At 36.5% G+C, this 288,358-nt stretch overlaps 2 protein-coding genes across 2 annotated transcripts; both read left to right on the forward strand.

Moving 5' to 3' along the window:
* Positions 1-33,260: 33,260 nt before the first annotated feature.
* Positions 33,261-236,783, forward strand: side-II (sidestep II). Its single transcript, XM_068765377.1, has 16 exons — positions 33,261-33,339; positions 79,099-79,234; positions 145,687-145,895; positions 149,601-149,714; positions 152,123-152,326; positions 152,899-153,059; positions 184,361-184,505; positions 186,608-186,738; positions 196,725-196,884; positions 201,694-201,883; positions 207,752-207,855; positions 208,860-209,001; positions 210,368-210,522; positions 214,330-214,545; positions 234,583-234,707; positions 236,670-236,783. Exons 1-16 carry the CDS (start codon positions 33,261-33,263, stop codon positions 236,781-236,783), a joined length of 2,385 nt encoding a protein of 794 aa, XP_068621478.1.
* A 15,295-nt stretch (positions 236,784-252,078) lies between these two features.
* Positions 252,079-252,750, forward strand: LOC137922187 (uncharacterized). The gene has a single exon (XM_068765103.1). It carries the CDS (start codon positions 252,079-252,081, stop codon positions 252,748-252,750), a length of 672 nt encoding a protein of 223 aa, XP_068621204.1.
* Positions 252,751-288,358: the final 35,608 nt, after the last annotated feature.

The raw sequence follows: 288,358 nt of genomic DNA on the forward strand, positions 1-288,358 counted from the left end.
AACAGAGCAATGAATGATAGATCTTGAGAAGGACAAAAGAAAAACGAGAATAAAACAAACAAAATTGAGAAATAGTTATTGCAAATTATATCCCAGCTCACGCATGGCAGGGGAGCATGAGATGTCTCTAAAAACAGGCTATCAAAGAAAAAATCTCAAAAAAATAAACCTCTAATTCATGTTAATTTACTGTAAAAGCTACTCAGTTTACTCGAGAAACCACGTAAAATAAGTTTGATTATAGTAATAATAAAAACAACTTTTTACAATTTTTTTACCCACCAATTCAGTTTATATTAAAATGTGTTTATATATTTCTGTGTGCCTTAGGACAGAGGTCTCCTCCGATGTCCTCCATTGCTTCCGCTCAGCTGCTGCCCACATGGGGCTTTATGTCATTCTTTGTCCCCTTATCTTCTAGCTATTCGATCCTGACTACTATGACCATCCTTGGGGTACCAGTCGGTCATTCTTTTACTTCATTTTCAGTCTTAGCTTTAACCATGCGACCATTCCACCTTCACCCTTGTTTATCAATTCCTGTCAGGATGTTGGTTACCTTTATTCTTCCTCGTATATTTATATTTCTAAATTTCACTTTTAGTTTTATTCGCAGGACACTTATTTCAATGGCTTATTGAAGTCAGGTTGTTTATAATAAAGAAAAAAAAATAGTAAGAGATGTCGCTGGGTGCGGGCAGTGTAAGGCCGGTCTTCGTGGCGATCTTTTAAAAAAGCCATTACCTTGCAGTGGGCGTCTGTAGGCTGATATATAATAATGTTGGACTCAAAGACTTGAAATTTTTGAAATAATATTCCCTTCGTTAGATAGAAATCAATCAAGAATTGATTTTATGAAATTACCCTTATATAAGGCAGTGCAGACCACACGTAGCGGACGGGGCTAAACACATAATATTAGCTAACCCTGTTTCAGGCTTGATAATCGATTTCTGCCTATAGGCGAATTGTCAAATGCTAATAATTTAACGGCCATTATGTTTTTTTTTCTATTGTTTCATACTTTCGCAAATTTTCATATGAACCTTCTGAATAATCTTAAGAAAAACAAATAAAAAACAAATGAATGACATCAATAAAGTCCTTTCTAAACTATGGCATGACAAAAGGAAAAAGGTATTATTTTTTTAATATATATATAATATGAAGTAAAGAACCATTTAAATAAAATAAAAACTTTTCTCCGGAAAAACATAAAAATATTTATGGAAGTATGCAATGTCATTATAATTTTATATAGAATTTTCCGTTCGGAAGGAACTTGTGTACGATCACCAAACAAATTGTCCGAAACGAAATGAAACGTAGACTCGAGTTGCCTTTTCAATTTATTTGTGGAATAGGTTCCAAGGAGCTTCTATCAATGGGTATAGCTTGAGCTACTTTTTATTTTTAATGTTGTGAATATTTTAGTGTTTCCAAAATTTAGATAAAAGAATACTACACGAAGAGATTTTCGTAATGCGTTGAACTAAGGAAATTTGGACTTCACATGTCCATGTGAATATTGAATAAATAAACAGAAAATTACATAAGAGACTCTACTCTTACCTTAATATGTAAATAAAAGATATGTTTTCATAGTATAATGGCCCGTCGCATTTCAATAGAAAAATAGATCAACGGAAAATATTTTGAAATTAACGTTTTGTTGATTTATTGAATAAGAAGTAATTAAATAATGCGTTATTGTCAAACGCAAAGTTCAAGTGGAACGCGCAAAGTTTATCGCAAACAGACAAATGTGCAATTGGAGTTCCTAATGCGGTGAAATTTAAATATGTAGAGGCCCGAGCCGAGGCTTCCTACGGAGCCTTCAAGCTCTGGTACCTTCAAAGAGGCACCCTCGCGCTCGCGAAATCTGCAAATGCCATATGGGGCCGCAGACAATGTCAGATAAAAAATTAAGGAAAGCGGTAAAAGTGGAAAAGAAGTAAGAAAACCGATCCCGCTTATCCAATGCTTAGAAAGAACGTAATACGTAAAAAATTGTAAGTAAAACTAACTTTTCCAAAAGTAAAAATTACTTTACTCAAAAGGTACGATGATTTTCGCTTCACGAATATTTTAAAACAGAAAAAAAAACTTTTACGTCTCACCGCTGACGCGGTCAAACGAATTGGCGGCGTGTACATTACGAAGTTGCAACTCGCCTGGCTAATAGGGTCTTGCCTCCATCAAAAGCAACTTCAGAAACTTGGACAAAATTTAACTTTCCAATCAGACGGATTGGAATTGGGGAAAGGAAATTGAAATTTGCATATTAGGTTACTTACTGATTCATGTTATATTTACAGACGGCAGCTTGATTATTTTGATACGGAATATTCGTAAGGTCAGAATGTATAAAATGTCTCATCTGATCCAAGTTCATGAATATTCGATCATACTCTATAGGAATTTCTTTTCAAAATTATATTTATTCTTTAACTTATAAATGTACAGGGAAAGTTTAGAATGTATACCTTATATATTGTCAATTAATTCGTTAAGAATCAAATCTAATGAAATACGATTAATGGATCCGAAACATGGTCACATTCAGGGCCTCATAAGAAGACTCTAGGTCACCCGGAGAGCAGTGGTGAAGGCTATCTATGGTCAGAGTTTCGCTGCGAGATTGAATCAGGAATGAAGTCACCGACGTATCTTGAAGAATTGTTCGTATAAAGTGGCAGTAGGCGGGGTTCATCGTTTGTGCATCGCCGTTGGGGCCGAAAGGTTATCGAACGGCAACACACGATCGGTAGACATGTTATGAGTGGACGCCCCGATAGGAGGATCGAAGACATAATTAAGTAAGAAAAGGACCAATATTTAGCCACTTTCGCACATGCAGTGGTAGTCGTGCAACAAAGTGCACCACCCGCCAGCCCGCTGATAAATGCGTATGCGGCAAGCAATGCGAATTACACTGGGGGCACTAACCGGTGTAACATCCTAAAGATGCCCCGATGGTGAAACACGTGTTGAGTGATTTAACGGTAGTAGTTCTTGTTCTTACTTAAAATGGACTTCCGCAAAATAACGCTTGATTCCATTAAAGAAATAATTAAGATCGCGAGCAGTCGCTAGATGCAGGAAGCGCAAGTTCGGACATCGTGACCATCTTTAGGAGATAGGACTCCACTAAAGATCTAGATCGCTTTGCAGTGTGCGTCCATAGGCTGAAATGAAAATACATCTGTATCCTAAAACCACAGACCTCGTTACTACCTCATTTACAGTATTTTTTAGTTTTTTTTTAATTTCCTACATACTATATTCAATATTACAATTACTTAACTTTAGCTCTTATTAGATATATAATTAAAAGGAATATAAAATAAACATTATTTGTGTCAAACAATCTCACTAACAATTGTATCTCATGTTGTACTATTTAATCTTCGGCATAAGTCGGCAGTGGAGAACTTTGAGAGTTGTTTTTACTTCCATCTCTCGCACACGCTTTCTTGATGGCGTGTAGTTTTTGCTTCTTTGTTCTAATGTTAAGTGAAATTATATGTTTCCTTTCTTAAAGTAATATTTAAACCTTTGGAACGAGACCGCTACATATAGTTTCAGTCCATAAACAGCTACTGCAAGGCAAAAAAGAAATTTCCATAGGACGATATACCATAATTGTCACAGGGTTATGAGATCGCAATATGGTATAATGGTATGGTAAAGAATGCTGTTAGCTATTTCCTGAATAATTGTTTGTGAGTGTATAAAAATATAATTATTTTATTATAAAATAATAATTATCAATCCCATATGATTAAAATGTCAAATATATTGATATTATAAACAAAGTACAAAACGCATAATAAAAGTAAATTGACGCAGAAAGAAAATTATTCAATAAGCAAATATTTTAGCTATATATGATAAAGTATATACGTAGAAACTTTATTGAAACATGTGTTGTTGTGGAGTTTCTTCCTGATTCTTCTCCACAACTATAACACCTTGCAAAACAGAGTAGAGTCAGAAATAAAATAGATAAAAAATATTAAGTTGCCGATCAATAAGAGTTCTGTTAAAAGTTCTTATGTAATAAATTAATTTTATTTTTATCTTTAATGACACAAATTTCCTCATTCACCTCTCTTAAAATAGCCGTTACAATTAACCTAATTGGTTTATTTAATTTATTGCCTAGTGAACTGTGAGAAATACTGCTCACTTGTACTTTGTACTTTGGCAAGTGCGAACGATTCTTGGCCAGGAGCGAGTATTTTAGCTACTAAATTACTGGCTACTCGACCAAAATCAAAATCAAACTAGGCTTTAATGTGGTAAGTAATCTTAAGTTGTGGACCCTGTTTTCGTAGTCTTCGCCTTTCTTCTTCCTCTATTATCTGTACTTGCCTCAGGTCACCTTGTTTAATGATACAAGTTCTTAATTATTATGCACACTGTGTTGCAAAGAAATTTTATTTTAGTATCATTATCGAAATCTACTGGATATAGGCCTCTCTCAAATATTTCTAAAGCCTCTTTCAGTGACCTTAACAAGGTCGTCTTTCCACCTGTCCTCGTTGACCTTCTATGTCTGCTTGCCACTCAGTAGTCTTCCAGCTGCCATCTGATCTTCCCACTATGTGGCTGCCCACTACCAATTCAATTTGACAATCCGGTGAGATATGTTGTCTTTTTTTCGTTATTTATGATTTAACCTCGCAGAAATTTCGAGAACGGCTCCGACGAGCGACTTTGAGTTAAGAATGAGACTCAAAGTGAGCGATCACGTTTGCTGTCCCCTAATAACGGTATAAACGTATGTAAACGTCGAGGTTCAATGTATATTTTTTGTATTCCGTATCGCTTCACATCTCACGTATATATTTAAACGATAACCGATCAGCAGCTCATTGGAGAAGCGCGTATCCTATCGGCTTCCTTCTCACGTACCACTTGAAGATTTGCTGCGTAATGGAGACACATCTAGAGATATATGCGCGGCCCGCGGCGCCTTTATGTTCTGTTTATTGCCGACCCGGACCCCTGTGAGCTGTCTGATCGTATCGCGCGAGAGCTCATGATGCAGTGGAGCTGGTCACATCAAACACTCATAGGGTTATATAAAAAAAATGAAACAGCTTCTGGAATGTTCCTCTAGAAATATATATTTTATCTCTAGTGGTCTTGTTCGTTCGTGACCTAAAGTTTGCAAGCGTTGCTATAAGCATCGACATGTATTTGGATTGGTTATAATTGTATAAGCTTTAGAGTGGTGAATTTATATGAGAAATAGTAAATGATATTATGAAAAAGCGTTTTAAAAATTCAGATAATTACGTTTTAAAATTATATATTGTTTGCTATATATACGTAGACATTGTACTGCCAAAGATTATTGGTTTGTCGAATTCCAGTGGAAAAAATAAATTAATGTTACATATTTTAAGTGACCAATTTTTATAGGGTGATTGAAAATAGTTGTAAAATTTTCATTAGCTTTTAGTTGAAAGTGGGCAATACCTTTAAAAATTTTATAGCTGTAATCAAACAAACTGTATGTATCTATAAACCTGTAAAGATGATCAGGTTTTTAGTTAAACTTTGATGATACACTCTTCACCAAAATAAATGGCATTCATTCTGCAGGCAATTACTCATTAGAAGTTTTTTATTCTATATATTTTTAAAGTACGAGCACGTCATCGACACATATTTACTTCATTCAAGTTTAAACCTTAATGCAAGAAAGTCCAGATTTGGTAGTCCAGCGGTGGAGGACGAAGACTAACGTTACGCAAACGTTGGTCGCGAGTTCAATTCCCGAGAAATAATGTTTTTTTTTTTTTAATGACCCTCGCTATTGGGGGCCTCTCGTACCCCTATTTATGGTGGGACAGGGACTTTATTCGCAATTTAATTTTTCACATGATTTTTTTTTCTCTTCCTTCATATTTTACTTTCTCTTTCGGTCTATTATCTATCTTTCATGCTACATTTCTACTTTCTTACCCTTTTGCTCTGTTCATCTATCATTCTTTCCTCTTTTCTTATTACATTTTTCATTTTTATTTTACATTTTTACTTATTTTCTATAATACATTATATTTCACATTTGAGTTTTATTTTATCACATTTCTTATTGTATATTTGGATTTTTATTTTTTTGTGTAACGTTTTTAACTATTTTCTTGCAACAAGCGAGGAATTCTTTCCTAGTTTCTTTTTCGCCTATCAGGGAGGCTATTGTCTCCTCCCTGATTTCAACGCCAGACCGGCACTCGAAGCCGTGCCGGAGGGAAATAATGTTATATAGTTCACAATTTATACATATTTTATATGTGATTGCCGCTATTCAGTGATTGACAGCAGCGACCTTTGCGTACCATAATATCATACTGCGATCGTCAACCCGCCTGCCAAGCGTCGGGATTATGTTATATCCCACCATAGATATCTTTGAAGGATATCTAAGTTATGCAATAGAAGTATATAGGCTGAAATTACCACGACACCAAGATCTATGTGCCTAAACCAAATTATAAGCAAAATAGCCAAACTGGTAGCACCATCATGAGGATTAGCTTCATATTCATATATACAGTATGTAATATTTAATTTCGCTGTTAAAATATTATATAATTGTTAACACGTGACACTGATGAGCGCGGTAGGACATGTACGTAATTAAAACAACATTATTTCAGAGCTATTACGGGCACTCTGTATTCATCCGGCGTTCGTCTGTGTGCGTGCTCTTGTGTCTCTATTCAATTACACACACAGCTGCAATTATAAATATGAATAAAAAATTCGCAAATCGTATCAGCGTTATGCTAGCTTAATTACGTTTTGTGGCAATTCAGAAACAGCTGGTGGGAGCTACAAGGTTTTTTTTTAGAGTTTCCTTGTCTTATAATTTTTTACAACTACGTAAATTTACATTGCAGCTTGTGTCTGCCCACTTTGGCATGTGTTCCAACGGGATCTAATCTGTGAAATGCCCACAATAAATTTAGACGGATTACTTTGTAACAACTATCACAAACTTTTGTAATAGATTAAATAAAACAATTCAATGTCAAATAGTAAAGTCACTTAATTTTTATATACATTGTAGAAGGATTTTGAAAATTCTTTGGTAGGTAAATGGTACTACTTCACGTACTATTTTCGTAAATAATTTTTAAAAGGAATGAAAAAAAAATCGCCGCCATACGTGAGTATATAACGCCGTGTATGATTTTTCACAATTTTTTCATCACTTAATGTTGCCTTAAGACATATTGTAAGTAAATAACTTGTTATTGGCTTTACAAATGTAATAAATAGAGCAATTCAATCCAGAAATTTATTTTCAGACACGAAATATTTGACAATGAAAAAGCTTTTCCGAGCCTAGAACTCATCCGTGTATAAAATTTCTCGCTTGTGGAAGAGATTTTTTTTTACTCTTGTTTATTTCGGTTTTCTGTAGAAAGCTTTGGAAGTGGAAATATAAAGAGTTTTCAGGGTTTTCCGTGCGATTGATTGCTTCACTCAATTCGCTGTGGTCGGAGACGGGAATAATGGATTCCTTTCATCAAGGCTCCACTTTTGCTCCGTGCTAGCGTTGGCGGTGGTAGCACCGGATTTATTAGCCTTAGTTTTGAAGTTGTTGAGCTTTGAACTTAGACGATTTAATCTCAAACAATGAATCTGTATTGAGACTTGTATATTTCAAACAGAAAGCTACCAAAGCTTTCTTTATTTAAATAATACAATTACATATTTCTTTAAATCACGTGCCTATGTTTGTAAATCGTCTAGATTTACTTAGAAAATATTTAATGGTCTTGTGTGTTAAATGTGTATTCTGAAATTCATTTGCCCTTTTCGAAAGCTGGCAAGTTACAACGAAGTACTATTTCTGTAATAAAAAAAGTTTAAATTCTATAAAAATATTCTGTTTAAGTAAATAGACAATTTTAGGTTAACAAAATCATAAAAAAATTGAGAGCACTCTAATAAACGAATGTAAAACATTTATTATAAAAAAGTAAATTTTGACTGCACCTTCTTTATAAACAAAACTACTTTAATAATGTTAAATTATTCAACATAATAATTTCACCTGATTTTATGTCATAATTTTTTAAATGTACAAACTAGAAATTACAAAATCTTTCACAGCAAACTGTTTTTTCTACCAAGGAGCAAATCATATTAGACGTAATAAACATAACAAGGGTTAAGTTTCAAAAACTGCTATAACTAGATCATACAAATATCTACACATAGAAATAGTTTATTAACCTAGATAGGTTTATCTACTGTTCGGAAAAAAACCTGACAAAAACAAGTAAAACTTGAAAAAGCTAGATGAAAACTCATCGGAGAGTACATCCAAAATAAACGCGGAATATTTTTACAAATGCCACAGAAATCGTTATGCTTTTTTGTACTTTTAAAACATATTGAGATTTTTCGAAAGGATTTTTAGTCGATTTTTTCGTTTTTCTACATTCATTTCATTGAGTTCGGTTTCATTTCATAATGGCCGGCTTGTTTTTGTTTCACAGCACGCCGTTCAATTCCGTTTGGCTGGATATCGTTCGTTCTGTTTCGTTCTTAACAAAGCTATTCATGTACAACTTGCGTGGATGCGGTTCTTGTTTGTTTTTTTTTCTTTTGTTTTACCCTAGAGGATTACTTTTGCGTCTCATCATAGAAATCTGTAATAGACCTAAATTCTCTTTTAAGGCCTAAGATGAGCCGACAAAATATTCAGTAAGATTTTTTTTTCAGTGATTCTAGACGCCTATTGCAAGGTATAGGCTTCCCCTAAAGAAATCTGTGGGAGACATTCCATATTCGCCTCGCTTTTCAGGCGGGTGATACGCAGAGGAACACTACTCTGCCCGTCCTCTGGAAACTTGTCTGTGAGCAATGGCGATCCTATATAATAAATGCATAAAGTGCGATATTATATAAGATTGTATCACCGGACTCGAACGCGCGACCTAAGTTCGCAAGACTCAGTCCTCTGCCGATAAGCTACCACTGCTTGACTTCATACACATTAAATTGTTGGCATTAAATGGAGGCAGTTGTGTAATACGCATTGTTTGCCGCATACGCATTTATCAGCGGGCTGGCGGGCGGTGCACTTTGTTGCACGACTACCACTGCATGTGCGGAAGTGGCTAAATATTGGTCCTTTTCTTACTTAGGAAGGACTTCCACAAGGTAATGCCCGATTCCATTAAATATTAAATTGTTTCTAAAAACTTGGTATTTTATTAAATTATTTATAAAAAAGATACATATAATTGATAAAGCAGCTTGCCTTTGTTGTTACTGCTTACTGAAATAGTAGGAGCATGTAACATTTAAAATTTTCATCTTTATTTAAGGTTTCTATAATTTATGTGACATCTTTTGAATTTCCCCGCACGTTTTTTATATCTTCACCATTCCATTACTTTATTTTTAGACATCAGACTTGTGATAGGTTACATACTTAAAGTTTTATTCAATGTGTTGTATAAGTTAGCAAATAAACAAAAGGTTGCACAATACAGTACATCGTATCTCGAAAATTACACATTTGTTTTGAATGGCACCCATTTTAAAGGGCCTCTCGATCCTTCTACCAGACACTCTACATTATCGGGTAAATGTTTTTTTTTTTTAAATATTAAATATCATTCATCATTCTTCTTTCATTCTTCTCAAACGCGATTACATTTACACATTGTCTATTAACGGTTAGGCGCCGTTTTTCGCGCACTTGTGTCTGTAACACGTCAATGTATCAGAGAACAACGTGATGTGTCGCCGTTCTAAAATTGAATGGTGGCGGACTAGTCGGAGTTCAACAACAATTCCCTCATTCGTTTTTGAACGAAGGCTCGCGCCCGCGGCCGCGGGGTGAAATTAAAAAAGTTTGGAAAGGTGAAGTTTGTGTATGAAGCGGCGCCTTAATTCCTGCCGCGACTTGTTTAACGAGCAAATTTGCAAATTAAAGAGTTATTTCAAAACAAAAGAACAGAATGGCTCGAACTTGTTATCCCGAGGGTTCACGGGACGTCCGGAAGCGAGAAAAAGGGAAAAATGTTTAAAATTCGTGATAGGATATGGAAATTAAATGTAAAGAGAATTTAAATAGCGATCCAGTTTTGTTATTTCGAACAAGCTCTATGAAAAAAAAATCCAAACTCTGTACAGTAGCTCTACTTAATCAGAAATGTCATCACAATCAATCACAATGACAGTAATGTCAAAGTTATTATTATATACCGGTGATCAATACAGAATGGATAACATCTCTAATTGGTGTTAAGATGTGTCTACACGTGTTCGAAAATAATAGCCTTGTAAAGAACAGGCGAAAGAAAAAACTCGGCGAGGCAACATATTTTTAATGTAAGAGGACATATTATTTTCTGAGATTTCGATAATAATGTAAATAAATGAATAAAAATAAACTTAAACCACTTAATGTTAATATTTTATTAATTGGTGAAATAAATCTATAATTTAATTATATGTTAGATATGGTATATTAGTATTAAGTTGTTATAAAATATATTTGAAATAACTGTTCATGTCCCACGTTCTTCAGTCTTTGACAGCTCCGCCCCAACTTTCCCGACCTGTGCCTGTCAGTCTACATATGTTATATACTTAACTACAAACAACCTTCTCAGTATATTACTTGTATAAAAGTTAATCCGGTGTTTAAACCATTTTATAATCTGTATAGTTTTTTTTTTTCTTCGATACTTCATTTGTTTATTTTTAATTACAATTAGATACTTGCTGAAAGAAAACGAAGGTCTGCCAATGTGTTTTGCCAGTGCCATTAGTCCGAGATACAGTCGGTCACGCAGAGAGTAATGAAGAGGGCTATGTTCACAGCACCTGAGAAAGGAGATCAGCAGAAGAACCAAGGTCATTGATATAGCTCGAAGAATTGCTCATCTGAAGTAGCAGGGCATATCGTTCGTGTAACTGGTAGCTGTTGGGACCGAAAAGTTCTCGGTTGGAGACCATGAGTCGGTAGACGTGACGTGGGTTGACCCCCTGCTAGTAGTATTTAATGGAATCAGGAGTTATTTTGCGGAAGTCCATCCTAAATAAGAAAATAACCAATATATAGCTACTTCCGAACATGAAGTCGTAGTCGTGCAATAAAGTGCACAGCTCGCCAGCCCGCTGATAAATGCGCGTGCGGCAAACAATGCGAATTACACAACTACCACCGCTAAATCACTCAACACGTGTTTCACCCCTCCACGGGTCATCTTCAGGAGTTATGTTACACCGATTAGTGCCAAGCACAGAGTCCTTGTGGCTATGGCTTTATTGCACGACTACGACTGCATGTGCGGAGGTAGCTATATTTTGGTCCTTGTTCTACTAGGAGGACAGACTGAATAACTAAGATCGTAAGAACTCACAGAATACAGTTATCGTGGCGACCTTTGGAGAGACATGCCATGCAGTGGGCGTCAAGCAGTTAATAATAATGAGGAGAGAAAATCTAGAAATTGTGCGATCGATGGCCGTCTGTGTGGAGTGGCGATCCTATATAATTAAAGTAAAAAATAATCCGCGACCCATGATCGCAAGTCTCAGTCCTTAAAAGTAACTTGTACACTTTTTGTCCCAACTTGTTGTTTAGCTTTATCAATACCATATATTAACATACCACCCTTATTAATTACAATTTAACTTATAATAACTGTTGCAAATGCTATACAAAAGTGTTTGATACTTTATCTCAAATGTTATCTACAGAAGGTTCTCCGAATGATGTCAGAATAGATATCCTCTGCTAGTCTAGATTACACTAAATACTTCATTATCGTCATCTTAATGAATTTCCAAGTGTTGTTATATGTTTCCCGAAGTACCTACAAACTTTATTAAGGCTTTTTGTGTCGTACAACGCGTGGTAATGTTGAGTTCAAACAAATCAATTGATTGTGTGAGTTTATGTACAAGATGTGTTTGTTCTAATTCAATTCTCTCCCGTGCCTCCATTGTGTGCAGTTGGAAGGGCGTCGTCGCAGTAATTACTGGTTACAACACAATCTGTCTCACGGGGCCTTGTGCGCGTTGCCAGAGGTCGATTCAGTCATCTAGAGGGTCACCGTACGCTTTGTAAGGCGGAATAATAAACTATATATCTTTACGTAAAATCGTAACAATATATAAAAAGTAAGAAGACCATTTTGATCATGCATTTTTGATAACTTAAATTTTACATTTTTTTTATCTGAAACACGTCACAGTTTTAATGTAAGAAACAAAATAAAATCTGGTTGATATTAAAAAAATTCTCTTATTGTTAAAAAGTTCAAAATTTCTTTATTTAACATACGATAGGTTACATCGTGTTGATGTCGTTGAGGGGTCGATGGTGACCACGTGGCTGAAGCCACATGCGCTGGTCCTGTCAAGTCCTTATCACACTCGACAGTAGTCGAAGCAATATACACCGATGGAAACCGGCGCAGACAGTATAATATCATTTCAACCGAGAGACGACCACTCACAAGCTTCTAGGACCAGTCTTGTATTATATATACATATATAATGTTAAGTTTTAGCAGTTATATTTTAAACAATGTAATGACGTCTAGTAAATTTTGACAAATAACTGTTGTTGTTGTAATTAGCAAAACGACAATAAAATTTATTTATTTAACATTGGAACTTTTTAAAGAACTCTTATTGATCGTCAACTTGCTATCAATTTTTTTTTAATTTAATTCATTTGAGACTACTCTGATTCTCAAGGTGTTACAGTTGTGGAAAAGAAACAGGTAGAAAAACTCAACAACAACACATTTAATTAAGTTTAACACAATTTTTTACGTATACACTTTATCAGATATAGTCTCCATGAAACTAGCCTCTATGAGACAATGAGGCGACATCACTGCCAATTACACAGGGTGACAGACTTCAGTAGTGATGTATACACCACAAGGAAGAGAATGGAAGAACATAAAATGATTTATAAATGAATAAAAGGTACTGATTTTGAAATTAAATTTGTTAGTTTCGAAACTCAAGAATGAAGTTCGCCACTTCGATACAGTCCAGCGGCTAGTAATTACTTTAGCGCTTTGAGTTCGAGCCGCGCGACAGAACGGGAAAAATAAACCTCGAACATGTTCCCCGGTTCCGGTAATGGTCGCGTTTGAAAGAAATACACACAAAGTTCTCGCTGGCGAAAGGAAAAGCGGTTAACACAGTTTAGAGGCTTTCAAATCCTGTAAAATGAAATGTTGAAGGCAAGTAATCGTCAATAGCCGTCTGAAAATTGACGACTCTTTCGATTTTTGAGATTGTACAAAACACGACTGCTACTGTATGACCTTATCGTGGATTTATTTGTGAGGAACTTACAATAGACAGAGTAAGTTGGGGTAAACCCGTCAAGAAGGACGTCCTTCCTGTTACTTTATCAATAGTCCTAAAAAATCTGAGTGCTTGTGGCCTCTCAAAATATAAAATACTTTTATTATATATGGAAACTTGTAATTAAGCTCTTATTGATCGTCAATTTTATTTAATCAATTTTATTTTTGACTCTGTTCCGCTTCGCAAGGTCTTATAGCTGTGGAGAAGAACCAGGATGTAATTCAACAACAACTCATGTTTTAATAAAGTCTATCACAGGTTTATACATATACAATTTTAAGTAAGAAAAGGACCAATATTTAGCCACTTCCACACATGTAGTAGTAGTCGTGCAACAAAGTGCATCGCCCGCCAGCCCGCCGATAAATGCGTATGCGGCCAAAAATGCGACTCAAACTACTGCCACCGCTAAATCACTTAACACGTGTTTCACCCCTCCACAGGGCATCTTCAGGAGTTATGTTACACCGATTAGTGCCAAACACAGAGTCTCACTCTCACGCATTTATTTATATTTACCTATATATATATATATATATATATATATATATATCCTTATATCTCTTCTATATCCTATTCTCTGCTAAAAATATATATACATATACGGTAATACATCAGGCGGTCATGCGAGGCAATTTCTTTCAGAAAATCTTGAAGATAGATAATAAAATATATATAAACATACGTCAACGGTTCTCCTAGAATTCTAAAATAATTAAGTCATGCGTACATATTGGTCCTTTAAACTGAATCTACACATCTCTCTCTCTCTCTCCGGGTCGGTTCATTTGCTTGAACGCTGACAAATTCCTTTCATCAGCTTCTATCGGTTGCAATTGTAGCCGCGGTGTAGAGCTTACCGCTTTTGAATCAATACACATGCCCGCACTAGAGGAGGACTAAAGTCACACGACCCTGCATTTAGCTGACCAGTTCAAAGGCTCGCCCTCAATCCGAGCTGCGAGCAATTTGCCGAGTGCGTTTATCGACCTGGCGTCGACCGATTAGCCAAACTTGTGTTAACATAGCAACCATGTATGTATGTTTTGTGTAAACTTATATGACCTCTGTGTATAAACTTATATGTAATATCAGACCTCTGACTTATGTCGATTTTCAATCTCACCTTACTTAAATGTCCATATCGTTAAATATTGACTTAGAAACAGACAAAACCATAAATATTCTCATTCTTGAGGTTAAATTGCGTTTAATACTATTATAGATTTAGTATTTTTGATCTATTTTATGTTTGCGTAATTTTAATATATGTTTGGTTATAAATTATTCTTTTTAACACTATTTTAGATTATGCTACAAAACTACAATCAGGTTTCACGGTGAAATAAACTAAATACTAAGTAGTGACTCCAAGTTGTTTCTCAGTTTTATACATAATAAAAATACAGATATGTTCTTCTATTTTTTTACTTCAGTTGATGTGAAAACGGTTTTGTAATCTAATTTAGATAATATATTTGTTATTAATTTAAATATTTGTTAATGTACATCGCGATTTGTTTTTCTCTTATGTTGTATATTAACATTGAGATTTGTACACACCAACCAGCGTTAAGCAGGTGAATAAGAGTTTTTAATGAATATGATACAAGTGCCTCTGTTGTGCTTTAGCTGGTTGAGGTTAAGACTTTTGAACGCTGGTCACCGGTTCGATTCCTAGGATCGAATTATGTTATTAACACTCTGCATTAATTATGTAGGATTGCCACTGCTCACAAACAAGTTTCCAGAGAACGAACAGTTGTGTCCTTTAATGGAATCAGGCGTTACCTCGCGGAAGTCCGTCTTAAGTAAGAAAAGGACCAACTTCCGCACATGCAGTGGTAGTAGTGCAATGAAATGCACCGCCACGGGGCATCTTCACGAGTTATGTTACACCGATTAGTGCCAAACACAGAGTCTCTGTGAGTGTGTGAGCGGAGGGGTGAAACACGTGTTGAGTAATTTGGTAGTGGCGGTTGTGTGATTCGCATTGTTTGCCGCATACGCATTTATCAGCGGGCTGGCGGGCGGTGCACTTTGTTGCATGACTACCACTGCATGTGCGGAAGTGGCTAAATATTGGTCCTTTTCTTAGTTGTGTCCTTTGCATATCAGAACATCTTAATTCATCATCAAAGATCGATAACCCGGCTGTGAAGCGTGGTGATTGTGGTATCTCCCATATATATATTTGGGAGAGACCGTGTGCGTATATGAAATGACGACAGTGTAATTTGACCTAATTGGTAATCTATCTTTATATTTATATCAAAATAAAAATTATCAATGATGATTGTATAAAAACTCTTGAACCGTAAAATAAAAGCTTACTCATTGGATGCTTCAATTTGACTTCTGTATTCCGCAAGAATAGAGCACATCATTTGAGTTATAAAATTTCGTTTTAACTCAAGGGCATGAAGGGTCATTGATGAAGCGAAAAATGAACGCTTACTATCAAAACAGGCGGCGGAGGGACGCGAGGTGTTGACTCCGTTGACCTGAATTAAGTCTCGACTAACTCGTACGCGTATGTACCAGCTGTTCCCCGCCCGCTCCGCCAAGCTCCTAGCTGCCTTTTGTCGGTGTAACTTTATAAAATCTTTGGTAATTTTGAACACGATTAAAAGTATTTTTACTAAGTTATATACTAGAATACAGTTATTATATATCTTAGCATAGTTATCTAATATATAAAATTCTCGCGTCACGGTGTTCGAACTTGAACTCCTCCGAAACGGCTTGACCGATTTTTACCAAATTTTACATGCGTATTCAGTATGTCTGAGAATCGGCTACTATCTATTTTCCATACCCCTAAGTGATAAGGGCGGTCCAACCCCAAAATTTTATTTTTTAGACAATTTTTTTGGTTTTTATTTTATTATGATACAGCATACAAAAATACATACAAACCTATTTTCACCCCTCTACGATCAACCCTTATCTTACATTTGTTAATTAAAAACTTTAATTTTTTTGCAAAACAACGTTTGCGGGATCAGCTAGTATATATATATATATATATATATATATATATATATATATATATATATATATATATATATATGAATTTTTAAAGAACGCCAAATTCTTTCTTAGCTGACTTATACTTTACAAAAGCAATATATGTACTAAGTTTCAGGTCTCTAAAGTTTATGGTACCAGAGATATCGTGATGATTTAGTACAAGGTGAAAATCTCTTTCATAGGTGCACATAATTGTTGGACAGCAAACTATTGATACTTTTTAGTTTCTCTCTTTATAAAAATTGACTACTTTATAGTACTATAGTGCTGCCGAAAGTACTGCGAGTTGAGTGTTGAGAGCTGATAGATTATACCGATATTTCCCCCGTCTCGTCTCGTGCAATAAGATAACATAATTTTTAAGTTAAAGGGAATCTGAATAGTTTAAAAAAAAACCAATTTTATTTTAATTTAAACTTAAAAAACATATTCTGCCACCGGACACACTTTAAACACATCTAGGTCTAAGCCTTAAACTGGGCGCCTATCGCCTGACGTGAATGAATAAAAAAAGAGTACAGTAAGTAGTAAAATAAATAAACAGGAAAAATATAATTTGAAAAAATTGAAAGTTTCTGATTTATATTAGGTTTGTTTTTTTGTTTGGTTTGTTTGAATTTATCATTGGTACAGATTTGTAATTCATTTCAAAATTAGACAGTCTAATAAAATTTTACTTCTGTTCGCAAAATCTTCACTTGCGACGTTAATAACGCCGAGTTTACAGGGTGTTCTGATTTTAACATCACGTTTGTTCATCGAACCAATGCTAGCTTTCGTATCGTACAATTTATCAGGGCAGACGATAAAATTTAATACACGGTCAAATTGAGTTTACGCCTCAAAAACCCAATTCGGATTATCAGATTTGAGAGTTACACATAAAAATCGAGGTGTTCGTGCATCAAATACACCGCCGAGTTTATTTAGAAATACAAAAATCTCGATTCGGTAACAGAAAATAAAAATTTAAGTTCAAAAAGCTGTGACGGTACGATTTTATTTAATTTTCACATATTTTACAAATAAAACACTGGAATTTAAATTTCAAATGTAATAAAATATGATACATAATATTTGGTTTTTGAATATTAAATCCATAATAATTCTTTTTATACCGCTAAAGTAATAACGTTAGTGTACAGTAATAAAATCATTGTTTATCAAAGTATATATAGTATTACCATAGTTATTAAAATATTGAACACATCATGGAATCTATTACTTTTTTGAATAAATATAAAATGTGCACCAAGAATTGATTTTACGATTTTACACCTACAAAAGGCAGTACTGAAAAAGTGGCAAAAGTTACTAAAATAATATCACTGTTATAAAGAATAAAAACAGTTTTCATTGTTTTGCGACCATTAATATTTTTTGTAAGACACCCGTCTGAAGGATCTCTCGTACTTTCCTGCCTTGGGTACACGAGGAATATTTTTACAAAGTCTACATTTTTTTCATCATTTATTCTTTATATTCAATTCTTCGCAAATAATTTCGTTCCTTTATTCGTTCCTTTGTTTGTAATTTTTTCCTAATCCATTCATCACCTCACTTTAATTTCCTTCTCCCTAAAATACCACACGTTTACATTTTGTTCTGTTTTGCTTTATTTTAATTTAGCTTTTTATTACATTAACATTCCTTTATAATTTAATTTTACTTTCCTATTTTAGCAGTATGCTTATCACAGAAATTTAGATAACAATAATTACGGGAACATTATTTATTCTATATCATCGATTATTTATCCTGTTTCCTTTGTAGAAAGTCGGAGAGCACCCACAGTGATTTCCCTTAGTTTAAACACCCTCCTATCATATGTAAATTTCCTTGCTGTCCATTAAAATCTACACAACTGTTGTATTAATAAATTAATATAAAAATCCCGACATCTCCGTGTAACGCGATAGCGTAAAGTGTGTCGACTCAATTTATAAGCTCATTATGCTTCACTAAGCTGGAAGCGCCTCGTTAAAATCACTGAACGGTTATTTCAAGCTACTGACAAAGTTTTCACACCGACATAATCTTTCATAACTTCATCGTATTAAATAAATTGATTAACTTAATTTTTAATTAATAAAAAAAAATCTGACTTTTAATAACCCTGATCTGAATGTAGTAATTTATTTTTTATAATTAATTATGAGAGGCTTGTTCGTGGTTCAGGAAACTGCCTGTTTTATTCAAACTTGCCTGTCTTATTCAAGGTGCTCAATTAAAAAGTGCAATTGATGTAACAAAATAAATAAAGCAAATGTCTTGCTGATACGTCGTAAAAATTTAATGCTTTAAATATATATTTTCTATCTTATTAAATAAATTTTACTGAAAGGAACTCGAATTGTAACCGCAAGCCGTTGAAGTTGGATGACTAGCGGAGCGGAGATGTGGTCGCTATAAGAGCACAACTGCTCTTTGGGCGACCTTGAAAGAGCTATGCTAGGAGTTACGCTGCAAGGTTGAATCCTAAATGAGGAGATCCGCAGAGTAACCAAAGTCACCGACGTAGTTCGAAGAATTAATGAAATAAAGAAAGAAGAAGAGATAAAGAATTAATGAGAATGCTAGTTTTAAGTGACAGTGGGCGATGCACATCACTCGTGCTGCTGATGGCAATAGGAGTCGAAAGATTTTCGCGGCTTGGGGAGATTTCCCACTAGGTGGGCCGAAAACTTACACAATGTCGCGCATCAGGATTAAAAAAAAGAAAATTAAAATAAAATACATTTTTTTCGTCGTCGTCGTCATTTCAACACCTAGTCATCCTTTAGAAGGTTTAGAAGGTTTTTTTTTTATCGCCCCCGCTATTGGGGGCCTCTCGTACCCCTAACTTTTTGGAATCAGGGACTTTATAATAATTTTTTTTTCAGTTATTTCTTTATTTATCACTCTCTTTCACGCGTCACAATATCTTTCATTCTTAACTTTCGTCCTTCACAATATCTTTCGTTTTGCTCTTTTATAACTTCTTTCTTTCCTCGCCTTTCTTCCATCATCTTCTTACTGTAAGGTGGCTAGATACATTTTATATATTTTTATATTACAATTTTTTATCTTTATTTACACATTTATTTTGCTTTCTTATTTCTTTATTACTCATTTGTTCTATTTCTTATTATTAGTTAACAATTTATTTTGTGTAGAGTTTATTAGGTTTAGAAGGTTTAGACCTCACTCAATCGCCACGATGACTGATCTCGTACTGTCCCTAACCAGCGACTTCCCGCACCATAAACTATGAAGTCAGTCCACCTAGTGGGCCAACTACCCACTCCGCTTCTACCCTCATCTATATGTTTACTACTGGTATAAGTCGTTTATCGGTGAAACCTTTACTGTATTTTGTGACGCGTGATTTTGTCCGTTTCCCAAATTCCAATATAAATAAGATATTAATTAAATTGACGATAGAATGTTCAAGTACTGCTTTCATAAATAAAAATTTTCAAATAGGCTGTATATAATAAAAAAAATGAGAATTAATTTCAAAAAGAATTAATAAATGAATTTGTTAAAATCTGACCCATTAGGCAATTAGATAGTCACTTAGATAACATCGCATTTATAAAACACTTTATTTTTTGTACATCAACAAAGAATCGAAAAAAAAACATGACAACTGGGTCACATTAAGGAAAGCTTTCACTTCGATGTATATCGCGTCGGAATTAGTTCCAATTTAACGGCGATGTGTAGATGGGAGCTTTGAAAGTTTGCTTAACAAAAACGGAAATTGATTCGATGTTAATTGATTCGGGAAACGAAGGCGGGCGGTTGTACTAACGTACCGTTCATTATTTATTTTATAATTGAAGGCCGTGAGCTTTCGTGGCGGACGAACTTACGTAGACAATTATAGATATACATTAATTTTTATTTAGGGAGAAAGCTCTTTGTGCCCCATGTACATGATGACTAATTTAAAACACTAATTTCATGAACCAAGACTATCCCTGACGAACTGAAAATCAAGACTGGGCAATATACCATTATAAGTAAGAAAAGGACCAATATTTAACCACTTCCGCACATGCAGTTGTAGTCGTGCAATAAAGTGCACCGCCCGCCAGCTCGCTGATAAATGCGTATGCGACAAACAAAGCGAATCACACAACCGCCACCGCCAAATTACTGAACACGTGTTTCACCCCTCCACGGGGCATCTTCAGGAGTTATATTACACCGATTAGTGCCAAACACAGAGTCAACGACTACCACTGCATGTGCGAAAGTGGTTAAATATTGGTCCTTTTCTTACTTAGGATGGACTTCCGCAAGGAAACGCCTGATTCCATTTAAAAAAAAAACCATTGTGTCTTAAAATATTTTAGCCACATCGCCCACAGACAATTAAATAACCTTATTTTATTTAGTAAAGTAAACAGAATAAAAAAGTAACTATTCAAGGATATTTTTAAAAGTGTGCACAATGCCATCTATTCGTAAATAGAACGCACGCACACATGTATACGAAGAAAAACATTAGTAAGTTTGACATTATAATGATATAAGTTATTATATAAAAGAAAAATGATCTGAAAATGTCACAACTTCAGTAGATTAACAAAGGGATAGAATAACAATGTAATATAAAAAGGTAAATAAGATAATAAAAACAGGTCGAAAATAAAAATTAAGAGTTATAAGATAAATTGTCATAAAAGTAATAAATCTGATAAAATACCCTTTCATAAAACGACTATGCTATTAGGCAGTAGAGTTTTTTCGATAGCGGCAACAAAAAAAACAAATAACCTAGATTAAGTATTGGATGCGTGGAAGATAGACTATATTAGCGGGACCATTATCTACTCAAGTTAAAAATTAGACTGCATTGCTATAGTTCTGAGGAAAGCAAAGGATATGACGGCATGAAAAAAGTTAGTCAAGTTATTCAAGACGGACAAGGTCAAGAAACAATTGAAAAGAAAATTAATGCATAATATTTCCACCTATGTATTATAATATATGTAGTCATTACTTGCATATGAAAAAGCAGGGTTCAATTTGGAAAAACAATGAAATTAAGCTTTCCTGTGACATATCCCTAATGTTGAAATAAATTACAGTACCAATTAAGGCCTGATCTGAAAAATGTTTACAACGTATTCGTACGAATAGTTTTTATGCTTATTATCATAAATTTTCTTAAAATATTGATTTATAAGAAGGACTACTATATTTACGAAACCATAACAAAGTCTGTAGTAAATTTTGAAACAGGATAGCAAAAAGAAACTGACATGTCTTGAGTCGAGATTTCTATCGCAGTATATATACATACATATATGGATACTTAGTTTTTCCAGAACGTTGTAACACTGTGCTTCGCAAGAATTTCTAAATTTTTAAAAACATAATATAATAACATAACAAAAGAATGTGTTACAAAAGATTGGTTACAACACAACATTTAAAATGCACTGTTTGAACGTGAGTTTACTTAGAACGCCTTTGCCTCTTCAATCGCGTAAGAAAACCGCTTAATAATACCAAATTTTATCATTTGTTAAGAAGGTTGTCATGAATTTAAAGTTTTCTTGCAATTTTCTATTCAGAATCTTACAACATAATTTCAATGCTTTAATATAGTGTCGCAGAACGTAGCAGTCAAATGTTTTGTAAGGTATTCAAAACTTTATAAACTTAACTATAAATAATCGGATGAAGCAATAGTGAAAAACTCCAACAATGCTATTAAAATTTGCAATTTCCGAACCTAGGAAGATCTTTTTTGCTTTTTAAATTTTTTAGGAAGTTTCCAGAAGTTCCGGATCCAAATAGAAGGGTAAAACTAGACGGGAAAATAGAAAAGAGTATCATAGATTGATAGGATTACTTACGAAATCAAAGACGAGGAAAAATTATCCAGCAGCTCTTCAGAAAGTATATTAACCGAACAGATAATCAGGTCGTATAGTTAGTTAAGTTTAAACAGAAAAGATAGAAGGAATAAATATTAAATATTTAAGAGATATAATAGAAGCAAACGCTAACTAGCGAGCGTTGACAGGTCAAGATTTAACCAGCGCAGCTCAACCACCCTATATTGTCCACAAATAAAGTCTAAATTCGTCTTAAATCAATGCTTTACATGAATCCAGAACCGCAAGCGCGTAACAATTATACGTACTAAGTATAGAGAATGTCCAAAAACTATTTGCTTTAACCAAAGTTTTCCCACTAAGAATTTCAAGCAAGCCTCGTCAACTTGATTACAAACGAGCTGTAAATAGGTTTATTAACCCAAGGACCGAAGCTAGAGGAGAATTTGAGATCCGGCGATACGATTTTAAAATTTCATTTCAATCCGACAAAGGAAAACAGGAGCAAAAAAAAATGTTCCAGCTACATCATTAGTATAACTAGCTTTGTTACCGGCAGCGGATAGAGTTTGAAATTCAAATTTAAATCTCGAATTTTTGTGCTTTATTTATGACATTAATGTTTCTTTTTTTTTCCTTCTGTTATAATGAGCATGTTGTGGTTCGTTACAGTAATGATACTTTTAATGATAACATGATTTCGCTTGGCAACCTTGGCAACGGAAACATTGCAATGGTTTGTTTATGTTGTGTGATTGTACAGATCATTTTTGACGGATCTAATCAAATTGTTTAACTACGAGTACTTATTTTAGATTTCCATCTAAAGATTTCTTACGACCTTTATAATGTCTTCTGTTCAAGCTACGCTTGTCGGTTTGTGATCTTCACTCCAGAACTTTGAGTCCCAAGCGGCCATCTTTTGTGTCCGTTACATCGCTTGCCTATTGCTACTTTGAGCCATGTCTGTCACTATCATTTATTTTCTAACATCTTAATTACTGATTCTTTATCGTAGAAAAATCTAGTAAAACAACGTAAATTTTTGCAAAATTGGTGTCAAATTTTAATAAACCAATTTATTAAAATCGATATAAATTTACATAGAAATATATAGTCACTCTTTGAACTAAATTTAACGCTCGTGAATTCCAAACAGGCACTAAAGGCGGAGACGTCGATAAAGTTAGAAAATAGGAGCTTCGGCCATAAAGCTAGATTCTGAGCCGGTAAGTGCCTCTATAACTAGAGAAGCGAAAGCTTAAGCGATGAGCTGCTTCCGGCTTCCGAGAGGTGTCGATGCGAAGCATTCGTCTTCACGGCCGCTGTGTAAACATTGGCTTTACGAGATAACGGATGGCTTTTGTGCCTGAGTAATAATACTCCCGCTTCTTATCCCAGTTTACACACCAAACTCCACTACGCTGGCTCCATAACTCTTGTCTTAATAACATATTTTTATTTTTCTTATCTTTTATATCCACATCTTACTTATCGTATTAACCAAGACAATGCTTTGGAAAACAATGATTTGAATCCAAAATCGTAGAATATAATTAGCGTAATTTATTTATAATTTCTCTTCCGCAAGGTAGGTGTACGTATAAAATTAAGTTCATATTAATATAAGTACATAAATTATTACTGTATTACCAGGGTGAATCAAAAAGTTCTTAGAAGTGCATATACATGAAATCTTTTTGGATCAAGTTCGATATTCAAAGTAAAGAGTGTCTATCACACTATATTTATGCAGACTGTCACTTGTTTTTGTCAGTTCGTTCGCATGTAATAAATTTTTTTGTGCAACGAGTTGCTAAAAAGTCAAAATTATGGATAAAAGTGAGTTACGTGCGGTGATAAAATATCTCAGTTTGAAAAAAATGTCTACGAAGGAAATTTTTTTGGACATTCAGCAGACATTAGGGGGTGATGCTGTACCCTATTCTACGGTTGCGTACTGGGTGGCTGAATTTAAAAGAGGTAGATCAAGCTTTAAAGATGACCCGCGTTCTGGGCGGCCTTCAACCTCCGTTACAGAAGAAAATGTCAAAAAGGTTGAGAATCTGGTTTTGGAAGACAGAAGAATGACTATAAAACATATAGCTAAGATCCTAAAGATATCTTTTGGTAGCGTTTAATCCATTTTAATTGATTCACTGGGGTTCAAAAAAGTGTCTGCAAGATGGGTGCCACGAATGTTAACCGACGAAAACAAAAAGCGACGTTTGGAAATTTCCAAGCGTAATCTCGAAATGTTCCAGCGTGATTCGGATAATTTTTGCCGTCGTCTTGTCACCATGGATGAAACGTGGGTCCACCATTTTGATCCTGAAACTAAAAGACAAAGCATGTCTTAGAAACGACCATCCTCTCCATCCATTAAGAAATTTCGAGTTGCTCCTACCGCTGGCAAAATTATGGCCTCTGTGTTCTGGGACAGTGAAGGAATCCTTTTTATTGATTTCATGCCAAAAGGCCAGACGATTACTGGACCCTATTATGCAAATTTAATCCCGAAAGTGCGTGAAGCGATTAAAGAAAAACATCGTGGAAAACTGTCGTTGGGCGTGTTGTTCCTTCAAGATAACGCTCCTGCTCATCGATCGGAAGTTGCGCTCAACGCAATCCGCTGTGCTGGCTTCAATCTCCTTGACCACCCACCATATTCTCCGGACTTAGCCCCAAGTGATTTTCACTTATTTCCAAAATTAAAAAAGGAAATTCGTGGAACAAAATTTCACGATAATGACGCGGTTATAGCTGCCGTAGAGGACTTTTTCGAGAGTCAAGAAAATAATTTTTTTTCACAAGGAATAAGGAAGTTAGAAACGCGTTATTCTAAATGCATTGCATTGGAGTGAGATTATGTAGAAAAATAAAATATTATTATTTAAATCTTTGCATTTTTTAATATTGATTCCAAGAATTTTTTGATTCACCCTCGTAAAAGAACATTTAAATGACAAGAACTTGCAGTGATGTCGCTTAATAATTTTGATTTCATGTAGGCTATGTCTGATAAAGTGTGTATATAAATCTGTATTGTTAAACTTTATTAAAAGTTGTGTTGTTGTGGAATTTGTTCTTGCTTTTTCTCCACAACTATAACACCTTGTGAAGTAGAGTAAAAAATAAAATAGACCAAAAAAAGATAAGTTGACTGTCAATAAGTTCTGTTAAAAGTGTAATTGTTCAATAGAACAATTTTATCTTTATCTTTAAGCGCTGTGGCTAATGGCTGTGCTATCTTTTAGCAGTTTCAAAGGATACCATAAACTTAAAGTACAAAATTAAAGACAGATTACGATTTTTTTATGAGATTGATGATAGACAAGTATATTTCTAACTTGCGCGTGAACTTTACAGTTTTAATGTTTCACAGTCGGGAGTCAAGACCCTAGTTAGAATGATTGGTGGACGTCACATGCCTTAAGAAATTTATCTTATAATATGCTGTAATTAAAAACTAGCGAAAATGAAAATGTAAATTCTTTGTTTATTCTTACAAATAAATTTCTTCGCCTTAATGTAATTCCCATCTGAATAAACTCACTTTTACCAACGCCTTTTCCAACCCTCGTAGCAGTCGTAGCAGTCTTTTTCCGGTAAAGCCTGTAGGATCTACTTTGATTCGGTATTGAAATGCGGTAGTTGCGGAACGACAGGAGTCGATTTTTTGGCAAAAAGTCGTTACGTACCAAAAAAAAAATTGAATGATTTTCACTCTAATCTAGACGACGCGTCTGAGACACATAACATCATTCAAAATCAAAATGAGCTGAGCTAAATTACATTCCAACATTTTTAGTGAAGTCTCTGATTGTCAATCGACGATTTCGAGCACCAAATTTTAATTGAAAATGTCACTTTACTTTTGGGCACAATATTAAAGTAGCTATGTTATATAGACGGATTATTTATTTATTTATAATATTATCAACTTGGATCATTTATTATCATCACTAGTGTATATGCCAGGATAATTTGATTTAATCGAAACTGTTATTAAATTATTTTTTCCCATAGTGTTCACCCTTTGATAAAGAAGTAGGTTCCAAGCGTGTTTTTTCTGTGATCACTTTCACAATTATCCTTAATCCAATAGATTGGACAATTTATTACAAAGCTTATTATCAACATTTTTAATAAAATTTAGTAAGTTTGCATAAGAACTTAATTAAATCTCATAAGAGAAACTGTTATTACAAATAACTACTTTAATAACAGATTGGTAAAGTTATTAAAATAACCATTAGTTCAAGAGCTTTCGAAGTTATGTTCGCTTATATTAAGACAATTAGATAAAACGAGGTCACGTCGAGGTAAAGCTAATAGACCATCGGAGTGACCTGCGCTTTGAAGGATCTGTGCGGACCAATAGTGGGTCGAGAGCCATTAAATGGGTTAAATAATAATCTTTAACTAGCTACAGTGACATCACTTTTTTCTACTGTGTTATAAAAACCTAATAATTGATTATTAACCTGTTTAATTTGAATTGCATGACTCATCTACTGGCATTCTATGTTTGTTTTTAAACAGAACATAAGTGGTGTTAATTTTATTTAACCTTATCTTGATCATATTGTCTTTCCAAAACACGCAGCACCTTTGTCTTCTTTATGTCTTACTTCTTAATCTCTTCTCGCAGTAAATGTCAACACCACTTTATCTTTTACATTATCCTTATCTTGCTGTCTGATTTGTCTGACTCTTAGATACATTTTCTTCACAACCTTGGGTACCTTCGTCTATCATAATGTACGTAGTCTCTTCTTTCTCTTAGACTATACCTCGATCATTTCTTATAAACGTGGTGCTTACTCTCTTTTACTTCATCTTCTGTGAAGTCTATCTCTCGCATGTTATTTTTGACCTTCGTCAGCTATTATACTCAGTTTACCTTTCCTTTTTCCCCCCGTAATAAATTCAACTAAATTCAATATTATTCTTCTTTGATCGAACCAAATTCTTCTTCTTTCTTCGAGTTTCTAACTTCTTAAACGCTATTACCTATTTTCGTTTTCCTCTAATTTTAGCAAAGATCATCTCTTTTATCTTTTGCAATCGTTCGTCAACTGTGTCATTTGTGGTACAAGTCTTTTTGTTATCAATACGAGAGTCAACATACTTTTTCTTTTATCTTATCTCTTTTGTGGTTAATATAAGTTTCCTTTGCATTCTGTGGTTATATCCTTCGTTTTCCACGAGATTCTCCACTTTTTTCATGTTCTGTAAGTTCACCAACCCTTATATTTATGGTGTACAACTCTTCTGTTTTTTTTTTGTACTATATAATAAATGTCATTACTCTTCTTTTGGATTAAATTTGTACAGTCGAGTTTTACTCTCCTGTCGCTTCCTCTTTGTAGTTCGCAAAACAAATTTTATGTCATTCATATTAATAATAATTTCACATTCAAACTTTATTTATAAATTAACTCTTTATTATTTAAACACTCGAGACCACTGAATGCGAGAATCGCTTTATGAAAAAACAAGTTCGATTTTGTTTAACAACTAGTACCTTTTAATCCTCGCCGATATGAAATGTGCTTAAACAAGGATTATGTTTTAATGAAAGCTTATTTATTTGCAAATGATTTATGCGTTGCATTAATTTTATTCGATTTCATGATCTGTTTATGTTTAATTAATGTCGCGTGTGTCGATTGTAATCGTGAAATATTTATGCAATCTTATATGCTATTCTTTCTTCCATGTTATTTCGGTTTTCGTCTTTGTTTGGATGAACCGGTAAGTCAGTCATACTATGTCGGACCACAAGTCGGAAAAATTATCTTATTAAAGTTATCGGAAGACGATTTATCGACAAGGAAATTGATTTTCAATTACCATTTTTTGATTATTTAAGAAGTGATGATATAGATTTGAAAGTATTGATTTACATTGCATAGATATAAATTTGAGCCGTAGGATGTACCTCGCAAATTAGACAGACATCCTTGTTGAGGACATCGAAAACGTTCTATATAAATATTTATAATTACTTAAAGATAAGGTCCTTTTATAAGTATTAACTATATTCCATAGTATTTAGGGCCCGTGTTATTGTATTAGTACAACATTTAACATTTCCGAAAAAAAATTATGCACACTTCTCAAGTTGCTTAAACTATTTGCTGCCTTAAATCGTAGGTTCTTAAATCATCGGTGTCTTGTATGTTTTTCACGACGCCATAACAATATCCTGTTTTTAAAATAAAAGTTCATGCGACTACTTTCTCATTCCTACTCCAAATTACCATCTTTAGGTTGTACTCCAGTATCTGTGCGATGGTTGCAATTTTCGCCACATCGATGAATCTTGCGATCGCGTCTTGAGTCTCGTCGAGTGATACAGTTACCAACGCATAATGGACACTGTTATACACCCTGAGGATGTCTGTTGTTCGACTAACAACGATGCCCGCCTAGCTCTTTAGTCCCCGAGCCTCGAGGATGATGAGCGCCACTGAACCAGAACACGCCACAATGTCGAGTTTTGTACTGCCCACATCCAGCGACTTCCAGCCACCCCCTTAACTGTGTCTATTATAACAATAATTGTTATGATGTTGTTTAATGAACTTTAATAACTTTAAAAATAATTGTTAAAGTTGTCACAAAACAAAACAAATATTTTTTTATGATGAGATTTGATCACATGAGAGTTCTTTCAACCTACGTATTTAATGTTGAAGTATATCATAATGGGCTATTTAAATATGATCCTAGTTTTTATTAAACTCAGCGCTCTTGGCTTTATTAATCTGACATATAAGTAAGTATGTTTAATATATAAACGTCACTTTTTTCTATTCACGAGGGAAAATAATATAAATAAATTGTTTTCCCTTGTAATGTCAAGGGTTACTTGTTTTGATAAAAATATTTTTTTCTGTGATCACTTTGACAATTACTCGTATCCACAATCCAATAGCTAGGACAATTCATTACAAAGGTTATTGGTCACTAAAATATTCTTAAATTGCATTATGATTTTCATTAAGATATTTTTGCAATTATTAATAAAATTTAGTAAGTTTGTATAAGAAATTAAACTTTACCTCGAAACTTGTTTGTTTTTGCAAAATACTCCCCCTATGGTAGGACTAGGGACATGCGACGTTACTCCACTCTCTTAGGTAAATTCTGTTATAGTGGGAAATGGATTCTGTAATACATCGACTAGTGGAGGATAATTTTGTTGAACATTGCCGCACTCCGCCAATACATTCGGGTCGGTCGAAACTGGCTTAATGGCTGGGCGGCCAGCGCGTGCGAAACTCTTTGATGTCAAATTGGCTATCGAATCTACGGGCCCTCGTTTCCCGACCGAGGTCAATATTTGAACAACCGGCTTGGTTTGCAGATTGTAAATGCCTCTTACCTTTGACTCTCATATTCGATCCTTTCTCTAATAATACCTTATAAACTATATTAGATTCTGGAAAATTAAATATTAGGAACATTGTCCGTTTTTTGACAAAATTTAATACTTTATCAAAATTGTATTCCTTTTTTAAAAATTCGAAAAGTTAAGTACAGAAAAAAAACTATATTTTGATATTAATTCGGTCCCTTGATTCATGTTGCAAAATTAAATTTAAAATAATTTAAGACAAAAAACCTACAATGATTTGGCCAACTAAACCCATGGTTGATATGATAAGTAACCAAGTAACTATTGACGTATAACCAGTTATCGGTATCGTTTAAGTATTTCTCGGAAAATTTGTCTAAGTTACTTCTTATTACATCAGCTTCCATCGGTTCGAACATTTCATATAATAGCCGGAACAATCGAACAAAAAAAGAATATGTATACACACGAGTAAATGAATAAATAAAAATGTATACAGCTTTACCTCAGATACACAATCATTAGTTTTTAATTCCTACGCTATCATACTCGTGTACTTTATTAATAACATTACTCCCAGTATTATTACAATGTTTGAATAAAAACGATAAAGTTTTACTGTAGTTTACCAGAAGCATTATTTACTGTAACACAATATCAGCGGAAAAATACAACATCGCCGACATTAAGGAAAAGGGGAGGAATTTAATAACTTGTTTGTTTACTTCTAAAGTTCCGGAAGCCGTAAACAAGTGGGCCGCGGGAACGGCATACAGAGAGATAAGGAACAAGTGACTGTCATAAAATATTACACAACGGAAAACACTGGCCCCGACCGTATCGTCGCCCTTGTGAATGGGCTAAAAGCACAGCTTTATAAGGTCTCTCGCATTTAGAGCTCTCCCTCGCAGGCTTCGCATGGTTTATGGGAAAGCTACGCCATGAAATTTTTAAAGAGGATAGCGTCAATATTTTCTTTCAAAATAAATTTTCATTTTTTTAAATTATCAAAAACCTTCATCATTATATATACAGTCAAACTAATGAAAGGTTTCCGTATATATCGAAATAAGTTCGTAGTAAATTGCTATGTCCTACATGAGTTAAACGTACAAGAATTAAATAAATATTGCAGTAGATAGTGTGGAAAATATTTAAGTGAAGAAGAGAAATAATTTACTGATAAAAATAAACGTAATGTCTTTATAAAACACGACTGAAGTTTATCATACTGACATATTGTGAGAACCACGTTGTCTTGTGAACTATGGTATAACTTTTAAAAATATCTTTATTGCATATAAACAACTTAAAATAACAAAGCCATATACAATATTACCACAGGCCAAATGAAATATAAGGAAATAATGATTTGACACAACTAAAACGCCTTTTCTAACAATTTTGTCTTATTTAATTTTGAGAAATATTTAGATTGTTTCAAAGAGTTCGCTACATTTTGTATTATTCAATTTCAATTTTAATCTTCCGTAACAAAAATATGCGTATAGTTGATTTTTATGCAGTGGAGAAAGATCTCGGTGTTTCGCTACAAGATCTAATCACAATTAAGGAGATCCGCACAAGATCCAGAGGTACGGACGTAGCTCGAAGAATTTCAGGTCTGAAGTAGCACTGCGCGGAGCCAGTAGTCGTGACGAGAGTAGACCTCCCTACTGAGTGGACGGAAGACATGGATAAAGTCACGGGAAGCTGCCGGGGGCGAGTAGCTAAAGACCTGTCAATGTGGCGATCTTTAGATGTAGCTTATATCTTACAGTAGGCTTCTAAAGGCTGAAAAAAAAGCATAATAAGATTTTAATGCTGTAAAGAAAAACATCGAAGCAGCAACCTCTCCGTTTTTACATCCGAAGCTAAATGAATTAAGCCGTAATCACAAACGCAATAGACGTATGTAAGATTTATTACCACCTATTTTATATCAAAATTCAAGATATTTTTATTCCCCGTATTTTGTTTAACTACCAACCCCGCTCCAATTTTTCAAAAGGGCAACAATTTTATCCATAACAGGTCAACCAGAGCGAACTTCACATTTAACATCGAAATTCCCGAACTGAAAACACTTGAACCAATTTTGTATCACACTTACTGATACTTCGTTACGTCCATAAATGTAGCAATTTTATTTGGAATTTATTTCGTTTTTCTTTTATGTGATGAAACATCAAAATGTTTCAAATGTTTTCGCTTATTTTTGTTTCAAAACAAACAAAACCATTATAACTTTGTGATTAACTGACAAATTAGTTGTTTTTTTATTTATTTAATACTCCGTTAATATATATTATTAAATATATTTTTTCTTTTTTGTACTCTTGACTTGATTAATAATATTGTTATAAAATTTTCAGAGTTATGTTTTATGTTTATATTTTTCGTTTGACTCTACCTTAACACGCCTTAATTGTTTTTGATTGATGTGGAATATTTGACAGTTATGTGATAGGAGAGGAAAAACTTCTTCATCATCTTGTAAATCAGAATAGAGTCGAAAATAAAATAGATTAAAAAGACGATCAATAAGAGTTCTGTTAAAGGTTTCAATGTTGAATAAATGAAAATTATCTTTAATATATATATATATATATTAAAATTTAATATATTTAGACAAAATGAAAGTTAAAACGAACGTTATAGAGAGAAGTTATGATATTTGAGACTGGCGACCCGCGTAACAACTTAATGGGGGACGCCTTCTAAACTCCCCCTAGCTTCAGCGGCTCTTGGGCGGACGATGGATCGATGTGGTCTCAAACTAATGGTTCACCGTGAGGATTTTGAAGGTAGCGGGGACTACGCATATCCCTGGACCGGCCTTTTAAAATAGTAAAGCGCGAGGTAAGAACACGTGGTGATGCCTGACCGGGCGATATAGAGGTCGCACACATCGCTATCACCGTGGGGGTTTGGGGGATTATATAGGACTCAGAGCCACTGCTCTGAGTCCTATATAATCCTGTCTTTCAGAGGCAGGGTATCTGGAACATTTGGAAAATTTCTACCACATAAACAATAAATAAATAAATAAATAAAAGATCTCTTTGTCATACATTAGCGTTCACCTTCATCGAAGTTCCCCTTCCGCACCTCGTGTCGCTACTTTTGTTTAGCATTTTATTTATTTTTTTATTCAATTTTTTTTTCTTATCATCTTTATCCCACTAAATTTACAACAGCTATTTTATTACCGTGTTTACATCCATTATTTTTGTTCTTTTTTTCTTTTTACCAGTGAGTATTCTCCTCCTATCTGGTATTCTGATTATCAATAAATCTAGTCTAGAAGACGTCAGTGCCAATTTCCTCATTATCATCATGACAGCGATAGACAAGTCAAGGTCTACCCCAAAGATCGTTACGTACCTAGCGACCTCCCGCGATCTTGACTACTTCAGTTCACCCATTGGTATCCTCACCTAGCCTACCCACACCTTGTTTACTGTCTTACCAAACGACTATATATATATATATATATATATATATACATACATTTAAATATATAGTTATGTAACAATTCGTAACGTTGATTTCAGTTATCAGTCAGCATGCATAGGTGGAGGCTCCGTCCCTCCGCGCGTCCCTCCCGGCACATGTGATCCCTCACAGCAGAGATGACGCCGCGCGTGGCGCTCTTTGTCGCCCTCTGCCTCGTCCACTGCGACACCAAGACTGTGCTCCAGGACAAGCTAGGTAAGTGATTTTGTAATTAACACAATTACTCTGAATTTGTAAACTGAAAATTACTAAAAATGCCACTTTTCTTTTTGTATCCATTATAAATTTATAAATATTCAAATGATGTACTGAAACTAACTCTAATTCATTGAAACTGAATAAAATTATATGATGAATGATTTCACTTTATAAATGCTTTATGCAAAATGTACGACTGCGGGAGTCAACTCTGTGCCTAGTACTCGCAATATTAATTATTATTTAATATTCAGAACTTCAAAGAGTATTTCATGAAACCGGACGCAATGAACATTTAAAACCGAACGACCGGCGAAGCGTGGAAAAAAAATGCGGCGTAATTAAAACAAATCAAGTGAACGAAAGGCGAAACGTAATTCCTTTTTGTACCAACAACGCAAAAGGTAGACCACTCCGGGGTAAACGCGTCGAGCTTCCTCTAAGAACTGAACAAAATAAACAGAGCACTTTTAGCAAGGCGCTTTTATCTATTCGTTAAAATTGTTTTACGCGGCGAGGCGGTCTAATTCGAAATTTACAAAGCGCTACCAAACTGAACGTTTCAGGCCGCGCCGATATTTTGTTCGTAGGAACACCTAACTAAAATTGCAATCGCATTTATTTATTCTTGTATTCATTCTCCTAAGAGTGCTTCTGGGGGATCGATTTGTAAACAATGATTTGTTTAAAAAATAACTAATAATTTTTTAATCAATGGTTATTTAAAATTAAATGAATATAAAAATTGTAATAGTAAGTTCATAAACAAAAAGTAGAATTGGTACAGTATTCAGCAGGGAAGGGCACAGAATAAAGGCGATGTATGATAGATTTTAAGGTATGAAATTAATGCAAGAGAATGAGAACGACAACAGAAGAATGAGTGAAAGAAAGAAGTAGAACAAAAGAAGATAGTGGAAATAACTAAAAAATTATAAAATAAAAGATTTTAAAATTGAAAAATATTTAAAAAGCTCGAGAGTTTCTTTAACAATGGGAAGTCGTTGACGAAAGGGTTCATTATGGAAATCTCCCTGCATGAGATACCGAAGTCAGGGTGAACCTGCTTGAGCATCTTCCATATGTAAATATCTTAGTCTTTCTTCTATTGCTTCTTATTTTTCTTATTAAACTGTAATATATTACTAGGCTTTGACAGATTTCTTTCCTTGTTCACTGTTCGTTTACAGAGGCATGTGTGCAAAACTAGTAGCGGGAGTCAGCAGGAGAAGTAAGAGATGTGAATTTATCGTAAGTTGAATAAAGAATTTTGAATGATCTTGCACTGGATAAATAAAAAATCTAAACTAAAGATATATTGACATAAGTACAATTCTTTATAAGAATATTATTCTGATGTTATTGCGTGGAATTAAATTCTGCTGATGCTCGCAGGAAGCTAATTATCTTGGACTCGTTAAACTATATTTGAAGAGAGAGCAACTTTCTTACAAGCTAAGGTATTTGTAAGACTAATACTGTCATTTTATCTTGATTGACGTTTCGAAAGTTCTTGTACCAGCCTGCTTGAATAAAGAATATTTTGATTTGATTTAAACTTTGGGTATAAAGTATTATAATGTATGTATATATAGAGTGTTAGTTTGTAGGTAATTGTTTCAAAGTGTCATTGACTACACAGTTCGCTGGAACAATGGCCGACTCGAACACCCGGCGGTCTGATGCGTCAAGTGTGACCCGGTTGCTTTGTGGGGCGGCCCATTGATTCAGATCAGCTTAAAATATCGGCGTCGACGTCCTTGTAGCCTTCTCTTGAAAACTTCAAAGTCCAATGCATGATAACTGGGGTATTTAAATTGTAATGTCTTAATCCTAAAACTATACGTTTTATTGGTTATTCAGATGTAAGTTTATTTTAAATGAAAAAATGCACTTTGGTTACGATATAGCATGAGAACAATCTGACTGATTTTATTATTCTTTTTTAAAATATTTTATTAAAAAAATTAGAAATTTTTCAAAAAAGTTATATTTTCGTGAAACTAAATAACTAATGTAACTTCGCGTTTGACAGTCCACGAGATATAAATGTTATTGGTCTAAAGTGGCAGTAGGCAGAGACATCGCTCGTGCAACAAAAGTGTGCGGAGAAAGAGAAAGAAAGAGAAACAAGAAATAATTTTATGTTGGTATTATACATGTCATTCGAATTTAAAAAACGCTTTTTCTTCCTCTATTACCATTACGTTATCAATTATTTCTGAAACTATTAATTGTTAGATAAGGTGCACTAAATATTAATTACCAGTAAATAAGGTGATGTAAATAAGGTAATGTGAGTGAATGTGTACTCACATTTTTTTTAACCTATTTCCAATAAATCTGCGTAATAAAATTATTAAATATATATCTATAGACTCACAGTTTCAAAGTTTGATAAGGTGAAGGCAAATATATTTGCAAGCATCGATCTTCACTTCCGTTTCAATGCTTTCCCGCTACAAAGGTGTATCGTAGCCATCGTAGCAGTCTACGTCGTAGCAGTCTACAATAGCAATACACACATTTGTATTCACGATCCGGAAACAGAGACGCGGAGAGATCCACCCTTTCATCCGAGCGGCTGCCAGTTCTAAGGTCCTGTCAGTCTATTGTCCTCCGCCGCTTTAAGCCCGATAATAATATTATGGTATCCGTTCATATTTTATTCATGGGTGCTATTCAATCCTTTGTTCACTATTCGGACATGATTTATTTACTTGCGCTTTTATCCGCCGCCCGACACGGGGAGCGAGTCGTGCGGTATTGTTTTATTATCGCATACATCGGACGCTATCGAGCGGCCGATACGAGCGTTTGTTAATGGCAATGCGCTAATGGGGGCTGCCCGACAATGTTATATTATATTGCTCACTACTAATTTGAAATGTTTGAAATGTTTCACGCGGTTTGCTTTTTATGCAACTCCTATTATATTTCTATATTATTCAGACAGACTCCTTTATGAATACGATGTTTTATTATTCAATATGAGTTCCTTATACTTTGAAGTTGTCTAAAAGTGTTTGAATGAATATTTAAAAACTATTATAAATCATTCGCTATAATTTCTTATAATTATTTTGTTTCTTTACATATTTTTATTTACGTCTATCACCAAATTAATATATGCTGTACGATTTATTTCAATGAAAGTGTAATTATTTAATCGAATCAGGTGTTACCTCGCGGAAGTCCATTCTAAGTAAGAAAAGGACCAATATTTAGCCACTTCCGCCAACTCTGTGTTTGGCACTAATCGGTGTAACATAACTCCTGAAGATGCCCCGTGGAGGGGTGAAACACGTGTTGAGTAATTTGGCGGTGGCGGTTGTGTGATTCGCATTGTTTGCCGCATACGCATTTATCAGCGGGCTGGCGGGCGGTGCACTTTATTGCACGACTACCACTGCATGTGCGGAAGTGGCTAAATATTGGTCCTTTTCTTACTTATAATTTTTATCATTTTATAATAAACTTTTAAGCGAAGTAATAATAAACAACATATTCCATTTTTAAATATATAACAAATTTTATTTACTACTGTGTTCAGTTTGCCTGTTAGTTCTGTTAGAATTTTAACTAGTGAACGGAGTTGTTTTAAAAATTTTAAAAATAAAACTAAAAATCGTTTAAATGAGTTATTGTTTTTTTATTTTTTTAATATTCTTTATTGTACACATTAAGATACATTTAATAAGTTTTACAATAATATACAAAAAAAAGTACAATGGGCGGTCTTATCACACAAGGCAATCTCTTACAGACAACAGCTTATTTCAAAATCATCCCCCTGGCAGTTTATACACCGATTCATTTAAAACACATGTGAGAAATAGAAAGTCGATCCTCTTTTTGCGGTCTTAGACGTCATGAAATCTTATCCCACGAAGTTTTTCATTTATTTTGAGAAAAAAATATCTCGTGGTACGATTCCGAGGCTGTAAGAAAGTTGGAGAAATGCATTGACGCGTTGCTCTGATTATAAAGTATCCTGCTGTGCGAAAGTAGTTTAAGAACTTTTTCCATAACACCACGTAAAAATAATGTTTGTGCCGTGTGCTATTTGAGACTTATGTTCCTGGAATGAAGACCAGACTGGTAAAAGAAGTAGGAAATAAGTCCACAAGGTAGACAGACGACCTTGTTAACGTCATTGGTGGGACGTCTATAGGGTATTTATTTATTTATTTACTTTATTGGAGATAAACAGTAACAAAAATTAGTAAGAAAGTACAAACTAGAAGCATAGACATATAAAATTAGTTACAATTACTACCTTATAACTATCTCACTGAAAACATTTAATGATTTATGGTCAAACAATGACAGAACAAGTAAAAACATTAATAAACAGGGGTCAAAGATTATAGTTTATAAACTTATATTATGTTTGTTTATATATCTATATCATATATTTATGTTATGGTTTAAATTGTATTGTGTTTGCTCAATAATTTCGAACGAAATTGTCCTTTAAAAGATACAAGAGAGCACGAGAATATATTTCAATATCGCTAATATATGAATTGTGTAGGTCACAAATTCTGTATAAGACCTATATCTAGCAGTGGATATCCAACTTCATAATAATTCTTTATCATTTACTTTTAATATTACATATCGTTATATTTATACGACTTAAATATTATTTTTTTGTAATTGCTCACTTCCACAGGCTAACGAGGCTTGATATAAATATATTTTTTTAAATTAATTAAATACTTTAATAAATCTCTTGTGCGGTTTTATCAGAGGCCTCTTCTCGTTTGCAGCGGCCAGTATCAATTTGTTAATAGATCCGATGAGCCCGCGCGCTGCCAATATTACTTTGTAATAAATTTAATAAAAACATGCTGAATTCGTAGCAACTTTTATTAAAGACGTTATTAGTCGAGCAGATTGTTTCTTGTTTCTTTTATTTTTGATCACACTATAATAAAGTTAATAAAAGATTTTTTTGGTTTTTATTAATGTTGTTCAAATAACTATATTTATGTGTTAATCTTATAACTTTACAATTTTTAAAAAATCATACTTATATCAAAGAGTTTGCAATTCTGATGAAAATGTGTTGCACGTTTAATTGAAATTAAATAAAAAAAAATGATTTTCAACATTGCGTCTTGTTTACAAATAATTGACGTAATTTATTTCTAAGTTTAAAAATAATTATATACACTTTTATTTTAGTAATGTTTAGTGTTTTCTTTAATGGTTGTTTATAGTATTGTTACTAATGTCTTTTTATTTAATTTGGACCCCTCTTTGAGTCTATGCCGTCTCAGTGTGTTCCATGCATCGTTGTCTGTTGCCTTGTTCACCACTTATTTATCCTTTGTGGGCGAAGTATTTCACCTCTGTATCATCTGATCTAAGCAAATTATCTGTTAAGCAATGACGAGGTCTGAGCCCAACGAAACGCATTTTTGGTACCGCTCTTTCCCGTCCTCAAAACAGATGAAAATCTCTTTCCAGTATAGCCTTAAGAACCTTCTATGATTTGGTTTTTGTCTCGTCAATCGTTTCAAAATAGCGTCATATATGAGCTAGTAAGGTGAATACGGTGATTGCGGAACGATACGATTCTAGTTTTTAATACTTTTTTGATACTAATAGAGAGATTAGATAGATTGATATTCCAAATTATGACAAACAGACGCCGGACAAATGTTAAAGACATTTCAACCAACCTAGAAATAAAATACCTGCATTCCTAGTGCCCGAGAGTTCTAAATGACAATTTCACCTTACTTATTGATATCAGTATTATACTTTTCGTAAGGCACCTTCGTATAATTTTAATACGTATAGGGAATCACGGTAGCGCGTCCATATTTTCGTTCATTAATATTCGTTAAAACTTAAAAGCACGCTAAAGAAACATCTCGTTATATACCGACACATAAAGCACGGTGTGATGTTGAGATGGAATACACTCTTTAATCACGCCGGTTAAATTAGAGAAGTTGCTCTAGAAACTATCAAAGTGCCGGCTTCCGGAGACGCCGTGTCTCTCGGTGTATAATCTGCGGGGTGAGCGCTGAGTTTCGGCTTTGTCGCTTGATTTCCGGGCGCGTCTTTAGTGATTTATTCAAAGTAACTTCGGCTTCTCTAACCGGTTCTAAGGACCCGTACCCCAAGCATTAATTTAATTAAAAAGGGACGCCATAAACAGGCGACGAATTGTTTATTATTTGTTCGGTAATGAATAAATTAAAAGCATTCAGATCGGGGAACGACTAACGTTCAACTCCATGCAAGTTAAATTACTTATTACAGATTAATAGATTGTAATGTCGCATTAGAATTTCAAAATAATGTTCGTATTATACTCGGTTTAATGGATGTTTTATTTCAAATAATCGTCTATCAACAGTCAAGTTTAAGTGACTGTGGATAGGCAACATAATGACAACGAACAGTGACCACAGAGACCAGCAGGATAGGAAGTCAGTCTACACGGTTGACGGACCTGGTAAAGGTCGTCTAAAAACTCAGGTTCCTGTAGTGGACGTCTTATGGCTGAAATACTGAAGATAATGTACCTTGTACTTTTCATATTCAAATGACAAATTAAAAATCTGCACAATCTGATTCCGGTTTTGCTTCTATATGGACTTACTTAAGGTAACGTAATTATCGATAACTTAATTAAGCTTTAATGTGGCAATGTTACCTTTGATAAGTTTCCTTTGTTGATCTCACCGACGTTCAACTTATATTAACTTGACTGGACTTAATAAATTAAAGATTAATATAAAAAAACGATAAAAGAAATCTGAGATTACAGGTAATTTAAAGTGATATGCAGTTTAGTTAGAAGTTGTAGCTGTTGTATTAATAATAATTGTTAAAGTGGTCACAGAGAAAGGCGACTAAGTTATACAACCACCTCTCTGCGTTCTAAAAGGTGTTCAACTAAAACCAGAGTTTGACTTTGAACAGACTAATACAGAGCACGGGAGCAGTGGTCGAGAACTGTGACACAGAGATCACAGGTTGGATTCTCGGGACATAATCATATATAATTAGCCCTTTGTGCATTGATTATACAGGATTACTACCGCTTACAAAAAGCTTCAAGAGAATGAGTAGCAGCTTCTTCTGCGTACCATACTATAGCACTACGATCTTCAACACGCCTGCCAAGTATGATGAGTATGATATGTCCGCCCACAGATATGTTTGGGGGAGGCCTATGGTATGCAATGGGCATCTATGGGTTGAGACTACGAATATAGATCAGGTCATAATAGGGAAAGAAAAAAAATCGTGTTTGGTAAATTATGTTGTCCTGGTCTTTGAAAATATTCTTCGAGACGACACTGTGGTTTTTGAAAAAACGCCATCAAGTTTCAACTATTGTAATTGCCGCCATATCTTCTAGAATATCTTATTCAATTCAGTTTGTATTAGGAGAATCACAGAAGATTCAGCTCTTGAAAAGGTTCTACAAAAAAAGAACATACTTTTTCGGTTTCTATGTTGGCATCAGATATAGGACACGTTGCATTGTGCTATTACAATCGATTTGATTATATGAAGTTATTCAAAGAAACGAAATTGAATTTTATTACAGCCCGACCTTTAACACACTATATAACAATGCACACGGTCCTCGAAATAGTAGGGCATCGATTTAACTGAGGCCTGTGAAAAGTGTGTTAAGTTGAATGATTTAGGTCGAAATCTCTGCGAGTCTATTATCTATATGAGTTCCATTAGCCTTTATACATGTGTGCATGTGTGGTCTCTCATTCGGTATTATTTTTTGTTGGTTAAAATATATTTATTGCGTGTTTTAATGTAAATAAAATAGACAAATTTTCTGCTAATCGATAACATATAATATAATAAAATTTAGAAGTAGAAAAAAATCTTATAAAATGTTTTTACATTTCATATGTTGTCCGTAGTGTTAGTATCTTTAACTTATTTATAGCATTAATATGGCTAGTCGAATTAGTAATGCGATATGATGTTATACTTTCATATTTCCCCATCTCTACCAATCAATTCAATTCTTCACTACAGTTTGAACAATATCATCAGTCCACAGTTTGTGACATTCCCACATTCCTGTTACCTGTTACTGTCTCTTGGTTTTGTTACTATCCTTGTTCATCTGTTGTCTCCATAGCGTAATATCATACACAAACGCAACACATATTTTAAGGAACAATTTCAGTTGAGGAAAATGTAACGCCACTCATTTTAAAAAGAAGGCGTGTTAGGATATTTTGAAACAAAAATACCATGTGTTTTAAAGCATTAAACAATAGGATAGAGAAGAAGGACTACTAGAGAAGCGTGGAGGTGAAAGCCGGTACAAGATTTTAGGCATCCCAAAACGAAAAAACCAGCAAAGTTAAAAAATACTTTAAGAGACAGTAAATACTGGCAAGCAGAAAGGCGATCAAAAAAAAAGTAAAATACGGAAATAAAAATATGTAATTGTAAATACAAGGGACAAAGGCTAATGTTTATGGAATATGAGAAAAAAGCATTAAACAAAAATAAGATCATATTTCTATTAATTTCTTGTAAGGCGCTGTGACCTTGGGGTACCGTAGTAGAGACCACGGACGTGCAAGTACAATGAAAAATGTCCTCCGACGAGGCGGTTAGGCGACCATGTTAAGAAAGTCAAAAATGTTGTATGCAGCTGGAAGGGGAGGTCTATGATTATATATACCAGTGCAGCTAGTGGTAAATATAATTATACATTTTTCTAGTGACTCTTTTTTTACGGAGTATCCATTATCGACGTCGTTTCAGTCTAAATCGCCCACTGCAATAAAGACCAATTAGGCTTTTGCCAAAAATATTTAGGGGATTTACCTTAATCACGACGCGTGGCAGGTGGCTTGTCGATCACAGTTTGATGTTATGGTAAGCAGAGGAAGTGCTGCGTACCTGAAACTTGTTTCTGAGCAGTGGGCATCCTATATAGATGCACAAAGTGTGAATTATATAACACTTTGCCCCAGAGAACCAACCCAGGGACCAATGACCTCTGCTCATAGTTCAAGAAAAAAATATTTTATAAATTACGTATCCAAGCGCAACAATTCTCCGAAAGCCGATCTAATGATAGTGTTAAGTGAAATAAATAAAATATCAAGAATACATGGAACATTTTCCGAGCACGGGCTTTTATTAAAGTATTCACGGCGCTCGAAAAAAAAAATCATTACCGAATGTTCGGTTACCTGCCTTTTGCTGTCAGGATTTGTGATAACCACGCGACCCTTTTCACCACCGTCCTAATTCTGACGTAAATTGTTTATTTCTTACAACTCCCACTGTATTATATAATCCAGTATGTACGTATTTGATTGTGTACGTAAAACCCATTTGTTATCAGATCAAAACACAAAGCTTTATATATCACTAACGAAGATATTATATATGGACATATTCGCAGCGGCGTTATCTCGTGGTACTCCTGATTATATTTTATTTTGTGTGAAAAGTTTGTCGAATTTATTCAGTTGTCCGGATGATGTTACTAAAATAACTTAGGAGAGAGAGTAGAGTATTGTAGAGAGCATTGACGTTTGTGAATTATATTCATAAATTCATTAACGTGGAACGGAAGCGGTACGTAGGTTAGCACACGTACGGCTGGCGTCGCGCTCCAATAAGCCGCGGCACAAAAGTGCGCCGCCGACCGACGCTCGCACACCGGAATTGCATTTCGAAATGCACTCGTAGTGGAAATATTTTTATACTTACGTGATAACTCTTTGAAGAAGTCGTCACTTTTTTAATTTTATTTATTCCATTTAAATGAAAATGACAAATATTCTTCTTTCCAATTTAACACTAATTATACCAACACTTATTGGGTCCTACTAGAACGTATGGAATATGATAGTTACGAAGGAAATACAAATATTTTTTTTACAAACGCAAAATTGATCATTTATTTTACAAACGCAAAATACAAAAATATTTGATCCATAGCTCATCATATTGTTTAAATTTGCAATGCAAAATATCAAAATGGGTCATTTGACCCGTAATGGTATATTTAGTGTTAAAATTTGTGTTTCCATTTAGAGATCATTTTTGGTAGTTAATAGCTGTGATCGATTTTACATCTCATTTATTTTAATTTAATATTCTTTACTATACACTTGATCTTATCACTTTTTATTTAAGTTGGAAAAGGACCAATATATAGCTACTTCTGCAAATTGGCGGAAGTAGCTATATATTGGTCCCTTTCTAACTTAGGATGGACTTCCGCAAAATAACGCATGAATCCATTAGACATCTTATTTAATTTATTATTTTTTTTCTGATATAAAACTTTAAATTAAAAAGTCTATAATTGTTTTGTGTCAGAAAAAATCTTTTTAATATTTTAAAAAAGAATAATGTCAGCAAATAGAACACAGTTTCGGACGATTTTCGCGTATTGGAATGACCCGATGCGATGTTTTGTGTATACTCTCCAACATGACTGTCAACTGTTCATCAATTCTAAATAATAATTGTACTTTGTTTATTAAATTTAAAAGACTTAGTTACACAATGTTTTCCCTGTCATTCCCAACGTAAATTTGGATACTTAAAAACACGTGTATATGGAATCCGGTGACAGAATTCCAAATTCAAATATTAAAAATATGATTATGCAGATTTCATATCATTAAAATAATATCACGTCGGGGACCCTCTTCAGTATTTCGTGGTTCGCACTTTAGAAGTACTCGTGAAATAGCACTATGCTCGCTAACTTTATATCTATATACACTTTTATATATACATACACCTTCAAGAATTAACACATGCGTTATTAAGTCGGTATTATTTATAAATATTGCAATTGCTCACAAATAAGTTTTCAGATGATGGGCAACATACAGAGGCATGTTTATGGCATGACATTAATCGTATAGCTTCGTGGATATAGAATTATCGTTTTACAGATTGTTTATAACCATCATTTCAACTGAGAGACGTCCATAGTTGGTCAAAAGTTTCTATACATTTATATTTATATACGATATTCCAGCGACCTAAACTAGGTCATCTGTCGACCTTATGGATGGATATCCTAAGCTGCGCTTGCCGGTCTGTGGTCTCACCGATCTTAAAGAGAAGCCATTTGTCCTGCGTGCCATGTGGTCTGTCTACTGTCACTTTCGCTCTCCTTTCCGCTTTGGTATTCACGTTTGTCTTCAGATCTCATCATTCTTAATTCGAAATATAATCCAAATTTATTTAAGAAAACTTGTTGACTTATCATTTTACTTTAAAAATAACATAAGAATGAGACATATGAAGGTTCAGCAATTGAAATGGATAGTGATAAGCTAAGGATCAGGATCCTCAGCAATGTGACGTAACAGAGAGGAGTAGAATTTATTTGTAAGTGTTTAGAGGAGCCAGAACTAGGTTGAAGCGTATTGTCTAAGGCTTAAAGTACAAATCATATTATATTGTAGAGCTAATGGAGTGCTATTCTGACGTCCTAAAAGACGAACGCTTGAACACCAAACCATTAACATATTCATTTTCGTCTCGAAGATAAATGTGCCCGCGGCTTCACAGCCGACTCGGGTAATTTACTAGAAAGCCCCTGTAAGTGAATCTTAGATATTTTCTTCGATTCAATCGCATTTATAGTGCCTTGTAAGTTTTTTATTTTATCTTCAATTGTTTTTAGAAAATCTATACCATTTTTATACATTTTAAGAATAATCCTGACATCAAAATCAAAATATTATTTGTTCAAATAAGCAGTTATAAGCACTTTCGAATCGTCAAGCTACCAACGTCTCGGAAGGCAGTTTGCTGAGTAGAACTTGAGAGAAACTCAACAGAAAACATTACCCACCTTTTTGTAAAATTTGTGACCAAGTGTTACTGTGGCATCGAGTGTGGTTCGGAATTTCTTAGACAGACACTGGGGCCTGCGGCCTTGTGGCAACCTTCCATCTATGCATCACACCATAAATTAAAATAAGTGTCAACTTATATGTGATTCATCATTTTTCATAACAGTATTTATCAATGCACCCTATTAAAGCATTGGGAGAACCAGCTGGTTCACTCTTCTTTGACGTACTTTTGCATTTCCCAACGCAGAATTAAAGAACCATGTATATGCAACAGAATTTTCTGTATAGTGGAAATACTCTTCCTAACGAACAAGAAAATTTTTGACTATGGCAGATGTGTAGTTTAGTTCCTGTCTATTATGCATCTCATTCATTTTTTTAACTTATTTATTGTAAAAATTTTGTATAAACTTCGTGGAATACTGTTTAAATTGTGTGTGTATATAATTTAAGTGTATGCATGTTTGGAAATGAACCAAAAAAAGTCCATGAAACCACTAAGCTTTTGGCGTCACTATTGCTGGTAATCTATTTGTGTCTGCAAATTAATATATAATTAATTTGTAAAAACCATGCGTCGTACATAACAATTACTCGGTTACGTGCTAGGAAATCAATTGTTACATCAAATGTTTTAAGTAAATTGTAAAATCACTCAAATATACTCACTAGTTCGTTGTGTATTTTGTTCAAAAGGGAATGCGTTTTGAACCCTCGCAACTTTGTTTTAAGTTGACGGTTGCTTTAAAAGGGAGTTTAGTTATTCGTGTATTATTTATTTGACACACCAGTTATCTTTATACATGATCTTAGGTGGAATATACTGTAGACGAATAATAATAAGTTCAGAAAATCAACTGTACAACGTCAAAATTTTTTAACAGAAAAATATTTGTTCTGGTGTCAGTCCACGTATGCAATAGGCTGTTTATATTGGCCACCAACTTGTAAATTTAAAACTTTTATATTTTTCTCGGACCAGGAGAGGCTTAGAATTCTGAATTTGTTTTACTATAGTTTGTATCTAATTATGCTTTTCTGGTAAGTTTTTCTTAGCTTACGACACTTTAAATAATCAATACGTATGAAGTTTAGTATTTATTTCTACTGCTGGAACTAAATATATCTCCGTTATTGAGAGTGGCGTTAATGAATTTACGAAATGGAATTGAAACCAAATAGAAGTTTGCAACGAAACGACCCCGGCGCCGGTGCCGTCACAAATCACTATCGGTTTAAAGAGAACTCTAAAAAGGGATCGAATAAATTTACAAGACAAACGCGTGTCGCGCTGCAGTATTTCATTTCCCCAAAGAAAAATATGACGACCCAACCTCGGGCCCGAGTATATTTCCATAAATAATAACGGAGAACATTGTCGGGAGATTTTTATTCGCTTCGCCAATTTGCATGTCCTTATCGGTACGAACAGGAGTGCGATCACAAAGCGTGTGCTTCATTCAAATAAATTTTATTTTCATATTTCCCCGATCGTTATCCCGCTCGGCGGGGGCGCGGCGTTTCATAAACTTTGTACAGTACAAATCTAATCCTAGTTACAGTCCAATAAACATAGCCTTTTTATTTTTATCTTAGACTTGCAGCAAATAAGTGACAATATTAAAAACTTGACATAAACAATGATTTTAAACAGTAACCATTAAAATGTTAATACATATTCGTAGTAGTTGATTCCATCCTTCTTCTTTTCAACTGATGACCGTCCATTACTCGTAATAAGCCTCCGTCAAGGATCACCGTGATGACTGTTCCTGCGTTGCCTGAATCCGATGACTTCCTACGACCTAAGCTATGGATAGTGCCAATCGGTGTAACATAACTCCTGAAGATACCCCGTGGAGGGGTGAAACACGTGTTGAGTGATTTGGCGGTGGCAGTTGTGTGATGTTGTTGTGTAACAAAATAATTTTTTCATATTTTCTGGTTCAATTGGTTCAGTTTCGTTAAATACTTGGCTTAAAATAGTCATTTTACTGGGTAATAGGGCCGGATTCATAACTTCATAATACTGCTCTCGTCACACTGAACACAAAGTATGGTCTTGGTAATTTTAATTACTTAAATTTCAAAATTGTTTTTGGTTCTAAATATGTTAACCTGATGTACGTCATGCATATTGTCTACATGAAAGTGGTTTATTTCTAAACAAAAATAAATGTTTCTTAGTGCTTTAAGAAGCGAATAGCTGCCGTTTAATTCTGGCTTTTTACCGCTGATAATGCAACAAAGAGCATCAAAGTGCACTTTGTTGCACGACTACCACTGCATATGCGGAAGTGGCTAAATATTGGTCATTTTCTTACTTAGGATGGACTTCCGCAAGGTTACGCCTGATTCCATTAAATATCTACGCTATGTAGTTGCTCCACCTATTGGAGTTGCACTCATGCCGTGTTTATCTGCTCGAAGTCACCATTCAAGAAGCTTCCGGCCCCAACGGTCATCGATTGCCAAAAGCAATTCTTCGAGCTACGTCGTTGGTCTTAGTTCTTTTGTTCTCCTCATTTCTGTTTGGATCTAGCAATGAATCTATGAGTTCATCATACTCATTAGAAATTAGAACAAATAATTTAACGTAACACTTTTCAGAGCGATCACTGTATCGTTCACGTTAGGTGGTATTGTCAAATAATGTATTTTATTAAGCGATATCAAAAGATCTCTATTTAACGGAGAACATGGTTGGTACATTTTTAAAGGGATCTTTGAAAAATCTATTTTTAATTGTCAATGTTTTGTAAAACGCGTTTCAAACGTCTATTCAGCTGAGCTAAATTTAGTAAGATCCTTAAAAGAATCGTTTAAGTAAATAAAATCTTTTAAGGCATCATTTTGTATTCTGATCGAAATCAAAAAGGTTGTATCATTCAATCAATTTATTTCAGTTTTTATGATCCTTTCAAAGTCGTTTTACTTGCACGAATTATAACAAAGTTTAATTTTACGACCGCATTGGATTCCTCGTGCTAAATTTTTATCACTGGTATATTAATAAGTTTATTTTCTCTATGCTTATCTGCGATCAGTCTGGTACTATGAGTTTTGTTCGGAGCATGTCAGGATTGGGGTGTCTTCGTTGGAAGTTACCCCCTATTTGCACAGAGCTATATACGTTCATGCAGCTTTGGAATGTCATGCTCCCTCAGACTTTAGGCATAATTTTCCGATGTAATAATTCGGACTGCTAACTATTTATGATGATTAGCAAGTCGATCTCTTCTTTGACCGCTGCCATCTTTTTTTGTTGGCTCCCGCTATTGAGGATGTTACATACTCGTACATCAATCATTTATTCACATTCGTTTTTTTATTTCTTCACTCTTATTACGTCCTTCTTAATATCTCTCACTCAATCTTCTTTTACCCATCATATTATCTTCCTTTTTTCTTGGATTGCTACTTTACAACTTTCAATTTACTTCTTCATATTTCGTTCCATTCATATTACTTATTTTTATTATTCAAACGTATTCTTGCTTATCAAAGTATTATTACTTAGTTTCTTTATAAACATTTTTTTTCGATTATTACTGTATTATTTTTCCTTTTATAGCTTTAGTTATTACCTTCTGGCAGTAATCCGATGTTGCCATCTTTAGGCGTTAGTGGATTTCAAAGTTAGATATGTATCACGCGACATTAGATATTCTTCTGTGTGTCATGTTCTCTATGTAACAATTTATATTTTTATAACTTATTGTCCATAGACGGCTTGCTATTTCTAATCATTAACCATAGGATACTTTTGTATTTCAGATAAAATTTTGATCTTTCTATGTTTTCTTTGTTTGTATATATATATACATGTTAGGCTATGGTCCAAAGTGGAGCTGAACCTAGTTTTGGGCCTACTCCTTCATTAATTATTTACATAATTAATGACATTTAATTCCTGTGAGTAAAATATGAGGATGTTAAATTAGTTCATGCATAGCCAACCTCCAGAATGTATATATATAATATATAACATGGAAAACAGAGGTGATCAGTAATCATAGCGATCTTTAGCCAATGTCTATGCCTTGCAATGAACATCTGTCGGTTTATATGATGATGATAAAATAACATGATGATAAAAACAATGAAACAAACCATCATACATATCTTAGAATATAATTTTGGTAAATTTAACTTTCAGGACGGAGAAGGTAGACAACAGCTATACAGTTTATTCTTAAATCACTCGTGTGCGTTTCGTTAATTGCAACTCGTGTTTGGTTTCGTTGTTCACGTGCTTTAGGCGTTTATTATAATGTACGTGCAAAAGGCAGCCAACTTCTGAGGTATTTGTTCGACAGGACGGAGGAGGTAGACAAACATCGTATGAGCATTTTGTCAATCTTACTTTCCCCGTATCTACTAGAAGACACACTATACACGTGTTTATCAATTTACGCCAGGCCACTCTATCCTGGGTTGTCTCTGCATCAAGTTGTAGGGTTTCCAGTTCCTTTCTGATATTAGACCACCACGTAGCTTTTGGACGCTCTCTCCCTCTTGGGAATTCTGGGCGGCTTAAGGCAGTTTTTACCACATGGTCATCTGGTTTTCGTTGAATGTGGCCAACAGAATGCCAACAATAACCAAAATGAAACCTCTCTGTATGAAACATTTATTTCTCCATTTACATTTCTTTCTAAGCTCCTGTTCGCCGGTGTACAATTTGTATTTGACATTGAAGTGATTTCACACTCCCTTGGGTTTGTTTGTCGCAGCCGCGTGTATTTGGGACACGGCGTTGATTAAATGCCCTTTGAGCTTGGCTCTTTTGACGGGACGCCATTAGAGGCGAACATTTTTACTTTCGCGTCTGGTATTCAAGTATTGAAGTATTGAAATAACGATATTATACTTTCATTTTCTTTATAAAGAAACATTTATGATTGCCGGCGTGATGAAAGCCTTTAAGGGAACTAATTTGGTAGAACCTTACTTTATTACTATTAGAATGAAAAGTTCAATCTGGAAATCGTCACAAAATAAGGAAAATTACTTCTTATTATATCAGCTATTTGGCAACATATGTCTCGTCAAAATCGGTTCAGCTATTTCAGAAATTAGCTCGCGAGCCTTGAATTCGACAAAGTTGTAACAGCCTTGCACAGCTAACAATAAGTTTCAACGATCGGAATAAATAGAGATTACCCGAGACGAAAACAGGGACAAAAAAAATTAAATTTGGTTCATGTACCGTATATATATTCATATATATGTAGTAAAAAGCGGTTATTTTAATCTTACTATCGGACACTTCAATTTTATTTATTTGTATAAATTTAAACACTTCTTATACACATTATAGTTAATTAGATCCAATAGTATTTTGTACCAGTTAACCATTGGAGCAATGCAAAGATAAATTAATAAAAGCAGATGAAATATATAAATTTCATTAAAGATAAAATAATGAAATCAAAAGTAAAATAAAAACCTGCTATAAATGTAGTAAAAATATTACCAACTATAATTGCGTATATTATATATATATATATATAAATATGCAATTATAGTTGAATTAAAAATTAAAAAACTTTTAATAACATTTATTGGCCTTTCATAGATGCATGTGTATACGATTATTTGGTTATGAGGTACAGTATGTCGGTCAGCATGGACCATATTAAACACTCTCAGTACACGAGGGAAGCCGGCGTCAAATTAATTTGTACCAATAATTGGAACCACATCGTCGATGCTTTGACGTTGGTGCTCTTGTCAACGGGGTAATGAACATGCCCCCCTTCAGCCTTGCTTTAATAATACCATACACTGGTATACCTGAAAATAGATTCGCATAGAACTACATACTGCTTAAAACTACTCAAATCATTACATTTATTAGTACTGCTTGGCATGGGTCCTCAAAATATTTGGTTACTTGGAAATTAATTTTATTTTTGTGATGAAAATGAAAGACGATCTTCGTATAATGAATAAATATTTAATTCAATTATACTGACCATTCTGATGCAATACCTTTTGCCATCTTTCTGGTAGTGGCAAGATTCCACGCTCATAAAATGTTTGATATTTACTGCCAAAAATAGATCCAGGTGATTGTTAACGTTTTCATTTGAAGGTTTCACTATCCAAGCTTCAACTGACCTTCTAGAACGTGGTGCATCTTCGACATCAAAATTGCCAGATTGTTTTTTTCAAACCAGTTTTGACACAAATCGGTTGATTTCTTTCTGGCCTGAATAACATTTTTACCTTTTCTATAATAAAAAAAGTAAAATATGACGAAAATGCTGCTTATTGCTCTCCATGTTTATAAGGGCACCGACCAAAAACTACTGCGTAACATTAATTGAACTTATTCACACACAAGCCTTGCTATATTAGCTATTAAAACGTATAATGGCAATGCGAGTTAATTGTGAAAAAACTAAATTACTTTCCGAACAACCCAATAGAATAACATTTATACTGCCTCTTATTGTACTAATCATAGACAACTGACGCCAATCTACAATATGTGCCTTTCATTTAATAACATTGAACACCAAATCGATATATTTCCCTAAGTAAAAATCTTGGGTTTTCTATAACCATTTCATTATTTTATTGCGATTGGTGTCAATTTCCCATTAACCAATCAAGCAGCGTTATTTTTCTCACTCAAATTGCGAAAATTATAGCCAATAGTTGAAGACCATTTTCGATATTTGTACGTTCGTCAAATCACGGATCGCCTAAATCTAAAAGATGGCGCCCCCCCAGTGATGCGAGAATGTGCAACTTGAAAATCGATTTATATCGTTTGAAAAATTCGGACTCTTCATTGAAAAACTCTGATATACATTAACTTACATATATCGCCTCGTGTATACCATGTGAACTTTCTGGACCGTATGCGAGCGATGTGGTCACTATTATCACGGACTTACCTCTTTCGGTGTTGGATCCGCGAGCTGTGCTGTGCAGTTGGCGTCTCATCACTGGCTTGTTCTCCTATTCGATTTACTTTGAACGAGCGTAATAGCTGGAGTTAAGATTTCTGTTGTTTTATTAGGTCTTATAGGTCTGCAACCCATTCTATATAATTTTGTTATTTGCTTTTGTTGTGTTAAGGTCTAACGCTCCGATAGTACACAGTTGTTTTATATTCTGTATGTTAAATTACGATATAATAAAATTTGTATGTCTCATTCGTCATTTCAGGCGCCCACTACAAGGCATAGGCCTAACTAAAAAATATCTATAGTATATAAACTATAATCGCCACACTTGGAAGGCAGGTCGGCGATCACAGTATGCTGCTGTTCATTCTCTGCTAAATGGTTTGTAAGCAGAGATAATCGTGTATGATTAATAAAAAAGTGTAAATTAAATAAGGTTGTATTCCATTCCGACAATCGAAACAGCGATCTACAATCGCAAGTCTCCGTTCTCTACGACTGGGCTACAACCGCTGGAAAATTTAAAATGTTTACAATATGCATCTTATAGAAAGGTGATTTTAACTGGAAAACTCTTCCTCTCGATATTAAATATGGATAAGAATCAAAGCGAATGTCGAAGGCTGTTGTTATTCCAGCTGATGGAATCATTCAGATCGTTGTTCAATTCATAGACATCCATTGTATGGCATAAGCTACCCCCAAAGGTGTTTATGAGGGGATATACCGTATTTAATGGAATTAGGCATTACCTTGCAGAAGTCCATCTTAAGTAATAAAAGGACCAAAATTTAGCCACTTCCGCACATGCAGTGGTAGTCGTGAAACAAAGTGCACCGCCCGCTGATAAATGCGTATGCGGCAAACAATGCGAATCACACAACTGCCACAGCCAAATCACTCAACACGTGTTTAACCCTTCCACTGGACATCTTTAGGAGTTAGGTTACATCGATTAGTGCTAAACACAGAGTGACCTCTGCACGTGCGGAAGTGGCTAAATATTGGTCCTTTTCTTACTTAGGATGTATCGTAATCGCCACTTTTGACAGGCGGGTTGGCGATATCGGTGTAGTATTATGGTACGCCGCGGACTCTGTTGCTCAACCTCTGCAAACTTGTTTATGAGTAATGGTAATTTTACATAATTCTTATTGCATCGAGGGTATCGAACCCGCGACCTACAATCGCAAGCCTCAGGTCCCTACCGCAGAGTTGTCGATGCTAAAACTTCCCATTATTTAGATTTAATTCTGTTTTACATACATTATATATTTCATTCACATATTTTTATATTACATTTAAACTAAGCTAGCACAATTCGTCTTTATGTTGTTTCATATTTTAACGTTACTTATTCTATTTGTATTATTTTTAATTTTTGTCTTTTATTATGTTTACATATTTGTCTATGTGCCGACTAAATGTTTATTTTGCCGTCGTATGTTATATGAGCGTTTATATAAAAATAATATAATATATTACTTATAATACAATTACGAATATTAAATTGAGCAACGCAATTCCGGAGGCTTTGACGCAAACGTCGATACGCATTAGGCGGGCGGATTTTTTTCCAATACTGCCCAAACATTCTGACAGATTCCCGTTTTTATAAACGAATTTCCATGAAGCGAACACAAAGGGAAAACGTTAACTAAGTAAGGCGTTGACATGATTCCGCTTTATATTTGCCTTCAATCTATTGCTGTTAACACTTAATTGCTTTGATCATTCTGTAGTTCAATAGCACGGGGATGATTTTAAAACAGCATTTTAGTCCCAAATTAATTAAATTTATATGAATACTTCATTCGCAAGACGTTCTTGCTTTTACCTTTTTTTTTTTCAAGGCAATTTCAATAGTAAAATAAAGATAAAATATCCTTACATAGGAAAAGGAAAGATTAATATTTTTTTTTTATTATTTCACTACCTTCTCAACTCTTTTACAACCTTCTCAACAAATTTCCATTAGCGCCGATAGAAAAAGGCTTTAAGCCTCTTCGCACAACTTTAACAAGATCGTGTGTCCACTTTGTGTCGATTTGTGCCTAATCCAAAACTTTAAGACACAACCTACTTTCTTTCATTATTAATTACCGACACACCATCCATACGTACTATCTTTCATTAAGAGTTTAAAGTGGCGGTGAGCAAGTTGGGGAAGGTTATAGACAGATTTCAAAAGCATCTATATGTCGTGTTTATAAACAAGCTTATTATCACCATACACCGCACATCTATTCGTAACTCATACGTTGATTTAAAACTTGCACGGACGACAGGCTGGTGAATCCGCTGAGCCGGTACTAAAGAGGCAACACTGAATGTTCAAGTTGCTCGTGTATTTTCCGTACAGATAATGGGCTCTTTGAAGCCATTATTTGGGCGAAAGTTATTTTGATTAAATTCTCGAGCCATGCCCTGCGAAGTTCAAGCGAAGGGACACAATTTCGGGACGGAATTGTGGAATTTCTTTGTTTTGTTACCATGAAACCGTTATGTTTGATGATATTGTTTAATATAGTACATAATGTATGGTCATAGAAATATGAGCTAATTTATTTAATGGAATCAGGCGTTACCTCGCGGAAGTCCATCCTAAGTAAGAAAAGGACCAATATATAGCCACTTCCGCACATGCAGTGGTAGTCGTGCAATAAAGTGCACCGCCCGCCAGCCCGCTGATAAATGCGATTAGTGACAAACACAGAGTCTCTGCGTTTGGCACTAATCGGTGTAATATAACTCCTGAAGATGCCCCGTGAAGGGGTGAAACACGTGTTGAGTAATTTGGCGGTGGCGGTTGTGTGCACTTTATTGCATGACTACCACTGCATGTGTGGAAGTGGCTAAATATTGGTCCTTTTCTTACTGAGCTAATTTAATTATCGTTACAGCCTCTTTATATAGATCGACAATGGTAGCCCCGTACTGACCGTACTGACACTTGCAATCGTATGTCGCGGGTTCGATGCACGCGGTACAATCTTATTTAGTTCACACTTTGTGTAACCATTAAAAAGAAATGTCACTGCTCACACATAAGATTTCAGAGGAGCAGTAGTGTCCTATGTGTACCATAATACCACACTTCGATCGACAACCGGCCTGCCAAGAGAGACCATTATGGTATATTCTTCAATAGATATCTTTAGGACTTATTCCTAGTTGACTTCTATGGGCTGAAACGAGAAGATATTACATTAAAATTTAAAACAAAAAAAATAAATTATTAAGCATTGGAACATTTAACAGAACTCACATTGATAGGCAACTGTTTTTTAATGTATTTTATTTTTGACTTTTCTTCGCAAGGTGTTATAGTTGTGAAGAAGAAACGGGAAGAATATTTAATTGACAGTTCAAAAGTACATATGGCGGTTTAAGAAAAATACTCTGACGCTACATTTTGTACTACAGTAAGTGATATAATAAGATAAATAGATTTACTATTCGATCTTTCAAATTTACAAATAGTTAGTTTGTTAGTTTTATATATTATGATCTGTTATATATTTGCGCATTATTTGCCAAATGCAAGGACAAGTAACGACAATGATTAGTAATAGAATTATAAATGACCATTATTTTTTAAAAATATATCTGATTCGTCAGATAACAATCTACACAATTATTGGTCTATCGTAATACAACGAAGCGTTTACAAATAAAATGTATTTTAGAGTAATATTTACTGTTACAAAAGAAGTTATTTTCAGCACATAGACGCCCACGACAAGGTAAAGACTGCCCGTATCGACTTTCCACAAACCTAACTATGTTTATTATTTAAATGCTTTAATATTTCAAACAGCAAAACTTTAATAATCACGTGAATATATTTTCATACCGAGGCTTAACGGTATACAATAAATTTTCAACGCCATAACAAATCTGTTTTGTTTTTATTTGACTTCAAACTTATAAATGACGTGTAGTATTTTTAAATTTAACAAATGAGCGACTAAGATGTCGCTAGGAGTGTTAAAAAGGCAATCCTAGAGCTGTCTGCAGTCGAATGCCAGCCCTACTTGGCTCCGTGTATTGCGTATTGTTATATACATTACCTTATTTTAATTATTAGGCATTATAGTTTAGTTTGTGACATTTGTTACATAGTTCTATCAATATATGTTTATTTACATTATCCTTTTAGTTATATTAAATTGGTTCAAAGTTAGAGCCTTATACAGTTACTTTAATTTGCTCCGTGGTTCGTGGAGAAAAATGCGTTGTTTTTAGTATTTGTTCATTTTTCAAACAGCCCTTCTCTGCTTTGTCGATCGTGTCCTAATTTCTCTTCTCTTTGTAAACCGTTTCACCGTTAAGCAATTCTAACAAGAACGCACGATAACTGCGGGACATATTTTGTCTTGATGTTGTCGAAAAACAGTCTCAATTATTTTCGTGTTATGAAGAATCAAGAAACAAATATTTATAAAAAGAGAACCAGTAAGAACACACTATATTCATTCTCAACAAACAACAGATACCGAAATACAGCGCAAAAGCGCTGCGTCGCGGTTTTAATGACACAAAAATACAGCGATTTTGCTCCGCGTAGCAGACAAACACCGGCTACCTTAACATGCCAGAATTTTTAGTGAATTAGAAAACATACAAAAGCTCTGTAAGCGAGTGTGAATATGTTAGTATGTGTGTGTTTGAGGTTGGCTTTCGGAATATAACTATGCCTACTACCTTTAGCCTATAAATTTTTACGTGGCACTGATGACAGGCCTCGGGAATTGGGCAGATGAGGGAGGCAGGAGCGGGGTCCCCTATAATTGAAGTAAATGCACCAATCGATCCTTTGATAGCAAATCACTTGTCGTCGTTATAATTAAACAGCGGACGGACATCGACTATTAATTAGTGCCGCCTCTGCGACGCGTTCTTGGCTCCCGATATAAATTGGAAACGCGGCACTTAATTTGGACACAGTGTTACACTGTGCCGTGTTGTGTCGCTACACGCGGCGTTAATGATCGAACAGTAATTATTGTGTTTGCGTGCCGGGCGAAGCGGACTCATACCGAGCCGTCGTTTCATTTGAACGACGTGGATTTAATTCAGTTTCTATAAATCAATAGCAACGTTCTATTATTGACAACGCCTGGCTGCAGTGTGCGTGGCTTGAGGTATGACTCTCGAGAGGTGAAATGATTTTTTAACAGGTGTTTATTACTCGTAAGGTGTCGTAATATTTAAAAATTTCATCAAATTCAAATTCAAAAAATGTTCAGTTAAGCAGGCATTTATGTTAGATAACTGAAAACGCACCCATATTTAAATATTATATGTATTGATAAAAATATATCAATAGCCACACTGTCACGTTGGCAACACTTTTCACTATTGTCATATTAGTTATCATATTTATATCTCTTACATTATTTTTATGTAGAAACTCAATATATAAACTTGCATTTTTCGGATTTGATTTAAATATTTCAACCATCAAAATATTAACAATTTATTACATTACATGCGCTTTAGAATCGTCGATTATTTTAACATTATAAGCAGCAAATTGCCACCGGCTCCCAACGCTGATCTGGTCAAAAAAAAAAACCGACCAGAAACTCAACCGTTGATCTTTTAAAAGAAATTTTACAATTTTTGATGTGCACATTATAATATCAACCATGTAAACGAGTCAACAAAACCAAGTTCGACACATTTCGATCAAATAAAAACTATTGAATGCTAAAATAAGATTTATCTAACAATATGCTTTTAGTTTTAGATTTAAAACTAAAACAGAAGGTCCAAGATACTTGTAAATACATCCAGACCGATGTAGGATGAAGAGTGATGAGAGACCGATGTGAGATGAAGGATTTGTTTACTTTTTTAAGACTGAAATTTAGACGTTACGAGTTTATTTTTTATTAAAATATTAATGAAGGTAAAAAAACATCAAATTACCAAATTTATGAGTCAATCCAACTGCGGTATAAAGGAATACTTTAAGTAATAAAACTTCTTAAAAATGAATGTGATTAGACCGCTGTATAGAGAAAATTTGTGAAAGTAATCATTTTCTGTAAATGATACTCGTCTGTAAAATGACTTAAGTTAAATTAGTTAAGTTAAATTAGAAAATATGAGTAAATGAATATTTAGACGATGAAAAAAGATCATTTAGAAATATAATAGCAATTCTAAATAAACCGAAATATATCAACTCGTACACGAACTCTTCCCAATATCTCTGTTGAGTCGCGAAGTTTCGACGATCTCAGAGTTTCCTAATTGGTAGGCGGTGTCCAAAGTGAATATTAGCAGTAAAAAGGAAAACAGAATTATTAATAGAACAATTCTAAATTTGCTTTATGCCTTACGGTTTCCCTCAAAGTTGTTGGCTTTCAAATTTAAACAGTATTTTCATAATTTTCCATCTAAAAGTGGAGTCGCTCGTAAATTTAAAATTTTATTACACCGCTGTGAAAAGGGGGTAATGGGTATTGTAAGCAGATCACGTTCAGCATGTCGCGCGATACCTCCTGTAAAGCTTTGTGGACTTTTATAACAGAAGCTTTAAGCTCGTGACTCCTTACAAGACGTTATTACATAAAGATATCTGCGGACTATACAGAGAGACACGTATTCAACAAATTATTGGGACATCCTTTATAATTCAATTGGTTGTCACTCCACAGACCTGTTATCTCACAATTAATATAAGTAATTTATTAATAAGATCGTACACATTTGTTTTATTTTGTATAGTATATATTTTACAGACATTAGCTTCCGTGCTTGGTTTTTACAAACAGACATAATTTTTCTGAATTTTTTATTCACGTTTTTTGCATTATGACAACAGTGTTTATTAAGTCTGTTAAACTGTTTCCTAACTTAAATCGTATACCATTTTTATTTAATTAAATTCAACTATTAATAATCAAATATTTGTAAATGATTAGTGCCTTGTTTGTTTTAACGACACCCTGACAATGTATAGTTTTTAAAATTACAGTACTCCATGGTAACTTTATATATAACCTTATATATTTTTACATGTTAGGCGATTTAATGTCCCTCTTGTAAAAAGTTATGTCAACGATTTATATCGCCGGAATTTATCATCACCTTTCCAGCCGAAATATGTGCATTAATAAAATCCATGAAGAGTTCTCACTTCAAGGCAAAAGCCTCCCCAAAGGTCGACATGACCGGTGCTACGCTGCCTGTATCCAATGACTTCTTTCCTTCACTATGTCATTGGTCCTCCTAGTGAAGGATCCACCCACGTCGCATATACCGACTTGTGGTCACACTTAAACCTTCTGGACTCAACGGTCATCGATTGCACCAGAAATTCTTCGAGGCACGTTGGTGATCTTGGTTCTTCGGCGAATCTCATTTCTCAATTTCGCATCTAAACTCCGATAATGGCCCTCTAGATTGCTCTCTGGGCTTTTTGAGACGTTGTTTGTGTCCAATACACTAACAGCCTTCCATAGTTTTAAGAAAACGATCTCTTAAAGCGACCTGCTTCCAGTCTTCCTTACGATCTTATCAAAGTCGTGTATCCTTGTGCGTGGACATGTAATATTACGAAGCGCTCAGCGAAGCGGCCATAGAAGTACACATCTTTTTAAATATTTCTTTATCTAAAACTAGAGTTAATTTTAGACGAAAGGGTTTCTCTGAGAACGTTTTTAAACACGGAAAAAAATCCTGTTACATACTGTGTACTCTTTATATTAATACAAAGAAAAAGATACTTTTATTATGTAAATGCAAATTTAAATTGATTTTATTTTTTATTATTATTAAGATGTTATTTTTAGGGTTACAAATATTGATCTATAATTTCACAAATATACTGAAGAGTAAATCTGCTTCTAGGTTAAGTTTACGTTACATTTCCGGGCTTAGTTTTATTCATTATCATCGAGTACGTGAGTAATAGAGAAGATACGATTGGATAAATTAACAGAGTCGAGAAATAGGTCACAGTGTGAACTGTAGAAATGTTGGCACGGCGTGTCGAGTGTACTTCGAAAATAAAGCAATCGGTACTCTAGTGTGTAAAAAAAATATTAACCCAATTTTAAATGTTTATCCTTCTAACCGAGAGTGGATTTCTCCATATTTGTCGAATGCACAGCGGGGAAGGCGCGGCAAAGGCATCGATCAATCTTAATAAACGCCGCGAAGCCTTATTTTTCTTCGTTCCAAGCGAGGCGTGTCAATCAACCCGATAGACTGCTATTGTGCCCAAATAGTACGTCGCATTGACGAATTTCCGCTACGGAACCCGTGTATTATCGTAATGGACGCCTTACATTGCGGCGTCGGTTCGGTTTTTTATCTCGGTGTATTCATTATTCACGAGCAGGGATGCGTGATTGCGACAATGTCGCGTGCGTCGCACCGCTCATGATTACCGGACGTGAATGAACTTGATATGGGAGACCGTATTCTTATTTGGAAGGATCATAGAAGAAAAAATAAGATGTAAGGAACTTTGTTATTTAATAATTCTTAATACACAAGATAAACTCACATTGAAGTTACTCGAAAATTTACAATCAAATGTAGCACGTAAAGTTGAATACATTTAGTGTAACTTAAAAACATAATGAGGGTGATTGATTTGCTGTCAACTAATGTAGGCTTTACTATCCAAAAAATCATTGTTTTCACAGATAACGTATTGGTGACATAGTAGGAAATAGCATTCCAACATTTAGATTATTACTTTATAAAATTAATAATTGTTTACTGTCTCTGTCGAGTTTGTGCTGCCAGAAGTGTTTTAATAGAAAACATATTCTTGTTACATATTTCAGAGAGATCTTTTTCTACATGGTGATTATATATATTTGTAAAAACTTTTAAAATTATTTTTTAAAAATGAACTTTGCATTCACGCCTTTCAAACTTTAATATCTTAATCCAATCACTCCGTATATATATAAAGTTTTACTCATGGTATAGGTGCCGTCTGCAAATACGCCAATATCTAATTGACTTTCTAAAAATAAGCGCTATTGCTTCGAGGGGCAAGTATGTAAAGAGACGGTGTCGCTTTTATGCCGGAACGTGAATGTATCTCTCTGGAATGTACAAATGTATATTATCATTCACAGAAGAACAGAAAATTAGCAATAAATTATAATTTTGCCTCAATTCTAAGGTATTAAAATCAACTATTCCTTAAATAAACAGAGTAAGGCTTAAAAGTGGGTAATACCCATTTTCATACAGTACATACATCGCAGATACATTGTTACGGATAGAACTAGATAATTGAGGAGAAGATGAAAGGCGACGCAAAGAAGGAAATTTAGAATGAATGAGAATATTGGATTGTGTGATAGATGTTAAAGTGAATACGTGAAGACTGGAAAAAGAGAGCGGAAATAAGACACGTGAAAAAGTAATTAAAAATGTAAATTTCACTTTCCCACAACAAGCTAGAGGCGTAAGAGAGGCCTTAAAAAACGGGGGCCTTAAAAATATATACATAGCTCAAACAAACGATGGCCGTTCGCTACGACCCGGTAGACGCGGTGTGGCCGCCCACTGCGTCGACCGACCACATAGTTAAGGTTTTTTTTTTATGGCTCCCGCTATATGGGGCCTCTCGTATCCCCTATCTTTTGTGTGACAGGGACTTTTTGGGCAAATTTATTTAATTTTTCACAGAATTTTTTTTTATTTTCTTTCTCTTTTTTTATACTTCACATTGTCTTTCGATCTATTCTTTCATTCCACAATTCTACAGTCTTTCCCTTTTGCTCTGTATCACCTTTCATTCATTCCTCATTTCTTTTTACATTTTCTTAAATTATTTTGTTATTTTATATCACAGTAATATATTATTTTGCTTTTATTTTGTCTTTATTATCTATTTATTTGCAATATTTACTTCTTATTTCTTTCTATAGCATTATTTATAATTTTTTTACAGAGGGTGATGAATGAATTTTTGGTCTCTTTTTCGCTTATCAGGGAGGCTATTGACTCCTCCCTGATTTTTACGCCAGCTTAGTTAAGGTTGTGGGTAGTCGCTAAATGCGAGCATCACAAGACAAGTCATTGTGGAGTTATTTAGGAAACGCCTGTGCTTTGGGTGTCTACGGGCTGAAAAGAATAGAAAAAGATTGCAGACGAAGTTGTGAGAAGATAGGCTGAAAGTCTTCAACATCTCTATCCAACGTCCTCAAGTCCGTCTATTTTCCGGTCGCATCTGCTATATCATTGGTCTTATTGTTTGTCTCTCCGAGTGATGAATAGTAGAATAACAGTCTAGACCCTCTCTCTCCCTCTCCCTCTCCCTCTCTCTCTCTCTCCCTCTCTCTCTCTGATAAACTTGTGAACAAATATATAGTAATAAGTCGACATATTACTGGTGCGAGTAAGTAGTGTAGTAGTTAGTAGTAGATTATATGATAATATATATATATATATATATATATATATATATATATATATATATATATATATATATATATATATAAATAATAATCATAAAATAAATAATATATTAACCCCACGCATCTTTGGCTGGCTAACGGTTGCCCAATAAATTTAATGTCTTTAATTTAATTTTATTAATATCGAATACAGGATAAAAACAGCCCGTGCTTCCTAAACGCAAAGCAAAGCTACCAATTGCGTGGGAGGCAACAGTTGATGAATCAAAAATTACAAAAATAGTGTATATCACTTTGTACGCATTCTAGGATACAATAAACTAGAGAGTCGGTTCTCCAAAAATGAGTACTAATATTTTAATTGACACATTTTTGTTGGGTTATTGTTTTTTTTTTTAATTAATGAAGAACTAGTCCTATTCTGAATACGAAAAAGCGACATTGGAAATCTGCGAATACTATACTGTAATTTACCATTAACACCCTCAGAATTCACGCCGCGAAATCGACTTCAACCAACTGTATCGTGGTATCTATCGCTTCGTGTTGCCCCAAGAGTTCAGACGAATAAATTCCCGCCTTCCTCGAGACCGCTGGCAGGTAATTTCTAGACGGTTCGACGGCGGATGGGGAAACGAGGTAAAGAAAAAACAAAGCCAACTGAAGGACAAGCCTCATTCTAGTTCGTGCTTTATTTCATCTCACCTAATAGCAGCAGTGAAAGGTGCAATAAAGCGAGAGACGCAGAAAATTTCGCATAATTTTATTGCATATATTACCCCACCTGCACCTGTTCAACGCGCGCCATCAGCCCCGACTGGCTCGTTCGTGGAATTCATCGTTTGGTCAGCAGTCTCCTTTGGGTCGAATATTTGACCGATCATATGTTAACAATATGACGATTTCTTTAGCAAGACATCAGAATTGAAGAAACAGTTCTTCAGGATTTCTACATCCTAGTATCTTCAGCTATGTATAATATATATGTATCATACTAAAATACATAACGCCTGTCTTACGAAACAATCAATTATCGAATTTATTAAAATTAAAATACACTGTGCTTAATTAAATGACATTAAGTACAGGAGTGTCAATTATTCATAATTAGCGGTTGACTGGGGCATGCCTGGAATGCTATAGCCGATGGACAACTGAAAGCTATACGAGCAAATAGTCGACCTCGACCCAGATATTCCCAGTGCTCTGCGAACACGACCGTCGATGAGGATATTGATTTAATTACGTATTTATATATCGGTCCATATGAAACTTAACATAATTTGTCTTCAAAGGTTCAGCACTAAGCAACTGATGTCATATATAAATATATGTGTTATAAGTTCCTCAACGATTCTTAAAACTAATAAAACTTTTGTAGAAATCTGTATTACTGCACACATGTAAAACAATTTATTATATTGTGATGGACTTTATACTCGTAAGTAAAAAAAGTTTGGGAATAAATTGCTCAACTTTTGTATGTGATCTCAAAGTCTAAGTTAACTTCTTCTCTCTTCTCGCTTCTCTCAGTTCAAGCCTATTAACTTTTAATTGAAAGATATCACTCTTTTTCTTCTTTTTATCAAATAGATGACCACTGGAAGACATAGGCCTGTCCTAAGAGATCACTTTGATGAGCGGTCTTGCGATGACCACGACTCCCCCGCGCCTTTAACTATATCGAACCACCTAGCGGAGAGGCTATCGACGCCGCAATATAGAGCTCGATTTGCTATTTAGTTTCTACGAAATTGTAATATTTTAGCATTTCTGTACATTCGTGTACATAAGTGGTCACCGTAAATAATCCTGTGAATGTGAATTATATGTGGAAATAAATAAATAAATGAATAAAGATCTTACACGTCTGTTAACTATATTCCATAAAATTAACGCTCGTTGCCGGCTAGAACTTTATTAAGCTAAACTGTTGCGTGATCCGACAGGACTATCACATCTTCGTGTCGTGTCGACACGTGTTGACGCGTGTCGAATCGTGTCGACACGCCGTGACATAATGACCGCTGGCAATTAATGAGCGCCTCGTTAAACATTCACTGGTGTCGCGACGTGAACGAACACAATCACGGAACATATCATTACACTGTGTCATTGATATCATTAATGGGGAAACGATAACAAATCGACGACACTGCCTTTTTATTTATATTTTTTTAATATTCATCAGTCGGATTCTTAATTCAAAACAAAGACTAATTATTAATAAATCTTATAAATGTGGTACTCTATTGTTAAAGATATCAAAGTCGTTGAAGAACGACAGCACTGTACCTGATCAAGTATCGCCAGTCAGACTTGCTCCCGTGCTGCTTCTACAAAACCATTAGTTTATTATTATTGCATTAAATAAAACGTAAGAATTTTTAAACTTAATAACATCAGAATTAAATTTAAACTAGATCTTTGAATGTACAGTAAACAGAGCGCTGTCCGTTTTGTAAAGTGAATTACTTTGAAATAACACTTTGAACTGATTTACTGTCTTGGACGAAATATTAAATAGATGTAAAGATAGATTAAAATCAATGTAGACAAAAGTAACGCGTTGCCATTAGTTTCTGGAATTGTATAAGTAATATAATATATAACTTTTCTCTGGAGAGTGACAAAATTATGTAGAATTCCTGCCCACTAAAACTCTTTCGGTGATGGCATTCTATACGTTTAGGAACATCAGTAATATCTACGAAATACACTGGTTGCATTTTAAAAGGATGTTATATGCACAGATGTACATTTAACTACACAAGGCTGCTATTTTAACTTTGAAAATACTAAATTTAGAACAATCTCTTTTAACGTTTTATACGTCGATGTGATCGCATTGTTTCACCTAATTGTTGTAAATTGATTTTTGTCCAGTTGACACATAGTCAACTATTTTTTAACATCAAAAAGTATTATAGTCATTGGGGTTGGTAAACAATGGGACTGGCTTATTTCCAGTAGTGATGTTGATGAAGGTGCAATAGTAAAGCCCTTTATTTAGATTTAAACAATACATCACGAGCTAAATAGCTAAGAATAAGATCTATAACATATTATTTCCTGTTTATTAATTTTTGTAGGTCTGTTTGTCAGTTGGCAAAGGGCTCCTCCAACTGCTTTCATCCCATCCTGTTCCAGGTGACCCCCTCCACTTGCCTGATACTTGATGTCATCATCCCACCGCTGTGGTTAGGCTCTCTTCTTTTTACCTTACCCGATACCATCTGGTGACTATTTTTTCCATTTATTGTTATGTCATATGCCCTGCAGCACGAGGGTGTAAGAATAATAAGTTTTTAAGGCAACCTCTCGTTCCCCCCCCACACGTCGGAAAGTTAATTTTTATTCTTTCTCTTCAAAGCTTAATAAATAAAATTTTGTAAAAAAAATCTATAATAGTGTAAATGATATTGTCATAGTAAACCTTGGCAATAAATATTCTCTTACTTTTGTAGTAATGTTAGTATGAAAGTGAATAAACAACCCATCTGAATTTTTTTCGGAAACTTTTGAGATATCTCAAAAAGCTGTCATTAGAGGGAAGCTCAATCTGATACATCTAGTGTCGTAGGTGAAAGCATATTAACTCAACGAACAACCCCACTAGTGTACAGTGATGCTGAATTCAGAAGTATTAATCTCCTTTCACCGCGTGCAGCGTTGAGACTAAACAGCGTCTCGGCTGTCAGACACAAAGAACGCCCTGAGTGTTCTTTGGAAACTTTAATGATATGAATTACCTTGCACAATAGCATTTACACTCGCAACACCTAGACTTGAACCCCAAGGGCGGGCGGGTGTCTGAGAGGGTGCAATTTGCTTTTAATTTACGTCATTTCACGCACACAACGCCGGAGTTAATTATCACTTCGCTATACGTACCCGTCAAAGGCCACCGCGCGAACGGAACTCGAATACTTCACGACCCACTCGGTATTGTACAACCCCACCGAGTCGGATTTCAATTCCTCACCACAGATTGTACACACATAAAGATTTGTCTCTAACGGTTGAATTAGTTAAATAATATAACAATCCAATAAAGTAAACGAAACATATTTATTAAGTTCGCAGTTTTATAATAGTCACAAACTAGACGTGGCAGTTAAAATTAGTAAAAGTTCGCTGTACGCGTGCCGAGCAGAACTAACGATGGGTAGATTGTCCCACAAGTCGTGCCAAAAGGAACGTACCATACATCTGACGCTATTATACGGAGTAGATGTTGAAGTAATGGTTTCTATAATGGTCGTACGGAAAGATAGTCACAGTGTACTCTTCCGTCAGTCCAGCTAGGCAGGCGCACTGGTATCGCTGTCCCCAAATATATTTATAATATTCAGAAATCGTAACTTATGAATGGAATTCTGACAAGTAATATTTTTAGGTTTTATTTCTTGAATTCAACGAATTTTGAGTGGCATTCTTGTAAGAGTCTTTACCAATCAGACTCCCTAAGTAATCAATTAAAATGATGATCCTTTCAATGTTTTTTTAGCCGCCCATTGCAAAAATGAGCTGATTTTTGCTCCTAAGACATCTAAGTCCTTCAGCAGGATATTGAGAAATTTCGCTGTTGCTGTTGTAACTCCAACACAGACGCTTTCATTGTGAATTTATTTAGATCTATTTGTTAGACTAGATCATATTGCTTAAACCAAACGTTTTGAGCTGCCACCCCATGTAATTTGGTTAATTTGATGTACAAACGCGCCTGTTCAGCTAGGCATGGTAATCTTAAATATTTAATGGAATCAGGCGTTATTTTGCGGAAGTCCACCCTTAGTAAGAAAAGGACCAATATTTAGCAACTTCCACACATGCAGTGGTAGTCGTGCAACCAAGTACACCGCCCGTCAGCCCTCTGATAAATTCATATGCGGCAAACAATGATAATTACACTACTACCACTGTCTGACTCAACACGTGTTTCACCCCTCCACGGGGCATCTTCAGGAGTTAAATTACACCGATTAGTGCCAAATTTATTAGTGTCACTGTCACAAATACATAAGTGTCACTCATATTGCTTAGTCACCTTCGTTATTTAGACTTTGAGTATATTTATTTACCAGGGAAGAGAAACTTCTATTAACACTACAGCTTTCATAGACTCGCAATTAGACGGAAGAACTCGCGTGTGTCCACAAATTGATCCTCCGTTGACTTCAGAGGTCCGTAGAGCCTACGCATACCTAAAGCCGAGTGAACGCTGTGCCTTTTTTAACTGAACGGAACTCACAAACGGAATATTGATGAAAAGGGAATTTCCATTTTCCGTGAATTTTATTTTAACAAATTTTCGCAATTCCGAATACGAGTAGAATTAGAGAGAAATCATTTCTGAATATAACTCGATGACATTTTCGCAACAGCGTAATAAAGATTTAAATACATTAAATGAAAGTTACATTTTTAAAGCTCTCCACGGCCTCTTTCGTTTTTAATTGAATTAAAGGTTCTTATATAAGTTCTTTTTCAATATTAGTTACTTAAGTTCCAATATAACTTAATTAATAGTAATTCATTCCATGATTTACAAAATTTCAAATATCCACTAATTACTCTCTATCTGATGTTAAATAAATTATGATTATGATAGTCACAAAAGTGAAGATAATTTTTCGGGTATTTTACAAATAAACGGGAGGATTAATTTTCCAAATTTTCGTGTAAAATATGTTAATTAGAATTCCTCAATAAATTTTGTCCTGCGTTCGGTAGGTCAGGCTTGCTGTCAACGTATTTGGTTAAACATTATTGGACAGAGAGTACTTTGGCGCTAGCGGAATATAAAACTTAATTTTTACGGAATTGTACCATGAAATTTCATGGCTAGAGATGATTAAAAACAGATGATGATACTGCATAGGCAAGTTCATCATCGGTGACAAAAAATAAACTTTACTGAATTTGTTATGGAATTTTGCCAGATTAGGAAGCGTTGGGGACATTTAGCTTTATTTTAAGGATATCACAAATATTCTATCTAATATGGCTCATCTGTGATTCTACGTGTGGACAAATGGTCACTCTAAATCAGAGTTCCCTAAACTTTTTTGTGTCGTAGACCCCTTGCCATGTTTTTCCGTGTTGAGTAGACACCCTACTTACCTGATGAACTTGATGCTTTAATAATAAATTATCAACATTTGGCGTCAATTTTGTAAGGGTTAATTTTAAATCTCCTCGGCTAATGATGTCCAGTCTGTTTTTTTTCTTCATAGGTACTTTTATAAATAATGTAAACGTTTTGATATTATAAGATAGTATGATGTAAGTAAATAGGTACTATCAGTGTATGTTTTGAGATCCACTATCGTAGACCCCCATTTTCATTTCATGGACCCCCAAATTTTTTTTCGCTGACATAGACCCCTTGCAGGTTGTCATAGACCTCTAGGAGTCGATATAGACCACTTTGGGAATCACTGCTCTAAATGAATCTAAGTGCAAAGCCATATAAGTGGTAGAAGCTACAATATATCGTCATCAGCGGTGTATCTTATATATGTTATAAAAATAGCATATATGTGTTATAACTAAAATCGACCTAACTATACCACATCAACACTGTTTTAGTTCATAATAATATTAATTGTAACTGTTCTTTCCGAGTGACGTAATATATGACTGGCGCTGTGTTTGGGTCAAACGGACAAAGCCCGGTGGCTAGGCCTGTATTTAATTAATTATATTCGGAGCGCGGGCGGCGTGTATCGGGTATGTTTCCTTCGATTGCCTAATTACCCTTACGGCCTTTCGATAATACGTTGCGTCTCCCCTGACATTAATAATATGTTCTAACTAGTTTGCGGCCTGCGGCTTCGTTTCTGCAATTGTTTTATTAAATTTTCTTAAGGAAATATAATTGTTTTAACACCGCTGGAAATAGGACTCCCCCTAGATTTCTAATATCGGTTAAAAGGTTTAATCCAATATGTGGTCTCCACTAATATTAATGGAAAAAATTAAAAAAACCCTATCCAATCAAAGACAAACCATCTTAGTTAGCGAGTACGATTTAGAACTTATAGGGAAAACAAATCCCGATCGTTCTAGATAGTAACAGGAGTTGAGTTTCTTTCGACACTTCTGCGAGCGCTATTGTCTTTTGAATGAGTAAGTTAAATAGGCCAGACAAGTCAAGGTTCGGCTCTTTTGGGCGCCCATGTGTCGAAACGCTGAACTTGAAATGAGGGAGAACAGAAGCCAGGAAATCCAACTTGGGACCTTGTGGAAGGTCACCATTGAGCCACACCTAAAAATTCCTTGGTCTGCCAACTCAATTATGTTACTGGTAATGTACAGCCCGTAACAGCACGTGATTTCTCAAGGGAACCCTTAAGCTAAGGTACGTAATGAGATATATGCTAAGTGTCTTCTGTGCCTTGATTCCTTAGGCCCGCGGGTCTACTGAGGCAATTGTATAGATTCAGACAGATATAAAAATATTTCAAGTGTCAAATATTACACTGGTATTAAACATTAATACTGATGGGGTCCTGTGTAGAAATTTTACCCAGGATCTTGAAAAACTTTTAAAAATTTGAAATATCTATTTGGCTGTTCTGTTTGAAATTTGCATTTTATATTGCTCAGTATTTATTGACCACAAAATTCATTAATATATTTCACATTAAATCACAACACATAAAGCAACATTAGAGCAAGGTCTGCAGGGATAGATAGTATATGAATAAATCATAAATAACAAAGAGAAACCAGACGATCATGCAATTAAATAGAAATTAAATTACTTTGAATTAGAAGAATTTAAAATAATATTCTCATGTTTATGTACCTAAATTATATCTTTTTAATGTTAAATTTACATTAGTACTCATTTTTAAAAACGAATATATTGGAAGTTATTTTCTGCCTGAAGAAAGTCCAATGGGTTTTTTTACGCTAACCGTATTTATCTAATGAGGCTTGTAAAATAATTTAAGTGATTATTAAGAGTCCTCCATCCTTAAGTAAAGGCATCATGGCGAAGTTATAGTTTGATCAATTTTAGTTAAGATTTTACACCTATGTGTTCTTTCTATGCAATAAACGTTATATTTATTGTGGCGCTGTGCCGTTATCATTTTCAAGACCTCTTTCTGACCTCCGAACATTACACCTATAAACTATTACAAAGGTTTTTAAAATTATATTAGCCAATACAGACAGAAATTTAGTATCGTTTAGTTCATAACTCCGGTAAAGTATCAATAAATCATTTTTAGAGGCAATACGTCGGCCCATAGGCAGTCAACGACCACAGTTAATCCTCGTGTTAGTGCTTTGTTTTTGGTTTCTTTATGAATGGAAGATACGATGCTCTCTAAATAAATAGATTATATAGGATTCCTATCTACTAAATTTGCAGTGGTCGTGTTCATTGCAATGATACTCGCCCTCGCGTGCTTTCCTTGTTTCTCTCTAGTTAGCAATGGAGGTCCATAGATCTCATCGAGGTTTTATTACTAGCAGAGGATGCTTTTTCTTAGAATAATAACCGTAATCAGAGTATAAAGGATTGTTACGAATTAAGCCCACGTCTTTTGACAGGTTCATTAGGTTAAATATAGGAGTCCGAGTGACACCAATCTCTATACACCCCGCATTATTAAAAGGTCTGAAGGCATTTTATTTTTCCATCGCCCAACACAATACGCCTCCCCATTAAGAGCCACAAAAGCAGATGCTCCAATTCTCCGAGTGGTGAGCGTATAGCGCTTCATTTAACCGCTTTAATGATTCTGTTTACTGAACGTTCGCCTATTTTCAAGCGCTAGTTACCTAAATTGGTATAAACCTTTTTTGTTTATTAGCAGCGAACCGAGAAGTTTCTAAAAATAATTTTAACTTTATTATACAACGAACAAGACGTAAAAAAGACAATTTCATTTGTGGTTTACTGACTCAGTTTTCTATTTTAAATAATTAAATGTGAATCAAGTATGTAACAGATCCCATGAAAAAGAGTCTATTTTAATAGAAAGTAGATTCAATCTTACCTTCATTATAATAACATCGTTCAATTAAAAATATTGTTACGCAGATTTCAAACTGAGATTAGTCTAACACAAACTCGTTTTATGATAGATTTCACAAATATCTATTTATTATGCAGTATTTTCACAACTATATTGTAGTTAAAAATATATTTTAAAAGTGCTTGTGTAGGTTTTAAATTATAAAGCAGATACAAAATGTAAATAATTACATATTGAATAAACATTGAAATAAAAAGAAGCAGGATAAATAAAAGAAATAAATATATTCTCGTAACGTCTAAATTTTATTTAAAAAAAATGAACAAATTCTTCATGAATTTGGGTGTACGCATACATAGTAAAGTTCCATAAGATATCACAGACTTTCCGTTTTTAGTTTTAAATGTAAAATTAAAAGTTTATTAGTAAATCAATATTATATAGTTCAAGAGTTTTTAATTGAAATATGTGGATCTTGGTTAGTTGACTGTTTTAAATGATGAACATAATAAGGTATATGAAAAAAAATTGAGTTTTAGTTCGGGTCTTCTCTACAAATCATCGTTCCGAGCCAGTGTTAAAATAATCTATGATTCAAAAGACATGTAAATGTCTACTTGAATAAATATATTTTGAAAGAGAAATATAACGAACGAATACACAAACGAACTATGACAATTTTTTAAAAATTAAAAAACTGAATCTTTGTGAACATTTTCTGGGATCCTATTGTAAATATGTACATAGACCAAAATAAAAATAAAAAAAAACACTTAATGAAATCGAGTATAGGCACAAATCAATTTTTTTGGTCCTATATATGACACACTTCTTAAAAAATCGATATTGTTTTTGTGTTCAATATATTTATGTGTTGCGAAACTACAGGCATAATTTTTAATTTATCTTCAATTTATATTTCAAATGGCTACTAGCACGATAAGCTCATCTGCAGTACAAAACTCGTGTACATTGCATTGGAGCAGCAGTTTTATTTTTACAACACGGGGACAATTCTGGCTGGACAATTTTTCCACGTTCTTTTTTATTTGCTCACTCTTCTCATATTCATTTTAATATCTTTTAGTCATTCTTTTTTTTTCCCTTACATTATCTTTTATACCATTCCATTCCTTTACCTTTCATTACATCTACTGTTTTCCTTCACAGTTCATTCCGGACTGCTACATTACAATATTTATTTTGTTTTCTATATATATATTTGACAAATCTTTAATTTCTTATTTTTTCTTTTATTGTCTGTAACTTATATCTTTATAACATCAATGTAAGATTACCCTATAGCAATATAGCATAAGACATAATGCTGTAAAAGTAGTTAATGAAATCTAATGTTTTCTTCTGTTTGTTAGCCAGCCTATTGATATTTAGTTGGAATCCCGCGAGTCTAATGTTATATTAAGGAACTTCATACATTTTACAGGTTTACAGGAAACTGATTAATTTTTTTTACTAAAAATACATAAGTTGTTTGATATAAATATGATAGACTTTATATTATTAAGTAATAAAATCATTTAATTATGATGTCGATAGTGTATTTACAAGGTACCTTGAAAGACTGGCTGTACCAAAGCTTGAACTGCACAAAGTCTATGATTAATTTATTATAAACGGAGTCAGATTTTACAACAAAATTCCCAAAAACGTTATTGGACTACCACTTGCAAAATTTAAAGCGCATATTAAAAGTAAATTGAAGGTAAATAAATAAATTCGCTGCAATTTTGCTAGATCATTTTGATTTCGTTTAGGCTATGTCTAATAAAGTGTATATATATAAATCTGTATTGTTAAACTCTTAAGAGGTGTGTTGTTATGGAGGTTCTTCCTGCTTTTCCTCCACAACTATACCTTGCGAAATAGACTGGGTTAAAAAGTAAAATAGATTAATAAATAAATAAATAATGAATAGATGGTCTGTAAGAATTCAGATAAATGTTCCGATTTAAAGCTCGAATATTGAATAAAAGTATTTTATCTTAATCTTTATATTTACTAAAGTCGACAGACGACATTATTAAAGTCGTCAGAAGATCCTGGATGCAGTCGAATGAAAACGCTTTAGAAAACAAACGAAATTAAAAGATTGTTAATTTTATTATTTTGATCACGAGCAATTTTATAAATAAATCAGGCATTAAAATAGATAATAGATAGACTTTAGAATAGATATACTTGTTTAACACAACCTTGCTAATAACTGGCAGTATACAACTCCGGTAATTGTTACTACAAAATTCAGGATCCACAAAAAAAAAGTAATTCACTGATTTAAATTTTGTCGAACAACATCTCAGGAGAATTCTGTACATTTTCCAGTATGACTTTCGCAGATGCCGCCGATTACATTCAAAATTTAATATAAAAAAGTGTTTTCTATTTTTCAAAATGGATACGCTTTCCGCGGGAGATATTTCATTTTCAGCGAATGTCATTTGTTCTTCCCTTTGCGCAAGAATTACCACAGCTCGGAATTGAGAGGATTTTTTTTTACAATTCATATTCTGTTCTATTTTTATTTTATTCGTTATTGGTGGCTTAGGTACAAATCTTTTGTACATTAATTAATTCCTCTTACCTAATAACAATGTAATAATTTACGAATCTTTAACTAACCACTTAAAAGCGAACGAAATTATGTCTATTCTTATAATGTTATTTATTTTTTAATTATTTACAACTTTGATTTATTTGTTGATCAATACCTGTATACGTGAAAAAAATGCTAGAAAGCTCGTTTAGATAAAACCATGGATGAATATAAATAATTATTTATAAATTAACAGTATTTATTTAAAATCATTTACAGTTATCACTTGTGTGTATTAAGAAAAAACGGCAAAAGGGTCCAATTTGACAGAAACCAGAATTAATTAGCATTGTTTAACTCAAAGATATAAGAATTCCTAACGCGCTCTGATATGAAAAACGTCCAAAATTAGCTAATGATAACTTCCACAACATCCTGTATACAATAGGAAAGTAATTCCGTTGTTCTATTCTTTTTCTTCTGCTTTTCAGCCGACAGGTGCCGACTGCAAGGCTCGTGTCTGCCTCGAAGATCGTCGCGATGACGCGTGACTTCCGGCGACCATAGGTATATCGTCGGCTCTTGTTCGCCGCTCGACAATCTTTCGGCTCCAACCGCCATCGGCTGCACGTGTCATGTGCCTAACTAACTGCTACTTAAGACAACTCTTCGAACTATGTCAGTGATCTTGGTTCATAGTTGGATTTCCTTTTTTCTTATTCGATTTAGCAGCAAAAGTCCGAGCATAGTCCTCTCCATTATCCTCTTATATCACATTAAGATACTTCACACTGTTGAAGAGTTTTATTTAAAAATTATCATTTAGTAAAACTTTCAAATTTATTATGTATAAATACATTTAAAAAACTTTTAAGTTAAACGGTTTTTTGATACCCATATTGTGGTGGTTGTGGAAAAATATGTACCTATCTTGAATTTTAAATTTTGACATAATCATCGTGTTTTACTAGTGTAGCCCTTTCATTTGATACCCATATTAAGGGAGTTAAGGAAAAATTTGTAATCCGCCATTTTGTATCGGCGGCCATCTTAGATTTATAATGTTATTGATTTTATTATATTGTATAGTTATCTAAATTAAATGTGTGTACCAAATTTCAGATCAATCTGACAACGGGTAGGTGCTTACATTTCAATTTCTAATTTTGATCTAAATAAACAAATTTCGTACGGGTCGAACTAAATAAAACCGTTTAAAAAGGTGTAAGATATATTATATGGGAGCGCAAAATAGGTCATCGAGGCTGGCGTCATGATAAGGAAATGAGAGTGTATTGTGAAGAGTTACTAACTTTTATGAAGCCTTGATGTAATATAGTATATATATACGTAATTTGACCTGAACTGCATAGCAAATGTATTATACATGTGAAATTTTTATCGAGAAACTTTTACAACTGGACGTCTAATGAATACCTCGTAATACAGAAAAAAAAAAAACTCTTTTTTTATTTGTAGTAATTTCGCGCTTTCGTGTTCCAGTTTGTGCGCAGTCAGCGTGGCGAGAGGCCGCTGGTTCCATATTTGAAATTCGAACTTTCATCTGTTTTATTTTTAATTAATAAAATGAACCCATTTCAACGGCCTACGTCTTGATGTTCTAAAATTAAATACAATTAATTGAAAATTCCTTTACGTTTAGCTGCTATGATTCCGCTGTTACGGAGAATCGTAGACCTGTGGCTGCTTTAGGTTATTTTTAATTAAATACTCTAAACATTATATTTATTAATCGATGTTTTAGAGCAGGCTGATTTTATACAATCAGATGTCAATTATGTTAATTCTACCTGTGTTTAAAGCTGTCAAACATTTAACATATCAAAACCAATAAAAGGCTTGTTATGGTGGAATCAAACTAAAATAATCGTGTTCTGTATAACAGTACAATTCAAATATTACCACTTAATCAAAATATTTCATATTAAAATATTTAATGGATTAATAAATACTTTGTAATGTTTTCATTTGATTTAATATTTCTTTATTTAGTGTAAATCTTTTGATAGAAGTCCGTTGTGGCAGCTGATATATAACAATAAGAGCATTTTTAAATCCAATTATTGAATATACTTTACGCATCAAAATTTTTTTTATTCATGCTATAATCTTTATATCTATATATAATCTATATATGAATAGCATTTCTTTTCTTTTTTAGCCATATATTTTGCAAACATTTCCTTCTGCAATTCATTTCCATTTCCTTTGTCTTGCCCACTTCTACTTTTATATAACATATTAAGTGTTACTGTCCAATATATCTATTCATCTGTTCCATTTACGCTCTTGCCTATTTATATTTACCAAATTATTCCTAATTTTAATTAAATTTATTCTTTATGTCATCATAACGTATTAGTAAATACACTCAAGTTATAGTTTTTGGGTAATTTTTTCTGCATTTTTTCGCTATTTCAACACAAAACTTTATAAACACCTCGCCTCTTTTCATCTCTGATGTGTTCCGCAAATATCTTAATTTTTAACTTTCTATCAATTTTATTCCCTAGGTCGTACCTTTCTTGTCCATATATGGAACACTGAGAAAGGTTGTGTGCAACTGTTTTCTTTCTTTTCATAGACGCACGGACAAGCTGGACAATCATTGTATTTACATCGGTTATGTTATAATATAAAAAGTGACTTTAACAAGGCTCGAAACGCTTATCTGTTTGCCGATAAAAATAAATGATTATTACATTTAATTACGCATGCAAGCATTCACCCATTTTGTTCGAGCATTACAATATTCATTTATAATATTAATAGTTGCGAATGGATTGTCTGTTTAACGCAATTGGTCAGTGTTACAAGCCAACATATCGCATGTCGGTAATGACGCCGCGGTTTAAATCGTGCGGAAACTACTTTTTAATACCATATTACCTGTTATCATGAGTCAGTGGTTATGTAAATGCAGGCTGTGTATTCACTTAAAGATTCAAACTAAACATAATTATATTATTCAGTTTTCAAATTCAAATATTTTTCATCCACGTTCTGATAGACTAATGTAATCTTTCGCAAACTTCTAAGTAGTGTCGCTTCTTAATTTCAACAGATATATTAAAGACCTAGATATATTTTTATATCTGCTTAGAAACATAAAGGATTGATATGAATGTTTCTAATTTGAAATTAATAATAGATATTGGTTTTTATGTGCGTTATCTACGGTTTATTTTGTTCACTGACCATTTTTGCTTCATATTTTGACTATTTTGTATCGTGATCTTTTCACTTTTCACACAGCTTTTATAACGTACAAAGAAAGCTTATTTGTCTGCTAAAACTATAAATCTATTATACTTATTTGTAATCACAAGATATCACTACAGGTTAATGTTTTTTTTATTGAAATTCGACAGACTGACCATAAATAATTTATTATGTTGTAATCTGAATTTTTAAAACGTTTTATCTTATTGCATCACGACTTTATTTATTTTAAATAGTAACTATCATACAGTAATTGAAATAAAATGAGCTATACACTAAGACTAAAATGATTTAACGCGAGTTAAACTTATTTATTATAAGATCGATTCGTAATTAAAACTTTACACAGGTATGTTTTTCTCCTTCGTCACATATTTGTTATCTTATTTATAATTTCTGAAACTTTTGTTTTTCGGAAGATGCACCATGCATTTATTAACAGGCTTTTACGTATATATATATATATATATATATATATATATATATATATATATATATAAAACAAGATCGTGTCGTGTGTATCGTTAGTTTTGTAAATTTCATATTTTGCATAGACATATCATGTGTTCCTTTCATATTCTTCTCATATTAATTTTCAAAAAGGTTTTGATGCAAACAATATAGACTGTGGTAACAGTTTTCATAGTTCAAGTCCGTCTTGATTTGACTTTCGTTTTAAGCAATAACAACTAATTTATTTAAACAATTGTTTGTTACCGTCGCTCAAGTCAGTTTTGAATGCCCGCAGTGCACAATACGCGTCGACGTTCACAAAAGTTTCGCTTGTAATAGCCGGGTACAAAATTTACGAACAAGCACTTCGGCGCGGACGGAAGTCGGCGACCCTCCGCTCGCGGGCTCCGAGAGCCGACTTCCGTATCTCTTTATCGCGCTAATGGCTCCTTCAGGGGTGTGTATTATCGGAAGTCATGAACTTATCGACCAGGTTACTTAGACCTGGCGTCGCTTTACACTTTATTTATTTCGTTAATAAAAGCTACGACTTTACGCATTAAAGTATTGGCGTCTTTTAAAAATATTAATGTCAGTTCTGTCGACATAATTTCGATAAACACAAGACACTTTCAATACAGTTTCGTATAAACATATATTAAACAAAAATGTCCCCGTTTTTTTACTAGAACACTTTCAATATTGGTAGCCAGTGCAGTGGTCGTGCGTTCGATTCCCGAGATACAATATTAAACAATTCACACTTAGTGTCTTAATAACCTTACAGAGGATGTGTACAGTGTCCTTTGCGTACTATATATATCAGACTGCTATCATCAACTCTCTTACCAAGTGTAGCGATAATGGTATATACCCTATTGATTATGTTTGGTGAGACCTATGCCTTGCAATAGGCGTCTACAGGATGAAACGACGACAGCTTTCAAAATTTCATCTGGTTGCCGTGTACGCCCTGAATATGAAATATGTAAGCAGTTGTGGAACTTCCTGAAGTATTATCTGCCTTTTTGTAATTTCGACGAATCTCTCGAGGCGCGGAGTAGGGTTCCGTGTATCGCCGCTCAGCGTAGCTATCCGTCCGTAACAGGGTCAGTGGGACACGGCCTGAATCCGAAGTCTTCCGACGACTTTAATAACATCATCGCACCATCTTTTGGGTTGATGTCCAACGGTGCCGGTCCGAGGCTGTAGCTTCAGAACGTTAAAGCCTTTGCAGTCACCTGTTCTGCGCACTATGTGTATCTTGTAAAGAAATCCCGAGCATGGTTTATAAGCGAGTCTTACTTTGTGCTTCCGTTGCAGCCGGCGTGCGGACGGTAGACGTGCAGGCAGTGGAGGGGATGGTGGCGCAATTCCCTTGTGACCTCGGCACGGCTGCCAACGACAAGGTGTACATGGTGTTCTGGTTTCGCGACGACGCTGGCATTCCGCTTTACAGGTATGTATTTATTATACAGTAATACCCCGCTTTACACGACCCCGTTATACGCAATTTCACTATAACGCGAATTGCAAATTTCGCGCTCAAATGCCTCGAATTACGCGAAGGAGTGCGTATAAATATAATGAGTCATCAATTTCTCTATGGTGTCTTGACCATCTGTCAAACAATTAAAAACAGTGTTAGGTGTTATGAACGTATTTTACAAGAACGGAAACAAAACGTTACTCAAAAGACAATAGATGTATTTTTCCGTAAAAAACAAAGAGTATGTATTGCATAAAGTGTTCCTGGAATTAAAGTGATTGATTAATTTGCATTTTTGCATATGTAAGAACAGCATTATTAATTGACGTATTGCATGTCACAGATAAAACACAAAAATAAATAGATAAATAAAACGTAATTCAAAATGAAAATTTTATTGATTTAATGTTAAAATAAGTTTTACATTTCTGACTCTATAAGATTATTGATGAGAGACGAAAGACTCCTAAGTGGCGACTACAAGGCGGTAGGTGGCGTAAATAGGCACCACACTAAGTGAACCGAATATTTAGACAAGTAGGTTAGCGCAGTGATCTTTGGGAAAGGCTTGGCTTGCAGTGAACTTCACCGGCTGACATGTTGACTTTAATTAATTTTGTGATTAAATTCTTATTGTAATGCTTTATGGTCTTTGATATTTTTGTTCATTTTATCCCATTCGGTCAAGTTTTTAAGGAAAAAGAAATGTGTTATTTTAAAGATGTTTAAATTTCTTTTCGTTTGTAACACTTGTTATGAAAACTAAAATTTAAACAATAATTGGCGAATCGCTTGAGGTGTTTCGAGTTTTAGGCTTAAAAGTTTTGTCGATATTTATTTATATAAGATTCCTATTTGCTTTCGTAGTTGGATTGACTGAAAAAAACTTTGTTATTTAAATATTGAAATTTCGTCAGCGGGAAAAGCACACAAGGGCTTGAAAAGAAGAAAGGCTAATCCCCAAAGACCAATAGGTCTTTACGGATTAGCCTTTATCGTAAAAGAATACTATTACTAATCAAAATTTAACTGAACTGAAACAGAATTTTTATTGATCGTCATTTTTTTAATCTGTTTCATTTTTGACTACACTCCGCACGATGTTATATTTGTAGAAAAGAAGCGGAAAAATACTCCACAACAACACATCTTTTGATAAAGTTTAACACAGATTTATACCCATACACTTTCACAGATATATTCTGAATGAAATCAAAATAATCAACCGACATCATCGCTAAGGATACTTGTCGTTTAAATATTCGTTTATTGAATAAAAAGCCTTTTTCATCAATTTGCTTTTAATATGAGTTTTAAATTTTGCAAATGATAGTACAATAATGATTTGTGTAATTTAATTAAAAAAATCTGATTCCGTTTATCACAAACGAATAAAATACTTTTGAAGTCGAAACTTTGGTTCAGCCAGTTTTTCACGTTGTCTTGTAATACCCTATTTTCTATTGAAGGTAAGGTTTCACATAACTCTGCCCTCTGGGGGGGAGGACGGGTTATGTGGAGTTTCTACTCGTTAAAATTTCCTCGGCGCCCGTCTTCTGGAAATATTATTAGAACTAAATTTATAGGAACGGTAAAAATTTCGATTATTATCTTTTTAAAAGACCTTCAGGTTTTCATAATAAAATTGTACAAATGTGTTAACATAAACTAAAAAGGAGGTTTTCGTACAGTGTAGTTGGTATTAATTTTTAAACAAAATGTGTACAATGTATTCAATGGCAAACATGAGTACACATTTCAATTTTCACAGGTCTTAAGTTATAAAGCCTGGGTCTTGAACTCGTAATTTTCAGTATCTTGTACTAACAGTAAGAACACGTAAGGCTGATACAAAACCCCGACACTGGTGCACGTATTTTACGAGATATAAACGTAACAAGTCAAAAGTTTTACACCGAGGTACAGTAATGAATTCATAATACCGCCCAGGACCGCGTCTCCGACCCGGAAAGCTGAAAGTTCACAATTTCACGCTCGGCGAGCTTTGCCTACATTCGACTGCAGCTGTTTACTTAGATTGCTTATTTAATTGTGACGTCACTGCGGCGTCACCCAACTCCGTTTGTGCTGGTGCGTCAGATTCTCCGTGCTCATTTTGTTACTTTACCTACAAATCAGTTGAATATTGCTAGTCGATCCAGCTCTCGGGAGAGATATATTTATATAATGTAATATACTTCAGTACATTTTAAGAAATAAAACCTCATAAGACAAGTAAGAAAAGGACCAATATTTAGCCACTTCCGCACATGCAGTGGTAGTCGTGCAATGAAATGCACCGCCCGCCCGCCCGCTGATAGTGATCGTGCCAAACACAGAGTCTAAGCACTAATCGGTGTAACATAACTCCTGAAGATGCCCCGTGGAGGGGTGAAACACGTGTTGAGTAATTTGGTGGTGGCGGTTGTGTGATTCGCATTATTTGCCGCATACGCATTTATCAGCGGGCTGGCGGGCGGTGCATTTCATTGCACGACTACCACTGCATGTGCGGAAGTGGCTAAACATTGGTCCTTTTCTTACTTAAGATGGACTTCCGCGAGGTAACGCCTGATTCCATTAAATACTCGTAAGACAAGACCAGAGGACTGTGCGTGATCGTATCTTTCTTGTGCTGTATCCGATGTACGACAATCTTCGGCACGATCAATACTGATGTATAAACAATAAAAATACATATTTGTAGTATTTATAAGTAGATATATGTTCAAAACTATATGTAATTGTATGTATAATTCATTGCTACTCTAGTGAAGTTTGTATGGATTCTGAATTATAACTTTAAGTTGGCAGAAAACTTGAAGCGATAAATTTCGCCCGTCCCGGATGTAGAGCTGTGATAGAGACGGCACATTTGGGCGGCTGTCGCGCCGCGGACGCGGGATTATAAGCTCTAACGCAGACGACACAAAGAGCTTTACCCCAATAAGCTCCTACACGGCTGTTATAACAAAGGATATGTGTTAGGTTTAAACTTATCTCCTTCATTGCAATCTTAACTATAAACTACGTTAATTACCAACGATTGGAGTACATACAGTGATTAAAATTATACCTTCTTCTTGAAGTGCCTCTCCAACTAGTGGAGGTTGGCTATCAGCTTCCTGCTCTCTTCCTTATTTTTGGTTCTGCGTAATAGCTCAGCAGCGCTGGCGATTCCGGTCCACTCTCTAATGTTACGAAGCCACGACTTCTTTCTCCTACCAACCTTCCTTTTACCAGCGACCTTTCCCATCATGATAAGTTGAAGGAGATTGTATCGTTGGTGTCGAAGAACGTGTCCCAAGTAAGCGATTTTCCTTCGTTTTACTGTGAGCATTAGTGCGCGTATATGGCCGATTCGTTTCAGAACTTCGACGTTGGTCACCTTCTGAGTCCAGATTATGGACAGCATGCGTCTATATGTCCACATTTCGAAAGCCTCTATACGCTTACGAAGGTCTTCCTTTATGGTCCAGGCCTCACATTCGTACAGTAAAATTATACCACACGTATGTAATAATATAGAAATGAGTTCAAAATCTCAGAACTTCGAAAGAATTTTGTTGAACCTTCACTATAAAATGTAAAAAGGCTTGATAATTTGTCAGGCGAGTGAACTTTCAACGTTCGTATTTACTTTGAAATATTTTAACCTCTTTAATATCATTGTAATTGTTAATAATATAATACACGTGAACATACATTCCACGCCACTCTATATTTTAAAGCCAGGCTATATCTCACTTATTCTAAGTCATTTAGTTATATTAGCTTAAATTATTATTTGTTCGAATTATATTACTTTAAAATAAAACAATAACGTCATTAGTGATCCAAGTTGCCCACACTTATATAATACATCTTTGTTATATCTTGACTCTGGTATAAAGATCGCCGATATTTACTCTTATGGGTTGTGCTAATACATATATTTATTTATTAGTTTAATACTATTAATTGTAGATGAGTCATCAGAAAGAAAAACAGATTTTAATAACATAAGAAAGTATAGCAGGCGATCTACCTATTCGAGGTAATTTCATATACATGACCACAGAAGCGGGTAATCGGCATGTACTTTGAACATTATTAGCTGAGTATTTAAAAAAAAACCATTGTTTATGGTAATCATTACTGGAGAAAAAATATATCGATGTCATAACTTCACAATACAAGTGCCAAAAATCCCATTAAAATTAGTTAAGCAGAAAAAAATAGTGCCGATGCAAAAGGAAGAAAAACCTTTTTTCAAACAATAACACGTCTTCATGAGAAGCTTCGAGTTGCACGCGGGCTTAGTTACCGGGAACACGTGGAGCAGGTAATTAGTTCAAAATGTCACTTCGCTGTGTTTGCTAAGCAGACTCATGGAACTTGTTAAACCCGACTTTAATGTCGACTCCAGCTCGCGCCGCGTCCTTTCATGCTGCATCGGCGCAGCGAAAGTTTACCGGCTCCGCACCGGGGGCGCCGGGGCTAATTTAAATGTTCAGGTCGTGTCGTAAGTTTAATTGGAAAGACGGGGCGATGCAATCACAGAACCGGATTAAACCAGATAGAACCGAACCAGGTAGGCGCGGAATAGACCCGGAGCGCATGATTGTGCCATTTGAATATCCTATTCACGAGGGATTAAGATTATTGGGCCGTGTGTAAACATTACGTAAGTTGCCGTATTCAAAAAGGCTTTTGGCAGGCGTTAATATATTTACTTGGGTTTTTTTGCAATAATCGAAGCACTAGTCCTTAAGCAGTATTGCGTAACATTTCTATTGTAACAGTGAATATATATTTATGAATAGACACACTTACAAACATATATACGTATATACATAAATATATACGCCTACATAAACATAGTTATTTTATGTTTTAACTTTATTCATTTTAATTGAAAATCATAACTTTGTGCCCTTATTTAAACCCATCAAATAGCATATTACTTATATTCGCCCACTCTCAATCTAAAGCGACAAGAACACAAGTAGATGCGTACGAAATGGCGGGGTGGTATGAAAGAAACAGATGTCAGCCTGTCATTCGCAAGCTTGGTTCCAAAATTACCTTACGCTTATTATAGGAACTTGATGTCATAACAACACTGAAATCTAAAGCAAAATAAAACATAACAGGAACAGCGGTGGAGGACTGAGAATTGCAGTACCCGCGGGTTCGATTCCTGGGATGCCATTTTACATAATACACATTTTGTGCATTAATTCAGCGTGATCTACGTGCGTATAAATTCGAGCGCCTTTTCACCCTCACAATCGTAAAATAGATTAGCGGAAGTTTTGGCGTATTCATACGAGTATAATGTCCAGGTCTACAATGGAAAGCCGGCTGTTCGTAGCAATACGTAGCAGTATATAGAACGTATACGCTCGTAGCCGTTCGTAGCCACCCGTAGAGCGCCTGTATATTCTTCGTAGCTTTATTCACGCCTCTCTAATTCGCGTGCTCGTTAATTGTTGTCACGGTGGCTCCGTAGCAGTTGAGCCTCGGCCCATAAATCTTTCAGCGCGGACGTGCGCCGTCGCAAGCCCTGCTTTTATTGTTGTGTTGAATAGAATTCACAATTACACGGATGTGTTTTAATGAACGCCTTCTCTTTGTGCTGCTGCTTCCGGCCGAATGGCTTATTTAGATGATAGCGTAGTAATTGTTGTTATGTTGTGAAAGAATTCCGTACGGTGAAAACCTACTCTATATGTGGCTACAAAGTGGTCTAATTAAAATTTATAACTATTGAATTATATATAGACCATAACAGTGTAGTCATGTTGATTCATATAATCCAATGCCCTATCTACGATATCTCTTTATAAAACTACACGTATTTCATGTTAACACCTCATCATTTATTCAATTCAATGTTCTCGAACAGAAAAATCGTAGACTTTTAGACAATATATTTTATCAAAGCTCTACGAAAATCCTTTTTTATTTAATTCAGTGTTTTATCGACTTAAGTAATATTGTGATATTTATCAACCCATAAACCATTTAAAAGGCTTAGCCGCTCGCTAAATCAAGTTCAAAGGTACAACTTAAGCATAAACAATTACAAGTACTTCAATTTGTTTCATAGCATAAGTAATTTAATGTTATTCTTGTTGTTTGTATTTTAATGTTCCCACTGGAACATAAACCTCCTCACTCGGTTAGAGTAATCCATCATGCTGACCTATATATTTTAAATTTCATATAAGATATGTCAGCAAAAAATGTTATATCACAGACTCGGCATTGTATCAATGACTATTTTTAGGTGCTCAATAAAAATCTACGCCTTTTATCAATCGTTTTCTTTTAATTCCAGTTCAGTGGTTACAAAACTTACGAACGTCGATCTCTACAGGAACCTTATGGAGGAACAGACTTCACTATCATGTCAATATCGAGGCCATCCAGCTCTTTGATAGTACAGATATATTGAGATGACTAAAACAGACAAAACCGTTTGACTTAGTATAGCGAAATGCTAATGTGACAGTGACTTAACTAAAGATGAACTAAATTACAAGTTACTTCCCCTTAATAGGTAGTTAAGGTAATATATTGTCTTGTAGGAAATTAAGTTAAATTTTAATTACTTATTAGCCTATAAGGTAGATTGTAATTTCTGTGAAAGTATCTAATGATGTAGATACACCATTTCAAATTTAACGGCCACGTATATAAGTATAATTTATGTTATATGTAAAATATATATGTCAATACATACATTTACACTATCGTGTTAGTTATATATTTATTTAAATTTAACTGTGAGATGTCTGCAAAATGAAGTTTATTTTAATGCCCGTGGTTTTTCGTTAAAAAGATAGAATATTTTTTTATCGCAACAATCACGTACCTTCTCTTGACATGACACGGGTATTCACATAATCGTGATGCTTTAGTGAGGAAACAAAAGCACCACGTTTCCGCCGTCGCCTATAATGTAGTACGTGTCATTAGCCAAGAAATTCCACTTGACGCAGCATTCATAAAACCGGAGCGCAATAATGCCTACCCACTCACTTTTGGCCACTTAAACGGGCTCCGCTTACAGCCTTGCAAGGTAAAATCTACAAATGATATAAACTGAAAAATTAAGTATAAATACAAATAATGTAATTGATTTATTTTTGTAACTTAATATGGATAAATATAATAAGCTTATTGAACTGCAACCTCTCTGGTGTTTTTGTACAGGCCTGTTAGCTAAGTGAGATCAAAAATAATACATTCCAATCATGTATAAAATATAAATAAATAATCTTAAATGAAATATTTGTTATATGTCGTTTTAACCCATAGGCGCCCACTGTAAAACATAGGAAAAGCCTTCATTGAGATAAACACATCGCAACACTCGGCAGGCGTATTGGCGATCGCAGTGTGGTATGATGGTATGCAGAAGACGCTTCTATTCATCCTCTAAAATCTTATTAATGAGCATAAGATGATTACATAAAATTGTATCCTCGGAATCGAACTGATCACTTCGATCGCAAGTTCCAGTCTCCTACCACTGCGCCAACACTGCTCCTGTTATGTTTAATTTTACTTTAGGTTTCGGATATTTTATTATTTCAAGTGTAAGGTAATTTATTCTGGTGCGCAAATGACAGGCTGACATCTGTCTCTTTTATACGACTCCACCATTTCGTACGTGCTATGTCTTATGTTTTTACTGCTTGTGATACGAAAATGTACTGGTTAGGATGCGCAATTAAACCAATAGGCACATATTTTAAAAATTTTGGGGATATCAAGTTCCTCTATATATACAGGGACTTTTGTTTCAAATAATTCTCGAAGTATAATTTTTTTAATTAACTTTCTCCTCTGTCAACCTCAGCAAGTAATTTTTTATATCTTTTTTCATTCTTCAATATTTTTATAATAAATAGATCTTAAGAAGTAACTTATCTAGGTCGTACACGATGATACTTTTGTCTTACTGATTCTAGACCCGCACCGAAACGGTAGCAGCCATACAAAAGCTGACAGTCGACCTCAATCTAAAATACACAATGTGAGACTCTCATAAATATTTGGTTATATTGAATGGTACATAATATTTTCGTATGATAATATCTTAACACGACTTTATTAGTTTCAATGGATTTTTAATATTTGACAGTAGGAAATGAATATTTTCACTTTAATCTGTGGTTTGTATGGAAATAGAAAATTGTCGTTTTTACTTCTAAAGTCATTTGTCTTTGTACAATAACCCACATAGTTTTAGTACTGATTACCGACGTTCTTTTTTCTCTTTAAAATCATTAAATATGCGTGTAGTACAAGTTCAAAAAAATAAATATGTATCATTAAAAAATGTGTTTATGTCTTCCTGGTTCTTAAATAGCAGCCTACCATCGCTTGCATTTAAGTTATTTTAAGAATTAAGTCAAGGAAGTTAACGCCTGTGGAATATAGAAAAAATTACAAAATAATTTTTATTGATTGCAATTTTAAAATGTTGGGGCATCACATTTACATATTTCCTTTTTGCAAGAAAGTAGTCTATTATGTTAATATTAAAAAATGTAAATTTAGAGTGTTTTTAATTGAATTCTTTATATGTAGCAGGCATTCTACTGTACTTGGTGTTCCCTAGTATACTTATATCTCACAGAGACTGGTCAGTGGTCGATCATGCTACTTGTTTCCTGCAAAATAAATCCGCATACCGACGTCACGACCTCGCAAAAGATATCGATATTTCCCGTTACGTAATTCGAGAGTATAATGGAAAAGGTAAATGGATTCCTACGCAGGGTTCCACTAGTCCGTTACATCGTAACTTCAAAACTAATCATACCGTGAGTGGAGTATTTTCTCGTTATTTACTGCGTCTTACCTTTGACTTAAGTTATTAGGATGATCTTTTGTTGGTTATTAAAGTTTTAATAGTATGTTTTACTAGACACACGGTATTCTTAAAAGAGAGTTTTTTTATTATTATTAAAATGTATATACCACGGACATTAGCCTATGTGTCTTAGCTATTACATTTGCGTTTATTAATTCCGAAAAAAAAAAATTATTCTCGTTATCACTATGACCACATCCTCATTCCTACTCCACATTGGCGTCCTCAGGTTGTGCGCCAGTATCTGTGCGGCGGTTGCCATATTCACCACAGTGATGAATCTTACGATCATCTTGAGTCTCGTCCGTGTATTGTCATATCGCTACTACCGCATGATGAACACTGTTATACAGCGCGAGGGTGTAGATGATGAAAACCCACGAACCTGTCTCTGTATCTTAGCCTTGAAAGTAATTTTAATCAATGGAGAGTACTATTGATTATATGATTGGGATATCACTTTATTTATTTAGAATCAGTTTTGCTTCAAAGCTCAGTATATGTTTATCCACGATTTATGTTACAGGATGTTGAAAAACGTCGTTATTGTGGGAATAGATCTGTTATTTTTTGCTGTATATAGCTTTATCAATTTGATTCCAATTTCTATCAAATTGGGCTCGTCACGTATTCTTATAAATGATTGTATGACGTACATAAATGATTTTAAATGAAATATAATATGAAGAAACAAAATAAACGAAAATAAAAAATTCGATTATTCTAGAAAGCCCTCGCACGAAACCGTAATATGTCGCGTTCTGCAAATGGCCCAGACACATTTGTACGCGGCGAGTACGAATCTATTTAACATAAAACGACTGCCGGCTTCATTCGCTTTTTGATATTCCCAACTTGTTACAACAATTTTTTACGAGGCTCCTCCGCTGACGGAGTGCAGATATCTGTCAGCGCTGAGAAGGGTAACAAAACTTTTATAAGCGAACTTATCACCCGCGCGCGGGGAATGGAAACGTACGGGTCGCGACCCGTCACCACAGGCTCTACTCTTTGAGTTCAATAAACTGTGTGATTTATGGCGAATGCGTCGAGTTGGACCTGTTTAGAATGCGGCAAGCTCTGGAGTACTTTGTAATTGTGACGGGAAAGTGAAAGAATCATGACTGTATTTTTAAACAAGTGCTCTTGAAAACACTATTAAAGTCCAAGTATTTTAAGTGACATAGCCTTTTTATGAGGCTTTTGTCAGATCAAAATCAAAGTGAAAGCTTGACCTTCATAGATTTTTATATAAGTTCATTACAGTTGTCTATAATCGTCAGCTTAAAATTAAATTTTCGTTATTAAAACACCATCTACTAAGATGAACTAATAAGAAATACAGTGGATTTTGCGATTTTTTTGTGATTACATTAAGAAAAAGTTAAAAATTAGTTTTAAACAATTAATTTTTTGACATTTATTTTGAATATAGTCTGAAATAGAGTAATATGCTTTATACCTGTTATTAACAATTTTTTTCAATTAACCAAGAGATAAATTGACCGCGTCACTCGGTAGTTTGTTATAAAATCGTATACATTCATCTAGAAACGAGTGAGACATTGTATGGAGCCTAAGCGGGTACTGCAATTTATATTTCTTAGATTACATTTATTAAGATAACTGTTTGTCTTAAATTTATTAGCATTTATAATTTACTAAGATTAGGACGTTTCTGAAAATCTAGCTTTAAGTGGACGGACGGCATCATATGGGAGATCGATTTGATTCTTGTTTGTATCCAATTGTGTTCTTCTATCATTTTTCTAGCATGAAATACCGTATTGCCAATTCCTGGCAATTTTGACCTCAAATATCTGGTATGTAGGTTGGAATTTTCTAATTCAAATTATATTTCAAATTAAAGATAACAAACACAATGTTTTTACAACTGAGTTTATTGTGAAGTTTTCTTAGATCACGAAGCGTTTGGAATGCGATCGAAATTTTATATGAAATTTCACGATGTCATTAAACATTAAACAAAAATTTTAATTACATTTGCCATTACTTTAAGTGGAATAACATCAATAAACATATAAATTTACTTCTTTTCTCTTCACTTTTATACTTTGTAGGGATATATGTTTGTACTAGATATAATCCAGTCAAAGTCTATATACCATTATTATCGTCCAATGTAGGACATAGCCCTTACTCATTGATGTCTTAAAAAAAGAAACAAAGGTTTTTTAGGCCTCGTTTTTGGGGACCTCACGTTCACCATTACATGTGGGACAGGGACTCTGTTTTTTTATTTTCTTCATTCGTGCTTCATATTCTCTTTTGTTCATTATCTTTCGTTCTTCGCAATATCTGTCACTCTTTTTATTTCTTTCAGACTCTCTCTTACATTCCTCTCCCGCATTCCTAAGATATCACATATTCGTTTTAATTATCACATTACTTTGCTATCACAGACTTAGTTACTAATTTACGACTTGCGTCCATATCTTGTTCATATTTTTGCCTTTTTAGTAAACACATACATTAATTACAAACTTTGTTTCGGTTTTTATTTATGAATCACAGTATCGAAGTCTTACTCAACTCTGCCTTACGAAAAAGACGGGCTGCAAGCGGCCGGCATTCAGAATTTTCCGACGATATCAACAAAGTCCTGTGTTCACCAGTCCGTGTAGATCTCCTATACTACGCTTGCCGCTTGGCTGCCCACTGTCACATCAAATTCGAGCAAGTATAAGGTAATTTTACGGGTGGACGTCGTTTTCCTTGCTTGTTCGAGAATTTTCTATGAGATAGAATTAGAAATGGATATTCGTAGATGCACGAAGGTAGCCAATATAGACAAGCGGTTTACGTAGCGTGCAGAACATTTGATCGCTGGCGTCTCAAGGTTGAGGAGTAGATTCCAAGAAATAGACCGTAATCTATTAATAAAGGAATATCACTACCTACGATCGCGGTGGCAAATTTAAAATTACGGAACACACTTTGTAAGTAGCTTTCGTAGTTTTAAAAAAAAATAGGTTTCTTTTACCGTTTATATTTGGCGATGTTGTATGTTTAAATAAAACGTCTATTCAGTATCGAACTGGCCTATTATCATAAATAACAGTCTTTAACCGTGCAAAGGGTCTCTGTATCTTTTGTAATATAAATCACGAATACTTACGTTATTTTTTACGTGAGCAATAAAAGTGTTTAAATTAGCGTCCCGTGTAACAGGCACCTATAGCTTCCTCGAAGGAAGAAATAACAAACGGCTCGGGTCCATATTGTATTTTTATGTTAATGGTACGTAAATAACTTGACGCGTAAGAGTTCTTTGTAATTTATATGTGTAATTGTCCTGTTGGTATGTACGAACGCCGCGGCCGCCCTTTTTTATCCTACTTTTAAATAGATACATTACGAAGAGAGAGAGAACATAAATGAGTCGTTTAAAAGGTTACAGAGGTAACAATAGATTGATACGGAAGATGCGATATTCGAATCAAAAATTGTAATAGCATTGTTACTCTACTGGATAAAGCGAATGTAATGCTTTTGCAAGACTCCCTCTGAGTTTTGATTTGCTGAAACTATAGTAGAATATGATAGAGCAATATTCGAGGGAGCTACATTCGGAGTTTCGCTGCGAGATCGAATCAAAAATGAAGGAGATCCCCGGAAGAACTAAGATCACATTAGCTCGAAGAATTGCTTGTCTTAAGTGGCACTGGCACATTTCTCGAGCATATCTGATTGTACCGAAATCCAGTCCTGAATTGAATGAGAGTCCTAAAGCGTTTCTCTTGTTAATTTGTAACACATATTTGGACCGAATTATTGTTGGTAAAGCATTTTTATTTAACTGTCACAAAAAAGCACTTTAAAATATAATCGTTTAATAGTTAAAGTATAATCGTTAGCTGCATATAATCGTTTGTGTCTTTGAAAATTGAGCTTGAATCCTGTGCATGACTACCACTGCATGTGCGAAAGTGGCTAAATATTGGTCCTTTTTTTACTTAGGATGGACTTTCGCAAGGTAATGCCTGATTCCATTAAATATGGAATACTAAACTTTGTAAGTGACAGTTCAAGCCACCCAACAAAGCATATTACACTGGACAAAAATATATGTCAAGGAAAAATCCATATGCAGCTGGATTGCGCGGCTAAAAAACTATACAGATTAAACACTTCGGACATTGCCTGAAAGCACAGCCAATACCAACAATTATTGGTGACAGGAAAAGTCGAGGCAAACATGCACGAGGTATTAATCTCATCGGTTGGTTGGAATGAATTCACTTGAAGTTCTATTATGCTAAAGACAAGAATAGATGATGGAAGATATAAACAATTAGTAATAAATTTATAATAAATTTATTCTGTTTCTACAGGAACGTGAGAAACAATGCGAGAAAGAGAGAAGAGCCTGGAATTTGTCCAGTAGAGGATCCCAGATATTACCAGATGTAATTCTGGGTTACTGAGATTCCTCAGAAAACTTGAAAGACTTAAATAAGCATAGTCTAGTGCTGCCGTTGCAGACACAAAGAAGCTAACTGAGAATTTAATTTTAGATCGCGGAGTGATGAGTGGTACATCAAAAGAATTCCAGAAGCGCGTAATTAAACAGATAATTCAAATTATGTTCTCAAATAATATAATCGTTAAATAGCAAAAGGTACGAGGTTTCCTAATGTGTTTTAATCTAAATAAAGCCTATAAATTTTTTTAACACTATCAGAAATTTAGTTATTATATATTTTAAGAGCAATTTATTACAAAACTGTATTGTCATTGAAACATCGTTTACGCTATAGACTTTTGATATATTATATATATATAATAAGTATTTCAACAGTGTTTCCGGTTCAAGCGCACGCGGCTGTTATGTGTTAGTGTTATATTTTTGATAATTAATGTCCCCAATAAAACTGATTGATAAAGAGACGCTCCGGCGAGTAGGCGCTCGCGTGTTAGTTTTACATAACTTGACGCGATAGGCAGCGCCGGGGAAAGAGACAGATGAACAGCCGCGTACGAGAAATGAATCCATTAGTGTGAGTGGGTAGGCGAGTCCGTACAATCATCATGAATTGTTTATGTCCAACAGAACAGTCGGACGAGCGCTCGTTCCTGAGCTGAAGGATACTGAACGGTTACACTGATTAGATGTCATGAGATGTAATTGTTTTGTGGTGAACATTAAAACAAGGTTAACAAGTGTTATCAAGTAAACTTTTTGCGACGAGAGCATTTTCATTTGTTCTGTTCGTCCGGCAGGTCTTTGGCCCTAGTCATTTGTTGCTAAACTTTTTGTCTGTGACCTTCTTGTTTTTAAACAATTTAAAAATATCCGTTTAGATGTCAAACCTTACGCTATCATATTATAACCCAGTAAAGCAGGTACAGAGAAATTTTAAATTTAAAACCAAATTCTATCACCGGACACCTCTCTCTGTTCCAACCAAACTCTGTATCTTCCTCTCGTTTGGCTATCATTATATATATTAAGAAAGATACAAAACAATATTTATGTTCACATAGTTATAATGAATGTGAATAATCTTTTCCATTCAGATAAACCTTGCTTAACACGCCCTTGTAATATATATATATATATATGTGTGCATACATATAATAAGGTTTTGTAAATACCTAGAGTGATGTACATTGATAGAGAAGTACAATTATTTTTTTTACATGTATTGTCATTAAACCTGTTAATATGAATTGGTTGTAATTGCCAAGGTCATAGGAAAAGGACCCCATGATAGAATACTAGCTGGTGTTACCACTGTACGAACAAAAAAAGCGGTGATAGAAGAACATGAACGTATCATGAGGTAAGAAATTGTTAGTAAGACGAGAGGATACATAGAATAATATGATTAGCAGAAATAAAGATGATAACTAAAATGGATTGTGCGAATAGTTTTAATGAGCATGGAAATGGTAAAATGCGTAACGAAGATTTTTCACAAATAAAATATAATCGCGCTCATAAAATAAAACAATATGAGAGGTAATCCTCGTGAAACATTGTCGTTATTATGCCTGCGCGGAAAATTCTCGGAAAAATCAAATTACGGGACGCTCGTAAGATTAAAATGAAATATTTGCTTCGATACAATATCGAGATCTAAGCTGACTCGCTTATAATGCTAATATACTTTCCTCGGATTGCTTGCTTTTTTTTTTTCGTCTTTTTCATGGCCCCCGCTTTTGGGACCAATCGTACACCCCCGCCGTGTGTAAGGAGGGACATGATTTACAATAAATTTTTCACAATTTTTCTTTTGTTACTTTTAATTTCTTTTTTTCTCTTCTTAAGATTATTATTCTCTTTCGTACCTTTCCATACCTTATTACCTATTATACACCACCTCTCTTGTTCTGCCTTCCCTCCAGAATACTGTAACAATTCTTAATTTTTGAATTTGATCTTTGTTTTGGAATTTTTATTTTGATTTAAATTATCATAATCGAAGATCTCAATTTGATTCTCATTTAAATATAGGGAAACTCTAAATATCAACCATCCAATACGATTTATCTAAGACAAAAAAAAATTAGATCCCACCTTACGTGCCGGGTCACAAAACCTCACTGCACTTTTCCACCACTTCATAGAAACACAAAATAAAACAAAGGATTTTAGTTAGCGGAAGAGATATTTTTCTGCCAGACAAATGGACACACCTGTCGATCGTATACTGTGTGTATTATTCTTTATTAAATATTTACATCAAAAGGAAAGTTTTAACAAGAATACCTGGTGAAAACATATAAGTTTCCAAGGTAGTACCAGCTAATTGTTGAGCCTGTTTTTGGGAGTATATGTTCCACCGTTAAATCGTTATATACTCTGGAAGGCTTCTTAATTACTTTAAAATGAAAATATTCTTTATTCAAATAGATTGTTACAATCACTTTCGACTCGTCATTTAACATGGAATATCTGTACTATCAGCCCTACATACAACAAGCTAGTACCGACTCGGAAGGCAGTTTTGTTGAGAGCCAGCGAGAAACTCAACAGTTGCTCTTTACAAATATAGTTTTAAAACGATTATTAGCTTTCTCAATGAGCACCAATAAAATTTAATTCCACACATTAACATCAGTATAGTATTCTTGAATATAAGAATATACTTTTTACTATAATGTATTTTTAATATTGATTTTAAATTTCTCTAGTGGCAGATCTAAAATTGTTCGTGGAATTTTATTGTGTACGCAAACAAATTGTTTTTATCCATAGAACATCAATAAATATGCAATAAATTAGTATGATTTTTTATTTAAATGTTATATGTTAATGATAATATACACACAGGGTAATTTTTTATATGTATAAAAGCTATAAAGGCGTGAATTTAAAGTTCATATGTCAGTAAAAAGCATTAAAGGTTTTACTCCGATCTCCATTCAGCCAGTGTGAAGCGATCAGTTTAAAAAAAATTCTTTTGGAATGCGACAAGTCAATTACTTTTAACAGTACAGAGTCTGCATGAACAGATAATAAAGAAAAAATTATTGTAAAATGTAGTAATCAGAATCTTAAAAACACTCTCTAACTGTACTATGATTACATTATTTATTATTTCTGAAATCATTACTTTTTGGATCGATTTATTAACTGACGGTAAATAAGATAAAAATAAAAAAAAATCATTTATTGAACATTGTAACTTTTCACAGAACTCTTATTGATGATCAACTTTTTAATTTAATTTGTTTTGTACTATACTTTGCTTACGAAGGCGTCATAGTGGTGGAGTTGAAACAGGAGGGAATTTCACAACAACACATTTTTTGATAGTTTAACAACACAGATTTAGCCATACACATTTTATTAGATATAGTCAAAATAATCAAGCGACATCATTGCCAAGGATTGAAATATTCGTTTATTGTATAATAATCTTTTTCCGATAAACATATTTTAATGTGCGTTTTGTATTCTGCAAATGGTAGTCCAAGTACATTTTCAGGAATTTTATTAAAAAATCTGATTACGTTTATAACAAATGATTTAGACTTTTTTGCAGTCGAAATATCAATACAGCCAGTGTTTCACGGTGCCTTGTAAATACACTATTGATATATATATATGCAAATATATATATAAATAAATATATATTTGCATATATATATAATTATATATAATAATAAAACATATAATTATATATATATATATATATTGGCATTTATTTGTAGTTATTGTAAATGAACGAAATATTATCAAAAAATATTAGGAGGCCACAGTAAGAATATTGATTTCTTTGAACCGTTCACAAATTCGCGACCATTGGCCGTAAATAGCTCGGATGGCTCTCTCTGTGCAAAAAAATAAAATATTTACAGTATTCGCACGTCCGTTAACGCTTGGGGGCTAATCAATAGGACGTAATGATGTATAAATAACTAAAATACAGTATCCTAGCAGCATTGAAATCGGAGAGGCGTTTTATCTTCCTAACGACATAAGTTGCAACACTAAGCCTGACCCCAAGCTTTTACGACAATAAGCAATATACCTATATAAGCATTACGTCCGCGATAAATCGAAGCTGCGACCTACTATATAAACCCCGGGTGTATATAACTGTGCCGGCGGTGTTTGTATTTTATTGTTATTCAGTAATTCTCGATTCCGTAGATTTACGGCTCGCATTATCCGTGCATTAATAAACCCATTTATCTATCGAGGGTGGCCCAAGGGGGGGGGGGGTCCTTAAAGCATAATTAATTGGGCCCGGGATTAGCGCTAACCTCCGTCCTCGGGCCCATGCGGGCGAGATCGGCCTCCGCCTCGGAATTATAGAGTAACCGCCCGACACCCGGCTCCGTTTGTACCTTACAATCTCTACACGTAGACAATGCATGCTCGTATGCGTATGTATATGGTGGTGTTATTTTCGACCATTCGATGGCGATTTATTATAGGCCAAAAAATTATGAGACAATTTATCTGTATTTGTTGATATAGTGCTTGAGTGGCAACAAGGAACCGGTAGATGCAACGCGGGTAAGCCTACCACTAGATGAACCGAAAAATTAGTTAAACTCGCGAGAAGATATCTGGGAAGGTCTGTACTCTGCAGGAGGCGTCTATCGGATGACGTCTTCATCATCATAAAATCATCAATCCGTTGGGACGACGGTTGTACAAGTGATGTGTCTCGCTCGCTGCCAAATCAAGTCAACAATGAAAGAATCTCCGTGCATTGCCTTCTTCATTACTCCCTGGTGACCTTGAACCATCTATCCGTGATGATGAATCGTGTAAGCGACGTTTAGATTTAATTATGGCCAAAATTTGTTCATTTTAACATGATCTGTGCAGTACTCTTTGCATCTGACCAAGTTCATAATGTGATCCTCGTTAATTATATGGACTCGCCACTGAATTGTTGACGTTTTCGAGAACGTTCTTAAGAGAATCAAAACTGATAACTTCCAAAGTTTAAGCGGTTTACATAGCAAATTCATGTCGGTCAACAAATAAAGTGTCAAAGTCAATAACAGCGGTTATATGTTAAGTCTTATTTAAGCTACAGAAAATTAATTATAAAAACACCAATCGTATCAGTTCCGAGTACATAAATTTTAATTAAACAGTATCAGAAATGTACAAACTACTGCCTCTTTTTTTCAGCCGATATTGGACAATTAAACTTTGAAGACTTAATTATTGTGATATAATTATAGTTACCTTGTTTAATCTTTATAACTGGAAATAGTATTACAATCATCATTTCTATGTCGCTTACAGTAATGGCAGTGGATCGATATCAAATATATACCTTGATGTTTGATGTTTGTGTGTGCGTGGCTGTGTTTATGACGTCACACCTCATTACACTCTGATCGATAGTTGAAATAGATTACGCCTTAACATCCCTGTATTTACCCGATGAGATATTCGTATCCAACACGCTGTACACGCTACCGGTGTTGACTTAAATTTTGAAAAGTTACTTAAGTTTTGAAAAGTCTACTTAAAGCAGGTGTACAGCTTGGTATTATCTAAATTCGTACTTCGGTAACCGTAATTTAGGTTTCTGAAGAAACAATTGTTTCGCTTAAAATAATCTTGGTGTAATCACTACAATTTATTAAAACAATATATATAAATATATATAGAAAACAGTGTAACGTTTTCTAATACTATGAAAAATATATAGAAAAATAATACACGGTAAAAAATTGCACGTGTGTAAAACCTTTAAATGGAATTTACCCCCCCCCCCCCCCACCACCACCTCTTTTGCTGTTAATTAAAGTATGGTACATTCTACCCAACAATCAATAATCACAGAAAAAAAAATCTATTTCAGAGTGATCGCTTCATACACGGTCCTCAAAACTCAAGCTTTTCAACCTATAACCAATCAATCTGTACAATTATAAAACTTCTTCGTATATATAAGGACGTATTAAATTAAATATATAGTGCCTTATTCCAAATGTCTTCCGTAGTCGGTGATATCGGTGTACCATTGGTCACCTGCAAGCGCGTGTGACGTCACTGAGCGTTGGCTAAATATCTCATTCGCCACAACAACGTCGGCCCGACGAGCTCCGCAGTAAATCTGGCCGCGAGCGCGGCTAGCTGAGGTCCCGCCAGCGGCGTCACCCGGGCCTCTAATCCCGGAGATGAATTATTGCGGTCGTCCACCGCTCCGGGATTAGAAATTACTTTGCGCGTAAATAACCGGTTGATTGATGGCTTCACTTTATTCAACGATTGCGGCCCCGGGGAGAATTTGAATAAAAATCTCTTCGGTATAAGTCGCGGAGTTATGGCGTCTCGTCTACGAGGCGGGGAGCGCAGCGAACTGCGAAATACGGACCCGTAACGTCGTAGTCGCATAATTATAATGTCACGTATCAGAATGGGTTACGATTTAAAATACCGATTTAAAAACAGCAATACACGAACACAGATTATTCGCGTACAATTTCGTAACAACGCGGACACTTGATTTAGCCTCTATTGTAATCCGTACTTTATTTTATCTCACCGCTTATCATTTGCAGTGAAAGACAGCAATGCACAGAAGAACCCGAATAAATTTATTACCTTAATTGCCTCATCTGTCACTTTATGAAGTCGCGCCGTCAGCCCCGACAAGCTCGTTCATAGAAATCGACATATGTTCGCGGCGGTCTATTCCGTGCCGGATATTTACATGGAGTCACAATAATGATGCTAATAATCAAATTATTAGCTACAAGAGTAGTTTTTTATACATTTTTTTTGACTAATAAAAGAAAAGTGCAAAATGAAACATGAATACTTTTTTCAATAACAAACCTTTTTCTTTGAATCTAAAAAAGTTCAAAATTTAATAATATTGTTTTTAACGTGGTATCTATGTATATCAATGAACTACTTGTGTATAGATCCTTCACGAAATGGACCTGTGACAATCAATGTCTAATAAGCGTCTAGCGTCTGATATGAATGAAATAATATTAACATGTAAAGTTTTATAATGTATTGTACAAGCTTATTGTCACAGCGTCGTTTTATATGTTTCTATAGTTAATTGTTAAATACATCAAATAATATTACTGAATATAAACTTCCTCTTGCTTTAATACAATTAGCGCATATCTTAGAGAATTAAATCAAATCTTCATATGACATGTACTTATAAAAGGGGAACACTGGCATTAATGCCCAGGAGGTCTAATCAGTGTAATCTATAACAATATATTCTCCATCTATTGTTACAGAACTAACGTCTTTGATTTGATGGATCATCTGTCTTTCGTCGCTTTGAAGGTTCAGTTCATGTTAATTAATTATAATCATATCAAACGTTTCCACTCGTTAAGCGTATCGTTTTGTTTTTTATTAGATAGAAATAATATGGGCATCATTCATTTTATATATTTACCTTTAGGTTCAATAAAAGATTTTTCAACACAGAAACATAAGCAGTTATTTTGATAAAGGCAAGCACCGGCCGCTTCCATACGATCTTATTTAAAATTAATGCGAAATGTCTATATCGAGCCGTGAACGACTTTCGGCTAAAATGGTGGTGATGAACATGTAAAGAGTGGATATCACCAATACACTATTTATATAACAAACTATTCATAATAAAAGACTATAATAGTACAATTTAAAAAAAATTGCTTTATGCTAATACATAACTAATCTTTTACTATTTTGACCGTAAATCAATATCCTTCTGACTCTCTAATGAGTAAGTACTAAGTAGTGTTTGTTTAAAAAGAAGATTTGAGATCTGCTGACGGATGAGTCGTCATAACTATCTTATAACGTATCATGATATGTATATATATATATATAATTATACACATGTGTGTGTGTCTAATGGTCGTGACTTAATCGTCGTCTCCACTACGCTTCATTTTCCTTATATTTTAATTAATTCTCTCATTTATTCTTGTCAGTCGAAAGATCGCCGCGATGTCCGGACTTACGCCGCCCGCATCTAGCGACGCCTCGCGACTTCGGTTATGTCGTCATAATTACTATCATCTTATCATGTCACATTTACTACTTTTAATTGTAAAACTATATATACTCCATCTGAAGGCTATCCAGTCTTACCTCCGTATAAATTCTTTGTTTAGTTTATTCCATCTCCAGATGATGTTGTTTTTATTTTGCTTTTGGCTAACATTTTAGTCTTCTTTGTTACGGCATTCAATTCCTCAATATTTTTTTGGAGATCACCTCCTCCTCTGTTGCCATTTTTCAGGGGGGAGTAATATTATGGTTTTGTGTATTTTTTCTTTAGATCATAGGAACTTTTATACATAAACTTATTTTACGGCAATCTGTCTGTACGATTTTATCGTTGCTCTGTATCGGCGCTTCGATCGTGCAGTTAATTTTAGCAAATTAACAGAACAGGCTCCGGCCATAAATCAAACCGGCCGCCGCTTGGGACTCGTCCAAAGAGCCGGCCGAGGATTCAAACTATTTCGCTAATGCAGCGCCGCTATTTGATTTAGTATTTTCAAATGATGTCCCGAGAACAGGGCGGCGGAGGTGATTTATGAAGAAACCTAATCGGGGAACTTCTGGAAATGCTAAAGCTATTTTTTAATAATCGTTATACGCGATTAATATATTTCGTATAAACGCATGTTAATTCTGAAGTAATGGAATTATTTCTTTTACAGGTATTGATCGAAAAAAATTTTTTTTGGTTTAGGAAGATATTTTTGGGTTGAATTCATAAATAAATAAATAATTACCGGAAATCGAACCCGCGACCTACGATCGCAAGTGTCAGTCCTCTACCACTGGGCTACCACAACTCCTAATACTCGTGTTTTTATAGAATCGCTTTTTGACTTCCCCGATGGCTTCGTTTTGATTTTTGATGGCCAAGTTAGATTAGCTTAGCCAGATTTTTGTCGTTATTTTTAACCTATTAAAACATGCTGTATACATATGTGTAAGTTTATTTATGTTTTGTCTATATGTACACGTTAACTAACCGTTATTTATCCCTCTGTTTCCATACTATGTTTGTCTGGAAGAAATTGCTTCGTGCGATCAGACCGCCTATTGTACCATTTTCTTTATTATTATATTATACAATAAAGAGATTTATATAAAGCAGTTAAATACAAAAAGCATACATTATTTTCCCTCGCAACCGTTGATAAGACCGCAGTTGATTCGCGTAACAAACAATAAACATGATGTGTTGTTGTGAATCTCAAAAAGCGGGGCGTGCCGCGGGCAGCCCCGCCGACGTGACGTACAATTCGATCTGCGGTCTGCGGACGCGAGCTCGAGGAAAATTAGGCGTCACCGTCAGAACATATCCCCGCCGCGTCACGCGTGCCCGACTCACAACCGAGTGTATTGCGCGACTCTCGAAAATTCTTTAATTTAGATTAATGGAAGGAGTCGTGTTCTGCTCCCTGTATTACCGCGCAAGCCATACACTTTGAAATTAAGCAAATCTTTGGGGTATGTTAGTAGACATCCTATAGCTGAATTGACGATAATTATTTAATTAGATTATCAAATTTTTATTTCTTAACTATTATTAAACGGTTTTATTTAGTTCGACCCGTACGGAATTTATTTGGGTCAAAATTAGAAATTAAAATTTAAGCACCTTCCCGTTGTCAGATTGATCTGAAATTTGGTACACATATTTAATTTAGATGACAATACAATATTATAAAATCAATAACATTATACATCTAAGATGGCCGCCGATACAAAATGGCGGATTACATATTTTTTCTTAACCCCCTCAATATGGGTATCAAATGAAAGGGTTACACTAGTAAAACACGATGATTATGTAAAATTTAAAATACTAGATGGACGCCGTTCCAATATGGCGGACTAGGTACATATTTTTCCACAACCACCACAATATGGGTATCAAAAAACCGTTTAACTAAAAAGTTTTTTTAAATGAATTTTTTATGTACAAATATGTATTATTTTATATTAAACTTATTAATTATTTCTATCTGTATTTTATTTATTCATCGCTAGAAAACATGGTTAAAAATATATACAACCCGGTAAACAAGAAATTATCCAAGTGCCCTCTGGTAAATATAAAAACAGAAATAATTCTAAAAAAAATTATGTCATGCTTCTAAGATGCTCGGATTTTAGAATAAAATTAATGTTTTTTTTTTCACATATTGTAAGTTATAGCTCGTTTTCTTATATATCTAAATCCTTCAATGTTTGAAATCCTTGAAAAGAGATTAAAATACAACGGCAGATATTTTAATAGGCACGATAAATATGCATGTACAATTGCTTTAAAATTGAAGCGACAGTAATATCTAGACTGAAGTTGGACAGATGTCAGACAACTACAACAATAGGATGCTATTTTTTAGACAAAGCATTTGCCAAGTGCACTCGGTGTTTGGCACTGGTCGGTTCAACATCACCCGAGGATGCCCCGTGGAGGTATGAAACACGTGTAGAGTAGATTAACGGCGATAGTTGTGTTTCGCATTGTTTGCCGCACGCGCATTTATCAGCGGGCTGGCGGGTGATGCACTTCATTGCACGACTACTGCTGCATAGCGGAAGTAGCTATATATTAGTCCATTTCTTAGTTAAGATTTCCGAGAGGTAACGCCGGAATCTATTAAATAACTTGAACTCTGTCTCTCTTGATCTTAAGCGATGACGAAGTGTTCGATGGTACATGCTTACTTAGAAGATAGCTAACTTCTCTTAAAGACTCCCAAGGGAAGGTTACATAGAAATAACGACGCCGGTGGGTTGTTTCATTCATTGGCTGTTCGCACTATAAAAGTACCTTCAAATTACTTTTTTTTAAGTAAAATAAGGAACATTGACATGGTGTTTTTCGTAGCTGCCTGTAATATTCTATCTCGTGGTCGTCGTTTCATCCCATAGCCGCCCACTGTAAGGTATGATCGCAACGTTAAATCGGCGGGTTGGCCGTTGGATCGCAGTGTGGTATTATTGTACGCAGAAGACGCTGCTATCGATCCTCTAGGAACATGTTTGTGAGCAGTAGCAATCCTATGTAATTAATGCTCAAAATCCGAATTATATAAGATAGTATTCTGGGAATCATTTATATGGTTTTTCGTTGCCTATATCATTCTATCTCAAAAGTAACAAAAATGTATTCATTTTTTAATTTCATACCAATCACAGAAAGTGAAAGTTACATATTAATAATTTATTAAGAAGATATAAAATATATCATAAGAAATAAACGAATCAATGCATACAATAAATGGTTTATAGCTATGCGCAGTTTAAATTCACGCCAAGTAGATATCAATAGTCGTAAAAGGTTAAGAAGTATATATCTGTTATTAATTCTGAAATAACATTGTGAAATAGTTTAGTGTATTAAATAAAAAAAATGTTTAAATTGAATGTAAATATGAAATATTTTGGAATGACAACACGCGTACAAATTGGTCCGTCATCGTCGCCGATCGAAGGCCGTCGAACAAACAAATTGTCAAATGTTTTAATACCATTATGTCGCTCCTTTCACATTTGTTGGACTTTGTAAATGGTAAACACGGCGAGTGACGTCACGCCCCCGCGTGTGTAACGAGCCGCCGGAGACCGCTCCGATTCGGCTCCACATTCCGTCATTGTCTAATTGAAAACCAGTTTATGTGCTTTTATTGAAATTGCTTTCGCGTGGCCGCACAACCGCCGATAAATAATCTACAACCTATTTTATCTGTAACTGTTGGCGTACATTTAAAAAGAACTAACAATTTTAATCAAGTAATAATTATGAATTAATATTATAATTTCAGTTTTACTTTGATTTGTTTATATATCAAGAGAAGATTTATATTTGATAGAATCTAATATTAGTCCTCTTCTAGTATTGCATATTTCAACGTAAAATAAAGTTGACTTAAGCCGTTTTTTAGTAATTAATCACTTACAAAAATCACTCGTGAAGTGCTGCAATTATGATGATACAAATTTCCTTAATATCACCAGTTCACTACCAAGTCTACGTTTCAACTATAAGACGTCTCCTGCTGGACATATATCTCCAACAGGATTTTAATTAGGATCAATTGGGGGTTTGTTAATCTTGTGGGCGGATTGCCCTACGTAGCGTTTACGGGTCCGCGGTTTCCGCTCTGGGACCTTAAGATAGCAGACCATTTTATTCGTAGGAAATCCACTAGTCCACTAGTGGATATGCCTCGCACAGATATTTCTAATAATACCGATTAGAAACTGCCTCAATCCTGCGTTTACCGAGGTTCTTAACAAACTCATCTAACTGCCTTGTGAGTTGACGTTTGCTGCGCTTTCCGGTCTGTGATCTAGTCACCAGAACTGTAAGGTTCCAGCAGTCTTCTATTATGTGCGCTATGTGACCTGACCACTAACACTTCCATTTTTCAAGTCGCTGGACTATGTAGAACCTTGAAGAAGAATTTCGAATAAAAGGCCTTTATTCTTTAAAAAAATATTTAAGAGTGTAAACGGATATTTTTATTAGTTGTGAAAAAAGCTATTTAGGTGTACATTAAGGCATGAATTAGTTTTGGCTAGGCCACCTGCGTTTAAGGCTTTTGTCTATAAAACAAACGAGAGCGTCTGTCAGACGTCACATTTAACACGTGCCTATTTGTCAGAGGAATTTGCGTGGACCACCTGACGGCGGGGCGCCCTACATAATATCTTACGGTCCCGCCTCGCCCCAGATGTAAGGAAAGTTCTAGCTTCATCTTTAAATATTAACTTTTTTACTTACGAAACTTTAAGGTTATACCATTTTTATATTTAGTTCTCGCCGGCTTTCATAAGTTACATTGAATACTCTCGCAGACTTGGCCCAGAACTTATAATGCCGGTCTGAACTTCTAGATTTTCATTACAATTTTATACTGTTTAAAAAAGATATATCTTTGTGTGACCTTTCTCTTTGAGTTCTTATAATTTGTAAATTATTTTTAAGCGCATTATACTATTACTTTTAATGATATCCGAAAAAGAGTTCAGTAACAATTAACGTAAATAATAAAAGTGGCAGACATTTGGTGACAAAAAAAACAAAGGCCTTTTGTGTTATTTTACATTTCGTCTACTGTCTTTTGTTTCCTTAATTAAATGTCCCAATAAGTAGCTAGTGAAATAAAACTCTCACTGGAAAACAAAACACCCAAAGCATAACATAATTGAATCAGTACCACTAACCAAAATGACAAGGAATTAATTCATAGTAAATTTAATTCCGGTGGATAAAGGAACGAAGGATATATCAAATAAATCTCTCGTTAACTTGCTTAAGGATTCAGGCTTGTTATGAGCGAATATCAGTTCATTATTGAGGTTTCTAAAGTAACGCTGGCAGGATCGTTTAAAGTTTGGTCAGGTAGAGAGAAATTACAAACACAGCTACGGGGGTCATCAGCCCAGAACCGTGCCAGGCTTCTTTACAACGCGACGGTCTCGGCACCCGCACGGCGGATACATGGAATGATACAGAAACCATCGTGTATAGATGTATTTAGAGTGTGCTTTTATATCCGTCACAGTCTGATGGAAGTAAATTAAAATTATAAATAACCTAATTATTCTGTAATATGATTTGAAATATCTCCACTTGTAAAGTATCTAAGAATTGAAATTCACCAGCCGCCTGTCAAGTCACAAAGCTCACTGTCACCTCCTTGACATATGAGCTTCGAATATTTCCACCCGTCTGGATCTATCTATTAAATGTCACAAATATTATTCACGTCAACTTTATAAGTTATAATTAGAAATAAATTAAATATCCAGTTTAATAACCGAAATGTTATTTTAAGATATAAGAGTTTGTTTCTCTTTTAATTACCTAAAATTACGCCATAATCCGGCCTGCGAGCGGGAGGCTTTTATTAATTATGTTGCGTAATAAATTAACGAGTGCCGTTAATTATTAAAGCAATTAAAAAAAAGTCTATTCGCGCAGCCAATTCGCCGCGCGTGCAACATTCCCGTCCCGTTTCATTGCAGCAAAAGGTCGCCCCAGTTCGAGGCGCCCATACGGTGCGCTGTTAACCTACTGGATTTATTTGCAAGGTCCGCTCGGAGCGACCCCGGGCTCGCCGGATCCCTTCTCAATGATTAATGCTATTGGATTTTTTCGGGTGCCCAGCTCGCGAGGTATTACTACAATTCTTTATACAAAAATACCGATTTTCAGAATTCGGATTTATTAATGCGATTCAAGCGGTGTGTGTCTATATGTAACTTCTCATGACAATCATTTAGTTAGAAAAGGACCAATATTTAGCTACTTACGCACATGTGTGGAAGTGGCTAAATATTGGTCCTTTTCTTACTTAGGATGGACTTCCGCAAGGTAACGCCTGATTTCATTAAATAATTTAGTTATGAAATAAAGGACTAAACAATCTGTCATACACGTACAGCTTGAGCTTACGAAACGATTTGCCGGCTCCTTCATTTCCCGAGAATGACAACCCAGGTCTCTTCGGGATCGAAGTGAGCAGGTACCTACTAAGTCTGCGTGCTTCATGTTCGACCACATCGTCATTCTCCATCAGACGAATTGATGGTCAAAAGCGGACAAGAAACAGTTTAAAAAAATGTACTGCGAACATATAGTAAAGAATAATTAATTTTAATATTTAATAAATCGAGTTTTATATATAAATCTTTTTACTATTATATTATTTATACTATATGCTGTATACATTTTACTGTATATAGCTGGAAGCATTGATCAAACACACAGCACACAACATATACATTTTCTAATATAACACAAAATCCTAGGTTTCGTTTTTATTTTTCATTTAAGTCTATTTTCGTAATGTTTTAAATTTGAAAATACTAATATTTATTCATAGTTGGTTATATTTAAATCTCCCAGCTGAGAAACACCTGTAAATAAATAAAAGAAATATCATTGACTTTATTCATTATTTCTGAAACCACTGTTTGTTGGATATGGTGTACAATTAATAGCAAATAAGCTACACATGTCATTATTTAAAGATGTTTCTTTGAATTTTCTTCCTGCTTCTTCTCCACAATAATACCTTGCGAAGTATAGTAGAGTTAAAACTTTAATAGGTTAACCCTTTTCTTGATAATGTATCTGTAGAGATACATCAGAATTAAAAAAAAAATAGTGGCATCAATATTGAACGCAAAGTAATCATTTGTTTGTGAATGTTAAGGCAGTTTTTTAATTTTAGAACGCTTGTTCAGTTTTTTCTGTTGGCATCCTTGGATCTTAATAGTCAAGTTGTATGAATATTATTGTAATACTCGTATTACAAAAATCTGCCAAGTTAAGGGTTAAAAAAATTGGCGATCAATGAGAGTTCTTTTAAAAGTTCGAATGTTGTTTAAACGAATTTTATTTTATTTTTAATGTCGGCGTGACCGCACCGCGTAATTTTTGAATCTCGGCTATTGCTGGTTAGACACGTAATTGTCATTAAGGCACTAAGCAAACATAATTAACATCGCATCGATGCAGTTTTTAGCGGCGCAGTCGGCCGCGCGGCTGCACACAACGCCGCCCCGCGCCCGAATGTAATTCACTTTTCAATCCTGTCACCATTTAATTGTACGTCCGTAACACACGCTTTAGACTCGTGTTCGGCGCATTAGTATGAATATTACCTCGTTATTAATAAATAAACACAGAAAATGTGTGTTTCTATGCTATTAATGCTTGCGCTATTTTATTTCAAATTCGTTACAGTGATGCTATTTATAATTCATATTTAGTATTAGCACTGTGAAAATATACGAAAATAACTTACATGGAACAGATTTATTGATATATACAGCATGATTGGTTAAGAGTAGAAGCTTTTAAGGTTTGAATGTACTACAGTGATCAAAAAGTAAAGTAAATTGTTATTCTAAACTCCTGGGCAGGTAGGCAAATAAATATTTTTCCTAAATTGGTCGTTATTAGAAAATGTATAGTATCTTACACGCGTCAAGTCTCGATTGATCGATGTCATACTGCATTAAATCTTCGCGACTCTTTTGCGAAAAACTAGAAGCTCCGTGTGACTTCGGGACATTCAGCAAGCTCAATCAGTTAAAACAGAATCGAAGGTTTTGTAGGCTACACAGGGAAAAGGCTATGCCAACTGTTTCAAGGACTGGAAAAAGCGTTGATTAAAATGATTTTTATCAGGCGGGGATTGCTGTCAAGGTGATTTCATTGATTTGGAAAAATAAATTAAGAATTCACTTTTTATAAATAAATTCACCTTACTTTTTGATCACAGTAGTATAAATGGTAGCTTTAAATATATAATCATCTGTTTTTAATCTTCTCTGTATAAAGTATCAATCTGAAATTCTGTTGGAATGTGATAGACGAATAACTTCTTACAGTTCAGTCATTCAGAGTCTACATGGACAGATAGACAACATTAAACTATTCTAATATGTAGTAGTCCGAATTTTGAAAACGTTTTTCTTACTAAATAATCATTACCTTTATTATTTCTGAAGTAGTTGATTTTCAGATAGGTCCCATACATTATTTGACAGCAAATGAGCTTTAAATTCACCCCCTAAAGCTTTTACACCCATAACCAATCATCCTGTACAATGACCTCTAACATACAATGCACCCATGCGGGGGTTCCAAACGCGTATCCGTCTCCAAAGGGCCATCAATAAGCTCAGACAAGTTTTTTGTGATTACTTTACAAATACACTTAATTCAGTGGGGCAAATAATTTTCACGCTGAATTATAAATTAAGAAATCCTTAGTAAGAAAAGGACCAATATTTAGCTACTTCCGCACATGCAGTGGTAGTCGTGCAACAAAATGCACCGCCCGCCAGCCCGCTGATAAATGCGTATGCGGCAAACAATGCGAATCACACAACTGCCACCGCAACACGTGTTCAAAGTCTGACTGTGTTTGGCACTAATCGATGTAACATAACTCCTGAAGATGCCCCGTGGAGGAGTGAAACACTTGTTGAATGATTTGGCGGTGGCAGTTGTGTGATTGTATTACTCTTCTTACTTAGGATGGACTTCCGCAAGGTAACGCCTGATTCCATTAAATATTTAAGAAATCCTAAACAGTATAAAGAATAGGATGTAAGTTTTCATATATATAGATTAATTATGACTGGATATATATTTATATGATTAATGGTAGCCTAGCAGTAGAGGATTGATACCTGCGATCGTAGGTCGCGGATTCGATTACCGGAATATAATTCTATATAATTCACATTTTATGCATTAATTATATAGAATTGCCACTACTTACAAACTATTTTTAAAAGAATAGGCATCAGCGTCCTCTGCGTACCATAATACCACACCGCAATCCCCCATCGCGCAACAGAAGGCCGTTGGGGCCGATACATTGTCGCGTGGTGACCACGAGCCGGTAGTGGCGGCGAAGGCAGACTCCCAGTGGAATGTTGACATAGTTAAAGTTACTGGAAGTCGCTGGATACAGGTAGCATAGTATCGGTTATCGTGGCGAAGAATATCCCACTATAGATACCTTTATCTATTCTATTATTTCTTTATTTTAGGAAAGCCTGCTGTGGGCATCTATGATATGAGTTTTAACTGTGTAGTTTATGTAGTATTACATATACAAGCTTTTACGATATTTTTCATAGGTACACTGTATTTTATATATCGGATATTTACTGAGATTTTCAGTGAGCGTGTTTTAGTGTATGCTACTGTTGTTTGTGCAAAGGCCATTTGGGCAGATCAAACTGTAGCGAGCGCGGGCAAAAGTTGGCTGAACAGAGAAGTATGGTGTGCCTTGATAACAGCTTTTAGTGAACGGGGTCTATACATTAAAAATTTAATTAAATAACTAAATTATTAACCAAATTCATTGTTTTGATGTAATTAATTAGCATCGTTTATTTAACATAATGTTTCAATATGTAATTCAATTAATGCTTTGTTATTTGTTTGTGTTATATTGATAATAATTAGTTTAATATTGATTTCATTAGAACACTTCCTATATGTAAACAGTTAAGACAGACAACGGAACGCTTGCTCTACTGACCCTGAATGTCAAAAGAAGCTTCCTTTTCGAATGTTATCTTGGTTTTCTACCGTCTGTAATAAAGATAAAATGTTTACAGAAAAGCGTCTGAAAATACTTGACAAGAGAAAACAAAAAGAGGCCTAGGCCCTGATACACGTACACTTAGAACTGTTCGGGATAATTCAAAAGCCTTACACGCGAGGTTTTAGTTAAGTTCAATCTAAGTGAACACATTAAATTTATAAATCATTTTTAATTTCTGACGTAACCGTCACATATATCGATGCAAAAGAATTTATAGTCATATATAAAAACATTTCGACAGTAAACCTAATATAATACCATATTATATATATCATTTCTTATCTGTGGTATTTATATCAATTCGACATTGGTAGCCATTTATTTTATGGGCCGAATTCGCTGAAAAACTTTTTAAGTAAAGCTGCTGATGTTTACTAATAGATGGCGCTGCTCATTATTTGTATAATTAAATATGTCGGTGCTAATATGAATAAATTTAATATAACCTGACTATTATATAGGGCAATTACATGAATTTATTTCCTCCGCCTGTACCCTGGTTACCTGTGTGTTTTCAGTGATGACATATGTATCAGTGACTTGGGCGCTTACGATGGGCATTATAAGAAGGCTCAAGGTGACGCAGCGAGCAATAGATAGAATTATACTCGCAGTTTCGCTTTGAGATCGACTCAGATGAATTGTTGTTGTTGACAGCAGGCAAGGAACGTTGCTCGAACTGTCGGCAGCCGCCATTACTTGTACCGACGACATAGCTGAGGCCAGGAGAACTTTCTGGACGCGAGTATAGTAACACCTCTCATCGTGGTGTTCTTTGGGAGAGTCTTATGCGTTGTAGTAAATGTCTATGAGTGTTAATTCAATGTCCTCGTAAACGTTTTCACATAAAAGGCAAATTATGTTGAAAATAAAAAATGTACAATGACTTTTAGTGTCTGCTTAAATTCTATGATTATCCACGTGCGTGCAGCGATGCCGCGGGCTGCAGCTAGTCATGTTATAAATCCACGAGGTCCCTCGTTACATTGAAATATGGCCGCGGAGCAGTCGCGAGACAAGTGCAACTAACTCCGAGCGATATTTCGCGCGCTGTCGTCGGAGCCCCGCGCTATATATCGCCGGCTAACTTCTGTCGCTTCTTGTTCCCTTTCTTTGTTCCTTCCACTTGTCACGACATGCAGGCGCCATTCAGCGCCTCCTGTTCGCCATTTCTAATGCGGCTTACGTGACATATCACTCGCAGTATGTGATAGTAAATTTTAAAAAAATTAAAACTTTTTTGACCCTTGATTCAAAATAAACGAATCAAAGGCCTTCCCTTAATACTTTATAAATACATTTTTATGGTCGATAACTCGACCATAATTTATAAAAAAATAAAAATTATAATTTCTACTAAAAAAAAAACATAATGTCATTACAGTTGATTGGTTCTTGTTTCGTTTTGTAATTTAATCAACCTGTGTCGATTTTTAGACAGTCGATGTCAAAAATTATTTCTCACTTATAACTGTGGAGCTCTGATTCCCAACCTAAATGACTTTTGATGACTTTGGGACTCCCTGGTCTAGTTGAATTCTTACACAGGACGTGTTTCTGACCCCGCAAGAGCTAAGAACATCTACCAAAGTGGGCAATTCCGGTATTCTTATCATAGCTTTTACATGTAACTGAAAGTGAAACTTTTTTGGTAATTATATGAATAAATAAAAAAGCACTACAAATAAATAATGAATACAACATACAGGATAATTTTAATTATTTTTACGCTTCAAAAGGGTGAATGTATAACTCATTTGAGAGAAAAAAGCTACAAAGATTTTAAACTTATTTAAAATTATCTCTTGGAAATATGTTGCCTTAATTCGTTTTCTCTACTGGATTGTAAACCATGCTGACCAATAATTTCTGACAGAACTGATTCAGGCAGAACAATAATTCATTTTAATAAGTAGCAATCTGAAATTTTAAAAGCTTTATGTTAGTATATTATTATTAAGTTATTAATTATTTTTGAAACTATTAATTTTTGAACAGGGTGTAGCTTATATTAATCGATAGCAAAATAGCTACACATTCACCCCTTTAAGGCTTTTACACTTATAAGCAAACAACCTATAGAGTACCAGATCACATTAAATCTTTGTATACAAAATTGTTGAGCAAAAGTTGAAATGTATGCATATTAAAAATAATGCTTCTATATTAAAGTTACATGTACTTACGGAATTTTCTTTTGCAAACAAAAATGTAATTATCTCGAAGCCATGCGACAGAGCACAAGAAAAGGCGAGCAGTAGATGTTGACTTTAAACTTTTAATTGAGTCGTATGAAAACATGTTGTAATAGCAGCTCCATCGCTCGCTCTGTCACAGACCCGTAAATAATTAACGACCGTTGACAGTTATTGAATTCCACTCACGATCCGCCTTTGTTTTATTAATTAACGATCAAATTGGGAAACGAATTCTGTGCTCTGGATGTTTTAACATTTCGACTTTAAACTTGTAATTAATATGGTAATCACGAAACTGTCGTGTGTGTGTATGCTTCCTCAAGCGTCAAAGTTTCTTTTCGCCGAAAATTCCATTCACATCGTCTTTTATTAAAAGGTATATATACGGAAGAAGTGAAGAAAGCCAGAAAAAATACTAATAACTATAACTAATAATTACTTAAATAACTTCAAATGCCGTTAAGGGCGCTATGAACAATAGTTTCTTTATTTCCAACGAAGTAGTGGACATAAAATGTCTTAATTAAAAATCGACAACACACACAGTCCTAGACTTTGCGGAATAATCGTTTCAGCCCAAAGACTCCCACTGAAAAGCTTAGGTTTACTCCAAAGAAATCTATTGGAAGATATATCATAATCACCACGCTTGACAGGCGGGTTGGCGATCACAACGTAGTACTATAGTACGCAGAGGTCGTTGGTGAGGTCTAAAAACCGTGTAATTGAATAATTATATAAGATTGAATCCCGAGAATCGAACCTCGCTAGGCTACCACTGTTCCAATCTACGAAAAAATAGGTCTGTTTTTAACTCGTATTAAATCAGAACATTAAAAAACATGTATTATGTTTTTCAACACTTCTATAATTTGTTTTATTAAAACCTGAGTTAAAGTAACATTTATTTTTACCGTTTACATCATATTTGTACTGTACACTTAGGTATAATACTAAACTAAAGAAAACATCAAAGAAGAACGACAAATGCGCGGCAAAAAGGCTGAATCCTTAAAAATTGAAAGGTGCAATTGAAAACCGTCTCATAAGATTTGTTCATGCACAGAATCGAAATTTTTTATTTAAAAAAGAAAGAGAATTTTAAATACATTAAATATGGTCGTCAATCAGGGTAATGCCTTACAGCCAGTATCCCTTTGTATATAAAGCGGTCAAAGTTTACCGAGAGCAACACTAAACATTTATTCTCATAGCCTGGTGTCGGCGTAAAATGGGAGGTGGAGCCCGGCTGCAGGCTTCATTAATTATGCAACGAAGAAGGCATAATAAAGTTAGTCGCTTCCTTTGTTTAGACGGCGCCGGATATAAAGTTGCTGGGCGTTAAACAATACTATTAGATACTTTGCTAGCGACCTAAATTAAGTGCTTTGTGAGCACGCTGGGGTCCATAGGCCCGGAGATGACGAAATTAAAATGCGGCTCAAGGTTAAAATTCTATTTTTTCTGTGCAAATTCCTTAGAACTAAGCCTTATATATGACATATTTATTTATTGGAACTGGATACAAAAAATACTTTTACATACTTTATGTTAAAATTAAGTGATTTTTGAGCAAAACATGATTTTAAAAAATTATAATTAAAATTATTTATGGTATTATTATCACTTGTATAGTAAAAATATTCATAGTTTTAAGCCTTACAAATATAAATCTACAGGAAACTTGTACCATTATTGCTTTGTAAGCACAACAAGGATTTGATCAGTAAATTTATTTATGATGTTAATTTTACTGGTATAGTAAAACGACAATTGTTTAAACCACACAAAGATGAATCTCCTGGAAACATGAACAGACAATAGTTGTAGTATCAGTATTACTTATAAATACAACACACAAAATTTTGGCCTGCTCATAATATATATATATATATGTGTGTGTGTTTTTTTTTTTTTTTTTTTTTTTTTTTTTTTTTTTTTTTTTTTTTTTTTTTTTTATAGAGGTTTAAAAATACGTTTACGTATCATAGGGTCTGATGTTGGTGCCCCGTATGTCGGACTCGATCTAGATCAATACCGACTAAAAACAATCCTCTCTCTTCGGTATCCCTGGTCCCCACGGCATGGCCGTTAGGCATTACTTCGCGGGGGGGATTTAGCCGCAGCTTTCTCTGATAGAGTGGCTGTTCAGGCCAACTCCCTCCGCTCTTGCTCTATTTTACGCAACTCCTTTAGCACCGTCGTACAGTACGCGCTCGTAAGTTCCCAGGCCGAAGGCGAGGATAGCATTGTAGCTATCAGAGTTTCAGGATAGATTTTGCATCCTACACCTTCTTCCCAAGACCTCCTGGCTTCGTTAAATCGGGGGCAGACGAAAAAGACATGCTCTGCATCTTCAATCATTCCGACACAATTAGGACAGTCAGGGGAATCTTCGTATTTGAACCTATGGAGATACGCTCGATAACAGCCGTGGCCGGATATCATCTGAGTCAGGTAGTAGTTCAACTCTCCATGATCTCGGTTCACCCATGACTCTAGGTTTGGTATAAGCTTACGCGTCCATTTTCCTTTCGTCGACTTATCCCAGGACGATTGCCACTGTTGCAAGCTCTTCAGTCTTCCCCGAATTCTAAGTTCAGCTGAAGTTGGGTCTGATTTGCTTTTTTTGCTACGGTACAGATCAGTTCTTTCGTCCGCAAGAAGCGCAACAGGAACCATACCTGCTATCACGCATGCTGCATCCTCCGATACTGTACGAAAGGCGCTAGCTACCCGTAGAGTGCTGACTCTATAAACAGAGGCGATTTTCCGTCGGGACTCCTGTTTGCTCAGTGCGTCGGACCATATGGGTACTCCGTACATAAGCACTGACGTAGTCACCGACGCTAATAACTTCCTTCTGTTTTGCTTGGGACCTCCGACATTAGGCATGAGTCGGCAGAGTTTAGCTGTCACCAGAGACGCTTTCGCTGTTGCTCTCTCAGCCTGATCTTTAAAGTTTAGCCTACGGTCGATCATTACTCCAAGGTACCGTATAGCTGGTTGAGTTGCGATTTCACAGCTGCCGACATTGAGTGTGATGGTCTCCGCAACTCTCCTGCCAGTAATGAGCACTGCTTCCGTCTTCTGCTCAGCCAGTTCTAGTCCGACTGACCTCATCCACAGGGTGATTACTTGGAAGGATCTTTCAAATGCCCACTTCACTTCCTCCACGTGTTTCGCTACTATAACGACTGCTAGATCATCAGCGAATGCGACGAGTTTAGTTTCGCTGGGTAGATGTTTCTTTAGGAGTCCATCGTACATAGCGTTCCACAAAAGTGGCCCTAGTACTGACCCCTGTGGGACGCCTCCGGTGACTTTGTACTCCTCCGTCCCGATTTCCGTAGTGTATATGAGGACCCTATCAGAGAAGTAACTAGCGACTATTTTACGTAGGTATAGAGGTACATTCAGTGAGCTAAGTGCCCCCATGATGACCTCCCATTTTGCTGAGTTAAAGGCGTTTTTAATGTCCAAGGTGGCAACCAGGCAGTATTTTATCGAGCCTCTCTTCCATCTTTTCCCAGACACTGCTAGTTTTGCTATATTGACTACTTGCTCTATAGCGTCCAGCGTAGACCGGCCTTTTCTGAACCCATACTGTGAGTTAGCTAGGTGGGGTTCAACTGCTGCTTCGATCCTGCTGTGGATAATACGTTCTAGTATTTTCCCCGCAGTATCCAGCATACAGAGGGGCCGGTATGACGATGGCTCGTCTGGTGGCTTCTTACCTTTAGGGAGAAGTACCAGTCTCTGTCGTTTCCACGCGGTAGGAAAGGTGCCTTCCAGTAAGCAGCTATTGTAGGCCTCCAAGAAGACTCCTGGTGTTGCTACAATAGCTTGCTTAAGAGCTACGTTGGGGATCCCATCCGGTCCCGGAGCTTTGTTGTTTCCAACCCTACCGCATGCTACCATTAGCTCCTTCTCGGTAATAGGGGGGATTTCATTCGGATCCACAATCCCTAGTTGAAAGGAGGATTTTGGTTGCGTGGGGAATAGAGCTCTGACAATTCTTCCCAGTAGAATAGGACAAGTGGGCGTTGTATTCTCATGTCTCAGTTGTTTAACTACAACCTGGTACGGCTTGCCCCATGGATTCTTTTCAACCTCTTCCAACAATATTTTCCACGCGTTTCTCTTGCTCTCTTTAATGGATTTATTTAATTTTAATCGCGCTTCCTTATATTTGTCGTAGAGCTGCTCGAATTGTGGTGTTTTCCGAGCCCGTTGGGAGGTTCTACGCGCCTTAACACATATTTTCCTAAGCTCAGCAATGTTATCATTCCACCAGTACACCGGTGGGGTTCGGTTGTTGTTGCGTCGCCTTGGCATTGTTGCATCGCAGGCCTCGGTCAGCCTCCTTATGATTTCAGCCGCCTTTTCACTGGCACTTTTGGAAAGCAGTGGTCGATCCTCGAGTGCTATCTTGAACAGGCCGGGATCATACATGCTAGTCCTCCAACCCACTGAGCCAGTTCTTGTGTGTGGTACTCTATTTGTATTTGGCTTACATGATACCTCCCAGTATATGGCACAGTGGTCGCTAGCGGTGTAAGTATCCGAGATCTCCCAACTGTTATTTCCTCTTGCCAGTGTACTGCTGACGAAAGTGAGATCCACAATTGAGCTCGCCTCGCCTCTTGTGAACGTGGGTTTATCGCCTGTATTAAGTAAGGCGACGTCCAACAGTGACATCGCTTCCAGAAGCTGGCAACCTCTAGTGTTAGTAGCTTTACTACCCCAGTCCACTGCCCAAGCGTTAAAATCTCCAGCTATAGCTACCGGGGAGTACATTCGGGCATCCTCCACTAATTTGGCCAGGAACCGGACGAACTCATCGTGTGTTAGGCTAGGTGGTGCATAGCAACTGTAGAAATGTACTCCATTAAATTTGGCTCTTACAAATCCAGAACAATTATTTTGATTACCCTGGAGAGGTTTAGTGCCACATGCCCAGATGACTGCTTTTCCTTCCTTATCGGTGATCCAGTTTAGGCCACTGATGTGCTTATAGGGTTCCGAAATTAGTACTATGTCTAATTTTAGCTCCCGTACAGTCTGCATGAGTAGGTCTTGGGCAACCTCACAATGATTAAGATTAATTTGTAGTACCTTGATCATTTTTGAGGCTGTCTTAACATCTGAAGTGCTTTTTTAAATACAGGGCAATGACCACATCCTGCAATGTGAGCACAGTCTTCGGAATTCCCAATGTCAACACAGAGGACACATCGGGCTTCCTTACCGCACTCTTTGGCTTTGTGGCCTATTTCCCCACATTTGATGCAGCTCTTCGATCTGTCATGTTTGTTGCTGCATTTGTTTGCAACGTGACCATAGTGCCAGCACCTGAAGCATTTTATAGGCCTTTGAGTAGCTCTTATTCTACAATTGACCCAACCTATCTTGATGTTTTGCCGCTCTGTTAAGGTTCTGGCCAATTCTGCTGCTACTCTAATAGAAGCCGTAAGTGTTCCTCCGTATGCTTTGCGAAGGGACTTGACGCAGTGTTCAGAAATATGGCTTCCTCCGCCAGTTATTTTCTGTAGGGCTTCTACGATTTCAGGCACCGTCGTGGTTTCGTCTAGGTCCTTAATCTCTAATTCCTGTTCAGGTACTTTGCATACTACCGTAGCATCTTTTCCAAGAACTGTGGAAATGGTGTTTCTTATCTCCTGCGTTTTATCTTTTTGATTTTTCGCTAGGATAAGAAGCATATCGCCCGTAGCCGTCCTTCTAATTTTATCAACACATTTGCCTATATGATCTGCGGAAGCATCTTTTTTGACCCGCTTAAGGATCTCGGCGTACTGATCCTTCTGGCTTGGGCGAATGATAAGAGCACTCGGACGCGTTACTACTTTTTTCTTGGGTTGCTTTTTCTTTTTTACCTCTTTCCACTCCGAGTGATCGTGTGGAAGTGGCGGCTTTGGCTTCAGTTCTGGCCTTACCGTAACTGCTAAGTCCGCTGTATTAGCTTTTCGCAGTTTCGGTGCCTGGCTGATCTCCAAGGGTGAAGAGCGTTCCGTCCTTTTGACTTTTCGCGTTTTTCGGCTCTTCGGTGTTGCCGATTTGCTTTCTTCTTCGGTTTCTTTTACAGTCGTGTCCGAATACAATCTGTATAGAGACGGTGACGTTTGCACTTCTCCTACGGATGTGGTGGCGTTTGATTTTCCGACGCTTCCAATTTCCCTGGTGATCTTTGCAAACGATGTACCTAGCGCGGCCACATGTTTGCGGATCTCTCCATGAACGTTTAATTTGCCCTTTATGTACTCCGCCAGGGCAGTGATTGTATTTTCGTGGAGCTGTAATGCCTTCTTCAGCTCCATATTACTTTCATTTTCGTTTGTTTTTTTTATTAATTTATCCATGCTGTTCCCACGAGAACCTAGGGAAATATACAGTCCGCTTCGGCAGAGCCCCGGTTACCGAAGTAAGGCCACTTAAGTACGCCTGAGGTGGGACCTGGTACCCTCAGGGGAGCGCTTGCGACGACCATTCCATGTCGCCTTCCAGTCCTGGGCACGCTAGACCACTGACATCGGGTTGTGTTTTGTCCGCGAGGGCTATTTTATTTCACCCCTACCCTGTTTCGCAAATTGCGACTCTCGGGCTTTCCCCTATCCGCAACCTTGGGGACGCGCCACGTAGCAGTACACCTCAGCCCGTGGTGTGTGTGTGTGTGTGTGTGTGTGTGTGTGTGTGTGTGTGTGTGTGAGCACACCAAGGTGTTAAAACAGTTAACGAGTGAATTTAAAAACGTATAATCTCTACACTTTAATAGATCAAAAGGAATTGTTTCAAAAACTGTGAAAACATATTTACTAGAAGCCTTTTTCCGTTTTACAAAGTGTCAAATTTATTATTATGCAGTAACACCATCTGTCGTGTACGGCACGTGGCAAAAATACTAAACGAAGCTGTTTTGAGACACGTCAGCCGTCCGCCGGTGATATGGCTTGTCCCTGTTCGTCGCGAACTTTAAGATATATTTATCTCCCGGAAACTTTTCACCTCGCGCCGACGTCAGACACTCATCGACATACTATGTTGTCACAAGATCATTCAATGTTTCAACAGAATATTTTGCTTTTTATTATTTTATTTGTATATTTAGAACTCTTCTAAAGACTGCGAAGTTAGGTTATAATATATAGACTTTTGGCTCATGATTAGAATAAGATGATATAAAATTTTCTATTTACATTTTTTCAGGGATGGAACATGTACTTTATTTCAATGCGTATAAGTAATTCCAGAGTTTTTGTCTCTCAGTGTTCCAGTGTATAAACGTGTCATCTTATTTTTTCGTAGTGCTATCGACTTCGAATTCATCAAGTGCGATTTTATCACGAAGGACAAGACCAGAACCATTACATAATATGGATAAAAAATAAGTAACCTATTATAGATACATAGATTATACATACATCCAAAAAAAAGCTCCACCCTAGACAAGTTATTAAATGGTTAAGTTAAGTTAAGTAACACAAGCGTAGAAGGCTTAACGAGTTCCTTGTAAGCTGACTTTAACCTTTTATGTGCCTTGAGCAGGTTATGTGGATACCTTTTGATTTAAGGTACAGGCAGAATGTTCCCTATAAAAGTCATTAGAAGACACTGGATGCATGTCGCTTCCATCCGGTACATCAAATTGGGAAACGCCTATATCCAGTTGTGGATATCTAATGTCTTAAATAATATTAATGGTCATGTCCGCCACCAGGCTTTTGAGTATATAGCTTTTCTTTTTATAAAAGTTGCTGTAATATTTTCGATTAGTGGGAATGTATTTATATTTGAGATGAAAGCCTCGAACGGACATAAAACTGTAATAAGTTCTAATGAAATTATAAACACAAAGTTTAATTATTAAAAGCAACAGAAATGTTGAGCTAAAAAAGTAACGCTTGCGCAATAGCGCTGTAAAGAGTCTTTGACGGCGCACTACCTTGATACAAAAACTAAATAAATTGGCCCCGGGAACTTTTTATTACGGAAACGGAGAAACAGAATAGCCGACTCTTTAGTATGCGACGCCGGGAACCTAATAAACTTAAGCGGCCCCGGCGCTCGGACTGCGCAGCGAGATACACGCCCGGCGAAACTTACAACCGTTCAGATTAAATTTACCCTCCTAAACGTAATGATCAATTACTGGAACTACACCCCTACAGTGATACATTGAATACACATTCTGATCTGCCTCATACACTACTGCACTATCTCCTTAATTATATTTCGAGGGAATACTTTACAAAAAAAATCGAAAAAGCTTAAAGAAATGTCTGGTTTTAATGACAATGACCGCAGGGGCTACAAGGTTTCGATATGGAGACTGTCAGCTACAAAGCAGATAGACGATCGCTTTAAAATCGTCGCTAAACGCAGGAAACAGGCACTTACAACCGATCCTATTCGAAATTCCTGAGTGAGGCCTATGTCTAGTACTGGTATTCTTGAGACTGAAATGATACTGATGATGATGGTAGTAGTTTTTATTTTCTATACTAAAAAGCTGTAAGATCGCTCAACTGATAGCAAATAGTCGTAGCGCTATCTACGCTCTACACCTTCCTACAGTGTCTACGCCGTAGAAGGTACGCCGTAGAAGCTACGCCGTCCTTTAATGACACAGTATGAACTACGCCCTACTTTTTGGAAAGAAATATAAGTATGGCAGTAGTATCTAACTTAATGATCTCCAGATAAATATATATTCGGTATCGGTAGATAAAATTAATATTCACGTCCACGGACATGAACAGAGTAATATTTAAGTTTCTACCACGTTTGATAATTAAAGTATATGCTATGGTGAAAATTGTTTTTAAGACAAGCGTTCGGTAAAGTCAATGATGAAACTCATCAAATTATAACTGCTTATATAAACCAATTTTTCTTAAAAACACCTTAAAGGTTAACAAATCTATGTTCTTGTAAACTGTTATTACCGTGATTTAGTAAATTTCGTTATAATTATACAATTTAATGTTTTTTGTTCATTCTTTTAATTTTACCGTTGTATAATTTCAAACCATTTACTTGTTTTGTTTTTGTAAAGCATCAACTTCACTATATATTTCTTATCCTTTTCATATGTATTGCAGTTTTTGTCGTATGTAATTTCTGAGTATATCCATTTAGTATTTTAGTTTGGTAAATAAATAGAGCTGTTTTATTATATTTTCTCTAAAAACCTAACTAGTAAGACGTTTTGTTTTTCCTTTAAATCACACTGTATACTTGTAATGTGTGGTCCAAAAAATATATCATTGCATATCACAATAATTTTTAATGAAATCAGGCGTTACCTCGCAAAAGTCCATCCTAAATAAGAAAAGGACCACTATTTAGCCACTTCCGCTTGCCAAACATTGTTTGCCGCATACGCATTCATCAGCAGGCTGGCGGGCGGTGCATTTCGTACTATTCCATTCTGACACAATAATTTTGTTTCTGTCTTCTTGGACCTAGAAGAGCAGCGTACCATCATCTGCAAAGGTTAACCCTGAAACACAATTTTCTGCTTGAAATTCTTGTGTTACTGAAGTTTTTTCTTATTTCTTTATATATTAAATAAGAAAGTAGGTAAGAGAGATAGGGGTGGTGTTGGTAGGTCCACGACTAGATGGGCCGACGACATGGCCAAAGCCGGGGGAAGTCGCTGTACGCGAGCAAGACCAGTGCAAGACCGATCTTGGCGGTCTACGCCTTGCAGTGAACGTTAATCAACATGATAATGAAGAAATAATAAAATAATAAAAGACAGTCTAAAAAAGCTAACAATGTTCATTTTAAATTTCTCTAAGATCACTTTGAGCAAAAGAATCGCTTGCACTTATATATGTTTTATCAAGTGCAAGACGTATGCTGCATGTCAGCAATTCGTGAGACGAGTAAAGACTTCCGGTCAATACGTCGAGCTTTTTCAAAACTTCAGAGAAGCGCAGCCATCGTCGACAGGTATTGTGTAAGCTCTCCCGGTTTTCTCGGAGCGATATTTCGCTGACTGATCATTTTATATTGTCAAAACCAATATTAATATATTTGAACTCGAGCAATAACGATAAAATAGTAACAACTTTTATTTCATATTAAAATATATTTTACGTTTGAAATATTATTACTTTTGTCTGTGTGGTGTAGATTATTATGTTACTAAATTATATCTCTATTCGGGTAAATAAGTCTTCTTTTTTAATCCATGATTCTCTATTTTTAGCTTACTTTTGAAATTATATCATCATCTCACTGTATAATGATCTTACAAAATTTATTTTCCACGCAGTTCTCTCCTATATGACCGGCAGTACCATTCTTTTATTTTTTCAGTCTTCTTTTTGTCATAGACCTCCCCCAAAAAGCACATCGATGACCGCTCTGCTGCCCTTATCGATTTCACGCAGCCTTAACTACGTCACAGGTCCATCTAGAGGGAGGCTTAACCACACCACGTTTACCGGCTCGTGGTCTCCACTCAAAAACCATTGAGCCCAATGGCCATTAATTCCACTAACGCCCACTGCCATCTCAGATAAGCAATTCTTCGAGTCACGTTGGTGACCTTGTTTTATTTATTCATTACTATTCACTTAGAATTAGTCGCAGTGATCACTTTTATGTCTTAAAGCTATATTGCATATATATTTGAATTAAATGGACGTCTCCTACAGTAGTCTACTTCAACTTAGAACAAGGAAGGACATCAAGGATAAGGACAACAAGAATGGTTCCAAATGCGTTATGATCTGAGAAAAGCTAGCGACCAACTCAAATGAAATTTCTTTTATTATCACTTACAAGAATATTCATTAGTCAGTATACAAGCCTTGTATCCACTTTAATTTACACTGCAACGGGATCCTTTTTCGAGTCTTAGTTAAGAAAAATTAAATACACTGCGTACTAATTATGAAACTTTACCTAGAAGTTAATTACGGAAGCGAATACATTGCCTCCTTCATCTTCTTTATACCTACCGTGAATTATTCTTCCGACATTTGGTTTCGCTGTTTTCTTGGACAAGAGACAGTTATTACCAATTAAAAGTATTGACATGCTATTAATATTAACTGGATTTTACAGAATATTGGTTTTTTTTTCAAATGTTGCGGGCGATAGCGTATAAGTTTTAGGAACGTACATAATACATTCTGAAGTTACCTATTTTTAGTCAGGTACTAACGATCGAAGTCGAGAACCCACGTATCTTATTTTCTGTAACAGCTAGTAAAAAATAAAGGGTAAGTTGAACCCAAAGTGATTAACGTGAACGCCACGGCGGTGAGGTATGACAGGGCGGAGGAGGAGGACTACTTGAGATGCATAGAGGCGCTTACCAAACATGAAATGTTATATACCTTAGGCATTTCAAAACGCAAAAGTCGGGTTCCAACTCATCCGCACTAAGAGTGAGGAAATGTTTTACGAGACTTGGTAAACACTGTGACATGCAGAAATACTAGAAAAAAATTACGACTATTATATATGTTATTAGTAAAAAAACAAAGATAAACAAAAAAGTCAATATTCGACTCTCCTAGATGGTTTAGAATCGGAATGCTAAATCCTCTTCCTCCTCAGGGAAAGGTCCCTCCTAGAAGGGCCTTGTTACCTCCTCCTAAGTGATTTAAGAGCTCGGTTACCACCCAAGCCAGTAAAAACGCATGTGATATAACGACCTTAATCGAGGTTCCTGAGGGAGGCTTCACGCTAAGTTACATAAACGGGGATAAGGCTTAACAGCAGGTTCTATAAATACCAACAGTGTAGATTCAGATGGAAAAAAAACTTTGCTGTTTACGTGATCAAAGTATAAGGTATATTAAAAAAGTGAGAATTTTTTTTGATAAATCTATTATAATGTTTTATGGTAAGAATACACCGGTGCTAAGGATTAATTAATTATATACATAATAAGCAAAAGATGTCGCGGAGTAATATTTCATTTGATTAATTTCCGGTCGTGCAGCTAATGTTGCTTCGCGCTAAAGGCAACGGCGCCGAGGTAAGCCTTCCCGCTACACGTCGTAGCGCAGAGATGCCTTATTAAATCGTTTTGAGCTGTTGCGCGCATTTCATACGTGATATTGTTCTAGAAATAGATCTGTCCTTTGTTTAACAACCTTAATTAGTCATCTATCCCCTATTAGAGTTTACACAATTATCACCATCTATTGTTACAAGTGCATATCAACCTGGTATCACATGTTACCAGGTTGAAATGAGCCGGTAAATTTTATGTGAAAATGGTTAATCATTATTGTTGTAGGATCCTTAAGAAGCGTATTATGATTGGCAACAAACAAGCGAATCATATGCTTCACTCTTGATATATATATATTTAACTATATGTTTAATTATTATTATGACAGTTAGTAGTTAGCTATATTTAAAAACTGTATATAAAGTACCATAATTATTTAGTTAGCAACTGTTAATGTTGACAGACAAATTGCGGTTTTTTTAATTAGCTTAAAAGCTTCAATAAATAGTCTATGTACGCTACACATGAGATCGAAATTGGTAAAACAAAAATGAACATATATACCTCGTGTGATCCAATTACAATATTAGCTTGGACCGGCATCGGCTCGGCTAGTTAGTAGTTAAGCCCGAACGTTTATTACGCACTGAGTTTTCCGCTCGACCTCTCTATTTTTCCGGCAGAGTAAATATTCCAAATTTAAAATAGACCACAGATGAAACATTCATTTTCCAATTATCAAATTGACAATTTACAAAGTGTTCCATACACAAAATATAGGTGTGTATATTTAATTATTTAACAAAAAGCTTCATAGCTGTTACATCTATTTCTAATCGCCCTCTGTAAAGTTAGTATGCTGAAATATATTAGTTTCATTTATTGTTTCTAATGAATACGTTAGACCAATAAATTCTGGCATGGAACGGACAGATAGTAAACAGTTCTTAATATTATATGCAGTAAGAACTACGAGCAGTGGAAGCCCTGTGGTAAAGAACTGAGACTTGAGACCCTAGGTCGCGGGTTCGATTCCTAGGATACAATCTTATATAATTCACACTTTTTGCATTTGCGCTTTGTGCATTTGCACAATTTGCCAAAAATTCATCTGATATCGTTCCGTAGCCACCGTATTTGCCTGATTTAGCTCCGTGCGACTTCTGGCTATGGCAAGGCTAACACGGGAATGCTGTTTTGACAAAATTGAGGAGATAAAAACCCAATCGAAGGCCATGAAGGTTATACCGGAAAAAGACTGTTCGGATTGTTTAGAGGACTATAAAACGTCGAAGGAGATGAAATCGATTACAAAGAATAAATCAAGAATTTACATTTTACAAAAAAATCACTCGACTTCTGATCACAGTGTTGTGGACAATAGGTAATATTTTACTTGAGACTCCGAAGTCTCTGAAGACACCGACCTGAATCGAAGATTACTAGAAACATCAAACATATACACACATTCCGTATAGTACACGTTTATTGAGTATTTCTCAGTCGATACACGCTTTATAGTGAAGCTTTCCAAGTTCCCGCATTATAACGACCCCAAAATTGTAAAGAAGTCCTTCACACAATAGCCGCCGGCATCGGGCGCGCGGTTCCCGAGTGCTCGACACGAAAAGGCCCGGCATCGACTGCGGCCGTCAAACGAATTGCTGACAATATGATTGTACTGCTGTCGATACGTGTCGCGGCATACACGCCTCGCAATTGAATTCCCTCCGCAAATAAACACTCGCGCTCGATGGACAAATGTAAAATGAAATATAAATATTTTACACATCCAACAGCCCAAAGTCTCTGCTGAAAATATACTCCGTTTTAATAATTTAGCGAGCTCACAGCACTGAAGTATTTTCACAGGAAGCTTTGGTAGTATTTTTGAGCACCTTCTATGCATGTTATATTTTAGAGTCCAGAACATCGATCGGTAAACACAACGAAGGATGTCAAAGTGTACAGACGATCTGCTTATGTTCCTTTACTAGACATGTTGGAAGAACCTGTAGCTACAATGATGATAATAAAGTTTTTACTACCTCTAATTATTTGTTTCTACGATAATTATTTTCAATGACAACTTCCCCAGATATTATATTTCATGTTCTTGGCTAGGAAAGTCGCCTGTTCTTCAGAAAAAATTACTCACGCTATTCCCTAAGGCTCGACGTTAGGACTTTTCCTTTAGAATAACGCCTGTAAGCGTGCACTAACTTTTCTTCTGTGTTATTTCTATAGCTTTACTAAAAGCTCGAAACAAGAGAAATAGGCTGACAAAACAAATCATAAACCTATAAATCATCTATTAAGTCGACGAACTTGGTCCCTACAATGTATTTCTTGACTTTAGAAGCTACTGCACTGTTTCAATGGCGACTTACCGCTGACCAGCGCGTGAATGATCTGCTCGTGACGTCACGGAAGCTCGATAAATTTAATCCGGACGCCGGGAGCGAGGAACCCAAACAGCGGCCCACTCAGCTTTATTGCGCACCCGTCGTGGCATACTAAGCGCGACTATTGCCTTCTGCAATAAAAACTTTCCCGTCCAATTTGCTCTCCTATGGTGTCAAGGTAAAACGTGGCTCCGAATTGTTCGCCCTTTTACCCGTGGATATGTCAAAATAATTATATACGCTGTTGTATATTTTACATTACTTTGTTTATTTTGTTATTTTTTTAGATGAACTGTCTGCTGATCGTTGTGATTTTGGGAGAGGCTTGCTTGAGTACTTGTGATCCCCAAGGAAACGTTAACATTTCCCAAAACAAGTCTGGTGTTGCACAATACTGGAGGATATGAAACGCATTGACAAATTATGGAGCGTATTATAGCGTGAAGCTCAAGACAAACCGATCTAAAAATTCACAACAAACTCTCTCTTCTCCACACACAGGATCCTAATTAAAGTCAATTATGTTAACAAATTTTTAACCCTTTCCTTACCGCAGCCCGTTCCGCCTAAGTATCGCTAATGAACTGGGCATGTCCGAAGTGTGCACATTGCATGGCGGTAGGCAGATATTCGAATTTTCTAATTTGTGTTACATATTTAAGCTTTACTGGTATATTATTTAAAAATAGAAGTTAGGACAATTGTAAGTAATTTATTTGGCTGATATAAATCTTTAAATAGAGATTTACACATAATCCCACATATAAGGTGGATGCCGAGTAACTCCGGCGCTGCTAACAAAAGGGTTAATAAAGATTTTTGAGTTATTTAATACTACTACTACTACTCCGCTGGCTCATTGACCCAAAGTGGGTCTTGGCCTCCGAAGCGAGAGACTTCCACTTTCCTCTATCTTGCGCCATCGTCTGCCATTGGTTGCCATTCAATTCGCGCAAGTCTGCCTCAACGCGATCTATCCAGCGATACCTGGGCCTACCCACTAGTCTTCGACCCCTCGGTTTTTCCAGGTACGTTACCTTCACGCTCCGATCCGATCCCATTCGCTCCAAGTTATTTCATCAAATTGCCAAAAAAAGCGGTGACACTTTAGAAACACTTGTGGTGGCCGAATGAGTGGAAGTACGATCATCAGACCGTTGCCAAATGCGCTGCTCAGATTAGAGCCGTACCGCAGTAGCTAAAGACCGATACAGATGGCGTAACATAGAGCACGACAAACTATCCAGAAAAGGTCACGATCGAACGAGGGGAGGAAATGTCTCCCGTGTAATAAACAATACATGTTATGATATAAAATCATCATGATATTTATTTAATTAGAAATGATCGTACTCATTTTAGATTACCATTGTTTAATGCCTCAAAAACTTCGATAGTATGTTACCAATCAGGTTAATCACACAGAGTACACTTGGATTAATAACGACGTAAGCACTGCTATACGTATTCGTTATTATGTCAATCAATTTGACTGAGTGACCTGCGACACCTCATTTCATTCGCATACGAGTAATTAATGACTTTGGGATAATATGTTTGATAAAGTTTAGTTTGTATCTCGAACATGCAGGTAATTGGCAAGTTTAAATTAACAAGCAATGCAACGTGTAACTGCGACGCATACGACTCGGTCGGATGCTTAACATACTCTAAGTAGGACGTGTTATTTTACAAGTCACAAATGAATATAGCATAGACAACAATGTTAACTCGCTGTTCTTAATGAAGCCAGCAACTGGAGCGCGAGTGCAACTCCAGCATTGTGGTACTTGTACAGAACAATACGGTGAAAAAAGTTTCATTTTCGATCAAAACAAATAGCCCAGAGAGCGGCTCTATTGAATGGTGCCCGCACGCCGCGGCGTATCAGTCAGCACTTTCAAAATTTCCACGTTCGGAAATATGGAACAGTTGAAAAAAAAAGCAACCACCGCAGCGAGCGCTCGCAAAGCTTCCAAAAAGCTCGGCTCACTGGAAAAACTTTTGACCCATTGTACAGGCAGCTTTAATCTGAATCTTTATTATACAAATTAGATTCCGCGCAGGCTGCGAGTGTGGATTTGTTCTAACGATATTGCAAATTAGAGTTAGAGACACGAACAAGCTTCGAAACCTTTGCTGGGGCAGAAAATATGAAAAAGAATTGGAAATCTCGTTTGGGCATTATCCGCCCTATATAATCCAACCCGTATGAATACATCGGTGTTATTGTAGGCATCGATATTATTAAAGGATTTATTTGTCTTTATCAATGTTGTATTATCCTTTGCACGCTTCATCTCAGAAGGCGGGTTTTGTTTATTTTAGGTACCTCACTTTTTCTTCTGGAATATTCCGTTATATTTAACATATTATAATTGCATTGTTATACGAAATGTGTGCCTTTCAATTCAAACCTACAGTCTTTATTCGCCGAATTACAACAGATTCATCTTAATCTAGACTTTGTATTAACTAGGAACTTTCGCCGGTGAGGATAACAGGAGAGGCGCGCAGTTATCAGGCGGCGTCAGCTGTTTCTCGATGTTTTCATCTTTCGTTCATAAGTAAACTGACAGATGGCACGAATAGCTCGTCTCTACGGGAACACGACGTTTTTATTAAAAAATAATGAATACACGTCTGAATGGAGCCGCGGAGCTGCAGGCTGGGAACCGAAATCGTGTATTTATTATTAAAAGTCTATAAACTGACGAAACTATTATTAATAACACTTTTTAATAAAAATTTACTAGAATTTGAAAATAATAAATAGTCTTTCTTGCCGCCAATAAAGGCTGAAAAAACCTTCGTAAAGACATCGAATTATACAATAACAATCTGCATGAGGTTACGTGGAGTAAGGTCCAGACTCTTGCAAATATAATGATAATTAGAAGTAGGTGGAAAAATTTGAAATACCTCTGCGGTGTAGGCTTGCGTAATGAAGAGGTCATTAGTGATAAGGCATAGATGGGTAATAAGGCATAGGTCTCATTGCATTTAGAAGCTAGGGCCCTGGGCCCTTAAGGTTTTGGAATCCAAAACTATTGACCAACCAGCGCAGCAACAATGCACAGCAATAGACAGATGACGCTAAAGACAGGTCGCTTCCTACCGATTCAGCGGAAAATCTAAAAGGTACATAAACCTGTCCAACAATGGAAATACTACGATTGAAACTGTAATGATAATGAAATTCATTTATCGATCCAGACTTTTAGCTATCTTTATTGCGTTATCAACACACTGTTTTAAAATTCACAGTGAACAGAAATAATTTGCATTCTAGATTTGTTTGTATGTTATATTTAACGTGTTATCAAATACTTCTCTATTTAAATAAATAAAAACAGTACAAAGTGATCAGATCACAACGATTGTGACGGTAGAGTTTATGCTTGCACAAATCTATATCACGCTATCCGCATGGAATATTTATTTGGCAAGCAGTTTAAAAACGCCTCAATGTTTTTGGCATAGAGACGCAATAAGTTTTGGATATAATCCAATATATCAAGAGCAGCCAACGCTGTGACAGATTTATAAGGGTACAAAATATAAAGGCAGGAATTATTTAAACACGCGGATAAACGGATCAGCGTATCCGCTGCGCGTGGCCGCGTGCTCCGCGCGAGCCTTTCAAACAAAGATACGTCGTCGACACGTGAACACGTACCTACGTCATACAATTGAACATAGCTGTGGCTGGATTTCCACGGACCGTGCACAGTTATCTAGTATTTTATTTGATGTTCCCTATAATTTTTACAGAGATCGATAGAATTATTCTATTTTAGCGTATATTAGCTAAAATAATGTATACGAAAAATTTCCGAAACTAGCCAATACACGGGAGTTTTCCGGCAAAAATAGGCGTTTTTATCAATTACAATGCTATTATACTTAATTTATAACGAACAAAATTATTTAGTAACATTATTAATACGAATGTGTACACAGAGAATAATTTAACACTGAAATATTACGTACCGAAAAAAGTGTCTCTTAAGTCTGTTCTTCAGAATTATAATTTAAATGTTGGTTCACATTTCTCAGGAAGCCTTGTTTGTTAAATAAGATGGTGTTCAAAGTCACAACGTTAGTCTTGTGCATATCACATTATATGGTTTGTTTTTAAAAATCTAGAATAATCAGATTTTCCAACGAAGCTTTTCTTCACCTCTACAGTCTGCTAGCAAAGGTGATTTTACATAATTTACACAGAGCGTCAACACCTGGACACAAAATAACCTGTGACTGACAATGAAAAGTAACGTACCGATCTGGCGCGGTAAGAGCAGAATACCAGGTAAGAAGAGAGAATAGAGGAGGAGAACATCCCTTTCTCTGGTGAGTAAAAAGGAGCTTCGTCAAATCTTTTTGTAGTTCTGCAAAAAGGTAATAGGAAAAACAATTAAAAAATTCAAATACAACGAACAGGAGTGATAAAATAAATGATAATTAAAAAACAAATTAGGTGCGATAAAAAGTAGAAAAACAAATAAAAAAATAGATAAATTGTTAAACAAATAATGAATGTAAAATGGTACAACTCTGAAAGGAAAGCGAAGGCAGTGAGTCGATGGATGGAAACTATCGAAAAGATACTGTGAAGAGAATTAGTGGAATTAATGACAGACATTGATGACAGATGGACGAAGCATGAGTGTGGAAATAAAAACAAAAAAAATATAATTTTAATAAAGCCCCTGTCCATCCACGACGGAGGTTGAACAAGAATTGAAAAAATTATAAGTAACATTCTTTTATTATTAAGTCATGGTAGCTATAGACGAAGGGGCTTCAGATGATCATAAAAAAGTAAGCGATTTGTGACAAAGACTCGAACGTGGGTCGTTAAATATGAAAATCCCCGCGACTAAACTAGCCGCCGTGAATGTTAACAAGTTGACGAATTAAAAAGCCCGCCCTCTGCTCCGGTGAGGCGATATTAAAAGTAAAATAAAAGTTCAAAAGTGTATTCTAAAAAGTATTACAACTTTGAAATGAAAGACTCAAAAGCCTGAGAGAATTCAATAAAACTTTGAAAGATTTCGCCGGGAGGCAGCGAGATTTTAAAAACTGAAAAATGTTAAAATATTTACAAGTTGCCCCGTAGCGCGGGCACTCACTTATCCACGGCCAGGATAAGCTTTGTTATCATTTCATTTTTCTTATTTATAAATGCAGCAGTAAAATGCTTTTAATGCTTATTACATAACAAGCTTGTTACTGCGGCTTCTTCCGCGTGAAATAAACTTTTTGATCAAATTATATTTCGCACAAAATTTTCTCTTAAATTTGAATGTTCTTACTGTTGATACTTTACACTACTTGCAATAACCATTGCTAAATCAAGAATGAAATTTAATCACAGTAGCTTGTACAAATTCATATATATGCACGCGTGCACTCAGATGGCTATAATTTTTTCGTTTTAAATTCATTTTAGAACCTGTAGCATTGAAGCACATCACGTCACAGAGATAGTAGGATCAGGGCTCTTCAACCGTTGGGGCTGAAAGGTTCTTGAGTGGTGACCTGAGTCAGATACTTTGTCTAGATACGGGCAGCACAAAACCGGTAATCCTTGTGATCTTTGGAGGCGGCTCAGGCCTTGTAGTGGACATCTATCGACTGAAAAGAAGAAGCGTTGGAACGTAGATGTCGCATTATTATGAATTATTACCATACCATTCTATGTAATACACAGATGGTTGTTACAGTAGTCCTTAGGAAAAATACAGGATGATTGCTTGTAAGTATAAAATATTTAAAGGGTATGGTACACCCTGTCTAAAAATTTTCAACTTAAAATCAATGGGTTTTAAAAATAAAAAAGAATGTCATGGCAATATGCAAAGAAAAAGAATTTTCAGAACTTGAATTACTATTATTCTTGGATTTAAATTAATCACTGTTTAATCTTTGTCTCTGCAGACTTTAGTCAGAAGTTAAGTCTGTCTCTGTATTTCAGGGTAAACAGTTTAAGCAGGGTGATATAGGTGTAAGAGCTTTAGATATTTTTGCTGACCAATCAACTCTACATTCACTCCTTTAAGGCTTTAATATCTAATAGTAACAAAATGTTAGTTTTACGACTCTTGATAACGTTGTGTGTTGAGGCACAAATGTACCATATGACGAAATTGCTGGTAGCATTAACAAAGTAAGGCTGATAGAGCTACTACCATATGTAGCGATGAAGAATTTACTAGTATTATTATCGACAATGTGACTCTTGTACGTTTCCAATTGAGGTCTACATAAGACCTCCGTGAGGCCCGTGTGACGTCACGGCACGCACTCACACCGTCGCAGCGCTGCATATTCGCTCCTCGTTAACACCGTTCCTTCATAAATCTGTCGAAACGCCGGCTGCTCTTGATGTATTGAATTAAGTCTAAACCCGTTGTGCCTCGTGAAAAACAAGCTGTTAAAAATTATGTATATATAGTCGGATTCATATAGAAATTTTAACCAGTGCAATTTTTTAAATAATCATTATTTTTAAAAGACTATTTCGTTCGAAATTATTTAGTACACACAATACAATTTAAACCTCATTGGAACGTGACGATTTGGTGTGACTCGTAATTATTGCGGTGTGATATACAGAATGCGCTGGATCTTTGATCCCTGTTTAGTAATGTTTTTAATTGTTTTGTCATTGTTTGACTATAAATCATTATATGTTCTCAGTTAGATAGTTATAAGGTAACAACTGTAACTAATTTTATATTTCTAAGCTTCTAAGTTTATACTTTCTTACTGCCTTTTGTTACTGTCTATCTCCAATAAAGTAAAGTAAAATTGTTTTTTATGTTCATGCCTTCATGCCTATATTTTTTTTCACGTTTAGACAGAGACGTTTCAAAGAAAATTTGTGGGCTAATTATTTTAATATTTCAATTATATTATTTTACAATCTTTTAAGACATAATCAAGGTCACGGTAAGTCGTTAGATGCGGGCAGTTCAAGACCGGCAATTGTGTCGATCTTTGGAAGGGGCCTATCCTTGCAATACACCCCGTATTAGCCAACATTAGATGTCGTGTACCTCTTGAAATCAATACTTTTAATTTCCCTTAGCGTCATATAATTCATGGAAGTGTTCACGTTTGCCAAGAATCGAATCTGTGTTAAGTCACTCACGTCTATGTGCGTAATTACTAGGACACCAAACCAATTGTTTTACATTGATGTTCTGTTATACTTAAAATTATATGCATACAAAAATTACACAGTGCTGAATGTACACTCGTTAAAAATATGCAGAATTTTTTAAGAGTCATTTTGTAAAAAAGAGACAGTATTATATTATATGCACACTGGTAACCGCTTTTTTAAATTTGACTCTTCTAATGGAATCGATTGAAAGCGGCCTGCATCCAGGATCTTTTGATTTTTCAATAAGATCGTTTGTCTACCTTGCGGGGGGATATCTTGCCTTGCGTGTGTTAGCCCGAGGTTTCCACTTCAGAACTTTAAGGTCCCAGAGACCTTTTTTGTCACTATGTGGCTGAATTTGAAAATTTATTGGAAATAGTTTGCAACACACTTAACCTTGGTTCGACTTGTGTAATTAAACACTACCTTTGTTTACAATATACGTAAATTTAACATCAAACACGTAACGTACTTGGTTAGTTACACAGTCGTAAATAAATAAACAGACAATTTAAAATGACTACGACAAACTGATATCAATGTTATTGAACGAAGCAATGTAAAAGAGTCGGGTGCAAAGCATGCAGTAGTAAATCGTAACAAAATAAGTTGCATATTGAATAACACAACAAAAATGGAGCGCGAAATAAAAAGCGCAATCCGTCAGACGCGATCCGACGCCGGCCGTCAGCTTTGCTGTCGATTGTAGCGCTGCGCGGGTCAAAATATCAAATGCGTCATGAACGCAGCCGATAGGGATATTGTCAGGGCGTGAAATAATTCACTCGCCACTGCGAGATAGCGCGCTCTGAAATTTTTTTCTATTTCACGTTTGTATTTATTCTGTTGTCGGAATTATTAATCCTGCAATTTTTAACACGGCATACACGAAATATGCGATCTTTTAAATAAAATGATGGACTAATATCAACTATTTACATTGTGACACTATTTTTTAGCAGCGGTAGCTCAGTAGTAGAGGACTAGGACTTGCGATAGTAGGTAGCAGATTCGATTCCCGGTGTACAGCGTTATATGTAATTCAAATAAGTTTCCAGATGATAAACAGCAGTCTCCTCTAAATAACATAATACCACACTGCGATCGCCAATTCGTCTTCCAAGCGAGGCGATCATGTTTACATTTTTTTTAATTTTTTCACATACATTTTTTTTTATTTTCTTTCTCTTCTTTCATACTTCATATTATATTTCGTTCATTTCTTCCTTTCCACAAATCCACTGTCTTTCCCTTTCGCTCTGTATCGCCTTTCATTCGTTCCTCATTTTTAACTTATGTTCTATTATTATTCTATGTCACATTTTTTACTTATATTGTATTATTATTCTATATCACTTTATTACTTTTCTTTGTCAGTCTTATTTGTTTGCAATTTTTGATTTTTGTTTTTTACATTTTATTGGGTTTTATTTTTCTCTATTACATTTCTTATTATTTTTTTGCAAAGTATGACGAACTGTTCTTTGGTTTTTTCGTCGCATATCAGGGAGGCTATTGTTTCCTCCCTGATTTTTACGCCAGACCGGCACTCGAATTCGAGCCGGAGTCCCCGTGGCGATCATGTTACATCCTCCCAAAGAAGGTATATGCCTTGTAGTGGGCGTCTAATGGCCGAAACAACTTATTTTTACTTTTTCTTCTTTAATCTTATAAGAATTTAATCTCTACGCGAGAGACATTTTGTACCAAATCTGTACGTTTTCACTTATGTTTATTTATTATTTGTTCATCACGTGTTGTAGCGTTTCCTAGCTCTTAAATTATTTTAAGGATCCCTCTTCCTAATCCCTACTCCATATTGCCATCCTAGCGATGGCCGTATTCGTCACATCGAAGATTCTTGCGCTCGCATCTTGACTCTCGTCCGTGATATTGCTACCGCTGCAAGATGGACACTGTGATACAGCTCGGGGGTGTCTGTTTTTGACTGACAGCGATCACCGCCACGCTCTTTAACTGTCTACATAAAATGCATTGTTTTGATAAGGTGGCTAAGGTCGGGTCTCGTTTTTCTTGTCAATTTACGGTACAAATAAATAGTGTGATGCTAAATATACAATATTGAGCGACAAAAAGTTAAAAAGAAAAATGCGAATTGATCTCAGCCATTCAGCAACAATTGGATGCGAGGCGACAAGCGGCAGGTGCATCCAACTTCGCGGGATATTTCACGTCAGCTGTCAGCGCCGACTCGTAGCTATTTATAGTTTGGCATCTTTCGTAGCGCTCGTAGCGCTCGTAGCGCTCGTAGCGCCTTGTCTCGTGCCTGCGCGCCAGAAGTCACAAGATAGGGATAGGAAATTTCACACGCCACGTTGATTTGCTAAACTTAAAATTTGAATTTGTTCTCTTGACGTGTGTTACTTTTTATACTTTAAAAATAGAGATTTGATTACATATATTTTTACTATAGAAATTCAGAGTAAAAATATATGTAAATTATTAATGTATTCTTTAATCATCATCATCATTATTTCAACTTCATGACATCCACAGCTGGGCATATGCTTCACTCTGTATTTTTCATATCTATATATAAGTTGCGATATTTCTGGAACCTAAAGATTTGGTAAATTTCAAATCTCTCAGGACTTTCACCGAATTAGGGTCAGGTAAGAACTGGTTTTATGGAATCCCACTCGCAAAAGACGTTGCGGAAGAGATCTAAGTAACTATATAACGCATATTTTCCAACTTTCTCTCATTAAACCTTAACAATTTCTTGGGCATGTAAAAATACCGAGATTCGATTTTGTGAAATTTCACTAATATAATACTCAATAACAATACAAATACTCGCAGCAAAGTTAAATCCTGTTCATAATAAAAAAATGGTTAAACATTGAAGCCTGCTATACATTTTAAGCAATGTCTCATTATACATTACTCAGATATATAAATCATACACGAGATATCAAGTGTGGACAGATTTTGGTGTCTGGATATTTGAGTTAAGGATATACAAAGATCCAATTATCAGCTTATAATCAATATTACATTATTCATTATTAAATAATTAATATTAATATGAATAAATAATTCATGCGAAACGCGGTGAATGCAAGCGCGTAATGTAACACTTAGCACAAACTATAGCATGCGGCGTGGCACGAGTCGTGCAGGACGCGTGAAGTGTAATGTGTAGCTTTTTGCATAACACAGCTGCGCGGAAACGAGGTTCATTTCACGTAGCGTTTCAAAAGGCGAGCACAACGGCGTAGCACTTAGCCAGTACTAGAGTAGCACGCCAACCCCGTGGCTTAGTAAGACGCGTAGCACGTAGCAACGTACGTAGCAATAGTTTGAGCTCAATGCACAATAACAAACATTACGTACAAGCGACGTAACACAATATTGTTCATATAATTACAATCTAATAAGAAATGATGAGATATGTAAACAAGCGCAGCGAATTAGTAGGTTGAAATGAATGTGGGCAGGTCATATGACGTGCAGAATAGATGGTCGATAGGACCTTGAGGCTTGGAGACCGTGGACTGATAAATGTAGTGTAAAACGCCCCACTAAATAGATAGATGACTCTAAAAAGATACAGGCCATTACTTAACGGTCTTATTTGGAAATCTATGAAGTAGAATATTTCTTGAGATTGACGTCGTGCGTCGGAAAAGATGGTGATGAAGATTAAATCTGTCAAATTAACATAATATTCACGTATCTCTTGGTCTACAAATGGAAGTCAAAAACCAAGCAAAGCCTCGCTGAACTTCACAAAACAAAAAGTTACGCAATTCGCTAACGCGTGGAATGTATTTTGTGATTCTAGCGCAAAGAAAATATCGTTGGATTTTGTCCGCTACATTTTATTATAACTATTGTAATGGTACCACCAGTAGTGGTTACAAATATTAACATGTACTAACTATTATGAGTAGTGGATATGAATTGTACATACATACTTGTTAAAAGCTGCCGGAACTCTACCATTTGATACTTATTATCACTTCAGTTTAACAATATCTAATATTAAATAATTTTATGAGATAAAACTTAAACTATAGCATTATTGAAGAAACAATAGATTACAAATAATTAAAAATTTTGATACATAAAACATATTGCAAAACAAAAAATTGCAAAATGTTAATATAATCATTTAAAAATTGAAAACAAAATTTTAAACATTTTTAATGGTCCCGTTTTTGGGGCCACTCGTTCAACCCCTATCATGGGTGAACAAGGTATTTATTTACATTATAATTTTGATTAATTTCTCAACTCATTTTTCGTCCTTTTCAATGTGTTTCATTCTTTCCTATCATTTTCATCACAATGTCTCTTATTCCTTACCATACTTTCCTTCCATACACCGCCTCACTACATTCGCCTTCCATCTAAATTTTTACATTTTTACATTTGTTATTTTTATCATTTGTTTAATAATTTATTTATTCTGTATTCTCATTCATTTTCTTACAGTCTATGTCACTCTTAATTTACATTTCTATTAATAACAAATACTACAAATTTAACTACAAGACATACTGTATAGCACAGCTAAACTGTAGATTATTGGGATCATTTGATGTAAATATATATTGACATAAATATATAAAACAATAACAATGATTAGAATCAGAAGTCTTGTAGAAAAAAAACTTCTTTATTAATATGTTACTTGAATTAAAAAGATAAATATGTAATTTTTTTATTATTTTGAGTTTAAGTAATTAAATTTATTATTAATTTATATTTATTATTAAATATATAATATATTTCATTAAATATAACTACCAATCCACAGAATAGGTCGCTAACTATACTTTATTTCGTTAGAATTTTGCTGCAAAACACAGGATGCAAATATACGAAATGTATTTGTAAAAATGAATAATTCTCAAAATCACTTTTAAAATTTGTAGCCCGTAGTACGGGACGGAATGATCCGCAGTCGCGTTAGGACTTGATAAACTCATTTGTTTCGCGAACAGCGATTACTCTCTGTGTATTGCGCGCGTGATTAAATACATGATTTTTTTATTAAACTCTTTACTGACTAATATATATTGAATTCTTACTGACTTGATCTAGTATCTCTAACAGGTGGCATCCCAGGTAATCATGTTATGTACCAATTATATTGAAATCTCCGTATTTATCTGCTCACATGGGACATTCTCCGGAAATAAACATGAAATAACTTGACCCATCATCATTTAAGTTATACGAAGTCTACTGCTAGATATAGGCCTCCTCTATAAATTTTCAATAGGATCATTTCATTATGACCCATACATATCAACTTGATGTCGATATATTCGGATGGACAGACCAATAGCACCGGTCGTGAAATAAAACGCAGTGAATCGTGTGCTGCGACAGAGTATCATATATTGAACGTCTAGTTCAATAGTTTACTTTGTTGTTTTAAAGATATTTGAAGCTTGTTTTCATATTTTCATATCACAAGTAAATATAAAGCATTGTCGATGTTTAATATTTGTTAAGGTTTTTGTTATATTGAACAGTGAGTGAAGAAAATGTTATTACATCTGAATGAACATAAATCGCATGAATTATGGGAGGAGTAAGAAATGAATACTTAGGCAGCGCCGCGCCAGAGATCGAGAGTGTTTTCGTTGAAACGATTCGGAAAATATTGCGCGAGGAAATAACATTTTTATAGTCAGCGAATTTGGCGGGTCCGCGCGGACTCCCGCCGCGGCCCGACATAAACTATTCAATATTTTCGTCTCGTTCAACCGCTACGAGCGATGATGGGTCAGATTGAGTGGCAATCGCAGGCGTGGGGCGAGAGGCGCGGGGCGCGGGGCGCGGGAGTCCGCGTGACGCTGTCTCCGTTCTAATTTATCACGAATGTTATTACTTCTTCGATGACATGAAAAATGGTTCCCGTAACCAATGGCGTCGTGTACAGAATTAAAATTGGTTCCGCTACACCGCGGGCGGTGCGAGAATCAGACAGAAATACATGACAGACAACGCGATGTTATTAATTATTATGAATTTGTCAGTGTGATGTTTCACAGATGTGACTACTGCAAAGATATTGTCACACGCATTTAAATCAACTAATAATTATTTGGATAATCAAACTGAATAACCTCAAAGACATCTTTTACCTTCTATAACCTACGGTATGCGATCCAAACTACATTTTTAATTATATATGAAACAAAGAGTACAATGATACCTATGACATGTCAATAGGCACAGTATTACAAATACATAGCCAAGTACAGTTCAGTATTTGTAATGGCAATATAATATTTACTATTTTTAACCATTGAATGGATGGGTTTGAAATCCAATATATATACACATTAAAATACTTATTACGAATTTTAATGTGTATATATATTGGATTTCAAACCCATCCATTCAATGGTTAAAAATAGTAAATATTATATTGCCATTACAAATACTTATTACGAAATCACTATATATATATTTGTACAGATAAAAATCACAGTTAAAATTCAATATATATTTACGTGATAAGCTGAAGTACAAAGCTACAGCGATATGTAGTGAAGTTTTACTCCCTCTTTTCAGTTGATGGACGCCTACTGCAAGGCATAAGCCTTCAGTAAAGATCGCCACGACGACCGGTCTTGCACTGCCTTTTCTAGTTTTTTGAAAACTGGCAAAGATTTACAAGACATAAGCAACTCGTTCCATAACTATTGTTAGGTTAAATGTGATTTAAACATAATTAATTCACACACGAGGCAAATTGCTTTAGGACCTTCTAAGGTTACAAGTGTAATAAGGTTAGGCATCTCTAAACAAGTTTAAACTTGAGTAGTAGCCCGGCGATAGAGTAGAGTACTGAAATTTGTGGTCCTAGTTCGCAGATTCGATTCTCCTGATACTGTCTTAGTTATAATTTACATTATGTTCATATAATATCACACATAAGTGTCTAGAGCATGGGCAGAAGCGCTCTCTTTGTACCATAATACCACACCGTGATCCTCAAACCGCCTACCAAGCGTGGCGATTATGTTATATCCCCACATAAATACTTACAGGAAACCCAATGCCTGATTTATTGTGCATTTAAGGGCTGAAATGAAACAACTTCAATGACGTCAAGAGTCAATATTGTTCGCTTAATTACTTCTATCAATTCATTATCGTGCTTCGCAATTGTAAAATAAAATAAAAGAGGGGAAGAAATTTTTATAAAATACAAAATTTGTTCACAATAATTATTTTAATAATGTAGTCCAATAAACATTGTCTTAAGTATATGATATTCATATACAAATGTATAGTTATATATTTCTATGTTACACATTCTGATAGATTTAATGTATTACAATTTGATTGAAATGTTATTATACGAGTAGAAACGTTTTTAATGATTTTAGTGTCAAAGATAAAATTATAATTTGTAGTAGTAGTAAATTTATTTATCCATAAATCTCTGTATCTTTAAAATAATTTGTCTTTCTTTATTTGATTATCAATTAATAATACCTAATAAACTGTAAGTGATGTGTAGTTTTCTTATTTAAAACTTTTATCCGGACTTTTATAAGAATTTTCAATTATATGTAAGGTATAAATTTCCTATATCATGTACATCTATTGGGTAAATCTAGCGGCTAAAAATGGTACTCATGAAGCTATGAGAGCTATGTTCTTGTGGTAAGGCAGAGCAGGTCCTTTATCTAAAATGAAGATAATAAGTAAAATAAATTATTAAATATTAATATAAAAACAAATATGATCGCGTGAGCGGTTCCGTTTTCTTTCCGTCTTTTAAATATAGACCGTTGAAAATGTTACAGACTACTGATGTTACTATTCTTAAGTATACTCTAGTTCAAAGTTCCTCAAACTTTTTTGTGTCGTAGACCCCTTGCCATGTTTTTCCGTGTTGGGTAGACGCCCTACTTACCTGATATTGATTTCCTGTAAATTTCTAACTGTAGTGAAGTTTAGTGTTAAAAACCTAAAATAAAAACACATGTTAATTTATACATTTATTAATTGAATTTAAATTAAAACTACTCAAAATAAAATATTGTATCTGTTATGTAAAATATACGTAACATTAAATAAACATAAAATAAACTATAAATAAAATAACATAAGCAAAAAGTCAATATTTTTAGTGAGAAGGATGAAACTGATGCTTTAACCCTTAATTAGGCGCATTGAGAAAATCACTCAATTAGGCGCATGGGGTCTTAAATGACCCCAAAAAAATATTAAGAAAAAAGTATCAAAAAGGAATAACACTTAATGGATTTCTTTAGTAAGTAATAAAGTACTTTAATATACTTAACTTTAAGAAACAAATACTTACTATGACATTAAAAATATTAAAAAAAAAACAAAAACAGTAAACCTCTCTTTGAACTAATTTTTTTGGCAAAGCCAAGATCAACTTAAGAAATAAAGTTTATTCAGCCTCATCAGCGGAATCTTCTGTTCTGCATCCGACGCAGTAAATCCTTGAGTGTTGCTGACAAATAAATTTACGACACTTGAAACATTTTGGTGGCACTTTTTTGTCGTCCTTTCTAGGACATGATGAACAGCCCCCGCGCTTAGCTGTCGATTGATAAACCACCTTGTTCACATTATAAACTTCATGGAGCCGTCTTTTTGTTGTCGCTGGTACAGCATGTAGTTGTATGCGACGTTTTTGGTGATCTTCCACAAGTGCCGCAGCTATTTTCTTCAAGAAAATCCGTCTTGTATATGTCAAAGTCTTCTCAGTATTCGCTTTGTGTATGACAAATGGGTTGATTCCAGATATGTTTATACTCCAGGTAAATGTAAAATAATATTTTGTGCTCGGGTCCTTACTGCGTTCGATGGTGGTACTTTACACCAATTCACTTTCGGGCCATTTCTCTGAGTATGTCGAGATAAAAAATAATTATCTTCCGTCGATACTCAGACTCCTCAATTTCGCTTTCTGAATTATGAGCACTATCAATGACAGCATCGTTTAAAAATTTCGTCTTGCGAATCCGAACCAGCAACATCTTGCTCTTCATCAAGCACATCATCCAGCCATTGCAATATTTGTATGTCGTTAGGCATTTCAATTCAAAAAAAAGAAAAAGCATAGAAAAAAACTCAAAAATACATAAAGAAATCATACCGTATCAAAATACACACATACAAAGATAAACAGTAAACAATATACTAATATAAACACAAAAAAAATCACAAAAGTTAAAACTTACCTTTGCCAAAAATGGAACGTAACTGGGCGCATGGGGTCAGCTCTCTAAAGGACAGCGATGTGTGTGCAAGAGTTAATGTTCTGGATGCGACTAATTTGCGTATCCCGGGGGGAATGAGGAAGCTAGAAAGAGCGTTAGTACGCTCTGAAGACTGTAAGCCATTATTTTTTGAATTTTAAGCGGCCCTGACCCCATGCGCCTAATTAAGGGTTAATAATAAATTATCAACATTTGGCGTCAATTTTGTCTCCTCAGCTAATGATGTCCAGTCTGTGGACCACCATTTTCATTTCATGGAGCCCAAATTTTTTTTCGCTGACGTAGACCCCTTGCAGGTTGTCATAGACCCCTGGGGGTCGATATAGACCACTTTGGGAATCACTGCTCTAGTTATTCACGACGTGTCCACTATCCTACCTCTGTACATCCAGATGTTTTATCGCAGAAGTACAGTCAGCCACAAGGTATAATCGCGTGCTACAGTTTGACGCGGGTGCAGTCTCCGGGGACAGTACATCTCCGCCCCGTGGGCTCTGTCACTAACTTTGCAACGACTTGCTTAGACGTAAGATGTTTTCACGTACAATTCGGTTGATTATATTATAATGAAATGCTCTGTATTGTTTAGTATGTTAAGGGAAAAAATATGAACACTTAGAAAAAAGTTTTCTACTTCTCGATATTGTGATATAAAGTGTACACTATTACTTGATAAAAATAATTATTTTGTGAAGCCTGCAAAAGGTATTAGTATAAACTTACCTTTACTTTAGGTAATAACTCTACGTACATCGCTATATTATTCATTAACTTGTTCAAATAATTATAGTTTGACGAAATATTTTTTTTTAACTCTTTAAACTACATTATAGATACAATGATTATTTTTCCAGGTATATCTTTCTTATGTAACGCGTTTAGCTACGCAGCACCGCTTGTCTTGTGTTTTTAAGCACTGATTTGATCCGATTGTCTAGTGCACTAATGAAGTTATCGACGTTGTCAGTAAAGCCAGTTAGTTTTTATCGTGTCTATGGACACAGTTTCGCTATTTTTGAGTAGAGCCGACGTCGCGCGCGGCTCTCCGGTGCACACGTCGCCGCGATCATTCATCAAAGGCTGTAATCGAGTTGAATTTTGAAATCGATTCCCTCCGGCGGCGGCTATCAGATCGAGTGTCAGAGGGAAACTTTTTCCGCGCGTCGGCGACGAATGTGCCTATCTCCGGTCGACAGTTTCGGATCACGATAGCGCCAGAAATATTGCTCTAAACTAGCGCCGCTACCTGAGAGGCTTACGTTGCCTATTCGGTGCTACGTGTCGGTATCTGTAGCATCTCTATGTCAGCACACGTGTGAGGTTCTATTGCGTCCATTCGAAAAGATCGCTAGTTTTAAATTGACTTGGAAAATATATCGAAAATGGTTTTATAACATTTGTTGTTGTACATATACGAAAACTATGTAATATAAATTTTTTTACTATCGCATTTATCTTTTTATAAATATTTTGTTTCTATACAGCTTAAGTACATACAACTTTTCTCAAGGTTCTTTTTTAAATAATTTTTATAATGAAAACATAGATTTTTATTTAACCGTTGACACTTCTATAAATACAGCTAAATAGTCTTGGAATAAAATTGAAGAACAGAGATGCGAAGCCGCCATATTCATAATAGCGCACAAAAACGAGTTCTCAGCATGACTGCAAATTAGTAATCAGGGAGGCACAGCACCAAGAAGAATATACTACTACCACATCAGCCGATAGAAGGCATAGGTCTCCTCTAAATATCGCCATGATGAACAGGCGCCCACATTCATCTACATCCAGGATATTCCCGGAATATTAACCATATCATCGCTCCTCCAACTACAGTGAGAATCTTAAACTAATGATTTCTGAACTAACAGGTACAGTTCAAAGTTCTCGTATATATTTTGATTAATGTTATTTGCTTGTTACAGTTTCGACGTGCGCGGAAAGCACCTGTCGGAGGCGCGGCACTGGTCGGCGCCGGAGGTGTTCGGGCCGCGGGCGCACTTCTCCACGGCACCGCCGCCCGCCTCGCTGCTGGTGCGCGACGTGAAGCGCCGCGACGAGGGCGTGTACCGCTGCCGCATAGATTTTCGCAACACGCAGACTACCAGCTTCAGATACAACCTCACTGTCGTCGGTGAGATGCTCTGCTATCCTACTCACACAAATATTTTCAGAAGTAATGTCTTCCATATACGGAATATTCTAATCTATAGGCAAAAGACTATGATATGATTATTTCCACCTATTGCAGGGCTTGAGATCTGCTACGAAACACACTATTAGTCAATACTATGCATAGACAAGGCTCTCTCAGCTTACAAAATATCCTGCTACACAGAGAATAGAAAGCAATGAGGGGATTTCCGCTCTTGCAGAAGCCTACATAGAAACATTTACTGTGACCGCGTACGCTATGATAATAATGTCAAACGAGTCCAATTTTTAAAAGCTATAAACAGATTAAGCTGGACGGTAAGTTTGTTCAGTGTCCATCATCGCTTTAGAAAGGATGTTAAGAAGAAGATCTTAGGAAGAAGGTCTTTCATAGATTTTGAAAAGGTGGCGGAAAGTAAAACATAATAAAGAGAGTCAGCTCGCCAGAGAAGATTTCTACCAACTGTTCATTTGTCCGGCCTGAAAGCGGTAACGAAGTCTACGATGCTACGTGCTTGTTTAGAGACAACTAATACTACTTACAAACTTTTGCCATGAAAACTCTCAAGTTAAAGTTCGCAGGAAGCAACTTACTATAAAAGTGGTATCAAAACACTTGGTGCTGATTAAATGGATTTCGATCGTGTATGAATGTCGTGAATCCGTGTGTCTTGTTGTCTTATGAAAGAAATAAAACGGGGAGATTATTTTATGTAACTCCGATACATTCTTCTAAACGCCATATATAGAACACCGATAAACTGGCAACTCTTCGGCTGTGATCCAAGCTCTGAAACTTTCACCAGCCATCCCAAAAATGGCCACTGATATATGTCTTCGTTAGGTATATCTTGAGAGATAGCTAAGTGTCCGCGACGCCCTCGCTACGCCACGGCAATAAGAGTCCACTTCGTGTCACCGACCGCCACAGATCCGTTTAAATATTCACGAGCAAGTGCGAGGTGCAAAGGTAATAACACCGAAGACGTCAGAGACTCTCTGATTTAAGTTTAAGCGGCCGAATCAAAATTCCCGAGTAGTTTATCGTCGCGAGTCCCAAAACTAATTAGGCGGGTCTCTTTGCAGTTCCACAATCCGTATAAATGTATAATTAAACATCTCCCGCAGGTGTCAGAGCATTGTGCTCGTTGAAGTTTCTTGGAGAATATTCAATCAAAGCCGTCATCCGAACCTCCGGCGCGGTGCTCCATATTCATTAGCTGCGAAATGTTCAGTAATTCGATCAGACCCATCGCTACGTACCCGGCCGCTGCTAACTGTGATTAATTAGGTTTGACGCCCGGCCTGGCAAGCCTGCCCGGGTGCAGGCGTCAACCGCCGCGTCCCGGCGTAGCGTGCGCTCGGAGTCGGGCACGGACGCCCGTCCGACTCCTTCAGCTTTATGTCAATCTGTTCGTGAATCTGTAAGCCGAGAGAAATTTTGATTTTGTCTGTCATCTACTGAAACGATATCACCTACTACGTGACCCTCTGCAATGTAATAAATGTTTATTCTGAGGTACAGAAGCGTTGTCTCTTATAGGAAAATGGAATTTTAATAAATAATCCAACAACTCAACATTAAATAATTGGGATCAAATTATGAATGTATAAAGAGTAGAGCATTTATCATTATAATTATTTAAGTCGTAGAACTTTCACGGCTGGACATGGATCTCCTTCGTAATATTTTTAATAAAAACAGTTGTAACACCTTCCTTCCATCTGTTCACCTTATAGGAGGACGACTTACGCCATGCTCGTCCGTAGTCTTAACGTCAGAAACTTGAGGCAGTTCTAATGTTTATATTTCTTGTATTTCATGATTAAATATAAATCCCGGAGATTCGAAATAAAATGCATTATGATGTAACAATAGAATGCTCACAGCATAATCAACTTGTGTTACAATAGATGTATTTATTGTGCACTCAAAGTGAAGGCACAAAGTGAATGTTTTTCTTCCAGCGATCTGCGTGGAACGTATCGTTCACCGGGGAGTCCCCGTCTTCGAAGTCGCCTCTTTAATTAAATAATGCCGCTTCGCCCCGCCCGCCCTCGGCGCGCTCTTATTGAAATTTGATCATTCAGCTTATGGACGGAACATTTATTTCGCCTGTTTTATATTCTCGGTCCGTTTTCACTTTGAGTTTTCTCCTGGATTTTTGAATTCGTTACTCGATTTAGCGCTCCATGTAACAAGCTGTCGGGTCAGAGACGGCTCGGGAACGAGCGATCCCTACTAACGAGTTTTCGTGCGTCGATTATTGCGATTTCTCATTGTAAATATTACATATTATATATACATATCTCCTCGGCAATCTAGCGCAGCAAGTTTAGGAAGACCTTGCGATGGCTTTGTATTTATCTTCACCGCCCAGATTCCTCTCAATACCCATCCAAATTATAATTATCTTAATAATGCAGCTTTGGGAGCTCCTTCCAGAAATTGCCTGATATCCACTCCCATCAGGGCTCCCTGCAGTAGGATACAGAGTGAATTCTTTGTTTGAAATTTTTATATTTTATTCCTAGTAATTTCACTGAGTAGGTCTTAAAATGAAAATAATATATAATACATATTAAAAATGAATTATTGTGACAATTCGCACAGTTTGTCGAGAGACATTGTGCATCTACTCTATAGCTGTGCTACGATTTTAAATCATCCTGATACAGATTCGGAGCCCGTTCCAGATCCAAATATTTTACCTGATGAATAATACTTGTAATGTGTTAAAACATTTACAATTGTAAATACTTATCGTTAACATCTTAGCAAACTCTATATGGTTTTAACAAAGCTACAATCATATTTTATCAATTACGCGACTTCAGCAGTAGTGGCTCAGCGGTGCGGACGGAGACTTGCAACCATCAGTCGTGGATTCGATTCTAGAGATACAATCATATATAATTTACACTTTGTGCATATAAAGGATTATCAATGCTCTCCAACAAGTTTACAGGAAAAGCGTTGCGATCATTATATGTCATAAATATATTTGAGAGGGTCCAAGCTAAGAAGTTGAATCGACGACGCGACTTTATACCGCGATGACGTCATCATAGACGCCCACTGCTGGGCATAGGCCTCCTCGATAGAGCACTGCGGTAACCGGACTTGGACATCTAGCGACTCGAAACGACTTCCCACGACCTTGACTATGATGTCAGTCAGTCAGCAACATGAATACACATTGTACATATACATACATATTTACTTTTTGTATTCCATATGAGTATGTTTCTTGTATAAGCATTATTTATACAAGATATTAATTCATTCAAGGATAAGTATTTAATTTTCTTTGATTAAAAATAACGTTATTAGTTCTTGTTTTTAATATCAAAGGGTAATTTAACACGTAAATATAAATGACATAAGCCAGAGAGGAATACAATGCAAAGTCTAATATATTTAACTTTGAGAGGCGCCGTAACGACTGCAATTTCTTGGCTAATGAGTGTCGCCGTCTCACGCCGGGTCGGAGCTAAAAGCCGTGCTAAGCAATATTTTAAATTACATTTCCCTGCACAGAGACGCGAAGTGTAAAAAACGTGATAGTCAAATTTGTAATCTAAGCGCTGGGATTTCACAAAGTACGCAAATTGCCTTTGGTAAGGTAAAATGCATTTATGTCGTTTGTGGATTGGATTGTGTAACGTTGTTGTGGTTTCGCAGTGCCGCCCGAGAAGCCTGTGGTGGTTGACCGTTGGGGTCGAGTCATCAACACCACGACGCTCGGGCCACACGAGGAAGGTGACGATGTCCTCCTCACTTGCCGCGTGCTCGGAGGTAAATGTAACTTCAGCAATTTTTCGAACAAAGTTTGTTCATCAAATAAATTTAAATTTTAATTAATTACATCTTGATTTATTTTATGTGTAGAAATTATGACATAGGGACGTCCAACTGCTCAGTTCAACTCGTGATCTATGAATATAACAATTTATTTGTGGGCAGTATAACAATTTATTCTAAAGTATATGTGGCTGTGTGACTTTATGTGCTTATATTTTATAAGCCAGTATGTCCATGTGATTGCGAGCCTTTATTAGCGTGTGTGTCCATGTGTGTTCTCTTAACCAATAATTGGTGCTATTAAACAAATTTTAAAAAAGGATAATTTACAAAGGTTATCTTCTAATGTTAATAATTATGCGTAAAAATAAAATTTCTTTGAATTTTCAAATAAATAACCTTCTCTGTGTCTTTTTTTTAAATGTTACACAGGAGATAATGGTCCTGGTAGTAAAATTGATATCCTTCCACACTATAAGCTTATGAGGTCCTAGTGTCGAGGTAAGCCAGTCCATTCCAACTGATTTAATTTGGCTACCGGTTGCAATACAACATTAGAATCAAGTGATTAGCTATATCGATATTAGTGAAAGCATTATCACGCTAAATTGATGTTGAATGAGTTACGTAACTGAGCGATCCATTAACCAAGCGAGGTTTCTTCCTGCTTCTTCTCCGCCACTATAGCACCTTTCGAAGCAGACTAGAGTAAAAAATAAATTAGACTAAAAGAAGAATTAAATCAATAGTTGACGATCAATTAGAGTTCTGTTAAAATTAACAATTTTGAATAAAATAATTGCATCTCTATTTTGATCTCTGCCTGTATTTCCATCCTCAACTCCATGTCTATCTTTATCAAGAGTAATATCGGAGTCGTAACATCGCAGCCTGGCAGTGTCATTAGGTTAGCAAAAAATACAATTAATCGTTTAACTCTTATAACACAATTGTTTGTTATTTGCGATAATGATATAAAAATGAAAAACAAGCCGTGCTATATAAGTACGTTAGAGCGGATGTAAGTGTAATCAGCGCGTTCGATATCTGAAATGGGAAACAACAATAAGATTGCTTATTTCATCAAGCGCCGTAAAAGTGAGATCGATTTTTTTTTTCTGAATAAATATCAAAACAAGATTAGACCCTCGCCGAGTGGAATTTACATAATCGGAACATTGATCGAGGCCGACGCCGGAAAAAATAAACGCGAGCCGGCGGCGTGACGCGGCCCGACTTGCCGTTTGATTTTGTGATCACTTTTAATGAGATATTTTGAAGTTCCCCGCCCCGCTGAAACAGTTGCAAAATGTTATCGCAACAGAAATAGGCCGGGAGGAAATTTATTTTCGGAAAGTAAATTAGCGGTTCGAGGCTTTCATCCTATTAATTAGACGTTACTTACACAAACAAATAACGAATTTACAAAGAACTGAGAGCTAAAAATAAAAATAACTTTAATTAGACCGCAGAGCTTTCTTGTACATTACCGCGACCATCAATAAACTTTAATAACGAGTAATATTTAGGGTAATTCTTACGTTAATAAGTATTTCTTCAATAAGTGTCGGATGTCCTCAGTAATAATTTCTTTCATCGCCATTAAATGTTTTCCTTTATCTGCAACACATGGGCAATTCCGCGATAATTTTACAATAAAATTCAACAACTGCTACCACTCCGATTATCAGCGTTTTTATAATATACAGGAGATTGTAAAAGCATGTGTAAAATCTTTAAATAGGAGAAAATATAGCTCATTAGAAAGTAAAAAGCTTGTGTTAAATGATATACATTGTTTTTATATATTTTTACTATTGTAATGAAATCGACTGGGCAATACCTTCTAGCATTAAAAAGTCTGCCGGGACACAGTAAACAATTGATAATTTTAATACTTTGTAATCCAAATTATGTATACATTTTCTATACTTTATTGTTAGTACGTTGTTTATTAAACCATTGATTCTAAAGTATAGGGTGACAATAAATGACCAATAAATTAACCCTTTTCAATTATTTACATTGTAATGTATAAAGCAATCACTCTGAAATACAATACTTTAATTTGTGTTTTTATTGGAATGCGACAGACAGGCAATATAAATTCACAGCAGTGACAGATAATTATAAACAATAATTAATTTAATTACCTAATAATATAAATATTTAGAATGCTTTTGTAATGTATTATAATTAAGTTATTGATTATTTCTGGAACCATTGATTTTTGGATAGAGTATAGTAATTGACTGAAATGAGATGTACTTTATTCTTTTAAAGCTTTTATAAATATAACGAATCAAATTATATGCGTAGCTAGATCATCTATCCTGCTATGATACTGTCTCGTTTCAAACGTAGTGTGCGAACGTGATCATAATATAAGGTGGGGTGCGCAGGTCGGCCGGAGCCGTCGGTGCGGTGGCTGGTGAACGGGGTGCTGGTGGACGAGGAGTACGAGCACAACACCGGCGACGTGATCGAGAACCGACTGCTGTGGCCGGCCATCCGGCGCGCCGACTACGCGGCCGTGTTCACCTGCCAGGCCGCCAACTCGCACCTCGTGCCGCCCAAGGAGCTCTCGCTCGTGCTCGACATGTTCCGTAAGCGAACACGACCATACGAACACACCTCTATACAAACACATGCTCACACACACGCTCAGAGACACTTTTATTTAGACAAATGCTCACACACAACATATACGCTCACACGGGTATAAATGCTGCACTGCTCACAGAGACACTCATACGAATACTCACACTTACACAAATATACGTGCTTACACAGACAAAAATCAACAAAGATACAACCGTTTCACCTATATGTTCTTCGTATTTAATCACGAAGAAAGCAGAAAGACTGAAGCTGTACTAGTACTAGTTCGCTGAGATATTCTTTATATCCAATGATAACAAGTCACGTGAAAAAATATGACATTTCTGTCAGTAGTTTCTTTTTATAAGTTCGTGTCTGAAATTAAAATATTAAAAGCACGCACAGGACCCGGCGCTGCAGCTGAAAAAGTCGCAAGAAAAGTACTCGACATCTATTCAATTACAAAACGATGCTTCCAAAACAGCAGCCGTCCGGGCCGGGCCGAGTGTCTGTTTAAAAGTTCAAGTGTTCCATTTCATTCGGGAACGAGTTTAATGAGACAGTTTGAATTTCGCAGTGAGGCCCCTCACCGTGGAGATACGGAAGCCGTCGGAAACGGGCGAGGGGGGCGTGCTGACCGCTGAGCGGAGGTACGAGGTCGCCTGCGAGTCCGCCGGCAGCCGCCCACCGGCGCTCATTACGTGGCACAAGGGCAAGCGCCAGCTCAAAAGGATCACGGTGAGCGCGACTCTTCATTTCGCTTGTAACTGTAGACGCCTGTTTACCTGTTATCGCTGATGTACTTCGCTACCTTATTTCGTCTGTACACAGTTTTGCATTAAAACATTTAAATTAATTAGCGGTTGAGTTATAACATTAAACCAATTAGATAAGACAGTCATTGGAAACTCCGAAAAAAATTATTACGTCTAAATTTCTTTTTTTTTCTTTTCTTTTCTTTTTCTTAATACACAGTTCAATATGAAAAATTGAAGAGAGGCTGATTTACAAAATTCGTTAATTCTAAGGTCGTGAAAAAGTTTAATTTACACTCATCTTGTAAAGTTTGTGTTATAGCGTGACTCTGCTGGTAGCTTTTTCCAATTTATATATGATGATGGAACTAATAGGCGAGGTGTCACGTTGAAATCATTAATTTCAAAATTATAATCACTCGCACAACTTGACATAATGTCGCCATCCAAGAAAGTTCCGTCACTTATTCTTCATAGATCACTGCGTTTTATGACCTTCATTTCTACATTAATGTAACTACTCACTAAAATTGTTTCATTTTCAATTGGTTTTCATCAATAAAGTACTCTAAAACAAATAATTACGTTACTTACGTTTCAAATAATTTCTTGTGTACACAATCGTTTCAAGTTACAATCACTTGAGTCGGTCGGAGTACTTCGTTAAGCACTTGAGACTTCGCAGCTCGGCCTCTAGTCGGTGACCGTCAGGTACGAACGCGGCGCCTTCTATCCTGCAAACAATAGTGCTTATTATCGTGTTACTGTTTAAGATTGCCGTTATTAGGATAATGAGATACATAATCTCGTGTCAAAAAGATTAGAGCAAATGTGACATAAAAGATTACATCTGTAGTACGTTACATATGTTAAACGGTGTTACGCTTGTAACGATAGGTTATATGTCTATGCGAATTACTGCGTTTGTTTTAGAGTATATATCTTGTAAGGTCAACATTACGTCTTCATCAGCGGCGCATCGAAAAGGGTAATTTCACAGAAATAAAATTGTTTTTTTTAAATCGATATAAACACGGGTGAAGCTCGAATGAATAGCCACACTTCTACTTCGGACTTCGTTTTGTTACTACCTCTAAATCTACCGGCCCTAGGAAAAATCCAGCAATCTCATACTCCTCGCGGAGAATTTTAAGTAAAAGTCTTCGTGGATGCCCATACAGACTCAGCTGCTCATCGCTCTCGACACACTCACTTAGAGTGCATGTATCTGAGTGAGACATCTCTTAGTGATCGTGTGTTACTGAGTGAGCATTTGTAGATATGTGGGCGTGCTCGTGTTTATGTGTCAGCAGTAGGAGTGAGTGCGCGTCTATGACAGTGTGCTTGTCTAAGCCAGTGCGTGTGTGTCTAAATGGGCATTGATTCCTGTGTGATGCGTTTGTCTCCGCGTGTCGGTAGAAGTCGTCAGATGAATAATGAGGGACATAAGTCATTGCGAGCGGGGCAGGGCGGCGCGGCCGGGCGGCCGGGCGACCATTAAGCGATCATTTTTATCGCGTCGCACTGGTAGCGGCGCGGCGTACGGTCGCATAATTGGAGTTTACATCGCGGCCCATAAAATATTTCGCCGAGGATAATAATGTCGGGAGCGGCTTTAAACGATAACTACAATGCGGCGGGTAGTTTGCGAAATTTGGCGCGCGTTCAACTTGACAAAGATTGTTCAATTGTGGCTTCAAGATACGTATTATCAGAATCGGGGCAAATTAAACTATTTAGCTCGGCGCCGGATTGCAACCAACCTCGGCTTCATTGCCGAACCACGCATGCCTCTTGTGTAAATACTTATCACTTCTAACACTGTTAAAACTAAAACCTTACTTAATATGATGCAACATAAACAAAGCAGCTTAATCCGTATACGTTTTAATATAAAATACGCAACAGAACTGACGAATCATCATTCTAATTTATACATGTCCTCTATTAAGCATAATTAGGTCCGAGTTCTCGTGGTAAATCCAGTCAGGCCAAGCTGATCTAAGTTGGCGACATGTTCAATGCTATCAAGACTGACCAATCCGAGCTTTCCGGTTAGAGATGATAGGTTGAAATCACAGTTGTGGATATTCTGAACAGCACCCATCTTCTTACTGTCACGTTTGTACAACGTATTAGTTTAACAATTATATCCAAGTTGCAAGCGTTACGTACAACGTTAGGCAGTGAGCTGGCGGTCCTCCGGAAGATCAATCAACGTGCTGCGCCGGCGCAGGCAAGTATTGTGTGATTATCTCGGGCGCTTCTCTACTGGTAACGACACAGGTCAGCAGTCAACACGTTTTTGTGTCGATTGAATGTTTGTGTTATTGCGTAGTGTAATGAATATTTCATTATTTTATTATAGATTATATTCAGTCGAAATATGTGTGGAGTTGCAACTTAAACTGATTTGGTTCACCGCCAGTGTCCCGGATGCGTTTTTACTAAGGAAACCCAAGTACAGTCCATTGCTTGATTTGTATAACTTTTAGTCGTTAGATTTAATCGCCATCTCTTTATATAATTGCGACTGCGTGTAGATTTGTGAAGCATTTTAATGCTGTAACTTAAATATCACCTCCACTGTTTTAAGACTATGGTCTTAACTAATAAGTTTATTTAATCTGACAAAGTAGCAAAATGGCAGAAATGAAATGAAATGAAGCTGAAAACAAAACCCAAATAGAAATAGAAAGCCTAAAAGAGATGCAGGCTGACATGTCGAGTAAGTCAATGAAGAACGTGTAAAATGTTTTCCTGCGCGGTGTGACGTCACTGCGGAACATTAATAAGATGGCAGTTAAGTAAGAGGCCGAACGTATCCGATACTTAGGTGTAATTACTGGGCTGATGGACGCGGCGCGGCCGGCGGCGCGGCTGGCGGCGAGCCAGCGGCATCGATCCCCGGCCCGCTGCAGAAATGAAAGCGGGGCTGTTCCTTATCGGAGATATTAACTCTACGCTGCGATCTCGTAATAGCTGTATCCTTTCGCAAGCGGCGAGCCACGTCCGCCGTATCTGTTTCGAGTTGACTTACAAGTTTTCTAAACGACTCGCTTCTACTAAGTTACATTCTCTCTTTTCTTTCATTTCTTCTTAGGTTGGAAGGACTTTGGATTTTCTTCTCTTTTCTGTTGATTATCATTGTCTTTCTTGATCGTAACTACAGACATCATTTGACGATCAATCTAATGACGATGAATTGGTTTTTAGGCAGGTATTACGGTATGTTAGCCCAAAAACCTTCTTAAATACATAAAATAATTTTAGACAAGAAACGTTTAAAATTTACAAAATATTTAAATAGCTTATTGTACTATTAATATTTCGGATAGTTAGTATTAAAGATATAACATCGAATGCGGCTAAACTAGCATTATCAATGGACTCATTTCCAGCTAAATTTGATAATTTTTAAAACTTTATTATACTAAATATCATTCATATTTCGTAGGTGGCTTTGGGAAATCACGCGTGCACATGTATCCTTTTTCTTTCGCAAAGAGATGAAAATATGTTACTATCTAAGTGATTTGTATGTATTTAGTAACTTCATTTATAATAATAACTGTCACATTTAATCTGTTATATCTTTATCTATATATAAGATCTAATTATAAACTAATTATTTATGAACTTATTTATATGTTTAATAAAAAACACAATTGAGTTTTTTTATCTGTAAAGAAACAATATTTAATGTTCTTTATTACATTGCTGACAGCTCTCTCATGACGCTCTCTTACATTTTTTACATTCGACCACCACAGATAATTAAACAATAGACATTAGAGATAATTATTATTCAGATAACACAATTATTATCAAGCGTCAAGCGTGTCAAGCGGAGTCCTAATTTAAATTCTAATTCAAATATTGAATTTGAAATGGTATTATTAACTTGAATTCTAAAAATGTCACTATCAACAGCGGCAAGTATACATATTACATGAAGTGTTCTCACTTAAACCCTACAGAGCCTTCGAGCGTAACTGTGTAACGAATTAAAGAGCTTTTTAGCAGTTTGAACAACACAGCGGCGGATGTAAACAGTGCAGAAGCCATTATATCTCGGTGTTATACTATTATAAATTTCCGAAGACCAACACCGGCCGCGCGGAGTTACGACTCAACGTTTGCGACGATAACGAGGCAAAAGAACAACTTGTTCTATAAACAAGGAGACAACGACGCTTTTAAATCATGTAAATATTGGAATTCCCGCGCCGGGCTCGAAGTGTGCTGCTTTCGCTTGCTTTTTTAATATTGAATCCGTTTCCTTTGTCGGGAGCGCGGAGGAAACTTTCTGAAGCGGGAAATAAAATAATATCACAGTGCGACCGACGCGGCGCCCGGCGTGACGCGATCGCGTATCAGTACATTTGGTAGAGGCACACGCACCTTTACTTAATGACACGACACTAACGAAATTAAGTAAGAAAAGGACCAATACTTAGCCACTTCCGCGCATGCAATGGTAGTCGTGCAATAAAATAAACCGCCCGCCAGCCCGCTGATAAATGCATATGCGGCAAGCAATGCGAATCACACAACCGCCACCGCCAAATCACTCAACACGTGTTTCACCCCTCCACGGGGCATCTTCAGGAGTTATATTACACCGATTAGTGCCAAACACAGAGTATTAGTGTATTTTATTGCACGACTACCACTGCATGTGCGGAAGTAGCTAAATATTGGTCCTTTTCTTACTTAGGATGGACTTCCGCGAGGTAACGCCTGATTCCATTAAATACTAACGAAATTATTCTGCAATCGATAACTATATTTTAGTTAAAATCTGTAAATCAAAACCTATAAAATACTAGTGTAAACTGCTTTACTTGATCAATCATTCAACTACAGTCTTAGGCAACATGACATCTATTGCTGTACACACAAGGGCATCCCTTATAAATATCTAATATGATCATTTGTCATTCACGTTTCATTATTTAAATGTCAGTATTAATAAAAATTATATATTTAATAACAGTAATTATAGCTTTACCAACGTAACTAAATTTCAATGATTATAACACACTTCTAAAACTATACAGTTTTGTAGATTCTGTTTATGTTTAACTAATAACATAACTATGTCATTAAGTTTGTAGGTACGTGTACAATTCTATAACAAGCTACCAAACGAAGCGGTAAATAGGTACGTAAGTGCGTGTGTATTTTAGTAAATACAAGAAATTTATTAAGCACTCTGTCAAGAGGCTTATTACTTGATTTCTATGTTCACGATGTTTGAAAATGAAATGTTCTAATTTTAATTAAAAGAAAACTATTCTTTATTAAAATCATAAAAAAATTACAAACCTCATAGAGTTTCTTGTTAGTTCTTCTCAGCAGGTGGCGCTTTGCAATCTGATGTGAATGTTAATGTTATGCTGTCGATTATAGATGATTGTAATGATCTAATTTAATAAAGCTATTTTGACTTGTACCTAGAAATATATCAAGCGGTGAATTAAGCTTAAAAATTTTGTCTGAGCCGCTAGAGAAACGATATTTATCTTCATCAAAAAGACTAATAAATATTTGTCTATATGAGTATAGACGAATCTTGAAATAAAATTTAATGGTTTAGCATTAATTTTTAGTAAATAATGTGTTTGGAATTAAGCTGCGAGCCATTGCAATGTATAGGAGTTACGCGTGCTTGAAATTTTACTTAAGCAGAGTACGATCTGTTAGATTATATTCGTGTAGGCCAGAGTTCCCCAAACTTTTTTGTGTCGAAGACCCCTTGCCATGTTTTTCCGTGTTGGGTAGACCCCTACTTACCTGATATTGATTTCCTGTAAATTTCTAACTGTAGTGAAGTTTAGTGTTAAAAACTTAAAGTAAAAACACATGTTGACACACATGAATAAACGTATATGTCCCACATTCGCATTTATAGAGTGACGAATTGAACAAGTCAGTGCAAGGTAACGAAGCTCCGAGACTGCAACTCTCAGGTTTTTACAAGTTCAAAATGTATTGCGACCACAAAGCGAATACCAACATCCTACAACTTACACAATTTTATAAACATATGTAATAAATTTTTTACTTCATAGGTACTTTTATAGATAATGTAAATGTTTTGATATTATAAGATAGTATGATGTAAGTAAAGAGGTACTATCAGTGTATGTGTTGAGATCCACTATCGTGGATCCCCATTTTCATTTCATGAACCCCAAAGTTTTTTTTCGCTAACGTAGACCCCTTGCAGGTTGTCATAGACCCCTAGGAGTCGATATAGACCACTTTGGGAATCACTGGTGCAGGCGATTAGGGTAGTTTAATTTGTGCGAAGCGAGGACTACTCGGCGGCCGGGAGCGACGCGAGCCGACCCTGGCCCCCGCTATTCCTGTGGTGTTGCTGATGATGTGTCGCTGCGGACAGTTGGAATGAGGAGGGGAATTTATTTAGATTCCGTGAAGAGCACCGAATGCTCCGCAATCACAAACAAGCACTCCGATGGGCCAGAGATTTTTAAAGCACGGTGACGACAAAATATGTAGTTACTTTACTACATTATTCTTGTTATATATACTTCAAGGTACCTAATATGTTTCGTTTATTTTTGAGGTAAAGGGATTTGTAGAAACTAAAATTATCAATATATAGGATAAAAAAAGACATTAAGTATAATTTGTATCGATTTATTAGATTAGTATTGCAGCACAAAAAGTATAAACGGTTGAATTCGAACAAAAGTCGACGTGCTAATAAATTCAATACAAAACCTTAATAGGCAATCAGTCGCGCGGCTTTAGGTGACCAATCGTTTAGGTTCGTACCACACGAGCCCAGACCGGTGAGCAAAACGATCGTAATAACTTTTTTTGTTATCAATTATTACTACCTTTAGTTATTGAGGTGGGATATTATATACTAAGTATGAGATGTAGTTAATTTCTGCGACTCATTAGAAGCTCGGCCTTTCTAATCATTTTATGCGGAGTTGAGACCAGGACGCTAAGGATTCTGAATCGATGGTAAATTGATGCGCTGGAGACGGAAGCACAGAATCCCGTGGGTAGCGCACTGAACCAACGTTACTACACTCAAAGAACTCAACGTAAAAAGAGAATATCAATGGCTGTGCAAATTCAATCAAAAAAAATATCCATAATCAGAACTCAATGAAACATTTGATCGTGTAAGGAAAAATGTAAGGCAATCGATCTTGCGGACGGTCACCAACAAGATGGACAAATCCTAATAAAACTGCTGCTAAAAACTCTACTAAACATCGAGTTGCATGAACTCGGACAGCGAGAGTAGCGGGGCGTCAGAGACAACAGGGGCATGACGACGAGCACTTTGACAAGAGTCTCAATCGTGATGAAAAGAAAAAAAAGAAAAATATCGGATACAAAACCGTGAACAGTAAGCTAAAGTAGTTTGCACAAATGTAAACTTAAATAGTAAAGTACTAGAGAGGACAACGAAGGAATAGATAATCCACGTAAATTCAATTTTAGAGTGTTGTGTGTGTGCGCGCGCGTGCGTGCGTGTATGTGTGTGCGTGTGTGTACGCGATTGTGTGTGTGCATGTATGTGCGTGTGTGCGTGTGTGCGTGTGTGTGAGTTTGAGTGTGAAAGAATGCTTATGACATTGTACATCCAGAAGGTAGGCCTCCACCAGCACAAGATCAGTCATCGTGATATTAAGAGGTAGCCTGTGCATCGCAGGGCATCGATCAGCTGACATGAAACAGTTATTGAACGAAAATATCATACATTCAATATTTATTTTGATTCGTATAACATAAACTAGGACCGTCTATTATATTTTTTGTAAAATTGTTTATCAAAGATTTATACATCAAAATAACTAATCAAATCAAAGGAACACACCTTGTAGTGTAGACAAAAATGTGAGTTGTCACTTGCACTTGAAGCGATGTTCTATTGGATATATATTTTCGTCGCCGAAGTTATATTAATGATGTCGATAAAGCTTACATCGCCCACTATGATAGTGTGCGAAGTCAGCGAAACACTACGCAGGCTATTACAATAAAAATTCTTGAGGGCATTTCTCTTCTAAGTTTCTAGTCTATAAACTAAGAGATTTATTACAATGAAGTGCTTTTATCGCATTCAAACTGATAAGAAAAGATATAGAGTTTAAAATTTAATCGGGCACCTGCACCGGGACAGGCGGGGTTAACGTTTGGCGCGACGCCAGCGCCCGCGGCGGCGCGCACCGGAAACATTTTGCCTTGTTGCAAAACTTGATGTCATTTTTAAATAGAATTTGTCGGCTGCGAAAGAAAAACACTTTAATATAACTATGCCAACAGCAGGTTTATACAGGTTGATTAGCTTTAGTTGTAAATGTTAAAAAACTTTAAGGTTTTTAGACCTGTGTAAAGAGATTACTCTAGAATATGTTCAAATAATTTAATTTTTCTATTAGAACGCGATAGTAACTTCTGGTCATACAAACTCTACTAATACAGATAGTAAACAATAATTACTTTTAAAATGTATTTTAAACACTTTTTATATTATCATTGCTTTATTTGTTATTTAAGAAACCCTAGATTTTCAGATAAGTATATACATTTAACAGCAAATGAACTGCACCTTAACCCTTACACATCTTCTATACCTGTAACTAACCATCCTGTGTAATGAGATGAAATTGTAACTAAACACTGCCAGTATCGAATATACTTTTACTCGATAGGCCAACCTCAAATTGAAATATCAGATACTCCAAAACACACCCTATGAAGCCTTAATTTTAGGAAATCCAAGAGCTTTTCAGTTAACTTTAAATTAGATAATGTAGTTGAGTGAGCCGAAGCTCCTGAAAAAGCCTTCGACCATAGTTACTTTACATTAAGGCTAAGAGTAAGCACCTTCATTACTTTGTTACCTAAATATCAAACGGTAAAAGTATCAATTAAAATACTAATAATGCACAAAATGTCGATATTCTCATAGAATAAATAATAATTGGTTTCCGATAGCATAAGTGCAAAATTTAAGAAGGAGATAATTTAATTTGAAACAGTAACAAGCGAAATTAATTTAAAACTCTTCGCGTTTAAGGCAATCAAAACGTAATCTCTCAAAGTACGTTGAATTCAATTTGAACTTCTTACAAAATGAAACGCAAACATTTGTAAATTCAGAAGCAATCTTGAGCGATGCGAAGGCAATCCTGAATCCGATGTCGCTGAACAAGCAAACAAGTCGTCCCCGGGCGGCCGCTTGTTTGCCGATCCATTCCCGCGGAAGAACCGTCGCAAACACACTTACTGGAGCCATAGCTCTCGAAGCCTTCGCACAAAACACAAAAACAGAGGCTTATGTATCAATTAGTGACTTCATTCGGCAACATTTGCTCCGTTTTGCTTTACACGGACGTGTGACAATCGTATTTCTTTTCGGCTACCCTAACAATGTTTTCCCGATATTTACATTGTATAACGAAGCTATTAAATTCTTTGTTAAAACTTATATGAAGCTACTGGATATCTTGCCTATGAACATAAGCTAGTTTAATTTACTCGTCTAAAATTTGGAAAATACGATAAATTTCAAATGTATACAGATAATCAGTTAAAGGTGTGCATTTAAAGGTCATATATATATATATATATGATACATCCTATGTGAAAATTGACGGTTTCGGAAGTAATGCTAAACGTAACGATAATTGAAAAAAAAAAAACAATTTTCATAAATCATATTACAACATACTCAAATTAATTTTTGTTGACTTTCATTGGTTTGTTGGTCGTTCATTTGTTGATCAGACTTTTCATTACCGGAAGTTATATGTAAGTCGCATTCCAATTGATTGTAAGAGTGATCTATTTATATAGGGTTGAATGTAAAAAGATGTAAAAGCATTAAATCTTTTTTTGCCAAATGATTAAAACATTCACCCCTTTAAAAAAAACGGTAAAATAACAAACAGAAATATAGTTTACGATGCAACTTCAAAGGAATATCCAACACCTGTTAGGGCCTCTTCATGATACTTTACATAGTGTAATACAATACCCCAAGAAAGACATGTCAAAACCACTTTAGAAGTATTTTCATTATATACCCATTGTTATTTAATTTTTTACAAAATAGTTAAAAATTTTCATTTCAATCAAAATATTTGAAATTTATGAAGGAGGCCTAAAGAACTGGGATAACAAGATAATATGTCGCATTATCACCTGAGGCTCCCAATAAGAATACATAAACGGTTGAACAATTACATCATTTAAAATAAAATAAATTATTAAGTTTGAATGTTAATTAAAATAACTCTACACATTTTAACTTATAAATACGAAGATAGATACAATCTTTAGAGATTTGCATGTTATGAGTATTAATATCACGTCATATAAATGTATTTGTATCATAATTTATTTAATATGTCGAAGGTTAGAAAACTTTCTCTCGGGTGATATATCACGCGGACATTAATACTACAATCTGCTTTAAAGATATAAATATAAGCTCTTATTCTTCTGAGATAATTAGTAACATTATTATCCAGAATTGTGGTGAATTTGTGTGGTTGAATCGGTAATCATTTTTTTTTTTAGAAAAATGGTATTGAATTCTTTTCGACAGTTCGTTAGAAATTTTGTAATGCACGATCCTAATTAATTACAAATTAATACGCAAGAAGCTATTACAAATAACTAAACAGTAACAAACTCATTAAAGTCATTGAGTTTAAAGTGTGTGAGTTTAAAAAATGTGTAAAATATAAATATCTTAACCTTTCTAATGACTGCGCGGTATCTGCTTTTAAATATAAAGTTCATTCTAAAATGAAAAAAGTATGTTCACTGCACTGGAAGCATTAATAAGTAATATTTACAGGACGGACGGGTTGAACGGAAACCTCATCATTGTGGACAAATTTCCATCTAAAACGGTTCCGAGCATAATCACTACAGTCGCGAACACAACCGTAAAAAATGCAATTTGACTGCAGCGTCGCTTCACTGAATCTCTTTTAACAAATTAATTTTCCTCAATACTCGCTCGCCCCTGTCGCTTTTCATTTTGTTTTAAATTTCTATTACCTATTTAATCAATACTTTTCATTTTCATCCGTGACAATAAATTTAAAAGTTTATTGCAATTCATTAAAGTCCTATTTGCAATGCAACCTGAAGTCGTGGTATATCGTAAGAAATGTTACGCCTCGTTATCTGAGTAAATTCACACAGATAGAATTACGCGCGAGAAATATTAGAATTGTCTTTCTTTGTTGGTTGTAGTTCTCTGCTTCGATTCCCAACACGCTCACATTATATGTGAAACATGTTTCATAATCAATCGATGAATAACAATCTGTCTGAATTGAGGTTACACTGTTGACTAAACAAAAATCTTTAGTGCTACCAATACTGTCTCAAGGCACAGATACATACTTCTATATGTAGCGAAGACTGACAGAGTCCTTGGGAGCCTTGGTTAAAGTTGCCACATTCAACTGTATAATTGTAGAAGTTGGTGAAAGAAAACATATGGGAGTATAAACTTGACGTCGCCTTGGAAACGTGGTGCTCTAGACGAGTATTGATTTACTGATTCATTTATTAAAAAATATAATGCTATCCACCTTAAATTGATGTCTAAAATAAATCGTGAAATAAATGCCAGTAGAGTAAAAGTTAATGTAAGCTATGATTACCTTGGGCTAGAGTTCCAAGCTCACCCTAACTAAGGCAGGTATCTCGTATGATCACTTTTGCATCGTTGGTAGACAACCAAATATCTTCGACAAACTATTGATAGTAAGTAGATTGTACGACCAGCTATCCGATGTTCTGATCAAATTAAGTCAATAACCAGACTTTTTACACCGACCTAAGAATGGCATGGCGTGGAAATATCTTATCAAGGCGTTTCGAAATGAGAGTCATTTATATTTGGGCGTAAATTATCCGAGTAAAAGGTAAATAAATATGTAAGAATTGAAGCCGCAAAGGCAGCGTCTGCTATTCGACTTGATAGGAGCACGGTTTTGCCTTCAGGGCTTTTCCATGAGCGCAACGAAACAAGCCACGGCTCTTTGCGACCGCTCGCCCGAGCGAACCAAACTTCGGGAAAATATGAATTCACCCACAGCCCTTTTTATTTCCGCGTGCTTTCTGAAGTACCCTCGTTAGGGCAGTTTTACTTGAAAAGAAACTCTTACCTTCGACTACACCCGCTGGAGAAACTAATATTTCTGGCTAATATGATCTTGAATCGCCTCATGTTTTCTGAATGCCGCTTTTTAATAATATTCACGAGTTGGAAAACTATTTTACTTGACCTACTTTAGGTAAAACTCACGCTCGAACAGTCATCATTTCGCACATTAGCTATTTAGTATGTACGCATTTACAAGAGCGACTCCCTTAAATAAGAACTTACTTTTAAATTTAAAACTTATTCAAATTTCATTCAAAATTTAATGGTTATTCTTTTTTTCGTCTATATGATATATTATGTATTTACGATTATTTATACTAAGCTATTGTACGTTGTATAAGAGGAATAACCATTGCATAGTGTTGTTGTGGAAATGTAATAATAGAGGAGAATATTGTGGATGTCATTAAATTAGTACTGCACTAATGACTCTGTTCTTGGAAAGGTCAAAAGCTTCAGCCACGTTATGCGTAAGAAATTCGTCACTATTAAAAGGCTAGTTGTGTTAGATACTCTAGCTCGAGATCTAAAGGATCTTTACGACGTACGAATCAAGTGTGGACTCTCACGGAGTCGCCCTAAAATCTGTGCATGTATAGTGAATTGTGAAGATCAATGCCACGGCCCCCATAACCACGATAGTTCAGTCAAACACAAACGACTAAGAAGAAGAAGCAAAGAACACAGGAAATATTTTACGAAAATTGTCGTCGACACAAAAAAATATAGAGCAGGACTGTTGTAGAGATCGGCGCGCCTCCACTTTCGAGAAGCAAGCGGCTTCAGCTGCTCTATGTCACGCCCCAGTTGTAACTCAGCGGAACAATTTTATTCCCGGGCCATTTGCTGTAAACTGCGAAAGTCATTCGAACAAAGTGCAGGCCTCGTAACACGTGCACCGCTCTGAAATATTACATTCATTTAAAAGGAATTCCTACGAATCCTTGAGGAGATACGTGAACTTGCAAGTTGTAACACATCTGAGAGCACGGCGCCGTGTGTGCGTCAACTGTACGCGACTGACTAATAATTTGGAAATCAATGGCAGATAACTCGTGCTACTGCTTATATTAGCGTTATAATGTCCCGCTGCTTCGACACGAACCTTTAATCGCGAAGGTTCCGTGTACTGTAGTTTTTATTTCAAATTTTCTGTATTTGTCAGGTATTTCGTTTTTTTTATACGATGTTCACCAACATTAAAATTTAAAGATCATTTTCTTACATATTTAAGAACTAAATTTATGAATAAAATTTAGTTTGAATTAGAATGATCCCAAGTAGATATAATATAACGCAAATATTTAGTTATAAAAGTTAAAATACGAGAGCAGAGATAATGTTCTGCAGCGTGACATTTTCTATGTTACGTTGATATGATTATGCGGAGGCGGTAGAGAAAAAAGAAAACCTGCGAACAATGACCTACAACTCGCAATCCCTCGCGTTGCGAACTAAGCTGGAATCTAGAAATGAGGTCGGGATTAACACGAGCTCGGGAAGTAATATCGGAACACAAACATGGCGTAAATTATTATGTAATATTTTTGCAGGGAAAATCTTAAATCAACAATGTGGGCAAAAATATCGCGAGGAAACCACCTTCCTCAAACTACAGCGGACCCTCGATGCACTTCTGCACGTACGCACGTACTTTACCGTCAACAGGAAGCCTTTACTCCAATAGAGTAAACATTAATATCTTAATAATAAAACTTATCCCTACATCTTTAAGAATCACACACGAGACTATGAGTAACTAGATTATAGGGTTGGAATATATAGAAGTTTAAAAACGCGATGTTCGTGTCACGCGACCTGGACTGTCCATTTGCCGAGTCCCTTTTACCTTTCGGAGATCTGCTCCCCTTCTGATACACAGCGCTTCCTTTCATAACAATCGTTAAGCCAAACATCATGTGAACATCTTGCACACTTACAAAAGCATTCCTCCTTTAGTCTTTCATATCAGCTCCCTTAACTTTGTTCCTTCTAAGTTAAAATAAAATTACACACACGATTATCAATATTTCTTTATCTACCCGGTCCTTAGACGATCACTACAAGTCATAGATCTTCATCGATCATAGAGGAATATACCATAATTGTCACGTTTGCCGGGAGGGTTGTATTATCTCTGGAAACTTATTTGTAAACTGTAGCAATATATTACTAATTGACGGTGTGAATTGAGATTGCTACCCGGTAATCAAACCCTAAAAAATTTAATTCCTCTTACTTCTCCCGTAATTATTGACTGACAATCAATAAAAAACACAATAAAATAAATAGCAAAAATATCAAGAAAATTTACATAATTTAATGTAGCCCCCTGGTGTACGGATACGGAACTATATATACGTCATTAGTGCTTACAAATAAAAAATAAATTTTGCTTTAGGTATTGAAGCCCTAAATGAAATTGTCCTGAATCTCAACGTACAAACTGCGTGTGTCCTTACATCTGTACTTCTAAGAGAATAACACTCTTACTATTTGCTTCGTATCCCTTACTAAGGGAGGTTCAGCCTTTTTTTGGTAAATTTATCGCAAGCTTTGTTACGCCAACTATGTCAGTCTTCGGCGATGAGTATTGCTATATCGGCTACTGTATCGAGTGTGATTCGCGTCTAACCGACGATCTATATTTCCTGTGATCAAAAGTTTTTCCAAGTTGTCATTCTCTCTCTTTACTTTGTCATCAACAATCAAAAATCCGTTTCGTGCTTTGATAGAAAGGTTTTAAATTGGTAACGATGCATTGGTTCTACAAGCACTCCAAGGTATTCCTGACATGTATATCCAGTACGACACCTCATGATCAAATCTCAAACCCAAATAATAAAATTAACAATCAGATATTCCTCACCAACTGGACCCGGGGTCTGAATATCCTCATCGAATAATTAATACGGGTGTAATTCCGCCGAGCGCGCCCGCAGACATCGCGCGCAGAGTCAAATTTAATGATTTAGTTTGCAAGTTAGCCCCGGCTGCTGCGGCCGAGTAGTTCACAAACTCATAGAACGATTCCGAACAACAGGAAACTTAATGCCGAGGCGATATTGAAAGTTCGGTGAGGCGAGTAAATGTTCGCCGTATAAGCGCATTGCAAAGCCGCGCCGCCCGGCGACTGCGACTGCAACTACAACTCTTGCGCTATGTACAGCGGTCCTTGCGACCGGTACATAAGCACACCGGTATATAACTTGCCCGTCCGCAGCTAACACTCGTCTCGTATTAGACGAAGTAGTTTAGACATTAGAGATTCATTCAATAATCTCCCGTCTTAAAATCTATCAATCCTTCTCTATCAAGAGCGTTGCGTTTATACAAGGTGATTGGAGCACTTGCTTATGCTTTGACCGTTTATACCAAACTGCGATCATATATCTAACACCTATATCCGAATGCTTAAATTACAGTGTTATGATAAAACTAAAACATTGTCGATAGTTCGACCTCGGCGTCCCCAAACATTTTTAATATTTTAATTGGATTGAAATTTATTATCTATATCGTAAAAAAACACATTTTTTTATTTATAACTAATCTAATACAATATCTTAAGTATTGTGAACATACAGAAATAAGCGTTGGCTTCTATTACATTCCAATTCCATTGAAGTTGCCAAGAAAACTATTATTTTTTTGTTTTTTATTTGTTTTTTTTTTGTTTTACCGTTTCTTTATTGTTTTTATGTTAATATACTGTCTCATTGGTCATAGGTGTAAAATCTTTAAATAGGTGAACATATATCTCATGCGTCTGTCTGTCATAAAGTTTTAAAATTTTTACATCTATTTTTAATTACCCTGTATAAAGTGATCGCTCTGAAATATGTCTATTTTTTCCGTTTGTAATGGGACAGTCATATATCTTTTGGAAGTACAAACTTTGCACAGTTAGATTGTTGACAATAATCAATTTTAATATGTAGCAATCCTGATTTTAAAAACGCTTTTTCTAACTGTATTATCATTACAATACTTATTATTTCTATTGGTTTCCGGACGAGCCTTAATTGAAAATGAAAAGGAAATATACTCAAATTTATAAAGCTTCAACATCTGTATTCAATGTATGTTTATACGATGTATGTTTTTTACTTCTTGTATTGTGAATGTAGAGTTAATTATAAGTATTCAAAACAATTGAGAGGCGACCGAGAGAGACACGAACAAGTGCGCGGGCGGCGCCCGCGCGTCGGCCGCCCCGCTGGAACGCCAGCGCGGGTTCAATTTTCCAAAGCTCGTATTCGCCGCCTGATTAACTGACACCTCGAGGCCGGAGCGCAGCTTTGAATCTGCCGGCTGCGCTGCTCAATGCGACGTATTTACGAGGCAATTTCAATGCTTCCACAATCTAAAATAGCTCCTCTAGGAATGCGCCGATGCAATATCAAATAAACACTCCGCACAACACTGCTTATTTCACATTGTGAACCGTTCCGTATCGTTACATAGTTCCATGGCTCATACGTTTTAATCGTCGAATGTAAATTGTTAATTAATAAAAAAAAAATCTCACGTTTTATGCTACAGAACTAATTCTATGTAATATTTTTATTAGTTTAGACATCTAGAGTTTAAACATAGAGATTTGATTGATGTAAAAACTTTGACGAATGAATTTATTTGCTCAATAGCTGTTAACTAATGTGTAGTGACTATCTATATCAAAATCAATGGTTTCAGACATTGGTAATAACGTAATAATAGAACAACAAAAAAGCATTTTCGAAATTCGAATTGTGACATTTTAGAAATAATTATCTCATGCTATCTGTCGCCGCAGACTACGTGCTGTCAGAAATTATTGTCATATCGCATCCCCGCTGATAAAAATGAATTATTGTAACATATCAGTATTCAGAGTGATCGAAAATAAATAAAAAATCTTTAAAGATTTTTTCTGACAAATAAGATATACATTTACCTATTTATATATTTAATTAATCATTCTGTATTTTTATATATAGATTTATAATAAAGAAAAATTGAGGTTAAAATTTGTGAGTAGTCTTTGAATCGATATACAATTAATTGTTAAATATATAACTTTAATAATTACCAAATTAATAGGAACTGTTGCTTGACAAGCTGACGGAATAAACACGATAATTTGATTTGATTTGAATTATAGTAAGTAGTGCCCATTAGCATAAGTAAGAAAAGGACACATGTTTAGCCACTTCCGCACATGCAGTGGTAGTCGTGCAACAAAGTGCACTGGCCGCCAGCCCGCTGATAAATGCGTATGCGGCAAACAAAGCGATTCACACAACCGCCACCGCCAAATTACTCAACACGTGTTTCACCCCTACACGGGGCATCTTCAGGAGTTATGTTACACCGATTAGTGCCAAACGCAGAGACTCTGTGTTTGGCACCACTGCATGTGTAGAAGTGGCTAAATATTGGTCCTTTTCTTACTTAGGATAGACTTCCGCAAGGTAACACCTGATTCCATTAAATACCCATTAGTATATTCATATAAGATATTTTTATCTGATTATTTTTTCTTTCAACTTGTTTTAACTTTTCTAATTTATTTTTGTTTTCATGATGTTAACTTGTTCGTCTTTCCTTTATTAATTAATCTCCGTACAACTTGAAGGTTAACTGGTAGAGAATAACTTCGGCGTTAAGTTCGCCGCTATACTTAAAATTAGTATAAAATTTAATAGAATCAGGCGTTACCACGCGGAAGTCCATTCTAAGTAAGAAAAGGGCCAATATTTAGCCACTTCCGTACATGCAGTGGTAATCGTGCAATGAAATGCACCGCCCGCCAGCCCGCTGATAAATGCGTATGCGGCAAATAATGCGAATCACACAACCGCCACCGCCAAATTACTCAACACGTGCTTCACCCCTTCACGGGATGAAACACGTGTAACTAACATAACTGCTGAAGATGCTAAATATTGGTCCTTTTCTTACTTAGTATAAAGTATTATAAATAAATATATTACATTGCAGCATCGGTGACGATGTTATCGGTGTAATTGTTCAAAGATGAAGCAATGATCGGTTGTGTAATGGAGTCTACACACAATCTCGAGGTGTGAAACTTACTAATAATTCAGAGCGGTGGTGTGAAGGTAAACACAGTGCACAGTCCGCGCGCTGTGCAAACACGGCCGCGCAATCAATGCACAGCTACGTCTCGGCGTCGTACACCACTCGCCGGCACCTGCGCGCATTACCATAACTCATTAATGCTAATTGATGTTTATTGACCGATTTGATTGCTGTTTGCCACAACATATCTTTACATATAAAACATATGTATATGTTTTCATTTATTACACGTTCCGAAATAAATAATGAAAATATCTAATTTTTAACTAAATTTTTATTAAAACCTCGCTTCTCTCTTAAACTGTACTGGTTATAATGATTCGCCTGTCGGCTGGACGCAGGCCGCGTCATACAGATCTTATTGAAAATCTTTAGAAAAAGGTTAACCTAAAGTGGACTGTGGTTAAAATTATAATTATTCCTATAGAACTATTGAGGAATGATTGTATAATTTATTGATAATATGTTAAATAAATATACATGTAATATAATTTTTTTAATCGAAATTGGGTTTTAAACGAATAAATTCCAATAGTTCGACCGTACTATCAAAAGCATAGTTTCAATAATCAAAATTTTTTCATTTTTCCCCAACTTTTTTCCTTGTTTTTCTTTTTTTCTTCTATATCTTTTTTCTACGAAAAACTAAACTCCTACATAGTATTGAAAACAATAAAATTTGAATTAAATTGCTAGTTTTTCGCAAGTAATAACGTGATCCATCAAAATAGGTATTAATTTTTTGTGAAAAAAAAATAGTGACGATATATGGTAGATATATATCGATACAAACTATTCGAATAATATCGATATATATAAGGTTTAATGAATACCTTTTTTGTAGACAACTTTGTATATTAAAACACAATTAACTTATTAGCCTAATAGTAGTATGGTTAGTTTTCTATTTGACGTGGATCTCGTTAGTGTGAAGGCCTCTTTCACTTTCCAGATTTCTCTGTCTTTAGCAAGAATCACTTCTACCCTGCCGCTGCAACAATATCATCAACCCACTGTTTTGGAGGTCTATCGACATTTGTTTTTCTTAATGGTCCTTTCAATCGAGTCACTTTTAGGGTCCACCTATCTTGTCTTTAGTCCTTGAGATATGACCAGCTCATTGCTACACATCTGTATTATCCTGCTATAAATATAAAAAAGTTTATTTAGTAAAAACTCTTTGAAGGACCCATTACAGTCTTTAGTGATAAAGCGTAAGAGTTAATTGCTGTTGCCACGGAATTAAAAATACTGGAGGCAGCGACCACAAAATGACTCGGTTTTTTATGGGCTCTTCTCGGTGCAGGGTATGTTTGGGACGCTTGTAGATATATTTTAAAGAGAATCTACATTTGGTTTAAGTTTCTTTGAAATTACGTCACTACAAACAGCTCTAAATGCGTAAAAATATTAATAAATACATCCAAGTACAATTTTAAGCTTTAAATGCCAAACAGAGAGCATCTATCCATGACAAAAGAATATCTTTGTTGTAATGCCTTGTGTAGTATGTTACTGTCACTTCAGCATCTTATTTTTTTTAAATTAAATTATTACTTCACCCTAGCATCTATTATAAATATTTTTCATGTTTTATAGTACTACTTACTATTTAATACTACACATAGCCCGCGACAGTTGCGTGCAGTGGTTGCATAGCGGTAGAGAACTCAGACTAGCGATCATAGGTCGCGGATTTGAATCCCAGGATACAATCTTATATAAATTACACTTTGTGCTTAACGTTTTTTTTTAATTGGCAGCAGTCTTTTGTGTAATATTTATCCCCTCTGTAGATATCTTTAGGGAAGACCTATGCCTTGTAGTGGGCGTAAATTGGCCAATACAAAATATATAAACAAATATTCCAATAGATATTTGTTATTTAGGACACAACGTTAGCGGCGAGATACAAACAAATTGCGTTTTCACGTCGCGGCTGAATGAAGTAACCTCGTCCCGCTGACCTGCACAACAATTATTTTACAATTCCGTGCAAATGGCGCAGCGAAGCGACGCGTACACCAAGCGACGTAGACATTGCAATATTGTCTATGCTTAAAAAGAATTGTGTTAAACTTAGAAGGGGCACCGTACGTGTTCGTCTAGAGTTGAGAGGGAAGGACATGGTTCGAACGAGCCCTTGTGAGCGAACATCTGCTGAGGTCGCTGTAATTAGTGCCTTGTGGAGTAAAAATCACTGTTATTTCGTTTGAAATTACAGAATATGAAAACGTGTAGTACATATTAAAATTAATTACTTAATGTTAGTTTTGACACGAATATCTTATAATTATTTTTTTTTTAGTCGAACCTGAATCTAACGACTTTGTAATTAAACTTTTTTGTTAATAAAAACATCATATAACTATAATGTTTTTATTACGTAATGTTTCGGTCTTTTCATATGTAATTAAAAAATTACAATAGAATTTCAATTGATTTCATATCCGTTACTTCGTTACGTGTATTTTATAAATACAGTAAATGTCTTCAAGAAAGCTATTCTATTGGTGTTTGGAGTATGTTCAAAAAAGATACACGCGCTATATGGTCTGCTTACTATCCACGTCATATCTTTTACTTTCGTTTGTATACGGATCTTCTAAAATCTGATCCGATCTAGGGAAGACCTGAACAAAGCCCCTTCCATTGCTGGGGACAGGGACTGAATATAAGTATACCTGGACGACAAACATATAACATAACATACAAGTAGAGTAAAGAAGATCACGCCAAATAAGCAATAGGTGTCGAAACTTCTTTTTGAACATAACCATTTATCGACTCTCTAATTCCGGTTAATTAAAAAAAGGACTAGCTATAGATGGGAAAAGAAGAATGAACAAAATAGTATCTGTGACAATAATAAAATCAATAAAATATATTTGACCTTTGTAAATTTCTATGAGCTGATTTGAGTCGAGGATTCGAAAGTACGAGATTAGGTTGGAAGAAGTGTTAAACAGAAGTAAGTAATAGAGTGGTCAAAGAATGAAAAATTGTCGCTCGAAAATGTAGAACCGTTTAAAATCACATCTATTCCAGTAAAATGCTTAAACTTATAGCTCATTTGCTGTTAAAATTTAATATTTACAGAAATAATAAATAAGGTAATGATAATATAACAAGAAAAAGCGTTTTTATTACATCTTTAAATTATTGTCATATACTATCTGTCCCACTATTTGTACTACCCGAAATTATGGCCTATCGCATTGTAAGAAAAAAAAATAACATAACATATTTCAGTGTATAGCTTTTGCTGCTATAAGCAATTACCATTTTTATTATAATTAATGTTTTTAGACAGTATTTCTGTTTTTCTATAGGCTTCTATGTACATAAGTTTCTACGACATTTCATACTCTACGTCTTAGCGACATCGATTAGTGAAATGCCGGCTAGTGGCCGACGCGAGGCGACTGGCTTCTGCTCGCCGCTTTCATTCGCATAGACTAGAGAAGCTTCTGAGGAATGCAGCGGGGAATTCCGAAGCGAAAACAATTTCAGCAACCATTAAGTCCATCGCCATATTTTGTTTCAGGTGTTTTATTGAGTTAAACTTCTACCAACGAACATGTAGGCATACACAGGTTTTAAATTCATATTCAAAAAGGAAATTCAGAAGTAAAGTAACAGAATCTAATAGTTTAATTATTTGTAATGTAGATGCTTTTGGCTATATTGTATTATGTATGAATGATAAGACAAGTTGACAAGTCTATTATGCAATAGAAGAACATCAGACATGAAATTCAGACAGCGCTGGTCATATCTTAATCGCTCCTTTGTTTGTATGCAGCCAGTAACATTTGACAAATATTTATTTTAACTACATAGGATATCTAGCTGTTAAAACGTATCGATATTTGTACTGATCCGAGAAATGGTCGCTTGTAATTGACCCTATAAAAGGCTCTAGATCACACATAAATCAATGAAGAGGGCTATGCTCAGAGTTTTGCTGCTATATCGAATCAGAAACAGTTAACAGTTCAAGGTTAGTCATTGTGGCAATGTTTGATGGAGGCCTATACCTTGCAATGAGCGTCAATCGGCTGATATGAATGAATAAAATGGTAGTGAAGCAACTATAACTATAATTGTCTGTCATAGGCTAAAGTCTTGAATGTGGAAAGTCCGGAAATGACTCAAAAGTAATATCATCATGTAAACCTTGAACTTTTTAAGATGTTGATGAACAAATACGTGTTGTCGTGTGTTCGGATCTCGAAGGAGTCACTGGCCTGGTGAAGTGTACAATAAGGAGTTCCCCAAGGCAGATTGAAGTGATATGCGGTCTTGACGTAAGCAGGTCAATGATCCCATTCTAAAGTCCACTACTTATATGTATCATACCCTTGTTGATGTAAATTTAAATCAATTTTTCAATTAAATTTATACATAGGACTAGGGAGTTCTTTTCATATGCAAAAATAATAAATGTTTTAAAGAACCAACATCAAATGATGTATAAAAAATAGAAACTTGATCACGTACGCGCACAACCGTTTTGCAATTCAGATTTAAAACAGATGCCGCGATGCGCTTTGTAACTCGCCGACCCGATTACTTGCTGCTCGTTGGTAAATTAAAAATAAACGTCACTGATCGACTATTCAGCGTTGTTTTATGCTCTTTTGAACTATTCAGCGCACATGTCGCCGGTTCTTTCAACAGGAGATCTGTATGAATATACTCTTAGCCGGAGAGCTAAGGGCGACCTATTTTCCTTATAGCCTATCCTTAAAAAGAAAAAAAATTAACACACGCTAAGTATAGTCAATTAAAATTATTAATGTCACTTTTGCTTATTATAAACACGTGTTGTTATATAAATAAATCTACATTAACGCCGTCATCATTTTTGTAGTACAATGTCCACTACTGAACATGGGTCTCTCCCATAGATTATGTATAAAGATTTCTGGACAGCACATGAGTTCCGCTTGTTCGCCATTAAACATAAAATAGTGATTTTATAATTTAAGCTTGGTATATTGTTAAATCTATTTTCAAATAGCAACTAATTCCGGCCGGCTGTACTAAATAGATCAGCGCTCCGAGCATTTTATTGCACCTCGCTATTAGGAACCTCCAGTTCCACCCCATATTTTGTTGGGAACAGGGATTTAATTTCTTTATTAAATTTTTAACTTCCTTTTTATTATTTTCATACTCTTCTTCCATTCTTCACAATCTCTATCATTCTGTTTCTCAGTCCATTCTTTTCACCAATGCTCAATTACTGCAGTTTAGTTTATTTATACAATTTTTTTATGTAATTCACGGCTTTTTAAGTTAATTTTACATCTTATACCTATATAGTCTCCTATAGTTCTCCTATTTCTCTTATTTTTAATATTAGTATTTACATATTTAATTCATTTCTATTAAAATTAGTTTTAATGTATATTTTTAAATTAAAAATCGTAAATTTATTTGAAAAAAATGTACAATCTACTTCATGAGTTTCTTGTCAAAATAAATTTTAAAAAAGCGGCTTTCATAAGCTTCAGTGATCGGAAAAGACCTACAAACTTGAAATAGCGGCTGGTTAGTTTCAAAAGTAATATCCAACGCCGAAGTTTGCGAACAAAGCTGCAATTTACTGCCGCCGATGACACGAGTTGCAGGACTTCGTTAATATTCTCTATTGTAATTATTGTTCAAAAGAATATAATGCGTCGTTAATGCGACGGCTTGCTTTCGAATCGAACATACTCTTCAAGCGAATACGCAGCGTATTCGTCGAGATTACGTGATACTGTTGCACATAATTATACTTGACGTCCATAATAAGTCATCAAAGTTTCTTTATGCTTCATCACCATTATTACCCTCTTCGTCCACTTACATCTGATAGCTGTTTTGAGAACTTCGGTCACATTTTAACATCACAATCACACGAAAACTTAAAAAAAATTTCTCCCTCTTATGCAGTCTGTGACACAATAAATGATCTGCTCATTGTCTATGCAGATCACATTTTTGCTTTTTCTGGTATTTCTAATAGTAAAATGTAAGTAGTAATCCTGTTCAGTTAGAAAAGCCTCCACAACCATTAAAGTACTAATGGAATACGTCTATTCAGTAGAGTAACTTTCCGAATTTCCGAAAAAAAATCCGAATAAGTCAAATAATATATTTATACTTATTATTTTCTGAATGTAACTTTTATTTAATAAATAATCAAAGTAATATTTTTGGAAAAATCATTTACTAATATAACGCATATATTTTAGGAAAATATGTATCGTAAATAAAATAATAAAATTATTGAAAGCTCGACCTACTCTGAAACAGTGTGGGAGTAAATGTTTATTCAACTTTTTCATTTCGCATTAAAAATAAAATAATTTTAAATTCTTCTTTTTTGATACATATATAAGTTAATATGTAGAAATATTTGATTAGCCCAATAAAATTCCGTAAGAGCAGATATCAAATAAATAAAACTTTTGTAACAAATGTAAAACACATCGATCCATTTATAAAGAGGACGACAAACGGCGTGTAGCGCTAAAGCCTCCGACGAAGTTGGGCTGTGATAATCGCATACGTGGCGCTCATACTGGGATTTATAGCGCCGACGTGAGCGCTCCGACGCCAATGCAAAACAATTGCCAAAAATGCGGCAACGCTGCGCGCTTTGTTGACTACGAAATCTGATGCTCGCTCTGCCGAGCCGGGCAATCCCTCCCAATGTGTCCATCGGTATGTTAAACAATACGACACGTGAAGCTACGAGGACCTACACACTGCTACGGGAAGCTACGAGATACATCGATCTCTACGACTACCATTCAAAAGATCTATACAGCTTGATTGCTTATAGTTATAAAAGATTTAAAGGGTTAAATGTATGCTGACAATCAATGTATAGGTACACCCTATACAAATATTTATAATTTCTGAGATACTAAATAACGCGGTGCACTTTTTAGAAACTGTTTTACTACATATTAAAACTAATTATTGTCAACCATCTATAGCTGGTGAATTTGTGTTATCAGAAGTTATTAGCTTGTTGCTTTCAAATAGAAATAATAATTTAAAATATTTGACAGTTATCAAATTATACAAGATAACTTGAAATAGGTTGACAAATTTCATAGCTTTTATCTGTCAAATGAGCTATAAATTGACTCTTTTAAAACTCTCACCTATGAACAATACACTGTATACTACAATGACGTAAGGATAAAGCTATTTACATATAAAGCATAAGAATTATTAGATATCAAATGTTTGATATTAAACAAACATCGGCGCTGTCAAAAAATATTTTGACATATAAATAACTAAGTAGTCTTTAAGATATTATTGTATTTAAATTCTTCTTTTCAACGATAGTCCACGCTGATGTATTATATACATCATATATATGTATAATACTATTAGCGTACCATTTTCGTCTGCACAAATATCCTGCACAAGTAAAGTTTTTCTCCTTCGTATGTACATAATATAAAGGATTTATATTGTTTCCATCACCTGTTAAATCATAAGCATGCGCATGTTTATACACGATTATACATATATATGTTGAGTAATGCAAATAAAAACAAAGATATTTAAATGTGTAAAGAAAATTAACATATAAACGACTAGAGAGGCATCTGAATTTGATTTAGACTTTTCCTGTAGAATTGCAAGAGCGCTGATTTTCAGTACAGCCCGCGTTTGTGCTCGATATTTTTTAAACTATATACAAATAATACATTTGATAGACAAATTCAGCAGTGGTAGCACAGCGGTAGAAGACTGAGTCATAGTCATAGATTGCGGGTTCAACTACCAGAATACAGTCTTATATACAATTCAAATTTTGTGCATTAAATACATAGGATTGCCACTATTCACCAAAAAGTTTCCGGAGGATGGGTAAAGCTCGATACGACACTGCGATAGCCAACTCGCTTGCCAAGCGTGGCGGTTGTGGTATATCTCTCTATAGATATTTTTGGGAGAGGCAACAATTAACAATATTAAGATAATATAATCTTAATATACATAATAATTATTATGACTTTTATAAGTCATAATTATTATTATAAACAAATTCAAATTCAAAAATTGTTTTATTATTAAACAGTTTTATTTAGTTTGACCCGTACAGAATTTATTTGTTTATTTATTTGGGTCAAAATTAGAAATTGAAATTTAAGCACCTTCCCGTTGTCAGATTGATCTGAAATTTGGTACACACATTTAATTTAGATGACAATACAATATAATAAAATCAATAACATTACAAATCTAAGATGGCCGCCGATACAAAATGGCGGATTATATATTTTTCCTTAACCCCCTCAATATGTGGTGTCAAATGAAACGGCTACACTAGTAAAACACGATGATTATGTCAAAATTTAAAATTCAAGATGGACGCCGTTCCAATATGGCGGACTAGGTACATATTTTTCCACAACCACCACAAAATGGGTATCAAAAAACCGTTTAACTTGAAAGTTTTTTAAATGTATTTATATAAGATCGTAACAATCATTTATATTAGTCAGCATACATTTAAGATATAATTTCTATTATGTAGTTTTAAAATATTGGAGAAATAGATAGTTTTTCTGAAAAATGTTGAAGCGACATAAATCAAAAATCAGTTGTTAGATAAGATACTAGTCGCAGACGGGTGGCACTTGGCGATAACGATGTTTGCCCTCGCGCGCGTGGTCCGGGGAAAATATTGCGCGGCCGCCGACGCGCGATCCATCACCGCGGCCCCGATAAGCGGCGTATTGACGGACTCCCGCCGCGCCCGCTTCCTGCCGCCACTTCACTACACTTTCTTTCGAGAGTTGCGGAACCGAACATTTTTCAAAGTTTGCGATTATCGCGCTTCCAAGCACACTCCCCGCGCTGTCAACAACTTGTGACGCGACCATAAGGAAATAAACTGATATTAAAATAACTATAATTTACGCAAATGTTAGCAACTATCACATTTCTAACTATATTTTTGTGATTAAACTTTTTCAAATACAACATTGTTCAGGAACCAAAAGCCTTAAGTGTAGAAGATTCTATGTCATTAATTTAATAAATATAGTGATGTAAATTGCATTACTGTTCCATACGGAATACTTTTGTTTACAAAGTTACAAGACTATTTATAAATCCTACAATCGCAAGCCGTATTGTGGCTAAGTTTGTCGACCAGTGTTTTGTTGCACTTTAGGCGTTACTCGAAGTCTGTTATAACTAAAGAAGACAATTGTTGTTCTATTAATATAAGATATGAATGATACCGACAGGCAAATGAGACGTGGTTTCGACAAGTCACAGTTTCAGTTAAAGTTAAAATGTTAATTTTAATTTCTAATCGATTTTAGAAATAATTATTGACATATTTTAATTTACTATTTTAGTAAGTAGATATCGAGTTAACATCAACATAATGCGCAGATAAGATGGACGCTGAAGCCTTAAGGTTCTCATGGAGTGGTAAACACAACGTAGGACGTACAATCACAATGTGGACAGACGATCTTGTTAACGTAGTCCGAAGACCCTGGATCCACTGGTTATATCCTAAATCTAAAATAATTATGAAGACTGATAATTTTACATCTATTTTTAGCTAAGACATATTTTCCTATTTCTTTCTACTTGTGCAATTCTGGTCCACGTTTTTAGTGTTATTTCATTAATATCATCTTTCCAGCTGCCTGCAAAAATGTTAACTTTTGTTTCATGTTTCTGTGCCTCTTATAACAAAAGCCTGTACATCTCTATTTAAGTTTCTTAACTTTAGATGTTACATTTACTTTTGTGTACTTTAGAAAAATAGCTTCGTTCTTTATTATTATTTGTCTTTTTTTCTTATGTGCAACTTTACTCTTTGTCGAGTGTTCATTTGTTTTTTTTAACGAAACTGAAATTTCGTTAAATAAAAATAGTTTTGTGCACTTTATACATATATAACTATATATTTATTTTGATAGTATATTTGTTATTACTTGCTTATGATTTTAAATAGATAGCACACATATCGAACTATTATCATTACTACTATTGTTTTATTTAACTATTAACATTTCAACTACAGGCCGTCACTGCTAGTTATAGGCTTCTTTTCCCTATAGATTACCAATAGGACCGGTCAAAATTACTTGTACCCAACGTCTTCCGACGACGTCACTGGGTTCCTCTCCAGAACCTACAGGTCCCAGCGACCCATGTGTTCTGCCCACTTAGTCATTATATTAATTAAGTCATTCAAATGTCTAGATAAGAATAGAGCAATGGTGCGTAAACTACCTATCGGGTGCTTTCAATAGTTGATATACAATTTGGTTGTCATTTCAAAATGATCGTCGTTCCGGAATTCACGGGACGTTATCGAGTATCAGTTTTGACGTCGGCTTAATTATCCCGCCGCCGGACACTGCGCACCGGAAGTGATTGATGCAAGCTGATTAGCATTTCATTCCGCTGCAAATCAATTAAAGCTCCAATCGTTTCTATTATTTCATTTCAAATTGATGTTTACATAGAAATTGTGACTAAAACGTGAGTGAAAATTTCAAACATAAATGTTATTAACATTTGTACACTCTCTTAATTGAATTTAGTAAATAAATCGCCAAGACGACAAAGAAAACAAAACTTGTATAACATATATCACAACTGTTCTATGATGCGTAGTGTTTAAAATTAGGTAACATACGCGGTACGCAGGCTGCAGTAGTGTTAGCAATCCAGTGCGATTAGGTACAAGGTCGTATTTCTGATATATACATTTCTACACATATCTATTGGCTTAAAAAATTCTCTTCTACACATAATATTAACTTTACTTACAAATTTGTTAAGGGTTATTTGGTTTTATTAAATTAAAATGGAACGAAACAATAAATAAACAATTTAAAAATGGATATAGCTCAAAATAAAACAATTGTAAACTTTGTGAAACATGAGTATATTATACAAGCAGTCGTTCACAACCCAGATATATTAATACCTTGGATGTGGTACCAATGAAAACATCCTCACAGCGCCTGGACCGCAGCGGTAACAATCGGTCGACGTGCGCCGGCGCAGAGCACACGCCGCCGCTGCGATCGCGGGGCGTTGACCAACGCACGACTCACTGCATTCCATCTAAAACAAAGTCAATTAACAGACGCGACTTCGTACCTGCACTGCTGGTCTTTAACGCATATTGTACTATGAGAGATCCGTATTAAATATAAATATCAGGAGCAGTATTGAAAAAAGGTAGTCTATAACTCTGTCATTATCAACATTATATCGATAATTACTACACTTTTGCGTAAGTCGTCAGTTTAAGCAACAAATATACAGGTGTCCGGTTGCAAGTTAATGTTTTTAAGCATAAATAAAAAAATTATTACTTAATTTATGTGTAGTTTTAATAAATGCAGTAAACAATAGAACTGTGGAAATATTTTGTAAAAATACATTTACAAAAAAAGTATATCATTCCAATGTCTTCTGTCTAGTTGTATACACTGTTTAAAAAAAGTGTACCGTTTTCTACGTTACTTATGTGATTCAATTGAGTTGATTTAGCAATGAATCATTTCCTAATTTCACAAAAGCTCTAGATGGTTGTTATCATATATATATATATTTTTTTTTATTTATTTATATATATAAACGAAAGGCTCTACCACACTATGCTGTTTTCACGCTGTTTATTACTTTATGAAATAATCGTATTTAAAAAACATAAACCACCAGACAGCCCGTATATGGAAGCGACGGTACGCATTAGTTTTATTTTGGTGTTTCTGTTCAATGTTTCTCGTCTCTTCCACTTTCTTTATCTTTTTCACTCTAGCTTGTTAAATATCTAATCTTTACTATGTATTATAAGTGTACAGAAGTAAACAAATTAATCGATTGATCAAATTTATTACATCCAGTCGAATCTCCTATTAAAACCTTCGTGCTTTCTTAATATAAAAAAGTTTAGGTGAAACTCTTTAATATTTCAAACTTGATGAAGCTGTAATTGACCTAGACATATTGAACGAAAAATATTGTCACGATGGAAACACCACACATGTAAAGAAATTAATAACATAATTATAAATATCATATAACTGGAAACAGATCTAATTCTGAGCACATTAATTTTGTAAATTCCACATATTCTACAAGATTTTATGAAACGTACAGGCTTTCTATAGAATTTCTCAGAATCACATTCACCGCTGCTATATATTCATTTATACCGAAAGCCTTTAGACGAAAACACGAAGTTCCAATTTATTAAAATTAAACTCCTTCGCGACCCGCAATTCTCGTCGTGTTTCTAAGTATCAACGCGTATGTGCGGGAATATTATTTTCACATAACATATATCATTATCTAAATAATCAAAATTTAATTATAGAAGTATAAACTTTAGAATATTTCCACCAATTCAACTATTCTTTCTTTTCAGTATTTTTGTTAAGGCACAAGGAAAATTCTTTTAAAGTGAAAAAAAATTCTAGGAAAATAACGCTTTTCTTTTCCACTATCTATTCTACCATATAAAATAAAACACCATATCTGACAAACATAAGACGTCAATCAAAACCACAAAAAGAACATGTTAGGGTGTAATCAAACATAAAATATTATGTATCATTACTCAACTGTCTCTATTATAGCGCAGTCTTCCGATATTACTTATAGTTAAGGCTATATATAGGTTGACTGTGGTAACTTTTGTTTAACAAAAACTGAACTTAATTCTACTTTCACTAATGAAGTTGTAACTTATGATAAGATCACATTATCGACACCGGTAGCTACTTAAGAATAATTTTCTCTAGACAACATATTGCTTTTCTTGCAGTATACGAAAAAGATTTTAGTAATTCAGAAAATAAATTATAAATAGAGTGGACAATCGGAGGTAAGTATTGTTATTTGTTGGGGCAGCTTCTTTGAAATGAATTTGAAGCATTTCATGCAGCACTTTTCTGAAAGAATGTTCAGTGGATAAACAAGAAGTCTGGTTACAGGAGGAGTTGCGAGACAACCTGACGGTCAGCGTGATGAGCTTCGTTCCTACCCTGGACGATGACGGCAAACCGCTTACCTGCCGCGCAGAGAACCCCAACGTCACCTCGCTATTTCTGGAAACCTCTTGGGTCATCAGCGTTGTTTGTGAGTATTATACCGGTATTGTACGAAAATATTATTAATATATATTCTATGTAAATGATTAACATTTTAACGAAAGTCTAAATAGTGGAATGTTGCTGTGATTATATGTATAAAAGACTGGATGGCAAGGTTAAAATACCCAATCACGATCACGGTTTATAAACATAGCTAACCATACTTACATTAGATGTGAGCAAAACCAATAACATTGATTATAATTATATGCAGAGTAAAAAAATCAATATTATTATAACAATTAATGTATTAACAGAAGTTAATGAAAGTCGAAAGTAATATACTATGGGCTCGCGTAATTCAAACATGACAAGCAAGTTTCTATCAATCGAGTCGTGCACTCTTGTCGGAGTGTTCAAGGGCAAACTCCGGACGGCCCCGGCGCCGCCGCTGCTCTCACTGAGCATCGCTGTGTAGATCGTCGTGTAGACGGTACAGACGAAATCATAGACTTTATATTTGCCCGTTGTCTAAAGTGTAAGGATATATAATCCAAGAAGAACATTTGTTTCAATTGTTTCATTGTTTTAATCGTTACACAAAGGCAATAATATCTCAAGTCGAACCCAGAACATGCAACTGAACCACATATATTATTGTATTTTAGTTATTTTAACAAGAGTAGTAATGGTGAAAAGGTTGCACGAACTGTAATTTTAAAAAGTGAAACATGTGAGTGTGTCGTTGAACTTAGTAAATAACTTAAGAGACTTAATAAGCATTGTAACGAGCAACGAAGTGAGCAAAAAAATAAATCCTGAAAATATTAAACGTAAAAGTAAAAAAAGTCACAAACGCTCATATCTGTGGAATACAGATCCTAATTAAAAAAAGTTATTTTGACGGCATTATATCCCATGGATCAATCCATGCTTTGGGGTAGAGTTGCAAATGTTCAAAATCTATTTGTTATGAAAAAGAGAGCCAATCGAACTATTTACGGCCTATGACCGTAGAATTCCTTGAGAAAACGATTTAAAGAAATCAATATTCTTACTTTGGCGTCTCAATATACTTATTATAATATTCCGTGTATAAACAATAATTATATTAAATACGAAAAGTAGGGAGAGTCTATAGAGGCTTTACAAGGCACCGTGAAGAACTGGCTGAACCGAAATTTTGACTGCTAATATCTCTAATGCATTCGTAATAAACGAAATCAGATTTTTAATAAAGATCTTCATAGCATTATTGAACTACCGTTTATAAATTTTAAAACGCACACTAAAAGTAAAATGACGGAAAAAGCGTTATATTCAAAAAACGAATATTTAAATGACAAGAAATGTATAGCAATAATGTCGCTCGAATGGTAGTTTTCATTTAGGCCATATCTGACAGAAAGTGTATATGCATAAACCATATAGTGTAAAGATAAAAATTAAACTCTTTAAAAAAGATTTGTTGTTGTAGAGTTCTTTCCTGCTCCTTCACTGCTAATAATAAAAAGTTTAATAAATGAATTTTATCTTTTCTTATCTTTATAAAGCTAGCATTTCTCGCTTTAATATCAAGTATATTTTGAAATTTGGAAGAAAATGCGAAATAAAAAAAATATTTTTGTATAAAATGTCATCTTTAGTATATGTTTTTGTACAATGAAAATACAATACATAGGTGTTGTTGCGTGTGAAGAAATGAAAGCTGAACAATAAGAAGCAAAACGATAATTATTTTTAATTTATTTATTTTCAAGCACCTTATTGTTGGATGTCCTAGTTACGAACTGTGTTAGAGCGATGTGCAATTGAGTGATAGATTTGAATGCAGAAATACATAAACAAAAAATTGGAATTTGTAATAGAACTATTGTTTAAGTTTATTAACACGTCAGCGTGAGTGAGTGTTAGGTAGGTAGTTTTACCCACATGTACCTACCTAAATGTTAATTTTGGGAAATCCTGTGTACACGAATATGTTGAATGTGCATTAGCATTAAATTTTTGAAGTTATTAATATTTAAGCAGATTGGAAATTTCAGCGAACTGCAGTCAAATTAACGTCGTGTATATCGGGGCTCGGCATTAATATTGTAGTTCTCCGAATTCACCCACGGGTTCTAAATGAAGCCCCGATTGGCGCAGACCCGCCGGTGGTGCGGCTGCGGCTGGGGAGCTCGTTAGCGGCCGGCGACATCAAAGAGGGCGACGACGTGTACTTCGAGTGCCACGTGCGCGCCAACCCTCCCGTCAGGAAGCTCTCCTGGCTGCACGACGTAAGTGAGGCCGCAAATTAGCGCCCAAACTACTCCCCCGGCCCCGGACCTTTCACCCTCGATGCGCGCTCGACTCTTGTGATTTCGACTCGCATACGTACACGCACTCATGCCGACGCATCCACGCACACATACGTGACCATCTTTTTCACTTTCTCTGTGACAAAATCACGTTTTCACTTTTATAGGAAAACATGACAGGATTTTTTGTTTTTTTAATCAAAAGCATGGATTCAAAATTTATTTCTAACGGGTAGTTTGTTTTTCACTAAAACTGGATCCACCGCCTACGATAGTGATTTGATATTTTGCAATAGAATTCAATGAGACTGAATTTAATAGTAAAGTGATAATGGTTTTATACGACGCAGATTTGGTATTGAATGTGACGGATGGTAAATATATTTGTTTAGTAATTATAAATAAACATTTGTCAGGTTAGGTTGTGTAAAAATATGTTAAATTGGCTTAAATTTCCGTGGCATCGAAAGTACGTACGTACTCCTTCTTTAAGAAACTAGTGAAAGAGCGTCACACGTTGGTGTTTTGTTGGTTAAATACTGTGTAGTGATATCGATTTACGTAAATGAAAACCAGTGGTCTCTATCTTAACCGGTAGGAACTAACATAAATATATATTTCCCTAAAGGTTCTCTTTTCAAGTGCCTTTTTATCACAAAAATATTTACAGAGGACTTAAAAAAGGGATTTGAGATTACACACTGAGTGATAAGACGTGCACTGTCCAACATAGGCCACACTCATAGATTTTCAATAGGATCAGTTCGAAGCGTCTTCCGACTGTTTTAATATTAGATTATTTCGTAACCAGGCAGACACGCCCTTGCTGTATGTACAGTATATGTAAGTGTTCCGGTTTGTTCTGTAGGAAATATGTAAAGACACCACCAAAGGTTTATATATAGGTATGTTTTGTATTCTTACAATAGATACAGTATCTTCTGTAGAGATTTTCAGTCCCTAATAATTTAATTAAACAATTATTCAAATCAGTTGTACACAGGCCCGCGCGCCGCCGCGCCCCACGTATTATAAGGTAAGCATGACAAAGGGGATCGTCATTTGTACGCGGCGCGGGCCTGTCCTCGTTATAATTATCTGAGTATTTTTTACCTCCACTTCCTTGATACCCACGAGGTCTAATTAGCCGCGCTTTGTCACGACTGCTGCCTCGTGTTACTGGACTCTTTACGTCTGAGCATTCATTTTATTTAATTACTTTGTTCTCTAGTCGGCTAAGATTTCATGATCATATATAATTGTGCACATGTGTCGTCTTACACAATTTTCTTATTAGCTGCTTTTTAATTGCCTTTTTCATCGTTTATTCCTATGTTCCCAATATGGGGCAGAGGGCATCTATAGTACGTTGCCATCCCGAGCGGTCTTGAGTAACGTCAACTCAAAATTTTAATTTTTGCATTGTGTGAATTATAAAGTCTGTATCTCAGGAATCGAATCCAGTATCTACAATCGCGAGCCTCGGTCTTAACCGCTGAGCCGCCACTGCTCATTAATAACATTTATTTGTGTCGCTACGTATGCATATATTATTTTATTTCTCATAACATCATATTTTCCATTCAACACACCTCAAGACATAGCCAATCTTTAAGAATTCTATTTACATGAAACGATCTCTGCTACGGTGTTCTGTTTTTATAATACACCAAAGAAAGGGTGATAACTAGATAGACCTTAGGGTGATAGCGTCTCCTTTGTCAGTTACCTCCGTGAGCTTAGTTTTTACATTTATTTAGTACAGTTGCTCTGGTTCATCTGTTTTGTTTAAAAAGCTACATCGGAAACATGGGTAATGCAATGGAAGCTTTTAAGCTTTGTCATCGAACATTTATTTGAATTTGCATCATATACAGCTAAACAAAATTATAATAAATATAAGCGACAATTGACATAAACACTAAAAAAGGTTTTATAATACTTATTCGCTGTTAATTGCTCCAACTACTGTATTAACGTTTGCGAAAGGGATGAAAAAAATACTTGCAGTTTGTCATCAGTACTTCTTAGCACGCTCGTAGGTCCAAGCTCAAATGAACCAGTGAGAAGGGTCCGCAATAGAGCAAAAGATTTTTAAAGTGATAATAAAGGTTGCGACTGAGTTGTTTTAACTACTGTATAAAGGGTATTTATGGCAGCGATCACAAAGTTTTAATCTTTCCAGAGCTGCGTTTGCAATAGTTTAATTTGATTATTGTTTTAATTAATTTGGGATGTCCCGACATGTTTCCTTCTTTACACAAATGTTCTCTATGAACGATCCAAGGCAGACAATATAAGAGTAAACGGTAAGGTAAGTACGATGACAAGACGATTCAACATATCTCCGCCGAATATTTTTGAATGCTCGTCATTCCCGAGATCGGATCTGAGATATAAAAAGGCGGAGCGCGCGGGCGTCTCGACAAAGGCCGCTAATTAATCAGCGCTGGTGTTAGCGGAACAAAGAGCGGGAGTGTTCCGCTAATTATTGCGCGAAGTTCCCGAGGAGTTGCTGCTCCGCTTTGTTTGGCGGCCATTATCGCGAGCGCTTATCGCATCGTCGGGAAATCCCCGCATCGAGCCCGCGCGCCCGCGTTTACAAGATGAAAATTTAATTAAGTCGCGCGTAAAGTTGTTGTGTATTCATTAAGACGCGCGACGTCTCCGCGCGACTCAGATATTAATGCACTAACTTGACGCGACAGCTCGCACCCTGTTCACTCTTTGATAACGCCATGGACACCAGCATGGCCCTTCCATCCAACATGCGGTGCGGATAACACACGCATTGACTTGTCTGTCATGCCATAGTTAAACTACTTCAGTTTGTATTTAATGGAATCAGGCGTTATTTTGCGCAAGTCCATCCTAAGTAAGAAAAGGACCAATATTTAGCCACTTCCGCACATGCAGTGGTAGTCGTGCAATAAAGTGCACCGCCCGCCAGCCCGCTGATAAATCCGTATATGGCTAACAATGCGAATCACACAACCGCCACTACCAAATCACTTAACACGTGTTTCACCCTTCCACGGGGCATATTCAGGAGTTATGTTACACCGATTAGTGCCAAACACAGACTCTGTGTAATCTAAATATTGGTCCTTTTCTCACTTACTTCTGTTTGTCTCAAAGTATAAATGTAATTTTTTATATTACAGTTATATGGTATTCTTATCTCGATATACTTGTAGGTTTATTGATACCAATATCACACTAAGTTAGAGTTGAAAGAAGCTCAAATATAAACTTTAATATGAAATAAAATAAAAAATAGGTGATAACAATGTAGCTTCGAATGAATTTATGTGACGTTAAAAAAGATGTTTGCAAACAAAGCCTTAAAGTCCGACTTATGAAGCGACTGCTCCATCCTGTAAACTATCCACCGTCATTTCAAGCTATAGACGCTCACTCACTTCAAGGCATTGGTCTCCTTTAAACATATCTATGGGGGATGTATCATAATCACCAGATTTGACAGGCTGGTTTGCGATTGTAGTGAGATATTTAGGTATGCAGAGGACGCTGCTGCTCATCCTCTAACAACGTGGCAATGGAACAGTGGCAATCCTGTATAATTAATTCGATTAGTGTGAATAATATAAGATTGTATCCGAAAACCAAAACTGATCAATTTCACGAAAGAGTGTCAGAGCAACTATTTGTTGGAGTGTGTTGAGAGAGGATTTTATAATTAGTTTCTGGTTAAGGAACTTTGTCACAAGGACCAAGTAAAATAGGTGGAATAGCTAGTCAGTATGACGGCTAGTCAAACAATGATCCATTTTATATCATATGGTCTGTAAGATTAAACAAGATTACAAGAACATAAAAATAGTATCGGTAGTTAGGAAGCTGCAAATGCTACATAAGCGCGATGCTGTACTCGTAGATGCTCCAGCTCATTATATTTTTATGAACTTAAACACAGCGGACGCGAAAAGATGTCGCAGAACAATAACACGGCGTCCTCCGTCTAGGAGCGAAGTTGCTTCGCACCCACTTGGCTGCGCGATCTATTTTTCATGGAGCTAGCAGCTGAAATATGTATCGCTTGCTGTCGCAGAAAACAACGGATTACTTCGTGAGATGCGAGACTTTTCTATTTCTCGAAATGAATTTTAAATAAATGTTTAAAAACGAACGCTAGCCCGCCTTCTGTCACCTAGACGTGTAGGCATCCACACGAGTCGTACTTAAGTTTATTACAATTCTCTTAACAGCCGTCAACTGAGTGAGACGTCTGTTCGAAGTAGTCGTTAGACAAAATTGAAATTAATAATGAAAGGTACTCAAACATTCGAGGTGGAGCAGTAACTCTGGTGGCACGTCGGGTCCCGCGTTTCAGGCTGTGCGCACTCGATTCGTTGAAGTCTAATCAATTTTAATTTTGTTTCGGAGGAGCGCGGATAAATACGTAAGGACATTTCTTATTTAAATCCCGCGACGTCCCGGAGCCGGCGGGCGGGGCGCACGCGGTGCGAGGTCACCTCATCCAATTTGCATTTCTTTTCATCTCCACACTCTACGATTTTCACTCGATGGCTACGAGGCGAAATTCGTAGCCATTTTATCTCGTCCAAGTGTAACATTTTGAATTATAGGATTTAATTCAATAGGCGTAGATCTCGATTACACGTAGGCTTGCTATATAAAACTGCTTATACATGAGTGTAAGTAACACTTGTCGATTTTGGAAGAAAAACTGTACATTGATATACTCCGCCGAATTTTATTTTGTGGAATACTACATGAAAGAATAAATATTTGTGATAAATAAATTTAAACTGATCTATTTCACACATTTTAATAACTCAAAAGCCAGAGATTCTCTGACAGATGTTTTTTTAAATTGAAATTCTGAAGGTTTCTTTGCAATATATTTTTAATAACATGTTATTCATGCGCGATAATTTAAAATTTTATAACTTTTTGGAAAATACTGACGGACTAGTGATAAATATAAAACATAGAAATAAACTTGTAACGCCTAAATTACGTTTACTAAAAGTTGATCAATCCTTAATGGGTCTGAGTGTACGAATATACAATAAAGTTTCACAAGATATCTCAGACCTTCCGTTTCTTAACTTTAATTCTAAAATTAAAAGAATATTGCTAAACACATCTTATTATAGCATTGAAGAGTTTTTACTAAATCAAAATGTCAGTAACTAGGTTCGTTGACTTGAAAAATTGTTCGATTTCATTTAAAAAGACTACTGTTTAATTTCTGTCCGGCTTTTCCAACAGATCATCGTTCCGAGTCGATGGTAATGGCTTAATGCTTATAATGGTAAAATAGAACACGATTTGAAACATGTAAATGCCTACTAGAATAAAAATCATTGAAATTTGAAGACATGGCAACTTTTAATTTAACTTCTAAATTGTTTCAAAACATCTAACAACTGTTGATGCTTGCAACGGTCGAGCGTAAATGTTTTACAGATTGTAGCCTTATCGGTTGACGGAATTAAATCTGGTCATCATTTGACACTATCACACTATGCTCCAAGAAGTCAAAGATAAAAAATGGCAATGTAACGAAGATAAGGTATAAGGTGTATAATGTAATATATAAGTATATAATACATTATACACTACTCACAAGTAAGTTTCCAAAGAATGGGCAGCAGCGTTCTCTTCTCACCATAGTACCACACTACGATCGTCAACCCAAGCGTGGCGATTATGGCATGTCCCTCCATAAATATCTTCGCGGAAGGCCTATACCCTGCTAACGACTACTAATCTCAAAACTTGAGAATGGCTCGGCTGACTTGAATAATTTTTCACGTTTTGTTAAGTCACGACTAAGGTCGCTCATTGATTTGTTGTTCTCATACAACAAATCAATGAGCGACAGCTACAATATTTATAAATTTCGCCGAAATGCTAGGAGAGCGCGGTTGTCCTCGCGTAGCGCAGGACCGGTCATCGTGACCATTTACGGAGGCGGCCTGTGCCTTTAAGTGGGCGTCAATCGGCTTAAAGGATGATAAAGGTTGTATTTTAATGTAGGTACACCTGAAAAAACTTGAAAGGAAAATTTATATATAGAATCCTGTAGTAAAGACATTAATTTTGAACGAATATTATATTAACTTATTATTTATGTAAGATACATAACTTATTATATATCGATTTTTCATACAGCAATAATTTTTCTAGTCACTTTCCAGAAATTTTGAAGGAATCTGGAAGAAAAGCTTCTCACGTGAACCCTAACCAGATAAGTATTTCACCAGTAAGCCACTGTAATAACGCAAAAAAAGTTGTCTTTAATTCCATACAAAACTCTACACGCATTTGACAAAAACAACTGAACTTTATATTCTGAAATCATTCGGTACCGAAGCGCTGGTTTCATCGATGTTTCGGTGTTCGCTTTGTTTTTAGAAATGGATACAATTCGAATATTTTTAAAAACTCTAAACTAGCTTTCAACATACAGATAGTCAGGGCGGCTAACAAGTATATCTTGCGTTTCTGCTTTAGCTATATCGTTAATGTAAATTGTTCGACGCGGTGTAAGCTGCCGCTTTCTCTCACTACTCGTGTGTAAACTGTACTTTGATACGTAGCCGAAAGCTTACCGCTCTTCAAAGAGCTTTCTCAGCGCTTTAAGCTTGTAACACGTAAACGGATATTTGTCTACCGTACATAGATAGATCATCAAATACATTTATGGCATGACGGATATCGATTCCTAGAACACCTTCGTATCCTCGAAAAGAGCTCACTTACATCTATCTATTCTTCAACTTTAATACGAAAAAAGTTGGCCAAAATTTTAATTTCTACAGTTCAAAGTCGCTGCTTTGCCTTTTGGATGTCGTATACAATACATCTGTCTGTAGTGGCTGTTGGCGAACGGCCTACACAAGCCGGTGGGCGCGGCGTGGATAGGCTCTACACTGCAAGGACCAACGACATAGTTAAGGTAGTGGTCGCGGGAAGCCGCTGCGCGCAAGCCTCGCTAGACCGGCCATTGTGACTATCTTTGGAAGAAGCCTGTTCCTTACATTGGGCGTCTATCGATACGTTATATATTTGTTTAAAAATAAATACTATCAAAATTTAACAAAAACGCAGTAGTCGTTGAATTAGAAAAAATATAATAGTTCGTCAAAATTTATCTGAAAACTGTTCTAAATGACAAACTGAAGAAACAGAAAGTGATTTAAATCGTTAGCATTCCATCGAGTATTACTTTTAACATACCTTTTAACTTAATTCTGCTTCGGAATAGCGTTTACATTGCTTAGGCGGTTCGTGATAACACACGTTCTATTTATAACAAGCAACAACTGTTCTATATTCATACCTTTTGGACTACCAGCAAAAGAATTTTTTTTCTTTATAATGGTCACTTGTTATCAATTGGACACCTGACGCCATCACGCGGGACTTCACACGGACCGCGACACATTTCACGGGGACTCCCCAGCGAGCTGTCGCCGTTATCTGCGCGATCGATCTGTGATAAAACTCGTTCCGCGGTAATGGCTCCCGCGCCAACCCACCGCGGCCACGCGACGCCCGTAACGAAACCAATTTACTCCTAAACTAGACTACGAATGTATTTGTTTTATGTAATATGAATTTGTACAATTTGAAAGACGAGCTTTGAAGATCGAACAAAACATAATGTACCGATGAGGTCACATTGTGCGCAGTACAATTGGAAGCATTTCATAGGTACTTAAACAAAGTCAAGTTGCATTGTCGGCTGCCGGTGCCTATCTCGTAAAAAGGACGGGAGGCGGGCGGCGGGCGGCGGGCATGGCGCTTTTGTGTCCTCGGCGGTGCTATTACCTGCAGCGGGCTTCTATTCCTGGACGACTCGGAACTACTTTAACAATTATTAATCCTTTTAGTTCGGAGCGGGACAGTAAGTCCTTTAAAGCACAATGAGCGGCTTTGTCAGCGCCGTAATAACTTTGGTACACAACAACGCAACAACGCAACAACGCTCCGCGCAATGCGATTTGTACTGACGTTTCGATTAATCATTTCACAGCGCGAAGGCTAAATGTAACTATGTTACTGAAAGGCAATTCTCCTCTGAATAAAAAAGATTTCACGTTTATATATTACATTGTGTGTGTGTGTGTGTATATATATATATATATATACATATATGTCACATGTATACAGCCATAGTAAAATAACTTACATCGTAATAACTTCAAGAGATATAACTTTGAAATTATCAGACTATTTATGTAAGTCTAAATACAAAAGTGGTTTGGCATCTAAAGCACATTCTCTAAAATAATTTCAGCCTTTCTAAAAGAAACGTGGAACTTCTATTTTAAATTAGTTCGTGGCTTCTACAATTTCTCTTCGTTATATTCTGTTTTTTTTTTTTGTTCTTTAGTTAGATCTTCCATTACATAATTATGATAAGTACCAGGGTCTAGTGGTAATTATTCATACTATATATTGTGAATGTTTGGTGACTTATTGTTTCAATTATTAATACACACGTTTACTCTTTTAATTGGAGCAATTATATTTCTAACCACTTCTCACGTCTGGGCGAATGTTATGATGGACGGAGCATTTCAGTTGTTGCAGAGGGAAATATTAAAATATTTCGGTTGGAATTGAAAACATTTATTTATTGTTATTTCCGTTTCATTCCGCCTTTACTTGCACGTACTTGTCTCTAGTATAGTCGGTGTTATTTTAATATTTATTCTTCTAAGGCGATTGACGGCCTTTATAAAATATAGGCCTCCCTAAAGATCCTCTCACGATGCCCGACTTCCCACAACCTTGACTATGTGAGTCCTCCTAATGGGCGGCTCACCCGCGCCACGTCTACCGGCCCGTGGTCGCCACTCGACAACCTTCCGCCCAACGGCCGCAGGTTGCACGAAAGGAGAGGGGCAATTCAAACGAGCCATTCCTCGAGCTACGTTTACTTCTTATTTATTTGGTTATAATTAAATCATACGACAACGATTAATGAAAAGCTTCATAGTGTTCCACTTCAAGTTTCCCGTTGATATCTACAAGTTGACAGACAAGACACACTTTATATTGTTATTCGTTGAGTACAAGCAAACGTAAATCAATTGCTTCTCTCTAGCATTCAATAAGGGTCGATATTACTTCAGCAACATTTTCTTTGTATTTTTGTTGAAGCCACATCATCTACGTGTGTTGAGGAGTACAGTAAACCCGAAACATTTTTAACCACAATGTTTATTGTAATGTGTTACAATATTTTATTTTGTATATTGTGAAATTATTAACCTTACCAATTTGCGGTGCAAACGTGTATTATACTAGTGCAGCTGTGGTTGATGCTGTCAAACACCCTGTTAAAATCTATGAAAATATTTAGCCAGTTTACATCATATTCGAATAAATTTTCAATAGGCTCTCGCATCAGGTGCGTTTGATTTATGGCGAAGCGGACTAAATCTGAGAGAATTGTGTTGGCAAAATCGACGTCCCTCCGATATGACTGCGAAAAGGTTTAACGCTAACTTTAAATACGGTCAGGTTAGACCGTTACAATTAGTTTCATAATCCAGTAAACGTTTTAAAGGGATAAGTGTATAGATTATTTACTGTTGATTAGTGTATGATGTGCACTATTCAAATGTCAATGTATCAAAAACGTAATAATAACATAGTAAGAAAAAGCTCCTACTACTACTTTCAATTGATAATATAAAAAAATGTAACATATTTTAGTACACAATTGAGCTGTAAATTCACTCTTTTCAAGCTAATAATCAATCGCTTTATATATCTTCCATATTTTTGGTCTAGGCGGTTAGTGTTTAAGAGTTATGAACTTTTATAATAGTTTCTTCTGTTTTTTTTTTGTAATTTATTATATGTTTACTGTAATATTTAACTATGGCTAATAAAAGAATGTGAGGCCGATATAAAAGGTCTTAATAGACACTTTAACCCTTTTTGAATATAAACAGGACAGGCAGCTAGCGCACAACGCGACGGCGCGCGTGTTCCACAGCAACCAGAGCCTGGTGCTGCAGAAGGTGACCCGGCACAGCAGCGGCCGCTACGCGTGCTCGGCGCTCAACGCGGAGGGCGAGACCGTCTCCAACGAGCTGCACTTCCGCGTCAAATGTAAGTTGTTACCGACTCAAACGAAACGGATCTCGCTAACCATCTTATCGAAGACTTTAGGGATGAGCAGTGTACATAAACTAAAATTACACTAAACGAACATACCACATAAAATAAAAAAAAATAAAGAAAAGTGATCGCACGTAAGAGGGAACATTCGGCTTACGACTTTAGACATCAAAAGAGCTCTTAATTTGAAAACGAAACATTTTACATTCCGACACGCAATCTTCTTCACGGCTGTGAGATTAAAAATACTCAATTAAAATTGAAAATCTGTTATTTGATAATGTGAATGATTAATTAGAGTTCTTTCTTCTCCTCGGAGGCACTTCAGAGTTTATACTGCGAAGGCCCGCACTGGAACACTCCGTCGTTAATCTGCACAACCTCTGGATTGTGAGATATTTGCTCTCTTTTCCTCTTGTTTTTGCCCAATATTTTGCGCATTATATGAACGCTGGTAATAGTAAAAATCTAAAAATGTTAATCTTCATTACTTTCGTAATTTTACGAGATAGAGAAAAACTAATTTTCGTTATCATTTTTTAGCTTATATTCTTTTTTAATTTTTAACTTATTCTAATAATTTAAAATTCTTCTTTTTTCTTTATTACCATGCAATAGAACAACACGTACCTATTTAATCTAATGCCACAGCATCATATATTTGGCCACGCAGAGCAAAAGTGAATTATATAAAAATGAACAAGGCGCTAAGCGCAGGGTCGCGTCGTGCCCCGCGTTCGATCTCGTCTGTCGGCCGCGCTCTTGTTCCGAGCGCTGAAAAATTCAACCTGCACAAATGTCATGTTCCCAATTTGTTTTCCATTTTTATACTTGACTTTTGAACTACTCGTATTTGCCCGCCACTAACGCCTGCGACCTAAGTCTTTGCGGCATTTATTGTACATATTTAATCTGTAGTTTTGTCGTTACGTCTACTGGGATGTCAGTTCTGACAGTTACCTCATGATGAGATGTAACCAAATGCTGATATCTAAATTATAATCAGAACAATTTTTGACATAAAGCTTTTTGGTGTTTGATTAGATATCAATATTCGAAACAAACGCGTCACAATGTCGACAAAATATTAAGTTTAATTGCGACAATGTGACAAAGCCATAATGTTATATAACATTGTAAATTAAAATAATTTGAAATTATGACAAATATTCATTTATTGTAAATTTATAAATATCGTTCGATGTACATTGCACGCCTAGTTCGAGCAGAATATGGTGAGATAACACGCACATAACACATGTAACATGCATGTACCGTGTCATTAGCAAATAAATGAATTGATTTGATTTAATCAGTATCTCTTGCTGCCAAATTAGCATCATCTGTCTGTGTGTAATAAAAAGTTTTCCTAGAATGTATAGCAAGTTTTTCTTTCTTCTCTTCGCAAATTAAAAAGACAATTTGAAAGCGAAGGTACGGACACGCTTATGAATTCGTCGCGGGCGCCCCGCCGCCGAACAATGCGCCCGCCCGAGCGTCGCGAGCTAATTTAAAAAGATAATTTTTTGCGCGTCTTAAATTAACGAACAAAAGGACTAAACAATGGCGGCGGGCAACTTGCCTCCGAAGGCCGCCTAATTAAGTAGGTCGCCGAAGCTGAAACACATCTATACAGTGAATATCACGAAGGCTTCAAGGCCGAGGTGGTTCAACAATCAATACCAATGTAAAAGAAGATATGCGGATTCATTATTTACCTTCTAGCAAGAAAAAAATCAACTTAGCAGTAACGTTACGTTATTTAAATAAATAGCGTAAAAGAAAAAAATTACAGCAATTTAGTATGCGCAAATACACATCATGTAGATCGTACGTTACGTACGATGTAGAGGTTTACTGCGAGACTGAATGAGAAATGTGGAGATCCGTAGACGACTAAAAGCAGCCGGCAGCCCTGCGAAATGGTAAGTTGATATATCAGCGGGCAAGCCACGTTGCAAAAATAATGGACAGCCACTGCGGCTTCATGATTCTGGAGTGAATACCACAGACTGACACAGTATAAGATGAATAGACGACCTAGGTCGTATATTGGTAATCTATGGGCTAGGTTATGTCTAGCAGTGGAAGGCCTGTGGCTGAAATTGTATTTATGAATGAATGAATGTGTGTGTGTCTATGTAGACACACACATATTCATTCATAAATATTGATTTGTGTGTTTATGTTTGTAAAAGTCTTACAGTAGACGTTTTTAGTCTGAAATTATGACGATGATGATAGTGATATGTCAACAAGTGTTAAAGTAACTTATATAAGACAATGCACATCTCTATATCTCTCTCTCTATCTCTCTCATAAAAAAATCCTTGTTCCCGTCTATGTTATATTATTCAACTTACTTTGTCATAGCTTCTCCCAACTTACACGTTAACGACGCGCAACATCTATCTATGACTTGGTCGCATAGGCAGAAGGGTGTTCTGTTTCGGCACTTTTCATTTTAACTTCAACTGCAACCTTGTATTATCCGATTTGCGGTTGACGAATGTTATCAAAGCAGGCAATGTATGGTACAACAAGCTTATAGATCTTAGCTTGCTCGAAATCCAACCGAACAGCATCCCTGACCAATTTATTTCTATATATCGGCTCAATAAGACGTAGTCTCACCTCGGTAAATTAAAAGGACCTATCTTGGCAAACTTCAATTAACTTAATATAAATCAATTCGATTGGCGAGTTTCAGTTGCGCTGTGTCTTCAGCTTATGTATAAGACAGTAAAGCGATGTTACCAACATTTATAATATAAAGAGACACGTGAAGGTCATATCCAATTTGACGAATAAATAAAAAATAGCAACCGAATGATCCTGACACGAATATCATTTTACACAAACAAAAGCCACGGCGCGTAATATTTTGTTCGACGTCAATCCAAAACAGGCGCGAGCCCGCCGACGCGCGGCGACGAGCCCCTGTTATTCAGCTGAAACGGCCTATCGTAAAACTCCTGTCGATACCTATCGAGCGTGTAACAATATGTCAGAACAAAATTTTGCGTGGAACATTTAGGTTTGGAGGAAGAGCTACGAGAGCTACGCTTGTTAAAATTGCTACGAGAGCTATGCACTCTTAACTGTTTACGCGCTACAGCTAATTCGTTTGTTACAAGTACATGCACGCCATACATGCTACGAGCGCTACGTGACATGTATCCGTGAGCACACAATCAGCGACGGCGATCCCGGAATGAACCGATATCGCGTGACAAGTATATATTGTTACCTGCTCCGGCATAAACCCGCGCCTTAACTCCCACTCCCGGCCTCTTTCTGCTCGAAATGGAGGCCATGAAGATTATATCGGACGGATGTGTAGCGTCACTGGGCGCTTATCTCGCAAACATCGCGCGCACGCTCGCGTTTTAGTTTGATCGGAAACTGAGGGACATTCGGTAAAGTAACTTCGGCAATAGGCGCGCGGATTTATTAACCCACACAGTTGATATGTAATCGGAAGCAAAAGTTTTGTTGATATTGATGAGCGACCTCAATTGCTATTTACTGTAAAAACCTTCCGTTTTTAAGTTGTTCAGTCGTGTCTGTGTCCTACCAGCCGCATTTATCTAAAAGGAGATTATCTTCACAGTCATAGTAGTATCAAAGAGAAACCCTTTCTAATGAGATTACCACAATAAAATTGTGCAAAAAGCTTTTACAAAACTACCAGGCTATATAATCACTTTTTTCTTTCACGATTTCAAGATTAGAAGAGAGATTAGAAGCCTAAATATAAATATATCTGAGTAATTTCGTTATAATTCTGAAATTGTTTAAAAATAGGTCCTACATACTATACATAAATATAAAAATAGGTTGTCGGTCAATTCATACGAGTGCGTTAAAAATTCGGTTTTATATGAACACCCGCAATTGTTCGTTTTCATCGATCCACTCTAAAATATTGTGACGGAAACGTGTCTTTGTGCGACGTGGGCTTTGAATAACCTAGATCCCGTTTTAAGCGTAAAGACGAACAACCAAACCCTTTTCCGTCGTATCGGTGCCGCATCTTAAAAAAATTCTATACATTATCTGTCGTGTAAGGAACCAGTGCCCCTTGTACTGGATACTACAAATTATTAAAACACTCATAGACAACAACTAATGTCAAAAACTATGTCCATGTGTTCTTCCAATACTTTTATTGGCTTCGTTTACGTTAAAAAAATAACTAAAATTTTTAATCTGTTATAATAATGAAAGGAGAGAAAAGAATATCTGTAATGCTAATAACTGCCAGCCTTGACATCGAAATCTTTTTTGTATAAAACAAATTGATGAAACTATCCAATGGAAAAATCTGCGACTAGCACTTGTTTTTGTTTACTATTTATAACATAATATAACCTACGTAATTGTTGGTGTACCGCGTGACGTATACACGTACACACTGTACATTTGGAACGGAGCAATGATCGATGAACACTTGCATTTCTCCAGGCGGCACACTCGCCCGGAATGTTTGTTGCAAGCGAACCATCGACTTCCGCCAAATTTCATTCCACTTACTGTGTGAATATCTATAACTTGTTATCACTATATCTTCTCTCAGAAAATTACGAAAAGCAAGAGCTGATTAGGTGAAGTCAAATTTTATTTGAATTAAATTTCACGTCAATCCTAGCATAAGCTGATTTCCATACAATATTCGTTTCGTTCGTAGTTTTTATTGAAATGATTTTGATGTAAGTAGTAAGAGCTACGCCGTAGAGGTCGCGTAGAGGTCGCGTAGAGGTCGCGTAGAGCCGTGTGTATAGCTGGAGCCCGCTACAGACGCGCCGTCGTGCCGCAGCGGCGGCGTGGCGGTGCTGGGCGCGGCGCGCGGCGAGTCGGTGGTCATCGTGTGCGAGGTGGACGCGGACCCGCCCGCCGCCGTCTTCAAGTGGAAGTTCAACAACTCGGGCGAGACGCTGGACGTGGCTGCCGACCGCTACACCTCCAACGGCAGCGCCTCCAGCCTCAAGTGAGTACTACACCTACTCTATTAAATTCACTTAAAAACCAACGGTAGAAGAGTTGTCATAGTTTACGCCAGTGGTTACCAATTTTTTTCCATTCACATTATTTTCAAAATTCAGCTGCTTCCAATGGACCCCTGTAGCTCTCCGTAGTTGTACTCTATATGTTATATGCCAACTTTTCTTATTAACATTCGTAGAACTTCTTAAAATAATATCTGCCTTAATGGACAGGTAAACTTATTTATTGTGTATGCTATCTTTTTGTAATACCAACAGAGCATATTGAGTTTCCTGAGACTTCGGAGGATAACAATGGAAACCACTGGTTTTAGCTGACAGATGTGCAGTGATGAGTGTTGAGTGGTTGTTAAGAAAGGCAGCTCACCTAGCTACACGCGATAGGCAATCAAACTTGGCACCGCATACTCCTAAGCTACCTAATTCCAATTTCCGCTCAGTTTCGTTTGTGTTTATTATTAAAAAAAGGCATCACAATATATACATGAAATACATTACTTTGTCTATTATATCTTTTTATATATTAAATTTAACCATAAGATACTACAGTACAAGATTTTTTTATAATTTGTACAGAAGTTGGACTTATTTACTGCCTCTCCAACTTTCGTCGTAATTTTTCGTTTTAGTATTAATAAAAAATCAATATTTTTTATTCTCAACTAAAGTCCCGCTAGCTAGAAGCAAAAGGTACATTTCTGCATTACAAGAAAATCACAATACTAATATATAATTTCTGTTTTATTTTATAGAAAATGTCGAATGGTGGTCCTACTTTTAACTGTAAATAATATTATACCATATTTATGAGTATTATAATACTATCATGGTCATTGTTATCCAATATTTCTTCATAATTTTGTTACTACTTCTATTGCCTTTATTTAGTACGTGTTGTTGCAATCCTCAAATGTTGCGTATTAAAGGGTGCGATAAAGCAACAACGGGATGTTCCGTTAAAATTATTAATAAATACACAATGTCAAAAAAACTAGTTAATTTTTACAAGATGAAGCTTTTAATGATGAACGAAATTAAATTATGAACGTAGTATTTTTTATTACTTTCTATTTGTTTGTAGGCAAAGAAGGCCATCAAAATACACCCAATAAAAGTGTCACTTATTTTAAGTTTAAACTTGGAAGGCACTTTTATCAAAGTAATTAAAAACATTCTTATTTAAATCACTATTTATAAACCAAACCTCTGTACATTTTTATTCTAAACTCTAATTATCGAATCAAGAATATTTGTAAATTTGATCGCCAAATAAAACCAGCCCGATTTTGTTGTTTGGCTCTTTTCAAATCAGGTCGCGTTTGTAACTCGAGTTGTTTCAATTTAAGCCTCAGAATGCTGTTTTAGAAAATCACAATTTGATTCTAATATCTATCAAATTTGTGATCACCCGTATACAAATGAATGTGTAAATCATCGATCATAAGTGTATTAATATTTTAGTAAATTTATAGATAATATATTCAATTTGGACGTATTATTTATTTATTTTTTAAATAATCTTACAGGAGTTACTCAATACGATTATATTATAATTATAATAGCATTGTAATTCTCAATTTCAACACACGTACCTACACAGCTTTTTATATAGTCAACGTGTTATCACTTATACTTTATATGATCACTTTTATTCGGCCATTGTACAATTTAACATACGTACATTCCAACTTTAATAATAATGTTTACGGTTCTTACTACTGGAACAACGAGTTAGTGGAAATCGACAGGAGTTCGAACTACATTTCTTTAGAGCTTCGCAACTTTGTGTTCGGGATAATTAGACGGGATGAAACCAAAACCGATAAATAATTTTATCTCGAAAAACTTTAAATACATAATTAGCTAATGTTACAATATACATAATTAGCTAATGTTACATCTAACTTCTAATTTGTGGTATACGACATCGCCTGCCACAAATGGTGCTGAATAAGTAAGCATACTGTTTCATATACAAGTACTTATTATTTTTTTAATTACTTAAGGACTAATAAGCGACTTATATTATGTATAATTAAGCAATATATTTAATATTCACTTCGCAATATTTTCATTGAAATGTAACCAACAAAATATATTAAATATTATTAATTATTTTTTTAATAAAATCGAATTTAAAATTATAGTTTAAGCTCATGATAAACTAATAGAAAAACTTATATTTTTAGAATTTAAAACGCAAACCAGAATATAATATAATAACAGCATCCTTAGAGCTATATGTATCACGAATGAAAACAATAAATAAACTTGATTTTATTGTGCATTTTAAAATTATATAAATAAATATATCGTTAGGTTCATCACCGTATTAGTCGTAGGAGTTCCAATGCTGGACCCACGTTCAATAAAATAAATTAAACAGAAAGTATAATTATACAGAAGAGAGACTATGTTATAACATTACAATAGGTAAAGGTTTTTGTAACGTTTTACTAGATTAATTCTATATGAGCTGCTCGAAAGGGTTTGTAAAGGGAGAAAGAATTTAATGTCGTCAATACGTAAGCTCGGAGCTCGCAACAAATAAAAACCCGTATTAAAGGATCCGCAATTTAAAATGTACGCACAATGAGCTGTAGGTCGGGCGAGGGAGCGTCGCGCGCCCGCGGCCACCGACCTTCGGATCTCGGCACCTATACACACGTAACGAGTTTCGCAGGAAACATTCCATTAAGGAGCTTTCGCATTAAGATTACAAGCTATTGAAATCGTTGCGCAATAGAAGTCTTGTTTTATAAAACACGACAAACTAATTAGACTGTTTCAATTGCAATGGATGGAATTTATTTGTCCAGCGTAATGTAATAAAACAAAGAAAATTGCATGAACATTTTATCATGGTATGATCACGAACAAAAAGACACAAATCTACGAGCATATACATAATAATATAGAATTGTTTGCATTGAAAAACAATCAAGTATAATTTCCATACACTTCTAATGATATTTTAATATTTAAATGAAAGGTAACCTCAGGATAATGTTTTATCCATTTGGGTACACCAGCAATACACATACATATTTAATAAAATTTACAGTATGATTATGCAAGATCAGATCACTACAAATCAAAAAATAATTGATGGAAAAATAATAAAACTTAAAGAGAAAGAAGAGGAAATATCTGGCTGACGGCTTTGCACGTCCAAAGAGCTCTTAATTTGAAATAATTCCTCCAGCGCTTCTTTAATGATGCGTGCTTAAAAATACTCAATTTAAATTAAAAAACAGATATGGGTGTAGTGAATTATTGATGGTTTCTAAAGACAATAAGAGCCGTGAAAGATATCGATGGCAAGCAATTGTTTAAATAATCTCTTATAAGAACTGCACATTCGAGAGAGTTTGTGTGTGAGTGCAACCCGACGTTTGTTCGATAATGTGGCCCGTGATGGCTTTCATGGGGCAACGAGGCAAATGGCACGGAACTCGCAGCCCAATAAACTCTAAAAAGTTCCCACGGGAGATTTGGCCATTCAATATTTTATGCGAAAATCAAACCATGTACTAATCGACAGAGTTTCAGGGAGGACATACGAAAATGATTTGACGTTGATTGTACGGACTACTGCGCGAGATACTCGTGGATAAAAATGCTATGTGCTTAGTAAAAGCTCTCTGCACAGCCTCAATACGCTGCAAATATACCGCATAAGTTGGGTTCCATGCAGTCGTAGCTAATGTCAGATAATATTGATCATAATATTCTTTTTTAGTTACAGAAATTAAATAACAAGAAAAAGTATTCGTCATTAACATGAATTATTTAATTATGATTATATAAATCTTTTCAGTAAAAAATCCGCTAACATTCCTTTAAAAATACTTATATTATTATATCTAATTACTTCTGTAGTTTTACCACGCGAACTATTTAAAAAAAAAATCTCCCCAGCCTTAAACATTAATTATTATTATATTACATTAATATGTACAACTTCATGGAATTGCTTCAAGTTTTAATATCACCAGACATCACTGAAGCATCCATTCGTTGCTTACCATACGCCGCAACAACTTTAAACTTCTCACTACCTCCAGTTTTAGAATACGTCTGGCTAGACTTCTTCAGGTTTTCTGTCTACCTAGCGAATTTCATTTTAAATGCCACCATTTTAAAATATTTTACCTTGCTAACTTCTTATATAACATTATACTGCCATACCAGATTTAGTTTTTATATTTGAATTTACAAACTGCGCTTTTTGTTGCGGATGTCTCCGTATATATTGTTGCTGAGTTGCTCTGTATTGAACATCCGAACTGAACTGGAGCTTACTTTACAAACATCCTGTATATACACAGCAATTAATAATAAATGTAACAGCATGGTACACGTTAAATAACGTACTTTATATTAAAAGTAAATATAGTCTACTATCTGTCCCTGTGGGCTTTATGTTTCAAAAAGTTATAACCTATCACATTGCAACTATTAAAATTATTTAATGTAACCTATTTAAGAGAGATCACTTTAAACAGGGTGATTGTAAATAGATGTAGTAGCTTCAAAGATTTTTGCTGACAAATGAGCTAGTCGTTTCATCTCGCGGAAGTCCATCCTAAGTAAGAAAAGGACCAATATTTAGCCAGCGGCAACCATTTTTAGGCGGTTGAATAATTTGGCGGTGGCGGTTGTGTGATTCGCATTGTTTGCCGCATACGCATTTATCAGCGGGCTGGCGGGCGGTGCACTTTGTTGCACGACTACCACTGCATGTGCGGAAGTGGCTATATATTGGTCCTTTTCTTACTTAATGAACTAGTCATTTATCCCTTTAAATTACTTACAGCTACACAAATCGGTATAGCCCTGCATATAAATCTCACATACGTCGCAGTTATGTAAAAGCGCTGCTTGTTCAAGGGGAAGGCATTTAAGGTATGTCACGGAGAACACGAGCGCGCCGTTCGGCAGCGGCGCCGCATTACAGAATCTGAACGCGCTACATATTTCCGCAGCCCGCGCGCCGGGCTCATATTGAAAAAGCAATAATATTTCTTCGCTGAATAGGAAATGCAAAATTTAAAATTGGTCCGTATTTTCTAGTCGAGTGCCATCCGCTCTTGGGTATTTGATGTTTATATTTGTACGGGATTGTACGTGCGGGTTATTGCGGGCGCTCGGCGGCGCTCGGCGGCGCTCGACTTCAAAATACCACTCGTTTATTCATTTTTTTGACGTTGCATGTGTTCGGACTTTAAGAAGTAAACGAAATAGATGGGTGCGCGGTGCACGCGCGATATATTTATTTTAATTGGTGTTTACTTGGAACGTAGCGTGAATAAATATTAAATTCGGGCACAAATATACTGATGATTCTCGAATCTTCTCTGCCGGTAACCTCTTAGTAAAATACGTAAAAACATGTGTCTGACTTCAACAGAGATAATGCATGTATAACTACTTTTTATAAGATTCTTACAAACACAAGAAACGTATAATTGATTAGGTGCGATCTCAAGGCGGTAGTCATGACTTTTAAAAAAAATAGTCAACTGCGAAAGTATTAATTTAAATTTTCCAGCTAAAGTAAATACACGTAAAGATATACAGGATGGACAAATATTATTATGTTAAGGTATATAACAAACTCCTCTGCATAAGCTCTATGCTTTAAAATTACACACTGTGTTAAATGTGTTAAATAAATAAGAAATATCTATTTATATCTACATATATGATAGTTAATATCATACATATAACCAACATGTTTTTTACATATTAATTTTTTTCTAAGATGTTCATTAGCAACACAAACTCTGCATTTCCTTAGTGACTTCCTTCCAATAAAATAAATTAATAAAGGGTATATTTATCCATAGGTACACTCCTGTGGCAGATCTCGACTATGGAACTTTATCCTGCTCCGCCTCAAACGAAGTGGGCAATCAGTTGGCGCCGTGTGTATTTCAAATGGTGGCTGCAGGTAAGAGGAGAAACTGTGTTATAAAAATATATAATTTTATCTGTTCTCTTAACAAATTTGAAGCGAACAATTTCGTATAATACGAGCGTTTTCAAACTTCTTAGGAACTGCGATTAAACTTTCTTAAATGTGGTATGGAGGTTATAAAACCTGTATTGAAGTTGGCACACCAAATTGATGTGGTCGCGTTCGTGAAATAAAGAAAAGACAATGTATTTCTCAACAAATGAAATGCACACAAAAAGGGTATTTTAGACACCAGTATGAAGGTTTAACTCGGTTCGAGTATATATATATCCCCATATAGATATCTTCGGGGGAGGCCTGTACTTTGGAATAGGCATTTATAGGCTGAAACGATGAAAACGACCAGTTGCTGATCATGAAGTGGTCCTATCATTTTCAAACATACATTTCCTTTAACATATTTTATACTGTAATTATTCTAATAACTGCAGCGTTCTGAAGACCAAAAATTTCGATCTCAGTCAAACAGGAATAAGTTGACCTCAATGCTAAAGTTCAATTACTCAAGAGGCAACAATCTGATTCTAGATTAAGTGTGCTTTAGGTTTTTTGATTGTTTCGTTTATGTCAACGATAAGCAGGCATAGGTATACGAAACATCATTCCGTTGTAAATATACGTGCGTAGTGCTTTTGTTATTAAATATACTGAGATTATCTTTAGAAATAGACCATTAACTAAGAAAGGGTCTAATATAAGGGAATAATATAAACCACGGAGCATCCTCAGATGTCCTCAGGAGATGAGGAGGTGAAACACGTGTAAAGTGAATTAACGATGGTAGTTGTGTTTCGCATTGTTTACCGCACGCGCATTTATCAGCGGGCTGGCAGGCGGTGGACTTCATTGCACGACTACTGCTGCATAGCGGAAGTAGCTATATATTAGTCCCTTTCTTAGTTAGGATGGACTTTCGCAAAGTAACGCTTGAATCTATTAGATATATGGACCATTAAGTTTTAAGTTGTCATCACCAGGCAGACCGCACGCGCCGCGCAACTGCACGCTGTGGAACCAGACGGCGGACTCGGTGGAGGTGTCGTGCGTGGCGGGCTTCGACGGCGGCCTGCCGCAGCGCTTCCTGCTGGAACTCTACTCCGGCGACGACGTCGTGCCCAAGTGAGTAGCTTGAAGACAGTAATGGAGACAAACAGACCACTGGCTTCTGTTTACGATCATTTTAGCAATATATAGTTAGGATGTAATAGATGAGTGGTGTTTGAAATTTGCGTGTCTCTAACTTAAATAAAAAAATATATTCATCAATAAGTATTAAATTGAAACGGTGAAACGTTACGTTAATAATATACTAAAGCGGTGTGTACAGCGTAGCTAATATCAGCTGGCGGTATTAAAAAGAAATTCCATGAGAAAATTTTCGGCGTGTCTTCTCTTCTTATTCCGGCGTACATTATTTGCGTTGGGGCAACATCCACACACAAAGAAGATTAGCAATCTCAAAGAGCGGCTTAATTTAAAAATAATTCGCTCTCCGGATCGCGGCCTCGCAAATTGGGCGCGCGAAAGAAACTTACAAAATAAACGTGAGCTACAGCCCTCGTCGGAGGTGTTGGGATGAAAAAAGGGTTCCATCCAATATTAAGCGCTATAGCGGCGGGCGGCGGCGGGCGGCCGCCGGCGGGGGCGGGCGGCTCTCGAGATGGATACGACAATGACGGCGGTACATCAACGGACAATGGCCTCTAACGAGAATTTAGATGTGTTCAGGAATTTCGACCTTCGGCTTCGTTGCCGCGAGGAGAAAAAAATTACAAAAGTTTTATTCCGTCCCCCGGCGCGGCTTCGCTTCAGTTTACAAAGAGATTCCGTCGCGTAATTTTTATTAATGACGATCTTTTGTCCACAATTTGTTCGTCATTATGACGCGGTGCGCAACCACCGCGCGCGCTGCCCGGGCACGACGCGGCCAGTCATTCATCTATCGCATTTCTTGTCTTAAAGCTCTTGCTTTATCCAAAAAACAAGCCAACATTATTCAGCCGTAGATTTTTCACCGCCGTGAAGTTAATATACTTCTGATAACAATCACCATCATCATTTTCATAGGACCCAGACTTCTGTCAATAGACTTTCGGGAACCGGGGAACCATCGGGGACGATATACCTGATTCGTGACTGCCTGTTATAAGCCAAATATCACTTAATCCATCATTAAAAGGTCCCCATGTAAAAATGTCTATCATTTTTATTTTACAAATCATATTGCCCTGCATTTTATCGTCGAATAAGTTACATTCGAAATGTAATTTTCCATTACATCAAAATTTACATTTTCAAATAATTGCGAAATTGTTTTTCTTTGTGAAATTTTATAATTTATAGTGATTTGTTAATTCTAGATTTAAGAGACTGGAGCAAAGTCGTAGGTCTCGGAAATAATAATCAGTACATCTCTGTCGGCCTGTGTCCTTGAAAATGGACTTCCGCAGGTACCAATAATTACAAGAGGGTATTCTATGTCCAGAGTGAATCTTTCATCGGAGGAGCCGTCGTGGACGGTGCGCGGGCTGGAGTGGGACGTCCGGTTCCGCCTGGCCGCGGTGGCCGTCAACAGCAAGGGACGGTCGCCGCCCGCGCACCTGGACGACGTGCTGTTTCGCGATCCCGAAAAACGAACAGGTGAGGTGATAATCATTAAACCGCTGTTTTTAAATAAAGAATGACTTGTTCGGATTACGAGATTTCAATGAACTGGAAAAATTTCTCATTCCCTTTGTCAAAAACATCCGCTATTGAAAACCCAGAGACAGATTACACGAAAAAAATTATTCTTAATATCAAAAGCTTTTAGATAAACAAGCTTTTAACTTAAGAGGCTTTTTAAAACGATGTCAAGTGAAATATTAAAAGCGAATGAAAAAGAATACAGATTGTAATAAAGGACATTATGTGACTTAACATGTAATGTGCACGTCGCTTGATGTATTATAGACAAATAACGAATTAAAATTATATACCTTTTTATATTTACGTAAATAAACAACGCTAAAATATAAAGGTTATATTGCCAGTTGTCACAAACTAGTAAATATCACGCGGTGTGTATTGTGAGACCAAAGAATTCAAGAATCATATTACAGAGGCAGTCTGTGATCTTCAGTGCTCCTTGTTTTGCTTATTGATACAAAAAGTTGAAGCTATACCTTGCAAAGATGGTACCTGCTGTGGATTTTATAAATTCAGTACGGCACTGGCATAATTGCGATATTGGATTCACCAACTTCATTCTCCAGAAGCTCAAGATTCAGCAGCGCCAGTCGGCAATCGTATAATCTCAAATTGAAAAAAAAAACTGGTCATGTTTTGTGATAGAAACTAAACGCTATTGATTTGTTGTCAAGGCTGTAGTTCCAGATCCAGAGCCCGCCGTTATAAAACAACTTTTTTATGTAAAAGTAATATAAATTTGTAATTAAAAATGTTATGACATACCGCACTAAATAGCGCAAGTTGTACTTTATATCGTACTATCGATTGTTAGCAGCCGGTAAGAAGTAACTCGAAAAAATATTCATTTATATTACTCTATAGGATACCTAGCTGTATATCTTAACTGATTTCCTTTACAAACGCCCCCCATTGATTTTCAATACACCTTTTTGATGCGGCGTGCATCCACCAACTTTTCGAACTTTTCAAGATCATCTGACCTTCTTCCTGTGGATTTCTTCCGCTGCGTTTGCCGTACCTTGGTCTCCACACTTAACGGCATTCATTTATTGCAAACGTCACTTAAATGAGGAACTAATGTACTATTTCATAAAAATAGATTTCGCTCGTAGTATGCCGATTGCTAATTAGGAAATTTCTACAGTACCTCTCGCGAGTCTTACAATTACTGTAATTTAATTTTTCACAATTTTTTAATAAATGTTATTTGCAAGATAAGAAAGCCATCCATGCACTCATTGCTTACATGGCATACCCTTTCAAATATATTTGCACAACAGCAAAATTTATCGCAGCACAATATTCATATCTCTCTGCAATATCGGGGCTCCGACAATCGATATCGCACGGCAGACGGGCCGGGCACACATTTGTGTATCGCATTAGTGACAGTCCAGTGATTTCTTTGAGCGTCCGCGAGCTCGGGCGGCCTCCGCGAGGGTCCTTCAGTCCTCCAGCCCGCGCAAGTACCTCGCTCCGCATTTCCGAGAGCGATTGGACGCGGTAGGGTTTATTGTATGACGATGTGTAAGGAATATGGAATAAACAACCTGAGATTTTTAAATAATTCATACCTAAATCAGTTTTTTAAGTCAAAAATAAACTGAAAGTGAATCGTAGAAAGTAAAATACCTGGTTGGTAATCCTCAAAGGAGCCCAAAGACGAAAATACAGGACAAAACTCAAAGTAAAGTTAAACATGTCAGCCTAAGCGCAAATAAATGAAATAGGCCATAAAAGTTTCCAGAAAACAACATTCCTGATGAAAATATAAATGCAAGATATTCTGGAATGGACACAGTGCGACCAGAAACGGCCACTGGGAAGACCACAAATACATAGGTGGTGTGCAGCGACTGGACCATCTCCGCCCAAAACAGTTAAACGTAGTGAGAGGTGAAGGAGGGTTACACAAAACGTAGAGTCTATATAAAGCTATGAGTTTAATGATTAGGTGATTTAAGTGATTATCGGCTCTGTCGTATTAAACATTGACTATAACTATTAAAAAAGAAATAGATGACTACGTTAGAACTTAATTTGTTCTTAATTAGCATATAAATCAATGTGTCATTTACGCAAGTTTTAAGACTTCAATCCGCACATACGTGTGGGTATTTTAACACGAGCTCTTAATGTATATTCCAATGTGACGACAACGCATGATCAGGCGGCAGATTAAAAGAATTGGATTTCGTGAAAATATGCTCGAGGGAAAAGCTCTTTCGCAATAAATCTGTTTATTAATTCTGTATGCCGCTGATGGAAACCGAAACACTACGTTCTCGTCGAAAAAGTATTTAGGAGTAAAAAATAAATAGCTTCAGGAGTGTTTTAAACAAGTGTGATGATGTGGTAAGATCTAGTAATTACAATACACTTTCAATACAAAACAGTTTTAAAAGGTATACGACTGAAGGCGTAACAGCGAATTCAGATATCCGAATGCTCCAGCGGTTTATACTACGACTCTTCTTTTTTTGTACTATCAGCGCGTCATTACTTGCGCAAGCAAATTAGTTTAATTCTATACAAATAACAATAAATAATAATAAAAAAACAATACGACGTACATTTACTCTACAATAATTATTCTTCAATAATTACGTGTTTTTACAACGCAGTAACGCGATATATAATATCAATACATTTATTACACACTACATGCAATACTAACAGGAGTTCAGTGGTAAGAACTGAAACTTGTGATCGTAGGTCGCGGGTTCGATTGCTGAGATACAGCCATATAAAATTCAAATTGTGCTAACGAACGAGAGGTTCCAGAGAACGTAATATCACACTGCAATCAGCAACCTTAAGTCGAAGCCTATGCTTTGCAGTGAAAATAAGTAGGTCGAATTTGTCGAACAGTAAAACAAATCAAAATAAAGAACTAAGACACTACTAAATTCGTACAATATAAAAAACTTGTATGTTCATTTATAATTTTGTCGCAGATGTGCAATGTAACCTTCTCTTCAGCTGTAGTATGTTGAACGTTTCGCACGCGTGCTCGCGACCGTTGGGGAGTGCCTTTACTCGGCCGCCACGTTATCTGAATCCATTTATCGCAACGTAACGACACCCGCGGCGCCCGACGCGTTACGCGGCCGCAACAAATCAAACGGAAGCACCGTTTTATGATTTGGGGACGATTCGGCGCTTAAATAAAAATTTCAATAACGTACACGACGACGCGTCCCTTTTCGATCTAGAATTATCGACTGACTAAATCACTTAGGGCTGCCACTATGTCCAAAATATTTTGCATTGGCCCGAAATAGCGAGGTCATAAACTACCTTTAGTCAGAAGTAACAGTATAACAGTGGATTACTTCCCAACCAGGCCGTGTGCAAAAAATACTGTAAGCGTTGCTTAGAAAAAAAAAAAACAGAATAACTTCTAAACGGAGAACTCCGCGTAGAACAAATGAATATGAAATAAGGCTGAGATTTAAAATTTAGGAAAGATAATATAACAACAGAAAAAAACAGTAAAATTTCTTTCAACAACATGTACCCTGTTCGAAAAAGTTTTTTGCTTTTGGCTTAAAAAGGTAATCAAAGAAACAAATATGAACTTACTTTGGAGATACATTTTATTAATATTTGTTGATTACACACACAATAGCCGTGACTTTCTATTGAGAACCTCGCCTTTAATCTTGTTCGCCATCTTGTTATATCTTGTTTACACACCAAAGTAATAGCAAAGTAAGTCTGATTATTTTTAATGATTGCGATGTGTGGCCGCAGCGGCAGAGGGCACGATAGGCGCGGGCGCAGCGGGCGCGGCCAGCGCGGGCGCGGCGGGCGCGGGCGCGGCGCTGGCGCTGTTGGCGTGCGCATGTCGAGCCGCGCGCCGCCGCCGCGCGCCGCCCGCCAAGCCGCCCGCGCCCGCCCCAGCGCCGCGCGCCCACAAGCAGCCTGACCACGATGACGCCGAGCCCGACCTCATCCCCAACAACTACTGTAAGTTCATTTCTATTTCCCACTTTACTTATATACATCCACTACAAGGCCTTCTCGCTGATTGCCGGCAATGATCGGCTTAGCGCTGCCCGAAATCTTGATTATATCGTGGGTCCACCTAGTAGCCAACCAACCTACCCGCAGCGCGTCTAATGGCCCGTGGTCGTCACTCGAGATGCTCTCGGCTCCAACGACCGCCGGCAACACGAGCGGTGTGTCTTTACGCACTTTTATTTCAACTAGTGCTTTAAATATTTTATCGATAATACCTCACGTTAAAAGTGACCAATAAGAGCATAAAAAACATTAAACATTAATTATCAAAACATAAACTAATCAACGCAGCGAATTATTGTGACAAATGTGAAAATAGTTTCATTAAAAGCATTGACATTATGGTATCGATTGTACGCGTGTAAGCTTTAAAAATGTTAATAAGTAGCTCATTTTATATCAATTCATATATGGTCATACTATCCACAAATCAATGATTTTGAGTCATAACACAATAAGATAAAGCGTTTTCATAATTTGCATAACTTTATATTAAAATTATTAGTGTCTACTATTTGTCCCTGTACACTTTGTACTGAAGAAAATCGCTGATGTAACGCTTTAAAATGTAAAAAATATTTATGCAGAGTAATTAGAGTGAAATGTAAAAGCTTTAACAACTAGAACCAATTACCCTGTCTTTACTTGTAATTAAAAAAAAGTCGTAAGTTATTCTTAGGTAGTCTAGATAGTCGAGCTAAGTTATGTTACCTAAATCTTTAAAAATCATGTAAAATAATTTGTGTATAATTTTCCTATGAAATATGCTAATCAACTCAATATGTTATGAAGCAATAGAAACGAAAGTGACGTCTCTTACAACGTCAGCGGAACAAATATATGTTGCTCACATAAACCGATAATGCAGGCGTCCGACGACCCGGGAGCACGTGCTAATGCGCTGAAACGCGAATAAAATTAAAACGAAATCGCCAACAACATCATCGATGGCGTGCCGATCGAAAACAGATTAACTGCAAATTGCAAATATCGTGTAGAAAACGAGCGATGTATTAAATGCTGCAATTCCGCTCGCGAACGGTTCGCACGTCACCGTGTCAGTTTTGCCGTAACTGTTGACTCATTTGTAGCTTTATACGGTCTTCATTTAGCTTTTGCGAAATTTCGTGCGAAATGTTTTAAATGGAGCGCGGTGAAATGCGCCCGCCCTGTAGGCACACTCCTCGAACATAACAAAATAAGCGCGATCATACGTATAAACTATGCTAATCTATTCATACTTCTTTCACTAAGTAGAATCTAATGCTAAGTGTTAAACTGGTCATAACAATGGGCAGCTCTTAACCAACGATATCTGAATATTTGTTCTTCGAATCATAGATAGAGATTTCGCTAATGCGCCAAAACACAGATACAGTAACAATAACTTGTCTTTTTAGTGATTAAAACGAACATAGAACTAAGCACTAAAAAAATTTAAAAACCCTTGAAGTTATGGTTTTCGGTGTATGAGCAGTACCAATTCTACTTTTGTTTTGTGACCGTTTTTATACTTAACTTTATTTTAGGAGTACAAACATACAATTTCATATATAACACATGTTGTTAATAACTATTGTGTACATTTGAATATAACTTATTAATACCGAAAGATTATTATAATTATAGTTATTTATTTTAATGAATAATTAAAAGATATAAACAAAAAGGATAAATACATAATTTATTTATCCTACAAGCAAACAAAATTGTCCTAAAAGTAAAACATTGCGAGATAATATTCTTTTCTCTGACCTAACGTTGGTGCAAAACAAGTCAATGTTTGATTCAGACGCAATATTATTTAAATTCGTTATACAGCGACGAGTTTCATAATGAGTGTGATACTTTTGAAATACGCGCGCCGTGACGTGCCCGCGGGGGCGGGCGGCGCGTGCGTCGCGGCGGCGAGTATGTCAACGGTTTTCAATTAAATATAACGATAATTAGCTCATCCTCTGTCGCGTACATCTCGGTACCGGCCGGCCTTTGTGTCTCTCGGGAATTCATTTGCTCTCTTAATTATCTGCCTTTTCATGTTAAATTAAATTATTGCGCCGAACTACGGACGCGCCGCCCGCGTCCGAGCTTAATGAGGTTTTTTTTTCGTAGCACGCGTCGATGCAAGTTATATGTCTGATGGCAGGTGATATTCGCAATGGTTTTCCATTATCAACTTTTTGATATGCTCTGTATTTTGATTCGGACCGTGCTTAAAATATGTGAATTGTAATTCGTCACTTGATCCAATTACTGCTTTGTACAGCATGTTTTCGTACTGTATTAAATAATCATTTTTACACGCTGAAATACAAAATAATAACAATAACAATGCGATAAGATTGCCTAGTGGCCGACGTTTCAATGTCACGTAACACAAACCGCTAGTGTGTATTATTATTCTGGTGTTATCTCGAATCAAAACTAAGTGTATCCTGTGTTATAAATACCAGAAACTTTTCTATTATTAAATGGAAAACGTAATGACTGTTACGAAAACGAAAAAAAAATGTTACAAATAAGTATTTATGAATTGTACATAGATATGTAAGTACGTGTCGAAGTAATAACCCGTGAAGTGCTTTAATTACTGACTCCAATGTAACACAGCTACGGAGAATGTTCGAGTGACAGCTGAACACCGTCTGGAGAGATCGGAACGTCCCGGCGGCTCAGGCGACAATGCTCTGTTTATCACCGGTGCGTCTATGTACGCTCGCGCATTAATTATTAGAGAACAAGCATCAATAATTACTTTTTAACAAACAGTTGCCTACAAAATATATGTCTACAACATCAGGTAACGTGATTACGCTGACTTTACTAATGTTTGTACATGCACGCGGTCGAAATGGTGCATATATATTGGGTATTTATATATTGGCTTTGGACACAAATCTCGATTAAAAACATTGTCACAAAATCCGAAAGGTATGAGACATTGGTAAATAGACTTCAAGGCCTCGTGTCCGTCAGGTACGTACATTTTATTTTTTTTTCTTTTATTAGTCGGAATAATATCAAGTTAATGCACATTATATGCGTATAGATCTATTTACGACTGGGGACCTGGAACCTCCTCGGGAAAATGGTTTACAGAGGTCAATATTTTTACAGTGACCTCACAATATATTTATGATAATAGTTTGTATGTTTACAATAAATATATTAAATTTAAAAAAATGGGAACGCCTATAGTGTAACATGGTACTGTGAAAAACTGTGCCAAAATTCCGTAATTCATTAGTAATAAACGGAAACAGATTTTTTAATAAAATTTCGCAAAACATTATTGGCCTCTCATTTACGGTACTCCAAACACATGATATGTATCTGATAAAGAGTATATGTATTAATCTGTAATATTAAACATTATTAAAAGATGTGTTGTTGTAGTGTCTTCCTGTTTCTTCTACACAACTATAACGCCTTGCGAAGAACAGCAGAGTCAAACTTTAAATAGATTTAAAAAAATAAGCTGTCTATTGATTCTTATCAATAGACAACTTATCTTTTTTTTTGATCTCTTGATCTGATTAAAGTTCCAATGTTGAATGAATGAATTTGATATTTTATCCATCTTTTTCATTTACAAACATTTAACAGGGGTCGTTATTAATTTGTATAGCGTGGCAACGTCCACCATGCAAGTACACATTTGTCATTTACTAACTATAAATCATTTCGTAAAGCATAAAATTTCATACATCGCGTGAACAGTTTTGATCGCCCGAAAGTAAGTCTTAATACTTTGCGCTCAAGGCGCAGGTACCGATTGGTTTCCTCGGCGTACGCTAATCGCTAATAACCGGGCAGTGGGCCCGCATCGATTACCGCGCCCGGTTAAATTTTTATCCGGGTTTCAATTGCCGAGTATCGGGCTATTAGGGTAATAGAATCGTCGCAGTGGCGTGCGACACGCGAGCCGCCCGCCGCCGCGCGCGCGCCCGCTCCTTGAAGATGACAAGCGTTCTGTTCCAACCGCCCTCGTCGCGCGAGGTACCTCGCGGCGTGGTACTTACTGCCCCGACTACAAAACCTTATCTCAGGAACTTTCCCCACATTAAATCCCGTTATCTGTTCACATTGAACAATTGAAAATTTAAAATAAATGCGTATTTATGTTCTGTACACGACTACGTAATGTATAAATGTGTGTATACAAGAGAATGTTTGTATATACGAAATAGTTTAACTACTAATAAAAATATAAGCTTACTAACACAATGAAAGCTTTAAAATAGTTACTGTATAATTGATCTATCTGAAAAATATGAAATGATCACTTTGTAACTCTATTGGAATGCAGCAAGCCAATGACTTCCGGCAATAAGTCTGTAGGGACAGACAGTAAAGAACAATTAATTTTAATATAAAACAAACCGAAACATGAACCGTGTTCTTAATGTATTACAATGTAAATTAATTGCTAGCTAATGAATTATAATTTCTGAATTTCTTTCTTGTGCTATCACCTTTTGAAATCTTTTAAATCAATCACCCTGTCTGTCAAAGTTCACACTAAAGGTTTTTTATGTCATCCGAGTAGTTGTATCTCACCACCGAATGACGCTGCAATCTTATAACTTCGACACCGACCACAATTACAAAGAGTTATCAAAAATATCGCTAACTTATCTATAAGCAGAGAAAAAATCATTACAATGAAGTACCGATATGTGAAACTAATGAAACACGATATGTATGTACCCGCATTGAAGGCAAGTTATAGATACCAAATGGTGAAACAAGAGAACTGCTTTGTCTAATCACTAGTCCCTCACAGGAATAGTAGAGTTTTCAACAAACCAAACAATAATTGAAATTAAACTTGACTGTATTGCATAAGAAATCAACATTATAAGCTACAATTTCCACGGGACGGCGAGTAAAGTTTTTCATTTTTAAGTAAACAGTTCTGAATCGATTCGCTAGTAGTCGTGCCTCGCTGTGACAGCGGCTCATTTCAACGAAACCGCTTCGACTAGTTTTGTCTCGAGATGACGTTCAGTTTATTAAAAATGTTGTTTCCATGAAACAACATCGTGTTTATTTAGATTTCACGTTACACACAAAATCCGTTCGAAAACTCTTTCTTTCACTCTCATTTGTTAATTAATGCCATCAGCGCTAGAGGTCTCATGGAGACGAGAAGCCTCCACTCACTTTCGTTAAAATCCACCGAAATTGAAATGAGTTCGTGGATTAGTTTTATGTTTTACGTTTGTTATATTACCAGAAGTGAAATGCGTCGTTAGAACACGGCCACTCACGCAAGACCCAAGAACCAAAAGTCTCAATGATAAGCTCTCAATCGTCACGAACTGTGGAGAGGACCTCGAGACGAGATGGAATCAGAAAAAAGGAGATTCGTAGACAAAATAAAAGAACCAAGGTAGCTCAGTGAATTGGAAAAGTTCGTGGCCGATGACGCATTTAAATCCTCGTGTGAAAATCACAATCCAGTAAGTGTAGTCAAAGACGTCCATCCACAAAGTGGACAAACGATTTTGTTAAGTTCATCGGAAAACGAAATCCATGAGGGACGCCTATATCCAACCGTGAACGCTTCACTGCTACAATTATGATGAAATTTCTTACTTATCAAAACAAAAGACGTAGGTTGCCTTTTGTTGTGAAACGTGCGAAGATTACCACGATTTCGGGGACAGTTTTTATTTCTGTATACACGTCGTATCTCCCCTCACGTACGCATCCGAAAATGTTCTACACAAAAAGTGAACAGCCGGATGCAGGCGCGCACATCCGGGCGGCCAGCTGCCCGGGGCGCCGCGGCAGCCGCCCGTCGCAGCCGCGGATAAACAAAGGAGGTTTTATATTTTATTGCGGGTTGTTTTATACAGGTACGAACAGACGGACTGCGAGCTTTCTTTCATCATCTAAACAAACATAAGCGGCTAATTATTTTTTTTGCATAATTTGGTTAAAAAATACAGAAAAAAACGGTAAAATGCCTTTTTTTCTCTTTTATCCTAAAAGCACAGAGTAAATTAAAACACCAGTCACCTGTCAAACATTTAATGTCAATCAAAACAAGCAAAAGGCGTGTCAAGATATAATCAAACAAATGTTAATGTAATCACATTACCACCAGTCCTGCGTTACACGAAACGGAAAACTAGTTCTTATAAATAACTGTTGTGTACTTATTAATACATTAAACCTATTTATAAAGAGATTATTTTTAAAAACATTAAAATTTTTAGATAAATGAAGTCTGTCGAAGCAGCTAATATAATAAATTTATTACCCTGTGAATAGAATTCACTAAATGTGGACACATTATTCCATAATGTTTCCTTTATAACATCTTCGAAAAAAATATAAGATCCGACTATTCTCATTTACTAATATTTTTCTAATTATAATAACAATTTACATCAAGAAATTAGATACAGACATTGAAACAAAAAGCATTCAAACCTAAATAAATAATATTATCAATATCTTTTTTAATGCAAGGTATATTTAAAAGAGAAAATTCTAATTACATACGTATCACTGTATTGTAGTTTGGGCTCGCTAGCGAGGTTACTCATGTTTAACTACTTTAGATTCGCAAGAGCTTTTTCTTATAGCTACGTATTACTTGACTAATAACATCTTTTATCTTCTACTTTCTAATAGTTTTTTTGTTGCCTTCTCCCTGTTTTTGGAGCCTCTCTACTTCTTTCGTATTGAAGACGGGGACTTTTTAATTTTAATAATTTTTTTCAATTTTTGTTTTCTTGTCAATCTTCTTCTCTCATTATCTTACCTTTTATTTTTATTAAATTCCATTCACACCTCGCCTCTCTTCCTTTGCCCTTTTGGTATATCATAGATCTAGCAGGGTTATCCAGTGCTGTATGATTGATGGTAAGTGCCTTGCTAGGTGGACGGACGACACAGTCAAGGTTGTGGGATGTCGCTAAATACGGGCGTCGCAAGACCAGTCGTTGGGTCGATCTTAAAGGAAGGCCTATGCCTTGCAGCGAGCGCCTATCGGCTGAAATGTAGAAGAAAATTTATAATATAAACCGGTATACGTGACGAACAATAGCGAAAGTATACAAAGACAGTTGTACACAATCTAAACAACTCTGAATTTCTAACGCCTCAATAAATATAACCAACTACACGGCGAGAAACTTTCGATTTATAAAAAGAAATAGACACGTCGAACACTTTGCCCCCGAGATTAGAGCTCGCGATGCCTGAGAGGTACGTGTGTATGATCGCTTTGTAAATAAATATATCCTTCGGCACTAAGAGGCAATCTCCTCTGGAAACATGCAGGCGCCGGAGTCCCGCCCGCCTGCATTTTTGATATCTTCATGAGCTCTCACTCGCCGCGGCCGATCTGTGAGCGTCGTTATCGCGTCGTATTTGGCCGACGCGCTGCTGCTGGTCCACCCAAACCGACCATTAACATTTTATTTCGACACGTGTTATTTCAATTTCTGATTCTGTCGATTTACGTAACAGTACGAAAGTTATTTGTTAAACTATAGGTGTAGAGTTTATACATATAATTTGAAAAGGACAGGACACACAAACCGCCCAGGCAAACTATTAATACATAAAAGAATTAAACATGATTGTATAAACAAAACTTTATCTATCAAAATAAAATATTTCATTTCGGTATCACAATAACACTCTTTTTATAATTTATGTTTATAAGAGGTAATGATGTATGTAAGTATTCATATTTAAAATAAAAAAAAATATTTATACCGAAAATTAAGTTTACACTTAACGATTTAATGCGTTTTAAATAACTACCTTACTTCGGGCACCGTTCTGATAGCTTCGAAACATCTTCTCTAAAACAACCGCATTGTCTGAACACGAAGATCTTTAATAAATGTGTGTTGCTAGTGATGATATACGGAGCGAAAACGTGGTCACATACGATGGGCCTTATAAGAAGGCTAAAACTTGTTCAGAGAGTAACGGAGAAGGCTATGCTCGAATATTCGCAGCGAAATCGAATCAGATATGAGAAGATACGACGAAAAACCAAGGTCACCGGCCTAGATCTAAGTGCACAACCGATGGTCGTCGGGGCCGAAAGGTTCTCGAATGACGAACACGAGCCGGTAGACGCGGCTTCTATAGGCGCTCCACTAAGTGAATCGACGGCATAGCTAAGGTCGCGGAAAATCGCTAGCAGCGAGCGGGCGTCAATCGAGAAAAAGAAAGAAGTAAAAGGATACTGCAAACTTAAGATATATTTACTTATTAATAAAATAAATAAAATGCCCCCTTAATTATTTATAAATTAATTTAAGAATACCAAAAGAGATTACACCAAAAAATGCACAAGTTTTCCTGAACATTTAATCGCTACATAATTTTAAATTAAGTTAAGCTAAACTATCTGACCGGTTGGAGAACATGCGGGAACTGTTGGCCGACCAGTCCAACTCCACAATTAGCAGGCACACGTGCTGTGCAGGTGACGCAACATACTCGTAGTGCGCGGCAAACATACCAATAAGGTTCACGGAGAGGAGTATTGTATGATCATATATATTGCAATAGATGCATATTCATTTTTGATTTTGAAGATTGGTTTCGTATTTCTATTTTACTAATACTGGAGGGTGTATTTGTGTACAGATAAAAGTTAAATTTACTTAAAACATCTAGACGTTTATCTATAGATATTTTTTGATTTCTTTATTGAAAAATAAAAGTTCAAATGTACCCATTTTCGAATAAAGCGTCTCCAATTTAATGTGAACCCATTTGTCAATATAGGACTTCACGACTTTTGATGTACACAATCGCAACGCTAAATGCCTTATTTTTTTAAAAAAATCTCAATTCGGTAAGTTGAATGAACAATAGTAGTACATTTATAAATAGAGTCTGGTCTTGTGTGTGTGTGTGTGTGTGTGTGCGTGCGTGCGTGCGTGCGTGCGTGTGTGTGTGTGCATATATATAAGTGTGTGTGTATATATAAATATATATAAGACCAGACTCTATCCAGGGCATCGTACCCGCGACCTATGATTTCAAATCTCAGTTCTGTGTCTGTTCTGTGTATGTTCACTTATGCCCAAATTGCCTCTTCTTTTTTTAAATATCATTCAAAAGGCACTTTAAGCTGAATCTGTAGATGTTAATTTTGTAAAAATATTACCCATTCATAAAAACTTATTTTCTCAGTACATAAATGATATATCCCCAACTAGTCACGGATGGACAAGCTTTAGTGTAGGGTCAGAAACAACAACATCAGAAGTATACACAAAGTTCAGCAACTTGCGAGTAATAAACTACGAGAGAAATGACCACGCACAGCCGCGGCATGCGGAACAAAACGATCATATTACTAGGAATGTTCTCGAAATTGCTGAAGCGAATAGTGGGACGTCCGCTGAATGGAGATCATTAAGTACAAATGAAAATACTTGTCCCATAGACATATAATAAGGAATTCGATTCTAAGATAAATAAAATGTAACGAAATACAGGGTAATCGGTTATAGGTGTAAAAACTTTACTTATTATTTATTTCTCGGCATAAATCTATTATTCTGATCTCACTTAAACTCTATTATGACGGCCCAATAACTTCTACAGTCTGCAGGGGCAAGTAGTAAACAATAATTTTTTTTTTACGTCGCAATTTAAACTTTAAAAACTTTTTTTCTTACTATGATTTTTGCACAGGGTATACCATTCGTTAATTGACACCAAATGAGTTCTTTACACCTATATCCAATCGCCCTGTTCAAGGTGCAGATGTCTGTACGTGTCTTTACTATCTATGTATTACATTCCTTATAAAATTTTCCCCTGTCCAAGTTTCCCCAGATGAGTTCGGCGCATATATTCCCCAAAAGTGTGTAATCTCTTAATGCTCCGCGCCGGAATCAGGATTAAGATTATAATTTTCTCCTTCACTCCGGTTTCCCTCCGTTTTATAACGTAATTTTAATTAATTCAATTTTACTTTGAAATAAAATCTGACAGCGGAGGATTACCGCACTGGTTAGAAACTTCGATAATGTTACCAATTGTTTAATGGCTAAGGGCTGCATTTTATTGTCGTAGTGCGCAGGTTCGAATTTCAGATTCCTTCTTGCATTCCAATACAGGAAATATTGAAAATTGGTCTCGAATCGGTTTAACTTAAACATCTGAAGACTTACAGATCCCACGTAAGATTTTTATGGAAGCAGTAATAATAAAAAATAACAAAAAAGCTTTCATACAAATGACTTAAAAGTTAGTAATCTTAAATAATAGTTTGATGATTTTGTGTTAATTTTGTATGGACCCCTGCAAAGTAAAAGCCTCCTCCAAAGCTTTCCATTTTACTCTATCTTTAGCAACCAGGACTGTGAGTCCAGAATCTAAAGAGTCCAATTTGATACAAACTAGAATCAAATTGAGGTCCCGACAATTACATCTTGCAATCTCATCTTTTATTTTTAGTTTATATTTTTAACACAATATTGAGAGTTTATTTAATTCTACTACACGATGTTTATATGCGCTACAAGTGAGTTTATTTCAAATAAATATGCAATTGCTCAGAAAGGGGTTACTGAATTTAAGGATCCTTGATAAAGGTATGGTGCTCTCGTCTTATTTCTAGTGCTGGCCTTGAATAGACCGCTATTTTTTTTGTACTCTACTACTACTATTCTTATAATAAATATCATAGTTTTTACTTCGCCAAAGTTTATATCTCATATTATCGATAGCATTCGTAGATCGCTTCTGTAGTAAAAAAATGTATCGACGTAAGCAACATTACGCTTCTTATTTTTACGAGGAACCTGTAGCACACGATGCGTAGTTCACGGACCCTTTCAGCTCCGTGAAGTTATTTCCGACGAAGCTATAAAAGCCTTAGGGCTGACAGCAAAAACATCACAGAGACAATAAAATACATGATGCTGTGTGAAAAAAAAACTATCCTTGCTAAGCTTGTGTCAATTAGAGTGTGGACAACAGTTCTTGTAAAAATAAAGATGGCGCCTCGGGCGGACGTAACCGCCGGCAGATAAAGGCTCCGATAGAGTTAGATAATAGATTTAATCTCGCGGAGCGCAGCGCCCGCCGCGCCCTCTTCCGGGTTAATCATATTGATCTTCAGCTCTAATCCGTTTTCCACTCGTCGAGGCAGCGCGGGCCGAGCGCGGGCCGCGGGAACAAGTTTGTTACGAGCGCTCGTAAATTTCACTTCAATCCAACCCCCTTTTATCTGTACTTTGAAATAACTTACGTTTTCGCGAAATTATGTTCCGCATTTGTGTGTGCGTACCTACATCAAAATGCGTATTTCCGTTGATAGCTTTTTTATTATATTATTTAATGTACTTGATATTTTTTGTATGTTTTATCAAATCCACTAATTTTGCAAGATTTTAGAGTCTTATTTAATGTCTCTTTCTATCGCCTGAATTATGTAAAACAATTCAAAAAATAATGTATAACAGAATGATATTTGAAGTAATACTAATTAACTTGTAAAAAATACTGGTTATTTTGATTTTCTTATCGGTTTAAGAACACGCCACTTCACAGTTGTTCTACGGTTCTAGTAATTAAAGTAAACGCCGAGTTTCATCTACAACAGATGAGTCCGACTTTTACTCTCCAATTTTGTAACAAAAAAATTTCTTCAGTAGAAGCCAAGTAAGGTTTCTCGTTCGCGGGCATTAATAAAAGAAGCTTATTTCATTTACTAAGGCAATCGTGGCTTTCGTAGCTACATTGCGAAGTGGTATTTTCGTACCAAGGAACAACGTTTGACTGTGTTTAGTAATGACAATTAATCCAGTCTTCACACAAAATGAAATCTCCAAATTTCGCGACACATTTTCACTTCAAAAAACGGTTGTTGATTACTTTATTAGATACAAAAGGACATTAATCTTCAGTATATTTCTATAATATTAGTAACAAAGCCATGTTTATCAACAGAGATCTTACAGAGCCATATGTATCCTTGTCTCTACCTAATATTAATTCAATCACAAATCAACGCCCTGCATAAGAATTCATTAAAGTAATATAATTTTTTGCGTATATTTACATTCAGCAGCAGAACAAAACTATACTCTTTTGTCCGTGGGACATTCCAGAACATTTTTTTGTGATATAATTAAGTTAATTATATCACAGAAACCTTGGGCCTGTGTGATGCTTCAATATCACGGAGTGGCCTCTGATCTCATCAAAATAATTTCATCATGTACAAACAGAAATGCGGACACGTTCTTATTTCAAAATATAATACGTTAGATAGACTTTTACGACACTATTATAACAAGCATGCATTGTGGTAAACATCTATTATTATGAACATAATTACGCTTCTCTTTTAATTCTAAATCAGTAATAATAATTTTATACAACAGCAGTAAGTAATAATTTACAAAAGGAGCAACATTTAAAGCCCTTTCAATAATATAAGTAACGTTGTACAATAGATATCTATTTATTTTCATATATCAGCTAGACATTTTAATGACGTCTGACAACCGCACGGTTTCACGATGGCGCTTCAAGTGTCAAGCTTTGGACACTGTTAACACTTCTACAACCCTTCAATAGTATAGAAGTCAAATGTTTTCCTTTACGTGTATATTCCAATTAGTTCGACACGTTATTACCATTTTATAAATTGTCGTTTTTTGTCACAAATGCTAGACTACACGAATAAGACCATTTTTGTACATACGACCGTGATACTCATTTTAGCTAAAAACTTGCCCGTCGTCATTGAGTAGTGGTAGCTCAGTGGTAGAGGACTGAGACTTGCGATCGCAGGTCGCGAGTTCGATTCCATAGATATTGACTTAACAATTCACACTTTGTACAATTATTATATGGGATTGACTCTTCTCATGAAAAATTTTCCAGAGGATGGGCAGCAACATCCTCTGAGTACCAGAATACCACAACACGATCGCCATCCCGCCTGCCAAGCGTGGCGATTATAATGTATCTATACAAATACATAAAATTGGTGTGTCTGTTTGTAACATTAAAACAACCTCTTCTTACTACATTCATATGTTAATATACGGCATATACGGCACTTACGGCACATGTACCATGATTGTTTTTTTTTTTTCTAATTTTTGTCTTTCTACTTATTCCGGATAATCTTTAAAATGGCAAGACTGATTTCGATCGGACTTATGCCGGTAGACAGCTTATGTAATAATAAGTTACTAAGACTGCTTTTAGTTTAGGAAAATCCTTTAACGAGAAAAAAAATAAAAATAATCGAGTTGTATTGTAGAAACCTGCTTTGGATGTCCACGATTAAGTATTTACTTAAAAAAATAATTGTGGAGTCCAATAATTTCATTGATTCATTAATCTATGTCACAATGTTGCCGTTGATTCGTATTACTGTGAAAAATGAAAAGTTTTTTCAAAACCATTCTATCGGCTGCACGCGTTCCGAAGACGCTGAATAAATGAACGGTGGCTCGCGGACAGATGAGGTTCCAGCGAAGCGCAAGAAGGCTTCATCTCGACGACCGCTTGTATTTCATCGGAGCTCTCCCCTTCCGGTGCAGCGTATTGATTCTGGCGTTCCCTTGTCTATTTCAATTTCTCCGCGGGCGATGAAGGCGTTCCAACATTGACACAATTGCCAATGACACAGTTCCTATGAATTTCCTCCCGTTGTATTGTAGTTCAAATAGGTAACATTATTTATTCGTTTTATGAATAAATTTTAAATATTTAAACCGTTTATGAAGAGATATTTTGTACAGTATTGTACAGTTTAAAAGCTTTAATAGTGTAAGTGACTACACAGTTTATTTATCAACAAAAATCTTTGAAGCTTTTATACCTATTTCCAACCAACATTTATAAAGTCGTCACTCTCTACTACTGTCACGATCGTGGGTGGAAGATAGGGGAACGCAGACGCACCAAAAATACGCCTTTTAACGTTCTAGAGTTCGGGCAACGAAACTGGCAGCGATTTTGCCCGCTGCAGCTCTTTCCCTACTGTGTGACCAGTTATGAGTCTTCTTGTTTTACACTTCTCTTCGGGATGTAGACTGACCTATAATGCTTTCAGTATCGGTTTTTTGTAGTCGTCAACAATATTGTAGTTGAAAGTTTGAAATTAACAACATTGTCAATTTTCTTACAAGCCAGCTGCAGTATAAAACCTCTGCAGTCGTTACAAAACTGTAATCTGGAAACTCGTTCTAATGGATTTTAGTTATACCAACTTCTTGAACCTTTTCTATACATTTTATGACAGCTGTATTGACGTTTCCTGTCGAAATACTTATGTTACATTAATTTTTTTATTGGAATGCAATAATAGGTCATTAACTTTTTACAACACGATGAGAGCAATAACAAATAGTGAACAATACTTAGTTTACTTACTGCAATATCATTACGTTCTTTATTATTTCAAAGGCATTGAATTTTGTATAGCGTGCACCATACATTAATTAGTAAAAATGACTGATACATTCACACATGTAACGAATCAACCTGTGTACGAATTCGTTTATCTTAAAAACCAATTTAATGATCACTAAAAAAATTTCTGTGTATTGATGTTATTTAAGGAGAATTTTCATATGCTTATTATTAATATGCCACCAGATGGAACTGCAAGCTGTTAACTTTTCAACTGTTAGACCAACCATTATACAAATTAGTGTTTATGTGTATGTTTTTGGAAATGAGCGAAACAAAGAAATACAATTTTTACAAGTTTTCTAACTACTGTAAAACGGTACGGTTTCTAAAATGGTAACAATTTTTATTATATAACATAACGTGTAGATCAACAACTTCCGGGTGAAGCTAGTTAACGTTTTTCGGCGAAATATTTAAGAAAAAATCTGGACAGATTTTTATTACCGAAGATTGGTCTAAAAGAATCACGAGTTTAAAAAGAAAAACTTTTTTCATACATTAACATGAATCTGCTGTCTCCTTCGAATCAATACCCAAATGTTGAGTCAAAGAACATTCAAATCTCCTGTGTATTTTAAAAAAAATATTTCTTGTGATCGCGTTCAGCTCTTCTTTCGATTGCGCCTTTATTTCCTCAATCGTAAGACAGTGTTATCCTTTCATAAGCCTCTTCGATTTTGGGAATAAGGAAAAGACACCCCTGTGACTGGCCTTCTGCTCAGAAGTGGGGAATGCTGTGGCTACGTCATCATGTGCGTGTGTGTGGATGTTGTAAATAAGCCATGTATTGTCACAGTTTACCAAAACTAGGATTTATTGTTATGATTCAGAAACCAGCTTCACAGCGGGTATTTACGCTAGAAAAGTTTCCTACAAAAGTCCCAGAAAAAATATTATCGACTCCTTCTTTGTTCGGACAGGCTATTGTGTAAGAGCACGTTTTCGTAAACAAGAAAACGGTAACAGGAGAGTAGTGTACTAGTGTTCGTTTGCTTATAATAAAGAAAAAATCAAAAATAAACTCCAAGTAGCGAAGTCCTCACCAGGGCAACGGGTCAGCGCACTAGAGCAAGGTACAAAGAGTACGTGATTATGGCAGGTGTGTCTTGATGTCTTTACAATACTTGCACTACCTCGCGTGATGCGCCTTGCATTATTTTAAAAATGAATGTAAGACTTAGTGGAATACGGACGTATACAAGAAGAGTGAACCAAATATTTCACACTACAGTTCACAAGATGCTACATGCATAGATTGTTAAAGGCTTAAGTTTTATTAACAAAAAATGTCTATAGTTTGGCAATTTGATAATTAATTTTTTGAATTTTTATAAAGATTTAATTTCACTCTATAAATATATCGTTTTCATTAGAAGGCTAATACAATACGTAACAATTAAGTCAAATAGAACGCGAAACTTTTCACCGCAGATAATAAATCGCAATCGAGTCGACCGACGATCTGAAACAATGTTCGCCGGGAGCGCGATATCTTCGGAATGCTCCTCGCTTAAAACACAAGGGTGTTATTAGCGGAATGGAAGCAATTTTCCTCAAATAAAACTTATTAGACATCGCACCGGAGCGCCGCCAGTGTGTGAGGCGCATAATTTCACGGCACTCCGAACTCGCGCGGAGAGGAAAGTGGAAAGTGACGGAGAGGACTTTTAATTTTCTTTCTGTTATTTATAAAAAAAACGCAGAAATGTACTCGCGCGTGAAATGCTTGCTGAGCTTCAGGCTGTCAATCGCAAGCTAATATCGTTACTGATTCTGAACCGTCTTAGAAAATAACGTGCTTATATGCGCCAATCTGAGGCATAGATTGCAAAATATCAGATGTATCATGAACTGTAAATTAAAATGTCGAGTTATATCTGCTTAAATATATAACATAGTTATTAAAAATTCTTAGGGTTAAATTCAAAATTGTTAGTCTTATTAAAATCGTACCACAAACAACTTAGAATTATAAACATGGTCTATAACGGTGTTGGTCTTTTTCCTCACCTAAGCATTTCGTAATTTCGTGTAAGAACGCTATACCAAGTAAGACAAACCACTCGAACGTTAGCCTAAATAAAGATTTAAAGATTAAAAAATCCTTCCACCTCTTCCTTTTACATAACACACCTATCGGTTGCCTGAAGGTTTCTTGATCTGAAGCTCTTGGAGAATAGAAGTATTAGTGTGGCGCTACGTCCGTCATGGCCTCAATATTTTTCTTCAGCAGTTGGGTAGACCCCCTACTTACCTGATATTGATTTCCTGTAAATTTCTAACTTCTCCAGCAATCTCAAACAAAATAACACTGACTCACTATAATTTGTGTGATATACTATCTGTTTATATTTTTTTAAATATTTTCTTAGCACTTTCCTTTTCAAGATTCAGGAAACGAATAAACGTATTTGTCCCTCATTCGTATTTATAGAGTGACAAATTGAACAAGTCAGTGCAAGGTACCGAAGCTCTGAGACTGCGACTCTCAGGTTTTTACAAGTTCAAAATGTATTGCGACCACAAAGCGAATACCAACATCCTACAACTTACACAATTTTATAAACATATATAATATTTTTTTTACTTCATAGGTACTTTTATAAATAATGTAAATGTTTTGATATTATAAGATTATATGATGTAAATAAATAGGTATTATCAGTGTATGTGTTGAGATCCACTATCGTGGACCCCCATTTCCATTTCATGGACCCCCAAATTTTTTTCACTGACGTAGACCCCTTGCAGGTTGCCATAGACCCCTAGGGTTCGATATAGACCACTTTGGGAATCACTGCTTTAGACTGTATATGAACAAATGCATAATATTTTTGTCACCGCTCTCACGAAAATGTAAATATTACAAATAGGTAACACAGTACTAACAAGGTAATACGACGTGAAGCATCAGCTCTCTCGCAGACAATAATTGTCATCGTTATTCTCAGCATTCCTAAAAATATCCTCGACGTTTAAGTGCGTCAAAATTGGAAGCTGCAGAACGCGTCGCTCTGAATTACTTGAGCTTTTAATTCTTAAACTGCGCCGCGACATAGATTAAGATGAACCGCAGAGATTTGTACTGCGGCTCGGAGATTAGGACGCCAAAATACATCTGTGTTTAATAGAATTAGTGCGCGTGACAATTTGTATATGGAAAAATGTAAATAAAATATATATATAGCTTTTAGCTTACTAATACACTTTTAAATATTGCCACAAAACAGTTGGAATATTCTTTTTTCAATATAGCCTTTAAGACCTGCGATTAGGTTTTTATCTCCTCAATCGTGTCAAAATGGTGCCTCCGTATTGGCTTTTCGTATTTGCTAAATAGAAAAGTCGGACGGACCAAATTAGGTGAATACGGTGGTTGGGAAAATATATCAATCGAGATTTGACGCGCCTGTGACTCAAGACATTCTTCAAAATAGTTTGGGTTTAACTAAAACATATCTTGACAAACAGACGCTTGACAAATGTTATAAACAGTCCTACCAACCTAGGAAAAAAATTACCTGTCTTCCTAATGCCCGGGAAATTTAAATGACAATTTTACTTTTTGGTCATAATTTTGTGGCAAAAACTTTCTTTCTCTTTTTACGAAACACTTTTGACTACACAAAGATAGGGTTTGTGATAAAAAATATAGACAGTAGTTCCAAACAGTGTTGAATTTCAGACTCTTGGAGAGTTTACACAGTCGGACTACCGGACGCGTGTGTAGTTGAGTCTGTATATATGCGGCTTGTTGGTGTGTGTGTGTCGTTGCAGTTTCAGTTCAAAGGCGCCCCCTGCAAAGCACAGTCCTCCTCCAATATGCAGATAGACTATAATCTCCACGATTGACAGGCGGGTTGGCGATCGCAGTGTGGTATCACGGTCCGCAGAGGACGCTGCTGCCCATCCTCAGGAAACTTGTTTATGAACTGTGGCAACCCTATATATTAATGCTCAAAGTTAGAATTATATTTAAGATTGTATCCCGAGAATTGCACCCGTGATCTACGAGAGCAAGTCTAAGTTCTCCGTCGATGGGCTGCCCCAGCCGTCGTGTTTACTCGATGTGCACGTGAACAAATTCCATTGTGTTTTTTTAGATTAACGATTTTATTGCTCCGTGCATCCTAAATCCTGTAAAGCAATTATCAAACACACAGCTGTGCCAATTCTCTATGACTGGACGAACACTAATAATATATTTTATTGTGAATGGGTTTTCTCTCGGACGAAGGCAGCAGCCCGCACCGGCGACCGCCGCCATATATCCCGCACCGCACCCGATGCGCCGAAGCCGCGCGGCAGCGGATTAATCATATTGATCTCCTATCTGCCCCAATCTCACAATTTCCTCCGAGTAAATTGAAAATCTGGAAACTTAGCCGTCTTTCACGTTTTATGCTCGTAAATTGTTTACGACGCCTTTCATCGTGGGTGTTTTAATATGACGCTACTTGATCAGCAGACGTTGTTCGATCAAAAAGTTAGATGAAATTGTCATTCTCAACTAGGGAGTTGTTGGGACAGACAGTTTTTTTTTCTTATGATAATTTTTTTTGTCATAAGTTTATATATCTTAATGACTCAAAGGAGTCAAGTCCCTCGATTGACATTCCGTAACAACCGTATTCGGTACCTGATTTGGCTCCGTGCGACTTCTGGCTATCCAAAAGACCAGAGCGGGGACTGTTTTGACAAGATTGAGGAGATAAAAACCGAATCGAAGGAGGTTTTAAAGGCTGTACCGGAAAAGGACTATTTCTAATATTATGAAGACTAGAAAAAGCGTTTGCAAAAGTGCGTTTTATCGGACGGTAATTAGTCTGAAGGTGATGACTTTAATTTGAAAGAATAAAAATAGAATGTAAATTTAAAAAAAATATCACTTTGCTTACTAATGACAATGTTTTTGAGAGCACTTTGGCAATCGATATATTATTAATATTAGTACTAAGAATCATTTTTATGATATCTTCACTTATTTTCGTGTTGAGAAGAATGCCAATAGTGCCCAATTTAATAACTACTAAAATAAAAAAAAAACTCTTATCCTTCCAATTATAGTTTCGAAGGTCCCAAATGTAACCTGATCAGAGAAGTGTCCACTATCAGATGATTTTTTGAAAGCAGTTTCACAAATTTTATAAAAGTTTAAATAAAAGTTTTTAAAAAATATTTAAGTTAAACTATTTGTTTCTCGCGCTATAATATCACTTAAAAACCCTGTGCAGCGTAATATGATTTTTTTACAACTTTCTGTGTCATAGAGTTTTTAAATTTATCACACGATCATTCAGAGACCTTCCTAGGGATATCATTAGAGAATGTAAGCAACGACAAGAAATGATACAATTAAGAGTTTTAAATAAAAAAAGTCGGTAACGAGGCAGGAGAGTTTGAAAAAATAAATTTAACGAACAGGAGGTACGCCTAGAGTCGGCAAATATCGAGATATCGCTGCGCAGAGCCGACGTCGAGTACTGCTCTCAAATGCCGGCAGCGGATGCGCTCTCGACCCGTCTGAGTGCATTTTTTGTGCAGGTGAAGCGACGAATGTGCCCGCCCGCAACACGCCGTCGTCGCTGTCAGCTCCGCTCGTCGCGCCGCTTGCCGCGCCGCTCGCCGCGCCGCTCGTCGTGCCGCTGTCGACTCCGCTTGCCACCCCGGTAAAGAACCAATCATTGTAGCAATCCGACTAAACACCTCCTATTATGTCCTTTAATAAATAGAATGTTCCCGAAAACTACCGGAGATCATCAAGAGATATTTGTCAAAGTTTTGTTGACCAAACATTTTTTTTACAGGATCTTCTATTAATTTGAACCCATTTCTCTACACACTGCTTTTAATTCCTATTATTTGTTACTTGAAAAAAATCCTTTTCCCAAAAAAATTCTTGTATAAAATATAAAGGAGCAACTTCTCAGAAAACGCAGATGACATCCTTTCAAAAACTATTTCGGAACGACGGCTGCCCGACGTCCGTCTGTATTTATACACCACACGCTTGTCGACTATTGTCCTGTTCTGCATGTTTGCTTGCCAGGAGTGAACATCTAATAGAACTGTATTTTTCATTCATATTATTAACCACTTAGAATCATTAACAACTACCACTTATTGACGTCAACTTTGCAACATTCAATTTAATTATAAGCTAATACTAAAACGTATTAACATCACACGACAATAAGATTTATTGACAAATTTTTGTCAAATAAATCTTTTAAATTGACTACATGTTAATTAAGATACAATACAGTGTATTTTATTACTGAACACAGTTACCCACAAAACACTAATTAATTTATGAAGCTCCATACTTCGATGGTCGCTAATTCTTCATTTTTTTTTGGTCGTTGTACAAAATGATATTAACATAAGCCGTGATAGCGTCCTGGACAAGGAAGCTCTTCCGAGTCCGCTCGAAAAACTTACCGCCCCTAGCAAACCAGATTGCTAATTTTACCCTATGTAAACTTATGGAAGTAAGTTTCCAGTGTCATTACCTGTATCGAACCCAAAATAAACAAGATCGAACACATTCAATATGTTTCCTTTTTAAGCCGTAACGGGCTGGGTTCAAACTAAATGTATTAGCTGTTTGTTTTAATGTAATAGTTTGTCGGTGTTTTTGTTTAGTCAGTTCGGTGTGTCGTCGTTTGTCCGCAACGGGCCGGGCGTCATAGCGCGGGCCGCTTCATATTTTATGTCCGCTCATTGTTATTTTCCTACAAAGTGCCGATCGCCACTCCCTTAGCGTGTCCGCCTTAAACTCGCTCCGATTGAGCTTCAGCGATGGAATTTCCCGATAGCCGACACACCGCGCCCCGGAACGCGTTCGCCGCTGATTGGATGGACACATTACTACAATCCACTCCGAGCTTTTATTTCATCTAGAAAAATGTGCTATTTCGACATCCGGTTTTTTGTTAGCGCGCGTTCAACACGCCGAGTTTTTATTGACTGCACTTGTTCTCGTGTCTAGTGTATCGTTTTCGTATCGTGTTTCAATTTACATTTGATCTTCGGTAGCAAGGACACTCCGTGAAAGTAATTTACAAGAAAATCTTTTGGAGTACATAATGCTGCTCAACGGCGTAGTTTTGGTTCTGTAGTTTAATATGATAGCTTAAGTTGATCCTTTCATCCTACTGTACCTGTTACCTACAATACTTTAAAATTCATCGGAGTTGTGCTTGCGAAACTCCTCACATTATTACACTGAAGAACTTAATGACGTTTGTGATGTGAACTAGTAACAAACGTGTTTTTGTACAGTTCACCTGTCGTTGTTATTCTTTAACAATGAAATTTAAAAAAAAAATGATCGCCTGCGACGGTCGCAGCTACCAACATTACGTGCACGTGTTTGTAATTTTATTCAGTTTTTAATTTTGTTGTCACTTCCAGATTATATCTGGTCGTTAGAGGTGGCAGTTACACAGGTGATCCCCATCTACTGCTGCAAACAAGATTTAGTTGTAGCCCGCAGTACTGAGAACTTCGTATTTAAAATATTCACCATCATCATCACCATCACCTCGGCCACAGGAAGTCCGCTGTGCGACTAGTGCTCCTTCATCGGCAAATATAATTATCTTATAACTTATGATTCCGAAAAACAGGTGAGCACGTGGGCACCCCGCAGCGCTTCCGGGTCTCTCCGCGCGACGGACCTCAACGTGGACGCCATCAAGGAGAAGCTGTTGGACAACCGGATCCCGGAGTCGTGCGTGTAGTGCGGGCGCGCGCCCCACCGCCCCACGCCGCCGCCCGCCGCCGCCCGCGAACTTTACCCGGAATCATTTGCATTTCGTTTTAATCTCCTACATTTGATCCCGTAGCGTCGAGGTTCTGGAGTTTTGTATGTTTCGTTATGACACCCAGTTTGTTTAGATCACGTGTACATACACACCGTAGGCAGTGCCTGACAATAATTATTCAGTTTGAGACGTGTTATTTTCTTACGAGAAAAAATGTGAGGGTTTCATTCAAGCGCATCGGTCCGACGAGTGCGCGTAATCCAAAAACATTATCCTATGTAAGTGTACATTGAATAGGTAGGCACACCTGCCCGGGTGGTGACTTTCAACGCGATTCTTTTGCTCGAACGTAGAACATCCGACTTCGCGGAGCGCGCGGCGTGCCCCGCGGCGAGCCCCGCGCCGGCGCGCCCGCCGCACGCTCCGGAAATAAATCTTTCTGATTGATCGAATCGGTTTTAACGAAATTGGATACTCCCTACGTGACCTTGTAACGGAAGACCTCTGTCGTATTGTTTCAACTAAACTCTTTGTGATGTAAATAATAGGTTGTAAGCGACTGATTCTTTGCCACTTTTTTACATGTCTACGAACTCTAGGTAATAATTTATTAGGTAATTGGTGAAACAATAAATAAATGGAGTCGTCGTTATGTGTAAAAAATATTAATTTGTTTTTGTAAATAGAGTTTGTACGATTATTTGGATAGTTCGAAGTCGGCTCGAGGAAGCGACCGGTAGAGACGGTAACGTCGGAGCAGACGCCGGCGGAAACGAAAAAAAAATTAAAAAACTATTCGTTAGTCAATTTTAAATTCATTTCATTTTGCCGCACTACGGCAGCAATAAAGTACTAAACTGTAATAAAAATTACATCTAAATTGCAAACCCTAGGTTTAATTTGATTTCGTATAAGTTATTGACATGATTTCTTTGTAAGATATAAATGTCAAGCGACGCCCGCGAGCGCATATCGTCCGCAACATATCAGCGCGCACTCGCGCCTCTCCGACGGCGCCGGTCGCTGCAGCCGTTGCAACTATCTGTAGTTAATATAATTTGTAAGTAAGAGGTGATTTGTTATTATAAAGTTTAAATAAACTCAAAGAGTTCGCCCTACTGTTGACTTATTTATTTTTGAAGAGAATAAAGGTTGTCTTGGAAGAAAATCTTGTTTCACTGCCCCCTCCCCGCTCCGCATCAAAGAGCTTTGTCGAAAATGACGAAAGCCTTGAACTGATATTTGGGAGTCGAAATTCCAGACGCCGTTTTGAATAAAAACTATCGTAAAAATGTTTTTCCATTTTCTTTGTGCTATCAGTTATTTTTCACGTCTTGTTCGTTCTTCATTGAATTCCGAATCTGGGTCGTTCATATCTGATTCTATTTTGATAGATTATATAACCTACAACATGCGCTATATTTTGTAAACAGGTACACTGAGGTGTCGTTAATATTTGCTAATATTTTTGGGCTATCAAATTCGGTAAGAACTTATAATGCTGTCTGACATAATTTTTCAAAGTTTATTACCAATAAGAACTTTCTTATAAATTCTGTTTATCAAGATCTTAAAACTTTTGTTATAAAACGCCATCATGTTAGCCAAGCTACAGAACCTCAGCTAAAAACCAATACAGTTGCAGGGAGATGATAGACAGGGACGTTATCTCTTCGAAACTGTTCACTGCTGCAGTGAAAGATGTCCTCTAGTTCGTGGACTGGAGAGACACTCACATTCGGTTTGCAAATAATATAGCGACTGAGACAGAAGCTTTAGTCCAATGTCCATGTTGTGCCTACTTAAGTAGTTGTCGTAAATGCGCTTAAAGTTGTAGACGATTAAATGTATTCGAAAAAAACCGTCCAGCTCGGTAAGTACAACTTCGAGAAAGAGATCACTCGATGGGCAGCCTTCAGAAAGCTTGGAAACATCTTCTCTAAAAACTATTTTCATAACTTTTTTCAGAAATTTGGGATTCAGTTTTAACTAATTCTTTAAAATCCTTTTATTAAAATATTGGTAAATAATCACAAATAAAGTAAATTTGACAGGTTTTGGTATAAAAGTATATAACATTTTTCATAGCCTTCTATAACATCTTTGCTTTTTATCCACGTCGCATAATTTATAAACAGTGACGATTTGAACTCAAGTGATCTGTAGTCATTTATTAGTTTGCAGGAATGTCGCATAAGCAGTGATTATCGGTTTTACATTTAGCGCGCGCCGCGGCGACAGGGCGGACGTTGCTTGCGCTATCTTTTTGTTTCGGGCTAAGTGGATAATAATATCAAGGGACACGATGGGCGTCGTTAGGGCGGGCGGCGCCGGAATGAATCATAATGGCTCCGCCGCGAGGATCTCCGGGTGTCTCCAACGTTACATAATGTAAATGCCCATAACGTGTAAAAATGCGGCCTCATTTTCTATGTGCGAAAAGTTTTTCCACGAGGGCCAAAATTTAGCCTTGCCTTTGTGCTTAGATGTGCGAAATGAATAGACACTTTGGGGTCGCGCTGTGCTCCGAGTTTGTACATTAAGCCCGTGTTATATCATCATGGTCGTGCGTCTAATTTTAGCCGTTATATAACAAACTAGTATATGGAAAAATTAGTGCCTAAAGAAAATATTCAGACCTTAATGTTTTAGGAGTGATGAGTCACAGCGATAAATCGTGGTCCCTCACTCTAAGTCCCATTAGCAAGCTTACAGTGGCTCCAGTAACCTTGAAGAAGGCTATGTTCGGGGTTTCTATGCAAGCTCAAGTTATAAATGAGGAGATTCGACGAACGCAAGTGCCTGGCACAGCCCCGCGCATTGGCAACTTAAAGTAGCAGTTGGCAGACCGCATCGCGTCGTTGCGCAGAACAGACGTCAGCTGGGGGCTTGAGATTCTGGAGTGGAGATCACAGACCGGTAACCGCAGCTAAGGTCTTTCATCCACAACATGGACTGATAGAAGAAAATTTTTTTCTATAATGTGAAGAATTTTAATGTGGTAGCTTGATATTTAATTCTCAGATCACTGAAACTGGAACTTAAATAGTAAAATTTAGAATCAAATGCGAAAACGTTTATATGGAAGCCTTGTTTTATTTGCAGCATTGCGCTTATTATTTATACAATTTTATTTTATTTATTTAAAGCTACCTGCGACTGATACAAAATATTTGAGCAGACAAAAATATTGATTAAAATTAGAGCTACGAGCTAAAACAAGTAATAAAGTAAATACGATAATAATGGATTTAAATTAAATTTCAGCTCAACCAATATAATATAAATACATTTCATAATAAAAACAATAAATTGTATGATAGTAATGTATAAACATATTTAAATTAATAAGGAAATTAATTTAAATATTTAAATTTAAACTAATTTATTAACAATTTAAAATAGAATATAATATTGATCTCAATCTCACGAAATTAAAGACCTTATATATATACAAATAAAAATAATTAAATGCTGTAATAAGCTTCTGGAATCATAAATCGTATCATCGAGTACCCGCGGGGTGCTCCGCAAGTATTTATATTACGAGTAAAGTGTATTACAATGCAAAGGTACATCATTTTCCATCTTAATAGCGATCGTTATTATTGTGCCTGCATTACAATACATACATATGATTTGAAATGATCACGTGCGTGTTATTTATATTGTATATCAACAATTTACTTGTATTCATGTCATCCGATGTAACACTTTAATTACAACTTATGGAATGAGTTTACATCAAAAACTTCTTACAAAGTGAAGCTCGCTTATATGCTTTATTATTTTCTTAATTTAGTAATTTCAAAGCTGCACCAAAAACTTAGTCGGTAAAAATCAGAAAGTTAAAACTTATTGGCTTATTGCAATCCACTAGAAGAAATAAATAAAAAGAAAATGTGTTAAAATGATCGTTTAAAACTATCGATTTAATTATTACTTTACTGGAAGGCTGTGGCAATAATGTGATTATATTTTCATTCTAATGCTGTACTGTATACGATATTTTATGTTCGATTACATCCCGACACGTCTTTTTTGGTTTTGATTGACGTCAAATGTTTGACAGTTAGGGACAGGTGTTTGATTTTCCCTCTGTTGTGTACAGGGAAAAAATAGACGATATTTTGACTATTTCCCCTCGCAACTTTTACTACATTTTTCCACATAAAATGCGGATCAACCGGAGATATTATGTAGTTTTGGTTTAAGCAAAACATTTGGCATCAGTTTAAGTTGGAACATCCAACGCTGGACGCGGGGCACTCTCACAGGCATCTTATAAGACCGGTCGGAAGCTTTCTGCAGCGCCTTCCGATAAACTTAAGAAGGTCAACTATCCCCCTTTGAGGTAAACGACTTACGTTGCGATCACCTATCGGTGGTCTTAGTTCCAAAACCTTAAGGCTCCAGCGGCCATTTCTGTAGGGCGCTAGATCCGCTGCACCTTATCGGTTACTTCCGTTCATCTACGAACCTCTTCATTCCTAATTCAATATTTAGCGAAATGCCGGGTATAGTTCTCGCTGTTGTTCGTGGAGCGACGGTGGGCTTGCCAATAAGGCGAAAAATGAGATACAATGTATAATTCTTTATTTATTTTAGGTTTCATTCTGATATAAAAATATCACATTCGAGAATTATGATTCATTATGACGCTTGCGTAAGACGGTAAGGTTCCATTGTGCCGGTGCACGCGGCGGGCACGTGTTCGTCTATAAATCGAGCAAACGTTTACTTAATCCGTTCGCGGAATTCGATCGGAAAGAAGCGCTTTAGTATCTTTATTTGGCATCGAGCGCGGCGAGGGCCGGTCTAATGGATTTGGGCTAAAATACGGTCCGATAGCCCGGCCGACCGTAATGCGATACAAAATCCTCTCAGCTTATTTGCTAAGCTTATTATTACTCCACTAAGCTCGAACACCTTCCGTTGCGCATTCAAATAAGTTTGCTTAAGCAGCCAATTCCGTTTTCCACTTGGAGACGTATTAACGTCGGCGGGGCCCGGCTATTTGCTTGCGTAAGCAGCGCGCGCGTGTGCCGTCACACACTGCGGATAAAAGGGTCGGCATTACTTATTGTAATGACGATCTTTTTACTATAAAATCATTCGTAACGTCCAAAGTAATATTAACGCAAAATGTTTGGCTCTATACTGATTACAATCCGACTTTGTTTTGCATGACAGTATCTATGTCGAACGAGTAATATTAAAGCAAAAAAACGTCTTGATTGCACTGGCTGTGGGATTCTAATAATTTGATATAAATAACATAATAACACAAAAAGATGGCGCTCGAACGTTTTTTTAATTTCAAGGAATAGTGTTATATCATACTGTGTTGCGTCGTGTTGCATTTTATCACGTCGTGTCTTGCCATGTCGTGTTGACTTTCTTATGTTCCTGGTAGAATGCGAGTCTCCTTTACAGACATTTATCACCTTCCGATGGCCCGGTATGTATTGGCAAATGCCATGCAGCTTTCGGATCTCCGATCCTGGGACCTGATGTTACCAAGCGACATTTTCTTAAAGCAGCTTTGAGCAGCAATTTTATTTAATTCACACGAAGTACAGCGCCACCTGCTTCCAACCAAAAATCGATCCCGTTTTTAACCTACCTACGCTAACAATGTTATTTGCAACATTGTTATAATAATATACGGAATACAGCTTAAAGCCGAGTAAATCGCGTATGTATGCGGAAGTGAAAAATGTTTCACACGTTTTAAAATGGCAGCAACGAACGGAAGTTCGTTCTTATTGCTATTGAAAAAGCTCAGTCGTTGTTGGCTTTTACATTAAGTTCCGAGCACGAGTGGGGTGAGGGGCGGTGCAGGTGGGCGGCTTGAGCGGAACCTCATCAACGGCGGACTCTGGCAGGACCTTGACTGCGCGACTTTTGTAAATATGACGACATTTCAGCGAGTGTTAAACTCAGTGAATTGGTTTGTTAGAATAATAAATACGACTAAAGTTTGACTGCGAATGGCAAAAAATTAACGCTACTCCTGACCACAAACACGTATCAATATCAATTACAGATTTTTATGTTTACATACAGTTTGACCACATCTGTTTGCATGCAATATGTGACTGTTCCATCAATAGTTTAACTTTGCCTAATATACATGAAATGTCGGATTAAAATAAAATACTTTGTACGAAATGTTCAGATTGTAAGTCGCAGCTGATGGAATTGCTTAGAGATGACCATTAGCACCGCACCAAACGTTTGTTAATGACAATCATTATGTATCGCTTCATTTTAAATAAAGTGGATATTTGTGATAACAAAAAATCCATATCTCAGTCAAAGTGAAACTTTAATATGAACATTTGACTCTCATTATAACTTGGAATGGAAACAGACTCTCAAGTTATGTACACAGTGCTACATCTAGGTACAGTGAGTCCTTTCGTTGTGTAACTTGTAGGCACAACAGAGTTTATTTAACTCGACCACAATTCACCTAAATGTTTATCGTCCGAAATATTTCAAGGCGACTTAAATAATCCATAAGTGCTATCATTTCGTTAATATTGTAATATAGTCATTGGATAATAATAAGTGGTGATGATTTCAGACAAGATTGATGATCTATTGATATCCTCCAGAAGGCAAAGCCACATTACTTCTCCCCAAAACCGAAACGAAGGAGTAGTATTACATGTATTGCTTGAGAGCAAGCCATCGACATATTATGTTGTATCTGACGTCCTTCATGTATGACACGTTGGACTCGAGCCCGCGGTGAGGCCGTCGCGTAATTAAGCGCGCCGCGTCAGCGAGCGAGTCCCACCATTATCATAACGAGCAGCTGCGTACGAACAAATATTGAAATTCCAAGTTTAAATGGAATTTTGATTTGATTTCTTCGCCGCGAATTTTAATTTCAAATTATTCGGAGATGAAAAATCTCGATCAGACCATCAAAAGTTGCGGAGCGCGGCGGCGGAGCGCGCATTTGTTTCGAATACTTTTCGTCGCGAGATTTTAGCGCCGCGCGCAGAAGATACGGCCGCTGATCACTCACATCCAGAACGAGCTTATGTGTCGTAGTTCTTGTTGCAAGAAACACTTAATTACTAAATAATCATTAAATTATTACAAAAATTTATAACTTTAGTCCATTCATTAAGATTTAATGTATGTCAAAAGAAGATTGCCAAAATTATTTAATTTATCATAAACTAGAATGAAACTCTAGCAAGACTTATCAATGTGACAATATCTGCAACGACCAAACACATACTGGTGTACTAGCTGAGAATGGCTATATAATGTTGGATTGTAGAAGATTGACTAAGTGTGTATATTCATCCGAGCTTCGCTCATATTTATCTGGACATGAATTCTTGAAGACTTGACAGGAGAAGCTCTTTCTGCTTCCAGTGAATTGAAACACTTCCTTGTTAACAATTAGCATTTACAATAATCTTCAAGTGGCCGCGAATGTCCGCTGTCTGACTTTAGTTATATTTCTTAAGTCTTCCTCCATATAATCGTACGCGCTCACTTTTTCATTTTAACAGGCAGTCGCTGAAAATTTCCACTTTTGTTTACGAAGTATACATTTGCAAGTCACGCGGTGAATAGACGCTTACGGTGTAGGTTTTTCGATGCCTTAAGAAACGTTACATGAATATATCGACATTTTTATGAATAATTAATATTTTGTAAGTGTTTATTGGTGATGCCAGGTATACTAAGTGGTTACGAACAATATAAAAAGTAGTATTCTGGCGGTGAAGGCGAAGTAAGAAAGGAAAATAAAGTGTGGAAAGAAACGACAGTTTATCTGACGCTTAAAAGAAAGATGTGCTGAAGGTATTGAAAATGACAAATGACGCGGATGAAAATAAAATAATTAAGTAGGAAAATTATTAAAATAAATTTTGACCCTTTGTACACGAGACAGTTGGTAAGCGAGAGTAAATTAAAAAAGTGGATTGCGAATAACGACGACGTTAAAAGTCCTGAAATAACCGGAGCACACCAGAACCTTATCATAAACTTTCAACTCTTCATCATTTATAGTGATCGAGTACCTTTCCAGATGAAAGCTAAATCCCAATTTTATAGGCACTCGCTAAATTGAGCTCTATTGTAATGATATACTTTTATTAAAAATAAAGCCAGTATGTTTGGATAACGCTGTGAGCCCAGGCTAGTTATTGTGATCATTTTGCACAATCGCTGCTTTCCTTTTGATTTAATGAACTCTTCACTTAACTATTTGAAAATGTGGTAAATCGCACTAGACCTGTGTGTTATATCCAGGTCTTGTTGTAACATTGTTTTTGGCTGGTCGAGGATAATGCAGCTAAACGAACTTTATTAGAATTGAAAAATGTGAAGTAGGCTTTTAAATCACTCAAGCTCCGGCGACATATGCCCCTGCTGCAAGTGCGCGTAACATACGCGGCGATGTGCGACCTGACGAGCGAACAAGCCAGTGGGTCGGCAGGTCCGGCGACGCAGCCGCCCGCGGCGCGCCTTCACCTCGGACCCTTGGATTCGTTTAATTATGAAACGAGGCTACGTCGGTCACTACGTAGATCAATACAAATACCTACTTGCAGCTTGAATCGATTATTTTCAATTGTTTTAAAATCAGCCGCGGAGCTATAGTCGTTATTACTAAATGACAATGAGACAAGTTGCTCCGTAGCGCCGAGATTATATAAAATGTAGACAACTCTACACATTGCGTAGTCCAATCACATGCAAAAATTTTGCAGATTCCCCAGTTATGGATTTGGAATATAAATATATTCTCTAGATAGATTTAATTTACTTTTCAACAGAATCTACTAGCACTGAGAAGCTTGCCTAAAATCATCATTTTTTTATATTATTACATACTTAGAATAATTTACGATCATTGTTTGAATACGTCAATTAAAATAAATAAGAATTAAAATGAGCTCCCACAACAATATTTTTTTCACTTTAAAGCAACGAGAAGAGGAGAGCCAAGAACAACAAGCGGGTCTTTTTGGTGGTGACTAGAACAATTATCCTTAAAACAGTAGAACAGTAGAAACAAATAGAACAATTCATTTCCATGCTTGATTACTGCTTAGAATGCTTTACAATGTTACAGGATTTTTTATTAATTTTTGTTAAATAAACATTCATACATATAAGTGTATTGAAAGACCGCGCACAGTTCACATAAATGATTTTTTAATATTATTGAGCTTAGAGAAAGTTATAACCAGCTTATTATTATTTATTCAATACCATTCATATGCGCATAGACATCATAGGTAAGTATAAATTGACTACATCGTCATGATTTTGAATAAATTAGATAAAAAGCGAAAGTAAAGCCAACAGGGGATTCAACCTCTGAGACGATTTTAAGTTTATAACGTTAGTCTGAATTTTTTATTGAAGCGAATTAGTATGAGAGACACGCAGCGCCGCTTGCCCGGGCGCCGGGGGACGTCGCGATAGCGCAGAAGAATGGCGCGAGATGTGCGGCCCCGATTCCTCCGCCGCGAGTCATTTGTTTCCTTATAATATTAATTGTCGCTTCAAATAGATATATCACTCGTTTCATCATTTCTGAAGCTCTGACGGAATCGATGACCAGCTGTTGTGCCGTCCTATTCCACAATCTCCGTTGTATTAATGGAGAGTCCAGTTATTGACATGACTTGATTAGACCAGCGGGTGGGTGACCGTCCGCGTGGTCTTCTACCATCCACTTTACCTGCATCTAGTAGTTAGTCGAAGTCATCTGGTTGTCTGCGAGCGGTGTGGCCAAAGTAACTTAAGACTCGTAACATATTGTGGAGCCGAGATTTTCACTAACGTATCCCTGTCTTAAGTCCGTTTGATTGTATGAAAATGTGCAACCGGTATTCCAAAAAAACAATAACAGGATGTCATGAACATTTCAGAGCATTTTTATATTAAGAAAAGCCGATTCCTACGTTAAAGATGTTTTAAAAGCAGGAACACGCGCCCCGCAGCGGTAAGGCCGTGCAAACCCGCTGGGTCATCGCCCCGTATCTGCATTATCCTAATCACAGTACGTAATAACAGTTCAGTACATTAACGTAATGGCTTTAACTAATGCATCGACGCTGCGTTCGTTTAGCAACTGTAAACATTTCTGATTTCATAAAATTGTAGCTCGAATACTAGAAAACGTCGCATGAAAATTGGAATAAGAAAAAAATTCATGCAATAAATTCGATTTTAATGAAGGTAGCGGAGCTGCGGTCGGCGCGGGGTCGTCACGGGACAGGCACGGGGTCGGCTGTCGTGCTTTTTACGTTTTCCATTTTATATAGTTGCCATACCGCTCGCTAAATTTATTACGTCTCATAAAACTTCTTTTCATTATTCCGAATTAAGAGTCCGCACGCCGGAGACGAAATTACATTAAAGGTACAATCGGCAGCCATTTTGCAATTTTGTATAATAAATGAATATATACAAATGTATAGGTAAGGGAGCTATACATTTTTATTCGTGTGTGTATACATTCAAGTTTCTTTAAATATTAATATTGATCAGAAGAAGCAACATTTCTTACTGAAGGTCTCTATTTCTCTATCGGTTCAAATTTCGCAAGTTCAAAGGGACAGGCTTTGACACTTTAAAGCTGGTATAACAGCAGAGTGCCAACGTTCAGACCGTACCGCTGCAAGAAGACTGTCCCCAAAATTCCACACCTGCCATAGAAACGCGAGTCTCTTCAAGGTCAAAGTAATCAGGTACTTACTGAGTCTGAGCGCTTCGTGTTGAACTACGTCGTGGTCGCTGCAGAGGAGTTGGTGGTCAAGAGCGGAATAGAAATAGGAGTAGTAGTCGGTTCCTCTTTAGACAGAGCGAGTAAGTTGACGCGGAAACGTAAGTTGATGATAACTGGTGATAATGAATGACTAAATAATACCGTGTAAAAAGTTTTATGTTTAATAATAATTTTAAACTTGCCAGTTATGTTAATTATTGGTATCAACCAACTTTAAAGAATAAATCAATAAATCACTATTCGTGTCAAATAAAACTTATTCTTAACAACCCTACCTATGCAGGGTTAGCGTTGTTACGGCAATTTTTTAAACATTGAAATCAGGGTTAGGAGGTGTTGGGGGAGGCATCCGGCGGAGGGAGGTGAGAGCGTGGCGCGCCCGGTGTACTTACTGCGGGCAATTACAATATTAACATTTACTGATTTAGGTGAGGACTGCGACGAAGGGCCGAAGAGCTTATGAAAGGGAATCGTTAAATCTTGTAAAGTAATTTGGATTTATTTTCAACCCTTTACGAAAACTGTGAACACGCTAACAGATAAACGCGGATACTGCCATGTTATGTTACATTATACTTAGCATATAATTCATTTTTATTGCGTTCTGTAAGCGAAAAATAGTAATAATTTACACACACCTGCGTGGACTGTCACAAATGTAACACATTTCACGCGCGTGACAAGCATTTGTCTTTGACGCGGACAGTCAATATCACATAAGAAATCAATGCCTTTGAGCAATGGTGGTACCGCAAAATGTTAAGTACATCATGGGTCCACCGTATAAACGTCTCAATATTAAATAAACTTAAACTAAAGAGCAATCAGCAACTACAACCTGCACTGTTCGCTGCGATATTTTGACTTTACTGCTCGCAGAAATGACAATAACTTGAACCTTCTGATAAAAACTGGGTGAGTGTAAGTAAGCAAAGAAACCGAAATGTTGAAGTAACAAGCAATCAAAACTTTTACTTAATATTTGTTCGTGAACCATCATCATCATTTCAGACATAGAATGCCCACTGCTGGATTTGGGCGAATCTTGCAGATTTCCAATAGGACCCGCACGAAGCCTCCACATACAAATGAAAAACTGTGATGATTTATTGCCATCGTTTTCTTTATTATTTTACGTTCGCTTTCATAAAATCTACAAGTACATTTTACTTACTAACAAGCAAATTTTGTTCAACTTTTTCATTAATCGATATCGACTTCCTCCCTAACAGATTAACTTAATTGTTCGACATCGATTTTTTTTTAAATAACCATTGTATTACTTTTTAATTCGAAATTGACTTTGTTAAAGGTGTTGCTTGTATACCAAATATTCACATGATTACTGTTCTAGCGAACTGTGTTTTCTAACCTCGGAAAGAAAGAATTACACGGCACTCGGTCAGCCGTCAGTCCAGGCCCGGCGCGCGTACTACAAACGCCACGTATTGAAATTAGCATCACTTTCCGCATTGATCACTTTACCGTATAGTTTTTAAAAAGAGCATCACATATCTATTATTTAAAACTGTCATTAGCAAAGTTTGACTTGTGCAAATATGGACTAGAACTGCAACTACATATTAATTTAAAAAAATCATCTTACAAAAAAATTATATCGAAATTATTATAACGCTACATCCACCCATAAGAGAACTCATTCTGTTTTTAAAATGTCATCGATTTATTAAAATAACACCGGACAGACTCGAATAAAATAAGCAAAAAAACTCAAAAAAACTTTCCGATCTATTAAAAGGTAATGCATAAATATATAGGTCGTGTACCGGAAGCTGCATGCGTGCACGCGGGAGGGCGGAGTGTTCGATCGCGTCGAGAGGCACTCCGCCAGTGGGGCAAGTGATCGCGGAGGCTCCGCCGCGCCGCCGATGTGACGCACTCGCCGCCGAGAGCTTTTGACGCTGGGCCGATGAACGGTATTTCCCTAACTTGCCTTCAAGCTGCCGCCGCGATTTTATTAATTTAAAAGTGCATGTGCTTGAGTTACCTGCTCGAAAGGCATCAATGAATAACTTAGCATGCATTATTCAATATTAAAATGACCAATCAGTACAACCGAGAGCAAAACTTGTAAAACGTTGACTACGTAGACACTGCCGTCACGTTTTCTAATAAACAGTTATTTAAGCTTTGTGTTCAGATTTTAACATGGTTCCTGATAAAATTATCTCTCTAATTTTATAGCAAAAGACAAACGTAAACCACTGAATTTGGCAAGCAAAACATTTTGTTAATAAAGATTGTCGTGGGCAAAGGAAAAAGGGTAAGAAGCGGTCTGCTTTCAGGACCTTCCGACGTATCTAACGCGCTCGCCTATCAACCTTGTGAGTCGACGCGCTGCGCTCTGAGGACTTGGCCCCAGAACCCTGAGGCTCCCGTTTCTACGCGCCACGCTGCCTGCCCGCTGCCACCGCTTATCAATTCATTGCACTGCGGCGGGTACTTAAGTTCATCCGTTGTATTTCTTTTTACATTAAGACATCGGAAATATGACACACACAGGCAACGGCCGCGTATATTTATTTTCCTCGGCGACCGTCAATACAAATTACTGCTCGGTTCCTTCACTCTCTTATCCTTATTGAACACACTTGGGTACTATTCTTTGTTAGAAAAGTCGAATACAATAAACAACTATGAAAAGATCGTTTACAGGCTCTACGAGCTTATATATTCCGTGTACGTAAAACTGAACCTGCAAATCAAACCGCCTTGTCGAGAGCACGTGACCTCCTCCCGCCTCCCGCCGCACCGCTCAACTTCCGCACACATCACAGATTGATTCTCGTTTATTGGACAGAAAAAAATATTTATCGTAGAACATACGTAGCGGAGCCGACTGGCGTAGCATCGCGGCTGGTTGATTGCGTAGCTTGTTGAAAATCAAGTTGATTCTATTTAACATACGTATGTATTCATTAGAGTTGAAATTGCATGAAAATCTCAATTTCCCTTTACAGACATAATGTAACACATTTGTATTTCTACGTTGCCAAGGTTAGTCTAAAAAATTGTAAAATATGAACACTTGCGCGAAAAATATATTTGCTTTAATGGACATTTAATTTCCTCTGTGGAGGTCCGCGTCGTCGGTCAACGTCACTATAACGCGAGCCCGCGCAGCCGCGAGCGATTTTTTAATAACTTATTTAATAATGCTACAAGCCTCTACACCTCGCGCGTAACCTGTAAAACTAATGAATAATATAACAGTTTATACTATACAACGTTGGTTATGTATATTACTGCATTATATACACTATACAAAAATCATTGATTTCCATAAATAACAAATAACATAATTCTTAAGAAGCATAATAACTACACTTCATAATTAAATTGATTATTCTTAACTATCTGTGACGACTTAGTGCTGTCAGAATATATTGGCCAATCGCATTTCAACATAAAGAATATATTAATGTATATTATTAAGAGAATATTTTATTCAAGTTGGTTGGTGTAAACGATTTGAAGCTTGTACACCTATTACTAATCAACTAACATACTAATGGGTTTATATATCGAACTGCTAAAACTAAATACAATTGCTATTCCAATGCACCGCTGTGTAAAGTTATACGGAAAAATGTAACCAGTACACAGACCTCAAATCTCTGCGAACTACCAGGATATTGTACCAAAAAATATCTTTTGAACTTCAAGTTAAAAATTTGTTGGAAGTGTTTGTATCGAGGATGAAGCAACGTTTTGATTTGCAGGAAAATATTTGAAGGAGCCTTAATAAACACGGGCGCAGGACGCGGCCGCCCCGCGTGCAAATTATTCTATCGGCGTGTGGACCGTGGAAATTTAACGAGGCAACTTGGCGTCGCGTCACTACATCCGTTCGATGTTTAAAAATAAAATTTAATCGAAAACTCACATCGAAAGTTATGCGATTTTCATCCAAAATTTTTTTTTGGGCTTCCTCTAACTCACATGAATTTCTCTAAGACTTTGCTGAGTCGAAAGTAATCTAGGCGATGGTGGTAAAAAAGGATAATATGCCTCCCCGTTGATGGTTGCCTGGTAAAATGAAGAAAGCACATCTAGGTGGTAATATTACCTGATGCCTGCGGATAGTTACTTGGACTATGTCATTAAAATAGGTTTTTTTTTATTTATGCTTTTGATTTCACTGCTTAAATAAAATACGTATCTATATATATATATATATATATAGATATATATATATAGATACGTATTTTATTTTATTTCGATTCTGGTGTGCCAGGTGAATATATTAACATTTTAAAATTTTGGTATGGCCACCAAACTAACCAGGTCAAATGGCTGGACCAGTTTTCCCGCACGTACAGGTTGGAATGCGGGCTGAGGCAGGGCGGTCTGACCTCGCCCTTGCTTTTTAATCTGTACATAAATCAGCTAATCGTTGGGCTCGGCAGTGCCGGTGTCGGCTGCTATATTGATGGTTGTTGTATAAACAGCATCAGTTATGCGGACGACATGGTGTTGCTGAGTCCGTCGGTGGCTGCTTTGAGAAGGCTGATGGCCATATGTGAGGGGTACGCGAGGTCCCATGGCCTCTCGTACAATGTAAATAAGACAGAACTCCTTGTGTTCCAAACAAAAAATCACAAGGTCACTCAGGTACCGCCCATTAAACTTAATGGCGAACCGTTAAAAAGAGTGTCGTCTTTCAAGTACCTCGGCCATGTGGTTACTGAGGACCTGAAAGATGACAAAGATATTGAAAGAGAGCGGAGGGCGATGGCAGTTCGCTGTAATATGTTGGCCCGCAGATTTGCACGATGTAGCACAGAGGTGAAGATCACCCTGTTTAAGGCGTACTGCCAGACATTGTACACGTGCAATCTGTGGGTCAGCTACACGCAGCGGACTTTCAGTGCCCTCCGTGTACAATATAATAATGGTCTTAGGATGTTGTTGGGGCTTCCACGTCACTGCAGCGCGTCCGAGATGTTTGCGCTTACGCGCACCGACGGGTTTCACACCGTATTGCGCAAACGGACCGCATCACTTCTGCACAGAGTACGTGGAAGCACCAACGACATTCTACGACAAATTAGTGATAAGCCTGACTGCCCTATTCTGCGACACTGGCTGCGTGTTCATGTTCACGTAGCCGGCACGAGTACGGGCAAATATTTAAATTAATTAATTACATATATCCATATTGTTTGTCCATATTGTAAAACCAATATGGACAAACGTCCGAAATAAATGATAAATAAATAAATAAATAAATAAATATATATATTTTTTTAATTTAAGCAGTGAAATATATAATATATATATACATATACCGACGGACTATGTCATATATGTATATATACCGTCACGTCAGATAAGATGTTGCGGTTTTTAACGGTCGATAATTTTAATATTATAAGTAATAAGTTAGTATCGGCTCAGAACGCTGACTTGTTGAGAAGAGTCGGACAGAAACTCAACAGGGGAAAGCTTAGTGGGATTTGACAAGTTTTGATGTTTTTTCATGTATACATTGTCAAATCAACAATGTAAATGAGTCAACTAAGCGAGTTCCAAGCATTTCCATCAATGAAAAACTCTTGAATGCTATATTAAGATTTATTCAATAATATACTTTTAATTTTTAATATGAAGCTAAGAAATGGGTGTTGTTATACCTACAATATATCCTGTGGGACTTTATTATATATGTGTAAATCCATACCCTTGAGGGATTTGTTAACTTTTTAAAATAGCTTAATCAATTGTTTTAATGTCTTAATATCATAGAGCGATTTCTGACAATAACAAGTTTTTTTTAATTCATTAATTAAAAAATATTAGTCGAAAACAATGTGTTAATCATGTTTTTAGTATAATTTGAATCTCCAAAATTAACAAAAAAGCCTTTTTTAATTTTGCCGTAATTAATTTTGACAGCTGCCATTTAGTACACAAAAAATTATATTATAACTTTTTTTCCACAAGTACCTTCCTCGTGTCTTAAAGAAAATGTAAAAAAAAATCAAAAAGGAAGATCCATCTTCGAGTTACGCACTTAGCACCAGATTTAGCAATTCTTATTTATTTATAGAGAAAGACAATGGCACGTGTGGAGAACTCGTGTTGCTTTCAACAACAGCTGGACTGGTTTACGGTTAAAACTCCTTTAGCATTGCAGTTTACCATGAAAGGAAACTGTTTAGTTCAGGCTACTGCCTGCAAAGAGTACCGAGTCCTGGAAGTGCGCTTTAGCGAGAATAGTTACTTAAGAAGGATAATAATCCTACAGGACTCGTATAAATGTGCAGCGAAGCCTCGCAGGGTAGTAATAATTTGAATATATTAGGTCATTATGGGCAGACGTAGATAAGTATAATCGATACTAACATTCTTAAACGTTTATACAGTACGTTCGGAGTTCGCTAAATTGCAACTCTGCTCTGTGGGATCCCTGCGAGACATTATATAGCTGTATGATCGAGAGATTCCAATAAAAGTTTAGCCGCTGAACATACAGGGTGATTGGTTATATGTGTAAAAGCTTTAAAGGGGTAGTTGTATAGCTCATTTACTGTCAATTAATAAATGATGCACCCTATTAAGAAAACAATTTTTTTAAAATATGGGCAACCACATATTAAACATTAATCATTGTTTACTGTCCGTCCTGCAGATTTGTACCATGAGAAGTTATCAGACTGTCGCATTACAATATAAAAAAGTAAATTAATGTAATAAATTTCAGAGTGATAATTTTATACAGGGTGATTGAAAATAGATCTAAAATCTTTTGGCTGAGAAAAGATGTGCATGAGTATGTGCGGAAGTGGCTAAAAATTGGTCCTTTTCTTACTTAGGATGAACTTCCGCAAGGTAACGCCTGATTCCATTAAATATTTGAGAAAAGAGCTGTCGTCCCAAGGCTAAAATAGTACATATATGCAGTATAATATTGCTCCAGTTCAACAAAAATTAATATATATAACTAGAAACTACTTTTATACAATTGAATAGCTTTTTAAAACAAAACTTCAGGAATCTTGTTCGAAGTGATCACTAAATGCTTTCATTGTTTTTATCGCCATCATCATTTCAGCCGTAAGAGGTTTACTACACGACATTTAAAACTATGAGGCATTAGGGAGGCCGATAATTTTTGTTCTAGGTTGTTAAGATTGTCTATAAAATTTGCCAAGCGTCTGTTTGTTGAAACTAGGAATATCATTTGGCTCAGCTACTTCACAATTTTGGTTTGGATTGGCGTTAAGTGAACATTTAGGGAGTAGTGTTTGGGTGCCTTTATTTTATTTTTCTATAGAATCTTCGCGGTAACGAAAATTTTATAAAATTTGTACCATTTGATCCATTATCGAGTTTTGCGCTAAGCAATACATTTGTTAATTGATTTTTGTTAATATATTTTATCCGTAGAACGTGCAAGCTAGACACGGGCAGCCCCCAAAAATATTCTTCCAGGACCAGTTGGATGCGGCCTGCAACAAGGGTCTGACCTTCAGACGTCGTGCGCTGCACCTGCTCCAACTCGTGGTCTCCGCTCTAGCACTGTGAGCCCCAGCAGCTATCTGTGTCATTGTTTTATAATACTGTTTCATGTTAAAGCGCTTGCCATCATTTTATTCACTAATTAATCCAACGTTCTACAAAATAACAAGTAATGATAATTGCAGATATCTACTATAGATACAGCACATCATTCCGATACCGCACACATGCGGCGCGCGCCCGCGCTTCGTGCCGGGAATGCCGCGTGCATGCGGCGAAGGGATTAAAAATTATTTTATCCCACAAGATATATCACCTTCTAATTTATTGGTCCTCACACGTGACTGACGGACAAGTTATATTCGTTATCGTAAAAGTTATAAAGAGGTGAATATATAGTTAATTTGCCAGCAGAAAGCTTTGTCGATTTTAAACCTATTTTCCTTCACCCTGTAATAAAGTGATTATTTTGAAACATATCACATTAATGTTTAAATTATTTTGGTACGCGACAAGTAATAACTTCTGACACAACAAAGTCTGCAGTGACAGGCAGTAAATAATAATTGATATTAATATGTAGTCATCTGGAAGTTTAAAAAACCATTGGTTAGAAGTTTTGATTTGGCCATAGAGTGTGTTATACAGGCCTTATCAAATGCCGAGTACAACATCTTTTTAAGTTTAAGGGAAGTCCAGTTTAAACATTATACAATTATAAGCCTCACACACACACACTTGCTCCTCTATTTGACTCATGAGAGGGAGAGCGACATTATTGTTGAACAGCCGCGCGGCCGCCGCGCCGCCGGACGTCCGGCCTCACAATAATTCCTCGACTCATTCACGTAAGGTTTGTAACGACCCCTAATAAAAACAGGACATAACGCGTTTTGTTATTTTTTTAAAGCGGGTCGTTTCAAAACAAGTTATGTTAGACAATAAAGCTAAATGGAGTTTTTTTACGCTTTGTTTTCTCTCTGCGTCTGTCCGTCGGAGCCACTGCGCTTGTGTCGGATACAGAACAACGAAATATAATCGAGTTGCGGCTACAAGTCGCAAAGTAGTAAAAGTTACGCGAGCCCCCGGCCCCGCCCGGAGGTGTTCGGATACGAGCAAATTAAGACGAAGAGATTCACGACGCGGGCTCAATTTAACAAAGTAAAATAACAATAAAAGTCCGAACAGGGGGAGGAGAGCGCGCTCCGAAAATACCGGGCGATATCGTAAAACGATCAAATTACAGCCGCCAACCGGCCGAGGTGCGGGCGGACCCAGTGCCCGCGATTTTAATTCCACTTTTATTTCTTTCAAACGATGGCAAGTTTTTGGGGCAGCCTCCAAATCCGGGCCTCTGGCTTACAGATCCAGTAGACTCTCTTATGGCAGAAATACATAACGTAGAAACTTATAAAACGAGGCATCTTTGTTTGCTTCATCGCGGACGAAAAGTAAGAAAAGATGTAATATGTTTAAATATCAACGCCACCAACGACCCGTTCATATTTGTCATACCGTGTTTGCTAATCAGTGTGCATATTGATAAAAACAACATTATTGGGAGCATTCTATCACTTAGTGTAAATAAATTATTCCAATTTTTCTTAAAAAAAAGGGTTATTTAGAATTTTAACTTAAGTTTTATCATATTCATCATATTATTTAACATCTAAAAATCACGAAGTTAATTGTAAACTGTAGTACTCCTTGAGCAGTATTAGACAGAAGTACGTCGCGTTTATTGGTCGTCGCGGCCGTCTCTGTGGACGGACTGAAGCTGTTAGTTTCACACATGAATATTGACTTTTCACACAAATAGCCGACGCCGTCCGCCGTCGCCGCTTGATGCACAAACAGGGAACAAAGGGTTCAATCCGGCGCGCCGGCTGCGTTTTGATGTTTTAAGCAAAAGCGCAGCGGCCCGTGCCGATCTAAAGCTAATAATTTGCTCACGTAAAAGCCTACTGCCTTTTAAATAAGGTGAATACGACCCAATCCGTATAGACAGAAGGTTGAAACTCAATAAACGTTGTCAGCTGCCGCCTACACAGATGAACTAATGTTAATCGAACGGCGTTGTTAGCGATCACCTGCGTCGCATCGACTGATTAATGGCCGCCGGGGCTTCCCCTGTCGTTATTCATCGCATGCGATATTAATGGACGGCGTTTGATGGCCGCCAAATAAACGTCAGCGGCGAGGCCGCGCTGCCTTTTATTAGCACGACACGACCTGTAATGTCCAGTTTGTTACATGCTGCCAGACACAGCTGCACCGGGTAATCTCAGAAGCTGACCGACTAAATAAGTCACAAGGAAACTTTGCTCAAACAAAATTATTTACTTTGTACAACTGATGACGTGTTGTATAGCGCTACGAGGTTAGAGGAGAAAGAGTAGCTCTACCTCCTTAGTTCCCAAAGTAGTTTAAATGGACCACCTGGCGTCCGCAGGAAATTTTACGTGGGTGTAAATTGGCGTACCTACCCAAAGTTCACAGTTCGTACTAAAACGCAGGCTGACTTCACCAATCAATGAAGTCAGATATATAAACCAGAATATTGTTAAAAGTTCAGCAACTAGTACTAGTAAAAATACCTATACCCTTGATTTCCCCAACACTTTTGTTGTTAACTTCTAGAGATTTTGAAGATATGTAGCCTCTTGCAGCTGCATGTCCGGAACCGGAATTTTTTTTAAATGGTCTATGAAAAAAATGTCTGGATACCTCTGCTCTACCAGGTCTAATACAAGTTTTAATTATCAATAAATAATTAATTCATGTACTAGAACAGACAGTTAGAATAATAGTTGTATTTCTGTACTGTAAAACTTTATTTAAAGACGTGCTGTTGTGGAGATTCCTCCTGCTTCTTTTCCACAACTATAAGTAGAGTAGGATCCAAAATAAAATAGATTAAAAAGGAAGATAAACAATAGGTTGACGATCAATAAGAGAGAATAAAAGTTCCAATATTGTCTAAATGAATTTTATCTTTTTGATTTTATTTTTGGTTGTATTAAATATTATTTATTACCCTACATCCCCGTTTGTTCTGTTTGTCCTAATACAGTGCGATGCCAAGTTTTCCAGGGGCATTTGCTTTGAGGTTTCTCCTGAGGGCCAGTCCACAGTATCCGTTTGATCTATTGTTCAATTAGATTGTGAAGAAACACCAAATGAGTTTGTTTTGGATTCTTCTCACATCAAAAATAGTTTGCAGCCCATATCTTCATAGTAAACGGAAGTTATGTGAGACTCAATTTAGTTAACCCTTTCAGACCCTGCGTACACAAATGTACACATAAAATATAAAAATTTTTTTGGTATTTATTTCGCTACAAGTGCAATTGAGAACGCTTGTTTTCATATGTCCACATTATTAACTACAAAAATGTATACTATTAACGCCTTCTCTTAGCATTCTTTGTGACTTTTTCGACATGGTTTGATCAGTGGCTGACCGAAGTTGGAGCTAAGTGGGTAAGCTCGTTATTTTTATTTCTAAAAAGTAGGAAATAGTTAAATATACGCACTGCAAAAATATGAGTTGATGTGTTATATTCCTAAGGTCATAAGTAACATATAATTTGAGTTTATTATTCTATTTTTGTATCAATTATCACAATTTTTATATTTGTACACAAATGTACACATCAGGCGTAAACGATGTTTTTACGATTGCTGAAGTATTCTAGCTGTATTTGCAAAATCTATTTTGTATATGTTTGTAACTATATTATTATTGCGGTTGCTGTTGATGCTTTATAAGATATATGTTATATATTGAAATAAAATATTTTTCTTACATTTTCATATAAAAAATCACCGATATATTTCACTGGACGCTTTGAAAGCCCTTATTATTTGGGTTACATTTAGCTACTGGTATATTTAGGTATCCTTGCTTGAAAATGTACTGGGAAACTGGCATCAGCATACCCTTGTTCTCAGAGAATATGGCCCGGGATCGCTTTTTTGAATTACGTAGTAATTTACACCTTGTTGATAATACAATAATACCAGCTAGTTGCAAAGATGCATTTTACAAAGTTCGACCAATATTTGATGCAGTTAGGAATCGATGTTTAGAGTTACCGCTTGAAAAAGAACTTTGTGTTGATGAGCAGAAATTGGATACGGAGTAGCTATTGTTCTTCATCTCATTAAGAGAATTGGAAAAAGCAAGGGCCACGAACTGTACTTTGACAACTACTTCTCGTCATATCATTTATTACAAATCATGAAACAAAAAGGCATTATGGCTGCATGCACAGCTCGTATAAATAGATTCTCCAACCCATCGCTACTAAGCGATAAAGAAATGAATAAAAAGCCTCGAGGATTTTCTAAAGAAGTAAGTAGTTTTGACGAAGATGTAACTGTGGTCAAGTGGCCGGATAATAAGATTACCCACCTTGCTTCTAATTTTTGGGGAAAAAGACTTAGTCAAAAGGTGGTGTAAGAAAGACAAGAAATTTATTGAAGTTGAACGCCCCGAAGTGGTCAGGAAATACAAACACGCAATGGGGGGAGTTGACCTTTTAGATCAACGCATGAGCTACTACAGAACCTTCATAAAATCGAAAAAATGGACTTTTCGCATTATATTTCATGCTTCTGATTTAGCTGTAGTGCAGGCGTACCGAGAGTACCAAACTGACAATGCTAGACATACCAAATAATAAACAACTCACGTTGCTTCACTTTCGTCGTCACCTGGCTAAAAGTCTGGTGTTGAGGAATAAAATTATCACCGGTAAAAGAGGACGACCCAGTGGCAGTAGCTCAATATCGAAAATTATTCCAAGAAGACCAGGAGTGGTTCGCCCTGTAGCGGATATAGCAAGAGACGGTGTTGGGTATTTCCCTGCACATGATGAGGGACTTGGGACACGGTGCAAAATGGTTGGATGCAAGGGAAGAACCAGGATTAAATGTATAAAATGCAAAGTTCACCTTTGCCTTACCAAAGATAAAAACTGTTTCTTAGCATTTCATACGTAAACTTATGAAACATGCTTTTTGAATGGGTCGAAGGACTTATATACCTATGTGCCAATTAGTTGCCTGTCCCAAAGAAGAAATCTCTTTTGCTAATAATTATAAGAATTGTACTTAAGTTTTGTTAATTTTATATTTCCTAATAAAACATTGATAAACTAAACTTTTTATAATTCCAATGAAACCTCTTAAACAGTAGTCTGAGCATTACGTAGGACGGATGTGCACATTTGTACACAAAAAGAAAAACTATTTTTTCTTATAAACCTGACAACCAGGATTTTTTTCATAATTTTTTCCTTAGCCTTTTTACTCTACTCTAGCTACAATTTTTTTTTTTTAGATTCATTGGACACAAAAAAATAATTCAGGTCTGAAAGGGTTAAGTGCATTAAATCTTGAAATTCTCTTGACCTACACGAATGAAAACTATATATGTTGTGATCGCTGAATTTCGCAAGATGGCGGTTTAAGAATAAAATTTTCGTCTAGGCCAACTTTTCACAGTTCATTTGCTTCATGTGAAGTAACTTATAAAATTAACTAAGTATGTACTTTTAAAGATTCATGAGTTAAATTATCATGTATAATATCTTTTGCTTGTAATTTACTTGTCAGTTATGGAACAGATCTCGACCTCTAAGCGGTGTTTCACTTTGCGCACACGCGGCGTCCGCGGCCGCTTGCATAAGTACATAATGAAGTCTCGTCGGCGCACCAACAAATCATGCCGTTCCGCGGGCCGCGCATAATGAATGCGTTCTTCATCACTTCCTTTTGTCTTGTCTCTGCAAACATTATCTCTTTACATATAAATAGCTGTCCCGACAGATTTTCTACCGCCAAGCGTTTTAGCTTGCCACAATTCAAAATTATTTATTGATTAAATGTAAAATGAATTAAAAAAAATTTCATCGATTTTGACATGGATCGATGCAAGTGTAAAACAATATATAAATCTTCAGCACAATAATTATTTATATATTCGAAGTTTCTTCGTAGTTTTCTTCTTTTTTTTTTTCTCTAAGAACCTTCTACAAATCATAAAAAAAAATTAAATATGCGAAAGAAAGCAATAGGGTCGTTCTCAATTAACAGCTCTACCAAGGGAAATAAATATTAATTTTTGAATGTAATACATTCATAATGAAGTTTAATTTAAATTTTATTATAATTAAAAGCACAATGCAAGATTAAGCAAAGGTGTGGATGGCTTTTTTACATATTTTGGGTTTCTGTGGAAGAACTCAACGAGTAAAAAATTTTAATCGTTCCACCTTCGTCTTGGTCAGCCGCCTCGACAGTTTATTATAGAAATCACCAATTCCATAACTTTTTAACTTAAAGTGGACAGGTTCAGGAATCAACGTTTGAACAATTACGTTTATCCAATTGGATCTAGCTACTCTGTCGGCGTTGGTGTTTTGTGCCAGATGTAGTCTAGATACCTTCTCCTTCATCGTTCAGAGATACCGCTAATTGGTCTCGTCGTTACACCATGACCTCGCTGTAAAGAGTACACGACTGTAAAGGTGAACCGATGCAGTTGGTTTCGATGTCAGCAAAACCAACAATCATCGATACACCAACCGATGCAGTTGATCAGACGCGATGATAACACTTGTTCTGTTTTCTGCTAAAGACAATGCTCCCTGGTGTGAAAGTACTAGGGAGTAGAACCAGAACATACACTACACTTTTTACCAGTTTGACCCCTTCCCAAAGGGTTAACATTTATCATCGCTCGCAGCCAACAGCTCCAGCGAAATGCGAAGCCCATTAACATTTTCACGGCATTTGCGTGAGTTTAACGCCATCGTGTCGCGTGAATAGCACGCGGCCGGCGCTCACACCGCTCGCGACCTCCATTCACACGGTTATTTGTATATGTAAGAATAAGAAAATAACATTTAATAAGACTATCAAAATTAAAATTAAATCTACTCTTGTCTCAAAGACCAGCGACTGGCCTGACCAACTGGCAGTAAGAAGAGAATAATAATTTTATTTCCGAAATTAGAGATTTGGCAACCGTTTTCGAAAATAAACTGAAAACATTATAGACATATGAAAAAAAATATGGCATCCCCCAGGATTTAACAGAGAAGTATTCTAGATATCTATATTCTTATTTAAAAAACATTGTAACCTAAAACTGAGATCAAAAAGTCAGATGAATTTTTTATAAAATTTTACTTCTTTATTTATTTATACCAAAACAATTTCATTCCCTTCAAAGTATTCTCCGTGCGATAAAATGCATTTCTGCCCACACTTTTTCCAGTCCTCGAGACAGTCATAATAATCTTTAACGGTACAGCCTTCAAGATCTTCGATTACATCTCTTTCTCCTTAATCATCATCATCTGGCATTTCGGCACAGGCCTTTTACTTAATTGCCAGAAGTCCCACAGAGCCCAATCAGGCGATTATGCTAGTTTCAGAACAATATTAGTCATTCCACAAAATTGAAACAATTGATAAAAACACGTGTAACACGAAGGTAATTAAATCTTTTGACAAACAGACGTTTGGCGAATTCTACAGACATCCCTAACCACCAAGAAAAAAAATTTGCTACCCTTCCTAATGCCTAGGAGTGTTAAATGACTATATCATCTTACGTTTTGATCACAGAGTAACTTACTGTTCAGTGGAAAAGACGATACGATTAAAGTGAATAAGTTCTACGACGTCAGTCAACGAAATAGCTAGAACTGCAATGGAGCGCGGAATGTGATAGCGCAATCGTTTGATAGCCCGCTCAAGGGTTTAGAGCTGTCAAGAACGAAGGTTTAGTCATTTCTGGCGCCGGCTTTAACATCAACTACTTGGACATAGTTGCACGCTTGACGCACGAACGCATTGCAAGGGAATCTAATTCTGCTGCGGTTACATCACCAAGCCCCGCACACGGCCCCGCTTATTACAAAGCTTTGGGCTCAACACCACGAGCAGTGAACTATAGACTACCCGTTTACAAATAGCTCTGAACTATTTCATCTCCCATCGGCATATCTTAACATTACAATATCTATATAATTTAATAATGTTCGTTAGTCAAAGAATTTTGTTATTAGCGTGTTTTAGAGTACAACTTTATATTAATAAAATATTTCGTGTAAAGGCTTTTCGTCGCTCGACAATCCATAACTAAGCAGGCCTGCAAAATCGCTAGAGGCGATTCAAAACGAACCGGGCAATCAATGGCTTCATTGGCTTTGTTTACAGCGCCGCGTGCTCGGACGAGCCGGTTTGGGGCACTGTGATCTGCGCTAGCCAGTCGATACGATCGTATGTAAAAATAAAACAGTACATAAATAATCTTGAAAGTTTGATTCGACTATTTTATTCCAATCCCATGTCTTGGCTTGCCATTAAAGTTACAGTTCCCTTAACAACAGCTGACAACATTTCCTAACTATCGGCGAAATACTAACCTAGACAAACAAATCAGAAGAACTTTCTGGTATCTTGGCGTTGCTATAATTTTTTACCATGTCGGATCCCACTTTAATTATTCGTTTCTTTCACTTGCAAAAGTGCGACGAATATTTTACAGTCGACCGTGAAAAAACTAAAGGAACTTACATCTACGTAACACAAAAATAAAGTTAATCATTTCTCTTCTGTGAAGTTACTTAACTCGCTTAAGGCATCATTCACTTGTGAAGAACTCGGTCAATCGCTTCTATATGAAGGAGTAGATATTCATAAATATACTTGCTTATATTAGTTATTCCATAAGAGCAGACAAAACTCACAAGCTGCATGGCACTGTAATGATGGAACGACACTTGTATATTTGACATTTCGCCTTGAACATCGCGCGCTTGGTTACACACGCGCTACGAATTGACATTGTTGTTTAGCAGCTACACCTGACACAATCAGAAACCACAATTATTGTTTCACATTTATGTAATTAATACAATGATCATCCTGAAATATGTTACCATAATTTTTTTATAGGTATGTATCTGGCCAAAAATTCCTCTGTCAGAACAACTAGTATAATAATAAAATAAAATAAAAAATATATCTTTTACCATACAACATCCATTCACATCCACTTAAAAACTTGAAGTACTTAAAAATATGCATATGTATATAAAAATAACATTCAGCGTAAATTAAGTAAACAGTCGGCGTAAATTCATTTGAAGTGGAAATTATGCAACGAACGATATCTCCGTCCACTCGACTTGTGCGTATCGCATAAATGATTCATGGGATTTTGAGCCTTAATGCATTTACGCTAAACTGGTTTTCGTGTGTCGCACCGGACGCGCCGGACGGACGGGTATTTCGGCTGCTTCTGTCCAAACGTCACCAAACGAATGGAGTGACGTCGCAGCTGAACGTGCTCTCGTGCGCCCGCGTCCCGAATTGTCTTCGGCTTACAATTACATTTGTGCATTATCTGTAACATTTTCTATTTGGGTCGCATATTGTACTGTGAATAGTTTATTCATGTTATTGTTCTCTTTGGATCATTTGTGGTAATCAGTTGTGATTGTTGATGAAATTGTAACTGTATCAATTGTATCAACTGCGCTGCGAAGTCGAATAATGAACATGGGTAGCTGTAGTAGACGGGGTACATCGCTCGTGCAACAGATGACCGTTCTTAAAGATTCTCGATTGGTGACCACAATTGTGTACGTCATAAGGAAGATGCTCGAATGTAAAGAAACTACAATAAAATTGAAATCCCTTGCAATTGTATCCTTTATGCCTCTGTATTATCAAATTATGAATTTAAAAGTTAATTACTTAAAAAACTCATAAATAAAACCTATTCCGTTATATAAAATATTTTCAAGTGATTATAAAACTTGAAGAATGACTCTGATTACTGTATTAAAAATATTAGTGAAGGTGATCACAAAAAATACCGACCGCATTGGTTACCAGCGCTTCTCAGACCCGAACGCGTTTGGAGCCGCCTTAAAGCTCTCAGCTGCACAGTTCTGTGCATGTCTTAAGCTGAAAGATGCCACAACACTCAATTTGAAAATTCACAAGTAATTACAATGAATAATCCAAAATAGAAAATATTCCACCATAAAGAGAAAAACCATTCCATCATATTTAAATAATAAACGTATACGAACGAAATTAACCGACATAATCCAGTGGATTGGCACTTTAAAATTAGAGTGAATAGGCCACAGAGCACACAAATAATGGCTAGTTGAGCCTTAAGGTTCTAGAGTGGACTCCATGGACCGGCAAGTGCAGCGCGGGACGTCTACCCACAAGGTGGATAAATGAACTTCCGAACGGATTTAATAAAAATCTACAGCGGAGGCCTGTGTCCTATAATTCCGCCTAAACATTGACTCTAAGCTTCTGTCTATTCGTTTAGACTTAACTCAGAATCCAGTCTCTTGCCGCTTACCAGGAGTCGCCTGGAACCGCGAACAGCTGTACAGTGTCTACTCATCTCGATTGACTCTACCGCTAGCCAGAGCCAGCCAGCTGCGTGTAAGCTGTATTATACGACATGAATGATCTATTTTATGTAATATGTAGTTTAGTTGTTGGTCTTATCAAAATAATTCTCGATAATATTTAGTAGAGCATCATTTGACGTCCGATATTTAGTTGTGTAGCAACGGTTACGTTTGGCCGCAACAAATGGACGAGTTTGAACATTTTAGTGTTTATTTGAGTTCCGGCTTATCGGTTTAACTTTCAATTAATTCCACTTTAATGATCACTCGTTCACTAAAGTTCGATTTTAATTTACACAGGTCGCTTAAAATCTATCGGGCACATGACGAGCAGTGGACGTCTTGCGGCTAAAATGATGATGAAGCACCTGCACCGCCGCGCGCCGCGCTGCCAAGAGCGGACGGTTCATTTACGAAGCCATCAGCATCGTATCTGAGCTCCTGCGTGCAGCACAACACTGCTGCTCTCTAAAAGCTCGCGAATCCCGGATGCAAAAACTTTGAGTAAAGAAAGTCTTGAGTATCACTGCCTGGGTAATGCTTACAGATCTGCTTTAGAACCTGCCTTGGAAGATGAATTCACCTGTTAAACTTATTAATTAAATTTGTTGGTTAAATTATTAATGACAAGGCTTTTAATTTTATATTCTTGTTTTTCAATTAAAATGTTGTAAGAAATTTTAGAAGAATTGTTGCTTAATATGTTTATTTTTGGTGAAGGCTCGATATTCTTGAGTGTCCATCTGTACCGTTTTGCCGGTCTGCCTCTGCTGTGTCGGTTGAGTCATCAGCCATTCGTATGTTTAGTCCGCCTACGTTTCTGTTTCCGACAGCTCCGTCTATTTTGTTACTAGTAGAGTCTACCGATTGTCTTCATAACATGGTATAAGTTCGTCCCAATGCGTATATTGCATAAACGTTTCTCAATTTCTTTAAAAAAAATTTAACACGTCCGATTATTTTTTATTGAAATTCTGACATCTGTCAAACAACCATAAAGTTAGCATATATTATTAGAAAGGAATTAAAAAACATATAAATTTCTTAATATATACAAGAAGTTAAAGCCAAAAGTGGAGTAGCAGAGACGTGCGAGAGACCCGCAAGTTTGGCGAGCACGCCGTCCGGCCGGATCATCTCGTTATTTTAATTACCGTAAAGGGGACCTCGTCACCGCTGCGCCTGTTTATATTGGTTTTCCGATAAAAGTAAATTTCGGGGAAACGAGGGGGTGGCGAGGAGTGGCCGCCCGCCCACCGCGCCCAATAAATCAGCAGGATAAAACGCAGGTGATTATTGCCAGTTCCGGCTGATTATATCGGTCAACGTAACTAACCACTTCCACTCGAATATGCACCCTAAAACTGTCACATAAGCCTGGTTTTCGCGCACGCAGTATGCGCGCAGCGGCGGCGGCGGATATGGGCTATTTGGGCCGGTTCCGCTTTAAGCATCGAACCCGATCGGAATGACACTCAAAACGACGGCCACCCATCAGCTTAATTAACTTTCAATACATTTAAACGCCCAAAATATTTATATCGCAATTAATAAGTACAAAAGCAACACAATATCACAACGGACATTTAAAGGATTAGCAATCAGATCTATTGCGATAAACCCGAGTAACATTTTACAATATAAATGTGAAAAACTTCGGTCTGCTAGTAGAAATGTTTACACGTTAACCAAAACTAGTATTCTTCTAATTCTTAGAACTCCATGGGTACGGTACTAGGGGGTGGCGGCCCGCGTAGTAAGTTCTAGGAGGTCTCTTTGCAATGCTGGGCGTTTATCTTTATCGACCAGACTGTTCTCTCTACCTAACCTAACCTAACCTAACTAAAATCAAGGGACCCTAATAATGCTGCAACTGAAGCCAGTGCCAGAAATGAGCTGGTGTTCGCTCTCGCCGGGCTTGAATCCTTCAACACGCTGTAGAGGGATTTCACTGTTGTGTCTTCGCTTCCTTCTCCGCATGCAGGTTCACTATGATTTTTTAATTCCTAGTATTCTTGTTCTTGTTAGAAGATAGACGCCCAATGCGAGGCTTGGCCCTCCTCTAAACATTGATGCAGTCGGTCCAACTGCGGGCGCGCCCTTACCGCCTCCACCGGCGCTGCGGCTGTGTGAGCACTCCTCCGCTGTGCACTGCAGTACGGAGTCTTTTATCTACTCGGATATTGCAAAATAAAATACGTCATATAATTTCTTGGTTAAAAATGTTAAAAAGATTGCTCACGCGGTGTGAGCTCTGTTCTCGTCGGATGTGTTCTGAGACCCGCGCGCCGCAGCTCGTGCGTGCGTCGCGCGGGTGCAGCGCGGGTGCAGCGCGGGGCTGCCGGCGACAGGTAGCTCCGTGCAATTTAATATCCGCCGGCTGAGCTGCCAGCGGAACGCAAATTTGATTTGAAACTTCCTTTTAAATAAGCACCTCCCGAGCGTTTGCCAACGCGGAGAGATTTAAGCGAATTACTGCAAACGCCAATGTAACCAGGTAAGTATTTTAAACTGGCCTTATGCAGTTATCAAAATTAAATTAATGACGAAAAATAACAGAATAAAAAAATTTCTGGATCAAAAATCTAAATCAACAGATAACTATTACGTATTACATTAAACAAATACTTGTAAAGAACCCTGCAGCAGCGCCGAGGATTTTTAATTGATATCACTAAACTAAAGCCTGCGAATGAATTGCTCCGACCGATTACAAGCCGCGTAGCTTTGTCGTAAATTGTAGGACATCTATTCAGACAAATCAGCCGACAGACGCCCGCTACGGGGCCGCCCAATCACTGTGACCGGATCAGCGCTGCCCGCGCTCAGCGGCCGCGACCACGAGCTTGACGACGTTATCGGGCCGCTCGTGTCATCATATAGGAGCTTAATTACATTCTACAAGATCTTTTAGCATTGCCCTCTTGTACACGAGTGATTATTAAAAATTATTCAGAAAATGATTTGAAGGCGCTACGACGACAAATCCTTATGCGCGGAATATCTATTTTTCACGTTATAACTTTCATTGTTTCTACATTATTGTCAGATACGATGAGTTGACATTTCGCATCATTTTGACGGCTGTCAGGTGAGGAGGGCCGCCGTAAGTTTTCGCATAAAAGGGCGCCGAGCGCGTAGTGCGGGAGTTTATCGAGCGGCCAGCGGGCACCGCGCGCCGGCGCCGGTGCGACTAACGGCGCCCGACCTTACAAACTGCTGACCGTAGATTTACGTGCGGGGTGAAATATCACTAAAGAGCTACCGCCAACTCGACGACGAACTGAATTTGCGTCTAATGTATCATAAAGCATAAGAGTGTGATACTAACTGTATCATAAAGTGTTAACGGAAAATCAATTTACGTCGCTAACATATACGTAGAAAAAAACTCTTCACGTCATTTACGTTTGTACACAGTTTTCATTAATAGTTTTATTCCGACTACGTTCTCCGAATGAAACGTCACGTTGTCGTATTAATAAAGTTAAGGTAAATAGATGTGACCGGAACAATTGGATAGGAGAAGAAGAAGAGATTTGCCGCGGAGTCGCTGAACAAAAACGTTAAAACGGAATCGATTGCAACTCTACTGCGCCCCGCAAACATCAATCAGCAAATGGAGAGCTTTGTGGAGGCGCACAAAGCGAGGCTCGCTGCGCCGCCCGAATCGAATTTTAAAAGGAAACTGCGAAGGGCGCGTCTCGCATTTCCTTCGCTGCCTCCCGCCGGCGGAAGTATCGCGGCCAACCGCCCCAGCGACTCCGCTGCAGTGGAATCTTTCGCCGCGGGCTACCAATAATCTTTCAGAACTAAACAAGTTGTTATTTTCAAACATTTTATATATTCTTAAGCATACAAATGGAAATATTTGTGACTTTTATTTTAATATTTTTTACGAAAACAAAAATTAAAGACACTTGAAAGTTAATGTAGAAGAAAACTTTAGAAATTTACTAGACAACACGTGCCAGTATTAGAGCGTCGTAATTAAACGCATCAATTTACGACGTCGTGAACATGTCTCATGAGGGACACATCATGAAACTACGGGGCGGCTCAAAAAATCTAGAAAGACAAGAATATATAAACACATCGATTTTATTAATACTTGGAGAGATCGCGGAAAAACTGACCGATCTATATATATATATATATATATATATTTATATATATATATATATATATATATATTATCTTATTATATATATATATACACCGGTCAGTTTTTTATATATATATGTATATCAATGATCATTTTTGTCTTAATGCTAACATCAAATTGTTGGTATTCCGATATTGGGTAGGTATATTCGACTGGAAAATTTACAGTTTTGAGTAAATGTATCTGTTGTGTTATGTTAGTAGTCCTTCGGGCAGACTAAACCAAGTTTTGAATTCGAGAGAGTGTTCTTATTTTGCATCAAAACGCGGACAGCTTGGTTAGCCTGACTCGCATCAAATTCAGTAATCCGTTTGCACGTCGTTTATTGTTGCAAAATATTAGAATATTGTAATCAGTGATAAGGAATGCACACGTAAGCAGCGATATATTTCTTTTTTGTTAGGACTATCCGCTGTATATATGTCCTTTTAAAATTTAGTGCCGGCGAAAGCTGATAGCGATTCTGTGAACATTATAACGCAAGAATATATCAACCCTGCATGAAATGTCCCAAATAGGATTTGCCTTTAGCTTCTAGATGATGTTTCGGAAATAACTTGGCCTATTTGCCACAAATATATTAAAAAGTTGATGGCACGGTTGGTGGCTGGCAGATATGTCAGTTTATCGAAATACAAGAATGATTCTTGAATATTACACCTCACTAATTGCTCCTTGGAATTTGTGACCACCTCCATTATTTTAGGAAACTGATACAAAGGTGGTGATATCATTGTATTTATGTTTGTATAATTTGATTTTAACGCCCTAAAGTAAAAAACGTTGTTCCCGCGGAAAGCGCGACTCATTTCTGCAAAGTACTCCTCAAGAAGAATTCTCACACCAAATTCTGTCTTTTTTAAAACACCATCTTTAAACACAAGTTGTTTTTCTACACACTGCACACAGTACGAGTTCTTAGACGACGTTTACTGATCTAGACGTCGAACAACAAGAGCTTCCCCTTGCCGGCGCGACACTTGGCTGATTAACAACAAATCGACGTAAGCAAAACAACGTGATTAAGTAATTTTGAATAATATCCGATTCGGACAATCGCGTAGCGGCCGTAAAAAGCGCGGCGTGACAAATAATATGAACCGTCAAATTGAATTAGCGGACCCGCATTCCTCGTAAACGCTTTTATCGAGGTTTTGTGAAACAAAATTCGTTATGTTAATGCTCTCTACACGAAAATGTACTTTGTGTTTAAACGATGTGCCGTAATGCGTAATGATGGCACCGGGGCCGCCCCGCCGCCGCCCCGCCGCCGCCCCGCGCCCGCCCCGCCGCAACCCCCGCACGCCCGATTACACGGCTCCAAAGAGTTTAATTGTGTATGAAGACATTTATAACATTTTAGGGACAAAGTTAAAAAATTTTACCAACTACCCTCAGTAATTGTTCCGCTTCCAAACTTGCCGCGCGCTCCGGCTTTGCTTGAGTTTACAAAATTTTTAAATCTTTGCCATATTCTGCGTGTATGACAGTCGTCGTCGTGGCGGATCCTGCACATGCCTTTTCCTAGTCCGCGCCACCTCGCACTCTCCAATGTACTTTGCACGCATACATTCAGGGACGATCCTGTATGATTCTCCTTTGATGCGTCCATCACGATGTTGTGCCTCTGAATCTTGAGCCATTGATTCTAGTAATCCGTAGAACAATTTCTCTGTGGCGCAGTCTTTTGTTCGCAAATGTAGTTTAAGCGTTTTAACATTTGAAAATGTACGACTGTATGGACAATGGGTAAATTAGTCTAAAATAGTTTAATAATACTACGGATGTCAGAAGGCAAGTTTGATTAGTTCGTAATGTTGCGATATCTCAGTTACAAGATTTGCATGTTACAGAATTTCAGATTTTGATATTTGAAATATATCCACAGTTTAGTACATCGTTACTGCCCCGAGTATAGGGTTTTAAAGTATCGATTATTTGATTTTGTACATTTGTATATCATAAGAGGATTGCCAGAAATTAGTTATTTCGAAGAAATATAAATTCAATAAAGCTTTTCTATGATAATATTTTTCAACCTAAAATAAACCTGAAAGCGTTCAAAGTGCGTCTTTGTCTGATAAGCGTCCACAACAAGCCATTTTATTAGAAGTTTTTTTTTTAGTTGACTTCGTTTGAATCGTCATGTCAGACAGGCCTTCATCATTTGTACCTGAATTCAACGGCGGAAGTAATCAATTGCGGCAGGTTTATATCTGAAACCTGCTCGTGAGTCGGCAGGAGTAGTTCGCAGCTAAGGGTTCGCAAAGCTCCGACCGCGCGGCAGCTTTACCAAAATAAAACAGAAGGTTCCGCGCGAGGGTCGCGCGGGGTCGCGCCGCAGTTTACGGCAGTTTTACGACTTACGCACTTTGTAAAAAAGTCCTGCGATGGCGCGACAATTGAAGGAAACACGTTCCGCGGGCTCGGCGAGAATGTGCGCTCGCCAACGATAACTACATCGGAATAAAGATAAGCGGGGATCGGCGGACGCAAATGTGGGGCTTCGCGTTACGCCCCGAGGGCCAGCTATAAGTTTTTGAGTTTTATTCGGGAAACACCAACGGTATAGCTTTTGCTCGTGATAAATAAAAATATTGTATTATCGTCAGCGTCAAAAAAAACAAGATGACTGGATGCACCTGTGCTCAGTAGGTTACCACTCAAAGTATTGTTGTGTTGTGGTGCAATCAATATAATTCTGATCGATAACCTCTTAAGAAGGAAAACATCCATTTTTAATAACAATTCAAAGTCTAAATATATACCATTTTCTTAATAATTTAAAAAACATTGAAATAATCTGAAGGCAAACACATCATTTCCAAGGTGTACTAACTTCGATGAAGTCTTGTTATCCCTCGTATGGAGGATTGAGAGTTGCATACGAAGTGGAACTGGGCGGGAGAATCACTTGCGACAGCATCGCTTCCCTCTTGAGATATGACAATTGGACGTTAGATGATATAGAAATTAAAAAAAAAACTAGAGGATTGTATTATATAAACTATCACTAAATTTAATATTGAAGGGAATGTTAATAAAAAGATGTAACAAAAATAAAGAAAGTGAATTGGAAGTGTAAATTACAAGAAGTGTGGCGAAGTATGTAAAGCGATGCGTGAAGTAAACGTAAACAAATGCCGTCAAATAGAAAGAAAAAAATTGCGATGGACAAGAGCGAGAGTGTGTCTATTAAAAGAAAAAGATGATAAAATTATTTTCAATCTGAGTCTCCGTCTGAGACTGTTAAAAATAAAAAAATTACTTCAATGAACTCGACTCCCGGCCAGAAATAATTTATTTTCGCTTCTGGTATTTATATTGCGTATGTAACAGTTACTGATGTTTTTTGAACATATACACTATGTCAAAACAAAATACCATTTCAGCGGATATAGTAAAAATTCACCGACGTTAAAATTTTACTTTCAAGTGAATTAACAGGTTATGTATTACATGTCGCTTTGGGTTGCGATTTAATTTAGCATTGCCATGAGCACATGACACTAGTAGCGGAGAGAAAATTTTCTGGTGGTGTTCAGAATGCTGATATACCGAAAATCAGGCTCAACGCCATCTGCGCTTTGCCATCCGACCTCGCGGACCTGTATATACTCATGAAGCAACTGAGTGTATTCTATAAAAAGACACAAGCGGAATAGACGCTTGGATCGCTGAAGCGTTCGGTTTTTTTTTTATTGACAAAGCATTTGACCGCTGTCTCGCTTGATGTTAAGCGATGATGTGGTCTACATGCTAGCCTAGAAGAAACCTATTCACTGTTGTCGTGAAGACTCCTCGGCTACAACTGGCTGAAAAGCAATGACGCAGGTAGATTGTTCCACGCCTCGGCTGTTCGCACTATAAAAGTATTAGAGAAACGCTTAGAGCGGGTGGTAGGAATTTCAACCGTGTACGGATGTCGTGAGTCCGTGCGTCTTTTTGTCCGAGGGAAGAAAGATTATTTGGTGTAGTTTTGGTTAGTCGAAAATGACAATTTCCCTAAACTTTGTTTTACTAGAGGAAGATTTAACATCAAAACTTACTGACACTAACATTTAGTGATGACAGCATCGCGGACACCGGGCTTTTTTAATCATCACTATCATTTCAGACACGGATTTTTCAGTCTAAGGGCAATACCTAATTAGTTAATGGAGTTAAACAAAATATCCATCTAAAAATTTGGTTAACAATAACATCTCTGTAAGGCCAACATTCGTATTTATGTCACTTAGTCAATACCATGTCATTCCAACCTTCTACACTGTTCCAAAGTCAATAATATATGCAGGTCTTTATTTGAATCTCAGTTAAAGAAACTAAACTTCAGCTCACAGCCGTCGATTGTTGTAAACAAGTGTACGAGGTAAGTCATAGTTAGACTATAAAACAACAAAACGATCTTAATACTAAAATTTAAAAAAAACTAACGCTTTAATTGATTTAATTGTTATTTGTACAGATATAATATCAAACCTTTCTACACGCACCTCTTTAAAAGATGTTTTTAAATCACTATCTCAGGGTTAGAGCAACTCACGGGGTAATGTACGCGCGAGTGTGGTAATACGATGTGATAACGTTACCGTATATGAACACAAATTGTTAAATTATTACCACTTCCGACAGCCTTCAAGTGGACAAGCGAACAGATATACTGCGGGAACCGCCTTTGTGCTCGGTGAGCGGTATAATCGCCAATTACTGGCGTGCGACGCTGACTGTACGAAGAAGCGATACCTCTCGACAATTGACTGCAGAACAACAACCAGATCGGACCGCGTACAGTAACTTGCTTATGGTGTACTTGCTTGTTTGTTATTGTTGTAGTTATCCACAGTAACGGCTTACGTTAACAGCTGGACACGTGCTTTATAATGAACTAAGATTCACTTTTCAACTAGCACTGGCAGTCGATTGCGCTCTGGTTTGACGCGCTTCATAATACAAAAGACTTTAGGTTTTTTTGACAAGGAAGGAAGAAAGTAGTTTCAACAAATTCTTATGTAGATGCAGGTACACAACAAAACTTCTGCCAAATAACTCGCTTGTTTCTTCCGATCAGAGGCAAATCTTTGCAATGAAAATAACATAGAGGGAAGTCAAGATTATCTACCTACTAGAACACGAAGTCACCCTTGAAGCTTTTGAAAGCCGTACGGTTTCCTAAGGCTAGCACGATCACTGGTTGGCACCTTTTTACCTTAACAAAACGAAATCATGTACTATTGCCATCCTCTTCAGAACCCTTCGGAGTCCCACATGTTACGGCTCTTCTGCACTCGCAGTCATGAAGCTCATTTTAACACCTTCGACAGGCGAGGATACAGCCTTTTTCCTGGTGCGACTCGACGATAAAAACAAAGCGATATGTAAGGTTCAGTAAACTCTCCTGGAATTTTTACGTATCATAATAATGTGTTATTATATAACAGACGTTTAAGTTGAATCGTTGGCCGACGCCCGGACCTCGCGTTGCCGCCTCGAATATTTTAGTAAGCGACGTGAAGTGGCGCTCCTCGCTGACTGCGAGCGCCCTCCGCCGGAGTACATTGTGCACGGGGCTCGCCGATAGGGCACGATCCACTTCCAATTCCCTGACTACTTCTTTTGCGGAAGCAGAAATAAGTGGGGCACGGTGCCGAATCTGTACGCCCCCCCGGCCGCGAAGTCGATCGGCTCGGGCTGCGAAGTACTTGAGAAACTAAGCAGGTCTACACGGGAAGATTACTTGCTGACCGCGGGAAATTTTGAGTACATTTTTATTTTAATCTACCACAGAAAATGGATTTCAAAAAAAAATTCACTAAAAGAAAAATGTTAACGCTATATAAGAAACTAAACATCTAAGACGACAAGATAAAATGTAGGCGTTTTATGCTCCCCATTTGCCTGTAGACCGACTGACAAAAAACTACATCGCTCACTAGGGGCAGTACCGCCCCCTTTGAGTATCTGATGTAAGAGAATGACATAGATCCTTTCGGTGTGTTGAAATAAAAAAAAAGTAAAAAATACGTACTATTCCATACAGCGGCAAAGAAAATATTATCATACAATTCATGAATACTCGTGTGGTCTTTAGTCGTGTGGTAGTCATATCCGTGATTAATTCTATTGTCATAGAACATAACAGAATATCGAATGGTATTTTTATAATTAAAATCAATTCGCACGGATTACCTGAATTATGAGCTACATCCTTTTTGTAGGAAAATGTATCCGAACAGAAGAAACTTTGAAATATAGAAACTTGAAAGGATATGATGAGATATATTCATGAAATGAATTCTATAAATTTATTTTTTTATTATTTATTTAATGAATTGTAGAAAATTTTAATATATACTAAAATAGTCTGGTTATTGAAAAAATATTATTTTAGATAGATGTGTTCCTCTTTTATCAAAAACCTGTTAGTGGCTACTGGGACCTTTGTGAAACTTTTTATCAAACAGAAGCAAAAACGTATGAGCAATGAGAGATACGTAAGTGACGTAATAATCTCCTCTAAAATTTCTTACTCTTACCAACCACACTGCTGTATCAATATCAGTTGGAATTATTAACACGCGTGTGTTCCGACGTAATATGGAAGGTGTTTAACGCTCACGCCTCACATAGACTCTCGTAAGCAGTGTTGCCTCTATTTGGCAAAGACGGAGCTCGTGACAGGCTTCTTAGGTTACCACAAGAGCGTGTTCCAAAAACACCGCGCGGTAAGTGTATTCAATTACGCCTGGTCCCGCCGCCCAACGATATCCATGAAGGATTTCCTTCACTCAAAAGCGTCCGCTAATAACAGCTTATGTGGAGTTATCTCCGCTTTGTTGTCGATATATTTGTTCAGGGGGGGGGGGTGCTAAGGAGGGGAGCGCCGAATGTAGTCTAAACTACATTACGTATTTAGGTTAATCAAATCTCTGGAGATAATCAAATATCACATAACGTCTGTGGGAGGTCACAGGCAACGTCATGTCGTAGATATTTTTATGCAAGTAAAATTTCTTTTTGTAAAGAATTGAACGTCATCTAAATATAATTAATGCAAAATTGTTGCAATAATCTGAACCTTGTTCTCTATGAGTTCATCATGTCTCCGTAACAGGATAGGCAAGGATTAAAAAAACTTTTGTACATGTCTACAATATCAGGAGAGGATTATTTTGAAGGAGATAAACTTGTTCGTGAATTGGAGCTCTAGGTGGACCGAGGACATAATCAAGGTCACGGGAAGTCGATGGATGTGGGCAGCGCAGGACCGGTCGTTGTGGCGATATATGATAGAGACCTATGCTTTGCGGTGATAGTGTTTCGACTTACAAGAAAAAATGATTTACAAATATTTTATTGCTGATAACATTATAAATGCTTGAATCGGAGAAAGTTTGTGCCCTTGCAGATTGTACTCAGGCAACTGTACGCCCCGGCACGTCAAAACATGTGGTATCCGCGCCCGCTACCCTAAGTAAACGTTACGGAACAAATTCTAACCGGACACGAACAATAGCAGACAATTGTAAGATAACAATTAGTTATACTACTAGACAACAGCGTGCCGTTGATGCGCATATCGTTGTTTTTTTAATAGCTGTCGGTTTCTGGATCCACAAGACACAACAAATATGTGGTCTTGATATCACTTATTAAAATTTATTCAATATTGTTGCTGCAGCACCCATTTACTCATACCTAATGATGGAATTACAACAGAATACAATAGTATCAATTAGGTTTATTATTTCATGGAATAAATAAACAGAATACAAAAGACACGACGTCATTGATAACACGACAGTCAATGTCTAGCGAGAGCGCGCCGTCTTATTTTAGGCGTCGCTCAAGCCATCGTAGCGGCAGCGAGCGGCTGATACGACTTTATTACGCGGTTAGTTTACATGCAGAGAGATTTTTACGTGCGGGGGGCGTGCGGGGGGCGTGCTCGCGGCAGGCCTGCGGGCGGGGGCGTGCTGGGGGAGGGGAGCGAGGGGGCGCGCTCGCGTTTAGTTTTATGCGCCGCACGTGATGTCATATTCGCACGTTTATGCTCGAACACATTACGCCGCATAAAATATCGCTGCAGCGGAAAACAAGCCTTTTTATGCGATCCCGGCGCGCGGCCGCGGCCACGGTCGCGCTCGGCACAATGCGAGTACTTGCTTCAACTATGTGCTCATCCTTTTTGACGCCGGAGTCGTGTTTCATTTATTTTTTCACAAATTTTTAAAATATTTAATTACGTTTTCGGTAATATCTTAAATATTTGATTTAAGATTATTAATTTTATAATCGCATGATAAAAATTACCTTAAAAATAATTTTAATTGTTTTAAAATGAGTGACGAAAAGTTAATGTTTGATACGTGTAATGAAATCTCTTCACGTGTTCAATTCCTAATGACGCTGAAACTTTATTTTTAAGTTGTCATTAATTAAATTAAGGATTTTTTTAAAAAAAATTTTAAATTGAGTTAACTTGCCAGTTCTAATAACTTTCAGTGTACGAATGAACACCTAAAGTTACATTCACTGAGCTATTGGAACGATGTGATAGAGATAAAAGCTTAAATATGCCCGTTGTGAGCAAAGGAGCGACGATGCAAAAGTCTATGTCCAAATCCAAGTCCACAAGAGGCTCATCAACGATCAAATGGATCCCTCTCTTACTGTGTTCAATCTCTTTAGTTCATTGGCGTCGTGGGTACAAACTAAAAGACAATCAGTCGTGTAACAATAGTCCCGACTTGTCCTAAAGCAACATCGTGGTTAAGGTTTTAACAAAAAAGGATGCAACTCCAATCCTAAAAATTTTTTTAAAGTAAATGTCTCAAAAAAAAGAGTCTTTAAAAAGGAAGATAGTGACTACTTTGCGGGATTGATATGGAACGACGTCTAGAAATATTGCGTTATATCAAAAGTTGTCCCTGTACAGATCTAATGGAACATGTATATAACACATATTTCAGAATGATCACTATATTTATTATTGTTGATGAATATTACACTAGATGGCGCTAGTAGCCGATTAAATGCCGATTATAAAGCTTATAAGGTTGGGGTTTTTTAACGATAATAAACTCTGCTAGATCGACAGCTGGCTTTTATTACATATCCGCATAGGCAATCATAATAAGTGATACGAACAAAATTTGATACATATAACATGTGATAATATTTCTAACACTGCAAGACTCTAGTAATATTTTGATTAATATATCTAATAATACTTCATGTTGTAAGATATTTTTTTAATATTACTTGTTTGATAATATCGAAATATGTTTATTTTTTATTTGTTGGATTCTTATAACAAATTTTAGGACAGCTAATGAGATTTAATTTTCTTTGTTTAACCATTTTTATTTGTATTTATAAAGAATTTTAATCGTTTCATAGAAATATGAAAAGCTGAACCGCACAATAAGAATGAACAAAGGCAGACGTGTTGCCCAGTTCCGCGTCGCTTGCGCGTCGCCTGCGCGGCACCGGCGCGGCACCGGCGCGGCACCGGCGCGGCACCGGCGCGGCACCGGCGCGGCACCGGCGCGGCACCGGCGCGGCACCGGCGCGGCTCGGACGCCGCACAGACGAGGCCATTAATCACGCAGACAGTGCGCTGTCTTCACCTGAATCTAATTAATTTGAGGACGTCATTGTACGCTGCACAATGGCGAGGTGTCGGGGCGACGCGGCCACAGATAAGCAGAAACTAGTTCCGGAGAACGCACAGATCTAGGCGAACTAGTAATTTCAATGCGTTACGAGGAAAATGCTCGCAGAGAGAAAATAATTAAACAGTGCCGGGAAAACGGAATGACTATCACTTTTTATTCTCTTCCGTAAAAACCACTGAATAAATTAAATCACCAGTTCCTAACTTTCAATCGATAACAAAAGATAACAATTAGGATGTAATGAAGAAAAAAAATGACTTCAGTCGTAGTCATAAAACATTAAAATAGTAATATCAATGACGTTGTCACTACCTCGCAGCCGCTGGCCTCGCAGCGCAGGAGAAAAGGGTTTTTGTAAGATAACATCAATAAATAAAGTGTCCACTGTGAAATAAGTTTTATTTGTTTATTTTAATTAATAATATATTTTTTCTGGGCCAGGCCTGTATTTTCACAATACGAAGACTTTCGGGCAGCTATTATTACAATAAAAAGGCTTCGCGGGCGTTTTTATGTAATTACATGAAGGTAACAAACAGTGTTCCTCTTACGTCAGCTTCCTCCCGGGGGGCGCGTCGTACGTAGCGGAGTTGGGAATTCGCGGCGCGCGGCCGTACATTTTAATATCTTAAAACCGTAGGAGGGCGGCGACAAATTTCGAGTAATATTTATAACGCGCGCAACATCCACATTAATTTACGAGATGGCCCTCCGCCCCGCGGCGCGCGCTCCAAATGTTGACAATCCAGCAACACACTCGGGCTCGCGGGCCGGCGCGCAGCCGGATGCCCGATTTATCTGATAACTGTATGCACAGCACGCAATCGGGTCGGTCATCGAGCAAGTCAGTAGCGGCCTGGCGAGCTGATTGCTATAAATTATTTTATAATTATTGCGTTTTGTTTGAGTTCGCCGACTAATGCAGGTTAGGACGCAACCAAGTATCCGTTTAGGTGATCTCTAAATAATATCTCCTTTGTATTACGTTTATCATGAAATCTTACATTGAACAAATGTTGTGCCAGTTGAAAAATCTCATTTCACGAAGTGGAACACACGGAGCAGCGGCGCGGGCCCCGCGGCCAAATCGAATGATCCGGAGCGTCGCGGTGCCGGTCGCCGTGCCGGTACACTTGAAGCCAATTCATTTTATTCGAGTAAATTAAAACACCGCAATGCAGCGCCGGCGCGCCGCGCGTCTGGGGAGGACCTTAATTAGCTCCGACCGCCCGTTTTTTGCGCGTCCCCGGCAAATAATATTTAATTAAAAATCAATTTTAAACAGAAGTTTTGTACCACAAGCGCATTTGGTATTCATTCCGAGAATATCGTATCGTATTTTCGTTGCTGCCGACACATTCCGCGTTGCCTCTCACCGCGACGGCCACAGAGGTCGTCTGATCACCAAGTGATCACCAACGCGGCGAGTACATTTCTTGCGCTGAACAAATAAAATACAGTAAAGTGTCACTTCTGCCTCCATTTATCACGTTTCCTTAATATTCATAGATTTATTATGAATAACTTACAGCCAGTAGACATTTATACATTAACAATACTAGCAGAAGGCCAATTACAAGTTATTACTTTAAAAAAATCGGTGTTTTAGTTGTTAAATTGGTTATGTATATAAAATTACGTCTTAGATGAAGTCTTTGAATTACATGATCCATTACACAGATAGAACATTAAATACGTAATTAGTTAAACATATATTGCTATTGCTGATGCCACGGAAAAACGCCTTTGCGACAGATTTCAGCGCTTTTATTCATACACTACATGATGTTAGTTATACACACCTGCCATAGGCTATCAATGGAGACTTCAAAATATTACATTATTTATACGCTTTAATACATTACTTTTTTGCTGTAAAAGCTAGCGTTGATGAAGAAAAACTTGGTCTTTATTCTGATATAAACCAATAACAGCAACCAACCGAGCCGCCGGGCCTGCGCCGACTGACCCTCCCGGGCACCTTTGAAACGGTTTTGCTGAATCGTAAGTACTCGCAGTCATCGCGGAAGCGCTGCCGCTCTCCGTGACCTTGAAGTCTCCCAGTCCCGATATACATCTCAGACACGGTGAATGGTGAAGCTATATTTGTTAGAAGCCAAACCGCAATTGTCAAAACTTTAGGATGGCTTTAGCAGTCGCCATTACATATGCTCTGCCATGTATTGGATCACTGACTCTTCTACCAGTCATCTTATGGAACCTTCACCTGAATACTACTTCTTCAATCCTTATCATAAACTATAAGAGGTTGTTTCACTGTTACTGCCTGCAACGTAAGATTTGATTGTAACGTTGATACATACGAGAGGGATTTTTTGAACTCTCTCTCTCTCTCTCTCTGAAGCTTAAATTTCTAGATAAGTTTCTATCCATCATGCAGTAAAACGTTTTACTCGATGCATTTAACTGTGAGAAACGTTAGCTTTTTTACCCTTTCACAAGTACCTCTTGTACTTATCCGGTGCGGCACTTTAGGCGCGGGGATAAGGCGATATCTTCCGAAATCGCTTTTGTCACTTGCCCGCGCGGAGCGGGCGACAGCGCGGCGCGAGCCGGCTGATTTAAATCCAGTCGCCGGATTGCATCGGGAGCGCGACGCTGCAGTTTTTGAATCTCCTTGCATTTGGCTGATTGCCGCGCCACGTTTGGACACTCGCTACTCTATATATTTCTCGTTGCAGAACAGATGCAGGAACGAACAGGCACACGCGTAGTTACAAAGCAAAAGACCAAGTCTGTTTCTCGTTAAATGAAAAATTCCTCTAAGCTCCATTAAATTAATAAAATATTCATAAGTATTTGCTTGGTACACATTAGTGTCCGCTTTTACAATAATCTTGTGACGGCGCAGAATTAGGTTTTAAGACACCAGGCAGCTTGGGAATGAATTAACTCCCGTAACTTTAATTTGAAGATGTGAGAGCTTTATTTACATTTTAGTTCTTGTCTAAAAAAAAACATCCGATATTCTCGTTATGACGCATAGAAGTGAGCGCACTGTAAAACATTAACAATACCATTATAATTTTTCCTCTCTTTATTAATTACTGATGTCTGGGCACACTTTGTGATATATTTTTTCTTGTAAGTCTCATTCCTGAATTCCTCATTGGGAGGCGCGTCATCAACTAGGGATTTCTGCACTTCCAACAAATTGACCCAATTTACAAACAGGCATTCCAAAGATCAGAATAGTGGACAAAATCAACTTTGTCTTTTCACCTTAGATTGGCACTAGTTGAATTAAAGAAACATTTTCTCTGCAACTTCTGGAGTTCTTAAATAACCTTACTTTCTAAGTGGAAATGAGTAAGAATTCACTAAAGGCTATTTGAATTCGTCTTCAGCGCCAAATGGAAGCCGCGGAACGTCTGTTCAGAAGTCTACCAAGGACGCTCGCGAATGTTGCGCTCACTGCGATGATGTCCTCACAATATCAACGGTTCGGGCCACGTTATCCCACACAGAAATCTTGCCCTAAGCAACTTCTTTGAAATCCACTATTGTGGTAAGAGATAAAATTTTCAAAGGATTGTGACGGAGCGTCCGGAGACCAACGTCTACAAATGGGATCTATCCTCTGTTGATCACGCTCAGCTGCTTCCTTACGCGTGCACCTACAGGCCGTTTCCCACGATGCCCCCTTTTTAAATTAGTTTCTCCGGTTCCCCGCGGAGAGCTGCAGACAGGTCGCGTGCGGCCCGCGAGTTGTCGTAAAGCGCTGAATTTATTACCGAAAAACATTAAGGTGCAATAAAAAAGACGTTCGAGCAATCTTTACTTAAATTTTTAACGAGACCTCCTCCGGCGGCTTTATAGCCCGCGTTGCAGCACAAAATATTTTACATTCTCTTGCTTTTTGTGATCGGATCGGGAAACTCGTAGGCGTTTAAAACTGTGCACATAATGTTACACGTCAATTATCATTTCATCTTCATCATAAAACCGCAGGTAGGCAAAATAATAAAAATATTATATACTTAAACGTACGACACGTAATGATAAGTCCGTGGAAGCAAATGTAGAAACACTTTATATAATCGCGGATTAAACGTTAAAAGAAGGCAGCGTCGGAAAGTAAATCTGTGGGGGCGGGGTGGGCAGCCGGGGGCGGGCGGCCGGTGTCGTGACCGGACGTTGCTTCTTTTGTAAGGTTGTCAGTTAGTTTGTCTCGCATCTCCATCATGTTTTTGCTCGGACGGCGATAGCGACCACGCGGGCGCGCGGGCTGCGGGGGGAGGCGGAGGGGAGCGGCGCCGCTTCATTCAGGGAACATACAAATCAAGTCTAGTACCGTGTCACTGTTCCTCACAACTCAGCGCAGTATGCGTGCCACTGCTGCTTCTAGGTTCGAAGTTTTCTACGTATATGTTGATGTAATTTATTGCAATGTAAGCTCACCGAGATAGTTTCTACTCAGAGAGCAGCTTCGTAGCGCTACGACCTTGTGGCACCACATGAACTTTGAGGGCATGCACTGATCTCTAAATGTCAGCAAAATAATTGAAACAGTAAAGAGCCCGTACAAAACAGTCGACTAGCTACCAGCTAGACCAGAAGTTCATGAAATCATCCTGGAACTCTGCCTTTCAGATCTTTGCAGTAACGTCAAGATAAAAGTAAATAGGTTTAGAACTCAAGTTCTCCATTCTACATTCTACGAGATCTACAACATTCTTCACACTTATTTCTCCGGTAAGATCATGTGAGAACACCGTTGGAACCACCATACGCTGGACCATACTTGGTAATCGCCAGACAGCCAAAGTTCTTCACCGTTGACGTCAGAGGAACAAAGATGAACGTCACTATAGACAGACTGAAGCCAGCCTACATAGCTAAGGAATCATCTGTAAGACCGAATCCTGATAACCAGGAGTTACAACCGACATCCACTTCGGAACCTGCGCCTAAATCTCCAAGAGTACGTTTCACCACCCGAAGTGGCAAAAGAATCCATTTTCTGCGAATTTTATCGCCCGTAGTCACGGTCTTGTCGGAGGGAATATGTAGCGAAATAATAATAGTTGGCAAAATGCTTTCGCTTATCTATCAATCCATCGGTGTACGCATGCGCAAAAACTAAGGATGCATGGCGTATGATTTATAGGCGGTTGTCAAAACCGCGTCTCACGCCGAAAAATATTATGAAATAAAAATAGCGAACGGCGTCAACTGACATATGTGAATATGAAATTCAAGACTATCTTATATTAATTTTGAATTAATGTTTAATATGTACAAATAAGTGGTGAAAGTTTTATGTAAAATTATTTCATTTACATTACAAAAAAATTATTACGGCGTTGTTGTATTTGAAGTTATAGGCGGATGACTTTTAAAATAAACTGTCTCTGTCTTTCATCCAAGCGTTTTAATTTTTGTGCACCAGCTCTTTAGGTGTTGTCTCTAACATTGGCTACCTAACTTGTTAAACTCCATCACAGTTTCTTCTAGGATTTTTGAACTATAGTTATTTCTGAACTCATTTTTGTGTTACGCGAAGATCATCAAAAATGAGCTGGCAGCGTAACCTGAAAGTTACATTACTGTACCATTAACCACACAAATGTACACAAAAATCTAACTAAACGATTTTGAATTACAAAATCATAGTCTAGCCTAGACTTAGTTAACTTAAGACTGCAAAATTACGACTGGGTTCAAATAAATTCCAGTGACTGTACTGGCTCAAAATCTTTTGGAAACTTTAGTACTGCTCTCTGCAGTGCGCGTTTAGAAATATGTCCACCGCCTGTGTTCACTAGAAAGACCAAAACGGCAAATCGTTATAAAGTAACAAGCAGGCAAACGTTGACATCTCAAAAATCGTAACCGCCTTACACAAATAACATTAAAGAAGAACCGAGTACTTTCCACGCGATTTCAAGTTAACCTTGAAATGGTGGAGAAAGCACATAGCGTTATCTACTATCCCAGCGATGCTCTTGAACGGACAACTCAGACTCCTACACTCTCAGAATTCTTTTTTCGGCTGAGATGATATTGGACTCATTTCGTATTATTCTTGATTGCGCGCGTGTCGGATCGATGGCAACGCGAGTCACTTCGCCCTCCGTCAATCTCAGACGGCGTGGGCGCCCCCGCCACCCGCGACGCGGCTAACAAAACAAATCCCAAATAACGTATTAAATTAAACATCGCGAGGCCCGGGGTTATGAGTGTAATTAGCGAGGTGAGACGGTAATTGCGTTTAATTATAGCTAATAAAACCGGAACGACCGCCGCCCGGCCCCGGCCCGCGCGCCGCGGCACCTCCGCCGACAGATTACTTCGTGTTTGCTCTAATAATTACTTAATTGGATTGTCCCAACTCTAATTTTATGTAACGGCGGCCGACATCATCGCCTAATCCAGTCCACGCGGTCTTGTGTAACAATGGTGCGTGTTCGCGGGGTGCACTGAGCCGACCCTGCTTGCTGCAGCCCAGGTTAACGTCTCCGAGTTACATTTTCTAAAAATGATTCCGCCCCCACTTATCTGCTCCCGCGACGATAATTTGAAAAACAAACGATGGGGCTGATTTCCTCGCAAGAATCCACTTTCCGTGAAAGCTGTTATCAATTTTGAAGTTAATAGAAAAACTGTTTCGCCATAAATTTGCATCGGAGGCGTCGAGAACGTTTTCAGATAAAAAAAACAACTGAGCCGCTATTAAGAATCTCGCGGCGGCGCTAAGACGACGCACTGTCGCTCATTCTCACGTACAAAGTCTCAGCTACCTGTAACAGACGCCGCAGTGTACGGCATTGCTGCGGTAACACACGTACCCGAGTGCAACGGTGAGAGAGCTCCCTCTCTCGCAAAAGGCCATATCTGTGCTACTGGTTTCAAATATTAGAGACGGCTGTTACCCACTTTTTTTACCCTCCTGTGAGTTTTAAAAAAACTAAGTTGGCAACAAAAGCAGTACTATACGTCACAAATATGAGTTCTGATAAAAGGAACAGTTTCTTCAATAAACGTTTTCAGTCGATATAAAAATTAATCTCCGTCGTTCGTTTATCGGAAGCGGCATTTTAAGGCCCCGTAAGATATCAGCGAACTGGAACAACTAACTGGAGCAAGTTGCCTCTCGTATCGGCGCAAAGTTTAGCAGAGCACATGTTACTGAGCGCATCTTATCTGCGCGACCGTAAATCGTTCCAAGTTTTTTTCAGTAACAGCCGCAAGCCGTTGTGTTGTCGAATTGCTCAGATAATATTATCTGAGAGGTGTTTTGTTCAAACTAGAAATGTAGACTCAACGTACTGGACGAAGCACTCTCTACTGAGCACATCTGCACTGCACTGTGATTGGTCGCACGAAACGGCATCGCTCATTTGAGTCGGGTGTAAATTAATGAAGAAGATTCAACCGGAAAGTCCAATATACGGAGAAATATACTTTCACGTGCTGCGGCGGTGAGCTCCTAGCTGGTTATTTGCTAAGGCACGCGCCACCAACTCTTTGTGTCACAACGCTGAAATGTTTAGCCTCTCCCACATGTACAATAACTCATTGCTGATCACCAGGAGTCCCTGCACGGATCACAATTAAGATTCGTATCGTGTACTTATCAGATATAATAAGCCTAGGAGCTTGAAACCCAACCTCAACACATTATTTCGTGCACGAGTACAAGCCGTCCGGTGCAGCCGGACGCTGGCGTCATTTTTTCCGTCCGTAAATTGTGCGGCCTCGAGATGATCCCGTTTTAATTACGGGCGCACCGCTTTGCCGGCAGATTAATCAGAAGCCTTGCGCAGATCCTTTGGCGGCGCCCCGTCTTGCAGCGCCGCGCTCCTCCGCGGCCACGCGCGGGTATTCAATATCAGGATTAAAGGGATTCATTCAGCTCACTGCGAAAGAAGGCTAATAGGATAATTAAAAAACGATTACACCGCACATTTGCAAATATCGAACTGCCTGCGCCAATCTTAAAGCCAATGTTCGATGAAAATTTTCAGTTTTGTTTTTAGTCGAAAGTGCAATTTTTACTCATGTCTCTTCAGACAATAGTATTATTAGCAATTGTTTCTTAACAATTTCCGATGATGAAAAAATACAGTATATTATTAATCGTACGGAAGAAAAGGCTCCGGAAACAAAACGCGTGCAAGGCTTACCGGACTGCATTGCTCGTGATTAAAAGATCGCTATTCTGTAATAGTGGACGCCCCGTGCCTCATTCCTCTTCTTCTAGTATTCAACTCTTCATCATACGACTGGACTACGCATGTGGGGAACGTTGCACGGCTCTTAACACAGCGCCCGACCTTTTGTCTCTCACAAAAGAACTCGCATGCACTAAGCACCCACTGGATTTTCAGTCATCCACTCCACCCTGGACTACAAGTCTCTCTTTATCGTCCTCTTTCTTTCGCATAACGTGGCCAGAGTAGCTATCGCTGTATTCAGTACTGACTGACGACCGTTATGCAGTCATTACAATATCCCGTCTGATGGACAACATTAGCATGATGCAGCTCTTCTTTCGAGCTTCACCGTATATACGAGACAAGCGTCTGTGCAACGGCGTTGTTTTCATTGCCAAAAAAAAAGTTCGAAGTGGCTACTGGAGCTCCTTAGCCATGATATAGCAGCTGATCCGTGGACCATTGATATGTTACAAAAAATCATATTGAGCTCACCTATTGCAGCACCACATTATTAACTATTGCAGAACTTCTTGCACTAATGCTGTTGATACATTAAATTGAACAATTTTACAAGCTTTATTATCACTTAAAAATAAAACGTTTTTGTTATTATATTTTTAATTTCTTCAGAAGCAAGATACCCGACTTGACTGTAAAATCAAACACGAGCCTAGAAAAAGCAATAGCAAACTTGAACTTGTGTCAGTTCGAACTGTTCGGACACGAAGAGAAATGATCAATGATCCCTGGACTCGGACACCTCGCGAGCCTGGCGCGGGTCGCTGCACGGACAGT

This window comes from Battus philenor, unplaced genomic scaffold (genome assembly GCF_028537555.1).
Source record: "Battus philenor isolate CCGP_79_NKW_IND1 unplaced genomic scaffold, ilBatPhil1.0.hap1 SCAF_2, whole genome shotgun sequence".
NCBI classification, from domain to species: domain Eukaryota; kingdom Metazoa; phylum Arthropoda; class Insecta; order Lepidoptera; family Papilionidae; genus Battus; species Battus philenor.

Excerpts from the sequence above, each read along its gene's own strand:
- side-II (XM_068765377.1), top strand. The coding sequence starts at position 33,261 with ATGACGCCGCGCGTGGCGCTCTTTGTCGCCCTCTGCCTCGTCCACTGC. Across the intron at positions 33,340-79,098 it reads TGTGCTCCAGGACAAGCTAG|CCGGCGTGCGGACGGTAGAC; the intron begins GTAAGTGATTTT and ends CTTCCGTTGCAG. Across the intron at positions 145,896-149,600 it reads ATACAACCTCACTGTCGTCG|TGCCGCCCGAGAAGCCTGTG; the intron begins GTGAGATGCTCT and ends GTGGTTTCGCAG.
- LOC137922187 (XM_068765103.1), top strand. The coding sequence starts at position 252,079 with ATGGTGTTGCTGAGTCCGTCGGTGGCTGCTTTGAGAAGGCTGATGGCC.